This window comes from Zonotrichia leucophrys, chromosome 18, assembly GCF_028769735.1.
Source record: "Zonotrichia leucophrys gambelii isolate GWCS_2022_RI chromosome 18, RI_Zleu_2.0, whole genome shotgun sequence".
NCBI lineage: Eukaryota > Metazoa > Chordata > Aves > Passeriformes > Passerellidae > Zonotrichia > Zonotrichia leucophrys.
In genome coordinates, this window is record NC_088187.1 from 6,335,845 (window position 1) to 6,603,555 (window position 267,711).

The 267,711-nt window shown below is 48.7% G+C and overlaps 2 protein-coding genes and 1 long non-coding RNA gene across 6 annotated transcripts; 2 read left to right on the forward strand and 1 right to left on the reverse strand.

Moving 5' to 3' along the window:
- Positions 1 to 2,450: 2,450 nt before the first annotated feature.
- On the reverse strand, positions 2,451 to 151,993 carry SHISA6 (shisa family member 6). Of its 3 annotated transcripts, XR_010442335.1 has the most exons (8): positions 151,876 to 151,993; positions 150,893 to 151,786; positions 138,731 to 138,891; positions 118,804 to 118,899; positions 25,896 to 25,958; positions 14,598 to 14,750; positions 3,181 to 9,213; positions 2,451 to 3,121 (listed from the first exon to the last, which is right to left on the reverse strand). XR_010442335.1 is itself a non-coding variant. In XM_064728782.1 (7 exons), exons 2-7 carry the CDS (start codon positions 151,564 to 151,566, stop codon positions 8,663 to 8,665), a joined length of 1,698 nt encoding a protein of 565 aa, XP_064584852.1. In that variant the 5' UTR covers positions 151,567 to 151,786; positions 151,876 to 151,993; the 3' UTR covers positions 2,451 to 8,662. The 3 variants fall into 3 exon arrangements, 2 of the variants coding, with proteins under 2 accessions (XP_064584852.1, XP_064584853.1); XM_064728782.1 differs by having other exon boundaries at positions 2,451 to 9,213; XM_064728783.1 differs by lacking the exon at positions 25,896 to 25,958 and having other exon boundaries at positions 2,451 to 9,213.
- LOC135455512 (uncharacterized) lies at positions 94,819 to 117,886 on the forward strand. Its single transcript, XR_010442336.1, has 3 exons — positions 94,819 to 95,603; positions 114,108 to 114,245; positions 117,835 to 117,886. It is a non-coding gene; the product is annotated as an uncharacterized LOC135455512 (long non-coding RNA).
- Positions 151,994 to 259,698: 107,705 nt separating the features above from the next.
- PIRT (phosphoinositide interacting regulator of transient receptor potential channels) lies at positions 259,699 to 266,366 on the forward strand. 2 transcript variants are annotated; one of them, XM_064728534.1, is made up of 2 exons: positions 259,699 to 259,782; positions 264,456 to 266,366. In XM_064728534.1, exon 2 carries the CDS (start codon positions 264,478 to 264,480, stop codon positions 264,880 to 264,882), a length of 405 nt encoding a protein of 134 aa, XP_064584604.1. In that variant the 5' UTR covers positions 259,699 to 259,782; positions 264,456 to 264,477; the 3' UTR covers positions 264,883 to 266,366. The 2 variants fall into 2 exon arrangements, with proteins under 2 accessions (XP_064584604.1, XP_064584603.1); XM_064728533.1 differs by lacking the exon at positions 259,699 to 259,782 and adding an exon at positions 259,983 to 260,111.
- Positions 266,367 to 267,711: the final 1,345 nt, after the last annotated feature.

The following is a 267,711-nucleotide window of genomic DNA, read 5'->3' on the forward strand; positions in this document are numbered from 1 at the left end:
AGCTAATCCTTATCTTGGGAAACATTCCTGGTTTTTTTTTGCTGGGGGAAGAGTGGCAGAGCTGCTGGGAGGATGTGACTGATGGAGGGGCCACTCTCATGTCAGCAGCACATCTGGGGCCTCCCAGCGGTTTTCCTGCATTTTGTCTTTCCAGGAATGGGCACAGTCCTGTCTTTTTCCATGTGTGAGCAACCCGAGCCTTCCCAGGTACAGGAATTGCTGCTTTGCTGCTGGAATGGCACTGCTGTGACAAGGGGACACCAGGCCCCTGCTGTAGAAGTGACAATGGACAAAAATCCAGTTTAATTGTTCCCTAGGTGCCTCCCATCATTCCCATCCTTCCAGATTAGTGTCCATCAGCTGCTCCTGTTCTCTGCTGCCCCTGGGCCCCAAGTGAGGCTCTTGCAGGGTGACAGGACCTACCCAGCCTGTCCCCCTGCTCAGACCTGCCCAGCCTGTCCCTCTGCTCAGACCTGCCCTGTGCCCCATTCCCAGGGAGGGATCACAGAATTAACCAGGCTGGAAAAGACCTTTGAGGTCATCAAGTCCAACCTCTGACCAAACACCTTCTCATCAACAGAACCATGGCTCTGGCTCAGCCTGGGTCATTCCACCACAGCACCCAGGGCACTGGTGCAGGCCAGGGGCTCCTCCTGTGCTGGCACAGCCATCAGTGTCCCTCTGGTCACTTGGGATGTCCTACCCTCACCAGGGGTGGTGCCAGGCTGCCAAGGCCACAACAGCACCTGGGACCACCACCAGAGAGGCTGAGGAGGTCACCAGTGAGGCCAGGAAAGGTGAATTGAGTGAGCCAAACACTGAGCTCTGCACCCGAGTGCTGCCATAATTAACACAGGGGTTGGGAGCAGTGGGATTTGCTGTCTTTTGAGGTAGGAATCCATCCCAGCTTCATCTCTGTCGCCACTTGCTCTCAACACCACAAATCCTGACGTTCTCCTCAATAACTTTTATGGCAAGTGGAGAAATTAGCTAATTCCCTGTTGCTCCATCCCCACTTATTAGTGCTACACAGAACTGGGCAATTATGAATAGAACTGCCAGGCAAAACGAAACTTCTGCCTGAAAAATGCATTTTAATTAACTCTGCTGGGTCCACGTGCTCCTTGGGAAGTGCTGATTGTGCCTGACTGGCTGAGCTGTGCTTTCACAGGACACCACAAGCCTGGCCAAAGGGCTACAAAAGGACCTTGCCTTCCCTCTGGACCCACCCTGGAAGATGAGGGTGGGGTGCTGCTCCTCAAAGCTGGTTTGATCTACTAAAGTTTGACCTACTAAAGTTTGATCTACTTAAATTTGGTCTACTAAAGCTGAGCAGCAAAGTAACGGAAAGATACAGAGTTATTGAATCACAGACTGGACTGGGTTGGAGGTGACATGAAGGATTATCCAGTGCCAGCCCTGACATCTTCTGCCATCCCAGGGTGCTCCCAGCCCCAATGTCCAGAATTCTTTGGGTTGGAAGAGATCTTAAAGATCATCCTTTTCCACCCCCTGTTTTCCACCTCCCACTGTCCCAGGTGCTCCCAGCCCTGTCCAACCTGGCCTTGGGCACTGTCAGGGATCCAGGGGCAGCGTCAGCTGCTCTGGGCACCCTGTGCCAGGGCCTGCCCATCCTCACAGGGAGGAATTCCTTCCCAAAATCCATCTAAACCCAGTCTCTCTGTGTGAAACCATTTCCTGTGCCCTGTCACTCCATCCCTTGTAAAGAGTCTCTCACCACTTTCCCTGTTGGCTCCACTCAGGCAGCCCCAGCCAGCTCATCCTGAAACTTTTATCTTTTCCAGGCTGGGCAATCCCAATGTGTCAAAAACTGAAAAAAGAGCTTGGGGCTTGGTGATTGAGTGGTAGAGAGGTGACAACCTCTGCCCCACACAAGGCAGCAATGGGAATGATCCCTGGCACACCAGCAATGTGAAATATGAAATTATACATTTCCTTCACAAAGGTAAATGTTTTTTCCTTCAAGGATAAAACCCTCACCACATTTCCCAGCTGGACAGAGTAGTGAGGAAGCCCAGGTTCAGAGCTGGTAGAAATAAAAATTCAGTTTGACCCCTCTGGGGTGGCAATGGGGGCTTGCTCAGCCAGACCCACCCTGAGATCCTTGGAGCTTTCACATCCTGCAAGGGTAATGGGGAAAATCCTGTGTGTGCTCCACTGCCAAGGGCAAAGCAAAGCCCCTGTGGGAGCTTCACCACCGTGGGACATTCCACAGGTTCCAACTTTGCCATTCAGGGCTTTCTAGATGGAGAAAATGTCATGGTTTATGGAGGCAAACTTAAGGAACGGCAAGTTTAAAATAAAATCTTCCAGGCTTGTGAGACAAAATTGTCTCACAGCAAATGGCAATGTCTCTCTGCTCCCCCTGCTTTTTCCTGGCAAGATGATGAAATTCAGTAAATAAATACATAAAAATAATGAGTCTTCCAGACCTTGCAGCATTCATTTTAATAGATGCTATTTAACTACACACAGAATCACAGGTATCTACCTTTCAAACGCTGGTTACAAAGATTGGGAAGGCTGCCAAGAAAATGGCTTTTATTTCCCCCCAATAGATATCAAAAAGAAACAATTTATATGTTGAAATTGCCTTTATTTTTTAATCCATAAATAGTTGTTACTGACAAAAGTGGAAAAATCCTTAAGACTCTAAATTTTACTAAACTGATAATATTTTTGTTTACAGTACATACAGAATGTGCTTTTACAGGTAAGTATAACAACAAGAATAATACAGAGAAAAACAGTCAAATACTGCTCATCTTGAAGCTTGTTTAATGGTTAACCAAGAGTCTGTGCAAAGTTACAGATACAAATGTACTTCCTCTTCAGTACTACTGTATAATAAACATGGAATCCATAAACTGGGCTAAAGCACAAAAATATCCACTTAACCCCTCTTAGGAAATATTGTCCCCCGAACTAAAAATGTTACAGTAAGAAGTGTCGTTCTCAGAGCCAAGAAATTCTTGCTACAAAAATGTCTCAGGGGTTTGCGGGCGGCGGAGCAGAGGGTGAAGGGAGAGGCTCCTCCTGGCAACAGGGTGGGATGGAGAGATCCAGGGGTGGGATGGAGACCTCCAGGGATGGGAGAGACCTCCTGGTGTAGGAGAGACCTTCAGAAGTGGGATGGAGAGCTCCAGGGATGGGAGAGACCTCCTGGAATGGGGAGAGACTTCCAGGGAAAGAAAGAGACCTTCTGGGGTGGGATGGAGACCTCCCAGGATGGGAGAGACCTCCTGGGATGAGGAGAGACATCCTGGGATGGGGAGAGATTTCCAGGGATGGGGAAAGACTTTCCAGGATGGGGAGAGACCTCCCGGGGTGGGGAGAGACCTCCAGGGATGGGAGAGACCCCCCAGGATGGGGAGAGACCTCTGGGGATGGGAAAGATCTCCTGGAATGGGGAGAAACCTCCTGGGGTGGGGAGAAACCTCCCAGAGTGGGATGGAGACCTCCAGGGATGGGGAGACACTTTCAGGGATAGGGAGAGACCTCCCAGGATGGGAGAGACCTCCAGGGACAGAGAGACCTCCAGGGAGGGAGACCTCTTTGGATGGAGACCTCCTGGCAATGGAGAGAGATCTCCTGGGATGGAGACCTTCAGGGATGGAGATTTGGCCTGGAGAGAGACCTCCTGGCATGGAGATTCCTGGGATGGAGAAAGACCTCCCAGGATGGAGAGAGACCTTCTAGGATGGAGACCTGCAAGGATGGAGATCTCCTGGGATGGAGAGAGATCTCCTGGCATGGCGACCTCTCAGGATGGAGACCTCCTGGCATGGAGGCCTCCCGGACATGGTGTGGCCATGGTGGAGAGCCAGGGTGTGGGAGCAGAGATCTCTCTCAGATTAACACCGACACACTCAGACAGCTCCGTCCAGCTCTCCCCTGGCCTTGGGTGAAGCACATTTGGCTTGTCCCAGCTGGGATTTGGGCTCAGGAGGGCACCTCTCACCATGGAGAGCTGGGAATGATCCCTGCTCCCACCTGCCTGTGGACACACAGCACAGGAGTGGCTGTTCCCCAAGGAGCAGCCCCAACATGGGCTTATTGCTAACAACACTCACTACAAAATATTTAAGCCCCTTTCTCACACCTTTCCCTTCTTTCACTCAGCTGAAACACACTGAATACCAAATCTGTTTGTGCCAAAGGTGTTTCAGCAGAGCCCCTCCTTCCAGGTTAAGCAGTAAATCTGAAACTAAACTAAGACAAGCTATTTCTCCGTGAGCTGAACATGGCAAATTGATCACAAATAGAACACACATCTCAAACACAATTAAAGTTATCCTGTTCCATGGAGATTTTGTTTGTGGTGGTGGAAGAAGATGAGGATGTCTTCCCAGCTACCAGGAGCTACATAAACCTGATGCCAAGCTCCTGCAGATTCCTGGTGGGAATGCTTCTGACAGAACAGAAATGTGCATGTGGGAAGCTCAGGTTCCTGGGAGCAGCTTTGCAGCCAGCCAGGTTCAGCAGACAGAAATTAAATCCAGGCCAGGGAAGGAGGGCTTACTCCCGGACAACTGTCTCTGTTTCTTCCCACCCACCCCCATCCCCAAGTAACAGATCATCATTTATAAAAGGAACATTAAAACGTTGAAAAATATTTCTTTTTTTTTTTTTCCTTAAAACACGATTCAGTGGCATTAGAAGGCTTTTTATGACAAAGTTTCTGTTCCGTGTGGTGCTGTGTGTGGTTCATTAAAAATAGTTTTCCACATTTCAAAGTATGATTCAACACAGTTTGGAAGCTTCAGTTGGTACAGGGTCAGTCAGAACGTGTTGATTGCATTTTACAGTATGTATGTATATATATATATATATATGTATTTGTATTTATATACACACACACAGAGAATTGTATAAAACCCAGTGCAGCCATCCAGGACATGTTGCTGCTCAGGGAATGCAAATAATTATCAGCTTGTAGGAAATACTATAAATTTTCTACATCCCCCTTCCCCAGTCCCTGCACATGCACTCTGGGAACTGGACACTCCCCAGGTGTTTGCTTGCACCTGTGGGTGGAGAAAATACAGATCAATTCTTCAGAGTATATGAGATTAATCAAGGCAGGTTATATCTCACTGTACAGAGGAATGTGGCTGCTTCCTGCTTTTCTCCTGAGTGCAGGGTGTTGTGGTGACTCAGACACGAGGAGAAGGAAGCAGGAGGGTCCCAGGGCAGGGAGCAGCATCCCTTGGAGCTGCAGCCTGCCAGGACCCTGCCCAGAGGAGAGCAGTGGGAACCTGGGCATTCCCAGCCCAGCACTCTCCTCCTGGGCAGAGAGGATGTGGCACATCACACACCACGCGTCAGGACAATGACAAACAAGAGTAACAAAAACACTTTGCTGCTCTACAGTTTCTGTTGTGAGAGGGTCTCAGAGCACTTCACAGACCTTGTGGTCTGAGCCCTCCATTGGACTGGAAATTCCCATTATCATCACATGGGAATGAAGTGCTGGGGACCAGGCCGTGGGTGATGACACTCGGTCCCAGACCAAGTGTTCTTTCAGTGACAAATTCTCAGAGGGAGGAATAAGGGAGAAAAATGACCTAAGGACACCTGTGTGTGCTGAAATGCCACTGCCCCATCCACCAGCACACAGCACACAGAGTGAGCTGTGGGAACACATGGTGGTATCCAGGGCACAAGGAAATTTGCTGAAAATTTTCTGTGGTGGTGGCAGAGTCCCTGAAGAGATTTGGCCTAAAAAGGCTCCCTGTGGGACACATCTGCTTGAAGCAGTTGAGGGGGTGGAAAAAAGACAAGGAAATGAGGCTGAGATTTCTCTGGAGGATTCTTGCCCAGGTAAGACACAAAAAAGCAGAGTGGCTGTGATATTTGTTCGCCACAACAGGAGAAGACACAGAGGTCAAATGGCCCAGCTCAGCATCAGCACGGGCTGCTTGAATGAAAAATTTCCAAATTTGCATCTGGTCCAGCAACTTCTTAGCTCACAAATGGAACATTTAGATGAGGACTAGAGCTTGAGACAGATAGCTATGGACATGGAGAGAGAGGAGTGTTCACCTACCCATAGCCTCCCACGTCACCTCTGCTCCAGCTCTGCCACCACAGCTCCTGGAGACTCTACAGTGCACTCTGCTCTCCCACAGTGTTCAGATCTCCCTGGCTTTGCCTGGGCCAAGGGAAAGTGGAAGAGCCCCAGAACCTCATCAGGGGCTGCCTCCCCATCAGCCGTGAGAGCTTCTCTTCTCTTCACACGAGTCCCACCCTCTGGCCTGCGGGAAGGTCAGCAGGGCAAGTTTTCACAGGGATTGTCTTCTGGGAGGAGAAATCCAGGGGTTGAGCCGAGGAGCTTGGAGGTAGTCAGGGGAGAGTAGTGTCCATCAAAGGAGGGGGCAGGAGGTGAGCTGTGAACCTGTTCTCTCCCATCCCTCCCATGCCATGGACTGCCACCCTGATCCACAGACAGTTCTAGTCGTTACCCAGAGTGATTTTGCCCAAGGCTGCAGGATCTGACCCTGGACACTATTATTTATTTATTTAATTTATTCCCTCCCAGCTCAGTTTCCGTCAAATAAAGCCCCAGTAACCTCTGACTGATGGAGTCCTTCTCAGCACAGTCTCCATCAGATGGGGCAGGATAAAGCTCTGGAAATAGGACCAGCTCCAGGACAGCCTGGGAAGGAGAAAGGCCACCTGGACACCCCACTGAGGTCCGCCTGTGTGTCCCACTGGGGTAAGGACATGCTCCTCCTGCCTGCCCTGCACCAGACAGTGCTGGTGCTTCACCAGAGCCTCCACAGGAGACTCACGCCCTAAATCATTGTTTGCTACAGGACTTGGCACAGTTGGGCTGGGAATGTCATTAAGGCCAGGAGGTGGGAGGTATTTGAGGGGAGGGAGGAGGGCAGAGCAAGGTTTAGGATGCCTAATGAAGAGTTGTTTAGGAAAAGAGTCGGTGTGGGGACGTGGGACATGAAGAGAAGTGCAAGGGATGTGCTCACAGCGTGAAGTCAGACATCACCTCACCCGAGGAAGGAGCGTGCCTGCCCTGACCCATGGGGTGTGTGTGCATGTGCTGGGGCCTCGAGGGCACGCTGGGGACAGTGTCCAGCACCCACAGCTCCAGCACCAGCTCTGGCTGGCCTTCAAACCCTCTGAGACCCTTTCCTGGCTGCAGAAGTGTGTTCTGGTGGGAGTCGGTTCTACAGAGTTTGGTAGGAACACAAATCAAAGGGGGGGAAAGAAAATGAAAAGAAAAATCAAACCCAAATCTAACAAAAAAATAAAGCAAAGCCCAATCTGTCTGGAAAGCCAAAGGTAAAACCCTCTCAAATTCTGGACCCACGAGTCTATGTTTTAAAGATTTTACAAATATACAGTATCTAATTAGCATTATATCAGATATACAACATGCCCATTAATTATAGTTATGCTGGATATATAATTTATATGCATGAAATGTAACTGTCTTCATGGTTAGGATTGGGACTCAGTGGAATTGGAATTTGGAAGGTTTTCTTGGGAGGCCATTGCAGGGAGAGAGAACCACGGAAAATTACCGACCTGCTTTTCGGTAAACAGACACCCTCAGCCTTGTGCCTCTGCTAAGGGCTGGAAAAAGATTTGCTACATATGGATTCTAGGCTGTGAATGGGAGGAGAAAATGCTCAGAAACAGGGGAACTGGGCCATGGAAAATGCTATAGGGAAAAGGAACTTGCGGGGAGAATCCAGGCTCGGTGAGAGGCGCGGCAGCCTCGGTGGGGTCGGGACCTGCCCCAGCACAGGTCAGCAGTGTGGAGCTGAACGGGTTCTGCTGCTTCAGGTTCAGCAGTGGCGAGAAGCTGGAGGAAGAGAAACCCTCTTCCTCCTTCCTATTTACATGTTGGAGACACCAAGATACTAGAATGAGTGGAGAAAAGGGTCTAACAAGCGTTTCAGCATATTTGTGCTTATTGAACACGTCAACCCCACTACTTCCTACACTGAGAGAGCAGGCGATTTGTAGGCACTAGTATGTTTTTTTATCTTATGAGTATATTTAGTATAAACTAAAACTTTATTTCTCAGCCAGGCTATTCTTGTCCCTAGATCTGCCAGTCCCGAAGGAAAGTCTGCCCTTGAATTTGCTCCAAGGGTGACAGAGAACAGATGTGTGGTTGCTGATGGGTGTGGAGCAGCCTGGGGCTGGCCCCAGCAGCCAGGACTTCCCTACTTGCTACATAAAGGCCAAACATGAGGACCAAGAACGAGGCCCCTTCCTGCCAGGATTGGGGGGGGGGGGGCTGCATTTCCTCCTCCCTGTCTCAGGCTGCTTCTCCTTGGAGCAACTGAAAAGTCCTGAATTCATGGAAACTATGGGGTAATGCAGGTGAGCCCTTGGAAGGAGCCATCGATTACTATGGCTTTCTTTGACAGAAACTGATGCACACCAGGAAATTCCCTCTGTCATCCCTCACTAGTGTCTGACTGCCGCTTCAGTTCTTCCTGTGTCACTGATGGAAGGGTGGCTTTAAAAACAACGTGGGTGGGACTGCCAGAGAAGTCTTTGCAGACACTGAGTTAGTAGAGGTTATCTTGGCCTATAAGGCCACTGCAGAACGGGGTGCTGTGGCCACCCCAGTCTTTAAGGAGTATCTACAATGCACTGGGTCGTGTCAAACAGTCACCTCGGTTTTGCTGGCGGTGCGGTAGTGGTGGTGGTGCCCGGGGATGTAATGCAGCTGCTCCACCGTGTTGTGCCGGCGCGAGGCGAACGCTTGGCGCTTGGCCGAGGTCGGGTTCATACCCAAGGTGTTGTACAAGTTATTTGAGGCACTGGGATGGGAGTGCAGTTTTGACATCCTGTAGCGATCCAAGACCGGTGTTGACACAAAGACATCCGTGTGTGACAGCGCCCTGGACATGGACTGCTCGGGGTAGGCCGAGCGCTCCGGGGACAGCAGCGGGTCCTGGGAGTGCAGGCGCTCTGCCGACAGCAGCTGCTCGTCCGACAGGATCCGCTCGTAGGACATGCTGAACTCCTCGGGCATGATCCTCTCCGGGGACAGCACCCTGTCCTGGGACATGGCCCTGATGGGGCGGCGCGGCCTGTCCCGCTGGTTGCCCTGCTGGGACATTTTGATGACGTTGATGGGCAGCGTGCCCCGGGCCGCCAGGTCGGGCAGGTGTCTCCTCCTCATGTAGTACTCGTCAGCCTCTTTGTCAGCTGTGGGGAGGGAAATGAGAGGTTAAAAATGGCAGAGTGCTGGCCCAGGCCCTGCAGCTGCTCCTGGTGACTCCTGAGGGAACATCTGCCACAGGCACGGACAGCCCTGTGCGGGTGGTGTCACTGAGGGCTTGTGGCACACAGAGGAGTGTGAAATGTGTGGGGAGAGTGCAATTCCCTGGGCAGTGCACCCCACACTCCTCCATGTGGAAGCCAGGCCATGGTACTACACAATTCACATGAGTTATGGAGAAATTCCCAAATGTCACCTTCTCAAATTGTCACATTCTTCGCATCTCACCCTGGGAAAGAACAGGGCAGGTGACACAAGCAGACATCAAAACAAAGATCCCCATTTGAGAACATGCCCATGTCACCTCTGGCCTTAGATGAGGCTATTCCCTGGAGCCCATGAGTGACTTCATCACATTTTAATTACCTTGTTTAAATATTTGTAAATGTGGTCACAAACCAGGTTTGCTGGTCTCTGAGACACTGAATCACCTGCCTAAAGTTTCGTTTCCCATTTTTATAATCGACCTTGATTGATATGAGAGAATTTATTCCATGGAATATTTCTTGCTCTGTTTGCTGCTGCTGTATCTTAAACAATCTCTCTGCTGCTCTGAAATGCAGCACACACCCCCCACTCTCCCACTTTCCTTTTTTTGGCTTTGAGAAGAATGCTGTGGGCTCAGATAGGATGTTGGCTACTGCAGCTGTATCGTGATAGATCACTGGGATCCTACAACCATCAGTCTGTGGGTTTTATTTACCACATTGCCTGGGAGTTAATTGGCTGCTGGTCCCATGAGGCAGAGCTCATGTGGTGGGTGCTGACAACATTCCAGAGCTCTGCTCACAAAACACCAGCTCAGCCAAAGCCTGCACCACTCCAGAGCTCTGCTCACAAAACACCAGTCCAGCCAAACCCTGCACCACCCTGTGCTGGACCATATCCCTCACTTATTTCCTCATCCCCTGTCCCACACCTTCCCTTCCCTTCCCTGCTGCCAGGCCCCTGTGCAGAGCCCAGATCCCTGAGGAGGTGGGCTTGGTTCCCTCACACCCAGGAGTAGGAGCTGAGAACATCTGTGCCACCAGTGCTGCTGCCAAGCCCTTCCTCCCAGCCCACACAGCCCCAAGGCGTGAGGTCACCCCCAGATCCCCTGTGCTGCCTTCCTGTCTGTGGGATCTGCTCTCCAGAGCTCACACTGCAGCAATGGATCTTTATTTTTCACCACCCAACAGCCCTCAGAAGGATGTCTCACTGCAAATGTCAGGCAGCAGCTCTCCTGGCCTCGAGCTCTCCTGTCTTTAAAATCACCTTCTAGGAAGCCTGAGGAGGTGGGGGAATTCCATATGGCCCCAGGAGCTGGAAGCATTTTTATTCTGTGTTTTGGGGCTGGTTGGAAATGCCAGGCTGGGTGTGCAGAGGCAATGCTGAGGCTGCTGCAGAGTGGGAATGAGGCAATTAGCACCCTGGCACTTGGCCTCTGCTCTGGATGAGAGGAGTTCCACAGGATTTGCCCATGTGACTCTAAATAGATGTAATTAAAGCACAGAACATCCCAAATGGAGATGTGCTTGGATGCTCACACCTGGCTCTGGTAATTGCCAGCAGGAGCTAAACCAGCTTATGTGAGGTTTACAGCTCTGAGGCTGCTGGAGAGGTGGCACAATCAGCTGGAAGGGCTTTGAAGGTGTTCCTTGGACTGAAAATGCAGCATGGGCTACACTTTAAAATGTTTTATCCATTAGGAGCATTAAAAAATCCCTTTTCCTTCCCTCTCCCACCCAGTGACCCTTGTACAGCTGCCATAGCTGAACCTTTCAAGGAGCTGATTTAATTTCAAAGATGTTTCCAAGCTCCCTCAGGCCTCCGGTGATGCTGAGGAGGAGGAGGAACATTTCCAGGTGTGGAAAAGCTGCTCATCTCCATCTCAGAGGAGTCAGAGGAGGAGGAACAGCCGTGTGTCACACCCAACAAGCTGCTCCAGGCAGCAGCAGACAGGCATTTTCCAGGCTGCTGGCTCTGAGAGGGGCGTCAGCCTGAGCCAGGGATGGGGAACAGAGCCTGGCAGAAATGCTGTTGGATTAGGTTCTTTTTTGACTTAGAGATGGGGTAACTGAGAGAAATTTTAAAAACTTTTATTTTATTTTTAGTCTCATGTGAAGGGTGAGACAATACAAATTTTATAATTCACCCTATCACAATTAGAAGTTAAATATTTCTTAATTACAATACATTATAAGCCTTTCTTGGCCCACCATACTATACTGTAATTTTAATGTAAATGCCTTAAAGCCAATCACCTAAAATTGCCCCTCGTGGGTCCTACTTCAATGCATCTTTCACAGTTCTATTTCTTTGAAGTACCCAATCTTATTTGCAAGGCCACCCTTTGAAACTTGCTTCTAGCTCCATTTCTACAAATGAATTTTTACAAATTAATTTCCCATGTTATGTGCAGCACCACACACATGCCTCGTGCCAAGGGAGAGCACTGGAACCTCAGAATTCTGCACCCAGGGACAGCAAGAAACAAACCCTGGGAGAGCAGAACTCCAGGGGCTTTCCAGGGCTGGGAAATGTGGAGGGTCGGTGGCACAGCTGGTAAAAACCAAAGTTTCTCTGGGAAACGAAATCTTGGAACCATAAAATGGTTTGGGGGAAGGAATCCTAAAGATGATCCAGTTGAAACCCCTGCCATGGGTGGGGACATGTTCCAGGCTGATTGATGCCAACCTTTGAAACTTGCTTCTAGCTCCATTTCTACAAATGAATTTCTAAAAATTCATTTCCCATGTTATGTGCAGTCCCACACAAGGGAGAGCTCAGCACAGCCCTGGAACCTCAGAATTCTGCACCCAGGAACAGCAGAAGAGCAAACCCAGCTGTAGGCATGGGAGAGCAGAGCTCCAGGGGTGGGAAATGTGGAGGGCTGGGTGCACAGCTGGCCAAAATCAAAGTTTCTCTAGGAAATGAAATCTTGGAACCATAAAATGGTTTGGGGGAAGGAATCCTAAAGATGATCCAGCTGAAACCCATTCCAGGCTGATTGATGCCATCCTCATGCCACCAGCAGGGACACATCACACCCTGGCACAGCTGGCACTGATCACCCTGCCCTTGTCCTGTCATTGATGCTCATTGGAGAAGGGACATTGACAATTTTATCCAAAATAAAACTCCAGTCCAGTGTGCTTCTCCATCAAGGATGTACTTAAAAATTATTAAAAAAAAATAAAAACAAATAAAAAAAGAATGTCTTAAGAGGATTCCAAAAAAGCAGAAATTGTGAGCAGAGAAAAAGGAATCACTCGTGAATTGCTTGTCAGGATTTTTTTCTTTTTTTTAATCGTACTTCTGGATCTTTCCTTGTGTTTTTCAGACATTTGGAACTGGAATTACTAGAAGTTATGCTTTCTGCAAACTTCCTGGGCTTTTTTAATTGGTTTTGTTGGGATTTTTCTGCCCTTTCTTTCTTGCTTTGGCAGTTTCTAGAACATTACTCAGAGCTGGTCTTGGTCTCACCACACTTCAGAATGTTTGAGTGCTTCAACTGCCTTGGCCTCAGGCTAAGCTGTTTTGCCCTCAAACAGTTTTTTGGCAGATTTTTTGTGGGTTTTTTTTCTCATTTGGAGGGAGATCCCCAAATAAATGCTCTTACACATTCCACCTCAATTCCAGATGCCTCTGCAGACAGGCAGAGCAGAGCTTCTCTGGCACTGGAATTACAGAAATGAGGTTTACAGAAATTCATTTGTGGTGCTCTGGGAAGGGAACGTGGAGCAGAGCAGCCAAATTCAGTTTTTCTTCCTTCTTATATAGCATGGTGAGAAGAGATGCACGTGTGTGTGCATGTGAGGCCATCACAATAATCCCTCTCGTTTTTTAAAGGTAATTTTCCCCAGCTTTCTTCCTCTGCAGCTCCAGCAGGTTTCCTCTCTGGGCTTGTCTCTCCTTGTTTTAATTGGCTTTAACATTTCCAAGCTGCCCAGTCACTCGTGATGATTCTCCAGCCAGCACCAAGTGGTTTAATATGCCTGAAAACAGGAGCTGCCTCCCTCCCTGACCTTTCTCACTTTGCTAAGAAGAGCAATTCCCTGGAGCCCTGGGCAGGATGGAATTAATCTGGCTGCTCTTGCTCAGCCCCATCCTCACACCCTCCCCTGGCTGCTCATTCCCAGGGCACAGGGGGTGCCAGACCCTCAGAGACCCCCAAAACCCCCCAGGGACCCCCCAAATGGGGTTCTGTTCTCTTTGCCCTGAAGGAAGGGCAAGGGAGATAAAAAATCCTGGTCTTTCACCATCTGTCTCTGCTAATTGGAGAAAAAAAGTAATTTTTCCATGCCTGGCAAGCCAGACAAACAAGTGTTTGAAATATTTGAAATACAGATTTAAAATATATCTATATATAGATATATTTTTTAAAATCTATATTTCAAATTTATATATATATATCTATATTTCAATCTATATTAAATATATATAAATCTATATTTCAAGTTTTTATATATAAATTTGAAATATAGATTTATATATATTTCAAATATATATAGGTTTATATATATTTATATATAAAAAATTGAAATATATATATTTTATATATATATATATTTCAAATTTATATATATAAATATGAATAAATATATATTTATATATATTAAATATACATTTCAATCTATATTAAATATATATAAATCTATATTTCAAATTTTTATTTATATATAAATTTGTTATATAAATTAAAAAATATCTAATGCTTTGTTTTTTGCTCAAATAGAAGTATTTGTTAATTATCTCTTCAGTTACTTTTATATTTTATTTTTTCTAACTGTGACAGGAAGTCCATTGGGAAGAAACAATTTTAAATTTAAAAAATGAATGCCAAATAAGTAATTTTCGAACTCCAGCTTTTAGACATCACACTTTTTTGTGTTTCCTTCATGCAGAATAAGAACATTATCTTGCTGGCACTTTGCAAGGGAGGCTGGGGAGTTGGAGCCTCTTTTCCCTTGGCTCTGGAGTAGAGCAGCTGCAGGAAAGTGATTCAGAGATTCTGGAGGTGCTGGGTGTGCTCAGTGCCAGTGGGAGCAGGGAGGGCTGGGCACTGCCAGGGCTGAAACTCCCTGGATGCTCAGGAACAGAGTGGGGCAGTGGGGTTGGATCTGCCAGGTGCTGGGCAGGAGGCTGGGCTGGCACACAGCAAAAACCACAGGTACCCTCCCAGAAGTGAAATTACCTCCACACCCATCCCTGCTGGGGAGTGCCAGCCAAAGGAATCCCCACTGGAGATGCCAACCCAGGAGTGCCCAGCTGAGGGAAGGGGTTATTCCTTACAAACAGAACCGGGGCAAGCAAAGGAGCTGACACTTACTGAGTCTCTTGAGAGATGAGTATTTACTGGGGTTGGTCTTGACAGCAGACTCGTAGGAGGGCGGGAGGTGGGAGAGGTTCTGGAAGGAGCGGGAGAAGGACAGGTCGTAGGGCTCGGTGGCTGAAGTCAGGATGTTGTTCATTCGTGGCTTGTCTGCAAAAAAAAAAAAAAAAAACAGAGAAAGGCAGGTCTGGAGTGTGCCCCGAGGGGATGGAGAGAGGCTGGCTGTACCCACAGGCTCCAACAGGGAGCAGAGCTGGAGCTGAGCCTCAGCCACAGGGCATGATTCACACTGGCACCAGCAGATCCAGGAGAAACGGATCCTGTGCTGCTGCTTCCTGTCACACACAGCAGTGATGGGGACAGCAAAGTGCTGCCTCACATCTCCTGGGGCTGCCCAGAGGGATGGGCTGAGCTGGCACCCACCCTGGGTATGCAGGGCTGTGCCAGGCAGCATCACTCACCTTCACCTCCCCAGTATGCCCTCCCCATCCTCGGGGACACAGAACCAGTCTGGGGGCTCCTAAACTGGGGCATCATGAGCCAGATCTTTAACTCGTTAACCAGCATCACTCACCTTCACCACTCTGTGTGCCCTCCCCATCCCCAGGGACACAGAACCAGTCTGGGGGTTCCTTAACTGGGGCTGAGGATGGTCCAGCTGCCCTCTCTGTGTGCCAGAGTCCTCAGGGATGCTCTGAGCCTGGAGGCTCTGGGGCTCTGTGGAGACTCACACCTCCTTGCACTCAGGGCTGGGAGCTGGGCACCTCTGGGGGCACTCAGAGGGCAGGACAAGGTGTTGGGGATGTTTCTGAGGAATGAAATACCCATTCCTGAGGGGTGCAGGATGCCATTCTACTCATGTCCATTTTGTTGGTCACTGAGGTTTCCAGGCAGGGTCCCAGTGCCCTCTGTCACACTTTCTCATGCTGAGGGCACTGAGCCCAGATGCTGAAATTGAAGTCCAGACTATCTGCAGGGGTTTGAAACCTTGTTCCTTCACTACAAGCTGGAAAATGATCTTTAATCAGCCCAGCCAAGGCACAGGGACCTGTAGAACTGCAGTTACAACCCCCAGATGTTCAGATATTAAAATGGGCAGAGAGGAAAGGATTTAACAAGGCAGGAACTTGAATTTTTGGAAGCAGAGCCAGAACAGAGCAGTGGGCTCTGTCAGACCCCACAGCAGTGATGGAATCAGCAGCTGAGGCAAAAGGTGTTCACTTCAGGTATGGTCTGCAAATGAAATCAGAAGGGTGAATTCTCTGCAGGAGCAGCAGAATGCCCAAGCTTGGGTTCACACATTCCTCTTGTACATCCCTAAAGTGTCCCCATGAAGAGCAATGCATGATCAGGGTGCAGTCACCTGCCCCAAGCCCTCTTGCCTCCTCTGCACCAGGGGCTGGTTGGGATAAAAGCTCAGATTCTGCCCAAAGGTAACAGATCAGCAGGGAATTACCACCTGGAAAACTGCTGGCTTTGTGCAGTGCCCAAACACTTGCTAACTTCTCCCATTTCCAGGAAAAAAAACTCAAAATAAAATCCACCCAGGCAGAGTGCAGACATTTCACAGACATTTTTCTAGACCTGACTCATACATAAGTGAATCTATTTCCTGCAAGAAACATCTGTGAGAGCGAGGCCAGTCCTGCCCTGCTGCCTCTCTGCCGTGTGCAGCCCTGCTTGTTGGACAGCAGAACCTTTTCCTCCTCCCTGAATTTTTCATTCCAGCGTGTCCTCGATGCCCCTGCAGCCTGGAAACGAACCCAGCAGTTCATCTGAGTGTCTGCTCAGGGATCCAGAGCTGCTGCCACAACTTTTCTCCCACTGGGGCTTCCCCTGGATGTTCCAAACCTCCTGTCAGCCACCCTCAGCACTGCACAGTGTCACAGACAGGCTGAGGCAGTCCTGTAATTACTGAATTACTCTCACAGTAATTCTGTAAGAAAGAAAGTAATTCAGTGGTGAAAAATTCCTCCTCCCAATGCAATAACCATAAATCTCATAAATCTCCTCTCCCCTTTCTCCTGCTCCTCTCTGCTCTCCTGGAAGGGGGTTCTGGTGTGGCAGGAAGGGCACAGACCTGAGGGATCTGGAGTGGCTCCTCTTAGAGACCAGCATTTCCTTGCTGATGATTTCCATCTATTTTATTTGTGGGGTGCCCTGATGAAGGAAGGAATGTTGCATCTGACTCCATGTTCTCAGAAGGTTAATTCATTATTTTATTATTCTATATTATATTAAAGAATGCTATACTAAACTATACTAAAGAATACAGAAAGGATACTTACAGAAGGATAAGAAGATATTAATGAAAACTCATGATTCTCTCCAACACAGCTGGGCCCTGATTGGCCAATAAGTCAAAAATATTCACATGAAACCAATCAAGCAATCCCCTGTTGGTAAAAAAATCTCCAAGCACATTCCACATGAGCACAACACGGGAGAAGCAAATGAGATAATTATTGTTTTCAATATTCAATTTTTAAATTTTTCTCTGAGGCTTCTCAGCTTCCCAGGAGCGAAATCCTGGGAGAAGGGATTTTTACAGAAAATATGAATGTGACATCCATCCATGTCTAACAGCCTGCCTGCAGGATCAGGGAGCGTGTGGCATTCATCAGGGGGCTGGAAACAATTGATTTGATGTTATCCAGCAAACAGAGGCTGGATCAGCACTGAAACCATGTCCCCACTCCTCCTCCTGCTCGTGTGGCAAGGACCCCAGGCTGAGATCTCTTTGCAAATTGCTCAGGCAGAACGTGGAGCTAATCTCCATTTCCATGGGGGTTTGGGCATGCTGCAGTGAGCCCAGGCACAGGCACGGAGCTGTGCTGGGTGCCAGAGCTCAGCATTAATTGACTGCTTGCATGAGGTGTGTGAAATTAAGTGCCACACATTTATCTGATGGGCTGCTGCAGGATCACTTCATCTTCTCGCTGACTTTCCCATCCAGGCACTCAGGAGCAGGCTGGAATGATTCTGGCAAATGAGAAGTCACCTTGAAATCCACTGCCCATCACTCAGCCAAACAAGGGATAAACTGAAATGACCAAAGCTAATTTCAGATGTCTTTTGCATAATGTAGCTTGAGGGGGAGATCAGAGAACTGAGGTGCTCCAGTAAGGAGAAATATCTCGTGCAATTTATATTCTGAGGCCAGTTCAGCACCAGTTTCTCAGCAGGTTTTCAATCCCGCAATAAATTTGTCTCTGGTCTCTCTCCTCTTTGTTTGTTGTGCTTGTGGGCTCCTATGGAAGCTGCAGGTCAGAATCAATAATGAGGATGCAAATCAAAGCTCTGCCATTCCCTGCAGGGCAGCTGAGGCTGTGCACTGTGCTCCCCAGCATCCCCATCACCCCAGCTGGAGATTACACTGGAAAACGAGCTCTGTGCATGGCTACTGGTTTTACCTTTAAAGTCAGGATTGGTACTCATTCTCCTCAGCATCTCTGTGCCATTTGGTGCCCATTTTCTGGCACACCACCCCTCCTGGCCCAGGAGCTGGCAGAGGAGCAGGCAGGAGGTGAAGCTCACCCTTCATTCTTCCTGTATATAAAAAGGTCAATCTGAACAACACAGTGATTCTTCCTATGCCTCCTTCTGCCCTTACATTCTGCAAGAATTACCATTTTGTTTTTGTAGTCAAGCTCCCAAAACCTCACTGCACTGAGGATTTCTTTGTGCCTTATGGACATAATAGTTGAATCAGAAAGTGTATTTTTTAAAATGTGTTTGGTAATCTTTTTTATATAGTGATTTCAGGAGCAACAAACAGAACACAGGAACCTCCCCCAGCCTGGGGACAGCCCCAGCTTGGTGCAGCCAGTGCAGGGCTGTACAATTCTGCTGTACAATTCTGCACAAGGCTATACAATTCTGATGTACAATTCTGCAGGAATTTCGGCATTTCCTCGCCCTGCAGGCAGCCCTGGTTGCACAGGGATGCACAGCCCAGCCCAGAGCTCCCCAGGCTGCTCCACGCTGGCACAAGGAGCTCAGGAAGAGAGCAGGGAGCTCTGGGGAGCTTTGGATTCTCCTCCTGCAGCCCCACCAGTCCAGGTGGGTGCATTTCCCCTGCTCACACCTTGCACTGGGCAGGGGAAGGGGCTGCCTGCGCTCCTACCACACCTGATGATGCTTTAGGATTTCAGCTTTTATATTCTTCAAATCCTCTAGTGCATTAGTGCATAACTGTGAACTCCATATAAAGTGTAGTTAACTGCCTTCACATCTTGGTCAGACAGAACAATCCCTCTGGGCCTGAGATCCAAGGACACACCACAGCCTCACACCTAGAAAATTATAAACAAAAGTGAATTGTGGGGAGAAAACTGGGGAATATAACTTCATTAGCTGAAGCTGTATTTGGACAATTAATTCCTGATATGCAAATAGACCAAAATTACATAAAACTCATGACCATCACCCATCCTGGGTGCAGCTTCTGTGAGGCTTTGGCTGCCCAAGGTGTGTGTCTATGCAAGGCCTTTATTAAACACCTGCTTTATCCTCTTGATCTTGCCCAGCCTCTGCTCTAGGCAGCCACCCCAATGTAGTCCAAACAGGACAATGGCTTTGGTGGCAGCACCTGCGTGTCACCTGCAGCCCTGCTGGGCCTGGGGGTGGCACTGGAGGTGGATTCACACAAATTCACTTGCTCTGCTCACTCCTGTGCTCTGTCACCTACCAGGGAAGCACAGCCCCTCTGGGCTGAGGCATAGCTCATTTCTCTGCCAGTGCTTTGCAACCTCTCTACAAGCTCAGGGCTCAGAGAAGTTCCAAGATTTCCAGATTTCTTGTCACATCTTGCTCTGCCCCTCTTGTTGGAACACACTTTCAAAGTATGTTTACATGAGGCACAAAACCTTTCATGTTCAAGGACGGGAGCAGATGATACCAAAATTTAAAAAAAAAAATGTGAGTTGATGGCAAAGTTTTGAACAAAGCTCAAGTGGCAAAAGGGATGTGCTGCAGATTTGCATTTGAGTCTGCACATATGTTGTGCGAATTCTGCAAGACATTCCAACAGATGCCTTTTAAAACATTCACCCAGGGAAAGCAAACAATGTCACCTAGGAAAGGCTGCTCCAAGCCAGCCTTCTGCTGCTCAGCTGCAGCTCAGCAGAGCCCCAGCCCTGTGTCAGAGCCCTCCCTGCTGCCCCAGCCCTGCTCCTGCTCAGCCCTTTGAAGGCTCAGACGCACAGGCTCCAACTCTGACGCAAGTTCTCTCAAAGAGCCCCAAATCTGGTGGCACTGCTGACGTTCTGGAGCCTTCTGTGCCAGGGCTCAGGGCTGCCAGGCCATGCTGGAGTGACACGCTGTCAGGGCAGGCGAATAAACTGATGTGTGCAGAGTCAGAATGTATGAGCTGCGTCCTCAGTGTTTGTGTTTTCACACTCCTGTTTGCTCGTGTTACAAACGCTGTTATTAATAGTGCTTTGCATTTCTCATGACTAATCTCCAGGAGGGTTCTACATTTCCAGGTCAGATCCTCTGTGGTGGAAATCAGAGCTCTCCAGCGAGTAGCTGCCCTCATTTAGGAGAGCTGGAGGATTTCAAACAGAGGCAGTGTTAAACCCTGTGTCTGTCAGGATGGCTCCAGCACTGGGCCTGGTTGAGAACTGAGCAGCAGCCTGAGGAGTGTGAAAAATGCATGCATTTTATGATTTTTTTTTTGCAAATATTCAAATGAATATTATATGTGTTGTGTTAGAAGGTAATGCTGTATTAATTCTCTTAAGCAGTGTGTTAAATACAGTTTTAGGTTATAACATAATGTTAAAATAGAAACTATGCTATGTAGGATACTTCTCTTTAAAGAAAGGACTTGCAGCAAGATAGCAGCCACAGGACACCTGAATCTTTCAGAGAAAGAGAATTTATTGCCCCATTATCAGAAGAAACAAACTTCTTCCTGCCTCAAAGGTGATGTTAGGATTTAGAGGAAGAAGTTGACACTGACCAGACAGAATCCTGTGTTTCTGAATGGAATTTATGCATCATGTATGAGGTGCATGAATATGCTACAGGCTGTTGGTTTTAAGGGTTAATCCTCTATTAATGTGTTTCCTTTTTCAGGCTTGTGCTGCCCAGAAAAAGGTACCCAGATGTCTGTAACTCTTTGTCTCTATTGTCTCATATTGTCCTAATTCAAATTGTCCAAATTATTATTACTCTAATTGTATTACTATTTTAATAACCATTTTATTACTATTAAACTTTTAAAATTTTAAAAACAAGTGATTGGCGTTTTTCACGAGGAGGAGGGTGCAGAGGAAAGGGGTGCAGCACACAGTGACACTGGGTGTGACAGTGACACCCCTGAGTGCCGTCACCCAGGGGGATCAGCATGGAAAAACCCCTGAGCACACAGAGCTTCACTGAGCACTGCACCCCACAGCTGGGCTGAGAGGAGAAACGCTGGAATTGAAATGAAAGGGAGAGATGAAAACTACACAGAGCAGTCAGAGCAAGGGATCTGCTCACCCTGGAGTGTGCTGACCTTGCAGGGGTGCAGATAAAATTGCTGGCTCTGGCACCAGGGCTGTGCAGAGCTGGGGCTGGGACTCCTTCCTGAAGGGTTTGAGACACTGAAAACTGGTACCCAGCTCTGCAAGGGCCAGGGAGAGGGAGTTTGGAATGGCTGGAATGGTTTGGTTTGGTTTGGTTTGGTTTGGCTTGGAAACAAAAAGGAAAGGAAAGGATCACAAAGTCCCCTCAATTCCGCCCCTGCCATGGCAGGGACACCTCCCACTGTCCCAGGCTGCCCCAAGCCCTGCCCAGCCTGGCCTTGGAACTGCCAGGGATTCCAGAATTAAAGCCAGGATTTGATCTGAGACCTTGGAAAAGGCTCCCAAACTCAGGTGACAGAAGGGAGAATGTGGATTTGGAGTTTAAAGCAGAGACACGTTAAGCTAAGTAAAGGAAAGTTTAGACTTTCAGAGCTTAGATATAGAAAAAAAAATATTCCAGAGGTAAACAAGGAGTTTAGAATGCAGCACTGTGGGTTTGTGTGCCATAACAAGATTGGCTAAGAAAGCTTACACTGCAGCATGAGTCCATAAGACAAAATATTTAAAGATTGGGTCAAAACCATAAATATCCTTGTTAGCAGTGTTTTATTGGTCAATAAATCCTTCAAAAGGTCTTGTAACTAAGAGTCTTGAGACCTTCTGAGCCAAGCTGTGAGGATGTGAGCCAAACTCACCCTTCCTGCCTATGCAGAAGATAAGAAAATAAACCTCATCATTGAAACCACCTCAGAGGTCCCATCTCAAATTCCTTCCAAAATTCCCCCCAGGTGAATTATGACACCTCCCACTGCCATTCCAGCCCTGCCCAGGGTCAGAACACCCAGGTCTGCCTGTTCTCTGGGTTTTATGCTGCACATCTGATAAGCTTCTCCTTTCCCCCCATATATTTCTGCTGGGGATAAAGCTAATTTAAACAGTCCTTAATTGTTATGATTTTGTAAACAGTGTCTTAAACACAATAGACACAAAACTCTCAGCAAATTGCTGGAGGAGATGTGACAGAATGGGGAATCATTTTCATATCTTCTGGGATTGCCCCAAATTGAAGCTTCTGGTCTGATGTTAGAAAATTGATGCAAAGATTTTTTCAGCAATATATCCCCCAAAGCCCTATTAGTGTGTGGGAAGGAAGATGCCCTGGATTTCTGAAATGAAGAAAAGAGAAAGAAGGTGGAAAAGAAAAGGATGGAAAAGAAAGAAACGAGAGAAGAGGGAAAAAAGAGGGAATAAAGGGAAGGAAAGATTCCAGGAAGGAAGGAAGGGAAAACCACACTCCTACATGAGTCCATATAGAGGAAACTGCTAAAAGCCCACACAAGTATAGCTATAAAACAAAATTTGCCTCCCTCAGAGCAATCCCAGGCACCATCCATGGAAAAACACTTGGCCAAATTAAAACCTTGAAGTAATTGGCTGCTCATGGTGCTTTACCAAGTATTTTTTGAGATGATTGTCAAATGCAATTAACTGACATAAAAGTCGTGATATGAACTTCCTTCTAACCATATTATTTGGAAATGTGCTTGGTATTTATAAAGATGTTAAAAAAATGTTTATTAGGTGCTCTTTAGGTTAGGATAATTATATATGCACTAAATATAATGAGATGAAACTTCAGTAGCAGTAAAAAATAAAGCAATAATCTGCACAGAAACTGAGCCCAGGCAGTCAATGTATTTCTGTTATAGCTGATGCTCAGTTCTCTTTTGTGCCCCCAGCTCAGTTTTTTCCTTCATATTTTAATGTTTTTATGGGGAAATCATTTTATGTGCTTATTTTGTGTGAAGGCTGAATATCTAAGCAAGATAAATTAATGTATCAAAAGATTTAGCTGCATTTCATATGTAAAACTTGGTTGTGCTTAGAGCCTAATACTTGCTCCCTCCCACTCACATTTTACATACAAATCACTACATTTCCTAAAACTGCTGTACAGTTCTTCATTTGCAGCTCAAATCTGCAGCTGAGGTAGAAATAAAGTCTGGAGTTAAGGAAATCCACATGAAAATTTAGTTTTCAGTGGAATTGAGGTCTAAATGCTGTCACTGAGAGCAGAATTTCAGCTGATGTTTCTAAAGGGCTGTAGGAGCCTCTGGAATGGGACATTTGGTGTCCTGTGGGGGGAATTTGGGGCAGGAATAATCCAGCAGCAGGGATTTCTGGCAGGTGTGGGATGGTGAGAGCCACTGTGGTTAATTCAGAGCCCTCAAGCACAGCAGAACTGAAATTCTGGGATTGCAGCCCTTGGGCTGGGAGAGTCTGGAACTGAGGAGCCCCAGGATGGGATGGGACGGACACTAAAGCTGATACAGTGCCAGAAAGAAGGAGGAAGAGAAGGATGGAAAAGAAAGAAAAGAGAAAAATGAGAAGAAAGGGAGGAAGGAAGGAAGGGAAGGAAGGAAGAAGGAAGGAAGGGAAGGAAGGAAGGAAGGAAGGAAGGAAGGAGAAGGAAGGAAGGAAGGAAGGAAGGAAGGAAGGAAGGAAGGAAGGAAGGAAGGAAGGAAGGAAGGAGGAAGGAAGGAAGGAAGAAGGAAGGAAGGAAGGAAGGAAGGAAGGAAGGAAGGAAGGAAGGAAGGAAGGAAGGAAGGAAGGAAGAAGGAAGGAAGGGAAGGAAGGAAGGAAGGAAGGAAGGAAGGAAGGAAGGAAGGAAGGAAGGAAGGAAGGAAGGAAGGAAGGAAGGAAGGAAGGAAGGAAGGAAGGAAGGAAGGAAGGAAGGAAGGAAGGAAGGAAGGAAGAGGAAGGAAGGAAGGAAGGAAGGAAGGAAGGAAGGAAGGAAGGAAGGAAGGAAGGAAGGAAGGAAGGAAGGAAGGAAGGAAGGAAGGAAGGAAGGAAGGAAGGAAGGAAGGAAGGAAGGAAGGAAGGAAGGAAGGAAGGAAGGAAGGAAGGAAGGATGGGCAGGGACACCTCCCAGGGTTTCCAAGCCCCATCCAAGCTGGCCTTGGGCACTTTCTGTGACTCAGCTGCCTGTGGTCACTTCTGATCCCGCTGGGAATTGTCCTCCCCAGGATATCACAATTCCCAGCACTCCTTCCAGCCCTCTGTGCCATCCTGCAAGCTCTTCTGATGTCTTACTTGAAAAGCTCAAATATATTTTCAGACTCTCCAGGCAATGGCTCAGCAGCAGCAGCAGCACACATGGATGGAAGGAACAAAAGCAGCCCTGGCCATCTGGATAACTCAGAGAGAGATGTACCTCTGAATCACACCCTCATTTGTAGTCAGCTCATCCCAGTCCCTCACAACAACCAAATTATTAAGGCACAGGAAGCACAAGGAATCCAAGACCATCAGTGGATGTGCCTTCAATTTTTTTTTTTGTTTCTTAAGAACATAAAAAAAGCAAAGCATCTGTTAGGAGCAGAGGGAAGTGGAATTGTTTTGTCACATTCCCTGGAGTGCTTGGACGCAGTGGGACCCTGGTGCTGCACTAAAGCTCCTGGGCAGGTCAAGGGCAGCTCAGAACCCAGCAGGGGCTGGATTTTAAGAATGACTACCAAGACCAAAGAGAAGACAGCACAATTTCAACCCTATTTCTCCATTTTCTTCTTTTCTTTTCCCCCTCAGGAAGGTAAAAAAGTAAACAGAATAAGCAGTCAGGAACATTGGAGGCTGTCAGTTCAGGCTCAATAAATACTGCTGTGGCACTGATGAGTTCAAAGCTGACACTCTTCCTCCTGGAGTGTTTGCGAGACAGAAAATGAAGTCCTAATAGCACAGGCTTACCACGGAAGCAATTTTTAGGCTGAAGAGATGCCTGCCTCCTCTGGGAAGGAGAAACCCCCAGGATTTTAGGGGATCTTTCCAAGGGCAATTGTTCTCCCACCCTCCTTAGCAGCAGGGAGATTTCTGTATGTGAGCACAACTTGTAATAAATCAGCTCCAGAACAGTCAGGACGAGGTTTCAGAATTCAAAACAAACACCAGGACAGAAAGAGTAACAAATACAGAGATTCAGAGCTGCCAGGAGTGACAGAGATGAGATTTACTGGGAGCTTAGAGCAGGAGGAATGGATCCCATTCCAAAGGCACAGGGGGCAGGGAGGGACACGGACAGGACTGAGACAAGGCAGCAGAAGAGGGAGGAGAGAAGAGGGGACCAATCTGAGGGACTGAGGGATCAGTCAGAGCTTGGTCTGGTGGCACAGACACTGTGGAACAGGGTTTGGGTGCCAGGGAATGCCCTGGGGCATCAATCAGAGCTTGGTCTGATGGCACAGGCACTGGGGAACAGGGTTTGGGTGACCTGGGGCTGGATGGGATCAATCAGAGCTTGGTCTGGTGGCACAGACACTGCAGAACAGGGTTTGGGTGCCAGGGACTGGATGGAGCCAGAGGATGCCATGGCTGGGCTGGCTCCAAGGGAAGGGGGACACAGCCCAGGCTCCTCTGCTGCTCAGGGAAACCCAAAGGAGGGGACAGAAGGGCTGGGGGACAGGGCTGAGCAGAGAGAGGCCATGAAGGAAGCAAAGAAACATCTCCAGGCTGGGTAAAAGGGGGAGGAAACCCAGTGGGAAACAAAGGGGAATCTTGGAATTAGACACAAGGCTGATCAGCACAGTTAGAAAAGACTGGGCCATATTTCCCTGTGCACACTACTGAAAATATGGGCCTGTGTTTAATGCCAATGGGAGCCACCAGCCATGCAGCATTGCCAGAGGAATATTGCCATTAACATTAAACACATTTGGTACCAGTAAATGTTACTGGCTGGCAGAGGAAAGTTACAACGTGTGTAATTTTGCTCTTTGCTTTCTCTTACCATGTGTAGGTGTCTGGTTGTCACTGTTTAGTATCAGGTGATTATAATTTTGTTCTTGGTCATCTGAAATTCACAGAAAAAAAAAATCCCTTTAAGAACCAGCTTAGCATTGCCACTGATCTGCAGATGATAATTACAGCTCACAGTATCACAGGAAATCTCAGCATGATTAAAGAAAGGAGAAGGAAATGCTTAAGAAAGCAGAAGATTCTGTTATGCAGTTCACTTAAAATTCCAGATGCAAGGAGAACACGATAATGGGAATCTGCTCCCCTTCTGCTGAGCCTGCAAATGAGGGTTCTGTGCAAAGGTGGGAATCATGTCCAGACAGGAGCACACCCAGCTGTACCACAGCCTGGGCTGCTCCTGGAGGCTGCTCCAGCTCCATCAGGGCTGTGGAGCTTTGGAGTGCTCAGGATGTGAACCCAAGCACCCAAACCCAGCCTGTCCCACTGTGAGCACAACCAGAGCACCAGGTCCTGTGTGGGCACAGAGAGGAGTCACAGGTGTGGCCTGCAGGGGTTCAAGAGCTGCACATGAGCTCTGCTCCCTCCCCAGGGAATGGGAATCGTGGGAGGGAGGGCAGGGGAACCATCCATGGCAGAGCATCCAGGGCAGCTCCCACCCCAGTTCCATCCACTGCTGGGACTGGGCTGGGAGAACACCTCTATCTCCTTCCCTGCAATGAAATCATCAGATAAGGGACTCCTGATAAGCCTCCATGGCTTCAGCTTTCAGTAAGGGCTGAGCTCCTTGCCCAGAGCTTCCCACCCTTGGTGGAGCTGCAGCAGTGCAGGATGAGAGGAGATCTCTGGGACCCTTCATGTCCTGCCCTGCTGCTGCAGGGGTCACTCCAGGGCTGCTCTTCTGTTCCCAAACCTTTCATGGACATCTCCTTCCCCAAGAAGTTCTGTGTCACTGAGTCTTCCTTTCTGCTTTTCAGACCAATTCCTTCTTCCAGGGATGTGGAAAGAACCCCCCTTATTCCTGCCCAGCCCTTTATGACCACGGTTGCAGTGTGCTCCTTTATCCTTGGTGCTGACACCATTCCTTTGTTGTTTCCCTGTTTTCCTGCTTTGCCCCCTGTGCTCCCACTGCCCCAGATCCCCCTCAGCTCTGGGATGTGTTTCTGAGACAGCCCTCACCAGGACAGAGTGCAATCCCTGCTCTGTCCCCTGTCAGCTTCTCTTGCTCACACAAACCTCTGATATTTCTCTTTTCCTGACTCATGTAAAGTCTGTGATCCATTGTGGTTCCTTATTGCTTTTCCAAGGAACTCTCCAATTGTTCTCCAACACAGAAAAGGCTTTTTAGCATTCCTGCTTCAGCCCGAGGCATCTCATTTTTCTCCATTTAATCAATTTATTTGCAGGCTATTTATCCAATTTGTCAAGAACATTTTAAATTCTAATCCTGTTCTCTAATAGACTTACAGTCATCCAAGGTTCATATCACCTGCAAATTTAATAAGTGAATTCCTTTTCCACCAGGAACAAAGAGACCAAATCCAGAACCACACCAGGGCCATCCTTGCCCTGATATTTGGTCCCTGCATGGTCACTCAGCCCTCATTAACAACCTCTTCTCTAATTAATCTCACATTGCTTTGCTAGAAACTGCTGGAAACCTTGCTGAGGTCATGGCCCTTGATGTGAGCTATTCCTCCCTGGCTGTAAAACACAGGTAAAAAAACAAATAAAAAGTTTAGGTTGCCATGGTTTGTTTCTGAGTGTTGGCTGCTTGTTTATCTCTCTCCTTCACTATGGGGAGAGTCTGGGTGCAACCAGGATTAAAATCAGATTTTATTTATTCAGGTGACAACAGACTGGGAATCTTCACCTGCTTCCTGCTCCATCCAGAATCCAGGCACCCCTTATATCCCAGACAGATGGAAAAATGGAAAGGTTTTACCCTGGCTGCCAGTGAAAGATGAGCAAACCTTGAGAGAAGCCCAGGGACACCCCAGGTGCCCTTAAATAAGTGCCCTACAGGTTTCCCTAGTTGGAATTTTCCTTCACTGTTGGTTGCTTTCAGCAAGGAAAAATTCTGCAGGAACTCCTTTGTGACTTTGTTTCAGTTTCTGTCCCTCCAGGTAGTCAAATATTAATTTAATGTGAAAACCTGATCAGAGAATGGGGGACAAATAAGAAACTGGGTATTTCTGGGGCTGTCTGGAGGGATTTTCAGAGCTGTGGGATCAGATGGGTTAATTTTCACCTGGTTCCCAGCAAGCATGATGCAGACCCCTGCTCATCTCTAGAAGTGTTCAGAGCCACATGGATGTGGCACTTGGGGATGTGGTTCAATGACCATAGAGATGCTGTTGGCATGGTGGCTGGGCTGGATGACCTTAAAGGTCCTCCTTTTCCCCTTTCCTTTTCCCCTTTCCTTTTCCCCTTTCCTTTTCCCCTTTCCTTTTCCCCTTTCCTTTTCCCCTTTCCTTTTCCCCTTTCCTTTTCCCCTTTCCTTTTCCCCTTTCCTTTTCCCCTTTCCTTTTCCCTTTCCTTTCCTTTCCTTTCCTTTCCTTTCCTTTCCTTTCCTTTCCTTTCCTTTCCTTTCCTTTCCTTTCCTTTCCTTTCCTTTCCTTTCCTTTCCTTTCCTTTCCCTTCCCTCTAAAACCTCAGGTATTTTGAGGCTATAACTTCACCAACGTCACCCAGCCCTGTCAGAACCTGAATTATTGGCATTTTGATGTGGCTGAGCTAATCAGGCATCCGAATGCAGCACTGAGCTTCATTTACCTCTTCTGTAGCCCTTTGTAAACACTTTCTAAGCAATAAAATACTTTAAAATGACGCCGGAGCCTTCCTACACCTCCTCAGGTTTAACAAGATAACGCTGTTAATTGTGAAGTGCCGGTTAGGCAGGAGCTTATCTATTGTCAGACAAGGATCTGAGTTCAAAGCTATTTACCAGGAAACTCCATTAGGGGAAGAAAGGAGCCACAGGGCTCTGAATTGCCAGGACACAAAAGGAAATTTGTGAGCGCAGCTGGAGGAGCCATCAGATAAAATAACCAGCAGAAAGAGTGAGATGTTGCACTGGGAAAAAGGAAACCAGTGCTCCCACTCCTTTGCAAACACGTGCACAGGAGGCACGTTCCTTTCCATTTGCAATTTGTTATTTTATTTTTATTATTATTTCTTCTAACATATTTTATGTTTTAAAATATTCATTTTTATATTTTAATTTAATATTATTATATTATTATTTATTATCTATTATACTATATTAATATTTATTATCTTTCCATTTATTTTAATATTTATTTTAATATTTTTATATTTTAAAATATTTTTATGTTTTAATTCTATATTATTTTTATTTATATTTCAATTTCTTGTTTATATTTATTTTAATATATTTTATATTTTTAAAATTTATATTTATCTTTTAATTTTATATATTTTTATATTATATTGTCATTTATATTTCCATTTATTATTTCTCTTTCTTTGATTAAACTGCCTCTATCCACAAGTGTTCTCACTTTTAGCCTTCCAATTCTCCCCTGCATCCCAGGGCTGAGTTCCCAGCTGGGTTAAACCACAATCACCACCTGAATTATCAGCACCAAGGTGTAAAACTCTGTGTAGCTGTTAAAGAACACTCTAAACAGCCCCCAAAGGTTTCCCATGCACTTCCTACCTAGAAAAAAATCTCCTTTTTCCACTGGTTTAGCCTTTCCTTTGGTACTTGGTTTTAGGCTTCTCCAGCACCTATTATTTTTTCTCAGTCTCAAGGATTTCATATGAGAACTTTCCTAATAAAAACTTGATTTATTGTGTTCTATAATGAAAAAATAAATAAATCAAGTGTCAGAATATGTAAAGAAAATGCTGCATTTTCCAGCCTGTCTTTCCTAATAAGATTCCTTATGAAATCTGCAAAGCAAGGATATTTTTAATATATGCCAGCTGCATTACAGATACACCTGTAAGTGTGATACAGATATATGATCATTCTGACAGTCGTGCTGTACTTTGCATTCGTTTTAGGGAATTTATTAAAGCACTTGGAGCTGCTCTGAAATCTGGAGTTAACAGGAGAAAAGAATGGCCTGGAAAGGAAAAAAAAAAGGGGGGGGAAAGTGAGAGGAAGGAAAAAAGAAAGAAGGGAAAAGAAAAAAAAAAAGGAGGAGAAAAAAGAGAAAAAAGGGGAGGGAAAAGGGGGGGGAAAGGAGGGAAAGGGGGAAAAAGGGGGGGAAAGGGGAAGGAAAAAGGGGCAGAGAAAAAGGGGGGGGGGAAGGAAGAAAAAGGGGGAAAAAAGGAAAATGGGGAAAAAAGGAGGAAAAAAAAGAGGGGAAAAAAAGGACGGTAAAAAGGCCTGAAGAGGAACCATCAGCCTATGAAGGGACCCAGGGCAGGGGTGGAATCCTCATTCCTGAAGGAATTTAAAGATGGGTGGATGTGGCATTTGGGGTCATGAGTTTGTGACTGGAGACTTCGAAGCTTTTCCCACCACAATGATTCCATGCAAAACAATTCTTTGCCTTCTGCCCCTCTGCTCTTGTCACCAGAACTGCCGAGATTGCAGGGCAGGATGGAAATCTCGATGCCTTCACTAATGAAGAGAAAATCCCTTTCCAGGGCTGAACTCCCCTGAGAGACCCAGGGGAGTGCAGGGAGGAAAGGAGCCCAAAAGCTGCTGAGGAAAATGGAAATACTTCCAGCACAAAGTTCATCATCCACCAGCACTTTCTGGCCACTATTTGTATTCCAAAGGAGAAGCCTGGAGCAATTGTCCTTCAGCTGCTCCATGGTCACAGAGCTGGGAAGGGGAAGCTTTTCCAGCCCTTTTTCAGGGATTTTGGGCAATGAGAGTGGCAAAGTGCAGCCCAGGAATGGGGGAACAGAGCCCCAAACTCTGCCTGAGCTTGGTCTGCTCAGCTCAGAGTGATAAGCACAGGAATATTCATCTAATAAATCATTAATTCCAGCTGCCTTTGGTGTGCAGGATCCAACATCTCATTTACTTTCCTGTGCTGTGAATATCTTGCTTACAGTGTTCTGCACCTGCCTGGCACTGCCCAAGCACGCTGACCCCCAAAATGTTCTGTGCAAGGGGCAAAGGAGCCAAACCCGACAGCTGATCCCCAAAATGTTCTGTGCAAGGGGCAAAGGAGCCAAACCCGAGAGCTGATCCCCAAAATGTTCTGTGCAAGGGGCAAAGGAGACAAACCCGGAGCTGAGCACTGGTGGAGCAGCAGGGCAGGATCAGGGGGGCTGGAAATGCCACATGAAAGTTTGGCCCCAAAGCCTCCGTTTATTCTCATTATGTCAGGTTTTTGTTCTACCGTTCCAACCTATTTTTCAGCAGTAATCCTGTGATTCATTCATTGAGCAGGATGCTCAGGGACTAAGGCAGCTATTCAGGAGTTATTTTAATCCTCATTAAACCGTGAATGGCCCTGTTCTCCAGGATCCCACGCCATCCAAAGCCTGCGCTGATTACAGAGCTGTTATTTTCCACATCGGCTTTTCCTCCCCACCCATCGCAGCCTCCCGTGGCAGGCAGGCTGTACCTGAGCCCAGGTGTGCTCACACCTGCCAGCCTTTATTCCTGTGGAGGAACAGCCCTGGAAAACTCGGGGCAGATTTTTCTTGTTATCACACACGGGGAATTTTTAATGGGATTTTGCGAGCACAAATCAGCTGCTAATTAATCATGGGCCTTTTGTGGGGGAGGAAAGGCAGCTGGAACAGCTCCTGGTGTACCTGGGAGGAGGATGATGAAGGCAGGTGGGATCACAGTGCCAGAAGGGCTGGAAATGCTCCTCCAGCCCAGCTGAGCCCCAGGTTTATCCCAGCCAAGGTGGTCAGGTGTAAGAGAGGAAGGAAGCTGTAAGAGTTGAAATGAGGGATGTGGGACTCCAGGCAGCTCTCCAAAATGCAGTTTACTGCAGCAGCCCAGGCTTGTGGGTGACAGAACTGTGCCTACAGCTGTCAGCTCCAGCTGCAGGCAGGCCTGGACACACTTTGGTTTTGGTTACAATGCATTTTATACTTTTCTTTGCTGAGCATCTTAATACAGTAGAACCAATCTATACCTTAATTTTATCTATAGCCTATCATAAGTGCTATAATTACCATATTCATGTTACCATTCTCCAATCACTACAAGTCAGTACATTACAGTTTAAGCTAGAAATTGTTTTCAGTTTTGTTGCAGTGGAAAATTCTGAGACCTTTGTTCTACTTGCAACATTTGCTGCCTTGTTTTCCTGTGCTATCTTTGTGCTTGGTAAAAACATCTTGTTTGAGGTGGGTTTATCCTTTGCTCTAAGCCATAAAAACCCCTTCTAACTAACACACCCTTTGCCTCCTTGGTTATCCAGAGAGACTGGCTCAGCAATTCTTTTCTTCTATATCAAAACTTGCTTCCATCTCTATTCCTTCTTCAGATTCTACATCCAAAAATCTTTCTGCTAAGCACACATCTGTGAGACTTTCTTGTCAAACTTTCATCCTTCCCAACAGGGCACAACCTCGGGGTGAGGGGCAACTGAAGGAGCAGGGATTTCACCTACTAAATATCCAGTGAGTACCTGAAAGCTGTTGGCACTGACGTATTTTATGAAAATCCTTTTGCCAGGATTTTTCTCCTGAGAAGCCTCAGAAAAGAAATGTAAATAATAATGATCTGATTGCTTGGAATGTGGTTTGGAAGTGGCTAACCAACAGGTGCATCTTTGATTGGTTTCATGTGAATTGTTTTTAATTAATGGCCAAGCTAGACTCTGAGTCTGTCACAAGATTTTATTATCATTTTTTTTCTAGCCTTCTGATGTCTCCTTTCTCTTTCTTTAGTGTAGGAATAGAATAGAATAGAATAGAATAGAATAGAATAGAATAGAATAGAATAGAATTACTATATATCAGCCTTCTGAAACTTGGAGTCAAGATTCCCATCTCCTCCCTCTTCCTGGGGACCCTCAAACACCACCACAGGCTGTGGGAGTGAACATTGCACTGCACACTTCTGCTCAGTCCTCTGCTGCCTTTTCACCCCTTGTTTTCCCAGCTTGGGGTGTGCTTATTCCTTATTTTAAGGCTATGTGAGATGAAGGCTTAAATGAAATCTAAGCAATCAAGCAGGAGGTGAATCATAGAATCACAGAATGTCCTGAGCTGGGAGGGACCCATGGGGATCATCAAATCCAGCCCCTCACCCTGCACAGACCCCTCAGAAATCTCACCCTGGGCATCCCCAAAGGCTCCTGGATCTCTGGCAGCCTTGGGGCAATGCCCAGCACCCTTGGGGGAACAACCTTTCCCTGAATCCTTCTCAACCCTGCCCTGACACAGCGCCACAATGTGCAGCTGCAGGTGGAAAAACACTTGGCTGCAATGAGCACTGAAGTTCTGGAGGATATGGCTGAGAAAAGTAAATTTAAAAAATTTAAAAATCAGCAAGGCTCACTGAGCTGTGATGTGGAAAAGAATCATTCTCCCTGCAATATCTGAGTGAAACAGGAGCGTGAGTGAGCAGGATGTTCTCGTACAACAGGGCCCGGGTTCACTCACCAAAATCTGTCTCCTGTGCTGGGAGGCTGCACAAATCACACACTCATTCACAGGATTCTCCTCCTCCCACACAGCCCTGGGAGCCAGGCTGGAGCATGGGAACCAGGCCCACTCATCCCTACACACCAACATTGCCTCCCTCCCTCCCTGCCTGCAGCTCCTCCCCAAAGTGCCAAAGCCAACTGCAGGCAGAGCCCGGCACCAGGGAAATGCAGCTCCTGCTCCCAGGCAGCTGCAGCTAAACAGGACACTTGCACAACAACAAAAGCACGAGAAAAATGTTTCCCCATCTTTGTGGGAACCCACAACATCCCTCTGGCTGTCCAGAATGGCCAGGACCCTGCCAGGGGGCTCAGAGACCCTGGCACACAGCCCAGAACACCTGTGGGCTTGATTATGACCCATGGAGCAAATTACCAACCTTGTATGAAGATCAGCAGGCCACAACAGTTTAGGCAGAATAATAGTGAAGTTATCATGAGGTGGGAAAATAGATTTTGGGGTTTTTAGAATGGGGGTTCAGGGGGCAAGATGGAGGGATCTGGGTGTGTCCTGCCTTTCTCCTTCTTCTTCTTGGCCTCCATCTTCTGCTGTGATGGTGGCATTTTGGGATTGGTTTAGAGTAGAAGCTCACTGTCTAACACAGGTGACAGGTATTGGGAAGTAATTGTAAACGTTGTATACATAGTTTTTAGTATAAAGACATAACACTGCCCTGGGGGCAGGCAGAGTGCCTGGAACTGTCCTGCTGGATGGACCTCGGCAGGCAGGAGAAAGAATTTTATAATAAGATGCAATAAACAACCTTGAGACAGAGAAATGAAGAACCCTGACTCCTTCTTCAAGCACCAGGCTGGGAAAAGAGACTTCCCAACTTTTCTTGGGGTCACTGTGACAAGTTAGAGATCCCAACACATCTTGGCTTGGTAGTGATGTTTTTAAAAACAGCAGCACCGTCGGGAGATAAAGGTCATGGGGAGCTCCAAATCCTCTCTCCATCTCCAAGGAAGCTGATGCCTTCTGGAATACCTTTGGACAGGTTGTTGGCTTGAAAAACAAATGTTTTTTCCTCCTCATGGGCAGTGAGGAGTGTCCAAAGGCAGCTTTTCCTGCTGGAGGCTCTGGAAATGTGACATTTCCTTCATGGGGATCCCCCCAGGAATGGCTCAGCTCCCCAGAACAGCAGCCACAGTGCCCTCAGCCAGGTGGGAACATCTGAGCTCACCTGGAGCAGGAGCTCAGCATCCCTCTGTGGCATTCCCTGCTTTATTTGCTCTGATTTTCATTGCTTTCACCCATTGCTGCCCTTCCTCGCATGTTCCAGTACAAATCAGGAGGAAAAAAAAGTGGAGAAGGGACAAGAAGGAATCCAGATGAAGAGAAAAGAACTTTTCGTCAGGGAGAGGAAGTTCTGCAGGGCCCAGGGCACAAACCTGGAGTGCCTGGGATCCCCTCCCTGAGAACTTCCCACTGCCTTGGAAACACAAATTAGATAAATATGGCCTGGTTTCCTCAAAAACCCAGCAGCTGAGCAGAAAGCATGACTAACAGCAGCCAGCAGAGCACAACAGCAGCTGGGGGAGCAGCAACCTTTGGAAACACGTCCAGAATGGGAAAAAACAGGGGAAACATATGGTCAGGAGAAAGCAACCGTGTCCTTTAAAGGGCATTGCTGGAGATGGAGCTGATCTGAGAAGGTATAAATAGGCTGGGTGTCTAAAGCAGGATTAGTTCAGTGCAATCTTTGGTGGAACACAGCCAGCTCTTGCACATTCTGAGTGCTGAGATAATTATGCAAATACCTTTGGAAGTAACACAGGGTCCCTCTTAACCCCATGGTGCTGGCAGGGAGGAGAAGGGAGGGAACACAAAGTCCTGCTCTGGTTTTCCCTCTCCCACCAAATGTAAGGAGAAAAAGTTGAGGGTGAAATCCCTGGGAGAAGAATTTTTGCTCTGGTCTCAGAAAAGATATGTAAACAATAATTATCTGATTGCTTGGAACGTGTTCTGGAAGTTGCTTACCAACAGGTGCATCTTTGATTGGTTCCATGTGAGTTGTTCTTAATTAGTGACCAATCCTAGTCCAGCTGTGTCAGACTCTCTGGTCAGTCACAGGTTTTTATTATTCATTCTTTTCTAGCCTTCTGATGTCTCCTTTTTCTTTCTTTAGTGTAGTTTTAGTATTTAATTTTAATAATATAATATAATATAATATAATATAATATAATATAATATAATATAATATAATATAATATAATATAATATAATATAATATAATATAATATAATATATAATATCAGCCTTCTGAGAACTTGGAGTCAATTCTCATCTCCCACCTCGTCCTGGGCACCCTCACAACCCCACCACACCCAGAGCCCAGCAGGGCTCTCCCAGCCCCGGCACTGATCACTCTCAGTTGTTATAAGCAGCACCACGATGCAGATAAATAGACTGAGGTCCTTAACTGATTTTAAATCACTCTAAAGCCAAAGAAATTCACTTGCTCCTCATCTGTCACCAAGGCATGGCCAGCCTGGAGGTGTCTGGGCAGAGAAGCAAAGACTTTCTCTTTATGTGACACAGCAAGGAGTGCCTGTGAGGGGCCAGGAGGGAGCATGTGAGGGTTTGAAATTAATCACCCTTCTGCTGATTTGTTTTCCCTGGATGGAGGCTCCTTTGCATGCCTGTCAACTGCTAAACGTGGCTTTGGGCCAGTGCTTTCAGGACAATTAAGATGCAGATGCGATCTAACACCGATCAGAGCCTTATCTTCAGGCAGATAAAGAAGTCACCAGCACTAATCAAGCCCTTAAAATGAGCCATGGTTGTAAGTAAGTGCTTTATTGAGGCACAAAGAAAGTGGCTCAGTGTAAGGGAAGAAGGGAAAGCTCTGTTTAAATCCTAATCCTATCAGCAATTAAGCAGATGGTTAACTTTAAGCATCTGCTGAAGTCCAACTGCAGTCACGTTAAAGAGTGGCATTCAAAACAGCGATTCTATAAAAGATATGAGTGTGACAGTGTCAAAATCTTGATTTTAATAAGAATTCCCTGCTGTCTTCTGGCAGAGCTTCAATTCCAGCAAAGGGAGAAGGTGGCACAGACAGATCACAGAATCCTGGGATGGGTTTGGGTTGGGAGGCACCCTAAAACCCACCCAGTGCCACCCCTGCCCTGACAGGGACACCTCCCACTGTCCCAGGGTGTCCCAGTGTCCAGCCTGGCCTTGGGCACTGCCAGGGATCCAGGGGCTGCTCTGGGCACCCTGTGCCAGGGCCTGCCCACCCTCACAGGGAACAATTCCCAATTCCAAAATCCCATCCAGCCCTGCCCTCTTTGCGTTTGAAGCCATTCTCTGTGTCCTGTCCCTCCATCCCTCGTCCAGAGCCTCTCCCTTTTTTTTGAGCCCTTTTCAGGCACTGAGAGGCCACAACAAAACCCAAAGCCTCCTCCTCTCCAGGCTGCACAATCCCCCTTTTCTCAGCCTTCCCAAGATGTCCTAACTATGAGCACCAACACATTCCTGGTGTCAGGATGTCTGACAGCAACGTGTATGAAGCACAGATTCTTGGAGATTTTCTACATTCATACTATTTATAAATAAATATTTAATTAAAAAAAAACCCACAACATTTTCCATACATTGTGATTAGAATTTTTCTGTTTGGCCAACTGAAATTACAAACAACTGTTTTTTAAAAATAATTTTAGTTTTTTATGTTTGTAGGTGTCAGAGCAACTTAGATATTAGGAATACTGCATTAGTGCTAAAGGGAAAAAAAACACTTTAATGTCCAGGTGTTCCAGGAAAGCTGCCTTGATTCCAGTGTCCCAAATTGCTTGGCACAGTCTCTGAATAATGATGGGAGGCACTGCTGGCTTCTTCCCTCTCTCCAGACCTGTCACTGTAGGACAACACGAGTTCACACACCTCTGTTCTCAAGGTGGAAAAAGGGAATTTTATTTTCTGACTCCAGATTTATAGATTTCCAAAAGTGACAGTGGATTGGAGGGTGACAGTGCCACCTCTCCAATGACACTGGACAAACCAACAGTCCATCCAATTTCTCCTCCTCCATAAAAGAATGCAAAACAATGAGTTATTAACAGAAAGTGTGTGAGAAAGTTCATAATGAGAACGTCAACATCAGAAGGCTTAGAAAATATAATTAAATCAGGGTGACCCAGACCCATCTCCTGCTCCTCCACAGCTGAATGAACTGGGGCACTGAGCAGCCAAAGCTCCCCCACATTTTGGCTGCCCCAGAGTGGTGCCAAGGGGCAGGAAGGCACTGCTGAGGCTGCACGTGCTGCTGCAGCTCTGAAACCCCCAGGCTCAGGAAAATGAGGCTGCACAGATGGCTGCAAGCTGAATCAGCTCTCTGAGAGCTCAACAGATACACCTGGTGTCATTTGCTGTCATAAAAAACATATTTCAGCTGGGCTGGGCTCTGCACAGAGCAGGTGGGTGGTTTGTGGTGCAAAACATCCCAGCCCAGCTGCAGAGCACTGACCCTGCCAGACTCCACAGCTCCAGGTGTGGCTTCAACAGAAAAACCCTTCCAAGGATCACACAGCACTGAGCATTGGGATGGAAGTGTAAAATCAGCAGAAAATCAGCAGAAAATCAGGGGCTGCCCCAGATCTGGGGCAACATCTGTGGCAGGGAGAGGATCTGGGCTCCAAGTGGAGCTGGAGGCATCCAAGGAAGAAGTGAGAAGAAATGACCCCAAGGAAGAACGCTGGCTATGGATGAGTTGGCAAAAGAAGCCACCAAAGGCAGCTTGGGGTGTGTTTAACATTTCCTCAAATCCACAGAATTCACCTGCAAACCTGCAGGGCTGGGAGAGCTCCCTGTGCTGCTCTCTCAGGTGATTCTTCCACTCTTCAATTTCTCACCTGGATGAACCCCAGCTGTGCTGGCCCTCTGGAGCCCGTGCCCAGCTCAGCTCTGGGGTTGTGTGAGGATTTCTGCCATTTCTGCCTGCTCTCCTCGCTGTTTTTCCCTCTCCTCTCAGCCAGCAGGAGTGCCTATCACAGGAGCCCATGGCTCTGCTTTGGCAAGGCACCAGGAATTTGTGATTCCAGAGGCTCTCTCTGTTTCCAGCAGGAGCCTCAGCACTTTCCCCAGGCACTATTAGATGCTTTTCATGGTAAATTTCTTTTTGCTGGGAATTCAGCTCCAAGGAAAACAGTGTTAAGAATACTTTTACCAGCTTAGTGCACGTCCAAAGCACAGGGGCGGGAATGGAACACCTGCTCCAGGTGTGGAGAGTAGGAGCCCTTGGAGCTGCTGATTTTCCCTCCCCTCTAAGCACAGCTGCTGTGGAATGCAACAGGTGCATCTGTGATTGATCTCATGTGGCTGTTTTTAATTAATGGCCAATCATAGTCTGGCTGTTTCAGACTCACTGGTCAGTCACAGGATTTTGGTATCATTTCTTTTTCTATCCTTAGCTAGCCTTCTGATGAAATCCTTGCTTCTATTCTTTTAGTATAGTTTTAATATAATATATATCATAAAATAATAAATAAGCCTTCTGAAACACGGAGTCAGATCCTCATCTCTTCCCTCATCCTGGACCCCTGTGAACACTGTCACCTGCCCTCCCAAGCCTGGTGACACAGATCAGCCTGGTACCAAAGCCCTGGTGCAGGCACCAGCCCCAGGTCCTTGGCCAGCACCTCCAGCATGATCCTGCCCATTAACTCTGCATAAACAAACAATCACTTATAACGTCAGGGAAAATAACCTCACCCATAATCACTGATTAGAAATGTTTGCTCATGGCTGGGTATTTATAGCCTGCAAGAGGTAAATGTCACCCTCATTGCCTGCCTTCATGGCAGATATTGTTTAATTAGCAGCCTCTGGGCTGCTGCTCCTTGGAATGGGAGATGAGTTCTGCTTTGTCTGCCCTTCCCTCTGCTCTCCCTTTGCTTTGTGGGGCTGGGAGCTTGTTGGGGGCTGCATCCTACCCAGAGTCATGGACAGACATGTGGGGAATCAGGCTGGAGAGGGGCTGGGGACACAAACCCTGTGAGGAACCCCTGAGGGATCTGGGGGTGCTCAGCCTGGAGAAAAGGAGACTCAGGGGTGCCCCCATCACTCTCACAGCTCCTGAAAGGTGCCTGTGCTCACTTGGGGCTGGGCTCTGTCTGCAGGAACTGACACAACCAGAGCACACAGCCTCAAGGGAAATACAGGTTGGATGTTAGGAAAAGGTTTTTCACAGACAGGGTGATAGAGTTCTGGAATGGCTGCCCAGGGAGGTGGTGGAGTCCCCATCCCTGGGTGTGTTTAACAAAGCCTGGATGTGGCACTGGGTGTTGGGGCTGGGTTGGACTCGATGGTCTTGAAGGTCTCTTCCAACCCCGTGATTCTTTGAATTCTGTGATTCTGGGAATTCTGTGATTCTGTGACTCTGTGCCCTGCCCCAGGATGTCTCTCACAGCCCAGCCACAGCCATCCCTCACTCCTTGCTGTGATTTTTGCTGCATCTCCTGAGCTCCTCAAGCTGCTCAGTGCTGTCCTTGCAAAGGCAGGCAGGAGGGTGGAACAGGTAAAAAGAACATTAAATTCGCACTGATAGAAACGTCTCAAGCTTCCCAAATCTGTGCTGGACTCAGAGGGAGGTGGCTCCTTGAGAAAGTCCAGCCTAAAACATCTGAGATTGGTGGTTAGAGCAGACACCAGAGGAGAATGAGCTGGAGCAACCCCTGCTGACAGCACACCAGTTATGAGCAGTGCTCACTGGAGGGATTTAGGGTCTGAGGGAGCCAGAGACAAAAATCACAGGTACCTGAGCTCCTCACACCCCCAGAGTGTGACAGGGCCTTCAGGGCTGGGCTGCAGGACCACAGAAATCCCAGGGCAATCTCAGTTTGATCAGGGCTGCCCTCTGCTCTCCACCCTGAGTGGGATCAGCACTGAACAGGACATGCTGAGGAGCCTTTTTTTTCCAGCATCCAAGCCTTGCTGCCCTTGATGTTTGTTGAACACACTCAGAGGCACTCCAGTCCCCCAGCAGGCTGTGATTATCTCATCTCTGCAGACAGGGAGTTTGTACATGCTCTGACAAACCAAACAGGGAGCAGCAATCTGTCAGCAGCAGCCTCACTCTGCTTCACTCCCTGCCAGGGCTCTCCTGGTGCTGCTGGGTGTGCTCTGCAAAAGCATCACCTGGAGCTGGGATCGGGCACTGAACCCAGCATGGAAATGGACCAGAACTCATCAAAGGGTGACAACTCCTGACTCTGAGTCCATCCTGGGTCCATCTTGGGTGCAGCCCTGGCTGGGCTCTTGCACTGCCCAAGGTGGATCCTTTGAGGCCTTTTAATAAATCCCCACTTTATTCCTTTAACTCTGTCCAGCCTCTGCTCCAGGAGCCTCTCCAGGCACCAGGAACCACAGGGAGCCCTCGAGTGCTCTGGCCCTGAGCACAGGGTGCCACTTCTCTCTCTCTCTGAGTAGAAAATAGTTGCCTTGTGTGTTTTCAACATCCTCTATTAAGTGCCATCACATTTTATCACTCCTCTGGCAATATCCAGCAACACCTCTATAATTTATTGTCATTAGTTTATTCTCAGCCCTCACAGAGGTCACAGCATGGGGGGAGAGGAGAACTTCATCCATTTCACACTGAACGTGCTGCAATAATGGCTTTTCAAACAGCTGATGGTGGAGGGATATGAAAAGATAATGAATAATGAGGAATAAAGGAGCTGACCTTTTTCTAACAAGAGGCTCTTTCAGCATGGTGACACTTGGAATTTGGGTGAAATGAACCCTGGTTCCCCAGGCTGTGCTTTCTGACACCTCTGGAGCAGACACTGCCTCGGGGCTGGGCTGTTCACAGTGCTTTACAAGTTGGAGAGCTCTTCTGGCAGAGAATTGAACCCTGAAAATGCCTCTTTCATTCTGGGGGCACTGAGGAGAGCCTCAGGGCTTGTCCTGGCCGGAGGTATCTGCATGTGCCACTGACCTGAGAGATGCAGGTCCTGCCCCTGGGGAGGAGCAGCCCCAGCCTTGGGAATGGCCGTTTATTGTTGGCAGTTCTTGGCTGGCTCTCCTCAAACAGCTTTCCAGCCACAAATTGGGTTCTATTTGAGCAGGAACAGGAACAGGGAGTCCCCTCAGCCAAAGAGTCAAAAACACCTGTGCCTTTGATTTTAGCCCATGGAAACAATTCTCAACTTTGTGTGAAGATTTACAAGCCACAAGAGTTTGAGTAGAGTGATAGTTAATTTGTCACATGGTGAAAAATTAGAATTTTGGGGTTTTAGAATGGGGGTTTGTGGTGGTTTGACCAGGAAGGAGTGGGAATTCTGGGATGCTGTGGTCAAACCAATGAAAGTTTTAGGTTTGAGACTGGCACCTAGTGTAGCCAGTGGGGTTTGGACACACCTCCGAGAATACACAGGGGTTAAAAGCAGGGCACTGCCCTTGGCACGCTCTCTTGGGACATCGCGGCGAAGAGGTCAGATCACCCTCCCCTGTCCAGTCGCTGCTGCTGGGCGGGGGAGGGGCAGCCATGCGGTAGGCCCGGGGCCTGGACAGAGATGGGGGTGAGAAAGCTCTCAAGGATGGAAGGGTGGGGGAGCCCCAAGAGACATCGGGCAGCCATTCCCCCCCCCCCAGGAGAGAGAGAGAGGAGAGCCGGCGTCTGAATGTGATAGCAGCCGCCCAGGAGGAGAAAGGGGAGGGAAGAGTGCAGCCTGGCCGGTGGAGCAGCAGCACCTGTGGGAGTACCAGCATTCTACCAGCATTCTGAGATAGACAGAGACTGAAAACTTTTAACCCTTTCTTTCATGATTGGGGCCTTGCAAAAATGCTAATCCTCCTCGAAGCTGAATAAGAAGGGAGATAAGAGATGAGATGAGACAAGGACCTGGCCCGAAGAACGTGGAGATGATTGGATGGGGAGAGATGATTTGGAGTGGCCTTTTGGCTGGACTTTTCTTGTGGCCATGGACTCAGTTGTTCCTGTGACACAGACTGCATTTAGGGGGAGGCAGTGCCTCAAAACCAGGAGGGTTCATTCGTGAGGACCCCCCGGCCCCAGGGGGTTGGAAAAATATGGGGGGGACAGATGTCCCAAAGCAGAGACTGTGCCTTTTTGGAGTGAGACAAGGCATCCTTGAAAGACAACCCTAAAAGCAGCTCTGGCCATGTCTCAGTGGTGAGAGCACTGGGCATGGAAGGAAGATGTCACAAGCGGCAAAAGGACTTTTTCCGGGCGGTGCCGAAGTGACAGGGAAGCACACGAGGTTTCAGTGTGTTTCCAGGAGAAGCCTATGGAACAAGAAGGACTCCTTTCCTCTTCATGAACTGCAGTTTGAGTATACTAAAGTGTGGGGCCAAGGCTGGGCAGTTGTTTTGGGAGAATGTATCAGATTGGGAAAGTCAGGTAGTGGGGAGGAGGAAAGTAGTTTTTGTAAGGTTTTCAATTTTTTTTCCTTTCCCTTATAGTCTTTCCCTATTTTCCTGTAGTTTAGGTAATAAAGTGTTCTTTATGTTTAAGTTGGAGCCTGTTTTGCTTATTCCTGGTCACATCTCACAGCAGACACCAGGGTGAGGCATTTTCATGGGGGGCACTGGCTCTGTGCCAGGCTCAAACCATGACAGGGTTCAAGATGCAAGATGGAGGAATCTGGGCATGTCCTGTCCTTCTTCTTGTCCTCCATCATCTGCTGTGATGGTGGCACTTCTGGATTGGTTTAGAGTAGAGACAGACTGTCTAATATAGGTGATAGGTATTGGTAAATTATTGTAAATAAAGTTCATGTAGTTCTTAGCATAAAAAGCCAACACCACCCCAAGGGTGGTCAGTGTGCCATGAACCAACGTGCTGGACAGATGTCAGCAGGTCACAGAAAGAATGGAACAGATAAGAGAAAATAAACAGCCTTGAAAAGCAGAACCAAGGAATCTCGACTTCTCAGAGAGTGCAGGTCTGGGAAAAAAGAGACTTTTCAATATATCAGGAGCCTTTCCAACAACAAACCCAACACCCAGACTGCCAGGAAATGCCCCTGTGAGAGCTCCTTGCCCTCCAGGATGTCCCCTGTGACTCCCAGAAGGGAGCACAGCCCCTGAGTCCTTCCCTTGCTGTCACAGCCCCTCTGCCCCATCCCTGCCCTGCTGTGCAATGGGAACAGTGGAGCTGGAGCTGAACGAGCAGCTCAGCTTGCTGCAAGCCCTGAAATGGCTTTTGAAGGCAGAAGTAATTAAAGCTCTAAGTGGGAAATGGGCTGGGATGAAGCAGGGCTTTATCCAAGGGAGATTGTGGCAGGCTAATCTGATATCTCTCCCTGATAAGGTAATGGGGTTTTTAGACAAAGGGAACATGCTCGATAGCATCTCTGGGGGCTGGGAGGGAGCATTCGACACGCTGCCACATCGGGAACTCATTAGTGCTGCCGAGGAAAACGAGGATTACAGGACAATTAAAAGGGGAGGGAGGAGCTGAATAAAGACAAGGCAGAAACGATCTTGTGGTAAAGGGAAGAGTCAGGCTGGGAGGAGTTGCCAGAGCTCCTAAAGGGAGACCCTAAGGCCAATATTGTTCAGTATTTCTATGAAAAATCTTAATAAAAGTACATAATGTGCTAATGACTCATGGCTGGGGAGCACTGTGAGGAAATCCAGCCCAAACCTGGCTCTTGGGGCAAACAGCACACAACCCTGAGGACTAGAGAAATTCAAACTGGAAAAAAACATTTTTCCAAAGCAAATCAGAGCAGAACCTGGGTGCAGAGGTGACCCAGGAGTGTCTCTGTGTCAGCTCCTTCCTTGGCAGGAACTGCTCGTGGCTGCTTTGGAGTTTTCCTGAGTGGTTTTTAGTTTGGCTCATTGTTTCTCACCTCGGGGTTAAGCTTTGTGAACTCCACCATTCATGAGATTTTTTTTTCCTCCTTAATGAGCTCCCTGTAGATATTTTCAAATTTATCAGCAAGTTAATTAGTTCTGTAAATCAGGATAGCCTACAGTTTTCATTTCCATGCAGTGAGCACTAAAAGTCCTGGACTTTCATTGAGGATTGACAAGCACGAGAGCATTGACTCCACTTTCAGCACAAACAGCACCAGATCCAGAGTGTGGAGGGGGGAATTTTGTGGCTGGAATTGTGTTTGGCCACAGCCCCTGGGGCTGAGTGGCTCTGGCACAACCCTTTGCCTGAAGCACCATCAACTTTTGGAAGGTGGAATTTTCATGGAGCTGCACAAACCCCAGGAACATCAATTGCATGATCAGGAGTGTCAGAAACACTTTATTCACTGTCACCTGGGTTTTTTTAAGTTCTTCTAAGCTTTCTGATGTTTACATTATTGTTATGAAGTTTCTCATGTAAATGTATGTAAATCTCTTTTATGTAAATAATTTTTGTTTTACATTCTTTTCTAGAGGAGGAGAAAGTTGATGGACTGTTGGTTTGTCCAGTGTCATTGGAGAGGTGGCACTGTCACCCTCCAATCCTCTGTCATTTTTGGAAATCTATAAATGTTGGAGTCAGAAAATAAACTTCCCTTCTTTTTACCTTGGAAGCTGGAGCATGCATGTCATTTTATTTCATGTCCTATAGCAACAATTCACTTTTTCTTATGTTCTAGAGAAAAATTTCTCCATGTTGATCTAAATTCCTGCAGTTCTGGGGATGGGTCAAACCAAACCACTTGGTGTTTGTTCAGTGTGCCCTCCCCATTTCTGCCTCTCCATTTCAGGGACAGACAGATATTTCCAGGAAGGAAAAACTGCAGAAGATGTACCAGAACAATCAGATTTTTCATTTACCAAACTGCCGAGCTTCTTGCCTGACTCTGCTTTTGCCCTGGTGCATGGGAGTGCTGGATTTGGGGTGGCAGGCACTACAGGAATCACCTGGGGTGCTTCTTTTCCCTGGGAATGCAGAAGTGTGATTTCTCCCTGCAGCAACAGCTTGTTTTCCTCCTTCCTCCCTCCCTCCTTCCTGTTGTTCACATGGAAACAAACACAGACGAGTTTCAAGCATTTAATCTTAAGAATCTCTTGAAATCTGTATGATTGGGTGCCCTGAACCTTCCTCTCTTTATACAAAACAAAAAGAAAAAATCCTTCTCTGGAGTTCTGCATGTGGTGAATTTCCATTTTTCCATCGTGGGGCTGCTTTGGGATTTTCAGTGCGGTAATCATTTCAGCTCTGGGTCCTGGGCAGATGGATCCTGACTGCCCCAAAGGGGACATTGAGAACCCTGGAGCCCCAGGTGCTGCTGCTGGGGTCAGGCATCAGCTCCTGGACTATTTCCTGAGCATTCTGTGTCCTTCTGATCCCCTGCTCATCACCCACATCATTACAAATGGGAGCCAAGTCCTGCTTTTATTGTGGAGGATGTAATTTCACATCCCCCTCATTCTCCTTTCTCCTCCTCGTCTCATTTCCATAACCAAGGAGCTTTTTCTCTTTGCTTTAACCTGTAACTCACTGTGACACTTGACAGCTCTCCCTTCATCACTGCACTCCTTGACCTCTAAGTTGCTCTCCTTTGCTGATCAATCTCCTTCAGCTTGGTTTCCCAAGGGGAAAAACAAACCAACCACTTTTTCATTCCTTCCCTTCTCCTGCAATAGCTTTAAAACCCAATGGCCAACTCCAACCCCACCTGAAAGGATGGCAGAAGCACCTGTGATAATTAAGATTCTGCAAGGTTTATTTTTTTCATAAATTGGCAGCTGAGTAGATGAGAGAGATTCAAATGAGTGGCTGCACTGAGGGAACAGGAAGCATCTCCACACCATTATAGATTCTTTATCAGTCAGCACCAGGCTGCAGCCAGCCCTGCCAGGGCTCCAGGCTCCCCTGGGACTGGGAAATGCTGGGTGAGGCTGAAGGGGCTGAGGCTGGGGTCTCTGCCACTGTTTTGGGGGGTCTGGAGTGAGTGGAGTGCAGGAAACCCAGCCCATCCCTGAGCACCCCTCATTCCTGGTTGCACAAACCCCGGCTGGGGTCCCACTGCTTTGCCAGGGCTGTTCTCTGCAGTGATGGAAAAAGGCAAGGCACAGATGGGGAGACAGAAATTGCACCAGCAAGGCAGTAAATCAAGGAAAGGGTTGATTTCCATGGCAGGAAGGACACTGGATCTCTCCACAGTGAGTTATTCTCAGGCAGTTGTGCTGTCTGAGCTCCTGCCACAAAATCCTCCCTTCCTGCCTTTCCTTTGAAGCCCAGAGCTGCAGATCTCCCCGTGCTGGCCACGCAGGATTCCTGGAACCACTGGGCTCCTGCCAAAGCTCGTTTTGCTCCAAGGTGTGGGGTGAAGTGCTGGTGGATCAGTTAATTATCTGATTTCTTCTGCAAGGCTTTATTTTCCCAGGACATTTCCAACAGGGACTGAGTTCCCACCTCCAATTCAAATTAGCTCTCTGGGCTGCCCCCTGTGTTCCCTGAAACCCTTTGATGACTCACAGGAAACTCTTGCTATCATTACCTTTTTATTTCATTTTTTAATGCTTGAGAGTAGAGATCAGAGTGAGCACCACGAGCTTGTCATGGACATATTTTATGAAAAATCCTTTCACTAGGATTTTTTCTCCTTAGAAGCTGAGAGGCCTCAGAAATGAAATGTAAACAATGATTATCTGCTGCTGAGGAATGCAACAGGTGCATCTGTGATTGGTCTTATGTGGTTGTTTTTAATTAATGGCCAATCACAGTCAGCTGGCTCAGACTCTCTGCGAGTCAGGAACTTCTGTTATCATTCCATTCCTTTCCTTTCAAGCCTTCTGATAAAATCCTTTCTTCTGTTCTTTTAGTATAGTTATAATATATCATTTCCTTTTAATATAATCTATATCATAAAATAATAAATCAGTCTACTGAAACATGAGTCAAGATTCTCATCTCTTCCCTTGTTGGGGGTTGCCTGCAAATTCAACATTTGGTGACCCCGAGTGAGGAACATTCCCACATGAGCTCACCAATATTCTGCTTTTCTTGCAGTCCCACCTGTGTCCCTCTCTCTGAGCTCTGCTCACTCTGCACCCAGGCTGGGAGAGGTTAAACCCAGCTCAGTCCAGTTCCAATCTCCTGCTCAGGGGGTACAGGAATGTGCCTCCTGTTGATGGAGTGACCAAACTATCCTTTGGCCCCTTAAAAAGGAAATAAACCCAGAAGTTTCTCTCCTCAATTTGGCAAAACTGGGGGACTTCACCTCAAACTTAAGAATAGCTAATTGGACAGAAGCCAAAAAGTCTCACCTGAGCAATTCACTAGAAAAAGAAGAGAACAAAGGAAATAATCCCTTTTGTGAGGTGTTTTACCAGAGGCAAGGACCTTTCACACCTGGATTGGTTTTTTCTGTAAGTAGTTTTGTTACTTTGCCTTTTATTAAAACCTTTTTGTTTCCAACACTACCACAGAAGCCATCCTGCTGATTTTCTACCTTCTAAGGTAGCTGAGCTATCTTGGGTGTGAAATTTCCAAGAGCTTGTGAGACTTGGCTTGATGAGAACCTTATAGCAGTGGAGTTAGTTTATTTTCCTCTTGCACATGGCTCAGTTTTTCTCTGTAAGGAGTTTGTTATTTTGCCTTTTATTAAAACCTTTTTGTTTCCAACACTACCACAGAAGCCATCCTGCTGATTTTATGCCTCCAAAGGTAGCTGAGGTATCTTGGGTGTGAAATCTCCAAGAGCTGATGAGACCTGGCTGGAGGAGAGCCCTATTTCAAGGGGGAATCATCAACCACAGAATCATCAAGGTCAGAAAATGCAGGAGCTAAACAGCAAACACATAGAAACCTCACAAACTAAATTCTAACTTAATCTATGAAAAATCTGCCAATCTTTCTTGAGAGCAGTGAAAACCAGCTTGTTTCCTTGAGCAGGAATCATTCTAATTGGGTGGCACAGGCAGCACCAGGAGCACAAAGAGATTTTAGGGACATTTCCTGCATTTCCAGGGTGCTTCCACAGCCAGTGGAAAAGGCAGCACCCATTTCCTTCTGAAGTTTAATTCTGCTCCACTTGAGCCACCTCAATTTGCCCTGCACATTTCCATATTTTTACACCCACTTTCCAGTGGTTCTTTCCACACAAATAATCACAGAGCTATTTATTCCCTCATGGCAGCTTTTTTTGGGTGAAATTGCCTCCTTGTGACATTGTCATTCTCCCCAGTCTAAAATTCTGTATATTTCCCAGCAGCTCTATTTATTCCAAGATAGTTTTCTGTCAATCTCTATTTACAGTGTGTTAGTGTTTTTCCAAACATCTGATTAAGTTTGCAATGAAGTTTGGGCTGCAAAGAAGAATCAAAAGAGGCCAATATAATTTTCAGCAGAACATGCAGAGCCCTCAGCTGGTTTTGCTGCTCTTCTTAGGGCTGTGTTTTCCACAAGAAGCCACCAAAATAATGAATTTATTTGGGCATGAGCTTACAGTAGAAATATTAAATGAAACAGGAATAAATTTGAGAGGTTTGGTGATGGGAGCTGGAGGGACTGAGGAGCAGCAGCCCCACACTTCAAATAAAATCAACCTGCAGAGGGTTTCAGCAGCCCTTCAGAAAAGGGGCAGGGACCTGAGCCTGACACAAAGGTCACCTAGATCACTGCAAATTGATATAAAAATATTCCAATTAAGAAAATCAGAAAACAGCAGGAATAGTTAGGCTTAAATCTGGGTCCATCTAGGCTTGTGTAAACACAGAAATGAATTAGTGCCTGGTGTGGGAGTGACCATGCTGCTCCAAAAGCTGGTTTGTCCAGCTCCCCAAAATCCTGATTTTACAAAGATTTGAGCACTGGAGGTAGAACAAGAGGTCTCTGCTGGAATTCGCCCTCCTGGAGGGCCACAGTCCTGCAGCACCCACCTCCAGCCCCAGCCATGCCAGCAGCCCCTCCTCCTCTCAGCTGAGCTCAAAAAACAAGGAAAACACATTTTAGCTTTTCAATATTAATAATATTTAAAAGAAGTTAATCCACTTTGATTAACAATAAAGGGTCTTTCCTTAATTCTTAGTAACTGCTAAATAATTTCCAACCACTTTTTTCCTCAATTTCAATTCCTGATGTGTGGGGGAAAAAAAAAATCAATTCCAGCTTAAGGCTTATTAAAGTATTATTCTATCTGCAGATGTGATTAGAATGAAATGAAAAGTCTGGGTTTAATGGTCTTGCTCTCATAACATCACTGGTTATTTGGGATCCCTTGGGACCATGGCTGAGCTGTCCTTCACTGCCACCACAAACACCTCCCTAGTGTCTCACTCCTCAAACTCTCACCTGACTCTTCTCCTCCTGGGATATTGCCCCCAGAATATTGATTTCTTTCCAAAGATGCATCTCTGGTATAACAGAGCAACAGCCGCCACTGAGAGATGAGTTTGCAGAGTGCTGCTCCTTGTTCTTCATGGAGCACAAAACACCGGAAAGGATGAGGAGGTGACAACAAGGAAAATACACTCCTGGGAGCCCTGAGCTGTTTGTGACCCCTGGGGTGACCAAGAGGCAGAGCCTGAGCAGCCCCTGCCTGTGCTGGTGTTTGAGGGTCCCAGGAGGAGGAAAGAGAAGAAAATCTTGACTCCATGCTTCAGAAGGCTGATTTATTATTTTATTATAGATATTATATTAAAAAATTATATATTATAACTATACTAAAAGAATAGAAGAAAGATGTAACCATGATATTTTCTGAAAAATCCCTTTGCCAGGATTTTTCTCCTGAGAAACTGGGAGACCTCAGAGGAAAAGAAAAACAATAATTATCTGCTGCTGTGGAATGCAACAGGTGCATCTTTGATTGGTCTCATGTGGTTGTTTTTAATTAATGGCCAATCACAGTCAGCTGGCTCAGACTCTCTGAGAGTCAGGAACTTTTGTTATCATTCCATTCCTTTCCTTTCAAGCCTTCTGATAAAATCCTTTCTTCTATTCTTTTAGTATAGTTATAATATATAATTTTCTTTTAATATAATATATATCATAAAATAATAAATCAGCCTTCTGAAACATGGAGTCAAGATTCTCATCTCTTCCCTCGTCCTGGGACCCCTGTGAACACCACCACACTTGGGTAACTCAGAGTTACCTGAACTATTTCAGACAGTTTAGGTGGAATCAGGTTCCTTGGCTGGCAGGAGAAAAAGGCTCGGACCTCAGGGTGGCCAGAGAGCCCTGCAGAGCTCCTGCATCAGGGACAGAACGTTCAGAACCTCGGACAGAATGCTCAGAACCTCCGACAGAGCCAGAGAGGCACCAGCACTGGGCAGGGACCTCCCCGGGGCACCCTGGAGGAAATGATGCAGAGATGTCTTCAACCATCCCCGTCCTTGGCAGGCAAAGGCTAAGGACTCTCATTTCTAGAGAAAACAGCACTGTGTGAGCTGAAAATGAGGTTGAAATGAGGTTGTTTGTGAGGTTAAATCACTGTCTGAGTTCAGACACCGCTCTCCAAATATCAGCTTTTAAATAAAGGTCTGTGCCCTCTGCTGCTGCTGGAATCACAGCTCGCTGTCAAAGGCACAAGGTGAGAAGCACTTCTATCATTTGGGACCTAAATAAGGTTTTACTCACATCGTCCTCCTGCTGCCAACCACAGGAGCCAAGCTCACCTCAACTTTTCATATAAGAAACATTAAGCTGGTTTAACTTTGATAAAATCTCCATCTAAATAAGAGTCCCCTCCGAAGGAAGAAGACTGGTGCTGATGTGTGGACCTGAAGCAAGATTGACATTTGGAGGACGTGAAATCTTTTGGGAAGCCCTAAAATATCCCCTAAGTAGGTCAGCTCGGTGACCTGGATCTGTACTTTTAATACAAGAGTAGCCTACATTTGCTCTGTTTGCTGAGGAATGAAGGTTTTTTGGGTTTTTGGTTTATTTTTAGTAGTTAAATGTGACCTTTGGAGGAGATCCTATAATAGGAACAACGACAGAGCTGGCCAGGGGTGAGTCACAGCACATGCTTTGATTCAGAGATGATGAACACACATCATTTATCCTCTGGTCATTTCTGGGAGAAACTCTCACACAGGCAATTTGCACTGGAGGAATCAAGTCAATACTCTCAAAGAGGAGGGATTTCTTGATGGCAGAAATATTCCTTGTGTTACAAGGTGATCAATCATCATCTCCACCAATGGAGAACAGATTCTTCAGGATCTGAAAGGAAGGAAGAAACTCTGGCAAGGCCAGAGGTTCCCCACTACCTTGCCAAGCCTAGCTCAGATTCCAACAGCCACCAGCCAGGAGATTTTCCAATCAATCCCATCATAAACTCTCAGATTTTTCAATTTTTCCCATCCTGCACACTCCTCCAGCCCTCCTTGGGTGTGTTCAGAGCTGGGGACATGAGGCACCAGCCCTGCAACCACAGCCCTTGGGGCACCTGCAGTGTCTGAGCTCATCTGAACTCCCTCACACTCTGGGTGCACACTCTGGGCTCTGGATTAGAGAATTCCAGGATTTTTTTACTGGTGGTGGTTTTACAGAAGGATTTTATGAACCTATCAACCCTTCAAAACCACTGTCCAGGAGAAGCCCGTGTTGTGATTATGGGGTCACTGGAGGGAACTGACCCAAAAATGCTGCACTCAAACCTTTCTGAAGGTGCCTGTGTCTGCTCTGGGAAGGAAGAGAAGGGCAAGAATTGACCCCATTTCTCTGTTTCCTGCCCAAGTTCTTTTGGGAGAAGCTCCAGGCAAGGAGGGAGCAGAGGGCTGGTGATCTGCCTGCCATCAGAGACCTCCACACGTCCTTGAGAACACAAAGGAGCACTCCTGATTATTCTGGATAAATCTAAATAAATCAATAGCCAGCAGCACAGGATGCCCCCAGGCTGTGTCAGGAGGAGGATTAGCAGCAGTCAGTGGGAGCAGACTCCTCTTTGCTCTTTTCTCTTGACAAATCTCTGGCAGAGGCACCAGGTCCTGCCCATGCCTCGAGGGGAGGGGACTGAGGGGAGGATCTGCCTGTTGCTAAACCTTCTGCCGAGGCAAGGGAAGGAAATATCAGCTCATTTTCCTCAGCCCGGCCCCTGTCTGGGAGATGAACATTTGTTTTGCTTGAAGGCAGCACCATGAGATGGCTCCCAGGCCTCTGTGTAATGCTGGGCTTTATTGGCTGTACCCTCACAGACACTGGGACATCCTTCCCTCCATTTATCCCAAATTGTGAAAGATCCAGGCTCAGGGTTGTTTTTGGGCTCCTCTCTGAGACTACAGGGTGCTGTGTTCCCCAGGAGCCTGGGGACGGCCTGTGTGGCACTGCCAGCACAGCTCCTGTCACTGCAGAACTGCCCTTTCCCTTCTCCTGAGCACAGTTTGGGTTCCAGGCCCTCCCATCCTGCCCAGCCAGGCTGTTCTGGGTAACAAATCCCATCCTGCCCAGCCAGGCTGTTCTGGGTAACAAATCCCTCCTTTCTCTTTGCCTGCTCTCTCTTTTCCCAGCTTGGAACTCAGCCCCACACAGCCAACAGGATGCAGGAGGGAACTGGCTAAAAGTTAAAAAACTTGTGGATAGAGACAGTTAATGAAAGAAATAAGATAATAAATTGTAATGAAAAGGGAAATAATAAAGAGAGGGAAATAAAACTCCAGTGGAAACTCATCACCAACCAAGAGGGGCCCAACCAGCCTTGAGCAGAGCCTCCCCTCCAGCTGCTCCTTAGTTTTTTTCCTAAACACAACTCCACACTCCAAGCATTGGAAGGGACTGCCCAGGGCAATGGTGAGCCCCCATCCTTGGATGTGTTCCAAAAATGTGTGGATGTGTGGAATTCTTCTTCACTCAGGGTCACCAAATGTGGTGTTTGCAGGGTTCCCAGGATGAGGGAAGAGATGAGAATCTTGACTCTGTGTTTCAGAAGTCTGATTTATTATTTTATGATATATATTGTATTAAAAGAATGTGATATATTAAAACTATACTAAAGAATAGGAGAAAGGATTTCATCAGAAGGCTAGAAAGGAATAGAAAGGAATGATAATAAAATCTTGTGACTCTCAGAGAGTCTGAGCCAGCTGGACTGGGATTGGCCATTAATTTGAAACAATCAACATGGACCAATCACAGATGCACCTGTTGCATTCCACAGCAGCAGATAATTATTGTTTTTCTTTTCCTCTGAGGCCTCTCATCCAGGAGAAGTAGAGGGACAGATTTTCCTTTTGAACCAGTCCAATCTCATGAAAATTCCATGGAAAAAGAATGAAACTACCATAGAATGATACCCAATTTCTAGGAACCAACCCTTGCCCAAGAGGACAGAACCAGTGCACAGTGTGTGACTAACTGCATGTCATAAACTCCCAGCACTACATAAAAATAATAATAAAAATAATAATAAAAACAACACCAACACCCACTGCCTGCATTATTCTGTCTCAGCTATTATACACAGTAATGAGGACTTCCACTTGTACAAATGCAACGTGTTCTCTACTAAGGATATTATTTGTAGGTTCTCTAATAAATCAATGTTTTATGCAAGCAAAACCCTCAAAGTTAATGTGAGCAAAAAGTGCTCTCTCATCCCCAGCAGCTCCCAAACCCCTGCAATGCAGCCTTTTATTATTTCTGTAAAAGAGAAAAAGGAAATCAATAGAGATTCCTCGTGCGTAATCCTCAGCAAGATTAGCACTTTGTCAGCCTCTGCTATAATCTCCTGGAAAGCAAAGAGGAGAAGTCTGAGAAGGAGGAGAAAAAAAGGAAAAAAAAGACACAGGGCAGCCTGGAACTGGGGGTTTGTTGGGGGTGTTCACTGTGCTTCTCAAAAAGAATATTTCAAAATATTTCTTTGAAATATTTCAAAGAATATTTCAAATATATTTCAAAATATTTTAAAAAGTGTATTTCTTTCCAAAAGAATATTTCAAAGTTGGCTCTGGCCTGCTCCCCTTGGTTCCCAGAAGTCCTGGAGATGCCTCACTCAGCTGTTGGAATATTCAGATTGTAACTGCAGGAGAAACCTCCCAACTTAGCAGTGAAGCAGCAAATTTCCCTGTTTTATAAGGGGATTTAGGACCCAAATGCCAAATACCAGGCTGGGCAGTGCCAGACATTGTTGCCTCATGCCATGGTGGAGGGTGAGAGCCTGGAGATCTCTGTGGGGACCTGCCAGGAATGGCACTGCAGGTGACACCTCAGCAGTGTGTGAGCTGTGAGGGATGGACCAGGAATCACGGAAATTACACAACACTGAGAAATGACACAAAAGGATCAAAGATCTGGGCAGAAAATGAGCAGAGAAGTTTGGGATCCCAACAATTAATTGGGAATAATCACCTATTTTGAGTCAGGCCAGAATTAAGGAATGCTGTAAAATGAGGGCAGGACAGGAGGGTGGGGACAATGCAGCATGGAAAGAGCTGGAATCACTAACAGCTCCTCTTGGGCAGCTGCCTGTTTCATGTAGGTAAAACCCTTGAAAGAAAGGCCTTGTAACATCAGGCCTTGTTATTTCAGCTGAATTAACAGCTAGCCTGCCAAGTTCCCACGAGAATCATAAATAAGAATAAGAATTCTAAGAATCAGTTTGCATAAGAATCTGTTCTTGTAAGGAGGCAGTTTGCACCTGTGAAAAAGAAGAAGCCACAAAGAAATCCACATCCAGGTGAGAATCCACAAAGACAAAATGCAAACACCTGTGTGAAGAGAGAGTCTTGGCATGTTCATGCACAAGCACCTTCTAACCACTGAACCACTGAGCAAGGAGGTCACAATTCTGGTCACAACCAGAATTAAATGTGATAGCTTGGGAAACTGGACAAAAATAGGCTGTAAGTTAAAGAGGAGATTTTGCTGCTGGAATTTTGGGTGTTTTGCCTGTCTTTACTCGCTGCTGCTGTTAGAGGTGCCCAGAGCAGGAGGAGGGAGGTTTCCTCTCCCACAGTGCAGTTCCTGGAAAGCTCAGGCGGGGCAGGGGCAGAGCTCACGCTGCACTTTGAGCAAACAGCCCAGCAGCTGCTGCTGCTCACAGCTGGCATCCTCAGGAGGCCCTTTTAGCCCTGGCTTCTGCTGAGCCATCCCTGGCTCAGCTCAGCTCCACCTGACAGCACAGAGCCAGGAGTTTCAGCACAATTCCCGCTTTTCATGCATAATTTATTGAGAAAAATGGAAATGAACCTTCAGCTTTTCCTTGCACATGAGCCTCCTTTCGCTTGCTGCTGTGGAAATGGCCTCCCAAGAAACCCAAGTGAGCACTTCTGTGAATAAATAGATATTGCCAGTAACTCCTGCACCTCTGGAGCTGCTTTTCATGCAGTTCCCATTTCACCTGACAAATGTAAGGCTTGATGTAAAACAGGCAGAGAAAACTGAGGGTGCTTAATGAAGAATTTGCATTCTGGAGACCTTCCCAAGTTCCCCCTGAGGAGTTGCAGTGAGCAGATAGCCAATTCTGCCAGGTAATCATCCATCCAAGCCTAAAGCTTCATTCCAAAAGTTACTACAGCTGATTAATAATGTTTAATAAGCATGACTTTTCTTCTTTCATGGAGCTCATTAGTTCCAGGTGATAATGGAAAAATGGGTGTGTGGGTTTTGCTCCCAAGGCCTCTGTGCTGGAGCTGCAGCTGAAAGTTTAACACACCCCAAGAAGTGCTGATGGCACAGAAATGAGGCTCCATCTGAGACCTGAATTGCCAAAGAGAGGAGCTCCTTTCTCTTCAGTGACAGTGCAGAAGAATAAGCTCCTGACTATTAGACAGCCTAGTGCATGAGTAAAATGCTTTGTAATTTTTGCTCCAGATCTGTGGAATTCCCCAGACCAACAAACCTTATTTATTAAGCTCCTGACACTGGGATTCTGGACTCCTTACATAAAACTAGCAATAAAGTCTTCAAAAATCTCATTAAAAGATTAGCCTGCTATCACCAGCAGCTGGGACATTGCAGAGGAGTGTGCTGAGCACCCAGTACGAGGAGGAAGAGGAAAACCTGGGCAGAATTCTGCTCTCAGCACATTCCCTCAATGAACTCTGCACAGCTGGGACGAGGCTCCCAAGGGGAGCACATCACCAAATATTGCCCAGCTAAAATCCAGGAGCTGATGTTCTCCTGGTGTCACATTCATATTTTCTGAGAAACTTCTTTGCCAGGGTTTCTGCTCCTGGGAAGATGAGAAGCCTCAGAGAAAAATGAAAACAATTATCTGATTCACGTCTCCTGTGTTTTGCTGCTTAAGAATGTGTTTGGACATTGTTTACCAGCTGATCATTGTTTTATTGGTTTCATGTGAATTGTTTTGACTTAATGACCAATCATGGTCAGGCTGTGTCAGGACTCTGGAAGGAGTGATGAGTTTTTCATTATTATCTTTTTAGCCTTCTGTCTGTACCCTTTCTCTAATCTTTAGTATAGTTTAGTTTAGCATTATTTTATATAATATAGTGACATAAAATAACAAATTAGGCTTCTGAGAACATGGAGTCAGATCCATCACTTCCTCCCTTTGGGGGACCCCAAAATGCCACACTCCTTACAGCTCCTCCAGCTGCCACTTCTGATTAATGTCCCATTTTGTCTCCTCCCTGAAGGAGACACTTTGGCTCCTAATTCAGGCTGGGCTGGGATTTGGGCACATTGGGCAAATTCCTGAAGTACAGTGGGGATCAACCAGGTCCTGACCCCTGATCCCTGCCCAGCTCTGGCTACAGCAGCTGAGCTTTGTGTTGGTTCTGGCCTTGTTTCAAAAGCCTCCAGGGATGGAGGAACTCATTGGTCATGTTAGGTTTAATTATTTATTGTATTTATTTGGTCAATTATTTAATTATTATTTACTTTCATTATTTGTTTATTATTTATTCCTGTACCCAAAGGGGCTGGAGGGGGATTTTCACAAGGGCCTGCAGAGACATTACAAGGGGGAATTGCCTTAACCTGGAGGAGGGCAGGGCTGGGTGGGACACTGGGAATGAGGAATTGTTCCCAGTGAAGGTGGGCAGGCCCTGGCACAGGGTGCCCATCCCTGCATCCTTGGCAGTGCCCAAGACCAGGCTGGAGCAGCCTGGGACATGGGAAGGTGTCCCTGGGACAGTGGAAGGTGTCCCTGCCATGGAGGGGTGGGAAGAGATGAACTTTAAGATCCCTCCCATTCTGGGATTCTGTGTTGCATTCCTGAGTTGAACTGATTTTCCTCTGCCTGTCTGGACTCAGCTGTTAAAGGAACTCTTTATTGGATCTGTCATTTCATCTCAGCTCACCTGATATGTGTGTGCTCTCTTTATATTCACTCTATCCTGTGCTGTCTGAATCCCTGATTTTTTTGTGGAATAAAAGCAAATTTTCTCAAATCAAGAAATTATTCAGCTCCTATATTCAGAATTTTCTCTTCCTTCATGGCTGGTTGGTTGAAATTCAGGGCAGAGCTGTGCTCTCATTGGGGCTGTTTGCACACATCTCCTGATGCACCACTTCAAAACTGCAAATGAAACAACTTTTTGTCAGCACTGGGGTACCTCGAGCTCAGCAATGAATTTTGATGTCTGTTCAAACACCATTCCTTGTTTAGCTTCCTGTCCAATACTCAAAAACAAATTCTTAACACTACTTTCCTATAACTCCAGCTGATGAAAGGCAGGTAACAAGAACACCTGGAAAACTAAGGGGAAGTGTTGTCATGGGCACAGCTGAGGAATTTTAATCCAGCAGTTCAAATAAATACCTGCAGGCGCTTTGCTGTTGTCTGTCATTGCTCCCTGAGCTCAGTGCCAGCCTGTCTTTCATCCCCCTGCTCTGCAAAGTGCTGGATTTCCTCCTGGGAGCTGTGGTCACACTTTCCAAACGTGCAAACTTTTCCATGAAGTTAAAGTCAGCTTGGACAACTTTCAAAGCTTATGTAAGGGAAAAACTTTGGTGTGTTTTCCTCGGTTTTAGCTCCTGGAGGACATAAACCTTGTCAACAACAGGATTCCAGCAGCCATTCCATGCTATTGTCTTGTTGGCAGGATAAAGCACTGCTTTGGAAAGAAATCTCAAACTCTCCAGATAATCCCCAGAGCTTCACACAGAAATGAGCACTGGGCACTGCAGATGCCCTGGGATTTTATGGGATCACAGCAAAGTCACTGTGAGTCCCCTCGGTGGCCACAGGGCACAGTGAGGCTGCAGCAGGTGGGGAATTATCAGAGGATTTCATTAAAAGAGAGATGAAAAGGGAATTTTGTGTGCCAGGAGGCTTTTCCAGTGGAGAGATTTTACGAGATAACCTTGTCCTGAGATGGCCTGGAAGGGATCTCCTCAAACCCCTCCTCCTTGGTGGTCAGTGAGAGTTCCCTTATTTAACCCCTTTGTAGCTGCCCCTGGGTATTTTCTGCCCTGCCAAAGAAACCCAGCAGAAGGAAAGCACAAAGTGAATGTCAATCTCAGCAGATTTAGCTCAAATCTTCCTTAATTCTCATGTCTGGCCTGAAGCCCCAATGGAGAAAACTCCAAAGGTTCTTCAAACACTTGGTGGGATGGAGGTTAAGGTTTTAAGGTGTTTATAAATGTGGGCCCACTTCTGGCAAAATTGCCTCAGTTATCCAGTTGATACTGGCACTTCAAACCAAGAAATTGATGCATTACAGTCAGAAAACGTTATTTTTTTTTTATCCTGATCATAACTTCCTGTGACTCCAACATTTCATTCACTAAATCTCTCTGCCCTCAGACAAAACCAACCCCAGCTCACCACAGAGCCATGTCCATGGTGATGTCTTGGGAAGGCTGAGCTGGAACAGAGGCTGGGCAGAGTTCCAGAATAAAGCAGGGATTTATTCAAAGGATCTCCTCCATGGATCCACCTTGGGCAGCACAAGAGCCCAGCCAGGGCTGCACCCAAGTTGAACCAAAATGGCCCCAAAATGAACCCAAAATGGTCCCAAAATGAACCCAAGATGAACCAAAATGGTCCCAAAATGCACGACCAGGCACAGGGTCTCTCCCTTGGATCAGTTCTGCTCCATTTGCATCTTGCAGTTCATTGTCCCATTCCAGCTTTAGCCCATGCAGTCCCATCCTTGTTTTTCTCTCTCCAGCCCACGGTGTTTGTGCTCTGAGGCTGAGATTTGGATCATTTGTCCTTGGTGCCCAGCTGCAGCAGGAATTGCTTTGTCTCCCTGCTCTGTGCACAGAGCTCACCATCCCCTGATGTGAACCCAGACCACACACTAAAGCAGCACAGAACCTGAAAAATATAAAAGCTTAACCTGAGGCATCATTCCCCCCCCCCCCCCCCAGACACTTGAGCCGCTCTGGGCAACATCTTAATTTAATCTGCATTCAGGCCATGTGGACCTGCTGTGGCTGCACATCTGGATGGGGCCCCTCATATTTGAGGAGCATCCCCAGAGCTGTGCTGGCACTAATCTCTGTGGCATCCCACAACACCAAAGGCACCAATTTCCCCTGCTGGAGGTGGCTGTGGCTCTAGGACAGTGAGTCATGTCTGCAAATTCTATATAACAGCCCCCAGGTCACCCTGTCCCTGTGCCAGCTGCCGTCCCTCCCAGTGATGTCACCTGCAGGCTGAGGGTGACATCCAAACCCATCTCCACATCTCCCCCAAGGACAGGGCTGCTCCTCTGCCCTGCCACACCTCTGTCCCTTCAAGGGAAGGAGTTAGAGCCAGGAAAACTCTCTGTGCTCATTCCTGTGTGCTCAGCAAGGCTCATCCCGAGCCAGCATTCCCACGGTTCTGCAGCCTGGCTGATGGAAAATAGCTTGGGAGATAAAGGAGCTGCCAGTCTCTGGGAAATGACAGACCCTGGCCTGTTCTCTGGGTTAGAGGAGGGAAGATGAGAGAGCAGAAATGCAGCTCTGTATTAAACTAGGCAGGGCAACAGAGAATTTTAATGATTTTCTTGTCTTTGTTTTTGCTTTGCAGCCCCAATAATGTCACCCTCCATTTTATCCCCTCTTCATAAACCTTCCCACTCCCCATCTCTCACATTCCTTTGTGTCCCTAAACCACAGACCTACAGGATCACACAAGGTTTGGGTTGGGAGGGACCTCAAAGCCCTTCCAGTGCCATCCCTGCCATGGCAGGGACACCTTCCACTGTGCCAGGCTGCTCCCAGCCCCAGTGTCCAACCTGACCCTCTAAACTGGTTAAACATTTTAAAATGAACTATTTTCCACTGCAAAAATCACTTTCATTGAAATCTTCATTAAAAAATAATAAAGATAAAAGAGTGGCTAAGACTATGTGTTCTAAACACAGATTAAAGGGGTATTTTGGTGTGCCACCTTTGTGGGAAAAGGAAAAAAGAACCTTTGGGCAGCTCAAAGAGCCACATTAAACAACCTGGAGTCAAGGAAGGGGGAAGTTATTGCTGATGAGAAAGGGGAAATGAGCCCCTAAACATGGAGAGGAAAAGCTGAACCTGGCATCAGCTCAGGTGAGAACCAGCCAGGAAAGAGAAAGACAAAACTTTGGGAAATAACAGACCACTGCACTTAACTTTGGGGCTTGCTAATTGGTGAGAAACAGAAGATCAAGTATATCATTAATATCTGGAGAAAATAACTTGATGGACAATGCTGTGGGTGGCAATCCTGTCAAAGTTTTGATCAACGTCGATCAAAACCAATTTCTTGAGGAGAAGCAGACAGTGGTGCTGCCTGTGTGGGTTTAGGAGGAGGAACACACCATCCATCAGTTGAAATGACGCCAAAAAAATGAAAAAAACCCATCTTTTCTGGATGCCAAGGGCCAGTGAGCACTGAGAGCCCTGTCCCCATGGCTCTGAGGAATGCCTTGTGCCTCACACTGAGGTGGGATAAAGGCTCCTGCTGTGGAAACAGGAGCTGTAGTCCCAGGGAAATCAGGAACCCAGCCCAGCCTCACCCCCTTTTACATCCAAAGTGAGAGCAGCCCTTGCCAGCTTGTTCAGAGCTCAAGCTTGAGTCCGCTGGGGAAAATTGTGAATTTACATTTCCCTCCACGTGCAATGCCAGCTTCCTTTCATTCCGCTTTAGTATTCCAGATTTATGCAACCAGATTTCTTTGATCTTTAACCAGCTCACAAAAGCTTTCAAGATGTCTTTGCCTTTGGAGCCTTCGGGTGGGAGTGGCAGCAGACAAGTCTGGGGGATGGATGTGCATCCATGAGCAGCTGGGACTGCAGGTCCCTCACTGCGGGGCCTGCTAGGCCTCTCTGCTGCTCTGATGGAGATCTCTGCCCCTGAACTCTGCTCCCTGGGCCACTGCAGGGGCTTCTGGGCTGCTCTGTTGCCCTGATGGAGATCTGTGTCCCTGGGCTCTGCTCCCTGGGCCACTGCAGTAGCTTCTGGGCCACTCTGTCCCTGGGCTCTGCTCCCTGGGCCACTCTGCTTCTCTGATGGAGATCCCTGTCCCTGGGCTCTGCTCCCTGGGCCAATCTGTCCCTGGGCCACCACAAACTGCCCTGATGGAGATCTGTGCCACTGGGCTCTGCTCCCTGGGCCATTCTGTCACTGGGCTTTGCTCTCTGGGCCATTCTACTCCTTTGATGAAGATTGTGCCACTGGAGATCGACCACAAACTGCTCTGATGGAGATCTCTCTCACTGGGCTCTGTTCCCTGGGCCACTCTGCTGCCCTGATGATGTGTGTCCCTGGGCTCTGCTCCCTGGGCCACTGCAGTGGCTTCTGGGCCACTCTGTCCCTGGGCTCTGCCCCCTGGGCCACCACAACTTGCTCTGATGGAGACCTGTGTCCCTGTGCTCTGCTCCCTGGGCCACTCTGCTGCCCTGATGGAGATCTCTGTCCCTGGGCTCTGCTCCCTGGCCCACCACAACCTGCTCAAACAAATCTGCCACAGCTGAGCATGGCTCACCACAGGAAGAGCAGTTTTTCTCCAGGAGGAGCTGTGTGTGTTTAATGAAAACCCCTGAAGAGATCTGGGGTCATTCCACCAGAATGAGCAAGTTCGGACCTGGGAATAAAAGGATTAATTCAGCGAGGAAGAAGTCAGAACCTTTCACAGCCAGAGAGGGACCTTGCATCACCCCTGGAATGCTAATTGTGCTGCTATAGCTAGCTTGTCAAAACACTGGGGCTGGACAGATTCTCAAAGCCAAGAGCTGGCCAAGGTCAAACATCTTGAGCCAGGTTCTTTGCCCAGAAGTTACAGAAAAAATGCAGCTCTGTAAAAGGAGTCAGAGAGATGTGCTTGCACAGAAATCACAGCAATGGGGTGTCTCTGTATTGATGGGGCCTCAGGTGCCCTGTGGAATTAACTCTGACTGTCTGATGGGTGTGGGAGGGAATTCAGCACCAGGGCCTTGCACTGAGCTGAGATCTGGCCTGGTGGTGTGCAAGAAAAAGGAAAATATGCAAAATCTGACTGATTAATTATTTTACTTTGATTAATCCTTTTATTCTGACTCACACTCCGCTGTCACCCATGCAGTGGGGTCAGCCAGCACCGGGCTGGGATCACAGACCAACAGACCAAGGCTAAATTGGTGTAGGGAAGAACCCCAGACCCCACATCTCCATCCTGCAAGGAGTGTCCAACCCAGGATCAGCTTTAATGCCCAGCCTGGGTCCCAGCTGTGCTGCTGGACACAGCTCAGTGCCCTGGTCAATGTTTCACCCTCCCAGATTTACATCAGTGCCCTTTGAACCATCTAAAGGGTTTTGCTTAAACCCTCTCAGTCCAAGGACATTTCCCACCAGGTCTTTGCAGGGAATTTAAAGGCACAGGTCATGGTAGCTGCAGGGCAAATGTGAGCATCCAAAAAAGCTACAGCAACATCAAGGAAACTCTGAATATTTCATGGCTGTCTATGAGCTGAACAGCAAACTGGACCTCACACCTACACACCAGTGCAGTCAGGGCAGGCACAACCTGCTGTGACACAGAATTCCTATTTTCTAAATATTTATTAATATGGGCTGAAGGAGAAACTGGAACAGAGGAGGTGTGAAGCTGTCCTCACTCCAGGACCTGTCCCAGACATTACATAATTGGATTTCATAACAGAGTCAGTAACAGGTGTGGGGAAGAATAATCACAATTCATGTGGGAAAGGCGCAAAAATGTAAAAAAAATAAATAAAATATCCATGTTGAGAGTAATAGCTATGCCAATGTACATGAGAGAACACAAAGATGAGGGTACCTGTGAGTCCCAGGTGTGCTGAAATTTTGTATTTTGGTGTGCAGGAAATGAGGGATGAGGCATTGGGATGTGGTCTGAGCCAAGTGTCGTCTGAGAGGAGGAAAAATCTGAGACAGGACTGCCTGGAAAGGGTCATGGTGGCAAGCAGGAACATCTTTTTCTCCAGGAAAGGAAATCATGTAGCACCTCCATGATCTGAAATCTCTGGAGCTGCCTCCAGCAGGACTCCCCACAGCTTGGCTTCCTGTCCAAAGCAGGGCCAGAAACAGCTGAGGAGCCCCGTGGTGAATAATTATCAAATGAAGCGCCGCAGGAAAATGTTCTCTTGGAGCTGCATCAATTATTGGGAGTTGGCTTGAGCTCTGAGACATAACAGAGCATGACCCAGAAACGCCTCCCATGTGTGGCAGGTGGAGCTTACATAACCTCCCTAAGGTAGTTCATAAATTAAAAAATTAATAATGGACACACAACAGGCATGGGAGGCTCAGGTACCCTGTGGGATGTGAACTGCTGGGCAGTGGGAGTCACTGGGGGTGCCTAAATGCCAGTTTGACCCCAGTGCAGGAACTGGGAGGTGAATTCACTCCAGTGCAGGAATTGGGAGGTGAATTCACCCCAGTGGATGATCCCAGTGCAGGAGTTTGGAAGTGAATTGATCCCAGTGGGTGATCCCAGTGCAGGAACTGGGAGGTGAATTCACCTCAATGCAGGAACCGCGGAGTGAATTGATCCCAGTGCAGGAACTGGGAGGTGAATTCACCTCAATGCAGGAACCGCGGAGTGAATTGATCCCAGTGCAGGAACTGGGAGATGAATTCACCCCAGTGCAGGGGTTGGGAGGTGAATGATGTTCCCTTTCTCCCTCCTGGTCCTTTCTGCTCTCCATTACCCCACACAAGGTGGTTTGGGGAATTGCCCATGGAATAATTTCCTGGGGATCCTTCCTCTTGTCCCTGATGATAAAATTGCACCATGTGCCAGCCCTGAGATGAGCAGTGAGGGAGGAGGGGCTAGGATAGGCATTAATCATATTCTATTTATTACATTGCTATATACCTATATAAAATATTATATAATATTAATTACATTATGATAGTGACCCCTCTGGCTCCCCCATTTCTGAGCAGTTCTTTTTAATTCCTCCTCATTCTCTGCCTGTCCTGACCCCCGAGGACACAGAGAAGAACTTGAACTAAACTTCAAAATAAAATTTTTCATTTACCCTTCAGGAAAGAAAGAAAGAAAAAAAAGAAGCGAAGCATTTCATTTTTTCTTTTTGGATTGAATAAAAATTCCCATTTTCTTAAGAAAATTAAGCAATTATCTGGCTCTGATTGGCCAAGATATCCAAGGCAGGTGTTTTAAATGGAGAGCAGGTTGGAAGTGGCTGATTTTTCCTTGTAGAAGATGAGGAAAATCAGAGAAGGGGGAAAAGATATTTAAAAAAAATAGGAGTCCAAAGAATTTTCAGTAATACTTTTTTTTTTTTTAATTGCTGCATTTTTTGGTGGTTAAAAATCCAAATTCCTCTCCTCATAAAGCTGCTTGGGTAAATGTCTGAGCATCTGTGACACCTTTACCTGTCCCCATCTCTCATTTCCACCCCAGCTTTGCAATAATCTGGAGATTCCACCAGAGCCTCTGATGTTCCATCCCCTCACCAGCCAAGGTTGCCTTGGGGGATCCACACCCATTGTCAGAGCAGTCCTGAGCTTATCAGATGGTTTTGAGTCTTGTAGGGCAACAGAAATGCAATTATTGGTAAAAAACAAGTTATATTAGACTGAAAAAAAGGAAAAAAAAGAAGTTCTGGTCACTGGAAAATAAGCAGTATGAACAGTTAAAAAGTATTAATGTCGGAATTGCCAAGAAGCCCCATTTTGGCATCTAAGTTTTTGGTTTGGTTTGCTTTTTGGGGTTTTTTTTGGGTTGTTTTGGGTTTATTTTTGGGTTGCTTTTTTAAATTTTTTTTGGTCTAAATTTTTAATCTATTTTTTCCATTTTTTTCTAATTTTTTCTAGTGTTTTGAGAAGTCAAGAGGATTTTAGATCTGTTAGCTAAAATTGTGTATTCTGAGTACAAAAAAAAAAAAAAGAAAATAAAGGAAAAAAAAAAGAAATAAAAAAGAAGTCATCAAATCCCAGAATGGTGTCATCTGGAAAGGACCTTAAATCTCCTTTTATTGCCCTCATGGACACCTTGCACCATCCCAGCCCAGAGAAGAACACGACTGTTGTCTGCAGGCCCTGGGAGGAAATCTCTCATGTCCAGGGCAGTTTTCCTGTGCTATCACCACTAATCCTGTTAATAGAAATGGCATCAACAAACCCAGCTGCTTTTGATGTCCTCCTCCCTAATCTTCATGCTGGATTACTGCAGCAGGTCACCTTGCATCCTCCCTGCTCCCCTCCAGAGCATCCTCCTTTGAAATCCCTAATTATCTCTCCAAGATAATTGCCAAAATCATTTGCAGTCCTGGAGAGATCTTCAAAACCTACTTGTTTATGAAAGCAAATAATTCAGGTTAATCAAATATTGTGAGATTTCCACTCTGCCTGCCTGGGTATTTGCACATTTCAGTCTGCACCACAGCCTGCCTGGAAATGCAGGATTGCTGGAGGAGAGACACAGACAGCAGGGAAAAGGGAAAAAGGAAAAGGGAAAAGTTTCCAGGGAAAATCCCTCATGGATGCATCCCAGTAATGCAGGGGGGTGCTGGTGGTGCCATTGTGGTTTTTACTTTTTTATCTTTTATATATTCCCTGTATTCTTTACATGTGACTGTCATATTTTCTGAAAAATCCTCTTTACCCAGGATTTTCTCCTGGGAAGCTGAGAAAATGAAAACAATAATTATCTGGTTGCTTCTCCTGTGTTTTGCTGCTCTGGAATGTGCTCTGGAGATTGTTAATCCAACAGGTAAATTGTTTTAATTTAAGGGCCAATCACCATCAGCTATGTGGGACTCTGAGGAGTCACGAGTTTTTATTGTCCATTCTTGTTCAGCCTTCTGATCCTTTCTCTTTCTTTAGTATAGTTTAGTATGGTATTCTTTAATAGAATATAGTGTCATAAAATAATAAATCAACCTTCTGAGAATTTAGAGTCAAATTCTCACCTCGTCCTGGGGACCCCTCACAAACTCAACATTTACACATCCATTTGTGGCTTTGTAATTCTTTGTTTTTAAATGAACATTTTCCTGAACAGAAAGACAAACCAAATTCCAGGATCCCTCGGTATTGGTTCTCCATAGGAACCAAAGCTGGAACCAGCTTTGTGAGACAGATTTTTATAAAATTTGGGGCCTGGGTCTCATCTAAAGGGGGGAGAATCTGGAAAGCACCAGAACTAGGGGGATCACTTCACCAAGAGGGTTCTTATTATACATATATATATATATATAATTTTATATAAAAATATAAACAAATATAAATGTGTAATTTATTTCTTTAATATATTATTTATATTTACCTTTTATTAAAAATACAAATTAAAAATTTATGTTTTATTCCAAATATAAATATAAATATAAATATAAATATAAATGCATATATATATGCTCCTCCAAGGCTAGGTCAGGACTAGAAATACAATTTTTTTTAGGAAGTGGTAATTAATTTGCAATTAATTTTCCAGAGTTTCACAAGGGTTTGTAAAGCTTGGGTTCAAATTCCAGATAAAGAATTCTATTTGCCCCAGTTATAACTTATTCATTTTTAACACTTTAGGGAAAATGGTCAGTGATTTCAAATTCCTCTCTCACCATTTGCTGAAGGTGAAAAATAGGAGTGTTCTGAATAATAAATTATTATATTTATGGCAAGAACCTGGGACAGTGGAAGGTTGTGCCCATGGCAGGATGAGGGATTGAGCTTTGAGGTCCCTTCCCCCCAGACCATTCCACGTTGATTCCATGACAAATTGGACAAATCCAGGTCTCACATTTCAAGGTAAATAATCATAAATTCTTCAAATGTCTCTTCAGGTTTTGAAAAAGATCTGTGATCAGGGTGGGTTTTTTTGGTGTTTGTTCAGGGTTTGTTTTTTTTTAAATTCAAAATGACATTTGTTTCAAAATTTTATTTACAGCCTACAAGAGAAACCTTCAAAGATTGAAAGCAAAATGGAAACACTGCAAGATCTGTCCCAAATTTCTGTTATCAGAGTGTGTATTTTTAAATACCTTTTTTCTTCTGTTTTCAGACAGGAAAAACAAGGCACCAAAATACCAGCATTTCTCATCTAAACTTCACTCCCAGCTTCAGTGTCCTGTCTCATCCTCTCTGAGAGCAGCCAAAATTGCCAGAAATGAGCTCAGAGTGGGGCTTTGTGGCTGGAAGAGCAGCAATTCCAGCCTGGCTGGCCCATGGACAGGAATTTATATAAATCCTCAGCAGCACTGGAAGCTCTTCTCTAATTAAGATGCCATAATATAAACTCTGTTTTTATAAGGCCTATAAAATCCATCCTGGGAGTGGACTTGGCATCCCCAGGAGACCAATCTGCCGCTGTTTGTTTATTTTTTTATTGATTTATCAAAAAAGTAATAGACATCGTGTTCTTCCCCTGCCATGCTGCTGCTTTATAATTGAAGGAGGCCCTTCTCCTCCAAGCCCCCATTTGCAAGCAATTAGATGTTGCTTTAAGAAAATCCGTCTGCTGAAATTGATTTTCCGCGTCTCTCGTGAGCAATGAAACACAAGTTTCAATAAAAGGCCGGTTCTGAGCCTTCCCAGCTCCAGTGCTTTCCCTGCCTTTAAGGAGCAGCACTTTGGGGCTGTCAGGCACAGGGAGGGGGATGCTGCCCATTGCAAACAGCTCAGGAGTTCAACAAATAACACTGATGCTGTTGAGCCCATTGATTCTTCCCAGGGAAATGCAGAATTATTTCCTGCTGCTTTCCAGCACTCCATTTTCCAGGCTCCCCGAGCCACTCAGCTTTATTAACAAATAAAAGTTTTCAGTCCTGGTGGCTGGAGAGAGAAGGCAATATGCACAAATTCAGCAGATTTACACAGCAAACCCCAAGTATTTTAAGATTTCATGGGTTTTGGAGAGCAGCTTTTTGATGTTCTAATGCTGGGCTAAGCGATAAAAGAAAGATGCAATAATTTCATGTTGTTCCTTCATTTCTCCTGCTTAATCCACAGTAGAAAGCCCAGAATGGAGTTTGCCATTGATTTTCTAAAGGATTTGAATTTTCCAAGGAAATTCAAGAGTGGTTTGAGTTCTCTGTGCCATTTATGGGGAACTGAACCTGCGCCCACCGTGATGCCTTGAGAGGGTGAGCTGGAGCAGAGGCTGGGCAGAGTTACAGAATAAAGTAGGGATTTATTCAAAGGATCTCCTCAGTGGATCCACCTTGGGTAGCTCAGCCAGGGCTGCACCCAGGATGAACCAAAATGGTCCTAAAATGGAGCTGTTTGCTGCCTTGGCAAAAGGATATCCCTCCAGTTATATATATATATATATATATATATGGCTTTTTCTGAAAAATCCTTTCCTTAGGATTTTTCCTCCTGAGAAGTTGAGAGGCCTCAGGAACCTAATGTAAACAATGATTATCTGCTGCTGTAGGATGCAACAGGTGCATCTGTGATTGGTCTCATGTGGTTGTTTCTAATTAATGGCCAATCACAGTCAGCTGGCTCGGACTCTCTGTCTGAGACACAAGTCTTTGTTATTTTTTCCTTCTTTTCTATTCTTAGCCAGTCTTATAATGAAACCCTTTCTTCTATTCTTTTAGTATAGTTTTAATATAATATATATCAAAAAATAATACATCAGCCTTCTGAAACATGGAGTCAGATCCTCATCTCTTCCCTCATCCTTGGACTCCTGTGAACACCATCACATTCCTCCAGTGGTTTAACACGGTAAAACACTGGGTTTCCATGCACAGAACCTGTTCCCTCTGTCACCACTCCCTAGCTGGCCCCTCTCTGGCCCATGAAGGGCATTTTGGTGCCATTTCTGTCAATGTGGTTTTTTGGACTCCCAACCAATGCCCTCCTCTAGAGGCTGAGGCAAACCCCCTCCTCATCCCTCAGAGGGGAGTTTCCTCCAGATTTCAGCTCATTTTCTGCACTCCACAGCTTCACCTGACACTGGAGCCTCTCTTCCTTCAGGTTGAGCCTCAGGTTTATTTTCAGTGCCAATTAAGAGTTTTTCTCTTCCCCTCCCTGGGATGCCCTTTACCTTGCAGTTTTCCTGCCCTGTCCCAGTGCTCCCAGCAGCACAGATGTTTCCTGCTGCCAGGGGAGAGCAAACTGGAGCTTGTCCTGTCTCATCTGTCAGTGAGAGGTGTCAGGGGAGCCCTCATTCCCAGCACACACAGGGCCATATGTTTGTCTCCCAAACCAGAGCAGCAGCAGCAAAATGCTGCTGAGGGAAGCAAGGCTGGGTTGTGTTTAATTCCTGGGCACCCCTGGATAATCCTTTGTGCTGAGTGCTCACTCCTGTCCTAAAATCTTACAGGAGGGCAGAGCCAGAAGGAAGGGAAACTGCAAATCAGCACCAAAGCTGGTGTGGGTTAAACCCAGCCTGGGGCTGGGCTCAGGGCTGGGCTGAGCAAGGTGGAGAGGCTCTTCAGGAGATCAGGAATTGAACCACAGAATTATATCAATTTAATATGTAATCATATAAAATTATATCAATATGAATTATTTATATAAATATAAATTATATTTCTAGATATAAATAAATACAGTTATTTATATAAATAAACAAATTGTATCATTTTAATACATAATAATATAAAATAATATGTAATAATAAAATAATTTTATATATATGAATTATTTATATAAATAAAAATTGTATTTTAGATATAGATATATACTTATATAAATAAATAGAAATTATATAAATTCAATATGTAATCATATAAAATCATATAGCATATAATCTTATCAAATATCTATATAAATATGAATTTTTATCTAAATATAAATTAGATATATAGACATATATATATACTTATTTATAAAAAAATATAAAATATATCTATATTTATATAATATATATTTGTATAGTATGTAGTTATAGTATATAGCTAGTTATAGTTATAGTTATAGTTATAGTTATAGTTATAGTGTATATAGATTTATATAGTATATATTTGAAATATAAAAATATCTATTTATATATATATATTTAGATAGACATTATTTTGTTGTAATAAGGCTTTCTTTAGGTTAAAAGATGAAGGATTGTCACATTTGAAGCAGTTAAATTGCAGTCAGTGCCAGGATTTGTGCTGGGTTGGGCTGCTGGTCAGGCACAGCCTGTGACAAGATGGGAAGAGAGAGGGAAATGTGGTTGGGAAATTAGGATAAAAAGGAAGCTGAGTCCTCCAAAACTGGGGAGACCCCAGGGAATGCCCCATGGCCTCTGCCTTTATTGGAATAAAGTAAAATTACTCCTCTGTCTCCTTTTTGGACATAAACCTCTGATGTTTGTGGATTGATTTTCCTAATATACCCCTCCACAACCCACTCCAGAAATGATTGCCTTGCCCGTGTTAAATGCTGATTCTCAGGCCAGTTCCTGGCTGGGACTGTGGCTCTGTACAATCACACTTGATTGTTTCCTAATGAAATGCATGATGGAGTTCAATGAACATGAATGGGAGCAACAGTGCTGCAGACAAGAAAGCAGGAGGGATCTATAATTAATGTGATCATTGGGAAAAAGCTGTGTGATGCCATTCCATCAATTATCAGCCTCTAATAATTCTGTCACTGAGTAAATGAAAGCGTTTTATCAATTAGTGCCAATCGTTTGCCCATCAGGAGAATTGAAAACCAAATCATAACTGCAGCAGTGGCCAAAGGGGAGGGAACAAACACAGGGTGAGGGTGGGGACAGCAGTGACCCTGCCTGGCAGAGCAGCCACTGAACAGCTCCAGCACAGGGGGCATCAGGAAGGGCATTTCCAGCAGGTCTGAGGTGATCCTGCCCCTCTGACCAACCTTTGGGGCACACCTGGGGTGATCCTGCCCCTCTGCCCAGCCCTGGGGGCACATCTGGAATGATATCCCCCCTCTGCCCAGCCCTGGGGGCACCTCTGGGTGCTGTGTCCAGCTCTGATCTCTGTAGTGAGCAGGGACAGGGTGCAGGGAATGGCTGGAGCTGAGTCAGGGAGGTTTAGAGTGGATTTAGGGAAAGGTTCTTCCCCCAGAGGGTGCTGGCACTGCCCAGGCTCCCCAAGGAATGGGCACAGCCCCAGAGCTCCAGGAGCCTTTGGGGATGCCCAGGGTGGGATTTTGGGGGTCTGGGCAGGGCCAGCAGAGGGATTTGATGATCCTGGGGTCCCTCTGAGCTCAGGGTATGCTGTGGCTCTGGGATCCTGTGCCTCCCAGAGCAGCTGCTCCTCTCCCAGCCAGCCTGGAGCCATCAGGGGTGGCTGAGCTGCTGAAGGCCCTGAGGCCCTCGCTGGAGATATTTGTGAGCACTCAGCAAGGAGCTGCCTCTTCAGAGGGATCTCCTCTGCTCCTCTCAGGATGGGAGGCTGCTATTTGACTGCATTATCTCCTGACTTAAAGTTCAGGCCATATGGCATCCCAGTGTGCAAACAATCTTGGAAATTAGGAGGAAAAATATGGGCCTGAGTCCCTTGTGGCTGCAGGCTGTTCAATAGCTGGGGGTGTGCAGGGCTGGTTCTCAGCATCCCAGCCCCAGCAGGCAAGGCAGCATTTTAGGAACAGAGAAATGGGAATGTGACTGACCTCCTTCTTTCCTTCCTGGCACCTTTTCCTGCCCTGATTTCCCATGGAATTCGGATCCTCCTCCACCTGCACACAGCCATGGGGCTCAGCCATGGTTTTTCAGACCTGGCCCTTAGGGTTTGATGCCATTCCTTTGTTAGAATTCCCAGCAGGTTCCCTCTTTATCTCAGCCCAGGAGCTGATTTTGCTCTGTGCTGAACCCACAAAACTTTTTCCTCTTTACTTTCTTTAACTAATCTTAAAAACTTTCCTCACAAATGCTTTTAAATCATCACCCTCTCACTCCTTTCTTTTTTCAAAAGCCTCCCTGGTATATTTGGTGCATTTTTCACAAGGCTCCTATTTTATTTAAGGCCATTAGCAGTTTCAAAAGTTATATAAAGATGAAAGATCCTCCCCTGTTTTAATGAAGCTCAAAATGAGCTTTAGAACAATTTGATTAGAAAGCTCTCAAAACGTCAAGCGCTCCCTCGGGACTGAGCCCAACCAAGGTAATAATTAGCAAGAACAAATTTTAAAATTACTTATTCCATAAATATATGTTTTACTCCTGCTGCTTGGAGCCAGAGCCAAGTAGGTAAAGGTCTGAAGAAGTGGAGCAAGGCTAAGAACAGACAAAGACATGGAAGCACTGATGTGTTCCTCCACAGGAAAAATAAAATGAGGTGGGAAGAGAGACCTCTGTGTGCTCTGGTATGAAGCACTATGCACAGAAATGAATAATTCCCTTCTGCTGCACTCCAAGCTGGCAGGAATGGGCCTTAAAAAGACAGAAATTTCTCCCTCCTTGTGTGATGGTGTTCACAGGGGTCTGAGGATGAGGGAAGAGACGAGGATCTGACTCCATGTTTCAGAAGGCTGATTCATTATTTTATGATATATATTGCATTAAAACTATACTAAAAGAATAGAAGAAAGCATTTCATCAGAAGGCTAGCTAAAAATAGAATAGGAAAGAATGATAACAAAGGTTTGTGGCTCAGGCTCTGTGTCTGAGCCAGCTGACTGTGATTGGCCATTAATTAGAAACAACCACATGAGACCAATCCCAGATGCACCTGTTGCATTCCACAGCAGCAGATAACCAATGTTTACATTTTGTTCCTGAGGGCTCCCAGCTTCTCAGGAGGAAAAATCCTAAGGAAAGGATTTTCCATAAAAGATGTCTGTGACAGTGTCCCTGCCCCACTCCAGCATAGGGAGAAGCACTGCTGCTGCTGCTGCTGCTACCTGGGGAATTTCATCAGGTGCCTCTGCCTTGAACTCTCAGTGCCTGTCCCTGTGGAGCCCCTGGCACACAGCAAATCTGGGAGGGAATGGCAAAGGGAACAGCTCAGCTCCACACTCCCTCACAGGGACAGCTTCGTGGCGACCAGAAACAGGCATTGCTTCAAAAATAGGATGATCCATTTTTGACATGAAAAAGGCTCCCTGCTCCATCTTGGGTTGTGCATAAAATTATCTTGGTTTTTTTTTTTTTCTCTCTCTGTCTCCTCCTCATCAGAAAAAAATCTCACCCCAGGCTATTTTGAAGCTCCGGAGTGTTCCTTTTCATTCATATTTTTCAGTGTACTACAGGAACATTTGCACTTCTGAAATCTCCTCGCTGAAACGTGTGAACTGCTCTGCACTGAAAGGGAAGCCTGAATTTCCCTGCATCATTTCCATTTGTCCTGTTTTGAGGGGAGGTAGTAAAGGAGAATGCCTGAGGCACTCCCAGAAGAGAGGAAACGTCTCAGAACCCAGCAGTGGGTGTGGAAATCATCATTAAGGCTGGAAAAGGCCTCCAGGAGCATCAGGTCCAGGTTGGCACCTCTAAAGTGGGGAATTGCAGGTGAGAAGAAAGATGGAGAAATTCTTGAAGCACCATGAGGAACAGGGGGAGCACTGAGGGATGAGTGGAGACAAAAATGAGGGAGGAGATCTTGGGGGAGCTTTGGTGAGGAGACAGAAATGAGAGGGAGGAAGGGGCTGTGAGATGCCATGAGCAAAGTTCCCAGTGACCAAAGTTCTGTGGCTGCCTCTGGAGGGCTTGGCCAGCTCCCACCATCTCTCTGCTTTCTCCACCTTGTGCATTAAAACCCTTTTTTTAGTGAAATAAAGTGAAAAACCTCTTTTTTTTAGTGATATAAAACACAGGACTATTTCTGTCCCAGTAACCACAGCCTAGGATGAGTAGTGCTGCAAAGAGATTGCACAGATTTTTAATCCATGTAATCATCCTTAACCTTTCCTGCCTGGGAAATTGGTTCATTTCCTTTCATTCATGTATCTCAATTGATCTGATGTAAATATATACTTTTCTAGGCTTCTCTGCATGCTTAGTATTTTTTTGTTTAGGAACAAAAGCAGCAATTAAAGAATGATAAAGCCATTACTAAGTAGATCACGTGGTGGTTTTCCTTCAGAAAGGGAAGTGTCACCACTTTGTGATTCAGGAGACTTCAGCCACAATACGTCTGGGAGGGAATTTAATGTTTTGTAAGCTGCTGGTATTAAATTTCCTGGATCTGCTGCTAAATGCCAGGCATAGCAGCTTCAGGGAAGGGAGGAGAGAAGGGAAATCAAGCTCAGGGTGTGCTGGGAGCAGGGACAGTCCCTGGGGGTGACAGAGAACCAGGAGGAGCATGATTTCCAGTAAGAAAAACAGAATTTGGGGAGCTTCCTGATTTCCTGTAGCATAGCCAGGGGATGGAGTGATTGAAAAGCTGCTTTGGATTGGGCAGGGAAAGGCCAGGGAAGGAAAGCACACAGGGAAGGAAAGCACAGGGAAGGCAGTCCCTGGGTTTGGACACTGGGAGAGCGGGAGGCTGCTGACAAACCCATGGCCAGACGTGGCATTCATATTTTCTGAAAAATCCCTTCTACCAGGATTGTTCTCCTGGGAAGCTGAGAGGCCTCAGAGAAAAAGGAAAACAATTTTTATCTCATTTGCTTCTGCTGTGTTTTGCTCACATGGCAAAAGAAGTGCATGGAATGGAAAAGCAGAGCAGGAGGCAATGGCATGAGAGCCCAGGTGCAGGAACCTGAGCTCTCAGTGCCTCTGGGAGGGGAAGGATGAGGAGATGGGAAAGGGAATTCTGTGCTTTCATGAGCCTTTCCCCCTGTCTCAGAGGAGCTGTGGGGTGGGATGGTCTGGATGGGTCCATGGGAGTTCCCTGACCCAGGCAAAGCAGGGCCAGGAGGAAATGGGGCATCCTGAGAGTCCCCAAAAAGGGAAATGCTGTCTGCAATGCCTCAGGAAAACCAGGTCTCTGGGTGGGTGGTTTGTGCTGACAGCAACAGATCTAAATTTGATGATAATCCCTATAAAGAAATCACAGACCTAAAATTACCTTCTGTTCACATTCTGGCACATTTCTGATCCACACTGCAGTTGGGAGAGTCACCTACAGGGAGCTTGTGGAAATAGGAACGTGATGATTGTGCCTTGACACCCATTTGTGGGCTGAGTGGAGATTTCAGAGCTGAAAGTCACTGCTGAGAGACAGCAGGGTCCCCTCCCCACCCTCATCTACCCCTGCTGCCAGCAGGGATGTCAGTGGCACACGCAGGGACAAAGTGACATTTGGACAGAGTGACATTTGGACAATGTGACACTTGGACAATGCTACCAGCCCCAAGTTTTGGGTTGGTCACTGAATCATCTCATCCAGGCATTGCTGGAGCAATAAAATCCTTTTGAGCTCTCTGGCCTCCTAACCAGACTGGAATTTGGAAGGACAAAATCCTCTCAGTGACAGTGTGGGAAAGGCAGATGTTATTGCAGAAATGAGATTGTGGGAAGGTGGTGAGGGCAGTGGATGATCCCAGGGGACCCAGAACTTCCTCCAGCTGGGGCTTACGCTGGTGTCCCACATCCCTGTCCTTTGGCCAACAGCCCTCCAACCCCACAAGATCCTTGTGACCTCTCCAGCCCCAAAAAACTCCCCAAATCCCCTTCAGCCCCAGAAACTCCTCATATCCCCTCCAGCTCTGTGAAGTCCTCACATCACCTCCAGCCCCACAAACTCCCTGTGTCCCCTCCAGTCTGAGCTCCTTACATCCCCTCCAGCCCCACAAACTCCCCCATCCCCTGCACTTGTCTCCCATGTGCAGGAAAAAGGGAATTCAGAGGGATAACTCCGCTCTCCCCAGCGAGAGCTGCTGATCAGATATTTGATCCATGATCAGACCTTTGCACAAACAACTTCTGCCCTTCAATAGCCAAGCCAGAACCACCTGATCAATACCTTACAGAGCTCAAAGAGCTCCTCAGGCCTGGATTGTTGTTGTTGTTGCTGTCCGGGCCATGTGGCTGTGTCACTTTGGTGACAACAATCAGGGGATGAGTGTGGATTCCATGAGACACCCGACTAATGAACACCTGCAGGCTGCAGAGGAAGTCACCAGCACAGAGACAGACAAGAGGATCTTTAAACGAGTCCCCAAAGTCATTAGCAGGCTCTGAGCACCAAAAGAGCCCTTGGATGGATGGGGAAGAGGAACAGCAGCAGGTAATTAGGGCTTGGCATGCTGGGCTGGGGAGCACCAGCCGGATCCATCCCTGGCCTGGCCCTCTGTCACAGACACATTTTATGGAAAATCCTTTCCTTAGGATTTTTCCTCCTGAGAAGCTGAGAGGCCTCAGGAACATAATGTAAACAACGATTATCTGCTGCTGTGGAATGCAACAGGTGCATCTGTGATTGGTCTCATGCACGTTTCTAATTAATGGCCAATCACAGTCAGCTGGCTCAGACAGAGAGTCCAAGCCACAGAGTCTTTGTTATCATTCTTTCCTATTCTATTCTTAGCTAGCCTGCTGATGAAACCCTTTCTTCTATTCTTTTAGTATAGTTTTAATGTAATTTATATCATAAAAGAATAAATCAGCCTTCTGAAACATGGAGTCAGATCCTCGTCTCTTCTCTCATTCTCAAACCCCTGTGAACACTGTCACAGCCCTCATTGAAGGTAGATTTTAGCTGATTTTGCAGATTCCTGGATTGGGAGGCAGGGCTGACAGTGCCAGACACCCTGGGCTCTACCCTGACACCCAGAGGGGCAGGGTAGAGCCCAGTTACACTCTGGGGCTGCACATCTGACCAAGTCCAGCTGGTGCCACAGCTGGCACTGGGCAGGAGCTGCTTTCTGTTCCATTGCCCAGCTGGGAATGGGTGAAAGCCAAACTGGATAACAGAACTGAAATCTATTCCCATCCTATCCAAGGAAACTGGGAGGGCCCTGCCCTGGCTGAAAAATGAAAGGGAGAAAATCCTGTGGCTGTAAAGACTCAGCAGGGAATGGAGGTGAGGGAAGGAGATGGACCCAGGCTCCTCTTAGTGCTCGATGAAAGGACACCAAAAAGTACATCCAGAGATGAAATGCCATTTAAATTCCATTTAGGCGCAGAAAAGCTTTTTTGCTGTCATATCCTAACTGGCCTGGACAGGCAGTGTAAGGTCAGCCTGCCCTGAGCTGGGTGGGACTGGGGGGTCTCCAGAGAGGTCTCCATTTCCTGAGATGCTGAGTCTATTGAGGAGAATCCCAGAATAATTCATGTTGGAAAAGACCTCCAGGACCATCAAGCCCAACATGTGAGCAAACCCCACCTTGTCAGCCAAATCTGAGCACATCCCATGGGTAAAGCTCAAGTTCTACCAGGAAAGCCAGGTTCTGCTGTCCCCTTAGAGGAGCAGAGGGAAATGGAAGGGTTACTGGGCTGGGCTGGGATCAATCCCTCCCTTTCCTTCATCCTCCAGTTCCTGGAGATCAGGATCTCACAGCAGAGCTGTGGAATTTTCCAAGCAGCCCAAGCCCTACTTGGCAGCCCCTGGGGAGGGAACCCAGACAAACTGGATCACTCTGGGTAACTCTGTGCCCGGGTTCTGCACTGGCTGCATGGGAAAAAATGGGAAAAAAAAGGAAGAAAGGGGGGAAAAGCCCCAGAGGAGGTGGAGGTGGGGCTGTGGAAAGCTTCCCCTGCTCACTGAGCTCAGCCCTTGCAGAGACTCTAACCTAAATTAATAGATCCTCTGGGGTGTGCAAAACTGGGCTAATATTTTGCAAGAATAGCTCTCCCCTGCCTCTTGCCCTCCAGTATGATGAAGACAAAATGCCTTCATTATTGCAGCATTTAACAGTGTGCAGTGTTTATGAAGAGGCTGGAGGATGTGAAGGAATCCAAACCAATTACATTAATCTCCCAGTAAATAAAGCTGCAAATATTTACCTTCACTACACTGCTTTATCTTATTGGACAAGCTCTGGAATTAATCTAAATCCAGTCCTTTAACCTTGCTGGACGGATTGTTGTCCCTGACATCAGGAGGGCACCCAGACTGTCCAGCTGGGCTCCACAGGCAGACCCCAGCTCGTCCATATATTGCATTTTGGGAGCCCTGTTTAAATCTCCTAAGCTCCAAGAGAAGCTTTCCCTGCCTCCAAGAGCTGCTGGTGGTTCAGGGAGATGCTGCAGTGCAAGGGAAGTGCAGAACAACCCATCCATGGTCAACAAACAGCAGCAGGGCCACATGTTATGCAGGATTGTTCCTGGGGTGATGGCAGCTCATCACCATGAAACCTTTCTCCACAGGAACCCACTGATCCAGCCCAAGCTCTCCCTGTGCCTCAGACAAGTCCCATTTCTGCTCCAAATTCCCCACAATTTTAACATTTTGGAAAACTAGACTTGTGAATTCATACACTGAATTCTGAAGTCACTCAGAATTCAGTGCATGAATTCCAAAGTCTAGTTTTCCAAATTGTCAGAATGTGTATATAAAACACAAAATCTCAGAATGTGTATATAAAACACAGCAAGGCCCTTCTGCCCATCACAGTCTGGGTGTGAGGCTGCCCTGGCTGTGGTTTCACATTCCCCAGATGTGTCCAGCTGTGTGCAGCTGTTCCTGGGATGGTCTTTCGGAGAACCACAAAGTGATTCTGGTTTGGCTTAAAGACACCAAATTCCAGCCCTTCCATGGGCAGGGACACCTCCCACTGTCCCAGCTGCTCCAAGCTCCATCCAGCCTGGCCTCTGGTGCCAATCCTGGGGCACAACCTCAGGACAGCCTTTAAACACTCTTCTCTAAAGCCCATCAGCACAAGTTGTCCTGAAAAATGTTACCTGAGTGTTCTGGAATATCAGAGCTCCCTCCAGCTCAGCTCTGCCAGGCTCTGCAAGGCAGCCCCTGGAGAGCTTTTGAGTTATTTTGTGTAAACACTTTCAATCTCCAGATCTTGGCAATTGGTGCTTTATTTATTTAATGTCTCCTCCTTACACCTTGGAACAGCATTTTGCTTACACAAGTCCCAAAGCAGAAGAGGGAAAAATCATTCCAAAGGTGCTGTGTAACAGCTCCTTCCTGTCCATTTAGGCAATTTATAGTGAAACCAGAGAGCTTTGAGTAGACAAATCCATTCCCTCCATAGTTTATATCCCATAATAGTTTCTTCCTCTCATAAATTTAACTTACATATGAGAAATCACACCAATTCTCCAAAAACCCTGTGAATTTCACTGGTGAGGGAAAAGAGAAGAGAAGAGAAGAGAAGAGAAGAGAAGAGAAGAGAAGAGAAGAGAAGAGAAGAGAAGAGAAGAGAAGAGAAGAGAAGAGAAGAGAAGAGAAGAGAAGAGAAGAGAAGAGAAGAGAAGAGAAGAGAAGAGAAGAGAAGAGAAGAGAAGAGAAGAGAAGAGAAGAGAAGAGGAGCAGCAATGTCCTGCTCCATCCCAGTCCCTCAGAGGGTTCTGGGCAGCACAGCTCAACACATTCTGTGTGTGTGGAGGGGCACAGCCTGCTCTGAGAGCACCCCATGGCCAGGAGAACACAATTCTGGTGAGAAATGGGAGCTAAATCCCTGAATTTATCAGACCAGAAGGTTTTCTGTGAGATAAATACAATCCACAGAGAGGAGAGCTTGGGAATTGGGATGGGGCTTTGTCAGGCAGGGAAAGGCTGCCCAGGAAGAGGAGCTAGATCTGGAGCAGAGCTGTTCACACAAGGGGGCTGCAGATACACCCAAGTGAAGGAGGCTCCCAGCTGGAATAATAATATAAATTCATAATAAAATAATCTGGGCATGGAGTCAAGTGTCCATCAGGTGAAACCTCTAAATCCCATGCAGATCACAGAATGCCAGAATGGGTTGGAGAGGATGCTAAAGATTATCCAATGCTACCCCTGCCATGGCAGGGACATTTTCCATGTCTCAGGGACACCTCCCACTGTCCCAGGGACACTTCTCACTGTCCCAGGTGCTCCCAGCCCCAGTGTCCAGCCTGGCCTTGGGCACTGCCAGGGATCCAGGGGCAGCCACAGCTGCTCTGGGAATTCCATTCCATTCCATTCCATTCCATTCCATTCCATTCCATTCCATTCCATTCCATTCCATTCCATTCCATTCCATTCCATTCCATTCCATTCCATCCCAGACCCTCCACACCCTCCCAGGGAGGAATTTATCCCCAATCTCCCATCTCAATCTGCCTTCCCTTGGTCCTTTCCCTCCAGCCCTTGTGCAAAATCCCTCTGCAGCCTGTTCTGATGGAACATTTGCGAGATATCTGTGCAGAGCAGCCCTGCAGAGTCACAGGGAAACTTTGAGAGCAAGATCCCAGGCTGAAGAGGAGCTGCTGTGGTCCCTGTGGCTCCTGGCAGTGCCTGAAATGCTGAGCTAGCACAGCTCCAGCTGCAGGGCTGGGAAGAGGCAGCTCCCAGCACAGCCCTGGTGGCCCCGGGATGCTGCTGAGCTTCCTGGAGGAGCACGGGGAGCTTTGAAGTGCTGCAATGAATATTTCATGTGCTGCCCTGAGGTGCTGGGTGTGGGCTTTGAACTAGAGAGCGATCATTGCTGCTCGGTGTGCTCTCCTCTGGCAGCTCCTGGGGACTCTGGAGTAGAGGAGAAGGTAATTCTCCTTCCCAAGGTCACTGGGGTACAGGAGAAGTTAATTCTCCTTCCCAAGGTCACTGCAGGACACAGCACCCTCTTCCTTCCCTGGTGCCTTTTCCTCTGCTCCTAGAAACACCAGGCTGAAAAGGTAAAATAAAAAGGCTAAATAGGTAAAAGAAAGATATTAAAAGGGTTACTTTTGCTCATTGCTATGCTACATTTTAGCTACATTGCTATGAGGATCCTCAGTTGTGCAATTTTTTTAAGTGGAGAACACCAAAGATGTACAATTTTTACAGATTCTGTAAATTAGCATTTCTGACAAGAACGCCCCAATTAGGAACCTTGTTGGTGAATTAATCCCCCTCCAGTTCTGGAGCTTTACAGATTCTCCCCCCTTCAGAAGAGATCCAGGCCCTGTTTATAAAAATCTGTCTCACCAAGATGGTTTAGGAGCCAGACACAGTCAGGGTGATAAAAAAAGGGCACCTGATTCATACTGGTGTGAGGGGGATCCCCTTCCCTCTGCCAGAGAAATAAATGTTCAGCCAGGGCCCCACACCTGCCCCAGCTCAGAATTCCCTGCTGATTTATGTGTGGGTGCAGCTCAAAACTTGTCCTGCATGGCAAAGCCACTTCTCCTCCCATGGCACACATGGAAACCTCATCCCTGAGACTCTCCCAGGTCACCAAGAGGGAGCTCTGAGAGATGGACATGCTCTGATTTCTGGAGTTGAGGAGCAGGAAGGAGGAAATGCATCTGGAATTGAAAAATCCCCAGGAACTGTCTTTGTTAATGCACTGGAGCTGGGGTATTTGCAGCGTTTTGCAAGTGCCAGAATTTTTTATTAAAAAAAATGGCAGAATCAAAACCATTTTATTAACTCATCTTCATTTTGCTGATCTTTTTAAGGCAAAGAAAAGCAAATAAGCGATTCCCTGCACTCCAGATGAAATGTTTCATATCAAGGTCCTTCAGGGGAAGTCATTTGTATTTTCATTCAGAGCTGGCTCATTATGAAACATCTTTCAATTGTCATTTAAAGACAAACACGGAATTTGCAATGAAACACATTGTTAAACACAGACCAAAAGTCTCCCAGCTGGAAGGGAGGAGCTGATTCCAGGCTGGAAGCTCCTGCTGGAGCCCTGCACCCAAATCTTGGCAATTCCAGCCCAGGGGCAGCTCCTGGGTGCTGCAGGGAGCACAGGGCATGCACGGAGGATGCAAGGAGGGGTTAAATCCACAGGGAATTGCACAGGGAATAAGCCAGGCCTGGCTGATAATTCCTCTGTTGGGGAAGATGAAAAAGGAAAGCCTTATAAATATGATTGCCTGGCAAAAGATTTTGAGAATATGGAAACTATAAGAGAGATTGAAATGAAAGCAAGCTTTGAGATCCCTCAGTTACTGAACAACTGGAAAACAATGGTGTGGCCAGCTGAAGGTAATCCCCTTTTGATGGAACAACACCCTCTGCCTGCAGACAGGCCCAAGGGTCCAAGCAGACCCTACAGCTTGGCAGAAGGGGCCCAAAGAGGAGTTTTTAGGGTTTAAAATGTAACAGAGTATGGTAATGTAATGATTCTTACAGGCTGTATGTAAATGCTGTAGGATTTGTATCTTGTACTAGATTGGTTAGTGAGAATCAGAATATTCAACTCAGAAGATGATTTATTGTATTGTAACGGGAACTTTGCACTCTTACCTCTTGTCTCTCAGCTCTTGCCTTTTACTCTCTTACCCCTTTTACCCTCTTATGCTTTTACTCTCTCACCCTCTCATCCTCTCTACCCCTCTCTTCTCTCGGGCCTGCTCTGAGCTGTGGCTGGCAGCTCCCAGCAGGGCCCTGCACTTGACCCTCTGCAATAAACCCCAAGTTCCTAGACCAGAAGATTCATTGTATTGTAATGGGAACCTCACCCTCTGATCCTCTCTTTTACTCTCTCATTCTCTCTTTACCACAGTCTTGCCTTCTTTCTCTTTACCTCTCTCTCCCTCTTTGGGGCCTGCTCTGAGCTGTGGCTGGCAGCTCCCAGCAGGGCCCTGCACTTGACCCTCTGCAATAAACCCCAAGTTCCTGACCTGGCTGCAGAGATCTCTCATCTCCATCTATCCCTACCATGCTACCCCCATCAATCCTACATTCCTCCTTGTCTGATTTCATCCAAAGGCTCTGCAGGGACATTCTGCTGCTTTTTCTGCTGCTGGACCCATATTTCCCTGAGGTTCCCACTGCTGTTCACCCCAAAAAGGCATTTTGGTGCCATAACCCCAGTGAGCCCCATATTCCCCAAGGGGTGACAGGGCTCAGGGAATGCTCCTCACTGCCAGAGGCAGGATCAGGTGGGATATTGGGGAGAAATTCTGCCCTGGGAGGGAGGGCAGGACTGGGATGGAATTCCCAGAGCAGCCTTGGGTATCCCTGGATCCTTGGCAGTGTCCAAGGCCAGCTTGGATAGGGATTGGAGCACCTGGGACAGTGGGAGGTGTTCTGGGACAGTGGGAGGTGTCCCTGCCATGGCAGGGGGGGCACTGGAAGGGTTTGGGGTCCCTCTGACCCAGAGCAGCCTGGGATTCTTGGGTGCTGGGGTTCCTCTCTGCCCCTTTCCAAAGCTCAGCAGTGCTTGGCCACATCCCCTTGTGGTGCCTTTGCTGTCCCAGGTGAGTCAGGCCAGGTAACCCCAGAGAGCACAAGCTCACCAGGGACCAGGAGGGGAAACTCAATCCCAATTCCATCCCAAATCCCAAACAATACTGCCCCCAAGGCTCAGGCTGAGCCCATGAGGAGCTGATCATAGCCAACACCAGAGCCCCCTGTCCCCACCCAGAGCACAGTTTCTTAATTGCAGCATAAAAATGACTGAAATTCCACATCCTTCCCTCCAGACCCTGCTGCCATTCCCCCCTGTGCCCTCTGCTGCGCTGAGCTTGACCAGCTCCAGAAACTCCAAATCCACACACTTCAAAAAAATAAATCCAAACCCCCCCATTCCTTACAGAATGACCTTTACTTTGCAAATTGCCCAATATCTGCATTTTATGTGCAAAAATCCAATTCATTCAGCCACAATAAATATCCAGCCCTGTCCTGAGAGACCCCATACATTTGGATCCAGCCAGATGCAAGCAGTGAATTTCAGTTTAATATTGCAGGCCTATTTGTTTTGCTATTAATTCCAGCAAGGACAATTGATCAATTGTTTTAATTTTAAATCAGAGAGCTAATATCTGCCTTTGGCTTCCCTTGTGGTCGTTCAGCTGCTGCCTCTGAGCTGCAAAGATCACTTTTGATTATCCTGCTTTGTAGGGAATTCAGCCACCCCATGTGAGGAGCATCAGCTGCCCTGTTGGGATGGGGATGATGCAGCATTTCTCTCCAGCCTGGAGGATAATGTGGGCTCCCAGTTTGGGGAATTTAAAAGGGTAGAAATCCAGTTTGGATTTGGGTGAAATGTATCACTTTGAATTATTAAGTCTGTAGCTTAGAGGTTTTGGAAGCTGTGAGACCTTCCCACCAGCCCTGTCTGTCTGTCCTGCCCTCTCAGTGTGTCTGCAGCCATTTGCAGTGAAGATTTCCTGACCCACTGGCTCTGGTTTGGGAATCATCTCCTGCTTTCCCTCTCCCCTCATCACGTTACAGCCTCCCTCAAAATTCTCCTGCTGTCTGCCCTGCAGCTTGGGCCTTCCTCTCTCAGGGCTGCTGGAGGGCTGCAGCTCCCTCCATCTCCTTCTCTTCCTCCTCCTGCTCTTTTCTCCCACCTCAATCTCTCAAAACCCAGACCCCACATTCAGCCCCCCATGTCAAAGAATCCCAGAATGGTTTGGGCTTCGAAGGGACCTCAAAGCTCCTCTCATTCCATCCCATTTCTCATCCCACACCTTCCCCTGTCCCAGGCTGCTCCCAGCCCTGTCCAGTGTTGCCCTGATTTTTTTAAGATTTTCTAAGCCTTCTGATGTTGACATTCTTGTAGTGAACTTTCTCACACACTTTCTGTAAATAACTCATTGTTTTGTATTCTTTTATAGAGGAGGAGAAAGTTGATGGACTGTTGGTTTGTCCAGTGTCATTGGAGAGGTGGCACTGTCACCCTCCAATCCACTGTCACTTTTGGAAATCTATGTTAGAGTCAGAAAATAAACTTCCCTTTTCTTCTTCACCTTGAGAGCAGCAGTGTGTGCTCATATTCTTTTGTGTCCTACAGTGACACAAGCCCAGCCTGGCCTTGGGCACTGCCAGGGATCCAGGGGCAGTCCCAGCTGCTCTGGGCACCCTGTGCCAGTCCCTGCCCTCTCAGGGCAGAACCTCATGGACTTTTTGCCATCTCCTCCACAAAGCCAAGGTCTTAGCTGAGCTCACACTATCACACTCTCCCCTCCCCTTTTTTGTGAAATGGAGTTTCCAAATGGTGGTTTTGGAAGCAAGAACGTTCTGCAGAAAGAAGTTTGCTGGGCTTTGTTTGCTGTGTTCCTCCTTTGGAATCAATTATTCCTGCCATTCTCATTTGGTAGCAGATTCATTGCTCTGATTCCTTCCTGCATACTGATATCCCCAGTCCTGCTTCTCCAGCTTCCTACAGAGGTCTGTGTTCATTGCAAATCCAGGAGACACAGGGAGCAGGAGAGAGCCCCAGGCAGGAGCTGGAGCATTTGCTATTTGTGCTCTATTGGATTTGTAGGGTGCCCCGTGGCAAGAAGGGATGGTGATTCTGACTCCATGTTCTCAGAAGGCTCATTTATTATTTTATAATACTATATTATATTAAAGAATGCTATACTAAACTGTACTAAAGAATACAGAGAGGATACTTACAGAAGGGTAAAAAATAATAATGAAAACTTCTGGCTCTTTCCAGCTTGGCCCTGATTGGCCAATGAGTCAAAACAACTCAGAGCAGAATCCAATGAAACAATCACCTGTGGGTAAACAATCTCCAAACACATTCCAGATGAGCACAACACAGGAGGAGCAAATGAAATAAGAATTGTTTTCCTTTGCTCTGAGGCTTCTCAGCTTCCCAGGAGAAAATCCTGGGTGAAGGGATTTTTCAGAGAATGTGACTGTGACAGTTTGCTTTGCTCTCACTGCCCTGTCCTGCAGGGTGGCACGGATGAGATATGGAGGAGATGGATTGTCTCTGAGCTCACTCTCCCCCTGTCATTAATCAGCCTCTCTCCTCAGACCATTTGTATAAAAGTGTAACTTAAAGCAAAACAAAGCCCCTGGAATGATTTCTGCCCTCATGAATTCTTAATCCAAGCAGGACAGCAGATAATGTCTCTCACAATGTTGCTGCTGCCTTTTTAGCAGCAGCCAATTAATTCCTGCAGGATGGGCTTTGGGGCCACGTCATATCCTCAATAAATCTGGGACAGAGGAGCTTCAATTCCTCATTCTAACAGGGAGGGACTGGGATGGGGAATGAGGTGTCCAGCAGGATGTCCTGCTGCCAGCAGGGCCCAGCCAGGAGAACAATTCCTGCTGCCTAAACTGGAGGGATATAACCACATTTCTCTTCACAGAGAAAAGCAAGGCACAATTCTTCCCAAGAGTATTTCTGGGTTTCATGTTCTCTGAACCTCAGAAATATTCTTGGGAAGAATTGTGCTTTGCTTTTCTCTGTGAAGAGATGTGGCTACAGGAGCTGTGTGTGGCACTGCTAGGCCTTAAAATTTACTTCCAACCAAGGCCTCAAAATATTGAGCCCATTCCTCAGTGTCCTACAAAGGGCCTGGCCACAGCTATTGATGTGGAACACTTAACTCAATCACCAGCACCCTTGGGTCAATAAACTTTCGACATTGTCTCAACAGAAATTTAAATCTCGCCTTGGTTTCCCATCTGTTTATTTAATACCAATGCATTAAGAATGTTCTGCCCTTAGCAATCAATGAGCCCAGCTCTGCCATGGGCTTTGGGCTGAGCTCTGCCCTTTGAAGTAAAGTCAGGTATAGAAATCTGTCTGCAGTTCCCTCTGTCACAGTTTGTTCTAGGGAGGGGGGAAAATGTTTGAATGTTATGCTCTGATTCTGGTACAGAATTCTCTCTAAACCTATTGTAGTCCCAAAAAAAACCCTTAGAGCTGAGAGCAGGGCTCAGCCTGGGGATTTGGGAGGTTTTTGTTGCTGATACAAATGGGGATTAATGAACAACCTCTCACTGCCCTCGGAGCCTCCCAGGTGCCAGCCCAAGGTGGTGCCTTTGAAAATGTTCCAGAGTCCTGCAGCCAGTGGGAGCTGGGGGCTTGGGGCTGCCAGGGATGCCTCAGGTTTTGGGTTTTCTATTTTTCAGATTTTGTGCTGCTTTAGTGTGTGGGTCCGGGTTCACATCAGGGGATGTGAGCTCTGTGCACAGAGCAGGGAGACAAAACAATTCCTGCCCCAGCTGGACACCAAGGAAAAATGATCCAAATCTCAGCCCAAGAGCACAAACACCGTGGGCTGGAGAGAGAAAAACAAGGATGGAGCTGGATGGGCTAAAGCTGGAATGGGACAATGGACTGCAAGATGCAAATGGAGCAGAGCTGATCAAAGGGAGAGACCTCGTGACTGGTTGTGCATTTTGGGACCATTTTGGTTCATCTTGGGTGCAGCTCGGTCTGGGCTTTTGTGCTGCCCAAGGTGGATCCATGAAGGAGATCCGTTTAATAAATCCCTGCTTTATTCTTTAACTCTGCCCAGCCTCTGCTCCATCTCAGCCTTCCCAAGGCAGCACCAGAAGGAAGATGCCCACGGCACCAATGTCTACCAGCTGCAGAATGCCCAGCCCTTTGCCTGCTTGGCTCCATCTCTTTGGGTGGATTACACAAACCTGGTGCAGCTCTGGAGTGCTCAGAGCTCTGCAGCCACTGTGCAAGGCAGACATTGCAAAGCGCACAGGCCAGGCCCATCATTCTCCTCCAGATCTCTGGGAGTCACAGGGAAAGTGCCTGGGGGTCCTGACTCACTTCCAGCTGAGGAGAAGGGAATAATGAATGGGGAGAAACAAGATAATGATAATAAATCTTGTTTTGAAGTCCTTAATGATGAGGCTTTATTGTAAATCCATCACAAAGAAACATTAATATGGAGCCACCAAATAGGTCAGGTTAATTACATCATCTGAAAATGATGTGGTACCTCCAGCTGGCATTAAAAAAAAGGGACTCAAATTCCCTGAGAGTGGGAGAGATGGTTTTTTTTAATTAGTTGAGTATGAAAATCTCTGTATTAACATCTCCCAGTGTTCCTCTGGCTTGAGTGAGAAGCTACCTTTTGACAAAACCTGATGTTTAGGGGTAAGCAGGAATTAGGGCTGATTATCCATGTACCAGCTCACATCCTGCACGGCTGGCCCCTCCTGGACTCATGGAAGAAGCTCCCAGGCTGTCCAGGCTTTGTGCCAGGAGACATTCCAGGGTTTGGAGAGAGAACGTGCCCTGCATTTGCTGTCCCCACATCCAGCATCTCCAGCCTGTCCTCTGTGGATTCACTGGGATGTGCTCTCAGTTCTTCTTGCAGTCCCTGACTCACTGGGAGGGCTCTGAACTCTCCCTCCTGCCACATCCAAGCTTTCCAAGGCCATTTGGCTCCCAGGACTTCCCCAAACTCTCCCCAGTCCTGCATTTTTGGAAAAAAATCCCAAAAGTTGCAGGACCCTTGAGCTCCAGGAGAATGTGGTCCATGTCCCAGCAGTGCCCAGCTGGGAGCACAACAGCCAGGGATGCTCCAGAGGTGGAGTTTTAGCATAAAAATGGGAATATTGCCACAGGCAGCTGGGATCAGGAGCATCCCCAGGCTGTGCCATGCTTGGGGCCAGCCCAGCTCTCCTTCCTGAATTCCCTTTGCTTTTCCTTTCAGCCACAAGCAGCTGGACAGGGCTGCCCAAAACCAGCGTTGGAAGGGAAATAATCTTTTCAAAGGGAGCAAACATTCCCCTTGAACGAGTAAATTCCTTTTGAAACATCCTCCTGTTGGATTCTGTGTTTTGAAAACTTGAAACGTTTTTCAATTCTCAAAACACTTTTTTTTTCCTTCTCACTTTTCATCCAAAAATACACTTTCCCCAGGAACTGTTATTATATTATCACAATATATTATCCCTCCTGGTCTGTAAAATATCAGTGATGTATTACTGGCTTATATCAAAATCTCTATTTATACTTTTCTCACTTCAAGGCACGGCATTTTTCCCCAGCAGTGCTCACTGGCAAGATGTCACTGAGGTTCCTGCACCCAAAAAAAAAAGGTTTGTTTAAGGCTTCAGGAATTGTTTTGAGCAAATAATTGCCAGGTGGGAGAGCTGTGAGTCACCAAAGCTCTGGAATCCCGTGACCTGCAGATGTACCTGGGGGAGGCAAAGGTTATTTGGGAAAGCAACGTTTTCCCTCGCTGGGTAAATGCAATTTCTTTGTGTTGCTGTGCCAGTCACCGTGGAGCTGACGGAGGAGTGCAGAGTGTGACATGGAAAAGTGGTAGGTGTTGTTACTAAGCACATTACACTGACAAGAAAAACACACGGGGCTCAGAGACAGCTGAAAGGCTCTGCTGGGGCTCACCAAGAAAAACAAGCTGCTGACAACTCCTGCTGGAGCTGCACAGCTCTGAAATGTGGGCACACAGCAAGGCTGGACTGCTGCCCTAAAGCCAGGCTTTGCTCTGAAAAGGAAGAGCTTAAAGGGCTCTGTGGAGAAAAAAAATTAAGAAGAAGAGAAAGAAAAAAAAAAGGCAAAGATTGCTTTCTATAAATAAATGTGGGCTGGGAAAGTGCTGGGGAGGGAGAAGATCTAACAGACAAACTTGGCACAAGAACAAAAAGTAGGCACTAGCCATGAATAAATTGTGAGTGGAAAACTGAAGGAAGTTTCCATCCAGCAAAGGAACAAAAGCCTGGAACAGGCTGGCCTGGGAGAGGAGGAGGAGGGACTGGAGTGAAGCTGAAGGGCAGGGAAAGGCATGGGGACAGGAGGGACCTGCCCAGAGTCCTACAGAGCCCCCAAGCTCGGGGAATGCTGCAGCAGCAGCCCAGCAAGGGGAGCTGGATTTGGGATGGTGGAGATTCAGGAACCCATCCATCCCTTGGGAGTGAGGGACACCCCGGAGACATTTCCACCTTCCCCTGGAGCTCCTGGCCCAGGGGAGCTGGATTTGGGATGCTGGAGATCCAGGAACCATCCATGCCTCGGGAGTCACCTCCCTGCAGCACCCAGGGGACATTCCTCCTTCCATGCAGTTCCTGGTCCAGGGATGTCACCACGATATTTTCTGAAAAATAGGGAAAAATCCCTTCACCAGGATTTCTTCTCCTGGAAAGATGAGAAGCCTCAGCTTCTCCATGTTCTGCTGCTCTGGAATATGCTCTGGAGATTGTTTATCCAAACATGCGAATTGTTTTTAATTAATGACCAATCACTATCAGCTGTGTCAGACTCTGAGGAGTCAGTCATGAGCTTTCATGGTCATTCTTGTGAAGCCTTCTGATGCATCCTTTCACTTTCTTTACTATAGCTTTAGTATTGCATTAATATGATATGATATGATATGATATGATATGATATGATATGATAATAACTCAGCCTTCTGAGAACATGGAGTCAAATTCTCATCTCTCACCTCGTCCTGGGGACCTCACAGCACCACACAGGGACACCAAGGGGACATTCCCTCTGTCCCACCCTGCCAGGGTCAGGCCATCCTGGGGCTGCTTTGTCAGCTCATTTTAACACCCCCAGTGGGAAAGGGGATGGCTCTGAGAGCTGAACTCCAGCCTTAGATATCCAGAGGTTTGATCAAAAAGGGGTTTCTCTGAAAAATATCTCTCTGAGAAATCCCCATCCCTGGTTTCCAACAGGAGCCTTACCCAAAGCCTCTTTCTTTTCTCATTTATCCCATGGCCTGGGGCTCGTCTCCTCATAAGATAATGGAGTAAGGGAAGAAGGATTTTTGAACTGTGAATCTTTTTATCATTGGAAAAAGTGCAGGACAAAACTAACTATAATAAAGTTATTTTTCAAGGATCTGAAAGTTGTTATATAAAATCAAAATAAAACTGTCTGGGATCAACTGAAACATTGATGGATTTTTCTGCTTCAAAAATTGAAATTAATTATCTGCCTTGCCCTGCCCTCAGCATTTAGATCATTAAGGAATGGTGATTACTGCTATAGCTGCTTTTAATTTTTTTTTGTTTTTTTTTTTTTAAATGCAGCTGATTTATCTGATGCTTGCAGCAACAACAAAAATGGAAACCTGGGAGACAAAAGATGTGAAGGAGGGAGCAGAAGGAGTATTTGCAAGCTTTATTTCTCTTTCCTGTGACTGTTTAGGGTTCATCCAAAGAACACAGATAAAGCCAAAATCAGCATTCAGAGTTTAGATGGACACGGAGCAGCACAGGTTCAGTTCCCTGCACTAAAATTCCATTTTCCATGGACCTGCAGCTGGGGATGCTGTGGAATGGCCCCTTAGATATAAAAACAGCAGAACAAAACCAAGCCTGAACCTGAAAACGTTCCCAGATCAGAAGGGAAAATAAGTTCCCCACCAAAAGAGTCTGGAGGTGCCTGATCTGTTCAGCTTGAGCTGATAAGGATTTCACACCTGGCACCTGAAGGCTCTTTGTTGTATCAAGGTTTGGCTTTGAGACTGGGAACGAAATTGAAAGTAAAAGATTTGGACAAGAAGTGCAGAGAGCACTTCAGAAAAAGAGCAAGGGAAATGTTTGTGGAACCCTCAGCAAGAAACCCCCTGAGTTTTTCCTCAACCCCCCCAAAAAACACCCCTAATTCACTGTGGGCCTGGAAAACGTTTTGGTTAAATGAGAAAAGCCTTGAAATGCACAGGGAGTCTTCAGCTCAATTTCCTGATATAAATAGGGCAGCTCAGAGTCACAGTGAATACAGAAAATGTTTTCTTATATGCAAATGAGGGCTCACATTATTTCATAGAAGGAACTATAATAGTTGGAAATTAGCAAATGTTTCCAGATCCTTGTTAAAGGCAAGGGGAAAGAAAAAAAAAACAGAAAAAAAGCAGCTCATCTAATGTTCCTGGATAAAAATGACATTAATTGAAAGTTTGATTCTATTCCCTAATGAATTTTCCTGTTGCATTGTAATTAATAACTACTTACATCCAAAAGAACTCGATATCCCTTCAAATTAGGGCATTACTTATAAATATGGTAATGTTTTAAGAGCAGTTCTGAGAGTGCCAGGCACTGCTCTTGGAATGGCTGTGAGGAACAGGAACAAACCCTTAACAAACCCTTCACGGGCTGTAGGACTGTTGGGAACCATTACAGGGCCTGATTACCTCCTCTCCCATGACCCCAAATCCATCCTCTCCCATGAACCTGGATCCATCCTTTTCCAGAAACCTAAATCCATCCTCTCTCTCCCAGGAGTTCCCCAAATCCACCCTCTTCAAGGACACAAATCCATCCTCTCCCAGAACCCCAAATCCATCCTTTCCCATGACCCCAAAATCCATCCTCTCCAAGGACTCAAACCCATCCTCTCCCAGGAACCAAATCCATCGTCTCCCAGGATTTCCCCAAAGCCACCCTCTCCTATGACCCAAATTCCATCCTCTCCCATGAACCTGGATCCATCCTTTCCCAGAAACCTAAATCCCTCCTCTCCCAGGACCCCAAATCCCTCCTCTCCCAGGAGTTCTCCACCTCAAGGCCTTGCAGTGCCTCAAGCACACCTGGCCCCACAGCAAACCCCACAGGGGCATTTTCAGCCCAGGATTTGGGTTTGTCCCAGCCCTGCCATATTTCATCATTCCAAGGGCAGGCAGGATGGAGGGGGGCAAGGTCCTGTCCCTGTGGGATTTCCCTCTGGGTCACCTCTGAGACATCACAGACATAAGAGAATCACAGAGCCATAAAATCATCCTGGACCTGGGCTGGAAGGGACCTGAAACCCCATTTCATTCCATTATTCCACTCCTGGCAGGGACATCTCCCCTGTCCCAGGGACACCTCCCACTGTCCCAGGTGCTCCCAATGTCCAGCCTGGCCTTGGGCACTGCCAGGGATCCAGGGGCAGCCACAGCTGTGCCAGGGCCTGCCCACCCTGACAGGGAACAATTCCTCATTCCCAATCTCCCATCCAGCCCTGCCCTGGGTCAGTCTGAAGCCATTCCCTGGGTCCTGTCCCCATCCCCTGTCAATGCTCTCTCTCCATCTTTGCTGCAGCTCCTTCAGCCCTGCAAGGCCACACTGAGCTCACCCCAAAGCTCCTCCTGCCCAGGTGAGCAATGCCAGCTGTGCCAGCCTCTCCTCCCAGCACAGCTGCTCCATCCCTGGCATCATCCTGGAGCCTCCATGGGCTCTGTCCAGCTCCTGCCCATGCTGGGCCCATGGAAATGCTTTGGCCATGTTTGACCCATAAACTCGCCCTGATGCTGTTAAAGCATCCTGTGGATGCTGGAGACACTCTAGAAGGGGCCTCAAGGATATTTTTTCCTTGTTCCTGGTGAAGAAGGAAAGGAGGGGAGTGCAGACACAGCGAGGAGCGAGCTGACACGTGCAGGCACTGTGTCTGTGCCACTGTTCCTGCTGGTGCCACACACACCCACGGCCAGCCTGGCCCTGCAGCTTCAGCCCCAGGTGCTGCAGGATCCAGGCCATGCCCATCCCAGGCAAGCTGCTGATTTGCATTAACCCTCTTTCCTTCCAGCTCCCACATTCTTTACTCCCTTTATTTTCTCTTTATTCCCTTTACTTTCCTTTTACTCCCTTTATTTTCCCTTTACTCCCTTTATTTTCTCTTTACTCCCTTTATTTTCTCTTTATGCCCTTTATTTCAGTAACTTCTCTGAATGTTAATTGATAACCTTGAGCATGCCCCAACCAAAACCTCACCATGAAACACCATGGGTTGGACACCTTGGTTTGAAATCATTCCTGTGAGGGCTGCAAAGATAATTCCCACTGCTCCTGCCTGGCTGGGGAACCTGGAACCACTCACATCCTGGGATTGTCACCTAACAGGGGTGACATTGTTCTTGTCACACCCAGCACAAGCAGTGGGGCTTTGTGGGGGTTGAAGTCAATGCTTGGTGAAACTAGTTTTAGATTAATGAATGCTTAATGTTTCTTTCTTTCTTTTTATGGTTATTTATTTTGGAATTGCCTTCTAGCTGAAAAAAGCATTATGGTCACATTTTCCTTACTGTCAGGTACAAAACAGTCACAGAATTGTGATTTTTTTAAAACTGGCTGCTCTCTTGAATCAGGGAATGTAGGTCTTTGCCCAAATCGCTCCTTTTGCGAGCCTGGGTTTACATCTAAATCTCACCCTGCATATCAGTACTTCTGGATTAGCCTTTCTCTCCAGAAACCTCCACAAATTTCCCTGCTCAGAAATGACGTCAGCTTTGCTCTCTGTGGCAGCTCAGAAAGCCAGGGAAGAGCTGTTCCCCGAGCAGCTGGGGCTGCAATCCCTCCCCAGCACAGGCACAGTCCCACTGCTGCATTCCCAATTTGGGATTTCCCGTGGGGGCAGCAGCCTGCAGGGTCCCGGGATGGTTCCCCCGAGCCCATCCTGCTCTCCCAGGCTGCCGAGCCTGGCACTGGGATATAAAAAGCTGGGCATGGATGTGTGCCAAGAGGTAGTAAACAAACTGGGAACTCTGTTTTTCCTCTGGCTTTCACTCCCCAGCCCTGTCTGTCTGTGCAGCAGAGTGCCCGGCTGCCGGGTGGATTTTTGGGATCCTAAGCCTGGCTCTCATTTGGGGGGCAGACAAGGAGGGGCTGTGGTGAACCCCGCTCTCCAGAGGGCCAGCAGGAGTCTGCCTGGGCTCTGCATTCAGGCCACAGACGGTGAATGACAGAAAACAGAGCCCAGAGCTGCCCTTGGATGTCAGTGCCACCCGAGGGTGTGACAGCAGCTGCACAGGATGGATGCAAAGCCAAACACATCGATCAGAGCGTGCAGCTGTGCTGGGAGCAGGGAGAGGGCTGTGCTGCAGGCAGGCACCGGGAAACGAGCGGGGAATGCAGGAGCTGGGACTGAATTTTATTGTTTTATTCCCGGCCACGCACCTGCTGTGCGTGTCCCTGCAGCAGTGGGCAGCCCGTGCCGTGCCGCCCGGTGAGTGGGTCTGAACCTGCTGCCCTCTGCAGCTGTGAAAGGTCCTGTGCACTGCAGGGCTGGGCACCATCCCTGCTGCACATCTGCCAGCCTGTGATACCGTCCCTGCTGCACCTCTGCAGGGCTGGGCAGTGCCCCGCTGCATCTCTACCAGCCTGTGATAAGGTCCCTGCTGCACCTCTGCAAGGCTGGGCACCATCCCTGCTGCACCTCTGCAACGTGCTGCACCTCTGCCATTGGTCTGCAACCTGCTGCACCTCTGCAGGGCTGGGCACTGTCCCTGCTGCGTCTCTGCCAGCCTGTGGCACTGTCCCTGCCGCCGGGACAACGCAGCGACCCCAGCCCGGCGTTGTCTGGTTCTTACAGCCCGGGGTCCCAGAGCCCCGCCATCCTCGCAGCCCCTGCGTGTTGCAACACCTGCGGGCAAGGTAAGGAACCGCTCCCGGTAACTGTGGCTGGGAGGAGGAGGAGGAGGAGGAGGAGGAAGCAGAGGCCTCTGCAGGCACAGGGAGCTGCAGGAGGGAGGGAGGGAGGGAGGGTGTGATGCTGCTGCTGCCGTGGGAGGGATGCAAGGATGCTGGAAGGGGAGGGGGGATGCAGGGATGCTGGGTGGGAGGGATGCAGGATGCTGGAAGGGGAGGGGGGGATGCCAGGCCATCCATCCATCCTCCTCCTCCTCCCGTGGCTCCTCAGGCTCTGCTTGCTGCCTGCTCCCTCCCAGCCCCCCAGCTCCCCTCCCTCCAGCCCTGGTGCCCTCGGGGATGCTTTCAAACCCTGCCCCATCTGTCTGTCTCCATCAAGAGCCCGTTTCTCTGGCAGGAGGAGATTGTGAGCCCCAAATCGGGCTCACCATCCCCAAATCCCAGACGGGACAGCAGGACACGGCCACTCCATTGCCCACCAGGATGGGCACCCTTGGCCTCATGGCCACCGACAGCACCCAGCCTCCCTCTCCCATGTGCTGCAGCCCCACAGAGAAAGGGAACACAGGGCCAGAGCTCCTGGAGGTTCCTTTCCCCATGGGAGCCCTTCCCAAAGCCCTGCTCTGCTTGCTCATCTGGGAAATTGCACAGACTGAAGAGGACAAAGGCAGCTCTGGGTTCCTCTGACACCAGGGATGCTCAGCCTTCCTTCAGAGGCACCAAAGGGAGATAAAAATAACCCAAGACAATGCAGAGGAGCTGTTTGTCCCTGCCTGAGGCTGGGCCAAGCCCCTGCCCCTGCCTGTCCTCAGAGCTGCTTTTTTAGGGCTTCAGTTTCTCCTCCAGCTGCTGCCTTGCCCTTGCATCTGCACATACAGAACTGTCCTCCAGGACTGGTCCTTGTCCCTTTGATCCTGTTCCCTCCCCACAGGGATGTTCCGGAGAGGTTTTTGGATGTTTTATCCACATCCTTCTCAATCCAGAGCCTGCCTGGAGGAAGGGTTAAAGCCCTCCCTGGCTCTGGGTCAGCCTCCTCCTGTCCTCACCTGCTTGCAGATGGTTTATCCTGGAGGAAATGTGTGTGCAGGCCCTGAGGCTGCTCTACAGCTACTGGAGAAGGCAGCTCTGACTTCCATGGGCACACAGAGCCCCTCCAAATGGGGCTCCTCGTGTCCTGCTGGGCTCTCTGTGCCTGGGAAATGCCTTTTCCATCCATTCTGGGGGTTTGAGGGACGATAAGAACAGAGGCAGGGGCTGCAGGGATGGGGCTGTGTTTGAGTAGTGTGATGGTGTTCACAGGGGTCTGAGGATGAGGGAAGAGATGAGGATCTGACTCCATGTTTCAGAGGGCTTGATTTATTATTTTATAATATGTATTGTATTGAAACTATACTAAAAGAATAGGAGAAAAAGTTCTATCAGAAGGCTAGCTAAGGTAAGAATAGAAAAGAATGAAAACAAAGGTTTGTGGTTCAGACAGAGAGTCCGAGTCAGCTGACTGTGATTGGCAATTAATTGCAAACAACTCTACGAGACCAATCCCAGATGCACCTGTTGCATTCCACAGGAGCAGATAATCATTGTTTACATTTTGTTCCTGAGGCCTCTCAGCTTCTCAAGAGGAAAAATCCTAAGGAAAGGATTTTTCATAAAAAGATGTCTGTGACAGGAGACTCCTCACAGGCCTCAGGGGCTGCAACAATTCTGGTGTGAGCTGCAAGGAAGGGATGTGAGCATCCCCAAGGTGTGGGATGTGCTTCATCCCCCACTGTGCTCCTCATCCCTGGCATTGGGGCAGATCTGGAACGCTGGAGGAGGGAACAGAACCATAAACTTCATTCTCTTTCATGCCTGTCCCCAGCAGGAGAGGCTCAGTAAACAGGAACTGGGTCATTCCCTCCCTCCAGAGGAGCTGGTGTGAGAGAAACAGCCACAGAATAATTATGCCACATGAGCTACTAGAAAATGCCTTTTCTGAGCAGCTTCTGGGGACACATGGGAACCTCTCTGGCTTTTCAAACTCAAAGGGACTTTGCTTAAGTTCCCTTCCAAAGGAAACTGCTTCAGCTCATTATTTGCAGACAGCATCTGTCACTTTTCTATGCCAGTGGCTGCTGATCGTCCTCAAAGAACATTGTACAAATGTGCAGACTGCTGTGTGCTGAGAAAGGACTGCTATTATATCAATTTTCCACTTGAAAGCAGCAATAACAGCAAATAAAGCTGGAGCCACATGACTCTGCTGGATCTGGGGCACTCACGGAGCCACTCACCCTCCCTGAAGGGTGGGAGCCTCCCTGGGGCAGGCCCAGCACAAACTGGTTCTGCTGGTGGGCAAGGCAGAGCCAGGGGCTCACCCTGTGCCCCGGGGACCTGCCCCAGGAGCCTCTGTCACCTGCAGGAGCAGAGCCCCAGGTGGCACCTGGCTGTGTGGCCTGTCCTGGGGTCCAACCACCCCAAAATGCAGCTGCTGTGGGATGGACACAGCCTGGCCTTGGCCAGACACCATTTGAGTGCTCTCTCCTGTGGGATCAGTGAGAACTGAACCCACAGCTCCTTTTCCAGGTTTGTGTGGCCTGTCCTGGAGCCCAATCCTAAAATGCAGTTCTTATGGGATATGGGTGTGATGGACACAGCCAGGCCTTGGCCAGCCACCATTTAAGGTGTCCTCTCCTGTGGGATCAGGAGGAACTGAACCCACAGCTCCTTTACCAGGGCTGGGTGACACTTGGTTTGCGTGCCGTGTCCTGGAGCCCAACTCCAAAATGCAGCTCCTGTGGGATGTGGTTGTGATGGACACAGACAGGCCTTGGCCAACCATCATTTATGTGTTCTCTTCTGTGGGATCAGCAGGATCCAGAGTTCATTTTCCAGGGCTGGGTGACCTCTAGTGTGTGTGCCCTGTTCTGGAGCCCAACCCACCCCAAAATGCAGCTCCTGAGGGATGTGGGTGTGAAGGACACAGCCAGGCCTTGGCCAAGCACCATTGGGGGTGTCCTCTCCTTTGAGATCACCAGCAGCTAAATCCAGAGCTCATTTTCCAGGGCTGGGTGACCTCTAGTTTGTGTGCCCAGTTCTGGAGCCCAACCCACTCCAAAATGCAGCTCCTGTGATATGGAGGTGTGATGGATACAGCCAGGCCTTGGCCAACAGAGAACTGAAGGTGTCCTCTCCTATAGGTTTAGCAGGAAATAATTCCAGAGCTCCTTTTCCAGTGCTGGGTGACCCCTGGTTTGTGTGCTTTGTGTTGAAACCCAACCCACCCCAGAATGCAGCTCCTGTGGGATGGACACAGCCAGGCCTTGACCAAGCATCATTGGAGGGTCCTCTCCTGTGGGATCAGCAGGATCCAGAGCTCATTTTCTAGGTCTGGGAGACCCCTGGTTTGTGTGCCCTGTCCTGGAGCCTAACCAACACTAAAGTGCAGTTCTTATGGGATGGGGGTGTGATGGACACAGCTAGGCCTTGGCCAGCCACCATTGCTGATCTCCTGTAGGATCAGCAGGAAGTAAACCCACAGCTCAATTTCCAGGGCTACATGTAAAGGAAGGACAAAATTGGATAATCTGCACCTCTGGAGAAGTCAGCAATGGGGAAAGCCAAGGAAATTCAGGGTGAATTCTGCCCCTGTGACCCTCAGCACTTCCTGGCAGGCCAGCAAGGTTTGCCAAGTTTGGGTTTTGTTTCAGACACAGCTGACTCTTTAAAAGTGTTAGTGGAATGCTTTTGAAAAGGTTGGTTTGCTTGGAGTTTTAAAAGTGCATTTCAGTGTTTCCATACCAAATGGATTTCACACAACATCTCCAGTTCATTTAAAAGCCCTTAAATATCTGGATGCTTTTCAAAAGTTGAAAATTCCTGTTTCAGTCCTGTCACAGCTCATCTTTTCCATTCATTATGTTTTGCTTAACCTTTTGGGTAAGGATGCTGCCATTCTCCCAGGGCTTGTGAAGCATTCTAACAGCAAGTGGCAGATTTGGAGAATCTCTGTGGATTTCAGGGAGCAATAATCCCATCTCCTGTGTCACACTGCAAAGTCCACGTGCTGGACCTGCTCCAGAGGGATCCACACTGAGAATTGGATGGTCCCTGTTGAAAATTCAGCTTTATTCTGCTCTTACTAAAACCAGGATCAGGTGTGCTGCTGGGATTGGTGGTCCCAGACCTTCCACTGGAGATTTGGGCTGGAATTTCCAAAGGGGAGTGGGCAGCAGGGCCAGGAGGGGATTCTGTATGTGGGACCCCACTGGAACAGTGCCCAGCTCTGGTGTCCCCAACATCAGGAGGACAAGGAGCTGCTGGAGCAATTCCAGAGGAGACCTGGAAGTTGATAAAGGGACTGGAGCACCTTGTTGGGGTGTTGTGAGGGTCCCCAGGATGAGGTGAGAGATGAGAATTGACTCCAAGTTCTTAGAAGGCTGATTTATATTATATTATATTATATTATATTATATTATATTATATTACATTATATTATATTACTAAAACTACACTAAAGAAAGAGAAAGGAGACATTAGAAAGCTAGTCTCAGCCCCTTTCCCATCTCCTTCAGCCCCTCCAGCCCATCCCCAGCTCTGTTCCCTTCCCTCCACACCCTCTAGCCCCTCAATGTCTCTTATCCTCAACATCTTTCTCCTTCAGTCATTTATTTATAGCCTGAGATTTTAGGAAAAAAAAAATGCATTTCAGTGAGAGGACACCTGTCAGAGATAAACACAAGCAGGGTAAACACCTGCCTGGCTGGGTGGGTGCTTCAGGAGGAAAACAACACAGGAATGTTGGGAGCTCTCCCAAATCCTTGGGAAATCTGGCAAAAAGTGACCTTGGGTGTCCTGAAGGGTGCTGGGAGATGAGGATGGTGCTGCTCTGTCTGCTCCAATTAGGTTTTTAAGTGCTCCGGGGTGAGGGCTGACTTTGCACAGGGGATGTGGCAGCGACCAGCACCAGGGAGCTCTGAAGCAAGGCAGAGCATCTGGTTCCTTATCTGAATCGTGGGCACAACAGAAACAGCATAATGAGGGACAAAAACGCTGCTTTGGAACAGGAATAATGGCAGTAATGTGATAATGGCAGTAATTACAGCCCTGGTGTTAATTGGGTGATGGGAGGGTGCTCAGCAGGGCTGGGATCAGGAGGGGAGCACAGCCCAACACCACGGGGCCATCACGCCCTGGGAGTGGGGAAATGGGAGGAGGTGTCCTCAGGTGTCCCCAGGAGTCCCCAGGTGTCCCCAGGTGTCCCAGCAGCTGGATTGCAGGGGGGTGGGACAGGAACCTCAGTGGGGTCACAGCTGAGGTGTCGCAGACATCTATTGTGGAAAATCCTCTCTTTAGGATTTTTCCTCCTGAGAAGCTGGGAGGCCTCAGGAACAAAATGTAAACATTGATTATCTGCTGCTGTGGAATGCAACAGGTGCATCTGTGATTGGTCTCATGTGGTTGTTTCTAATTAACGGCCAATCACAGTCAGCTGGCTTGGACAGAGAGTCCAAGCCACAAACCTTTGATATCATTCTTTTCTATTCTATTCTTAGCTAGCCTTTTGATTAAATCCTTTCTTCTATTATTTTAGTATAGTTTTAATATAATATATATTATAAAATAATAAATCAGCCTTCTGAAACATGGAGTCAGATCCTCATCTCTTCCCCAATCCTCAGATCCCTGTGAACACCCTTGGTGACATTGAGGCTGTCCCTGGTCTCTGGGGACCTGCCCTGCCCACGTCACCTCTCTGAGCATGAACAGCCCCATCTGAAGTGATAATTCCAGGGTTTTTTTCTGTAATGGAGGAAAATGGGCCAATTTCAACCCATCCCAGCCTCAGCAGAGCGTCTGAACTCAGGCTCTGGGGCCACTGCAGCTCTTAGGGGTTTAAATTTGGTATAACAATATTTTTGTGTCATCACCACTGAAATTCTCAGCACTTTGGGGAGCAACTCCCTGTCCTGCAGCCACACAGTGCAGATCAAAGCTCTGAGGCCCTACTGAAATCCCTTTAGTCAACAACCATAATAATAATAATAATAATAATAATAATTACAAATGAAACAGAAAATCACAGGATGGTTTGGGTTGGAAAGGACCTTAAAAGCCACCCCTGCCATGGCAGGGACACCTTCCACTGTCCCATGGATGCCTCCCACTGTCCTAGACTGCTTTCAGCCCTGTTCAGCCTGGCCTGGGACACCACCAGGAATGGAGAAACCCTCCTTAGACAAGTCCTGAGCAATCCCAGCCTCTGCTTTCTGCTGAATAGCACGGCTCACACCCTGTGCAGCCAATCTGAGAGCCCTCAGCTGAGTTCATATCCACTGAATGCATCAGGGGGCAGCTGCCACCCACTCTGGGTACAGCACTGACCTGGCACAGGGACAGGACCACCCCAGATGTGCCCCCAAGGATGGGCACGGGGGGAAATAATTCCAGATGTGCCCCAAAGGTTGGCCAGAGGGGCAGGATCACCCCAGATGTGCCCCAGGGCTGAGAGGATGGGATCTGCCATGGGGTCAGTATGAGAGTCCCTGAGCAGGGACTGGGCCATCAATGCAGGGGATTGCACCCCTTGCTGTCACCTCTGTCCCCCCAAAGCAGGCAGGGATCATCTGGGGCTTCTGCTCTTTGGTCTGAGACTAAAAGGTGGAAGAAAATATTTTGCTCCTTGGTCTAAGACTAAAAGATGGAAGAAAATATTTTGCTCATTGGTATAAGTCTAAAAAGTGGAAGAAAATATGGACACCCAGAGACCCCCACCAAACCCTGCTTGAAAGCAATTAAAAAAATTAAAACATTAAAATTAAAAATAAATTTAAAAATAAAATAAATAAAAATAAAATTAAAATTAAAATTATTAACCATTGAAAGCAATTCAATGGTTAAGAAAATCCAGACAAATCATTTCCTTGCTATTTCTTACTGGGAAAAGGATGAAACTTTTTTTTTCCCTGAGTAGTAAAAAAGTAAAAAGAGAAAAATCCACCTTGAGAGATGCAATAAGCATGGAAGGGTTCAGCCTAATTAATTCTGTTCTTCAAGTCATTATCACCTAGCAGCAGGTGCAGAGGAGCTGCTAGACAGACTGATCCTGAGCTTTGGAGTCCAACTGACCCCGAAATTGCTGAGATCTCCTCTTCCAGAGCAGAGATGGTGAAGAAGGGGTTCCTCTCCCCCAGCAGTGGAGAGCCAGGCCACAAGAGGAAAGGATTTTGTGTCTGGGGTGAATTGTGCACAGCAGCATTGCTGAGTCCATGGCACTGCAGATCACCTGGAATTCCCATTTTCCAGAGCTGTTCACACATGGGAACCCTACACTTGTTCCATGGTTTTTGGTTTTTTTCCTTCCAGGACCTGAAGGAGCTACGGGAAAGATGGAGAGAGATGATTGACAAGGCATGGAGGCACAGGACAAGGGGGAAGGGCTTAAATTGAAGGAAAGTAGATTGAGAGGGGATACTGGGGAGAAATTCACCCCTGGCAGGGTGGGCAGCGTGCCCAGAGCAGCTGGGGCTGCCCCTGGATCCCTGGCAGTGCCCAAGGCCAGGCTGGATGAGGCTGGGAGCACCTGGGACAGTGGAGGTGTCCCTGGGACAGTGGGAGGTGTCCCTGCCATGGCAGACGTGCAATGAGATGAGTTTTAAGGTCCGTCCCAACCCAAACCATCCTGGGATTCTTTGGCTCCCCAGCCCCTCCTGCTCTGTGCATCCTCCCTCCCTCCTTCCCCTGCCATAGGGTCCAGCAACCCCCTTAGCCTACACAGCCCCAGAGCTGGCTCAGAATCACAGAACAATGAAGTTGGAAGAGAAATAGCCACCAAAAAATAACCATCAAAAATAAGCACCAAAAAAACCACCAAAAATAAAATAACCAGAAAAAAAACCCCACAAGAAATAACCACAAGGAATAACCACAAAGAATAACCACAAAAGATAACCACCAAAAATAACCACCAAAAAAACCCAAAGAAAATAACCACCAAAAAATTACCACCAAAAATGACCACAAAAACCACAAAAAATAACCACCAAAAAACCCCACCAAAAATAACTACAAAAAGTAACCACCAAAAATAACCACAAAAAGAAAGCACAAAAAATAACCACAAGAAATAACCATGTGAGCCTGGATTCAACACCCAGAAAAGTTCAATTTAGGAAGGAGCCAAATACAAAGAGCACAGGGAGGGAGAAGGGAGAGGAGCCAGGAATTTGCATTCCCACGATTGAGGAGATTTATCTGCATTTCTAGTTAATAGAAGACATTAATTGATTCATGTTTTTTATGGCTGCACACTGAGCTATTTCTGTCTGGAAGGAGACACTCTTAAATGGAATGAGTCAGAGCAGACCTGTTATGTCACCCTGGGACCCTGCAAGACTGGTTAATAGCTCTGAAGAAATCAAGTTGCTTCACAGGGCTATTTTCTCTTCAGACATCAAAAGCAGAGCAAAAGGAGAGTAGTTCTGAAGGCTGAAAATGATTTTTTACACGGTCCTTTGCATTTGACAAATAGCAACAGGATAATCAAAGAGCTTTGCTCTTCACAAGGCAGTTCCACAGATGTCCCAGCAGGATTTATCCTTCCAGCTGAACAGGAGCTCCTGGAACGTGCCTGGGGGGAGTCCTGGCAGGTCCCAGCTCCTCAGTTCACTTCCTGCCAGATTAACTTTGCAAATCAAAAGAGAAGGAAAGTTTCTTTCTCATCTTTAAAATATTTAGGAAAATATAGGAAGGAATTCCTCGCTGGGAGGGTAGGGAGGGACTGAGACGGATTTCCCAGAGCAGCTGTGGCTGCCCCTGGATCCCTGGCAGTGCCCAAGGCCAGGCTGGACACTGGGGCTGGGAGCAGCCTGGGACAGTGGGAGGTGTTTCTGCCGTGAAAGGGGTGGCACTGGGTGATTTTTAGCTTCCCTTCCAATTCAGACCATCCTGGAATTCTGTGATGTTCCTCCAAGAACTTTTTCCCTAAAAATGCACCCTAACCCTGACTGTAACCCTAACCCAAACCTAAACCCTAACCCTGACACTGACCCAAACCCTAACCCTGATCCTGACCTAAACCCAAACCCAACCACTGACCCTAAACCAAACCCCTCACCCTGACCCGAACCCAAACCCTGACTCAAACCCAAACCCAAACTCTGACCCTAACCCAGACCCTGACCCAAAACCAACCCCAGCACCTTCCCAAACTCCCTCCCTGGGGCTGCAGCCAGGATCCTCTGGGAAAGGGGAGTGTGTGGGGCAGGGGGCAGTTCCAGCTGTGGGGCTGTGGGGCAGGGAGCAGTTCCAGCTGTGGGGCAGGGGGCAGTTCCAGCTGTAGGGCTGCCCTCCTGCTCTCCCTGCCATGACCTTCTCCGTTCTCTGGAGTTCTGATTCGAGGCACAGGACCTGTTTTTCAGAGGGTTTAGAGCAGAGAACAGCAATGGCCTGATCTGTTTATCTCGGAGTCAATCAATTCCTGCAGGAGGAGGATGAGAACAGCCCCAGCTCAGGGAGGCTCTGAGCAGCTGGAAGCTGATGGACTCCGTGCCACTTCTTCAGGGATATTATTTGTGCTTTCAGAACAGAGCCACAAAGGCACAAATAAATCCAACTTCTCTGGGAAATTGTCTTTATTCTGCTCCCTGGCAGGCACGGGGGGTGCCTCGAGCAGGTTTGTGACAGAAGCATTGTCCCTGCTGGGCACCAGAGCTGCTCAGGGAGTGCCAGGGGAGCAGGAGCAGAAGGAGGACCAGGAGAAGGAGGAGGAGGAGGAGGAGGAGGAGGAAGAGGAGGGGGGCTGCATCTTGCAGAGCTGTCCTGGGGGAATGGCCAGTCCTTGCTGCACAGCTCCTGCCCTGATGGGACTCTGCTGGAGACATTCCCAGCTCAGACCTTCCCAAAACCCATCCATGGCAAATCCTCACTCCTGGCTCTCTGCTGGGGCTGCCCTTCACTCTGAGCAACTCCCTGGCAGCTCACAGCAGCCAAAGCTCTGCCCTTGGGTGAGCACAGGATGAGCTGGACCTGCACCTCGGATGGCTGGAGAGGTTGGGCGGAGTTAAAGTGGGGATTTATTAAAAGGCCTCAAAGGATCCACCTTGGGCAGTGCAAGAGCCCAGCCAGGGCTGCACCCAAGATGGACCCAGGATGGACTCAGAGACAGGAGTTTTCACCCTTTGATGAGTTCTGGTCCATTTCCATGTGGGGTTCAGTGTCCAATCCTAGCTCCAGGGGATGCAGTCCCACCCTCCCAGGTTGCTCTCCTCCATTCCCCGTTGTTTGCACCTTTTGGGGCTGAAGCTGCAGCGGTGTCCTTGGTTCTGGGGCTGGAAAAGGATTGTTCTGTGTGCCTGAGCTGTGAGGAGAACTGCTGACACTTTCTGTGGAGTTCAGAGTTATTTACCAATGCGGTGCAGAGCCTGGGAAATATGAAAGCTAAAACTGAAGGCATCACCTGAAGCTGCAGCCCCTGGAGCTGCAGAAAGGTCAGGAAGCCCTGAGAAGGAAAAGGTGAGAGGCCACTGAGCTCAGCATCAGAGCTGTGTCCCCTCAGCAGAGCCACACGGCTGTGGGGATGTCACCTCTGTCCCCACACAGGCTCAGGGAGCTCTCAGGGTGACCCAACCCTCCCTCACTCGGGGTGTCCCAGTTTCCCTCAGCTCCCAGCACAAACTGGGCCGAGCTCAGGGTATTTCTGGCAGCCTGTGGGTGCACAAGCCGTGCCTTGGGGGCTGAGGGACAGCAGGAGCTCAGGGAGGTTCCTGCAGCCCCAAGAGCTCTCCATGCTCCTCCTGAGCATTCCAGGACTCCCCTCTGTCCTCTGGCTGTGCCTTCTCCTCCCCACACAAGGCCAGGGCTGTGTCCTGCACCCCGTGACCCTCAGAAGGCTGTGGCAGTGACACCCTGGGTGACCCTGGGACAACAGCACTGCCTGCTCTCCCTTCTGAACCCAGCCCTTCCATCCATGCCTTCCACGCAGGGAGGAGGAGCAGAACTCCCCAAGCTGCCTTCTCTGGGCCAAATCTACATCACAAACTTTTATCCACAGCTCCCTCCAGCATAGGCACTTCCAAACTCCTAATTCCCTTTCTGCTCTCTAATCCAAACCTCAGGTTGTTCTCATCACCTATCTTTGAACTGGCTCTATTTTTAGTTTGCTGCTTTAAAATGAAGATGAGGAGATGCCTATTATAGACTGAGCACTCCTGCTATCCAAGCAGATCTGAACTCAACTGTCACATTCAGATTTTCTGAAAAATCCTCTTTGCCCAGGATTTCTTCTCCTGGGAAGCTGAGAAGCCTCAGAGAAAAGGAATACAATAATTATCTCATTTGCTTCTCCTGTGTTTTTCTGCTTTGGAATGTGGTTGGAGATTGTTTATCCAACAGGTGATTGTTTGATTGGTTTCATGTGAATTATTTTAACTTAATGACCAATCAGGGCCAGGTTGTGTTGGACTCTGGAAAGAGTCACGATGATCATTCTTTGCAGCCTTCTGTAAATATCCTTTCTCTATTCTTTAGTATAGTTTTAGTATAGTAATATAATATAATATAATATAATATAATATAATATAATATAATATAATATAATATAATATAATATAATATAATATAATATAATATAATATAATATAATATAATATAATATAATATAATATAATATAATATAATATTTAGCCTTCTAAGAACATGGAGTCAGATTCATCATTCCTGCCACGGGGGACCCCAGAAAATACCACCCTGAACCCCAGTTAGTGGCACTGAAATAAACCCTGGTGTTTTATCTGGGCTGAAACAACAGGGGCCCTGTGCTGACAGGACAAGCAGAGAGAGGGGTGGAGCTCCTGAAGAAAACATTGAAGGGCTGTGTTTCCAAAGAGCAATCCAGGAGTTGTCAGCACAGAGCCCGGCCCTGCTCCGAAATGGGGCTTGAAGCACAGCTGGGCTCAGCAGACCTGCAGCTCTCTGCCTGCACAAATATTTTATACAAATATAAAACACAAATATGTTCCTTATCCTAGCTGGAAGGTGATCCCTGAGCTCAGCCTGGTCCTGTGCTGATCCCAGAGCTTGAACAAACTCCCAGCAGCAAATCCTGGAGTCAGGGAGCAGTTCCCTGGCTGGATTCCTTCTGGGGACAGAAACTGGGCATGGGAGGAGGAGGGAAAGGAAGAGGGGAAGGAAAAGGAAAAGGAAAAGGAAAAGGAAAAGGAGAAGAGAAGAGAAGAGAAGAGAAGAGAAGAGAAGAGAAGAGAAGAGAAGAGAAGAGAAGAGAAGAGAAGAGAAGAGAAGAGAAGAGAAGAGAAGAGAAGAGAAGAGAAGGCTCTAACACATCCTGAGTACATTCCAGGTTCAGGGGGGAGCTGCAGACCCCCTTCCAGCAGGGGCAGATGTGCAGCAGCACCGTGGGCTGCTCTGCATTGCTCACACCAGTTGATTTTCTGCAGCAGGTCCAAGGCAGTGGCAGTGAAATCCATCACAAGCTCCCACTGTTGGCAGGAAATGGGCTTGGACTCAGCTCTGTGGCTCTGGGCTGAGCTCCAGGGCTGTGTGGCACCACAGGAGTCACTGGCAGCCCCAGCTCCCTGCTCATTCACTGGCTGGCAGGGCTCTCCAGCAGGCACAAGAGGTACCATGAGAAGATCTGTCCCTGGCCAAGGGCTGCCAGCTCCATGGATCCCTGTCCAGGGCTGGAATGCTGCTCCCTGTCCTGCAGCCACTCATGGAGGAAAGAGCTACTCCTGGTTTTCACCTGCCAGGCAGAAAATCCCAGGTTTAACCCAGCCCCGGGTCAGGTTCTGGCAGCTCTGCTCCATGGGAACACCAAGGTGATGCCTTGGGAAGGCAAACCTGAGCCCTGTGGCTCCAAAACCTCTTCTCTCATGAATGTGGCATTCACATTCTCTGAAAAAAATCCCTTCACCCAGGGTTTTTCTCCTGGGAAGCTGAAAGGCCTCAGAGAAAAAGGAGAACAATTCTTATCTCATTTGCTTCTCCTGTGTTGTGCTCCTTTGGAATGTGTTTGGAGATTGTTTACCCACAGGTGATTGTTTCATTGCATTCTGCTGTGAGTTGTTTTCACTCTTTGGCCAATCAGGGCCAAGCTGTGTCAGGACTCTGGAAAGAGTCATAAGTTTTCATTATTATCTTTTTAGCCTTCTGTAAGTATCCTTTCTGTATTCTTTAGTATAGTATAGTATTCTTTAATATAATATAGTATCATAAAATAATAAATTAGCCTTCAGAGAACATGGAGTCAGATTCATCATTCTCTCCCCTCATCACTGAATCTGCATTCACACAGATCATGAGTTCCTCCCAAGGAACTTTGGCAGATAAACTGTGCCCAACACACTGGCTTTGCTGGAGCAGTAGATTTTTGGGATTTCTGGGAGTGCTCAAGCTCTCCATCTGCCAGACTCTGACCATGTTGTTGTGGAGAGATCACAGATGGTTCAGAATTACAGATCCCTCTGCAAAGCCTCCTCTCTGCTGCCAGGAGTCTCTAGTTCTTCTCACAATATTTGAATTTCTTATTTGCAACTGGCAAGCAGGATTAAGAGAGAATGCAGCCCTGCCAAAGGCACATAATCCAGCTCCAGGGTGAGCATGCATGGAGGTGAAATTCCCTGTTTGGGGAGAGAAGCAGCCTGAGATCCTCAGCGACACCATAGCAAGAAATCAGAAGGGCTCTTTATGCAAACGGTTCTTGATCATAAATAGAGAAAAACACGTTCTTCAAAGAGGAGCTGGTGGCAGGCAGCTGCAGCTCCACTTTCACAGACAGCTGGGCTGTACCTGCCAGCTCTTCCCCAGCTTTCAGCTCAGCTTTCAAAGGTATCTGCCAAAACATCCCCGGGAGCTGACAGACTCCCTGTGAAAGGGCAGCCAGGAACAGGCAGGACTCCTTTCTTCTCCTCTCAGCCACTGTCACTCATGTTGTCACCCTGTTATTGCATACAGAAAGCAGAGGGATCCATTCTGGAGCTCCAGGTGATGATTGAAACCCATCCATGGTGCTCAGCGGAGGGCTGGGTGCAGCAGATGGGAATCAGGGGAGTGAAAACCTGGGGGATTTACCTTGGCATGGGAACTGGAACAGCAGAGGGTTGGGTGCAGCAGATGGGAATCAGGGAATGAGAACTTGGGGGATTTACCTTGGCAGGGGAACTGGAGGGAACCTTCCAGTGGGGAAGGAGAGTCCCAAGTTCTGGGTCTGTCCCACACAAAGTCAGGGAAGCCCTGTGACCTCCCAGATGCCAAAACACCCTGCTAATCCTGGGTGTGCACACCCAGAAAGGCCCTGGTGGCCTTTCCTGGCCTCAAACACAAGATTTTGGCTTCCACAGTCTCTAAGAGAGAAAGAAGAGACAACCACAGTCCTGTCCTTGTCCCCTTTGATCAGGCCAAGTCAAAAATGCCCAAATCAGTGGATGGGTGAGGAATGGGATCTCCAGGAGACAAAAGGCTCCCTTTCCATCTGACAGCTGGCTCTGGAGGAGCCCCAGGGATCTCCTGGATCTCCAGGTGCTCCATGCCCAGCTTGTGGGCATCTCCCTGCAGCTCCAAGGAACAGAGAGCTCCAGGGAGGCTCTCAGAGCCAGCCTTTGTGCTCATTGCAAACAGTGTGGGACACACTGGCTGGTGTGGGAATTTAGAATAAATTTGAGATGGGACCTCTGAGCTGCTTTAGATGGTGTGATCTATTTTTCATATCTTCTACCTCGGCACGAAGGGTGAGTTTGGCTCACACCTTCACCACATGGCTCAGAAGATTACAAGACCCTCAGTTACAAGACCTTTTAAAGATTTATTTATTGTAAATGCGGGCAACACCAACGAGGGGAGAGAATGATGAATCTGACTCCACGTTCTCAGAAGGCTAATTTACTACTTTATTATACTATATTAAAGAATACTAAACTAAAGAATACAGAAAGGATACCTATAGAAGGCTAAAAATATAATAATGAAAACTTATGACTCTTTCCAGAGTCCTGACACAGTTTGGCCCTGATTGGCCAATGAGTCAAAACATTCACAGCAGAATGCAATGAAACAATCACCTGTGGGTAAACAATCTCCAAACACATTCCAAAGGAGAAAAACACAGGAGAAGCAAATGAGATAAGAATTGTTTCCTTTTCTCTGAGGCCTTTCAGCTTCCCAGGAGAAAGACCTGGGCGAATGAATCATGGTTAGGGAATGTGAATGCCACATTTATTGGCAATAAAACACTGCAAACAAGGATATTGATTGTTTTGACCCAATGCTTAAATATTTTGTCTTATGGACTCATGCTACAGTATGAGCTTTCTTAGCCAATCTTGTTATGGCACACAAACCTACGGTAGTACATTCTAAAAATTCTTGTTACCTTTGTAACTACTTTTATATTTTATATCTTAAACTCTAAAATTTAAACTTTCCTCCACTTAGCTTTACCTGTCTCAGCTTCAAACTCCAAATCCACATTCTCGCTTCTGTCACCTGAGTTTTGGAGTCTTTTCCAAGGTCTCAGATCAAATCCTGGGTTTAATTCTCATCTTTGGCTTCCAGGCCCAAAGTTCTGAGAGCTCCCTGCATTTCAGATCCCTCCAGGCTTGGAGAGCCCCATCCCAGAAGGTTCTGTGCAGGTTCCTGGGGCATTAGGACAGGAGCTCCCCAGCTCTGCTGTCTCAGTGCTCCGTGCAGGAGGGGACACCGGGGACTGAGGGGGTTTTGCTGCTGTTCCCCCATCCCTTCCCATCACAGACATCTTTTCATGAAAAATCCTTTCTTTAGGATTTTTCCTCCTGAGAAGCTGAGAGGCCTCAGGAACATAATGTAAACAATGGTTATCTGCTGCTGTGGAATGCAACAGGTGCATCTGTGATTGGTCTCATGTGCTTGTTGCTAATTAATGGCCAGTCACAGTCAGCTGGCTCGGACAGAGAGCCTGAGCCACAAACCTTTGTTATCATTCTTTCCTTTCTATTCTTAGCTTAGCTAGCCTTCTGATGAAACATTTTCTTCTATTCTTTTAGTATAGTTTTAATATAATATATATCATAAAATAATAAATCAGCCTTCTGAAACATGGGGTCAGATCCTCGTCTCTTCCCTCAACATAAGACCTCTGTGAACACTGTCACACCTTCCCACAGCCCTGCAGCCCCTGGAATGTTTCCCGTGGCCTTTCCCCCCTCTCCTCCCACCTGGCTGATCCCAGGGCTATAAAAACCAGAGCTGTCCAGACTCTGCTGAGAAATGGCTGGGCCACGTCTGAGGGAGGCTAAATAATTCAGAGAGGCTTGAAATGTCCTATTGCGTCATGGAATGTTCCTGCACAGCTCCCAGGCCCCCCTCCCCATCCCAATGATCCTATTTCCCAGGCAATACAGTTAGGTGTCGGAATGTGCAGGGCTTGGGATTCATCTGGAATCAGGGATGTGGGTGATCTTAAGCAAGGCAGCATGGAAATCATCCGAAATGATCCAGGATAAACAGAAAGTGATTCATTGGCATGCAGCGGGCTCAGGCTACACAGCTCTCCATTGATGGGATTTCTAACAAGTGTTTAAGGACCCAGCACACCTAACCCTCAATTTTTGCAAATCTATTCATGGCAAGTTACAGGTGCAGGTGTGGAAAAAATGATCCTCCAAGTCCTGCCTTCGCCTGTAATAATGAGTGTGCTGCGAGTGGGGATTACTAATGATGGGGCAGGCAGTAAATTCCAGCCTGGAGCTGATTCACTGCGTGTTTTGTAGCTGTGCTGGGCCCAGGAAGTTGTGACAGGTGTAATATAAGACCCCAAAATAACAAATCAAGGGTACAAAGCAGCACTTTGGGAAAGGAACTGGAACACAGAGCTGCAAGGCAAGCAACGGGGAACCAGCCATGGCAGCAGGGAACCAGGGCACTGTTGGAGGGGGGAATCAGAACTCTCAAACTGCTAATGAGGAGCAAATTAATAAATCTTTCTCTCCCACTCATCTCTGAATCATATTTACAGCCAATGGAGCAGCAACCCCACCAGTCCCGAGGAAATGGCTGGAAGTGGGGCTCAGTTTGGGGTGCCCCAAGGCAGCAGGGTGTGCCAGAGGGGCAGAGGGGCCACCCCAGTGTTCCAGCCTGCAGCAGCTCCATGCTCTCCATCAGCTGAGGCGTCTGCACTGAGATTGGTTTGCATCCAGACCTGTCAGTGCTGAAATACAGAACCTGTCAGAGGCAGCTCAGCCTGCACGAAAAGCAGCCAAGGATGGGCACTGAGGGAACACCATGGATGGGAGATGGTGGATCCCAGGGGAGGAATGACCTGCTCTGGTGCTGCACAGGATGTCCCAGCCCTGCTGTCAGTCAGTGATGCAGATTTCTGGATTTAAAGGACAGTGGGTAAAACAGGTTTGGGCATTGTCACAGACATATTTTATGACAATGTTTTTGTTAAGATTTTTTTTCTTGAGAAGTTGAGAAGCCTCAGAAATGAAATGTAAACAATGATTATCTGCTGCTGTGGAATGCAATAAGTGCACCTTTGATTGGTCTTATGTGGTTGTTTTTAATTAATGGCCAATCACAGTCCAGCTGTCTCAGACTCTCTAGTCAGTCACAAGATTTTATTATCATTCCTTTTCCTTCCTTTCAAGCCATCTGATGAAATCCTTTCTTCTATTCTTTTGGTATATTTTTAGTATATAATTTTCTTTTAACATAATATATATCATAATAAATCAGCCTTCTGAAACATAGAGTCAAGATTCTCGTCTCTTCCTTCATCCTGAAACCCCTGTCAACACCACCACAGGGCATAAATAAACAGCAGCAAAAACTGGCACCTGGCTGGGAGCACTGGGTGGCAGGTGACAAACTGGCACCTGGCTGGCAGGTGAAAATGAGTGTGGAGCACCAACCCCATGGGGGCCTGTAAATGTAAGGATGAGATGGGGGCACAAATGAGAGATATTAACAGAACCTCTGACTGATTTTAACAGCAATTCTGAAAGATTTCATTTAAAATGTGTGTGTGTAAATTGTTTTGTACCATTTGATTAGTTTTGGTAGAGTTCTGGCTGCTGCCAAAGTGTCACAGACATCTTTTCATGAAAAATCCTTTCCTTAGGATTTTTCCTCCTGAGAAGCTGGGAGGCCTCAGGAACAAAATGTAAACATTGATTATCTGCTGCTGTGGAATGCAACAGGTGCATCTGTGATTGGTCTCATGTGCTTGTTTCTAATTAATGGCCAATCACAGTCAGCTAGCTCGGACTCTCTGTCCGAGACAGAAGCCTTGTTACAATTTTTTAGGATTCCTTTCTATTCTTAGCTTAGCTAGCCTTCTGATGAAACCTTTTCTTCTATTCTTTTAGTATAGTTTTAATGCAATATATATCATAAAATAATAAATCAGCCTTCTGAAACATGGAGTCAAATCCTTGTCTCTTCCCTCATCCTCAGACCCCTGTGAACACCACCACACATCCTCACTATGCAGCATCCTCATCAGGAACAGAAAATAACCTCCCTGTTTTCACACTCTTGCAGAGCCCCCAGGAAAACAAAGAAGCTGCTGGGTGCTGACCAGAGGTTTTCATCTGAGTTACCATCTCTCCAGAGCTCCTGCTGCTGGCCCAGACTTCTGAAACCCAGGGAGCTCCATCCCACTGGGAAACTATTGGCAAGGTCTGAGACTGGGAGTAAAAAACCAACCAAACCAAAGTAAAAAAACAACCAAAATGAAAATAAAATAAAAACGAAATGACAGGATTTTATGCAAAACCCCAGCAATATGATGTGGGGTAGGCAGTGTGGAGTGGATGAGTTTCCTCTCTGGGGTGTTTATCCCAAATCTGTGGCTGTAAATCACTCCAGGCTGGGTGGGTGCCAGAGCTCTGGGGAGCCCTGAGGGCACAGCCCAGGCCAGGGTGGGACACGGGCAGTGCCAGGGTGGGACACGGGCAGTGCCAGGGTGCTCAGAGCAGGCTGAGGGAGCTGGGATTTCAACCCCAGAGGGGTGAGCTGGCTCCTGTCTCCCACGTGTGTCCCCGGAGCTCTGAACCCTCCCACGGCACCAGCAGCAGCAGGAGCTGCTCCCACGCAGGAATGTGGGAGCCATCCTCCCTCCATGGGGGCTCAGTGCCCTGTGCCCTCCCAGTGAACCCCTCAGAGCTGCTGGTGGTTAATTCCACACAGAATTGAAAGCTGCTGCCTCAGAACCAACCATCCAACCTTCTCCTACCTTAACTGGGGTGGGATCAGCCCTGCCTTGTGCCTCACCAAATCCTGAAGAGCCAGGCTTCACCCCTGGATAATTCTGAGAGCAGAGGAACTGCCCATGGCTTGGGGAACACACACTGGAATGGCTCCAGAGCTCCCAGACAGCAGGCAGGGATGCATGGCTGGTGGTCAATTCCACACAGAATTACAAGCTGCTACCTCAGAACCAACCATCCAACCTCCTCCTACCTTACCTGGCATGAGATCAGCCCTGCTTTGTGCCTCACCACAGGGAATTCTACATCCTGAAGAGCCAGGATTCACCCCTGGACCATCCTGACAGCACAGGAACTGCCCATGGCTTGGGGAACACACACTGGAATGGCTCCAGAGCCCTCAGGGGTGCATGGCCCAGGGAAATGCCATGGAAGAGCCACGAATGCCCATCCTGCCCAGCCTGGGCATGGCACACACGTGGCTCTGCTGCTTTGGTATCCATGGTGCTTTGGCATGGCTCACGTCTTTGTCTTCTGCCCAAAATAGATGAGCTCTTAAATATTACTCAGCACTTGGAGTTCTGCCACAGCACAGTTGAGAAAACACCAAAAATGTGTCTCCCAGTGCAGAGAAATATTGAGAGAAACTTCATTGGCTTCGTGCAGTGCAGGGCAGAACCCCCTGCACAGGGCAGGGTGAGGTTAACAAGGGCTGGAACTGGGAAAGGACAGAACCTGCTCATCTCAGTGGGAATAGGAGAAAACAGGACAGAACCTGCTCAATAGGAATAGGACAAAGAGCACAGAACCTGCTCATCTCAGTGGGAATAGGAGAAAGAGCACAGAACCTGCTCATGTAAATAGGAATAGGAGAAAACAGGACAGAACCCACTCATTTAAATTGGAATAGGATAAAATAGCATAGAACCCACTCATCTGAATGGGAATAGGACAAAAGAGCACAGAACCCACTCATGTAAATAGGAATAGGAGAAAAGAGCTCAGAACCTGCTCACCTAAAGAGGAATAGGAGAAAACAGGACAGAACCTGCTCAATAGGAATAGGACAAAGAGCACAGAACCTGCTTATCTAAACAGGAATAGGACAAAGAGCACAGAACATGCTTATCTAAATAGGAATAAGAGAAAACAGCACAGAACCCACTCATCTAAATGGGAACAGTACAAAAGAGCACAGAACCTGCTCAGATAAACGAGAATAGGACAAAAGAACACAGAACCTGTTCATTTCAATGGGAATCGGGGAAAAGATCACAGACTCCACTCATCTAAATAGGAATAGGAGAAAACAGGACAGAACCTGCTCAGATAAACAAGAATAGGACAAAAGAACACAGAACCTGCTCACCTAAATAGGAATAGGACAAAAGAGCACAAAACCCACTCATCTAGAGCCCTGGCTGAAACTCTCTTACAGGTATTGGGTGGTGACTTCAAGCTGAACTCAGGAAATCTGTCACAGATTTCCCCAACTCAAATCTGTCAAATATTTCCCCAAATCCAAGCATTTCAGGCACAATCCCAATGACAGAACCCCTCAGTTCCCACGTGCCCCCTGTCACAGCACAGATGGACAATCAGCTCATGTCACAGACACAGACAAAGCCACACGTGAGCACAAGCAGGTCCTGCAACAGGTGTGAGGTGTTTGTCACTCTCATCACCCAGTCGTGGGAGAATTTGCCATTAAGAAACTGGAAATGAACATTACAGCACTGTTCAAAACCCAAGTGGATTTAGAGCTGAAAGGTAAATTCTAAGGCCAGTCCATTCTGATGTCCATAAACAGCCCAATATCCATTTCTTGAGAGAACAAAGCCTTTTTTCTGTTTGGAACGTCCCCTGTCTGAGGGCTGTGGTGGATGACCAGGCTGCATTCCCAGTGCCCACTGTCCCTCTTGCCAGGGACGGGAAATGTGCTCTGGAAAAGGTGTGGAAACCCCAGGTTCACCTACAGGAGAGCAGAGCCTTTGCAGCTGGAGGAGCAGAGGAGGTTTTGTTCTCACCTGGGAGGAACTGGGAGCAGCCTTTTTGTCCAGCAAGCTGCTGGGAGGTGCCTCAGGGGTGTGAGGTGAGGATAACTGACCTGCCTGAGACTGAAGGCTGGGTTTGCAGGCCCTGCTCAGGGATCTCCAGGGCTTGGTGGAGCCCATCAGGACACCCCAGTCCATGGACCATCACTCCTGGGGTACCTTTGCTACCTGACCCTAAAAACACTCCTGATGTGGCAGGATGTGACCATAAAACCCCTTTGAGATGGGGACACCTTGTGTGAAATGTCACCCCTGGCTTCTCCCTGGAACCAGTGCAGCTCCCAGCCCACCTGAGGTTCCTCTGCTTCCCTTCCCTTGGTGCAGAGCTGGACTGGGACTGCAGGGATGAGATTATAAATCTGGGATTGCAGGGATGGGAGAACAAATCTGGATTGTGGGGATGGGATAACAGATCCGGGATTGCAGGGATTGGAAAACTGGAGTTTCAGGTTATTGGGCTATAGCACTGGAATTGAGGGTGTTGGATTACAAAACTGGAATTTCAGGATATTGGATTGGAGGGATTGGATAGCAAATCTGGGATCGTAGGGATTGGGTTACAAATCTGGGATTGAAGGGATGAGATTACAAATTTGGGATTGTAGGATATTGGATTACATATCTGAAATTTCAGGGTGTTGTAGTACAAAACTGGGATTTCAGGGTATTTGATTACAGAACTGGGATTTCAGGGTATTGGATCACATATATGGAATTTCAGGGTATAGGATTACAGGATATGGGATTACAGGACTGGGATTTCAGGGTTTTGGATCACAAATCTGGGATTACAGGGTATTGGATTACAGGATATGAGATTACAGGACTGGGATTTCAGGGTTTTGGATCACAAATCTGGGATTACAGGGTATTGGATTACAAATCTGGGATTGCAGGATATTGGATTACAAGTCCCACGGGTGCTGCCTCAGCCTCAGTAAACTTTATTTAAGCACACACAGACATACACAGACAATATACATATATTTGTTTCTTCTCTGACAGTTCTACAGGACCGACACTACTTTGGATGACACTCGTGGAGAACTGGAAAAAGTGCAGGAAATGTAGGAAAAAAGTAAATTAAAAAAATTAAAATATCAAGGTCTTTTAATCATTTGTGAGTCACGGTCATCCACAGAAACAACACAGGAGCGTTCAACCAGGCGAGCACGAGGACACAGTACATTGGTGAGAGAGGAATCTCCACATACATCGTGTCTGCAGGGGGTACAGCAGTCTTGGGGACACAGAAGGGGACAGGAATGGCACATGCACCCCCCGTGTCACAGCCAGGCCACCGGTGGCACTGGGGACAGGAGGACACTCCGAGCACGTCTCACTGTACACCAGAACAACTCACCAAAAGCATCATCAGTGAACACTGCCTGGGGGTCGTGGTGGCACCAGGACACGGCTCTGGTGGCACCAGGACCCCCTGGGTGTTCGGTTATTTGTGTTAAAGCTGTGTCTCCACAGATATTTATATACAGTACATGTACACAGAACATACACACAGCAGCACATGTCGGTTTTTGTGGTTTCCTGGTTTGTACATTATATCACAGATTATAGGAACACAGAAAATATAGGAGCTAAAAAGAAATAATTTTATAAAATATTCCTCATAACCCCCCCCCCCCCCCCGCCCCACCATTTAAATAAATAAATAACTAAAAGAAAAGCCCAGAAGTGAAAGAAAGGAGCTCCAGCCCCACAGTCTGGAAGTGGTCCCTGCCTGCCCTGGGCCAGATGGACATTGCTGCCCTCCCTGTGGGAGCAGCCAGGAACACCCAGAGCTGCAGGAGGCACTGCCCAGCCGGGGGAGCCTGTACCGCCCTGCCAGGACCCGCAGGTCCTGCCCAGCCCAGCCCGAGCCTGCCCCGCTCCAGCTGCGGGCACCCGGCTCCGAGTTCGGATCGCAAACAATCGTTTCATTGCATTGGATTTAGCAAAAAATGGTTTCCACTGTACCCTTCGTGTGTCCTCTTCCTAACGTGACAAAGCCGGAGGAGATGAAATTATGGAGATCTGGCCCTCCACTGCGATAAATATCCTTCCCATAGTGACCTGCAGGGAAAAGGAAACACACACGCCCTCAGCCACTCTGTCTCCGTCCAAATACATATATTTATACATATATAGATATTTATTCATTTTCTATATACTTTATATATATATATGCACACACACACATATATATTTGTATATATATACACTTATATACTTATATCTATTATATATATATACATACTAATTTCTGTGTCTATATATAATATAATATAATATAATATAAATAATATAATATAATATAATATAATATAATATAATATAATATAATATAAATGATTAAAATGTATAATATATATTATACAGTATATAAATATATATTTATATTTATAAATTGCCATATATAATTATAGATGCACATTTATTTTTATGTATGTATAGATATTTCTATATATATTTATGTACATAATATACAATAATATAATTATATAAATAGAATAATTCTATTATTAATAACATATTATTAATAATATAATAATTAAAATATATTTTACATATATATTTCTATTTAATGTATTTATATATTTCTACTAAAATTTACACTTATATTTATATTATTATTATTTTTAGGGGTTTTTAAAATTTAATTATATGTGCTCTTTACAGCCCCTCCGTCACCCTCACACATTGCACAATTAAAGGCACCCTGAGAATGGCCCAGAAAACAACACCTGCAGCAACATCAAAGCCTGAATTCTTTGCTGGCAAAGATTTAGGAAGAAGAACAACTGCACATGTTGGAAATTGTGAGCAGAACCTGAGAGGGGAAGCCCCAAAATGCCAAATCCAAGAGCCCACTCCTCACGAAATTGGCTCATGCCAGGTTCAGACCCACCTTTGCCCTCCAAAGGTCTCAAAGGGAGTCAGAGGAGATTCTCAGCCCCTGAGAGCACCCTGGTGGCAGAGGTTCTGTCCCCATGTGCCAATGTCCCCTCTGTGTCACAGATCTGTCCCCAGGTGCCAATGTCCCTCTGTACCAAGGGTTCTGTCCCCAGGTGCCAATGTCCCCCCTGTGGCAGGGTTCTGTCCCCATGTGCCAATGCCCTCCCTGTACCAAGGGTTCTGTCCCCAGGTGCCAATGTCCCCCTGTCCAGGCTGGTCCCATGTCCCCATCACAGCAGCACAGCAAAATTGGGTTTTGGGACAGCTCCTCAAATTCCTCCTCAAAAGACTCCTCAGAGCTTTCCCAGTCCCTGACAACACTGCAGGTTCAAGAGACACCCAGTTCTTTAATATTTTAATACATTAATAAAGGAAAAAAAGCAAAGCACACCCTGCCTGCCTGTTACCATGCAAAGCTCTGAAATGAGGACACAGATGATTTTTCAGATACTCTTTATCATCTCCTCCCTTTTTCATGTTGTTAATTTTTCTGCTCCTATTATTTCAGCAAGAGGCAGAGATAAGAAAGGTGCAGGGGGAGGGAAGGGGGGCGGCCTGGGGGCTGCAGGGATGCAGCTGGATCCCAGGGAAATTCCATTTTCCCTGATTTCCTGCCCGAGCTGAGGTGGCAGAAGGTGCTGGGCAGGACCAGGAGGGCACCCAGCTCTGTCCTGCCTGACCCACGCTATTCCACAGCCCTTCTCTGCTTTGCAAAAGCAAAAAAAAACCCCAAATCTGTTTGTTCCCACCCCATTCCAGGCTCTCTGGCAACACCTTGGGAATGAGAGAGGCTTTGGAACCTCCCCTGTTTCCCTTGCAGCCACTCACTGTCCCCAGAGCCGCACAAATATTGCTGCTACCTCCAGCTGAAATCAGCTGCCTCTCACAATTCCCTTCGGAGAACCTGCTTAAGAACAGATCAAGGAGGGGAAGTTTATAAAAAAGCAAACATTTACTGGCAGATTGAGGATTCCTCATCAGCCACTTGCTCTCTGAACCTTGCTCTGCCCCTGCTTATGGAACATTGTAGTTCAATTAAAACATCCCTGTGATAACGAGCCATTAGCATTTGAACAGGAGTTACATTTTCCCAGGAGAAACTCAGATTTGCAGACTTCAAGCAGCATGATTTTTCCTTTCCATGGATATATTACAGCATGCTACGTTTGCTTTTTGGTTTGTTTTTTATTTTTTTAATTCCTGCTCACTTGTGATCATTTCTTTCGGCCTTGCAAAATTCTGGGAGAATTCTTGGAGTGAATTTTCCTTTCAGAGGGAACTGGGAGCTGCTGGGGGGCCAAATCCAGGTGTTGTTATTCCATTTATTTGCCACAATCCCATCCTGAGCAGGGTGTTTCACCTGGAAGTGAAGGGACCCTTGGAGCAATCCCAAATGCAGGTGCCCAGTGGGAGCACAGACAGGGAAATTCCCCATTTCCTTCTCCAAGGAAAGGAGGTTTTCCTCCTTTCTGCCTCCAGATGTGCTCTCCCCGAGCTGCTGGAGCTGCCTGTGCCATGGGATGCGATAAAGCTCCTGGAACTCATCCCAGATGTTTCCCCAGACCAGGCTGAACCTCAGTGTTGTCCTGGTGAGAGAGCTAAAGAATGCCAAATTACTTAAAAAAGCAGCGTACATAGAGTGATCTTCATTTTATTTCAGATTTCAGGGATTTTTCATTGAATTACAGAATGGTTTGGGCTGGAAGGGACCTCAGAGCTCTTGCAGTGCCACCCCTGCCATGGCAGCGACACCTCCCTCTGTCCCAGGAAGATCAACACAGCTCCAAATCCCCAGCAGAGACTGAAACAGGGTGGAATTTCACTCCTGTTGCAAACAGGGAGAGAAATTACCAAAGAAAGGCCTCCTAAAATCAGGCCTGCTCTGTTAAATGAATATCCAGCCTGTCACTTCTCCTAAAGGCAGTTTGGAAGGTCTCTTATGAAAACGTCTTGAGAGATAAAGTTCATTGACACAAAAATCTATTCCTAGGGTGAAAAACAAGTGCACCCGGATAAGCAATAAGATCTGTCCTATGAGAATTAGTAGAAAAAAAATGGGTAAGCTAACGAAAAACACAGAAGTTTGATAGATATGCAAAATACCATGGACTGACCAATGAACTGAGTGGGAATGGTCAACCAAGAAGATCTGACAACAGAATAAGAATAAGAATAAGAATAAGAATAAGAATAAGAATAAGAATAAGAATAAGAATAAGAATAAGAATAATGATGATGATCATCATCCTATAAAATATGATCTACACAATAAAGATTTGGCTTTTCCTGCATGAAGAAAAATGGAGTCCTGGCTCATTTATTACAAAATACTTTCTTCCCCCCCCTCCTCTGGTTACAAGAGAGCAGAGTGCTCTGCCTGCCACACAAAAAAAAGGCAAATTCTTCAGGGCACGGAGCTCAGAGGGAACATTTCATTACAAAGGCATCCTACAGAAGTCACATATGGAACAACCTCGGCCACAAACTGCAATTACAAGCCCAGCTCTGCTTTAACAGAATTATTAGAGCTGAACTAAAATGCTGTTATCCACCTCTTGGAAATGTTATTACTGAGCCCAGATTACATCACCCTGAGAAGGGCAGACAGGGACTGGCGTGGACAGACTTTTGCAAGATGCACAGAGATGTGACCTCAGCCTGGCCACAAACTGCCCTGGGGAAAGGAGCCCTGCACCAAGGAGGAGCCCTCACATCCTCAGCACAGACACTGCCAGACAGATCTCTGCAGGAAAAGGGGAAAAATATTCATTTTTGGAGGATCCACAGCCTCCCTGCTTCTGGTGCTGCTCATTTCTGATGAAGGGATTCTTTGGGGCAGTTCCCCACATAATAGAGCTGGAGTGATCTCCTTTTGGGGTTGTTTTACCTATAACAGAGCTGGAGTGATCCTTTTGGGGCTGTTTTACACACAACAGAGCTGGAGTGATCCTTCTGGGGTTGTTTTACACAAAACAGAGGTGGAGTTATCATTTTAGAGCTGGGAGTGATTCTTTTGGGGCTGTTCCCCACAAAACAGAGCTGCAGTGAACCTTTTGGGGCTGTTTTACACAGAGAAAAGCCCAAGTCCAAGCCCAGGAACTGCCACAAGGGCTGGGAGGTGTTTGCAAAGTGCTCTGCACCATCCCCTGTCCTGCCACTCACACTGGGGCATCTTGGAATGCAAGGGGGGCTCAGCTCCACACCCAAACCTGCTTTGTGTGATTCGTCAGAAAGCTTTTAAAGTGAGTTATAACACTGAGTTCTGTCTCTGCTGCCTGGGATGTGAGCTGATGGCATCTTCCCATTGTCATACCCATGGAATGAGGCTGATGCTGGAAAATCAAACAGCTCAAGGCATGTTTCCAGAGTCTTGTCCTGTTTGTCGTTTGTACAGAGAGCCCAGCTAGGGGGGCCTGCACAGGTGTGACAGTGTTCACAGAGGTGCTTAGACTGGTGAAGAGACAAGGATCTGACTCTATGTTTCAGAAGGCTGATTTATTATTTTATTATATATATTACATTAAAACTATACTAAAAGAATAGAAGAAAATGTTTCATTAGAAGGCTGGCTAAGAATAGAATAGGAAAGAAGGAATGATAACATAAGATTGTGGCTCGGACTCTCTGTCTGAGACAGGTGACTGTAATTGGCCATTAATTAGAAACAACCACATGAGACCAATCACAGATCCACCTGTTGCATTCCACAGCAGCAGATAATCATTGCTTACATTTTGTTCCTGAGGCCTCCCAGCTTCTCAGGAGGAAAAATCCCAAGGAAAGGATTTTTCATAAAAGATGTCTGTGACACATAGGGTGCCCAGAGAAGCTGTGGCTGCTCCACCCTTAGAATTCTGAACACCCCAGTAACTTTTGTTGGGGTCAGATGGGCAGGAATAGAACAGGGAGCCATGCCCAGAGCACACTGGAGGAATCTGCTGGCCCAGCCTCTCCTTTAATGAGATTCAATGAGCCCTCTCTGTTGTCATTTTATTGCAGGCATTCCACACAGTTGTCTCCTATCACAAAAGTTTCACATCTCCTTGGGGTTTCTGGTGGGCAGCTCTCAGACCACTGACTCTTTCTTCATGACCAAGTGACTCCAGCTCCCTTCTCACCACCCCACTCTTTTATAGCATCTTTTTCTCATTGCTCACAGCTGTGGCCTGTTAAAGCCAGGCCTACTCCTAATCTTTGATAATTGGCCCAGCTGCAGCTCCTTAGGGAAAAGATTGCTTTCTACCTATCTTTATTTTCCTATATTCTATGTCCCTACACCTCTCCAAATGAGCTTCCAACAGCAGCTCCCTGTGCCCTGCTTTGGGATGGATCCCAGGAGTGGCTCCAGCAGGGGCTGCTCCAACCCCTGTCCCCTCCCTGAACACTCTGTACCCCTGGAACTGAGCTCAGGGGCTGGGGAGCCCAGACAAGCTGTGCTGCTTCTGCTGGAATCTCATTTACAGAGGGCCTGATATTCCCCTCCTAATTAATTTGCTCTGTTCGCCCGCGACCGAACTGGCTTTTGTTCTTCTCAAAAATTAGCTGCAATACCTGATGGAATTTAATTATATAGGCTAAGGAAGGTGATTAAGGGCACGGGGAGAGCTGATGACACCTCCCAGGCTTCAAGGGTATCAGCAGAAGGGAGACAGAACCTGCAGGGAGAACATTGAGGAGCAACTGTCCCAGCAGGGATTGAAGGTTGAGATAAACATTCCCTGATACCAGAGAGCCTTTGCAGGGTCAGCTGTGCACCACTAAAGTGTCAGGATCTTTAGCTTGTAAGAGTGACCCCAAGAAAAGATGGAAAGTCTCTTTTCCCAGCCCGGCACTTGAAGAAGGAGTCAGAGCTCTTCATTTCTCGGTCTCAAGGTTGTTTATTGTTCCTTATCTATGAAATTCTTTCTCCTGCCCTGCTCGGGTCCATCCAGCAGGACAGTTCCAGGCACTCTGCCTCCTCCAGGGTGATGTTATGTCTTTATACTAAAAACTATGTGTACAATGTTTACAATTACTTTCAATACCTATCACCTGTGTTAGACAGTGAGCTTCTACTCTAAACCAATCCAAAAGTGCCAACATCACAGCAGAAGATGGAGGCCAAGAAGAAGAAGGAGAAAGGCAGGACACACCCACTTCCCTCCATCTTGCCCACTGAACCCCCATTCTAAAAACCCCAAAATCTACTTTTTCACCCCGTGATAACTTCACAATTATTCTACCTAAACTGTTGTGGCTTGCAGATCTTCATCTAAGGTTGGCAATTTGCTCCATGGGTCATAATCAAACCCACAGGGATCTTAAACTCTGTGCCAGGGTCTCTGAGCCCCCTGGCAGGGTCCTGGCTGCTCAGGACAGCCAGAGGGATGTGCTGGGTCCTGACATTAAAAGTGCCCAGATCTGCCTCAGACACCATCCCAGGGAAATTAGGTGTGCACATCACCCCTGGCCCTGCATGGCAGCTCTGGATCCCCTCAATGCCCTCGGGGGCTTAGGGGGGCCAGGCTGCAAGGGGAGCATCCCCCACCACAGCTCAGGTGGAACTGAGCCTGATCTCTGCCAGGATCAGCCTGATCCAGAGCCTGGGACCACAAATCCCAGCTCAGTGGGACACCTGTGCCAGCCAGGCTGGCAAACATAGCGGGGGATGCAGGAATTGGGGAATCTTGGGGTAGACCTTACAGGAATTTTGTAAAACTGCAAAATTCCCTGCTAAACATAAGAGGGATTCCAGAATTGGGGGATCTCGGGTCAGCCTTTGACAGGAATTCTGAAAAACTGCACAGTTCCCTGCTAAACATGAGTGAGATCGAGGAATTGGGAGATCTTGTGGCAAATTTCACAGGAATTCTGTAAAACTGCACAAAATTTCCATACTAAACACGATGGGGATTCAGGAATTGGGGGCTCATGTGCCAAACTTTACAGGAAATGTGTAAAATTGCACAATTCCTTGCTAAATATGAGGGGGATCCAGGAACTGGGGGATCTTGGGCCAAACTTTGACAGGAATTGAGTAAAACTGCACGATTGCAGCAGTGTCTGTGCCTGTGCCTCAGCCTGAGCACTGGGAAATGGTGATAACACTGATTTTCTCAGCTGGGCCTTGGGAGCCTCCTCATGAATATTTATGAAGTGCTCTGTTTATAATTGTGAGTAAATAAATGGGTGTGTGGAATTCACAGTCCAAGGATGAGAGTTGCTCTGTTTCACACCCTCCAAGGAATCATTCATGGTTCCTGCTTTCCTCTGGAAGGAAAGGATTTCGGAAGAGCAACTCCAAAAGCTGCCATCCCAAAGGGAGCTGCAGTCAGGAAAGAAAAGCCAGGACTTGAGGGGCAAATCCTGCTGAGGTCAGGAAAGGCAGGGAAAAGCTCTTGGCAGAACTTCCTGTGCCTGGGGATGGTGCCTGTTGGAGTTTATGAAGTGCTCAAGTGTCCAGATCCTTTCTTACATCATTTTGAGAGGGGACATCGCGCTGAGAGGCTCAGAATCTTTTGGGGTCTTACCCACTCATTCCCTGTGATACCTGTGAGGGATTTTGGGGACCTGCTGGGAATGCTCCTGGTTGTTTTTGTGCCTCTTCCTCCCCTCTTTGTCCTGAGCAGCAGCTGTCCATGGCCTTGTCCTTTTGTCCCTGCCCTGGTTCCCAGCTCAGCAGCCAGATAAAAGTTCCCATTCCCAATGAACCCATGGGGTGATGGCAAGGCAGCTGAAACAGGACTAAATTCCCTTCCAAGCCAGTCATTCCAGGATTCCATGACCCTTTCCTGGATGCCTGTCCCATGGTGGCCAGAGCTGGCCATGCCCTGCAGCTCCTCCTGCCACAGTCTGTCCCTCTGGTCACCCAGCCAGCCCAGCAGTGACTGCTCCAGGCAACATTTGTCCCCCATGGTCAAAAAAAACAAAACAAAACAAAACAAAATTAAAAAAAACCCAAAATGTGACATTCCCACGGGGAATCATAGAATTACAGGATCATGGAATCATAGAGTCATAGAATCATGGGCTTGTAGAATCATAGATTCATGGAATCATAGATTCATGGAATCATAGAAACGTGGAATCACAGAAACATGGAATTGTAGAATTAAAGAATCATAGACTTACGGAATTGTATAATCATAGAGTCACAGAATCATGGAATTGCAGAACCATAGGAATATGGAATCATAGATTCATGGAATCATAAAATCACAGAGTCATAGAATCATGGAATGGTTTGGGTTGGGAGGGACCTTAAAGCCCATCCCATTCCACCCCTGCCATGGCAGGGGCACTTTCCACTGTCCCAGGGTGTTCCCAGCCCTGTCCAACCTGGCCTTGGGCACTGCCAGGGATCCAGGGACAGCCACAGCTGCTCTGGGCACCCTGTGCCATTCCTCCTCCTGCCAGGGAAGAATTCCTTCCTAATTGGGTGTCCTGGCAGGGATGTGGCCGGTGTGAGCATGGTCCTTGCCAGCCAGGCTGGGAGGTGCCACTGCCACCCTGAGCAACTCCTTGCACTCAGCCTGTTCCCTGGGAACAGGGCAGGAATTGCTGCTCTAAATAAGAGCTCAGCACCTTTTAATTTCAGTTTTTAACCCCTGAAACTGCAGCTCTGTGGGAAGCTCTACCCAGCTGTGATGAGCAACACAAATTACACATGGAGCTGGGACACGACCTGAAGGACCTGTGTCCCTGTGGGCAGGGCAAAGCTGTGTTCAGCTGCCCCTTGGACTGGTGTTCACTGGACAGAGCTGTGTCCAGCTGCCCTGCAGGGCTGATTTTTTGCTCCCCTCCCCAAGAAGAGCCTTCAGGGCAGCCACCAGGCCACCTTTCCTTTTGGACTATTTTCTGTTTGGCTGGATTGCTAATGCCAGAATAATTACTTAGGAAAATTCCTTAATCAAAATCCCATTTGTGGAGGTAATGAGCAAATAGGTCAAGGAGAGCAGCGTGCCTTAGGAGCAGGAGCTGCTTCCCTGAGCAGCTGCAGAGCTGGTGGCTGCAGGGACCAGGGCTGTCTGCAGGGCAGGGGTGGCCTGTCCTGGGCAGGATTCACTGTGGGAATCCACAAAATCAGAGGGTTTTGGGAAAGCTGCAAAAGGCCTCAGAGACAGCAGAACTGTGATTAGAGCTAAGCAGTAGCCATGAGATTGGTCAGCGGAAAAATTATTTAAACTGTAGAAAAGCAAGGACAAATTGAACAATGGTTTGTGTGTTAATGCTTGTCTAGAATAACTCCCTAAGCTGCAGAAAAGTTTATCTAGCAAGATATTAGGGAGTCCTAAGCTTAATAATGGAGCTCTGGGCGTTGTGTTTCAAGGTTCACAAGCAGATCTATTTGAAATAAGCAAGTATTGTTTAACCAAAGGTACCTGTGCTTATAGTGGTTGGATAGAACTACTGTCAATGTGCTTTTGCTTTGTGTGATTGGTCAAGAAGCTTATAAAGTGAGTTGTAACATTAAGTTCTGTGTCTGCTGCCTGGGATATGAGCTGGTGGCATCTTCTCATTTTCATAACCATGTAATGAGACTGATGCTGAAAAATAAAACAGCTCAAGGAACATTCCCAGCAGCCCTGTCTCATTCATGGTCTGTAAATAACCCCCCTGGCCAGTGTCAATTCACATCCCCCAGAGGGGCTGTCCTGTGTCTCAGCATCCCTCAGGGAGGCTCCCAGAAGGAGGCACCCTCTGAGTGCTGCTGCTGTGCCCAGGCTGGCTGCACAGTCCCCAGGGTGTGTGTGACAGCGTTCACAGGGGTCTGAGGATGAGGGAAGAGACGAGGATCTGACTCCATGTTTCAGAAGGCTGATTTATTATTTTATTATGTATATTATATTAAAACTATACTAAAATAATAGAAGAAAAGGTTTCATCTCAGAAGGCTAGCTAAGAATAGAAAGGAATGATAACAAAGGCAGCTTACACTCTCTGTCCGAGCCAGCTGACTGTGATTGGCCATTAATTAGCAACAACCACATGAGGCCAATCACAGATGCATCTGTTGCATTCCACAGCAGCAGATAATCAATGTTTACATTTTGTTCCTGAGGCCTCCCAGCTTCTCAGGAGGGAGAAATCCTAAAGAAAGGATTTTCATGAAGAGATGTCTGCGAAGGTGTGAGCTGGGGCACAGCAGTGACACCTGAGCCTGTCACAAGCAGGGTGGCTCTGGGGACCCCAGGCCATGCTGAGGGTGGGATGGGGGCACTGGGGGGGTCAGTGCTGTGCCCTGTGGCCAGGGGTGCCCTCAGGAGCAGGGCACAGGGGCTGTGGCTAGCTGCAGGTGCCCTGCAGAGCCCTGGTGGCAGAGGGCAGTGCAATTAAAGCTCATCAACAATTCAGGAGCCAGTGAAACATTCATGGCCTGGCAGCTGCTGCAAGGTGAATATTTCATCAGCTGCACCAAGGATCACTGTGACAATTATGTTGGAGTGATGTTCACAGGTGTCACCTGCCACTGAACACAGGGCTGGCAGCTCCTGTGCCACCAAAGAGCGTCCCCATGGAGTGACCAGGGCTGGCAGCTCCTCCAGGGTGAGCTGCTGTACCACGGGGACGTTGTGAAGCTTGTATCCCCATTTGTGTGCTCTGTTTATGCTGGATATTGTGTTCTGTGCCTTCAGGACTGGCAGTGCAGGTGGGACAGGACAGCTGCTCCAGCTGTGCCACACCTGGAGCCCTGCAGGGCCTCTGGGACAGGCACCAAGGAGGGGAAACACACAGAGAGCAGCCTCAGAGGGAGGGGACAGCTCTGGCTCTGTGCTGTGGGGCTGCCAGGGGGATATAGAGGACAGAGCTCCCCAGGGCTCTGGGGACAGCGGACTCTGCTCTGGGACAGCACCCAGGGCATGGCTGGGGCTGGGCATGGGGAGTTTGGGATGGATTTAGGGAAAGGTTCTTCCCCCAGAGGGGCTGGCACTGCCCCAGGGAATGGTCATGGCCCCAAGGCTGCCAGGGTTGCCCAGGATGGGGTTGTTTTTGGGGTTTGGGATGGATTTAGGGAAAGGTTCTTCCCCCAGAGGGGCTGGCACTGCCCAGGCTCCCCAGGGAATGGGCACAGTCCCTGGAATTCTACAATTCCATGATTCCATAATTCTGTGATACTACAGAGGCTGCCAGAGCTCCAGGAGCCTTTGGGGATGCCCAGGGTGGGATTGTTGGGGGTCTGGGCAGGGCCAGGGCTGGACTCACAATCCCTGTGGCTCCAGCTCAGGAGATTCTCAGGTTCCATGCATTCCTGCAGTTGGCAGACACTGAAAGCCACGTTCTGGATATTCAGTATTTACCCCAGTGCTTTTGGGAGGGACCTCTCTGAGCCCTGGGGACTGACAGTAGTGGAACATCTGTGGGGGTGTCTGTTAGAGAGCAGCTCTTATCCACAGAAGTGATTTACCACCAGAGATAGAGGTGCTGGCACAGCTGACAAAGCAGGGACAGATTTGGGGAGGGAGCTGCAAAAGGCCAGCCACATATTTCAGAGTTATTTTCCTGAGGAGGATTTGATGAGATGTGAACTTCATTATTTGCTAATGTTGCAGCACAGAGCCTTGTCCAAAGCCCAGGAGAGTCAGAAGGAATCTTTCCATTAACTTTGCTGATTGTAAGTGAGATTGTGACAGATGTACTCCTTTTCCCTTCCTCCTCAAATATTTTAAATCAAACAGCACGAGCTGATGTGTCCTTTCCTGGAGGAGGGCATTGCTCCCTCTCAGGGCTGCTCCAATAAACAACCCTGGGGAGCCTTTCAGGTCAGAGGGGCTGAGGGTGTCAAAGCTCCAGGGAAGGGGAAGTGAGGCAAGAACCACTCAATTCCCAATTAAAACATTTTGACCGCCACCAAAGGAAATTATTGGCATCTGACTCCATTGATTCAGAATGCTGAACAATTGCTTTAATAAACTATATTCCATTATACTGTACTATATTAAAGATACTGTAGTACTATTAAAGAAAGCTAAAGAAAAACCCGTGACTGTCTGAGACAGCCAGGACACAGCTTTGAGTGATTGGCCAGGGAATCAAAGCAATCCTCAGCAGAATCCAACTGACCAAATCACTTCAGGTGAACAATCTCCATAACCCATTCCACATGTGCACAAACAACAGGGGCAGTGAATAAAGAATTGTTTTCTCTTCTTCTCTCTGTGCTTCTCCAGGAGAAAAACCCTGTGAGAGAATTATCTCTCTCTCTGTTCAGAGAATGTGAATGCCACGGGCACCCTCTGCAAGCTGAGCTGGTTCTCCATGGCAAGGGTGCCTCAGATCCAGTGGCCACTGCTCTGCTGAGGGCTGTGGCACCTCCTGCACTGGCACCTGAAGTAAAACACTGTGACCCCCACCACAGGTAATGGTTGGCATCTGATTCCGTTGACTCAGAATGCTGAGCAATTGCTTTATTAAACTATATTATATTATACTGTACTAGATTAAAGAATACTATACTACTGTTAAAGAATTCTAAAGAAAAACTTGTGAGTGTCTGAGACAGCCAGGACACAGCTTTGAGTGATTGGCCAGGGAATCCTCAGCAGAATCCAACTGACCAAATCACTTTAGGTGGACAACCTCCATAACGCATTCCACACATGCAAAAACAGCAGGAGCACTGAATACAGATAAGAATTGTTTTCTTCTCTCTGTCCTTCTCCAGGAGAAAACCTGTAAGGGAGAATTATGCCTCTCTCTCTCTCTGTTCAGAGAATGTGAACGTCACAGTCACCCTCTGCAAGCTGAGCTGGTTCTCCATGCCAAGGGTCCCTCAGACCCCATGGTCTCTGCTCTGGTGGGGCTGTGGCCCCTGTGCTCCTCTGCAGTTCACTGCTCCAGGTGACAATGCCAAGGATAAAGCAGCCAGCCTTTGTTCCAGTACATTTTTTGTGCAGTTTAAAGTGAAAATAACCCAGCTGGGAACTAAAGGAAGCTGATAGTGGTGGAGGCAGAGCATAGATTGAGTTGCAATATCTGGGCAGGGGTCCAGCAAGAGGGGAGGGGAGTTTACTGATTCTGGCACGCTCTAATGGAGCTCTGCTTCCAGCTCCTCACCTCTGTTTACACTTCCATGGAGTGTGATAGGATCAGCAATCAGGAGCCAGGAGAGGCCCAGCACACACAATGTGCTCATAAAGATTTCATTCTTCACCGTGTCAAAAAACAACTTTCTGGAGGCCAATTTAATTGTTGTCAATAGCAGTTGCAAATTGGCCTTAACATTTTAAATTGATGTTTTCTGTAAACTGCCCTGATTAATGGAAGGAAAAGATTGTGTTTCTGCCTTTCTCCTGAAGATCTAATGGAGGTAACAAACAATAATTGATCTGGCAGGACACGGAGAGGCAAACAGGGAGACTCAGACCTGCAACAGAAATGATTTTACCTGTCCACAGCTTCAGAATGGCACAGCTCTTAGACAGTGGGCTTGCTTGGCTTTGCTCCTGAGGAAAGCAGCTTTAACTAAAGTTCCTTAACTACAGACAGAGGAGTTTGGCTTTGGGGGAAGGTATTGAGAACATGGAGGGAATCCCGATCCCCTGGGCTTTGGGGGAAAGGCATTGATAAATCAGAATGAACCTGGATTCCCTAGGCTTTGGGGGAAGGCACTGATAACCTGGAACTAATCTAGATCCCCTGGGCTTTAGGGGAAGGTTCTGACAACCTGGAATGAACCTGGATCCTCAGGGCTTTAGGAGAAGGCACTGGTAAACCAGAAGGAATTTAGCATTCCCTTGGGCTTTAGGAAAGGCATTGATCACCTGGCATGAACCTGGATCCCCTGGACTTTGGAATAAGTCATTGATAACCTGGAGGGAACCTGGATCCACTGGGTTTAAAAAAAAACCAAAATAAAGCTGTTGCCATAGTAACCCCCAATTTCCAGATATCACCTGGCTGATAAGCACCATGCTGGCCTCGTGGCTCTGGGCCTGCTCTGGGCCCAAGGAAGGCTAAATCAACCCAAACTCTTGGAGCAGGCACCTGGTGCTTGTCCCAAGTCTCTGGATGCTGCTGCTGTGGGTGGTGTCATTTTCCTGTGTGTGCACACTCACACCCTCCACCTCCTCCTCTGTTTCCCCACAACAGCCAGACTTTCCGAGCTATTCCTTCAATCTTTTTTTTCACATTTGTCACTTGTTAGCTGCTTTAGCACACGAGCCCCTGCCATCACTCACAGGGGATATTTGGGTGTGAGACACCAGAAATTACTGCAAATGTTGCTGCTTTGCAGCCCCCACCAAGCTCACAGCAGATAAATCTGCACTGGGGATGTTTTGGTGTCTCCTGTGCCTCGTTAGTGGGGCAGAGCTTTCCCAGAGGTTCTTTTACACAGATTACCCTGAAACCTTTGCCCAGCTCAGGGGAAGAGCAGAACAAACCAGTATCCCAATATCCAGAGGCAGCAGCTGGTGGGGCTGAGGGAGGCTCTGGGAGCCCAGGCTGTGTCTCTGGGCAGCCAAACCTCCCCAGGTGAACATTCCCAGCCCCAGCAGCCCTGCCAGGGGGAGGCTGGGGGTCCAAAGCAGCAAAGTTAGGAAAAGATAAAGCAAATAAATATCTGTGGCAGCTACAGAGATAAATCTGGAGCCAGGGTAGATGAGGTGTTGGCACTCCAGCTCCTTCTCCTGACTTTCCAATCCCTTCTTCTGAGTTCCTGGGGTCTAGAGCTGCTTGGGGCAACAGTCCCAAATTCCAGGCACAGCAGCCCCAAATTCCCAGGGACAACAGTCCCAAATCCCCAGGGAAAACAATCCCAAATCCCCAGGGACAGCAGCCTCAAATTTCCAGGGACAACAGCCCCAAATTCCCAGGAACAACAGCCCCAAATTCCCAGGGACAAACAGTCCCAAATTCCCAGGGACAGCAGCCCCAGTTTCCCAGGGAGACTGGAAGCTCTGCCTGAGGACACAGGACTGGAGGAGCATCTCTGTGCAGCCATGGCCCAAGTGAGGATCCTAAATCCCTCACCCCACAGAGCAGAGCAGTGGTGTCCAAGGTGAGGATCCTAAATCCCTTACCCTACAGAGCAGAGCAGTTTTGCACTCTCAGCTCCCCCATCCAGCTGGCATCCTCCCCTTGGCAATGACATTTCAGGACATCCAGTAACTCTTCCCTTGGAAATGTTCAGAGAAGGAAGCTCTGACATTTTGGGGTGGCTCAGAGCAGGCATTATTAACCCTTTGGGGGTTCCTGGGAGGGAGCCCTGTGCTCCCCATGGCAGGGATGTGCTGGCAGGAGCACAGATGGAGCAGCTCTGCCTCGCCCCAGCTCCTACAAACCCTCCCAGCTCCAAAGCTGCTCCTGTTCCTCTCCTGTATAATGCCAGGCAGTGGCAAGAGGAGGACGGAGACAGCAAAACCCCATTCCTGGAACACTCTGGGCGTTTTCCAGGTGCTCTCTCTCATTCCTCGCCCACCTGCACCTTGAGCAGTTTCTCAGAGCCAAGCACAAGAGCTGGAAAGGGCCGGGGATCGTTTTCCACCTGCTTTGTATTGCCCTGAGCAGCTGTGAACGACAGCACAAGCTGCGAGCAGCAGGGGCTGGGAGCCTTCATCACATTCCACACGCTGATCCTCGGCAAATGAATGCCAGCAGTGCTGGGGATTTGGGGAGAAGCTGGCTAATGCTGGCAGGGAGGAAAGGAGAGGTTTGGAGCAGAGCCCAGCTGGTCTGGGGGAAGGGGGAGAGGGAGGAAAGGGAAAGAGGGATGAGGGGAAGGCACTGAAAATATGGGGGGAACGTGGATCCTCTGGGCTTTGGGGCAAGGCACAGAAAACCTGCAGGGAATCTGGAATTCCCTGGGCTTTGGGGGAAGGCATTGAAAACCTGGGGGGAATTTGGACCCCCTGGGCTTTGGGGAAGGTTCTGATAACCTGGATCCCCTTGGGCTTTGGGGGAAGCACTGATAAACCAGAATGAACCTGGATCCCCTGGGGTTTTAGGAAAGGCACTGATAAACCAGAGGAAACCTGGAATCCCTGGCCTCCAAAGGAAGGCATTGATAACCTAGAATGAACCTGTATCCCCTGTGCTTTAGGAAAAGCATTGATAATATGGAATGAACCTGCATTCCCTGGGCTTTAGGGGAAGGCACTGATAAACCAGAATGAACCTGGATTCCCTGCTTTAGGAAAGGGCAGAGCCCTGCTGAGCCCGTGGGGAGCAGGGCCAGGGGCACAGAACCCCTTCCCCATGTGCTGCTCAGGCTGGAAGTGCTCCCACGCTGCCCTGGGCTCGGCTGGAGATGTTTGCCACAACTCCCATGAAGATTTAAGGCCTGCCCTGTGCTTGTTCGCATTCAGAAGGAGCTCAGAGTGTGCCTCTGGGTGCGAGGCGCTGCTGAAAGCAGCACTTTGAATGCATCCATCTCTGGAACATCCTCACTCAAGCTGCTCATTAAAAGCCTTCCCCAGATAGATCAGGCTAATCAGAGCCCTGGCCTGGGCTGTTTGCTGCATTCCAAGTGGGGATCCTGCCCACCAGCTCTTCTCCACACCTGCCCGTCCCAGCACAGGTGAGGAGCAGATTTTAACCCTGGGGAAGGTGTCCTGTGCTCAGCCCTCCCCTGGCACCTCTGGGATGGATCCAGACCAGAACATAGCCTTGGAGAGGCAATGGGATATTCTGAGCATGAAGAGGCCAACAGAATATACAGAATCTAAATCTAGGCCAGAGTCTTGAGGTGGTGTTTGAGGGTCCTCAGGATGAGGGAAGAGATGAGAATCTTGACTCCATGTTCTCAGAAGGCTGATTTATACTATATATTATATTATATTATATTATATTATATTATATTATATTATATTATATTATATTATATTATATTATATTATATTATATATTATGTTCTAAAACTACACAAAAGGATAGAAGAAAGGAGACATCAGAAGGCTGGAAAAGGATGAAAAATAAAACCCCGTGACTGATCAGAGTCCTGACACAGCTGGACTGGGATTGGTCATTAATTAGAAATAATTCACATGGAACCAATCAAAGATGCACCTGTTGGTGAGCCACCTCCAGACCACATTCCACAGCCATCAGATAATCATTGTTTACATTTCTTTTCTGAGGCTTCTCAGGAGAAAAATCCTGGTGAAGGCATTTTCATAAAATATGTCTGTGACCCCAAACTGTGCCACAGACAGCCTGAACCCCAATCACCCCAAACTCGGTGCCCACAGGAACAACCTGGCACAGGGTGCCCAGAGCAGCTGGGGCTGCCCCTGGATCCCTGGCAATGCCCGAGGCCAGGCTGGATGGGGCTGGGAGCACCTGGGACAGTGGAAGGTGTCCCTGGGACAGTGGGAGGTGTCCCTGCCATGGCAGGGGTGGGATGGGAGTTTTGTCAGATCCCTCCCAGCCCAAACCAGCCTGGAATTCCTTTGGAGCAGCAGTGAGAAGCGCACTCTCCTCTCCTCTGTCCCCAGCAGGACCTGCCCAGGCTGCTCTGCACCTCAGGCACAGCCACCTCCATTTGTCACTGTCACCCACAGCCATCCTGCTCGCTGACACCAAGCCAGCCTCACAGAAAATGAAGCCAAGGTTTATTTAGCAGCACTTAGGGGCACCCTTCCAATTATAAGTTTGGGAACAAAAGTTCCAAGTCAAACAAGCACCAAACTCAATCAGCCCCTGTGCAATGAGGACAATCCTGTCTGGCTGCCTCCCCTCTCCTGCTCCTCAGTGAGCCACAGCCACCAGACCTGCTGCTTTCCAACCCCTACAGCTGTGGGCTCCTTCAGCCAATTTGCAGCCCCAGTGAGCAGTGCCTTGCCTGGATCCTGCTATTCCATATTGCTGCCTCTTTTTCCTCCAGCTCTCCCTATTTTCTTCTTTTATTTTCTTTTTTTAAATTTTATTTTCTTCCCCTTGTCCCCAAAAACCAAGCATTGCTGATTTTCTTCTCCACACCAGGGCTGACCAGCTTTGTTCTATTTAAGCTGAGACATCTCATACCTTGTTTCCCTATACTGGTTGTTCTTCTCTCTTTTAAATCCCTTTCTCCAGCTCTCCCTATTTCCTTTTTTTTTTTTTTTTATCTTTTTAATTTTCTTTTTCATTTTCTTCCCCTTGTCCCCAAAAAAACAAGTATAGCTGGTGCCTCCAGCTGCCAGGCAAGAATTCCTGCTGCCCCTTCCTTCTGGTTCTGTGTGCCCTGAGTGAGCAGCAGGAGCCAGGCAAGAGACACAGAGTCTGCAGGAGGTGCTAATGGCAGAAAATCCCAGCGTTATTCCAGAAGGTGTCAATGGCACAGGACCCCAGCATTATTACAGAAGGGGCTAATGACACAATCCCAGCACTATTCCAGAAGGTGTCAGTGACACAGAATCCCAGCATTATCCCAGAATGTGCTATAATGGCATAAAATCCCAGCATTATTCCAGAAGGTGTCAATGGCACAGAACCCCAGCATTGCTCCAGAATGTGCTAATGTGCATTATTGAGGCTGGAAAAGGCATGCAGGAGGACTGAGTCCAGCCTGATCCCCACCTTGTCCCCAGCCCAGAGCTCTCAGTGCCACCTCCAGGAGGAATTCCTCGGCACCTCCAGGGATGGGCACTGCAACCCTCCCTGGGCATTTCCAATCCCTGAGCCCCCTTTCCGTGGGGAAATTCCTGCTGTGCCCACCCTGAGCTCCTCTGAGGCCGTTCCCTCTGCTCCTGTCCCTGTTCCCTGGAGCAGAGCCCAACCTGGGGCTGTCTCCTCCTGTCAGGAGCTGTGCAGAGCCAGAATTTCCCCTTGATCCCCGTTTTCTGCAGGCTGAGCCCCTTCCCAGCTGCCTCAGCCCTCATTCTCTGTACCCCTGTCTCCCTGAAGGTGATGTCCCAGCTGATGGTGCCCGTCCCTGCTCACTGGCCACAATCCCTCACTCTTCGTGTTTCAGGAGCACAAATCCTCTCCAGAGGCAGCTCCAAGCCTCAGATAAGCAGAAGCAATTCCCTCTTCCACACAATTCACCTCAAGGCTGTTCTCCAGCCCAGGGTTTTATCTCACAGATCCAAATTGACACACAAAATCACAGGGCTCCCTGCTTTGGGGGTGAGCACGGGAAAGCAAAGGAATCTGCTCAGCTCTCAGGGAAAGGGGAGAGCAGGGACAATGTCACCTTCAGGGGATGCTGCCACCTGTCCCCACAGGGGGAGGACATTGCACCAAACCCCTTCAAACAGGCACAAAGCAGCCAAGGACCCTTCCCCTCCCAGCTGAGCCACTGGGGAAATCAGGCAAAAACAATTCCATTTTTTTTTTTTTTTTATGAAAAGAAGCTGAAAACGACAACAGATGTGTTTTGTGACTTACACAAGTCCCAAAGCAGAAGAGGGAAAAATCATTCCAAAGGTGCTGTGTAACAGCTCCTTCCTGTCCATTTAGGCAATTTATAGTGAAACCAGAGAGCTTTGAGTAGACAAATCAATTACCTCCATAGTTTATATCCAATAATAGTTTCTCCCTCTCATAAATTTAACTTACATATGAGAAATCACACCAAATTCTCCAAAAACCCTGTGAATTTCACTGGTGGGGAGAGGAGGGGAGGGGAGAGGAGAGGCTAATTTATTATTATATTATATTATATTATATTATATTATATTATATTATATTATATTATATTATATTATATTATATTATATTATATTATATTATATTATATTATATTATATTATATTATATATCTATACTAAAGAACAGAGAAAGTATCTTACAGAAAGTTTAACAAGATATTAATAAGAAACCTGTGACTCTCCTGAGCCTCGACACAGCTGGACATGATTGGTCATTAAGTTAAAACAATTCACATGTTGGATAAACAATCTCCAAACCACATTTCAATGCAGCAAAACACAGGAGAAGCAATCAGATAATTACTGTTTTCATTTCTCTCGGAGGTTTCTCAGCTTCCCAGGAGGAAACTCCTGGGCAAAGAGGATTTTTCAGGAAATGTGACAGAGCCAGCAGCACTTACCTGGGTTGCTCTTGGAGGTGCGTACTGGTGTGTACTGGTTTTTGGAGGAGGTCCTGACTGGGGTGTTCTCTTTGGGGGAGGTATCTATGGCCGAGATTGTCTCTCTTTCACAGTGTCCGATTGGGATTGGTCCCTGCTGCCTTAGGATGTCGGCCAGAGCCCTGGGGAGACAGGAAAAAAAAAGGGAAAAAATGAAAAAATGTATTTTAACCCAGCCAGAATTCAGTATTTCAGAATAGACTAGAATAGAATTCACTGTTTGTACTTGTGAACCCAAAGCAGCTGTGTTCATACCATAAACAGAGGGAAAAATGCAACAATGGCAGTAATAATAAAATATAAAAATATGGCCTAAAAGCTCTGTTTCTTTCTGTGTATCTGCTGCAAGGATTTCCAGGCTTGCCTGGCTATTGTTTGGTATCTCATCTGCTCTCTCTAATTCACTCCAGCCCTGGGTTATGGTGCCTCTCCATCATCACAAACTGCTCCTGGCACACAGAGCCTCCATCAGGAGCCCTGCTGGCCCCAGCCCTGGCACCTCCTCAAAGTGACACCAAAACCCCCCTGCCCAAGCCAAACTCCCTTAAAACTGACCGAGATCAGGATCCCCACACCCTGAAATCCCTGCTCAAATGAAGCTCAAAGCCCAGCAGTGCTGGCAGTGGTTTTTAAAGGAGAACCACGAGGCAGAAAAATGGATTAACCAACTTGCAGGGCTGGATGTCAGCACAGCTCTGTGCTCAGCAGGGATTGCTTGCATGGCTGAGCTCTCCCTGCCATTCCCAGGGAAAAGCAATGGCACCCAGTTCACTGCAGCCAATGGCTTCCCCTTGGATACTCCAAGGTTTTATATTATTTTTATTATTATTATAAATTATATATTTTATTTATATATAAATATGTATTATACAATATATTATATAATATAATCTATTTATATTATTTATTATATATTATATCTGTGAAAAGCAATGTCACCCAGTTCAGCTGCCGCCAATGGCTTCCCCTTGGATACTCCAAGGTTTTTCCCCTCTGTGAATATCAGGGACACATGAACTGCCCTGATTTTCCTAGGGCAGCCCCAGGTTTTCTGCTGGGCCTCAGGAAAAGCAGTAAAGGGGTGGTTTCTGTAGGCTGTAGGGGACAGTGGCACTTGCAAGCTGATGCAGTTGTAAAATCTCTTTTCTCCTGGCAGGGGGAACACTTCTGGAGTCACCTCAGGTCCCAGGGAAGGTGTCAGGAGGAGACATCCCTTCAGTGCACATTAACGAGAGGGATGCTGGCATTGCTCATACCCACTGGCATCTCTTAAATGCCACAGCTCTGGGCTTTCACATGAGAAATAATTTGGGGCCTGGGTCTGGTCCATTTTCCAAATCATTTCCTCTCCAGACTCCTGTCCCCACGCATAATGGATGCAATACTAATGTGCTCCACAGAAGGAACTCTTGGAGGATCTCCTGAGCAGGACCACATCAGTTCAGCACCAGCCTGTACAGAATAAGGATATTTTTACCCTTTTTTTGATGATTTCTTGGTTGTAGAAAGAGCAGACCTGGAGGCTATAACCAGCCAGGGGATATCTGTGTGTGCACACAGGCTGATCCTCGTGGGGTGAAGGGATTGTTGTTTGCAAGGACAGATTGGGCCAGGAACAGATAGAGGTGAGGGTGGCAGCCACAAAACAGAGGTGTTGAGCCTTGGGCAGGCCAGGACTCCTCCTGTCTTCCCTTGGGAAAGGAGGATCTGGTATTTAGGGAGGAACTGGTATTGAGGAACTGATGCTTGGTGAGGAAGTGGTGTTTGGTGAGGAAATGGTGTTTGGGGAGTGAGAGCTGGTGTTTGGGGAGGAAATGGTGTTTGGTAAGGAAGTGGTATTGAGGATATGATGTTTAATGAGGAAATGGTATTTGGGGAATGAGAACTGGTTTTTTGTTAGAAAGTGGTGTTTGGTGAAGAACTGGTATTGAGGAACTGGTGTTTGGGGAGGAACTGATATTGAGGAACTGGTGTTTGATGAGGAAATGGTGTTTGGGGAGTGAGAACTGCTATTGAGGAATTGATGTTTGATGAGTAAATGGTGTTTGGGAAGGAGTTGGTATTGAGGAACTGGTGCTTGGGGAGGAACTGGTTTTTGGTAAGGAACTGGTATTGGGGAACTGGTGTTTGGGGAGGAACTGGTGTTGAGGAACTGGTATTCGGTGAGTGAAAACTGGTTTTTTGTTAGAAACTGGTGTTTGGTGAGGAACTGGTGTTTGATGTTTCCCCAAAGCTCCTGGATTCCTCCTCCCTGGCTGACACAGAGCTCCCACCATGCCCAGCCATGCCTGAGGTGTCCCCAGCTGGTCCCCAGCCCACAGGACACTTCTGGCCCTTTGTACCCTTGCCCAAGGTCATGGAGAACAAGAGTGGCAGAACGAGGACCTGAGGCTGCTCCTGAGGCTCCTGCCCTGTGGGACAGCACAGGAGGAGGGGACACATTCACCCCAGGAATCCTGGTGCCTTCTCCAGGCCAGAGCTCCCCATGACACCCCACCCTGCTGCCTGGGAGCACACACCCATTGGAGCTCCCCATTTGTCAGGGACAGCAGGCTGGCAGAGCTGAGCCTTCAGCAGGAATCTCCAAGGTGCATTCAGCACCAGGTGGGCATTTAATGGCATCTGCAGCACAGGAACACTGAGGAACATTCTTCAATCCCACCCATTGCATTAGTTACTGGCCCACGGTGGCCTGGGCTCTTTTGAACACTTGTCCAAGTCTCTCTTGACATCTTCAGTGTCATGCTTTTTATAAGCTACAAGAATATAAAATTTGGTGAGTGATAGGTTGATGATTTGTCATCATGGTTTGTATTTTTGTTTGTTTTTTTTTTTTTTTTTTGTGGAGGGGGTTAGTTCTGGGGTTAATTCTGTGTTTGTTTGGGGGTGGTTGTGGAGTGATGATGACAGATGGTTATTGTTTTTGATACCAGGAAATAGGAGAACTGCAGGACTTCATTCCAGGGGTTCCAAGGGAGGGACTCAGAGAGGGCAGGGTGGGCTGGGCACACAGGAGGAGCTGGGAGACACAAAGGGGAGCTGGGCACACAGCGTGGGCACACAGGGCGAGCTGGAGAAGCTGGGGCAGTGGAAATGGGACAGAACAAAGCAGCAAGCCCAGCTGGGATGGAGCTGGTTCATTCTGTACCAATTCCATCACCGTGCTGTGTTTATTTCCATAAAGCCCTGGGGTGGTGGAAGGTCAGTCCCACCTCAAAGAGGCAGATTTGTTGGTGACAGTCCCCTGGCTCCAGCTGGCTCAGTGCCCATGCACAGCTCCAGGAGAACAGACTCACTGCAATATTTGTGTGCCACGTGTGCAGCCATTTGGGCACAATTAGTGCCACTGATGTCAGCAGCCCCCTAATCACCTGCACAAGGATATGAGACACTCCAGGAACCTTCCTGTGACGCCACATCTCTTATCTGAGGAGCACAAAGCTCTCTGGCTGGAGCGTGGCACTGATAAGGGTTTGTGACACCTTTCCCTCACGTCATGGCCATGCCAGCACTGGGGCTCTGTGCCACCCTCACCCAGAGCAGCCAGGAGCAGCTGGGGGCTGCTCCAGGGGGCTGCACTGCCCTGGGAAGGGAAATCTATGGATGGATGTCACAGACATCTTTTATGGAAAATCCTTTCCTTAGGATTTTTCCTCCTGAGAAGCTGAAAGGCCTCAGGAACAACATGTAAACAGTGATTATCTGCTGCTGTGGAATGCAACAGGTGCATATGTGATTGGTCTCATGTGGTTGTTTCTAATTAATGGCCAATCACAGTCCAGCTGTCCAGACTGTCTCAGTCAGTCACAAGCCTTTGTTATCATTCTTTCTTTTTTTATTCTTAGCCAGCCTTCTGATGAAATACTTTCTTCTATTCTTTTAGTATAGTTTTAATGTAATATATATCATAAAATAATAAATCAGCCTTCTGAAACATGCAGTCAAATCCTCGTCTCTTCCCTCATCTCAGAGCCCTCTGAACACCATTACAGAGGGACAGCCCTGGTCAGGCCCTGTTCCCTGGGATGGCTCTGGTGGCACTCTGCACAAATCTGGGGAAAACCCCAGTGGGATGAACACCTGGGTTCATCAATTTTCAGAAAAAAAATCAGAAGGATTTGGTATAAATCCAAAGGAATCGAGGGGTGGATGGAAGCAGTGGGGCAGCAAGGCTGGCCATCAGCTGGGGCTGGTGCTGGAAGGGGAAGTGACAGACTTTGACCCCAAAATAGTGGCTTTGTAGTCAGGGAGAAGGTGAAGCTGGGAGGAACCAGCTCAGCGCAGCTCACCCTGCCCCTCTAACCCAGGCCAGAACCTCAATCTGCTCCCTCAATGTCCTGCTGTCCTCCCCACAGCCTTTTGGGCTGTATTGTCCCACTTTCCCCATACCCACAGATTGCCAACACCAATTAACAGTGTGAGTGTTAATTGAGGAGTGTTCAGGGTGTCCCCTCTGCTGTCACCAGGGCAGCTCTGGTGGCAGCTCCAGCAGGCTGGGAGGGAAATGAGGGAAATGAGGTTGGTCTGAGGGGTCTGGGGATGCTGGTTGGGAAGAGCTCCCTGTTCCCAGCAGGGCAGGAGCTGCACCTCAAAACTTCACTGATTCACCTTTTGAAAATCTCCTCTCGTGCAGACCTAAATTCTGCCAGAAAACAGAATTTCCTGCTCCAAGTCCCTGTGAGTTTGGGGAGGAGCGGAAGGAGAGTGACCAAATGGGTCTGGCAGAGCAGTGAAGGGAGCAGTGCCTGGCTGAGCTGCAGCTGCTGAAAGCAGAGCAGGGATGGAGCTGGTGGCAGAACTCCAATCACTCCAGCACAGCCAGGATTTCACTACAAAAACAGCCAGGTTAAAGACTCCCCTATGCTCTGTTAGTAACTGGGAGAGAAAGAGGCAGTTATTGCAGGAGATGGATTTATCCAGCCTGGAGCCAGCTCACCTGGAAGGGACAGCTCTCTCTGAGGGACAGCTCTTGGGTCACAGCCACTGTCACAGAGAGCAGCTGTGCATTATTCATGGCCTAGCTGCTGTCCCTGCACCTGCTCCATGCCCTGGGCAGCTCCAGATGCTGAGCACACCTGGGGCTGGCCACTCATGGGGCATTCCCACATTCCAGACCCTTCCAACTGGGTCCTGCATGCCCAGGGATTGACACTCCTGGGGCATTCCCACATCCCAAGTGGTGCCATCCAGGTCCTGGGGTATTTGTGCCCAGGGCATTTGCAGATTCCTGGGACATTCCCACACTCCAGGGGCTGCCAGCTGGGTCCTGCATGCCCAGGGCACACAGGAAAAATTCAGATGTCTCCTGAGAACTCTTAATGCCAAACACAACTTGGGAAGCTCCTGGAATTTAATCCAGCTCCAAAGACACTTCACACACCTGACAACAATGCCCAAACTGGATAATCTTTGGCTGTTGCTGTGATGTGGGCAAGGCATTGCCAGCGGTGACTGAGCCCAGAATGGGTGACACCAAATGGGTGACACCAAATGGGTGACACCAATTCCTCTGAACACAGCTGGCCCAAAGAGATCAAAACCATCACGTAAAGATTTGATAATTAAAAGCTTAAAATGAACCTTTCCAAGGGGTGTTTCTCTGCAGAGAGATGTCACCCTGAGTGTCCTCAGCAGGGCAGGACATGGCCAGGCTGCTGGGCACAGTGAATCAGGAGAGGCACCAGGGGAGAGCAGGGAGATGTGCAGGACAGGGACAGAGTGCAGAAAGGAGGGGAAATATAATCAGAAGGATTTGCAGGGTGTGCAAGGCTGTGGGGATGGTGCTGTGCTGGCCCAGCTCTGTCCTGCTCTGTTTGTGCTGTGCATCCCCAGGCACAAACACAGACACAGCACCCAGGGCTCACACAGTGCACCTGGGGAAGGGTCGAGCACAGGGGCTCTGGGTTCACAGCAAATCCTCTGCTCTGAGCACAGCTCAGGGGCTTTGAACTCACTGAGAAAGCTGAAGAGCCCTCACAACAAAGGAGGTTGTGGTGAGAGCACAGCCCAGCCCAGCATTTATTGTGGAAGAATTCTGTGTTTATCCACCTGGGGAAGGAGATATCTGAGCCCTCCAAGCAGGGCAGTGCACATAGATCTGAGGAAGCCCAGCATTTATTGTGGCAGAATTCTGTGTTCATTCACCTGGGGAAGGAGATATCTGAGCCCTCCAAGCACACAGATCTGAGGAGGCACAGCCCAGCATTTATTGTGGCAGAATTCTGTGTTAATTCACCTGGGGAAGGAGATATCTGAGCCCTCCAAGCAGGGCACACACAGATCTGAGGAGGCACAGCCAGCCCATGTGAGTGGGGGCAAAGGCAAGCAGCACATGCCCTGATCTCATCTGCCCCAGAAAGTTCAGATCTTGTGTGAAACAGAAATTTTAAAAGGCATCTGATCTTCACAGGCGCAGAGATCAACTGCTACTTAAGGATATAAGAGATTACAAAACTGAAAGGAATGGAGGTTCAGAGCTACACTGGATTCCCTCGACACCTCATGATGGAGTTGGACTAACAGAAAAAGTTAATTAGCAAGCAGGAAAATGCCAAATAAATGGGAATTAGAGACACTGAGCTGATTTGGTGGAGGCAGCATGGTTCCTGAGCCTGGCCTCTCGTAATGGGAGAAGTTCAAAGGGAAGGGAGAAGCCCAGAAGCATCAGAGGGTGTCAGTGGCCAGGCAGCCTCTGTGCTCCCACAGAGTCAATCTCTTCATAAAATAGACTCAGAGAGGAAAACACAGCAGAAAAACCCCAATTATCAAACTGCAAACCACAACCAGAGCTCCAGACTGGAGCTTTCCCAGCGCAGGGAAGTGAAACAAAAGGAAAAATGTTTTGTACAGGTACAGGCACCCAGAGACACACTGGGCCTGGGTTTGGGTTTGGTCTGCAGCTGAACCATTCACCCTGCAAAGGGACAGGATCCAGTTGTTCTCCCTGCTCAGGGGTAACCCCAAACCCAGCCAGGTGTTGGGTTGGTGAGAAACAGAACCAGTCCTGAGGAACTTCCCTGAGGTCACCAGTGAAGCTGTCCCTGCCCATGGCAGGGGGTGGAATGAGAGGATCTTTAAGGTTCCTTCCAACCCCGTCCATTCTGTGATTCTGGGATTTTATGGCTGCACTTTTTTGGTTTTTCTTAGCTCAGTCTGACCTGTATTCTGTGCCTGTGAGAGGGACAGGGCACTTCAGAGGAGAGCCTCAGAAACCACCAGGATTAAACAACTCAAAGCAGGGCAAAGAGCAGCTGAAAGGCACCCGAGTGAGTCCGAGCAGAGTGAAAAAAGGCAAAGTATAAAAACACATCAGTGGAAAGAGACTGGAAGCAGGAACAGCATCCAAGAAAGAAAAACTCCTGCAGAGTCCCTGTGGCCAGGAGTGTTCACAGCACTCCCTCCCTGCCCTGGGGACCGTGGGGTTTGATCCTTTGGCTCCAGCAGCAGAGAGCAGCGCTGAAGGAGCTGCCTGTGATCCCTGCCTCAAACGGCAGGGCTGGAGAGAGGCACTGCTCATAACCTTCACAGCTGAAAGCAGCTCCCTCCAGCAGCCCCTCAGCAAGCACAGGGCCCTGGGCTGTGGGGGTGCAGCCTGAGGAACACAAACCCTGCTGCATTTCAAGCTGTATTGCTCACACAGAGCAGCAGCTCCTTGGATCTGGGAGCAGACACATCCATTGCCTCTGTTAGAATTCAGAGCCATGGAGCAGAAACAAGCAGGAGTGGATCAATTAAACTCAGGTCTCTACATGGGCAAAGGATGTTCATCTCTAAAAGCTGGCAGTTATCACTCCCAGAGCAGGAGATGCAGGGGCTGAAGGGAAGAGCAGCACAGAGCTCTTCCCTCTTTGCAGCAGCACAGATGCTGTGGGAGGAGGGAGAAGTAAAGCACAGCACAGACCCTGTTCCCCTTCTCCCCTTCCCACCCCTCAGCCTCTCCATGCCAGGCCAGATAAGGCCTTTCAGCAGCACACAGAGCTGGTTTGCTGGGAAAAATCCCTGTGCAGCTTCCCAGGAGAGCAGCTGGGCTCCCACCAGTGCCCCAGGGCCAGATCTGCCCCTGTGTCCCTCTGGCCCCAGCTGACCAGTGGGATGCACTGGGGATATTTCAGTCCCAAGCTGTGCATCCCCAGCTCAGTGGCTGCTGCTGGGGCTAAGCAGGGGTCGTGGAGCAGGGCTACAGCTGTGAATTATTTCTGTTCTGTAGCGTGGGGATGCAGGGTCACGGCCACGGAGTGAGAACATTCTGTGTCACCCCTTTGTGCTGCACAAAAACTCACCCAGCTTTGGAAGAACCAGCTGATATTCCCTGCTCAGAGATTCCCTAACTCAGCCCCAGACTGAAAGTAAAACAAATACCTCTTAAATTTCACTCAAGAAATGCTCAAGAGAAGAAAACAACCCTGGCAATGAGACAGAAACAAACCATCCTCACCAATGCATGAAGGAGCATCAGCATACACAATATTACTGGGTGTGATTCTCAAAATCCAGCCCCAGCTTCTACCTGGAGCCCAGCAAAGTTCTGGCAGTGTAACCCCCAAAGCAAGAGGCAGTTCTATATGGCCAGGCTCAAAGATCCTGTCATTGCCAAAAAATAAAAAAAAAAAAATCAGTTCCATTGAAAGCATTACAAGCGTTTCTGCACAATAGGAACATTTCAGCTCCTGGTTTTCAAAGCACTTCCACTTAACTGCTGTTAGAAAGGCTGAATCAGTGCTTGTGAGCCCAGAATCACAGCAGTGCCTTGCTTTAAAGGGACGTGGCAGTGCCTGGAAACTGGAGCTGGTTCCAGCTCGGAGCTGCACATGCACAGCCAGCCCTTCACTGACAGCTCTCCTGGGGACCTGCAAACCCTCCTTCCACCAAAAGACATTGTAGGAGCCCTGCCTCCCTCTAAATGCTCTCTCTTAGTGAGTTCATGAGGATTTTCTGTGAAATCTGGATGAGAAATGGGCAGAGGGATGACATCCACACACGGCACTACTCTGTGAGCATTTGCAAGGAAATAAAATTTCCAGTGTGATCCTGCTCGTGGGGAGGTGCAGGGAAGTTCTCATTGATCTTCCCTGCCTGTGGGATACGAGCCCAAGAGGCTTTTTGCAGCCCCTGTAGCAAGTTGTGCTCGTGCTGCTGCTCTGCTCCTCCCAGAGGATGCACTCTGAGGTTTGGTGCACTCGCCACCACTACAGAGAATTGTTCTGGATGTCACACTTCACTCCAGCTGACACGACCTCAAACAGACAGAAATATCTGACCCCAACCTGCTTTCCTCCTTCCCTGTTCCTCCCCAGCAGCTGTCAGAGACAAAGACAAACCATTCCTCTCCTGGTATTTGCATTCTGCTTAGAGCAGCCAGAGCATTCAGCCCAGTGCAGGAGATGCACTTCAAAATATTTAAACGCTCGTGCGATGTTGATCAAGTTCAGGTAACACAGCTCTGAAAGGTATAATCTTTTACCAGCTACCATATTATAGAAGTCAATCAACTCCTTAAAATGCTCTGGAAGTCAAGCTTCCCGAGCACTCAATCTGCCATTCATACTTCTACACACAGGTGAATCATTTCAGCAGAACTTATCTAAATAAAGCAAAGCAAGCATCAAAGAAATGAAAACATCAGGAAGAATCCAGACAAGTCTGGCAACACTGGCTCTGATTTCCAAGGGTGAAGGATCCAACCCTGCAGCAGGCTGGAGCTGGAGCAGAAGTAACATATGGACATCCAACCCAGATTTCCAAATTTAGTGTGAAGATAAGGCCCAGGCAAAGTTGCCTCGAAGCCAGAAGAGCTGGGCAGCTGGGGAACCATCCCTTCATTAACAAAACACGATTTTCTGGCTAAGCCACTTGCAGGACCCCTGTCTCTACACAGCTGTGTGTAGTTTTTAACACTGTGGAGTTAAATTCTTGCAGGGACCAGGGGCAGGTGGGATTTGGAATGGTATATGTGGGCCAGACCCTCAGCAAATGCAAACCTCACCCTCACAGTGTGTCCTCACTGCAGGGAGGAGTCTAAATAAAAAACATCACCCCAAATAAATAAAAACTGCGTCACTCATCTCTTTTTCCTCTTAAAAAACTAATATTTCTCCCCTCAGTCTCTGTTGGTTGCAGCTGAAGTTCAGCCTTTAAAATACGGTCAATGATTTCAGGAGTTCTGATTAAAAATCTTCACTAAAATCATTTTTAGGAGGCATTATCTGCTAGAGTTAAGGACTTTCCCCTGATGCCCAGCACTGCTCTCCTACAGAAGCCTCTCACCAGTTTTTATGTTCAGACACAGGCAGCTCTCGCATTCGCAGCACGCAAGCAGCACTCATCATTTGGAGGGACTTTTTCATCATAAAATAAATATGAACTGAGAGAGAACACGCATTTGTCCAGGAGGAGGATTGCTACAGCCACCCGAGCTTTTGCTGTGCAGCAGGATTTGGTGTGCCACAGAGAGCTCCTGCCCTTACAGCAACGAGGGGCAGCGAGCCCGCAGGGACGGGCAGGGATGGGCTGAGACCGAGAGATCAGAGGGATCTAAGAGGGACCGAGTGGAACAGGGAAAGGACAGAGCTCTGCCACCACCAGAGTGTCCCCACACAGCCCCAGCGGCCCCGCGGGGGAGGCACCACCAGGGGGTTCTGATCCATCCCCTCTGCACATCCCAAACTTCCCCCGGGGGTTCTGATCCATCCCCATCCCCTCTGCACATCCCAAACTTCCCCTTGGCCGGGCAGGACGGGACAGGGCAGGACAGGACAGGACCCGCGGGGTCTGAGCGGTTCTGCTGTTCTGGGGGAGCTCTGGGGAGGCTTGGAGGGGAGATGGGGGGGTCTGGGGGCTGCTGAGGATCCCCGGATGCAGAGAGGGAGTGCCAGGGGCAGGAGGGATGTGCCGGGGGCAGGAGGGATGTGCCGGGGTCCCAGGGGGAAGGAGGTGCATGCCTGGGGGCAAGAGGGATGTGGGGGGATCACGGGGAAAGGAGGAGGGGTGCAGGGTGCAAGGGAGCCAAGCCGGGTTGCTGGGGGACACTCCGGGGGGCAGGAGGGGGGTATCGGGGTGCCGGAGAACAGGAGGGGGCTCCGAGGGGTAAAAGGGGGTGCCGGGGTGGAGAGGGAGGCTCTGGGGGGCAGGAGAGGGGTGCCGGGATGCCGAGGGGCAAGGGCAACGTAGAGGAGGGTTCCGGGGGCAGGAGGAGAATGCCGGGGTGCCGGGGACGGCTACACATGGAGCTCCGGGACGGACTGTGGGCAGAGCGGGGCAGCGCGGAGCTGTCCGGGAACAGCCCGGGAACAATCCGGGAGCTGTCGGGGAATTAATTAACCGGGAGCTGTCCCGGAGCTGTCCGGGAATTATCCGGGGCTCTCCCGGAGCTATCCCGGCGCTGTCCGGGAATTACCCCGGAGCTGTCCCGGAGCTGTCCGCGGCGCCGGTGCTGAAGGCGCGGCAGGAAAGCACAAACGCGGCCGCGGCAGAAGAGCCACGGAGCACCAGGACGGGCCCCGGGGTGGGCAGGGGAATGGACAGAAGGGTGCGGATGGCCCTGGTCGGACCGTGGGGAGGAGGAACTCCTGGGCGGAGGATGGAAAAGGAAAATCCTTCGGTGGATGGTGCAAAGAGAGAAGCCTTACACAGACCTCACAAAGAGGGAAACCCTTGGATAAATGACTCAAGGGGGGCCCCTCGAAGAGGCAGCACAATGGGAAATCGTTTGGCCAGGTGGCACAGGCGTCGGAGAGCCATGGCACTGGGGAAACCCTTGGAAGGGTTGGCAGGGGAAACTCATGGACAGCCAGAGCAAAGCGTAGAGACCTAGGTGGGCGCTTCACAGGGACACTCCTCGGGCAGAGAGAGCCCCTGACAGCAGTGTAAAAACTGAGCCCTTAGACAGCAAGTCCAATGGGGGAATCCCTGGAGGAGCCATGCCACGGGAAACTCTCGGCAAGCTGCACAGCTGGGAACTCAAACAGAGCCCTCGGGTGGGCAGCTCCAGGGTTTCTAGCTTGACACCACACTGTCTTCCAGGGCGAGGGGCCGCAATTTCTCACTAGAGAAACCCTGAGCAGACTCTGCCAAGGGGGAAGTTCGGTGAGGGGGAGCAGGGGAAGGAGTGAATGCTCATGAATGTACCTGTGAATGTTCATCTCCCGGGGCGGGCGCCGCGCCTTGTCGTAGGCCACCTTGGCAAAGACGCCGGCGATGAGCACGAAGGCGATGGCCCCGCACGAGATGTACACGGTGGCGTTGGTGCTGTCCTTGTCCGGGTCGTACTTGTTGGCGTCCCCGTCGCTGCCGTCGCCACCGTCGGCGGGCAGGGCGCCGCTGGCCGTGGTGGGGTGGGCCCACTCGGGGCTCTTGTAGTTGCGGCACAGGCTCTGGTTGAGCTTCTCGGCGCGCTTGTTGCAGCAGAAGCGGTAGAAGCAGGTGCCGCAGCAGTAGCGGAAGCCCGTCAGGCTGTTGTTGCACTCGAACTCCTTGTCCCACTGCCCGCTCACGTCGTAGTACCCCCAGCACGTCTCGTGGGCCGGGGCCGAGCCCCCGCCTCCGGGGGCCGCCTTGCCGCCCCCCGCGCCCTTGCCGCGCCCGGGCAGCGCCGTGGGGGCGGCGGCGCCCGGGCCCGCCAGCGTCTGGTTCAGGAGCTCCCTGCCCGGCTTGGGGGTCCGCCGCGCCGCCGCCGCCCCCTGGGTCCGGTTGCCCTTGGCGCGGGGGGGCCCGGCCGCCTGCGCGGGCAGCGGCAGCAGCAGGGCCAGGAGCTGCAGGGAGAGCAGGAGCAGCGGCAGCAGCAGCAGGTGCCGCGGCCCCATGGCGAGGGGCGAGGCGCGGGGGGCTCGGGGGGCGGGCGGGCGGGGGGCTCAGCGGCGCTGCCCCATGGAGCGGGGCGGGCGCGGCCGGGGGTCCCGCTCTCGGCTCCTCCTCAGCGGCGGCCGCCCGGCGCCGGGCGCTTCACGCTCATGCCGGCGGGCGGCGGAGCCCGGCGGAGCGCGGCTGGAGGCGGCGGGGTCCCGGCGCTGCTCCGGAGAGGGGCTGCGAGAGACGGGGAGAGGGTGAGAGCCCGCCGCGCCCCGGGCAGCCCGGCCCGCCCCCGCCCGCCCGCCCCGTGCCCACGGCCTTACCATGCCGGAGCGAGCGGGACTGCAGCGGGGCCGCGGGGCTGCCCGCGCTCCCAGCCCAGCCGGGGGCGGAGCGGAGCCGAGCCGAGCCGAGCCGGGAGCCGGGGAAGGACCGCCCACCGCTGCCGGGCCGCTCCTGACATCACCGGGACCGCGCCGCGCTCTGCCAGCACCCCGGCACCGCTCCGCCCGCACCCCGGCACCGCTCCGCCCGCACGGGCAGCGCCCGAGAGAGGGGGATCCGCAGGGAGAGGGGATGGGCTCGGGGACGGGCTACGGGTAGGGGTGTGAGAGCTGCGTGCGTGTCCCCCGGGATGTGCTCCTGGTGGGAATGTGGTGAGTGCCACTGGACCTGTCCCCCGGGACCTGGTCCTGGCAGGGATGCGGTGAGTGGCCGCTCTAGCTGTCCCCGGGACATGGTCCTGGCTGGAATGTGGTCCCTAAAGGTGTGTGTGACATCGCTGTCCCCAGCGCTGTAGTCCCTGTGGTCCCTGCAAGAATGTGGTCCCTGTAGGTGTGTGTGACCCTGTCCCAGGGCAGTGCCCACAGCACATCTTGTGCGCTGGGCACATCTTGTCCCCAGGGCTGCCCAGCCGTGCTGCCCCCAGGCCATGCTGTCCCCTCTGCCCGGCCAGCCCTGCACGGGACAAGCCTCTCTCAGGCTTCCCAGGACTGCTGCTCCAGCCTGGGGCTGTTGGCAGCTCCCTGGGCTCACCTCCCTGAGCCCAGCCGAGTGCCAGCTCCTGCTCCCTGTGCCAGCTCCTGCTCCCTGATGTGCTCGGCATGGAGAGAGAGCAGCTCCCCCACCCCAGCCCGACACACTCCCCACTCCTTCCAGCTGTTCCCAATGCACTCCCCACTCCTTCCAGCTGTTCCTGCTCCAGGAGAGCTCTGGGGTGCTGCAGGGGAGGGCTGGCACTGCCCTGGGCTGCCCAGTGACCCTGGCCACCACAGTTTGTTCTGAGCCCGATCCCTTCAGGCACAGCAGCTCTCACTGCTGTGAGCCACCGAGGCAGGATTCCCTCAAAGCCCCACTGGAAACCCACTGAAGCCTCCACACACATTTCCTGAAGGAGCCGAGGTGCTGCCAGCTGTAAGGACACACAGAGGACAGCGAGGGATCCCAACAAGGAGCAGCACACGGAGGTGGGAGCTGAGGGGATCCCTGCAGCTGCAGACAGGCAGTTTTCAGGAAAGCAGTGTAGGAGGAAGGGAGAACCACCCCTAAAATTCCCTTCTTGCAGCTTGTGGGAATCATCTCCTCAATCTACCAAGGTGTGAGTGCCCACAGCCCATTTGATAACTCCCTTAGGAGAGCTCACAGACTGAGGCAGGCAAAGAAAGCTTTGGCTGTGCCATCTAAAGCTGCTCTGGTGCTGGGGAGCACTTGGAGAAATTGAAAATCCCTTCAATCTTCACAGAAGGAAGGGCTGCTGGTCTTCCATGGCTGCTGAGAACTGCAGGTAAGGGAGGTGCCCAGGTGAATCCACACCATGGGCAGTGGCAAAGGGAGGCAGCCTGAGGCCACCCAGGGTGAATCTGAGCTGCTTTAATTAATTTCTGCACCCCTCTGAACCCCAATACCCTGAGCCCAGCTCCTCTGGGGATAATTCCCCTGGTATGAGTGGCTGCCAAACCCTGACACCAAAGGCTGCAAAGCAGATTTGACTGATGCAAGGAGGCCATCTCCAAACTGTGGGCCTTCCACGTGTCCTCATCAAATTCACCACAGAAACATCCTCTGTCAGCCTTGGGTTGCCTTGAAACTCTGTCTGTGCTTCTGCAAGGCTTTTGCAGAGTGTGGGAGGCACCCAGATGGAGCAATGCAGGTCCTTCCCCCACCTGTGACCCCTGCGCACAGGAATGGGGGCTCTGCAGTGGCTCTGCTCAGGGGAGAGAGCTGCCACTCAAAAACCCAGCATCCTCTCCCAGCTGGACAAGGCGTCCTGCTGCAGGCAACCCTTGGGGGAAAGATCCAATGGTTTGAGACAGAAACACCTGGTACAGCTCTGTCCTTACATCGAACATTACAAGGGCACAGAAGGTGCCTGGTGAAATGCTGAGGGTCAGGTTTTCTGCCCCACAGGATAGTTGGGGGCTGAGATTGGCTTTTCCTCCGTGCCTGAACCAGCTGAGCCTTGGTGGTGCTCCTCTGGTGCTACCACAGCTTTATCACACCGAGGAGACGATGAAACCCCACCCAGATACCTCTGCCTCCTCCTGCTGCTCAATTTATCAACGCCAGAGCGAGCTGAAGAAGGACAGAGCTTCCCGGGATGCCCGGTATAATCCCACTGCCTTGCCTGGGGCCAAAATACCGGAGAGAAGAAGCTGAAGCAAATGTGGAAAGAAGGAAAGAGTCCCGAAGGAGCCACACTGGATTTCTAGGACTTTCCTGGGGTTTGGAGCCGTGTTTCTGGCGGTGGGAGGGAAGGACAGAGCTGAGATGCTTGTGGGGGAAATGCCTGAGCTGCACTCCCCCCAGGCTGTGTGACAGCGGCTCTGTGACAGCTCCAGCCCCACCTGCAGTCACTCCAAAACCTCCAGCTCTTTCTCTTTCATCTCCCGTCCCATCCTCCCCGGGTTGTTTTTGGCAGCCTGACTGTTCCAGAGCTGTTTTCGTGTTTATCTCCTGTGCCGGGTGCTTTCATCTCCGAGCCGGAGCAGCCGCGGCTGCAGGCAGGGAAGGGAAGTGCAGCTCCACAAAGTCCCGAAATCCGATTCCAAGCCAGCATCCCTCCCTCAGCCCCCTGCCCTGCCCCTCATCGGCCTCGGGTGACTTTGAGAGGAGTTTCTGATGACTCTGATGTGCTCAAAAGCTGATTCCTGCTCGCCAGGGGATTCGGTTGTGACCGTGAATCTTCATTAAAATGAGCCCAGCACTCCGGACCTAATTTTTCTTCTAAAATTAATGTAGCTACAAAAAGCTCCTGATAGGAGTTTGGGGGGTTATTTCTGTGGAGCTGGATTCCTTCTTGCCCGAATAGGGATGGGTGGATCCCGGGTTTGTTGCAGGCTGGAGAAGGCTTGTTCTAGATGCCAAGCAGGAAAATGCCAGGGGGACCAAGCAGGAACAGGGGTGGCAGAGCCTCACACAGGCTGGGCCAGATGTGCTCAGCCTCCCCTGCAGCTCCTGGGCAGCTGCCTCAAAGGACAGGACAAGAAACCCAAGCAAAACAGGGACATCTCACCAGCTTTTCATGGTTGGTTTGTTCCCTGCTGCCTGAGTGGATTCTGTGGTTTGTGTGGTTTTGCACAATTGGAGGAGCTGGGATTCTCCTTCCCCATGGGACCCCCTCGTTTCTCTGTCCCTGCTCCCATTGATCAGCCCAGTGCAGTGGCTGTCCCAGCTCTGTCCTGCAGCTGTCCCTGTCCCCATCTCCTGTTCTGCCTCACCCAGGGGCAGGAGGCTGCCAGGCTGTGCCCACCTGGGCAGGAAAGGTGCCACCAGCCCACCTGGGAGAGGTGCAGGGACTTCCCTGAGGTGTCCCCAGTGCTGGGGACAGGCATGGCAGCAATGCACTCCCTCCAAATGGGGCCATCTGCAAGCAGAAGACAAAGAAACTTCTACAGCAAATGAGAAATTCCTCATTATTTATCCAGCTCTGCTCATGGAGAAGCCTTTAGAAAGTGCTTTTAACACTGCAATTTTGCAAAACCCCAAATTTTCCTAATACCCAACCTAAACTTCCCCTTTTTTGGTTTGAAGCCATTCCCCCTTGTCCTGTCAGTCCAGCCTTATAAATCACCTCTCCATTTTTCCTGCAGGCTCCTTCCTGATATTAACAGAAAATCCAGAACAAGGGTAATCTTCCAAACATTCTCTACAAACTGTGGCACCCCTGGGGATGCAGGGAGAAAGAGGGGATTGGAGAGACCTCAGGATTGGAGAGACCTTTCTCTTTCACTGTTTTCCTGTGTGATGGCTCCTCCAGCCCTGCCAGTCTGGCAAAGATCCTTTGATCTGCTTTGCTTCCTCCTTTGCCACTTCAAGTTTGGGGCTTCTCCGGGGTTCCTCAGCAGCACACACCTGAGGAGACACCTGGCTGTGCCCAGCTGGGCTGTCAGGGGTTAATTTCCCTTACCTGGCTGCTTTTGCACAGAAGGGAGAGCAGTGGGAGCTTTTCTTTTCCGTGTCATTAGAGTCCCTGCTGTCACTTCCATCAGCAGCATGGCACAGCCTGTCCCTGCCACCAGGGCAGGCTCCTCTCCCAGCTCCATCAGTGCCCCACAGAGCTGCTTTTCCTGGGCTCTGGCACAGCTAGCAGCCATCCATCCATCCATCCATCCATCCATCCATCCATCCATCCATCCATCCATCCATCCATCCATCCGATTGCCCTGCAGCTCAGCCTGAGGCAGGAGGAACCAGCAGAGGAGCAGATGGAAGGAGCCAGGCTGAACATCCCCACCTTGCAGGGTCATTACCAGCCAGGGCTGGACTCAGGTGATAACAGCAGAGAGATGAGAGCAATTAGCAGTGATTTGATGCTGCCCAATTTGATCCAAGCCCACAATGTGACACTCACAGGGCTCCCAGGCAGCCCATCCATCCCTGTGTCCACCACAGCTCAGCCAGGCCACAGGGACAGCTCAGCACAGCCTTGATGGACCTTTCCTCTCCTGCACACATCCCATCATTGGCTCTGAGTCTGTTCTGGATGTTTTAATTCACAACACAAACTCAAGGCCACACAGGAGAGAATTTGCAGCCTGCTAGGGCTTGGAAGATGTGTGACCCCAGATGTCATCTTGTGTCAGATCACCTAGGGCTGTCCCCACACCTGGCTGGGCAGATTGAGGGACAGCAATGCCATCACAGCCTGGGGGACATGGGTGCCATCACAGCCCTGGTGCTCCCAAAGGGCTGCAGCTCCCTGGGACAGGGACAGGAGCCAGGGAATGCCTGGAGCTGTGCCAGGAGAGATTTATGTTGGATTTAGGGAAAGGTTCTTCCCCCAGAGAGTGCTGGCACTGCCCAGGCTCCCCAGGGAATGGGCACAGCCCCAGAGCTCCAGGAGCCTTTGGGGATGCCCAGGGTGGGATTGTTGGGGGTCTGGGCAGGGCCAGGGGTTGGACCCATGGTCCTGGTGGTGCTCTCCCAGCTCAGGAGATTCCTGGGTTCCAAGCACAGGGCTCACACCATAGTCTGATAAAGACACAGGAGTTTTCCAGGAGTTTTCCTGCCGGGTGCCAGCCCCTCCCTCAGCCCCCATGCCAGGCAGGCAGATTTGGCCAGAAAGCAAATGAGTCCCCAAATGAGGCATGACAGGGATTTCAGAGAGTGGCACATCCACTCCCAGGATCCCTGAGTCCCTCTGTTTCCCTTTACAGGTGAATTTTAAACCTTTTCTAAAGCCCTAGGGATGAGCTAGCTCTTCCCAGCAGCTCACGGGCCAGGTGAATGACTGGAAAATGGGAGGATTCAGAATCCTTTGAATAGAGCTGAGAGCTCTCTGAAATCAGGATATTTTTCAAGGCTGAAAGGGAGACCAAAGAAAGCAGAACCCCAGGCTTGCACAATTGAGAGAAGAGTGTGGGATGGAGCACGGTGTGCACGGCAGGCCAGGGCAGTCCCTGCCAGGGGCAGGAACAATCACAGATCCCGAGCAGGGGGCAGTGGGAGGAACAGCTCTGGGGCTGAGGCAGGCTCTGCTCAGGCAGGGTGCCCCTGCCTTAATGGGAATTATTTTCCTTAGGGCTTTGTGCTGCTGCCAATTCACTCCTCTGAGCAGACAAAGGAGCCCTTCAGGAGCCCAATTGCTGCTGCCTGCAGCCAGCACAGCGGCCCAGGAGAGGAGGAAGGATCATCCCAGAGGGGCAAGGAGCCAGTTCTGCCAGGGCTCCTGGCCCTGTGCACTCCAAACTTCTTCAGAAAATGGGGAAATTGCAGCAGAAATTATCATAAATTATCATAAAACCGTGGGATGCTTTGGGTTGGAAGGGACATTAAACCCATCCCATGAGCAGCACACAGTGGGTAAAGGGGGGACACCAAGTGACACCAGTGAACACTCAGCTGGGCAAGGAGTAGGTTCTGCCAGGGCTCCTGGCCCTGTGCACTCCAAACTTGTTCAGAAAATGGGGAAATTACAGGAGAAATTATAATAATTTATCAAAAAAACATGGGATGCTTTGGGTTGGAAGGGGCATTAAAGCACATCCCATGAGCAGCACACAGTGGGTAAAACGGGGACACCAAGTGACACCAATACCCAACCAATATTTCCTCTTTTTTGGTGCCAAGTGACACCCAGCTGGCCAAGGAGCAGGTTCTGCCAGGGCTCCTGGCCCTGTGCACTCCAAACTTCTTCAGAAAATGAGGAAATTACAGGAGAAATAATCATCAAACCATGGGATGCTTTGGGTTGGAAGGGTCATTAAAGCACATCCCATGAGCAGCACACAGTGGGTAAAGGGGGGGACACCAAGTGACACCCACAAATCCAGAGCTGGAGGCCCAGAACTCCAGTGTGTGAAGGATTTTCTGCAGAGCTGCGTGCAGATGGAATTGCAAGCACTCCTCTCTCCAGCAACTCCCTGGGTCCCTCTGCAAGGCCTTCCAGAGCATTTCTCCTGTTTCTCCTGGCAGCAGGGAAGGAGGTGCTGGGACCCCAGGCTGCTCTCCCCATGCCTGGGAAACCATTAGCAAACACGCCTGGCTCTGAGACTTTCCCATCCTGGTTTTATTAATTCTCCCTTTGCAATAATCCTCAATATGCTTCGTTTACATTCAACGAGCAAGAGGGGAGCACTGCCTTAGTTAATTTAACTCCCACAAATTCCCATCTCTGCTGGGGAGAGATTGTGCTTCCTCGCAGATAAAGCAGCTTCTTCATATTTCAAAAGGTTAGAGATTAGATCTGCTTACTGCTACGCTTTTATTAAAATTCCTATTTACATTTTTTCCCCCACGTTGATACAATTACAGAAAAGGCAGAAAGGAAACGTTTGAGCCAGAGCAATCCCTGAGCCCTGGAATATCCCTGTGTGTCCATGGGTGTGGCAGAGGAGAGACCAGGTGGGCAGGAGGACCAGCTTCCTCTTCCTTTTCTTCTTCTGCTGCTTCTTCTGCTTCTTCTTCTGCTCCTTTTTCTCCTACTTCTCCTTCTTTCCTTCTCCTTCTGGTCTTCTTCTTCTTCTTCTTCTCTTCTTCTTCTTCTCCTTCTCCTCTTCTTCCTCCTCTTCCTCCTGCTCCACATGCTGAGGGCTCAGAAGTAGCACAAAACCCGACCACAAAACCTGCCTGAATTCCTCAGGCCTGCAGCAAGAGGGAAGTGGACCAAGAAGGCTCCAGGGTGACTTTATTGTGACCTTTCAGGACCTGAAGGGGCTCCAGGAGAGCTGGAGAAGGACTGGGGACAAGGGAGGGAGGGACAGGACACAAGGAATGGCTTCAGAATGACACAGGGCAGGGATGGATGGGATATTGGGAATTGGGAATTGTGCCCTGGGAGGGTGGGGAGGGGCTGGGATGGAATTTCCAGAGCAGCTGTGGCTGCCCCTGGATCCCAAGGTCAGGTTGGACATTGGGGCTGGGAGCACCTGGGACAGTGGGAGGTGTCCCTGACCATGGCAGGGGTGGGATGAGATGAGATGAGATGAGATGAGATGAGATGAGATGAGATGAGATGAGATGAGATGAGATGAGATGAGATGAGATATGAAGCTCCAGCTGATGTTCTGCTGTCAGTGAGGAGTGAGACACCAGCCCTGACTGTCCAACAGCAGCTCAGGTTTCTCCCCACCACCTGCAAAACCCCAGGACCAAGGGAATCCATCAGGACAGTGGATGCTTGGCACAGGCATTTTCTGAGGTGTGCTGAGGTTTGCTCTGCCATACAGAGCCAGCAGGAAAACAAACCCACCTGAGCGTGGCAGGCTCCAAAAAGGAACATTTATTGAACACTGTGTTGGTGGGGAGATCATTGCCACAAGAAATATAGACAGGTTTAAAAGGCTGTCAGACAAATCCACCCCAAATAACCCCAGGGCTCTCAGGCACTGCTGCAGCTCCTGTATGAGGAGATCTCTGAGGCTCAGCCTGCCGGGAGCCTTCAGGGATGTGAGGAGCTGTGGATCCCTGCCCTCCTCCTCCTCTTTCCCTAAGAACTGCAGCTGCAGGATGTAGAAATTCCAGGGTTCTTTTTGGCCCAGGGCTCTCCAGAGCTCCAGGCCAGGGCATTTTGTGCTCCAGAGGCAGGAGAGACACAGCAGGGGTTTGCAGGATTCCTTTCCTCCTGTGACATGAAGGGACATCAAGGTTTTGAAAGGGGCAGGAATTACCTCAGAGCTGTGTTGGCACCTCTTTTTCCAGAGAGCTGGAGATCTTCACCATGGACATCTTCCCCTGGAGGTCTTCACCCAGGGGTCCCCAGGCCTTTTTGCTCCACTCAGGGCTCAGCTCAGCAGCTCTGAAACAACCAGAGCACACAGCCTTGAGCTACACCAAGGGAAATACAGTTGGATATTAGAAAGAAGTGTTTTACAGAAAGGGTGATAAAACACTGGGATGGCTGCCCAGGGAGGTGGTGGAGCCCCCCATCCCTGGGTGTGTTTAACAAAGCCTGGATGTGGCACTGAGTGTTGAGGTGTTGGGGCTGGGTTGGACTCGATCTTGAAGGTCTCTCCTAACCCAGTGATTCTGTGATTCTGTAATTCTGTGAATTTTGTGATTCTGTGAATTCTGTGATTCTGTAATTCTGTGATTCTGTGGCTCTGTGCTCAGTCCCTGTGCCCTGCTGGCCCTGCCCTCCCTCTCTGAGCAGTATTAACCCACAGCCAGGCTCTCAGGCAGCCAACACCACCTGCACTGAGTCCTTTGCAGGAGCATTTCTGAGCTGGGAGCGCTCCTTGGGGCGAGCAGGGGCTGGGGACAAGAGCCCAGCAGGCAAAGCCTGGCCCAGGAGTGTGACAGTGTTCACAGGGATCCCAGGATGAGGGAAGAGATGAGGATCTGACTCCATGTTTTAGAGGGCTAATTTATTATTTTATGATATATATTACATTAAAACTATACTAAAAGAATAGAAGAAAAGGTTTCATCAGAAGGCTGGCTAAGAATAGAAAAGCAAAGAAAGAACGATAACAAAGGTTTGTGGCTTGGCTCTCTGTCCTAGCCAGCTGGGCTGTGATTGGCCATTAATTACAAACATCCAACATGAGACCAATCACAGATGCACCTGTTGCATTCCACAGCAGCAGATAATCATTGTTTACATTTTGTTCCTGAGGCCTCCCAGCTTCTCAGGAGGAAAAATCCTAAGGAAAGGATTTTTCATGAAAAGATGTCTTTGACACCACCAGGCTGGGTTGAGCAGACAAAAGGCTCCTTCATCCCCAGGTCTGACTTTTGTTCCCACTCTGTCACCTGCAGGAATGAAGCTGTGACCTCTGCTGAACAAATCCCTTTCCAGGGAGAGCAGCAGAGCCCTGAGGCCGTGCTGGGGGACACTGCCCACTCCTGGAGCCAGCAGAGCGAGGCTGTTGGTAAATGTTATAAAACACAAAAGCGATTGGAGTAAATCTTTGCTGTGATGATGGAGTGATCAGCTGTGGGATGAGTTCCAGGGACAAAATGCCACCAGCACAGGCAATGTGTTTCTGCTCTTCTCGGAAGAGCAAGCACGAAGCTCTCTTCCCACCCCAAAAATAACCAGCTGGATTTTTCAGGATGCACAAGCAATGGGTCTTTTCTGGCTTTACTAACCCCAGGATAACCATGGTCTAGATCTTCATTTTTCTCCAGCAAAACCACCAAAACCACAGATGTTTAAACTCCTCCCTTAAACTGCCAGGACACTCTTTGTGCTGCAGCCTTTCCCCACTGGCCCCAGCCTCATTCCCTGCCCTCCTTTTATTTTCTTATTTATTAATTAATAAATATGATCGATTATTTAATTAATTTATTAGGATTTTAGAAACTTTATTAGTATAGTAGTAATAATAGTAATATATTATTTATATTAAATAATAATATGAAATATAAAATATTAATATAATAGTCACATTCATACAAATATAACTATAACAATAACTATAAATATAAATATAAAGTTTCTATTGATAATTTTAATAGTATTAATAAAATATATAATTATAAGGATTGTATTATTTAATTAATTTATTTGGGTTTTCTAAATTTTATCAATATAATTTTTATTACTTTATAAGGATTTTATTATTTAATTATTATCTATTCATTTATTTTCCTATTTACCTTTTTAGGAGATGCCTGAAATTCCCAGGGCTGCTCTGGGACACAGCAGAGGCGGTAATTTGATTTATAAAGCCCATTTGCTGGCAGTGTCGTGCCAGCAGCCTGTCCCCAGCTCTGTGTCACAGCTGTGTCCCCCTGGGCTGCAGGGACACGTGGAGAGGGGCAGGTGTGGGATCACATCCCCACTGCAGGTTGGGCTGGGGAAAGGGCACAGGGGAGGCAGTGCTGGGGCAATGAACCCTCTTTTTCCTCCTTTTCCACTCTGTGTTGCATACAAATAAAGATTCTATTTTTAAAAGCCTCACAAAATATGAATTAGGCTCCAGCAGCTCCCCACATCCCTGTTCCAGCCCTCATATTCAGCCATTAATTAGTCCTTGTTGTTATTATTTACTTATCAGCCTTTATTAGTGACACTCAGCCCGGTTCTCTCGACTCCCGCTTTGTTATTCAGTGAGATTAGATCGGGCTGTTGGTTCCCTTGTTTACAGCCGCGCTGTAATCCCGGCCCCTCCCTCGGTGTTTAGTGAAGGGATTTACTCCAAATTGTTTGCCGGGATTTTCTCCTCCAGCTGAGGGATAACAAGGGTTTGGAGCACGGTTGTTTCATTCCTGGCGTTTGTATTAATTGATATTTTAGATCAAATGGAGGAGACTTAACTGGCCTAAGTGGTTGTTAGTGAGTCAGTGGCTCCTCTTGGAGGAATGAAACCCATGGATTTTGTCACAGACACTGACAGGGATGTTTTGAGCTCAAACAACAAATCCTCAGTGCAGCCACAAGAACGAGCTCCAGGGAGATGGGGATGAGCTGTTACACCCCTGTGGGAGCTCCAGGGAGATGGGGATGAGCTGTTACACCCTGTGGGACACATCTGCCCTCCCCCGGCTCCCAGCAGCTGTGCCAAGGGCACTGTCCCCTGGTGATGATGTCCCCAGAGGTGTCACTGTCCAGGAGTCTTCAGCAGCTCCTGGGATATCCAACAGAAGCTGAACCACACAGAGCAAAAAGAGGATCAGCCCCTGCTCCTGTGGGATCCAAAGCAAAGCCAAACATTCCCCTGGGCACAGCATCCCAGTGGGACTGTCCCCTTCCCTGAGCACAGCATCCCAGTGGGATTGTCCCCTCACCTGGCACAGCATCCCAGTGGGACTGTCCCCTCCCTGAGCACAGCATCCCAGTGGGACTGTTCCCTCCCCTGGGACAGGATGGCTGCACTCCCCCTCCCTGCACCCTGCTGCTCCAGACACAGCCTGGCCCCTCCAGACAGGCGTCACCAGAGGCTCTGGACAAGTGTCACCCCAGGTTCTGGACACCTCTGGATATGTGTCCCCACAGGCTCTGGACACCTATGGACAGATACCACCCCAGGCTCTGGACACCTCCAGCCAAATGCCAGCACAGGTTTGGAATAAGGAGTGGGCCCAGCCAAGTGACAGAGCCATGCCAGCCCAGCCCAGAGCAGGGCTCCGTGTGCTGCTGAGTAAATGCCTGCACTAAGAATAGCTCCTTCCAGCCCTGCTGCTCACCCACCTTATCCTGCTCCAATTACCTGCCTTCATTCACTCCAGCTGTTCCTCCAGAGCTCCAGGATCTATTTTCTACCCCCTCCTGGTTCCTGCCTGATTTCCCTGTGTATATTTTACCATTCCCCATTGGTTTGTGGCTGGAAGTGCCTCTCCTGGCAGGAAGGCTGCTCCAGCCTCGCTGTGTTCCCGTCCCTCCTGCTCTCAGCAGGCACATCCAGCTGCTGGCAGCATCCCTGCACAAGGCATTCATCCCAGGAAGCACTTGTTCCTCAATGAAACTTCTAATCCTGACCCGTTCCTGTCTCTCTCAGCAGACAGGTTTGAGGAGGAAAGCTGCAGTCTGAATTCCTGATGCTCGGCTGGAAACCTGGCTCAGCTGTAAATTCCAAATCAGGGAATTTCTCCTCTCCCAGTCCTGTCTGGGTGGGAATCCTTGTTCCCACATCGGGGCTGTGGCACTGGGGCTGTGGCACTGGGAGGGGCGGGGCCAGCCAATGGTGCTGTTCCCTAATTTTATCTTTGGAGAGGGAACAAACAGTGGTGGGGACAGATTTTGGTACAACCAGAGCTGCTCTGCTCCAGGGATGAATCCCAGCACAGATCTGATCTCCTGCCCCCTCCACAAACCCGGGAGCAGGAGGAAATAAAACAAGGCAGATTGCAGCTGGGAGAGGCTGAGAGAGGGCTGGGAGCAGGAGGGAATGGGGTGGAGCAGATGGGAGTGGGTGAGGGTGGGGTGCAATCCCGTGGGATGGGATTGGGTGGGAGCAGAGTGGAACATATGAGAGTGGGATGGGAGCAGGAGAAATTGGGTGGGAGTGGGAGGGATGGGGAGGGAGGAGGTGGCAGCAGGATGGGAGTGGGTGTGATTGGGTGAGATGGGAATGGGACTGGTTGGGATCAGAGTGGGATGGGACTGGAGGGGGTTGGTAGGGATTTGGGATGGGACTGGGGTGAGATAGGGTGGGATCAGGGGTGATGGTTGAGATCAAGGATGGGATCGGGGGGAACCAGGGGGGATGGGCTGGGATCAGGGATGAGATAGATGGGATCAGGGATAGGATCAGGGATGGGATCAGGGCTGATGGCTGGGATCAGGGATGGGATCAGGGGTGATGATTGGGATCAGGGGTGATGGCTGAGATCAGGGGTGATGGCTGAGATCAGGGATGGGATCAGGGCTGATGGCTGGGATCAGGGATAGGGTCAGGGATGGGATCAGGGCTGATGGCTGGGATCAGGGATAGGGTCAGGGATGGGATCAGGGCTGATGGCTGGGATCAGGGCTGGGATGGGCGCTCCCAGAGCAGCTCCCGGAGGCGGCGGCCCGCGGCCAGCACCGCTAGGGGGCAGTGACGCACTGCCCGCGGCGCCGAACGGGACCGAACGGGACCGACCCACTCGGACCGGGACCGACCATCACTGACCAACAGGAACCGTCAGATCCAGAAATCTTTATCCCTTCAGAGGTATCTGCTCCACCCCACAGCCCAACTCTCCGGGCGATGCAACAGCTCCTCTGCAAGGAGAGTGTGGGCTCGTGCGGATCCAGAGCACAGAGAAATGGGAATTTCTGACGCCAACCTGGTTATTTGGGACCATCCCACCCAGCTCTGCAGGCTGTAGACCTGGCTCTCTGCAGAACTGGCAGCTCCCTGTCAGGCAGCCAAGGGATTACTGCTTCCCTTCCTGCTGGAGCTCCCCGGGGTTCGTTCCCTCTGCATCCCTCCTATCTGCAGCGTCGCACACTCCGTGCCTTTCATTTGCTGCTGGCAGGGTGCTCCAGGTGCCTGGAGGACAGCAGGGAGGGCTTGGGAACGGGTCCCACCTGGGCAGGGCTCTCCTTGTCAGCTCTGACCAGCCCATCCCACTGCACCCACACAGGGAATCATCCCCAGCCTGCTGGGGGCTGTTATCCCTAGGGATGCTCCTTCCCCTCAGCTGGATGAGGTGTGTGTGTTCCCATCCTGTCCAGGTGGATGAGGTGTGTTCCCATCCTGTCCTTGGGCTGAGGCTGTGGGACATGCCCAGGAAGGCACAGCCACGGCAGCAGGTGGAGGGAGCTGTGTGTTCCACGCTGGAGGAAAGTCCTCCCAAACCCCCGTGCTCAGGACACTGAGCCAAAGGGGTCCAAAGTCCTCCTGGAGGCTCTGCCTGCAAGCTCCTGCTCGGGGACACCCTCGCTGAGCCATCTGGATTCAAGCTCCTCACAAGTCCTGAGCCAGAAGCTCTGAGCCAGAAGGAAAAGGACATTTCCTTCCCATGGCAGCAGAGCCTGCAGTGGCTCCCAGCCCTGCCCTGACCTTGTCCTGTGACTGCCATCACTCCCAGACCTGTGTCCCACACAGAAAGGCAGAGCTGATGCTTTGTCACAACCATTCCACAACTGGGAAGAGGTGACACGGGCCTGGTGACCCCCTCAGCACCTGGATCTGCTCTTCACTGAAATCAGAGCATGGAGGCAGGAGCAGAGGTTTCAACAAACAAGAACTTCAATTGGAGGGAAAAGGGTGGGCAGCGGGGAGGGGAGAGGAGGGGGGGATTCTGCCCCACCTGCACTGACCCCACCTGCAGAGCTGCCCCAGCATGGGCAGGAGCTGGATCTGCTGGCAGAGCCCATGGAGGCTCCAGGATGATGCCAGGGATGGAGCAGCTCTGCTGGGAGGAGAGGCTGGCACAGCTGGCATTGCTCACCTGGGCAGGAGGAGCTTTGGGGTGAGCTCAGTGTGGCCTTGCAGGGCCTAAAGGAGCTGCAGGAAAGATGGAGAAAGAGCATTGACAGGGGATGGGGACAGGACCCAGGGAATGGCTTCAGACTGACCCAGGGCAGGGCTGGATGGGAGATTGGGAATGAGGAATTGTTCCCTGTCAGGGTGGGCAAGCCCTGGCACAGCTGTGGCTGCCCCTGGATCCCTGGCAGTGCCCAAGGCCAGGCTGGACATTGGGAGCACCTGGGACAGTGGGAGGTGTCCCTGCCATGGCTTTTAAGGACACTTTAATGTCCCTTCCCACCCAGCCCATTCTGGGATTGATGTTCTGTGAAAGCCCCCCAGCAGCAGCTCAGGGGGGCCCATGTCCTGCAGGGGAGGCCCCTCCTGGTGCCCAAAGCCTGGGATGTGCTCTGGGAGAGCATCACAAGGAGCTGCTGGAGACTGCCCAGCTCTGGGAGCAAGCAAAGGAATCCCAGCCCGAGCTAATCCAGCCTCTGGTCAACATTGGAGATTTGCTTACCGGGTATTTTAAAACCCCACACTCCAAATATTCACTTCCCAAACGCTAAAGACTTTTAAACGACACGAAAATACACTTACCTGGGAAACAGAGCCATGAGAAAGGTCAGTGGTGTTTAAAAGGTAGCAGTCACTGTTTTGTTTAACTCTTAAAGGATCGTTTAAGAACACACTGGAGGAACCTGGATTTGCCAGAGCTTGTTTGCTTGCACAAAGGATTTGCTGTGAATTCCACCAGCTGCACAGGCTTTAACCTGATCCTGGCTGGGCTCTGGCTGTCCAGGCTTCACCAGAGGCTCCAACCAGAGACTCACCCATTTTCCCTGGCTTTTCCAGGCTCTGAGCACCATGGTGGGGAGGAATTCTCAGTGCTGCAGGGCACAGAGGAGAAGATCCTGTTTCTGGAAGGACACCAGAACAGTGGCCTTTGTCTCACTTGGATTAAAAATGTCAATTTAACAACAATCCATGAAGAAAACAGCCTTTTTTAACTTATAGTTTCCTGGATTTTTCGTTCTGTGCTCCTTAGGGTGCAGTGCCACTCTCCTAAAGCTGCTGTCACCCCTGAGGGTGCCCAGAGCTCTGCAGGCACCACTCCCAGGTGCTGCCACATCTGCCAGCCTGCCCTGGGCACTGTCACTCGTGGGTGACTGAATCCCTGCCCGAGCAGCAGGCAGAGCATTTCCACATCAGCAGCTGCACTGCCAGCACAGCCACAGCACTGCACACCCAGCCTGGGCTCTGGGACAGAGGGACACGTCCTTTCTTCATGGCAGGGACATGTCCTTTCTTCATCTGAGGGACATGTCCTGCTCCTCATGTCAGGGGACATTTCCTTTCTTCATGGCAGGAACATATCCTGCATTTCCTGCTGTTCTTGTGAGGGACATGTCCTTTCTTCATGTCAGGAACATTTCCTTCTCTTTATTTCAGGAACATTTCCTTTTCTTTGTGTCAGGGACATTTATTTCTTTTCCTGCAAGGGATATTTCCTTTCTTCATGTGAGGGATATTTCCTTCTCTTAATGTCAGAGACATTTCCTGCTCTTTATATGAGGAAGATCCTTGTGTGAGGGACATTTTCAACTGTTCATCTCAGGGACATTTCCTGCTCTTCCTGCAAAGGACATTTCCCTCTCCTTGTCTCAGGGCCATTTCCCTCTCCTCATGGGGAGGAGTGAAGGGACTGCCTGGACCAAAGCACCTTCTCCTCTTCTCCACTTCTCCACTTCTCCACTTCTCCACTTCTCCTCTTTTCCTTTCTTTCCCTTTCCCTTTTCCCTTTCCTTTCCAGCCTCCCTTCCTGCCCATGTTTGCCCCCCAAGGGCTCAGGATAAAGGCTCAGCACATCAGGCAAGGCTCCTCCTGGGGCTGGGGGCGCTGCCAGGGCTTTGTGCCAGCTTTCAGCTCCTTTGTCATCCTTGGAAAACTCTGGGAGAAGCAGCAATCAGTGCCCAAGAGTATGAGGAATGGGCTTGGCCAGGCCAGAAGAATTAGAAATGAGAATTAGGAATGGGCTGGGCCAGGCCAGGCAATTTCTGCTGGGACTCTGGGTTATGAATGGGAGCTCTCTCCACCCATTAGCAAAGTACAAGGGGTGCACAAATATCATTTCCCTTCCACTTTTCATCCCAGAGGCAGCATTTCCTCTCTTTTAGTGGAGCTTTGGGGTGAGCTCAGGGTGGCCTTACAGGACCTGAAGGAGCTGCAGGAAAGATGGAGAGAGAGAAAATTGACAAGGGATGGGGGACAGGACCCAGGGAATGGCTTCAGACTGACCCAGGGCAGGGCTGGATGGGATATTGGGAATGAGGAACTGTTCCCTGGCAGGGTGGGCAGCCCTGGCACAGGGTGGCTGCCCCTGGATCCCTGGCAGTGCCATCATAACCCAGAGTCCAGGCTGGGGATGCTGGTCCTTGGGGACTTGGCTCCTGGTGTCACTGGTCCTGCACCACCCAGAAGAGCCCTGAGCTGGAAATGTCGATATTCCCAGGAAAACTGGAAATTTCAGAGCTTCCCATGGCACAGCCCTGCCCTCAGCTCCCTCCTCCTCCTCCTCTGCCACTCTTGGATCTTTGGGCTGAAATTTTCCACCTCGGGGTTCTGGCAGAGACTGAAGCGTTCTGCTGCGTCTCATCCACACAACTCTGCTATTTCTGAGCCTGAGCTGGAGACAAAAGGCCTCATTCTGATAAGACAAGGAACACTGGAGACTCATTCTTTGAATAATTCCAGCTCTTCTGTGCTTTGGAGCAGGGGCTGGAAATTTCACAGGAAGCTGAAATCTCTTTATTTCATTTTTTTCTGTGAGAGGGAAGCGTTGAGCTGAGTGCTCTCCAAGGAGCTGCTGGTTTGTAGCTGGACCTTCTCTGCCTGGAGGCAGACACACACACCTCTGGTAGTGCCCAGAACATTCCCCTCCTGCTCCTCCCTGCATTGGTGCAGCACACCCTTCCTGCCATGGGTGCAGGAGCTGCATTTGATGATCCCTGGGGGATTTCCCAGCTCCAACAGGAGAGTTTGGGGCTCTTTTCTGCTCCCTGAAGTGGATCCCTGCTGCTCAGGATGCAGGAGCCCGAAAGGAAGGAGGGAATCCTATCCCTGGTGGGGAGGAGAGCAGATTTGGGGTTTCTCCCTTGTCCCTGTCCCTGTCCTGGCCCATGATGGATCATCTTTCCCTCCCCACTCTGGGCTGGGGTTTCTCCCCCAGGACAGCTCTGCAGCTCCAGGCTGCTGGAAATGCCTCTTTATTGCCATCACAGTGCCAGCCCCACTGCCCTCCATCCCCAGAGAATGCCTTTTATTGCTTCATCATAAGGCCTGTCAAAATTTTGCCAACAAGAAAAGAAAAATTGGATTTTCAGCTGTATTTTTTTTTAGCAGATACTGTCAGGTTTCTAAGGGAAGAAAAAAACCTAACCAAACAACCCAGAGAAAAACTCTACAAAGAAATTGGGTGTTTATATTTATGAGTTTATATTCAAGTGGATTGAGCTGAATTCAAAAATACTGGATCCATGTTGGATTAAAAATGGATTTTTATGGATTCATGGGCAGGAATTCGAGGAAACTGCAGAATCCTAAAGGCTTGATTCACAATTGTTGGGGATTGGAAAAAGGAGCACTGGGAGGCACACGCTGTGATGAGAAAACCTAGGGTGGGAATGAGAGAATTATGGGGGTGGGAAAAGAGGAGAATCAAGGTGGGATGTGAGAAATGGGGTGAGGAATGTGGAGAGGAAATCAGTGTGGGGAAGGAGTAGAGGAGAATCAGGTGGGAATGTAGAGAAAATCAGGGTGGGAATGTAGAGAAAATCAGGGTGGGAATGTAGAGGAAATCAGGGCACACTGAAAATAAAACCACACTCACTGCCTAAAATGCTGTGCAAAGGTGAGGCTGGGGACAGGCTGAGTGCTTGGCCTCTCCTTGATAAATTCCTTTTAGCACCAGCATCTCTCTCCTGCAGGGAGCACTGCACAGCTGGGCAGGAAGGAGAGGCTGAGCAGCCCCCCCAGCTCTCAGGGTGACCCCAAGATTTGTCACAGAATCTCTTTTCCAGCCCAGCAACCAAAGGAGCCAGGATTCTTCTGTTCTGCTTTCCAAGGTTGTTTATTTGCTGTTATCTATAACATTCTTTCTCCAACCCACCAAGGTCTGTCCAGCAGGTCGGGTTGTGGCACAGTCCCTGCCCTTGGGGTGGGGTTGGCTTTTTATACTAAGAACTACTGTACTTTATTTACAATAATTTTCCAATACCTATTACCTATGTTAGATAGTCTGTCTCTACTCTAAACCAATCCAAAAGTGCCACCATCACCCAGAAGATGGAGGACAAGAAGAAGAAAGAAGAAGGACAAGGCACACCCAAATCCCTCCATCTTGGCTTCTGAACCCCCATTCTAAAAACTCAAAATTCTACTTTTCTATCTGGTAAAAAGCTAACTATCATTCTACGCAAACTTTCATGGCTTGTCAATCCTCATAGAAGGTTGGTAATTGTTTTTTCCATGGGTTAAAATTGAAGGCACAGGAGTTTTTGACTCCGTGCCCCCTGTCAGGGTCTCGAGTCCTCCAGGGCAGCCAGAGGAATTTCCTGGACCCTGACATCAGGGCTTCCCTTCCTGAGCTCCTCTGACACCAGTTATTAAAGCATTCTCAACCCAGCTGTGGCTCAGGCGCCCTTCAGAGCCCTGGCTGCAGACAAAACCTGAGACACACTTGGCAAAAGGAGCAAAAAGGAGCAGGGGGTGGAAGGGAAATTAGAAACGTGGAAATGTAATAACTTTCCATTATGCAAATTTGATTTAATCAGAGATGAAGTTGAAGTGCAATAAAAACATACTTTCATTAAGTTTATGACTTTCAGACTCCATAATCCCCCAGAAATGTCAATTATAATGTTACCATAGTGATCCATGGCTCCAACATCCAAGGGATCAACTTTCCCACTGAAGATGGGCCAGGACCTGGTTTCTCAGCTCCTGGAATTGGTGAGGACCACTGACAAAGGTTTTTTCCAGCTTGGATGAGTCTTAAAAGTTAAGCCCAGCTAAAATCATCTGAGGGAGGGATGGGATCAGCATTCTGGCCATGGTGGATGTACCAGGCAGGGATTTCATTCCTGCTGCTGGAGCTCTGCTGTAGTTGTGCAATTCCTGAAAGGAGCAGGCTAGGAGGGGCAGAGCAGGGGTGTCTGAGCTGCAGCCTTGGCCACCAGGAGCTGGAAGGGGCCACAGGGAGGCTTTCCTTTCATCAGGAACTGGAGTGACAGGGATGCCTTGAGAGGCTGAGCTGGAGCAGAGACCAGGCAGAGTTCCAGAATAAAGTAGGGATTTATTAAAAGGATCTCCTCCATGGATCCACCTTGGACAGCACAAGAGCCCAGCCAGGGCTGCACCCAAGATGAACCAAAATGGTCACAAAATGAACCCACGATGAACGAAAATTGTCCTAAAATGAACCCAAAATGAACCAAAATGGTCACAAATGCACGACTGGGCACAGGGTCTCTCCCTTGGATCAGTTCTGCTCCATTTGCATCTTGCAGTTCATTGTCCCATTCCAGCTTTAGCCCATGCAGTCCCATCCTTGTTTTTCTCTCTCCAGCCCACGGTGTTTGTGCTCTTGGTCTGAGATTTGGATCATTTGTCCTTGGACCCCAGCTGGAGCAGGAATTGTTTTGTCTCCCTACTCTGTGCAGAGAACTTACCATCACTAAATATTAAACTCAGAACTACACACTAAAGCAGCACAGAATGTGAAAAATATAAAAACTAAAACCTGAGGCATCAACAGGACTGCAGGAATGGCTTCAGACTGAAAAAGAGGAAATTCAGGTGGAATATTAGGGAGAAATCCTCCCATGTGAGGGTGGGCAGCCCTGGCACAGGGTGCCCAGAGCAGTATGGGCTGCCCCTGGATCCCTGGCAGTGCCCAAGGCCAGGTTGGACATTGGAGTTGGAGCAGCCTGGGACAGTGGGAGGTGTCACTGGGACAGTGGGAGGTGTCCCTGCCATGGCAGGGGTGGCACTGGGTGGGCTTTGAGGTCCCTTCCCACCAAAGCTGCCCTAGAATTCTGGGATTCTGGAATTCTCCAAGCACTGCCCCTGTGACAGGAGCTTTCTCCCCCATCCCTGCAGGGCTCAGTGAACACTGCATTTCCCCAGCCCCTGCACAGGCTGTGGTTTTGTGCAGACACGGGGAGCAGGGCATTGTCTGCTGGATTAGGGCCTTGATATTCCTAATCACAGCCTGCCTCATCCTCTTGGAGTGCTCAGAGCCCTATTCAGTGGCATTCAGTGCCTGCTCTGGTGCTATTTCAGATGCAGAATAATTAGCACCACGCAGGAAAAGCAACAAAGCCATGAATGGTATTTAGAGACAATTATCCCACCGAACCATTCCTTACTATTATAAATGGAGCTTATTAGCACCAAATTGTTTCCATAGGAAGCAGCATCAGCAATAAAAAGAATGGCTGCAGGCTGGCTCTGCAGCACGGGAGGCAGCACAAAGGAGCTGCCCCTCTCCTCCTGCCTGCAGGGCACGTGCAGGGACAAACCCAGGAGCCTGGCATGGTTTGGAGAGGATCAGATGGGCACTGCCAGCCCCTGCCCCAGCCCTGGCACGGCGTGGTGGTGCTGCTCCCTGTGCTGGAGACGGCTGGAAGCACTGGAGGGAACTGGTCTGCAGTGGGGATGGGGAGCTGGGGGGGTTCACCTGGGGAAGGAAGGGCTCAGGGACAATTCAGAGCCCTTATCTGGGGTTAAAGGGGCTCCAAGAGATCTGGAGAGGGACTTTACACAAGGACCAGGAGTGGCAGGATGAGGGTAATGGGTCCAGACAGAAAGAGGAGAAATTTAGCTTGGATATTGGGAAGAAATTCGCCCCTAACACTAATACTAACCCTGACATGCAACCTAACAAACACTAACTCTCACCAATCCTAACCTTAACCTTAAACCTAACCCAAAATATAATACTAACCCTAAACTTAAACTTAATATTAAATTAACCTTAATCATAACCCAAATATTATTCTTAATTATAGTGTAAATCTAAATCCTAACCTAAACCTTCATCCTAACCCTAACCATAATCCTAACCCAAACCTTAACCTTAATCTTAACCCTAACCTTAGTTCTAACCCTAACCTTTATCCTACTCCTAACCTTTATCCTAGCCCTAACCTGAGTCCCAGCCCCAGCCCTGCCCTGCCCATCAGGAGAGCAGCCAGGGCGCTCCCCCAGAAGAGTTTTGTGTGAGGTTCTGCCCCTGGCTGGCTGAGCAGGCTCTGCAAGCCCTGGAACTGCAATCCCAGAGTTTCTCAGGGAGATTTAAAGCTCCAGCCCCACAAACAACGGCCCTGCAGTCACCCAGGCCCAGCTCCCCCGTGACAGCCCTGCAGATTTGTGATAGCATTTACTCCACACTCCCCTCCCCATACTCCTCCTCCTTCCTGATTTACTGTGCATTTGCTCCTCCACCACTCCAGATTTGTGGAGAATTCCCTCCTCTGGCCATAAAGCAGCACTGGGGCCATTTCCAAAGCGTGACCCTCGCTGGTGAGAGGCCACAGGCACAGCAGGAAAATCAGCTCAGTGTGAAGATCTCAGGGGTTTGTGCAGGAGAACACCCATTTCCCTTCCCTGGAAATCTGATTTCCCTCTCTTTATCAGGACATGAGAACGGCACTAAGCTCTGCAGAACTGGAAAGCCTCTGGGTGTGTCTCCCCTTTGGTTTCTGAGGGTTTGGGATTCCCTGCAGGGCCTGCCCCGTGCCATGAGGGATTTCCCTGTCAGCCCCTCAGCTTTCCCACTGGGATGTGCCAAGTGCTCTGGACTGCCTTGCTGAATGCTTTGAGATGTGTTCAGCAATTAGGGCCATTCATGAGTGACAATTTTGGGCCATTTCTGGGGCAGATCAGGGGCTGTCACCCTGTGTCCCTCGCTGCCTGAGCCAGCTCAGGGATCAGCAGCTTCCCTCAGGAAACCCTTTGCTCCATCAGCTGCACGTTAACATTTGCCATCCCTCCGAGCCCTGCAGATGAAGAAACATCTCTGGGCAGGGGCACAGGGAGTCAGGCCAATTACTGGTGCCTCAGTGAGGGAAGGGGAAGCAGCTCCACGGGTGGCCAAGGCTCCCCCGGCGATGGAGCAGAGCCCTCGTGAGCAGCACTGAATTCTGAATTAATTAGCAATGAACAGCAGCAGCCAGAGAAACTCCGGGAGTAAATGTCACTTCCAAAGTAGGGCAGGAAGGTAACTGTGCACTAATTACCACATCTGCACTGCAGGAAAGGACAGGGCTGCCAGTGCAGCCTCCTGTGGGCACCCCAGGCAAGGCCACTGTGACAGTGTTCACAGGGGTCTGAGGATGAGGGAAGAGATGAGGATCTGACTCCATGTTTCAGAAAGTTTGATTTATTATTTTATGATATATATTACATTAAAACTATACTAAAAGAATAGAAGAAAAGGTTTCATCAGAAGGCTGGCTAAGAATAGAAAAGCAAAGAAAGAACGATAACAAAGATTTGTGGCTCAACTCTGTGTCCGAGACAGCTGGGCTGTGATTGGCCATTAATTACAAACAACCCCATGAGACCAATCACAGATGCACCTGTTGCATTCCACAGCAGCAGATAATCAATGTTTACATTTTGTTCCTGAGGCCTACCAGCTTCTCAGGAGGAAAAATCCTAAGGAAAGGATTTTTCATGAGAAGATGTCTGCGACAGGCCACCAAGCGTTAACGTGGGCTGGGGGGAGCAGGGATCATTGCTGTCCCACAGGAACAGCTCATCCCCATCCCAGAGCAGCTCTGCTGGTGACAAAGCACAGCACAGAGCTGGGCACATCTGTCACACGTGCTGTCTCCTCGTGGCTGTGTGGGGCTGCTGTAAATAATGCTCATAAACACCGTGGCCAAGTGAATGCTCCCCTCAGCCTCTGATATCTGTTATCACGCACAGGTGGAGCTGCTGGAGGAGTCAGAGCTGTGTGCAGAGCCCTGCCAGACTGGGGGGTGTGGGAGTGCAGCCTGGCAGGGCTCTGTGACATTTGGGATCGCTGCCATCCCCGTGTGTCCCCAGGACCCTCCTGTGCAGCACGTGGGATGTTCTCCCACAAAAAATCTGTGCAGGGGATTCCTTCCAAAGGGGGCTGGCAGGAGCAGCCCGGTGAAAGAAAACCCTCTGGGATGGGCACCAGGGCTCCTCCAGGCAGGCATGGCCCTGCCAGTGTCCCTGCAGCTGCCTGAGCTGGGCTCAGTGACAGTCTGGGGAAAAGCCAGTGTGGATGTCACAGTCTGCTCAGAGACAGGGAAAGCCAGGTCAGCTTCCCCAGGAAATGGTCTGGGAGGTTTCAGAGAGGCAAAGACAAAGAATGGTGAACAAATGGTAAACTGGGCTTGGCTGAAGGGCACAGGAGCCATGGACAGCCAGAGATGGACTGGAGATAAACCATAGATAAACCAGAATAAAACCATAGATAAACCACAGATAAACCAGCAGAAAACCATAGATAACCATAGATAAAGCACAGATAACCATAGATAAAGCAGAGATAACCAGAGATAAACCAGAGATAAACCATAGGTAAACCAGCATAAAACCATAGATAACCAGAGATAAACCACAGATAAACCAGCAGAAAACCATAGATAACCATAGATAAAGCACAGATAACCATAGATAAAGCAGAGATAACCAGAGATAAACCATAGAGAGCCATAGATAAACCACAGATGAACTATAAATAAACTGTAATAAAACCATAAATAAGCCATAGAGACCCATAGATAAACCAGACAACCCATTTAAAATCCATTAAAAACATAAATAAAACATAGAGTGCCATAAACCATAGATAAACCAGAGATAACCCATAAATAAACCAGAGATAAACCAGAGATAACCCATAAATAAACCATAGAGAGCCAAAAACCACAGATAACCTATAAATAAACCATAAATAAACCAGAGAAAAACCACAGATAAATCACAGATAAACCATAGATAAATCATAATAAAACCATAAATAAATCAGAGAGAGTCATATATAAACCAGAGATGAACCATAAATAAGCCATAGATAAACCACAGATAACCCATAAAAAAAACATAGAAAAACCATAAATAAAGCACAGATAAACCATAAATAAACCACAGATAAACCATAGGTAATCCATAATGTTCTGCTGAGGAATTTCCTGTCAGACACCCTTCCAGGGGATGATGTGATTCCAATACCTGTTTCCACTTCTCTGAAAAGATGCTCCATTTTCCCTTGGGCTTGCAGGGGAATATTTGACCTATATCAGATGATTTCATTGCTTTATTCAGACTGAAGAGCTTTGGATCAAATTAATTCCGAATTCTGTCAAACAGAATTTCTCTGCTGCTCAATGTCTGACAGACACAGCTGCTCTGTGCTGAGGCCCCAGCTCCTCCTCTGGAAAACCTGATGGGGTTTTCAGGAGAAAGGGAGAAGGTTTGCAGCCCCATGGAACAGGAATTTACTTGAAGTCAATGGGGTGAGATTTTCCATGGGCAAGGGTGGCATTTTGCAGCTTTAGGAGTTGTCATGAACATATTTTATGAAAAATCCTTTCCTTAGGATTTTTTCTCCTGAGAAGCCTCAGAAATGAAATGTAAACAATGATTTTGCTGTGGAATGCAACAGGTGGATCTGTGATTGATCTCATGGTGTTGTTTTTAATTAATGGCTAATCACAGTCTGGTCAGTCACAAGATTCCTTTTCCTTTTCCTTTTCCTTTTCCTTTTCCTTTTCCTTTTCCTTTTCCTTTTCCTTTTCCTTTTCCTTTTCCTTTTCCTTTTCCTTTTCCTTTTCCTTTTCCTCTTCCTTTTCCTCTCCATGAAATCCTTTCTTCTATTCTTTTAGTATAGCTTTAATATATAATTTTCTTTTAATACAATATATAGCATAAAATAATAAATCAGCCTTCTGAAGCATGGAGTCAACATTCTCATCTCTTCCCTTGTTGGGGTTGCCTGCAAATTCCACAAAGAGTGGCATAATTGTCACCTGGCAAAGGATGTTCTGCCATTGTGGGGTGTGGAGTGGTGATAATTTACAGACACACAAAAATAGCAGGAAGTTATCCTGGGCAGGGGTATTGCTGAAAACCAACACAGGGAATTTCAGACTGCCTCAGGAAGGGAATTGGAGCTCTAATCTTTCCCAGTGTGGAGCCTCAAATCTTTTCTCCTGGCAGGTTTGTGAAGGTCTTTGGTGAAATCTCCCAGGAATCAGTGAAAACGCAGCTTTTACTACTGATTGAGAGGCTAAAAAGCATCTGGGACCCAAAAACCCAACCTTGGGCTGCTGTGGGTTTGTGCTGCACCCTGAGCACCCCCAGGCTGGGTTGCCTGCAGGTCTGGGCCTGGTTCCTGGGCTCTGATCCTTCCCTGTGGAGGCACCAGAACACTCAGAGCCACCAGGGCAGAGCTCAGCCTCCTGCAGGTGCCCTCTGGGACCGTCCCCCCTTTATTGGAGATGGGGAAATGGGACCCAGCGCTCCTCAAAGCACTGAACCATCCCTGTGGCACACACCCCACACACCTGGGCAAGATCCCAGTGCACCCAGGAGCTCATCTGGTGTTGGGTTGGTGTTGGGTTAGAGCCAGGTTTAACCCCTGGATTTGCCCTGCCAAATCAAACTTGGTGCTGTTCTCAGGCATTCCATGCAGCTGGAACCTACTGGAATAAAAGACCTGAAACTCTTGACGTCCTGCACCCCCCCATTGCAGACTGGTCCTTGAAGCTCCAAATGAAATTTCAGGATGCCAGAGCCCCCCCATGATGATTTCCAGGATTGATTTCCTGGCTTTGATTTGCAGAGATGGAGGGAGCAGCATCCAGGTGGGTTTTTTTCAGTTTGATTTAATGTCAGTGTCAGGAACTGATCCCAGCTGAATTATAATCAAACACAAACGAGGATGTCTAGACGGGGGTTTGCATAATTGAACAACAAAGTTCCCCTAATTGGCTGCTGGTTTGAGCACAGAGCCACGAGGAAGGACAGGCACAAACAGCCCCTTCCAGCAGGAGTGACACTGCACAGAGCAAAACCCTGGAGAGGAGCAGAACCTTGGGAGAGGTGGCAGGAGGGACAGCAGGGAGCTGGAGAAGTGACACAAGCTGTGTTGTTGGAACTCAGTGCATCCCTCCAGGTGTCCAGAGTTGCCAAGAACCCCATGGGGGGCTCAGAGACCTTGGAATGCAGCCCAGAACACCTGGGGATTTGATTTTGACCCTTGGAGCAAGTTGCCAGCTTTGTATGAGGACCTGAAAGTCACACAGGTTTGAATACTGTAATAACAAAATCATCACAGGGTGAAAATGTAGATTTTAGGATTTTTGGTATGGGGGCTTTGGGGACAAGATGGAGGAATCTGGGCATGTCCAGCCTTTCTTCTTCTTCTTCTTCTTCTTCTTCTTCTTCTTCTTCTTCTTCTTCTTCTTCTTCTTCTTCTGTTCTCCATTTTCTGCAGTGATGTTGGCACTTTGGGATTGGTTTAGAGTAGAAGCTCACTGTCTAACATAGGTGATAGTTATTGGTAAGTAAGTGTAAATATGTTATATGTAGTTTGTAGTATAAAAGGACAACACAGAGTGCCTGTGGCTGCCCTGCTGAGCAGATCTCGGCTGGGCAGAAAGGAAATTTTATAGATAAGAATTACTAAACAACCTCAAGACTGAAAAGTGAAGAGTCCAGACTCGTTCTTCAGTTGTGTGGGCCGAACCAGAGACATCCTGCACATCTCGGGGCAGCAATGATTAACAGCAACCCAAGGCTGTGTCCCTTCAAGGTGTCACATGAAGCAGGGGGAATCTCTGTCCTGGCTGTGACACGGCCCCTGCCCATCCCTGCCCCAAGGGGGACATAGCTCCCTGCTTTCCTCCCATGTGCAGGGAGGGGACAGGGCCCAGACAAGCCAAGAAATCAACCCCACACACACTGAACAGTGTAAAACCAACCTCAGCTGCCAGAGGAGCCTGCTAATTAGCTTAACGAGATTTCTTGGAATGAGAAAATATTACTTATTTCATTAGCTGCATGATAATTGTGCTTCGGGATGAATCGAGAGATGAAGCTGAGAATTAAGATGTAAAAAAATAAAAAATAACCACTGCCAGAAAAGCATTTTAACCCAGCAGCCAGGTCAGGTTTCATATCCAGGATATTGCGGGGAAGGAATGACACAGAGCACCTGGAATGGGAATTCTTAATTCCTTGACAAATGTGGAGAGCTTGTCCCCATGTCCCTGGGGGTCCCCACAGCAAAGATTTCTGCTGTCAGAGCTGAGCATGGGTAACCCAAAGTATGGGAGCACGTGGAACAGAATTCCTGGGATTTCTGCAGCACAGAATTCCTGGGATTTCTGCTGAGCACATGCCTTGGGCAGGGCTGGCCCAACAGAGCCCTTGCAACCTGATATCCCATGGGGTGTCCAGAGGGTCAGACTCTCCAAAGGTGGATTTGTGGGGATGGGATCATTTTTTGGACACAGCAGAGCAGCAGGAGCTGCCAGGTTTGGGATGCAGCTGGTGGGCAGGCAGAATGTGGTGAATAATGGGAAAATTGCTGCCTGAATAATGGGCATATTGGATGAATAATCCCTTGGCAAATAATCTGGGATCTGCTGGAGCTGCGTGCGTGTGCTGGGGAAGGGCTGAGGAGTCTGCAGCTCCAGATCCAAGCTTTGCTCAACAAAGCCTAACAAAGCCCAGATGGTTGGTGAATAGAAAAGGTTTTCATCCTGTGGAGAAAATGCAAACGTGGAATTGAGCTGGGGGTGGGAAAGGGAGTGACAATAAACCAAACAATCCCAGTTCCCTCTGCAGCGGGGCAGGAAGGAAAAATGCAAACAAACAAGGTCAGGAGCAGCTCTGGGACCAAGCAGAGGGTGCAGAATGTCAGCAGAGCTGTGAGACGGGAGCAGTGATGATCTGTCCCTCTGTGCCACACCTCACACCTGACCCTCTGTGCCATGCCTGTCCCTCTGTGACATACCTGTCTGTCCCACACCTGTCTCTCTGTCCCACACCTGTCCCTCTGTTCCACACCTGTCCCTCTGTCCCCCATCTGTCTCCCTGCTGGATTTTTAAACCTTCCCCACATTCCTATGAGCTGCCCCAAGCCAAGCTGAGGAAATCTCCTTGTTCTTGGGCCAAGGGAAGTAGGATCTGGGTGGAAACCAGGCATCTCCACTGTTGAGATGTCTCCTGAAGTGCGTCCGTGTTTGGTCACTTCTCAAACTGCTGTCCAGGCCACAATTAAGGCCAAATTCTGAGCTTAGAGAATGGACAGAGCCCTGCCTGGTGTCACAGCATGGCTCAGCCTGGGGGTGACATGAGGGGACATGAGCTGATTTCTGTCCCCATCTCCTCCCTCAACCAAAACCTTCTGCCAAATTCATTTCTGCTCTGAATCTTCCATTCTGGATGTGTCTCCAGCACAAGCCCTGTGCATGATCTGAGTTCCTGAGCCAGAGCTCTGCAGGATCCCACAGGATCCTGCAGGATCCCACAGGATCCCACAGCTGAGCACAGCATCCAGGGGACAATTCCACATATCCTGGACTAGAGAGCCCTCAGTTCTGCAGAGCCTGGCTGCACCCATGTCCTGCCCATGTCCTGCATCCTATCCATGTCCTTCATTTCTGAGCTCTGGGCACACAGGGATGAGCCCCCCCCTCTGCATCTCCAGCGAGCTGCTCTGGGTAATGCACACTTGGAAATTGAGAGGCAGCAGCTGCAGGGTTTCTTTGGTCCCCTGAGCTCCCAGCTTGTTTAATAAACTTGTATTTTTGTGAGCAGCACAGATGATTGTGAAGGTGAGCTTAAAGGGAAAAGTGCCTGTGAGCAGAAGTGATTAAATATCAGGAAATACAAAGCACCCTGAGACCCAAATGACAGAGCCACGCGATGAAAAATCCACAAAGAGATTTTAATTAGAATTTATTACAACAGGCAAAAATAAACATCTAAAAAGTCAAGATTAAATCCTTCAATCAATACAGAACTTCACAAAGAGAGAGAACTCTTCCTCATTTCCAGCATCAGCACAATCTCTTCTCTGAAGGCCCTTGGAAACAGAAAGACAAAGAAGAAAGGGTTGATGCAGCAGATTTAACATCCAGGTGTAACCAAATAGACAGGGGTCCTCACCCCACCAGGGTGTCCTGGTGTCCATGAGCTCTCAGTTCCACCACAGCCAAGCATTTTCAGTAAGACTGGCTCAGTTCACAGCACATCCACATCCTGCATCCCACCCTTGTCCTGCATTCCATCCATGTCCTGCATTCCATCCACGTCCTTCATCCCATCCATGTCCTATATCCCATCCATGTCCTATATCCCATCCATGTCCTATATCCCATCCACATCCTGCATCCCATGTCCTTCATCCCATCCATGTCCTATATCCCCTGTCCTGCATCCCATCTATGTCCTCCATTCCATCCATGCTCTGCATCCCATGTCCTCCATCCCATGTCCTGCATCTCATCCATGTTCTGAATCCCATATCCTGGATCCCACCCATGTCCTCCATCCCATCCATGTCTTGGGCCATAGTGGAGGGACTCTGCTCTGGGAGCCTGGTGGCCTCTGGTGGCTTCCAGAACCTGGGTCCTGTTTGAGTTAGCTCACAGAGGTCAGGAGCAGGCAGGGTTTTCCTGTGGTGAGAGACCCTCCATGGCATTGGAGAGGCTGATTCCTATCTGGGCACAACAACGGGAGAGTTGTCTGCAATATTTTCCAGCTCCTTTATTTTGCTGGGAAGCAGTGAAATGGATTTTCAAGCAATCCCTCCTTTCACCCGCTGATTCTTTGCTGGTAACATGTATTTAATTCCAGAGCAGTGTGTTCCCAGAGTGTCTGGAAGGTAAATGAGAAACTTCTGCTATTCAGAAGGAAAAATAAAATGTCTTTCACAGCTGCTGCCTATTCTTACGATTGTTGCTACTCCAAACAAGTTTGCCTGCAATGTGAAATAAATGTCCTCATTTATAATCCTTGAAAAGAAAAGAAGCAGGTGAAGGCTCCCTAGGAAAGAGAGTGAAGGAGTGAGAGGAACAGCAATTACAGAGAGCAGGGACTGAGCTGCTTTGGGATGGTTTTATACAGGGAAAGTGGAAATGGCTGTGACTGGAACATCTCAGGAAGGGCACAACCCTGAAAATTCCCTCCTGACCTGACCCAAAGGATGCCAACAGGGATGGAGGAAGGGCAGGGCTCTGAAAGGTCATTTTTGGACCTATTGTTTCAAAGGGGAAGCATCAGCATTAAAAACTGGGATGAAAAGTCACACTTAACTCTCAGGTCCCTCCCAACCCAGCCTTTTCCATGACTGTGACCCCAAAGGCAGCACTGCTGAGCCCAGGGGCAGTCTGGGATGGTCCCAGTGCTGTGTCAGCACTTCCCTGCATTTCCCAGGGCTGCTCCAAAGGGCTGGCAGTGCCCACAGGGACAGCCTCTGCACCTGGTGCTGTAATTGCAGCAGATCTGTGACAATTCCTGCTCAAACCTTCCCCATTCTCCTGTGAATGGAACATTTTTAATTAACACACCATTTCAAAGGCTGCAAGACTTCCTAAATCAATGCAAATTCAGTGTTTGTACAGAGGGAGGAGGAGGGGGATTTCAGAGCCCACTCTGTGAGGAATGAATTTCATCTCAGGGCTGCTTCAGTGCACAGATGTCTGCTCAGGAATGGATTTCTGGCCATCAAACATTGTCTTTGATGCTGTCAGACAGCTTTGCTGTGTTTGATCCTGATTACCCTGAGCATCCTACCGTGGGCTGGGGTGTAATTAGATGGGAAAGGATCCCAGCAATTTATTCTACATTGCAATCGTCCTGTGAAGTGTTTCTGTGGCTGAAGTTACAGCTCAGCCAGATTTCAGTCCACGACATTGGTGTTCCTGGTGGGTTCTGGGTCTTCTCCCTTGAATCCACTCCTGCCAGATCCAGCTGCTCCTCACAGCTGGGACCATAAAACCTCATTGCTGGTTTTCCAGCATGTCCCAGTCAGGCCTTGCCCAAAATTTAGGAATATGCAGTGCCCTAAGCAGCTCTGGGTGTTTGGAACTGCAGTGAGCAGTTCTGGGTGTTTGGAACAGCACAAAAGCAGCATTGGAGGTGTTTCATTTTTCTCATCCCCAGTTCTCCATGAGAGAGAAAATACAGAAAGCAAAGTTCTCCTCATCAGTCTCAGATGAAGGAATGTATTATCCATTAAAAGTCTCAGATTTAATGATCCTGCTTTGTCTGCACCTCTTTGGCTCATCACAATATTGTCATTTATATTTATGAGATTAGAGGGAGATTTAACATGTTATGAACTTCCCAAATCCTCAGATAAAAAAAAAAAAAAAAAAAAAAAAAAAAAAAAAAGAGCTTTTTGTTTTGAGTTTTTGAACAAAACAAACCAAGCCAAATATCGAGGGAAGGGGCAAGAAGAGAGAGTTTTGGTGGGCAGAGAAAAGTGGGAAAGGACAGGAATTCCATTCTGGATTCAGTTTGGGAATGTCTTTCAGGAGGACAGGTGAACTGCTGGGATTAAATGGAGTGATCTCCTGATCATTTCCCCCTGCCTGATGTGTCACCAGGAGCTCCTGCCCTGCTCCTTAACCAGAACTCTCTGCCAAGGAAACTTCCCAGGCCTGTCACACTCTGCTTGGCTTCTTCCCACTAATCCATTGGCCTTTTTCCAGGTTTTTTGGTCAAAAATACCAGAAAAGCCTAAAAGCTGATGGCATGGGTAGCTCAGAGCCAGGCTGGTACAAGGGACAGGAACACTGAATGTACCAGCTTTAATTTCCTCACTTACTCATCCGCTACATCCTACCAAACCATCCTTTGTGGCTTTGACCAAAAGCATTTCCTGAAATCACAGATTTTGGAGATCCAAAGTCTTGGGTAAAATCCCCAAGGTCTGCCCAAGGTTCTGCCCATGGTTCTGCCCATCTTCTCCTGGCTGTGCCAGGCCCAGCAAGGAAGGTCCCCCTGCCTCCTTGACAAGCCTTCCATACACACCAGGGCCTGGGACATTTGAAGGGTTCTGAAGGGCTGGTGGCCAAAGGATTGAGAGAGAAGACAAATTCTGGGTTCTGGAGCTGGTTGAAATCACATCACTCACAAAAGTGTCCAGCCAGGCCTGGATCTTGCTCATCCTTTGCCTTCTGTGGGTGCAGCAGCCATGATTCCCCTCCAGAGCTGTGGTTCCTTCTCCTGGGCCCAGCAGTGCCCTCCTGACCATGGCAGTGCCAAGGACATCTCCACCATCCTCCTTCCAGGCCCTCCACATCCTGCAGTCCCAGGTCAGGGCCCTTTAGATCAGTCTGGAAAAGCACTGGCTCCGTTTCTGGGTCAGAACCTGTGGAAATCAGCATCCTCCACAGTCAGGGCTTTGAAAACTCAACTCCAGCTGGGAGGGGAGTGACCTTTCCAGAGCAGAAGGATCCTTCTGAAGCTGCCAGGAGAGCATTTTGTTCCTGCACTGCTGAGCCCTCTCACAGAGAGCTCTGGGCTGACTTTTCTCCCTTCCCTACTTTAATTATTTTCTTTACCTTGAAATGACAGCCAGACTTGGAAGAGAAAAGCAAAAAAAAGAACTTTTTTTGGGTAAAGTATGAAAGAAAACACAGCAGAGTGGTGCAGAGCAGGCCTTGCCTGTGTGACCAGACATTCCTGAGGTTCTCCAGCCCTTCCTGGAGGGACAGGGAAGGGAACAAGGAGCCTCTGAGCCTCTGTGTGACTGGGAATATTCCCTCTCTCTGTCTCCATGGGCACACGGACAGTGCTGTCTTCACCTGCAGTGGCTCCACAGGACACGTGGCCCTGCCACACTGACAGCTCTATTTTGCTATTTTGCTCCCACTCCGAGATGATTTGCAGCCAAAAAAAAAAAAAAAGTTAAGATGCAAAAGCAAGAAAATTGTGTCAATGGTGTTTGGCTGTGGCCCAAGGCCAGGCACACAGCAGGCGTGGGAGCTCCCTTGGATGTTTGTGCCTGATGAACGCCCACTTGAAACGGCTGAGGAATTTCAATATTTGGACAGATGGCTGCATCCCAAAGCCGAGTTTAAAATACATATGGAAGCTCTTCAGAAATCACAGTCTCTTCCTTTGCCGGGAGTTATTTCTTGGAAGAAAATATTCTTCCTTTTTTTTGTTTGAAGGACCACAGTGGGGAACCTCTTCCCACCATGGGCTGCACTGGAGCGGGGATCATTTCCTCACTTTGTCCCACTCCAGGATATTGGGAAGGGAATCCTTGGGGTCATTGCCTTTAAAACAGAGTGGGTTTTGTCTGCAGTCAAGGAGAGCTCTGCTGTCACCAGGGAACAAATTCTGATAAGTTCATTTCCACAGGTCCAGCTCACATCCACAGCACCCACAAGGTGCTGCTCCATCTGCTCATCCCAGCCTGGATAGACCCTGGGGATTGTCCCCAACACAGGTACAGCCCTTTAATGTGGCTGTTGGCAGCATCAAACCTCAAACAGATGCCTACAGATCCTACAGATCCTACAGATCCCATGGATCCCAAGGAGCAGAGCCCTGGAGCCAGCCCTCCCTCCCTCCCAAGCAGAGTGGGACCCTCACAAATCATCCACTGCAGACAGAATCTCACTGAGGATGAAGATATTTGCTCTGTTAGCATGGCAAACATGCACTCCAAGTCTTGTTGGAGTGTAAACTGCCTGGAAGCTCTTTTTTCCCAAGGAATGTATTTATTCAATCCCTCTTTGATCATCCAGGGATAGAAGCCTCAGCTATGTTCCCTGCACATAAAACAACTATTATTTTTGTTGCAGAGACCCAAGCAGGTTGGTTTAGTGACAGTGATTTATGGAGAGCTCCCTTTTTGGAGGCTATAATGTTAATTAATTGTTTCTGGAGGACTTGGATAAAAAGCATATTTACTCCTGCCACAGTCAAATGCTCAATATTTTGTGCATTCCCCAAATCCTTCCCATGGATGTCCACAGAACAATGGCCCAGCAAACGAGGCAGCTGCAGGAGGAGATCAGACACGACTGTGAAATGGTCAATTATTTAGATTAATTAATGAGTAATGCCTCTCCATGCATTTTGCATGTCATTTGAATATTCCAAAGCCAGAGCTTTCAGCTGTTGCTGTGCCTCTGGCAGAGCCACATTCCTTGCGGCAATCACAGGGAATGCTGCTCTGCAGAAACTTTGGGATTTCTGTGTGCCAGGAGTCCTCGGGAAACCCAGCAGCACCTCTGAGGAGCAGCAGAGCCTGGTGTTTAAACTGGTTCCAGGCAGAGAAAGCTCTGTGGGTGTCTCAGTGAGTGGGGAGGCATCCCTTGGGATTGGCTCTGTAAACGCCTGGAACCTGCACTCAGATCCTTATCTGTATTCAGGCACCTCCCTCCCACAAAATTACCAGGGATTATGTGCTTTTAAAAACCCTACCGGGTGCTTATTTGCATTTTTATGTGCCTGGCTGCATTAAAAAAACCATTCCTGGCAGCCAAATGGAAGGGAATCCAAGGGGAATCCCCTGGTCCCTGCTCACTCCAGGGCTGGGGACAGATCCACGCGTTGGTGACACTGCTGCTCATTCCTGTGCAGCCTTTAGGGGTGAAGGTGCAGAGATCCAGAGTGCCAGGAGGGTTTGGGCTGGGAGAGAACTCAGGGATCACCCAGTGACACCCCTGCCATGGCAGGGACACCTTCCACTGCCCCAGGTGCTCCCAGCCTGTCCAGCCTAGCCCTGGGATGGGCTTTGAGGTCCCTTCCAGCCCAAACCATTCTGGATTCAGTACTGGCCTCAAAGATGCCTCAGGAAGGAAAGAACTGAGCGTTGCTTTCCTTGGGTTTGTGTTTTGTTTTTTCATAAACTTCACATTGCCAGAATTTCAATCTCATTGTTACACCTGCTCCCACAACTGCTGATACCTTCTGGTGGCAGAGGCATCTCTCAGTTTATAAAAATGCCAGTTCAGTGCATTTCTGCAAAGTATGATGGGACTGGAATTGAATCTCCTGTTTGTTTGCGTTTCCATTTCACTACCAAGCCACTTGGCAAAACTGAGCACATTTATTTTATATTTTTAGTGTCACCATACCTCCATTTACCTTCCTCCTTCCAAGTGGGGCATGAGAGGACTCTTCAGTCATTTCCCAGGTGCTTTCAGCTCTTTCTGCTGGGTCCTGGGGCAGGAATTCAACCCCTTCCCCTGCTCTGGGAGAGAAAAGGGAGATATGGGTGCTGTGCTGGAGTGGGACTGTCCCTGCTTGGGGACAGGAGGTGACACTGCCATGGCAGGCAGGGATGTGCCTTGTTCAGTTATCTCTGGTGTCATCTGGGAGCCAGCAAACACAGCAGGACAGGGAGGAGAAGGAGGGAACGGGAGGAGGATGGAATTTTAGGTGATGCAGGAGCAGGACAGAGCAATTCTGGGTATTTGGACAGAGCCTTGGAGCTGATTTGCACAGTTCCTTCCTCGCACCTCTCAGCTGCTCCCTTCTGCAGAAACATGGTAGGGTACAATGGACACATCCAGAGGTGGAACTTTGATAGACCTGCCCAAACATCCAGAACTGGGTTTTGTTTCTTCAGACTGACACAATCCCTCCTTGCTGTGATTCCAGGGCTGTCCAAACCCTCCATTCCCAGGGAGCTGCTCCAGGACTTGGAGAGATAACCTCAGCTCCTCTCTCAATGCCTGTTTGTGATAAGGCTGGGATGAGTCCAGAGATGCAGGGAGCTCCTGGGGCTGGGGATCCACAGGAACAGCTCATTTCCAAGGTACCAAGATCAGGTGTTCTGCACATGAAGCAATTCCTTCTCCTGTGCTGACTCATTTCCCTGGGTGAGTGGCACAAGGGCCAGGAGAGCCCTGCCTGCATTGTCAGGTCAGCCCCTTCCAAATGAAGGATTTCTTTTTGCAGCTGACACTTGCTGTGAGCACCTGGAGCTGCCAGAGGGCTGTCAGGCTGCCAGGGAGCTCAGCCACTCCCCAGTGCTCCCGTCAGACCCTGCCCAAAAGGAGCAGCTCAGGAATAATCAGCCAGATTCATCTCAATCCCTTTTATTCCCTGCAAGGAGCGAGCACAGACAGCTCCAGCTCCCCTGGAGCTGCTGCAGGAGCCCTGGAGACTCTGGATACTGCTGCTGCTCAGCTTTTCGTTTGTGGGGCTGCAATTAAGGACAAATGTGGGGAATTCCCAACAATGCCACGATCCTCGAGACCCAGAGATGTGAGAATGTGGATAGCATGGAAGGCAAAAACTCCTCTGCCAGTGCCAGGGGAGTTGCAGCCCAGCTAAGGGACAGTCCAGGCTGGTGTTCTCTGGGCAGAAAGGGGAGCTGCTGGTGCTGGAGGAGGAATGAAGCTCTGGGAGTGTTCCTGCACTGCTTGCCACACTGGGTCTGGCTGTGGGCTCTGAGGCAGGACCTCCCTCCTGCCTGGGATGAAACCTCAGAACCCTGGAGTACAACACAGGCTTGGTGTTATCCTGGGAAAGGGGTCACTAGTCTGGGATGGGACAGCTCTGAAATGGGATGGGCTGAACCTCTGGATGGGCTGAAATGGGATGGACTGAAATGGGATGGGCTGCACCCCTCTTCCTCTAGAGCCTCACTCAGGAATTCAAATTTAGGGGAGCTGGTTCTTCTCCTCTCCCCACACCACCTTGGCCTGGAGGAATCCATCCAACAGCTCATCCACAGCCTTACACCATGGATATGTTTGCCCCAATGAGCTTTTACAGGGTGTTTTTTAAAGCATTCAGCTCCCTGTAAGTAGTGTCTGTTAATTTCTCATGAATAATGATTAGTCTGTAACTCCAATCAGTCCTTAAGATCCTGCACCTCATCAGGAAGTTAATTACACTTAGTTAGCAATTGCAACAAAAGACGTGCTTCTTGTTGACTCTGCTCCAAATCCTCATTTCTTCTCCTGACAGGCCTTGTCTCATCTCCCTGGGAAGCATCTTGGCCTCCATTTATTTACAAGACTGTCTTTATTTCAAAGAAATTCTAAAGTGACCTGACAGGGAGAAATCTGAGGAAATTAAGAGGGAGGCCTGGCTGATGGCAAGGAAACAAGCTGAGATTTCCAGTAATAAGTGTCAGCTGGAGCAGGGAGATGTCAGATCAGCTCATTAGAGTGCATGAAAGGCCTTCCTCCCTCCCAGCCTGGCTGCATCCCCAGTTACTCAAGCACTGGTTACGGAATTGCTTTTGATTCCTGATTTGCTGAGGGCACTGGAGCACATGCAGGTTCCTCAGCATGTGTCCCTCCTGGCTCAGGCTCCTCCAGGAGCATCAGCACCCTCTGCATCAGCTGCTCCAGGCCCTTCTCCAGCTCCTTTTCGTGCCCTGAGGTCTTCAAGCACTGGGACCAAACCTTGACCACCACCTCCATCCCTGCCACGTGTCACACAAATTTATTATATAGAAATGAGTCCATTTATTATATAGAAATGAGTCCATTTGTCATATAGAAATGAGTACATTTATTCCTGAGGAGCTGCTGCCACTGTGTTTTCTCTCCAAGCCCTCAGCTTAGAAGGAAAGATTCATTTCAATCCCTTTTATTCCTGTTTATTCTGTGCCCTTTACAGCTTGGATTCACTGATGCCCTGCAGAGGTGATTCCCTCCCTTGCCCTTTAGAGGTTTCTCACCAATGTGACTCACATTTCTGCAGGAAATGTGCATTTTTGGCATTCCCAAGGGGCTGCTGGTGTGCTACAGGTCTCTGTTTTCCTGTTTGGAGAGCTGCTAAAGAGCTCTGGGGGTGATTTATAGCTACCAATGCTCTGCAGTGGTTTTTCTCTTGAGCTAAGGATTATTCTCCCCAGAATCTCCATCTCCAAGTCCTCCTGCGGCTCCTGCAGTTGTTCCTTTCAGCTGTTTGTCTTGCTAGTTCTGATCTTCATTTTATTTTATTATTTTATTTTTCATCTCATGTGCTACCACAAGAAGTGCTTTGTCTTCACCTGCCTGGTGACAAAGAAGAGGCAGAGAAAAATCAGATAAAGCCTCCCTTGGTGTTCCTGAGCATTGGAGCTGTCACAGGGGGACTGAAGACGCCCTGTCCCAGGGGAAGGGTGTATGTGACAGTGTTCACAGGGGTTTTGAATTGGGGAAGAGACGAGGATCTGACTCCATGTTTCAGAAGGCTGATTTATTATTTTATGATATATATTACATTAAAACTATACTAAAAGAATAAAAGAAAGGATTTCATCAGAAGGCTAGCTAAGAATAGAATAGCAAAGAATGATAACAAAGTTTTGTGGCTCAGGCTTTGTGTCTGAGCCAGCTGGACTGTGATTGGCCATTAATTAGAAACAACCACATGAGACCAATCCCAGATGCACCTGTTGCATTCCACAGCAGCAGATAACCATTGTTTACATTTTGTTCCTGAGGTCTCTCAGCTTCTCAGGAGGAAAAAATCCTAAGGGAAGGATTTTTCATAAAAGTTGTCTGCGACAGGGTGTGTTCTGCAATGATCACATCATCCCAGCAGCCTTTTTTAGGAAGTGCCACCACCAAACCTCCTCAGGCACCACCATTCAGCCTCCTGCTCTTCCCAAACCCTGTGGCTGAACCTGGGCCTGGCTCTGCAGCCAAACCCAGCTGTTCCTCCCTCCCAGCCTCCTCCTTCAGTTTGTTTATAAAAATTCTCCGTGGCTTCCACATTCATTAGCAGTTTGCCATCTGCTGTCTTAATAAAGTAATAAATGAGTGTCGTGGTGAGTTTCTTGACGGGCTTGAAAGCTTCATTTGCATAAGTATTTTCATCCATCTCTTCTAATTCTGCTCCCCTTCATCTGCAATGTGTCCTGACTCTTTGTGTTCCTGGAGGTCTCTCCCAAAATGCTGCTAAGTCTGGGACAGGTGTTTATGAAAATAAAAAAACCATTGCAGGATCCCAGGTTGGTGTGTCCTCCATGACTTTCAGAGCAGAGCTGCTGCTTTCAGAGAATTGTTCTTATTAAAGCCACAAGAGGCTTCTTCCACCAAAACTGCCCCTTCCCTCCACCAGAGCAGGCTTTGCTTGGTGTCAGAGCAGAGCAGGGGTTGTTCACTGGCTGCTGCTAATTTGAGGTCAGGTGTGGGAAGAAAAGCCCATTTTAGCTGCTGTCATTCCTCCCTCCAGGAGGATTTATGGAGCAGAGAGCGTTGGTGCAGTCTCACAGCACTTCTGAAGGAGTTAAAGGAGCAGCAGAGGGTGCAGGACTGTTCCCTGGTGGTTTTCTCTCTGCTTATCAATTATTCCTTGCTGTGGATGGGCTGCAGGGATTGAACATTCAACACAAGGCTCCTCCACACCTGCTCTGGGACAGGAATCAGTTTTTGCAGTCAGGGTTAGCCTCAGGGACACGTGGGAACCAACTGCAGCCAAAGAACCTTCCCAAACCCAGGCTGAAGGAGCTGCACAGGGCAGGGTCCCTCGATGTACGTTATTTTAAATCCGTTTACATAGAATTTTCTCAGCTAGAAGGGACCGCAGGGTCCCTGTCCCTGCACAGACCCCCCAACAATCCCACCCTGGGCACCCCTGGGAGTTCCTGGAGCTCTGGCAGCCTCGGGGCTGTGCCCATTCCCGTTTTCCTCCTGGCATCCAACACCTGGCAAGGAAATGTGGGGCCTGCCAGGATGGGCACACAGAGCAGGTGATTCCCTGACCCCCAGTTCATCCCCAGATGCTCCAAACCAACATTTCCATGCCCTGAGCATGCAGGGGACCAGATCAGAAATTCCAACTCTGCTTTCCCATCCATTAAGTGCTGGGCTCTGGGAGAGCTGACAAATCACAGAGCTTTGCAGGGCACATGGATTTCTGCTGCTTCTGCAAACTCCAGGAGGATAAACAAGGACATTTTTCATCCACTTTAGGAGCGCTGAAAGCAACTTTTGATTTTAATTTGAGCTGGGACTTTCCCTGTGACACAACCTTTGACTCCTGCAGCTCTGGCTCTGCCTGGAACGGCTCTGAAAAGCTCCATTCAGAACATTCATCCCAGCATATTTTGAATTCCCAGACGTGCCAGGTGGAAGGGTGATGTGGTCAGGAGATAAATGTGCTTGAAAGACTCCCCATTTTCAGGGTTTCAGGCAGCTGCACCTTGGAGCCCTCTCAGTTACAAACTACGAGTCAGAGGCATCTCTGCCTTAGTGCCCGGATTGGAACTGGCAGGATTTAATAGAATTGACAGGATTTAATAGAATTTCCTATCACCTCGGGCAAGAACAACTCAGACATCTCAGATATTTGAAAACAATTAATACCCCTGACTGAGGACAGGCTGCTAAAAAGAACAGCTCACAGCAGGGCTGAGATGCTTCAGTGCCAGGAGCACCCTGCAGCCTCCTCCACTCCAGAGGCACTGGCACAAGGATCCAGGTCCCAAATCAACCTGCAATCAACATTTCTGCTCTCTTTTCCTTGATGAAAATGACACAGGTTTATCTGGCCTGCGTTGCTGGCAGCTTCCAGCAGCGAGGCAAAATCTTGGAAGGCGGGAAGAGGCGGGGAAAAGGAAAAATTATGGAGGCATGCCAAAAAATAGAATTGAGAGTTGTCTTTAGGGGGAGGAGTGGGCTGTCCCTGTATTCCCAGAGTCATGGGATCTTCTGATGCAAAGGAGATCATGATTTGAGCTCCTGGCCCTGCCCAGACCCCCAGCAATCCCACTCTGGGCATCCCCAAAGGCTCCTGGAACTCTGGCAGCCTCAGGGCTATGCCCAGCACCCTCTGGGGAAAGAACCTTTCCTTAAATCCAACATAAACCTCCCCTGACACAGCTCCAGCCATTTCGTGCACCCTGTGCCTGTCCCAGAGCAGAGATCAGAGCTGCCCCTCAGAATTCCTTGGATTCCTGTTCAGCACCTGCTGGCAGGGTGGGCAGGCCCTGGCACAGGTGCTCAGAGCAGCTGGGGCTACCTCTGGGTCCCTGGCAGTGCCCAAGGCCAGGCTGGACAGGGCTTGGAGCAGCCTGGGACAGTGGGAGGTGTCCTTGGCACAGTGGAAGGGGCAGGGGAAGGTGTCCCTGCAATGGATGATCTTTAAGGCCCTTTCCAACCCAAACCGTGGGGATTCAGCTCATGGGGAAGGCCCCAGCCCCACACCCAGCTCTGGGTCACTCCCTGAGGGAAGGAGCCAAGGCTAAAAGCAATGGATGTTCTCCTTGACCTTCTCCTGGAGCTGTCCTGAGCACACAGCCCTCTCCTATCTCCATTCAGTGCAGAATTTGTCTCCCAAAGCTGCTCCTAACTGGAGTTTGAGGCAGGCCGAATGCCGCCACCTTTCAGGCAGGTCAAACGACACTTTTGTGGGAAAAGCCTCACCAAAAGGAGGGAATAAAGCTCTTTTCCTAGAGGGAAACCCTCCCTAGGAGCAGCTGAGGGCTCTTGGTCTGTTCTGCTGGAGCAGAGGAGGCTGAGTGGAGACTGATCCCAGTTACAGCTTTTCATAAAGGGAACGCCTTCAGTTTTTGCTTTCATATTTCCCAGACTCTGCACTGCATTGGTAAATAACTCTGAACTCCACAGAAAGTGTCAGCAAGGTCCCCTCACGGCTCAGGCACACAGAACAATCCTTTTCCAGCCCCAGAACCAAGGACACCCACTGCATCTTCAGCCCCAAAAGGTGCAAACAACAGGGAATGGAGGAAAGCAACCTGGTAGGGTGGGACTGCATCCCCTGGAGCTGGGATTGGGCACTGAACCCCGCATGGAAATGGACCAGAACTCATCAAAGGGTGAAAACTCCTGACTCTGAGTCCATCCTGGGTCCATCTTGGGTGCAGCCCTGGCTGGGCTCTTGCACTGCCCAAGGTGGATCCTTTGAGGCCTTTTAATAAATCCCCACTTTATTCCTTTAACTGTGTCCATCTTCTGCTCCAGGAGCCTCTTCAGGTATCAAGAAGAAGAGCAGGGGCAGGGGAGGGTGGGGGATGACCTTGGCCACGGGCACAGAGCTCCAGGAAAAAAAAAACCTTTTAGCATTTCAAGGCACGGATTTCCATCTCCTGAAGAAAAGCAGACTCACATCCTGCTGCAAATGGCTGACACGCAGCTTCCAAGGGCTAATGAATTTCCCAAGAACTCATTTGTAAATCCAATAATTAGTTTATGAATAACAATTAATTAAAACTTGGATCCCCCCAAGAAATGTAGCGTGTCATCCTGTCCCGGGTTCTGATTGATCTTCCCACAGGAATATTGCCAAGGCCTGAGACACATCTATGGGAAAAATTAACTGGAATCTGGCACAAAAGCTATATTTTAGTAAAAATTGATTGAAGGGAAATGCAATTATTAATGATTGCCATGTGTAATTGCTGTGATTATGGGCTGCATTCTGGGGGAAGGACACATCACTCAGACAATTGGCACATCTCAGAGCTCTGCTTGTCACCAGCTCCCTCCAGGCTGGACACAGGGGGGTCCTGGCAGGACACCCCAGCCCAGCCTGTCCCCGACAGGTCAGGATGGACCTTGGAGAGGGGAATTGAACTTTCCAGCCTGGAGCTCTGCTGGGAATGTCTGCTGCTGTCCTGGGCACAGAGATGGTGTCACCTGGGGCACCCTGACCCAAACCATCCTAAAACACAGCCAGACTTCATTGCTCTCGCTTCTACAGGAAGTGAAAGTACAAAAAACCTGAAATTTTCAGGACCAAAATCCTTTTGAAAGTGGCACAAAATGCTCCCAAATCTTCCCCCCCTCCCACTGAAGGAAAAACACCGAGCAGGAGGCCCAAGTTCTGCAAAGGAGACAACATTTCACTTCATGTCAATGGCAAATTTTAGTTGACTAAAAATAGTGTTTTAAAGGGAGTCTTCATCCCACTTACAAAGAAGCAGCACCAATCTTGTTTCAATGTGACATGTGCCATTTTGCTTCTGAATTTTTTGGTGCAGCAGCTGAAGCAGAATATTCATTATTTCCCCAATCTCTACGCAACCAAGCGTTAGTTTAAAAATTAAATCTGAGCTAGACCAATACCTTTTGTCTGCTTTTCTGTAGCTGAGATAAACCTAGACCAGCTCACAGCTGTACTTGCTCTGCTTTTTAGTCTGCCACTGAATCTGCTTTTATTATTTTCGAAATGATTTCAGGCTGATTCTGCATTTCTTCCCGTGCTTAAAAAGGAGATAATTTGGGTTCTTGATTAGTTTTTGTGTACAAAATTTTAAATTATTTCCAGTAAGTGAGGCAATTCCCAAAGAAACAAACAGTGGCAAGTGAGAAGTGGCTGCAGCAGCAGTCGGGCTGTATCCCTGCTGTCTCCTGCAGTGCCCTGGCTCCTGGACAGGGTAAACAAGTCCCTGTGAGGGGTGGCTGATGTTGATCCCATCCTTTGGGGCCACTCCCACTCAGGATATTCCATAATTCCAGGATTCTCTGAGCCAAAGCTCTCCTGTACCCCAGACACTCAGGACATGGCCTCTGTTACCAGGACTATTCACAAGTTTCCTTTGTTTCCTCACTAACTCTTTTGTGCTCACTGCCCTCAGCCTTCTAAAACCTGAGGATTCTAAAACCTCACAAAAAGCTGAGAGTTCCCATTAAGGCCCAGCTTACAGGAATTTCATGTTCAGCACACACAGACATGCTCAGAACCAGGGCTGGGGATTGCTCCCAGCAGGAACTGCAGGTAAATTGCCCCGGGGAGATTTTCCTTGCCTTCCCCTCCATTGCAAACCCAGAAATTCCCAGTTCCCCACTCCACTTAGAGAAACACTGGCATTTTCCAGTCCAGAAAAACACTTTTAAAGCACTAAAGCAGTTTTAATTCTGCCTTTCAGTAACGATGAGGAACAACATGTTATTGTCAGAAGGCTTCTGAGATCACACACAGCCAGGTTTGAAAGTTTATTTGATCTTCTCCTTATTTTTCTCCCAATCCTTAAACTTGGTGCTCCTTCCTCTGTGTGAAGAATTCTTTGAACTGCTTGAATAGGACAGGCCATGCCCCCCTCCTCTGATGCCAGTGAAAAACATCACCCCCAGATCCAGCCCCTCTCTGATTGGCTTCCTAATGACCTGGGAGACTGTTGCTCCAGGCAGCTTCCAATTCTCCCCACTCGGGCTGGAAAACAAGAAAACAAACCCTTGTCCATCAAAGGGAGAGAGAGGAAGATGAACACAAATTATCCACAGGGTTTCCTGGGAGAGCCACCTCAGCCAGGCAGGAGGTGAGACCCAGACACAAGAACTCTCTTACCTGGCTTTTCCTGCAGCTCCACAGCCAGGGGAAGTTTCTCAGTTCCCAGAAAACTTCTGAGCTCTTTGGGCACAAATCCTGGAGGAAATGGCACAGCCCAGAAACCCAAATAAATCCTGGGTTGTATCCAAAGGGGTGTGGGCAGCAGGGCCAGGAGGGGATTCTGCCTCTGGGGGACCCCACTGGAACAGTGCCCAGCTCTGGTGTCCCCAACATCAGGAGGACAAGGAGATGTGGGAACAGTTCTAGAGGAGACCTGGAAGTTGATAAAGGGACTGGAGCACCTTGGTGGGGTGTTGTGAGGGTCCCCAGGATGAGCTGAGAGATGAGAATTGACTCCAAGTACTCAGAAGGCTGATTTATTTATTATATTATATTATATTATATTATATTATATTATATTATATTATAACATTACATTACATTACATTACATTACATTACATTACATTACATTACATTTATTATATTATAATTATATATTAAAACTATACTAAAGAAAGAGAAAGGAGACATCAGAAAGCTAGAAAGGAATTAATAATATAATTAATTATAATTATATTATAAATTAATAATATTATATATATTATATCACATATATTATTAATTTAATATAATATATAATAATTAAGTATCTAATAATTATAATAATATTTAATATAATTATATTAAATTAATAATAAAAACCTGTGACTGACCAGAGTCCCAACACTGCTGGACTGGGATTGGTCATTAAGTTAAAACAATTCACATGCTGGGTAAACAATTCTCCAAATCACATTCCAGAGCAGCAGAACATGGAGAAGCTGAGAGTTCTCATCTTGCCAGGAGAAGAAATCCTGGGGAAGGGATTTTTCACAAAATCTCACAGTGACAGCACCTCCCCTATGGATCCAGGCTGGGAGAGCTGGGATTGCCCAGCCTGGAGTTGGGAAGGTTGTGGAGAGCTCAGAGCCCTTCCAGGGGCTGCAGGGACCCATCAGGAGCTGATCCTCATCAGGAAGTGCAGTGACAGGACAAAAGAGAAAGGGTGCAGACTGAAAAAGGGAAATTTAGGTCAGATGTACGGAAGCAGAGCTGAGGTTTTCACCTGAAGGGGTGTTCATCCTGTTCCTTGTGAATTTTGCGCTTAAATAAATCAATTTCTTATTTCTCACTGAGAAATCTGGCTTTTCCTTTCCCCAAATGCCACACATCCTCTCTGAGTGCCAAATTAATTGTATGAGCGTTTAGTATTAAATATGTTAATTGGTTTATGATTTTAAATTAATTAAAGAGTGGTCTTCTGGGAAATTTAGCATCTCCTGTCAAACCACTTTGTTGTTTGTAATGAGTCCAAAATCAAAATATCCCATCATTCTTCAGCTTTCTGTGGAGTTAAAACTCATTAAATTGTATTAATTTCTTTATTTTTAATTTAGCCATAGATTTACTTTTCCTCCCCCCTCAATAATTGGCTGCAGCTGTTTGGTGCCTTTGTCACCTGAACCGAGGATATATTTGAGTTATTAGTGAGGAATTATTTGTCCTGCTACATCTGTCACCTCTTCTTTGTCTGGATGGAGGTGGAGCTGAGGGTTCCCACTTAAATCTGTGTCCTTGAGCCCCTCCAATATTCCCTTGGGAGAGAGAAATGCCCTTCATCCCCCCCTTCATCCCCTCCCATTGCAGATTTCTGAGGGAGCTGTAAAGGTAAAGCTGAGATGAGTTTTCTCTGCTGATGAAAAAGGAGATTCAGTGGCCAGAGGGGTGAAATCTCAACAGAGCTCACTGAGGAGAGCCCATTCCTGAGAAAATGGAGCAGGAATATCTTCCCCTCAAAGTTGTGTCTTCCTCCTTGATTGTTTTCCCCTGCTTTTACAACTTCTGTGAGGTTACTTTTGGCATGTTTTGGTACTTTGCACTGCCCCTCATTTCCTCCCAGACCATTTTCTTGTAGTCACTAAATCTCCCAATTTTCTGATTTTTTGTTTATTTTTTTCATTTCATTTGATGATATCTCCTTTCCAGGGAGGGATCTGTCCACACATTTCATAACAACTCAAAGACATAACAAAATTCTCCTTGAGCTCTGAACTCTGTCTCATCCGAATATAAATCAGAAAACAAAAACAAACAGAAGAATGAACTTGAATCCCAGTTCTGCTCTTTGGAAAGGAGCAGCTCCCTGGAAATGGCCCAACCAACACCCTGAGCTCTGGGAAGGTGGGGAGGGGCCCATCCCAGCCTTGCTCTCAGCTCAGAACCCTGCACAGCCCAGGGCACCCTTTTTCCTAAGCAGGTTGGGGTCACCAACCCTGGAAGGGTTCAAAAAATGTGTGCATGTGGCATCTGAGGAGAGGCTTTAGTGGTGAACATAGTGAGGCTGGGGCGTGGCTGGTCCTGAAAGCCTTTTCCAGCCTCCAGGAGCCTGTGATTATTATATATATATATGATATTTATTATAGTATGTTCCTGTGACCTGTTATATATATATATATGTTATACATATATAATATATTTTATATATATGTATGTTATATATATATATATTTATTATATTATGTTCCTGTGATTATGATATATAACATACATATGATATATATTATATTATGTTCCCGTGAGCTGCTTCCTGCTCCTCCCAGCTCCTGCTGGTGCTGTTCCATTCCCTCTCCTCCTGCCTGTCCTACCCCAGCTCCAGGCAGGGCTGGCTCAGGGATCCTCTGGATGCAGCTTGGAGCAGCCAACTCCTCTTCACACACACACAAAAAATAAAGGGGAAAATGAGCAACTCTTCAGTGAGAAAACAATCTTTTCCTTGCTCTCAGCAGCAGGTGAATACCTCAGAGCTCCACCAGCTCCCCACCCAGGGGATCAGCTCTTCTGGCACAGAGCAATTCTCCCTCACGGATAAGATAATGGAAAAATAACAAAAAAAGAAGAGTTCCCAGGTGGCAGCTTCCTTTATTGCCTGGTTTATTGTCTTCCCCCAAACGTTAGAGTGTGAGAAGCTCACAGAGCTGGATTGAAATCAGAGAGTGTGTGATCCACAGACAACATCAGTGCCCATCCCAGTCCAGGGTCATCTCCTCCTCCTCCTCCTGTGCTCCAGAGCCAGGCTCAGAGGGGCTCTGAAGCTGAGGCTGAGAGGGGAGGAAACAAGCACAGAATTGTGGCATTTGCTGGGTCCCCAGGACCAAGGAGGAATTGATGAATCTGGCTCCAACTTCTTAGAAGGCTGATTATTCTATTCTATTCTATTCTATTCTATTCTATTCTATTCTATTCTATTCTATTCTATTCTATTCTATTCTATTCTATTCTATTCTATTCTATTCTATCCTTCACCCCCAATATGCAAATGGACCAAACTTATAAAAGTGTGAAACTTGTGACCTATTGTCCATTTGGGTGCAGCCCCTGGGGGGCTTCATCTGCCTAAAATGTACCTGAAGGCCCTTCAATAAATTAACTGCTTTTTATTCCCTTGATTTTGTCTGGTCTCTGCTTTTAGGTAGGTTATGGCTTGAAGGGAGTTTCAGTGCAAACAGCACCAAGAATCTGCCTCTGTGTTGATGCAAACATTCCTGTCAGCCAGCAGTGAGCTGAACAACATTTCTGAAGCACTTTTCAGCTGTTTAGAATGTGTTAGTACAGGGAAAGGTGTTCAGAGCACACTGGTTGTAAAACCTCTCTGGAATTTGAAGGAATACATGAGGAAGGTGCAATTCAAGCACTTTAAATCGCAGCTCAGCTCCCTCCATCCCCAGAGAAGGAGAAGATGCTCCAGTGCCAGCCCTGCTCTCCATGGAAAGGCAAATCAGCAGCCAAGGTCACTCCTTCCTCAGCTTTGCTGCATCCCTGGCCAGGTGCCACCCCAGTGTCCCCAAGTGATGCTGGACAAGTGTCCTTGGCCAGAGGGGAAGCACACTTGGCTTCCAGTGCCTTGGTCTTGCCAGAGGGGATCCAGTGGGAATGAGAGCTTTTGGGAAGCTGGGGAAGGAATAAGGAGCAGCTTCACAGGGAGATTTAACTGCTCTGATTGCAGTTAAATCAATCAGATTTAGCTGATTTTATGTAATGGACACACCAAACAAAGCAAAGCACAACACAACCCAGCACAGCTCTGCCCTGAAATGAGTGGGGAAAACCCCAGGATGGGTCAGGCTGGAGGGAGCACAGCAGGTCCCCTCTGGTGCCACCTCCCTGCTCCAGCAGGGCCATCCCAGAGCCCAGGGCAGGGTCAGGGCATCTTCTGTCCCCTCCTGCTTTGGGAAGGGTGGGGAAGGTGGTGTTTACCCAGGGGTGCTGCTGGGCATGGTGGGATCTCTCTCCCACCCAGGAGCAACTCAGGCCTCACCAGGCTTTCCATTCAAACACAAAAGCTGGGACACGATGAGGAATCTTGGGGAAAAGAGATCCAGCTAGGATTTCCATCTCCACCTGCTGAGGTGCTGAGGTTCCTGACAGGCACAGACACCTCCACCAATGTCACCATGATATTTTTAAAAAATCCCTTCACCAGGATTTCTTCTCCTGGCAAGATGAGAAACCTCAGCTCCTCCACGTTTTGCTGCTCTGGAATGTGGTCTGGAGATTGTCTATCCAAACATGTAAATTGTTTTTAATTAATGACCAATCACCATCAGCTGTGTCGGACCCTGAGGAGTCAGTTTCAAGTTTTTCATTATCATTCTTGTTCAGTTTTCTGATGTATCCTTCCTCTTTCTCTAGTATATGATTTCTTATAATATAATATCATATAATAATAAATCAGCCTGCTGAGAACATGGAGTCAAATTCTCATCTCTCACCTCATCCTGGGGACCTCAGATGCCACCCACTCCCTTCTGGCAGGGATAACCCCAGGGATGGGCAGGGATCTCCATGGCTGTGGAGGTGAGATAATTCCCAAAACCAAGGCATGACATTGCCAGTGCCCAGCTCAGCCTGGTCAGGCTCCCTGGAGCTCCTCCAGACCCTCCCCATGCCCTACACCACATTTGCCATCCCCTGCAGAGCTCCCAGGCCTGGATTTGGAGTTGCAGCACCATCCTGGGATGCACAGAGTGAGCGGAGCTGCTCAGCCTCTCCCTGCAGTGTTCCCATTTCCACCAGTATAACAAACAGCCACCCCTATTTCCCCAGAGTCTGGATAAGCTTTCCCCCTTCATGGCATTACTGTTTCCTCATGGAGCAATTTCTCCCTTGCCTTGGCTCCTTTTTGCAGTGGCTGAAGTTGTTTTGATGAAATGAAAGTGCTGGATATTGCCAGGGAGGCTCAGGGCTCCTGGATCATCCCAACCCCCTGCAAGGAAGGACACTGAGAGCTGCTGAGAGGTGCAGGGAGCAGGGCTGCACTCAACATCCATCCCTGCACTTCATTAGCTCATGGCCATAAATCCTGAGCCTCAGCTCTCTGCTTTATTGCCATCAAACATTATGGACTCTTTCCAAGCCCAAGCTGTGATGTTGGGAATAATCTGTCCAGCAAGCAATAAAGCAAGGTGCTTTTAAAAAATTTACTCCGTTGCTTCCAAGCTCAGAGAAGCAACCTTTCCCTTTCCTGGAATAATTCCGGGGAAAGGGGCTGGAAGTGATGAGTCAGCTCAGAGGTGTGGGGAGGTTTCAGGGCTCTGTGTGTGTCTCCCCTGGTGAGATGCAAAAAGCAGAATTTCTGTTTCCATGGTTACCTGAACTCTTTCTGATCATCAATGGGTTTGTCCTCCTGACACACACCACAGTCAGGGATTGATGGCACCCCTGTTTTATGGAGAGGAGCCTCGGGCAGGGAGTACAAGGACACTCAGGGGCCAGGAGGCAAAGGCAGGAGCTGAAATGCAGCTGCAGATCTGCAGCTGGACCCTGATCTCAGCCCCGAGCTCCTGCTCTGGCCTGGTGATCTCTCACCCACGGCTTTTCCTGCTCCCAGTGCCTCCTGTGCCTCCCCAGCCCTGGCAGTGCCCAAGGCCAGCCTGGACAGGACTGTGGTACACTGAGGGGTGGCCCTGCCCAGGGCTGGGGTGGCCCTGGATGGGCTCTGAGGTCCCTCCCAACCCAAACCCAAACCCAAAGCCTCTGGGATTCTGTGCCCCGCTCATCACACACCACTCCAGGGCTCAGGTCCATGGCAAGGGGTGGGACTGGACAATCTCTAGGGTCCCTCCCAACCCAAATCCAAACCCCTCTGGGATTCTGTGCAAATTAACAACCCCCAAATCATCACACCTCTCCAGGGCTCAGGTCCATGGCAGGGGTGGCCCTGGATGGGCTCTGAGGTCCCTCCCAACCCAAACCCAAAGCCAAACTCAAAGCCAAACCTAAACCCCTCTGGGATTCTGTGCCAATTGAACAACCTCAACTCATCACACGCCTCTCCAGGGCTCAGGTCCATGGCAGGACTGGACAACCTCTAAGGTGTCTCCCAACCCAAACCCCTCCGAGATTCTGTGCCCCACTCATCACACCTCTCCAGGGCTCAGGTCCATGGCAGGGGTGGGACTGGACAATCTCTAAGGTCTCTCCCAACCCAAACAATTCCATGGGTTTATGATTCCCTTAACTTGGCCCTTCTTTGTTGCTGAAAATGGGTTCCCATTTTCTCATCCCACTTGGGAAATTCTGTCCTCCTTCACAGCAAAGAATGAATCCCTCCCCTGCTCAGGACAGGGCTCAGGCAGCTGAGGGCCTCCAGGGAGGGTTTTTTTTTGTGAGTTTTTCTCTTTTTTTGTGAGGTATTTCTCTCCCCAAATCCATCTCTGAGCTTCATCTGGAAAAGTGGTGCAGAGCACATCATAAATCACATTTTAAATATTCCTGGCTATGCCATCTACAGGGGTCAAGGGAAAGGCTACCAAAGCATTAGCTCTGTCAAGAGCAAATATCACCGCCACTAAATCATATTTGTCTTGAGGTTTCTAAAGGGAAAAAAAAAAAAAAAGGAGAAACCAAGCCTATTTTTGTTGTTGTCTCACCTGGACTTTTTACAGCAAAACAAGCTAAATTTTGTCATCCAGAAGATAAATTGAGCCCAAAGCCTATTGCAAAGTTCAGCCTGGGAAGGTCTATTTGCCATAAAATTCTGTTCCTTAGTGGAAGTGGTAAATATTTCTTCTTCCATCAGATTAATGCATCAAGGTAAAAATCCTCTTTAGCACACACAGACACATAATTTTCTTACAGATAATATTAATTCAGGTTTTCAAATTGCCCCCCACAATTGCAAGCTGACTCTGAGGGCACTGAGAGGCCATTGCTGAGCATCTCTGGCATTTACAGAGAGTGAAACTCTGAAACTCCTCCTAATCCACAGCTGCATCTGGAGAGAACTTGAGCAACCCCATTTCCACATCTGGGCACAGCCAGGGGCTCCTTGAGCCTCTAATTAGAAACTGACAAATTACAAACAGTTCTGACAGAGCTGTGGAGGAACCAGGAATTGATTTGGGTTTAATTCCCATCCTTTCCTGTCCTCTGAGATGTGAAACCCAAAGGAGCCACTGGAATTGGGGATGTGGGAGTGAGGGGCTGGAGGAGCCACAGGGGCTGGAGCAATGGGACAGTTGGGACATTCTTCAAAATGCTGCAAAACATCCAAAGTTCTGTGTGGACACAGAAATCTCCTGCCTGGCAGGAGCAGCCTGAGGGGAGAGGTAACCTCGGCAAAAGCAGAAAAGTTTGGAAAGCTCAGCTTTCTCAGATAAAAAAAGGATATAATACTAAATATTATAAATATATTAATATAATACTTAATATATAGATAGATTACTAAATAGATGAATACAATACTAAATATTGTAAACATTACAATATAATAAGACTGTAGATACTAATAATATACTGATATACTAATATCCTAGATAATAATATATATATTAACAAAATACTAATATAATAAATGTAAGAATAATTGCTAGTATAAATGCAAAGGAAATTAAAATAAATGAATTAATAAAATGAAATAAAACAAATAAAAATTAAAATAAATATAATTTACAATTAAAATTAATTAAAATAAGAGAATAAATAAAGTATAAAATAAATATAAATATAGAAAAATAAATAAAAGAAATATAAAATAAAATAAATGTAAATATATAAAACTAAACTAAAATAAATAATAATTAAACAAATCAATATAAAAATGAATAAATATAAAATAATAATAAATAAAAATAAAATAAATTTAATGGCATTTTCCCTTCTCTTCACATGTGGCTTTCCAGGGAAGCAAACCCTGGCAAGGCTTAGGAAGAGCTGAAGGAGTCAGTGATGGTGTCAGCTGCAAGGTGTTCAATAAATACCTGTTTTTATTCTCCTAATTTTGTCCAGACTGTGTTTCAGGTGGCCACTCCAAGGCAGCCCTGGCCACTGGCACAGAAGCTCCCATTTGCTCCCTGTGCCACCACTCCCTGGTGAAGGAGCTGATTTAAATAAGAACATCTATCTTGGAAATTGTGTGTATCAAACAATCCATCAGGGGCAGGCTGCAAAGCTCCCCAAATCTGTAATTATGGTGTCACAGCTGATTGTGATGAAAGTGGAGCTGTCAGGGAGGCATTTGGGAGACAAACACACTGCTCCCAGCAGCTCTCCCAGGAGTGCTCACAAAGCTCTGCTGCCATATGGGCCCTGATTAATAGCCCAGCCTATATGTAAATATTTAGCTGTTTAGGAAGCAACAGGATCCAATTACCTTTCATCCCATCCCTCTCCTCCTGACAGAGCACAAAGCTGAATTTCTGCTTGGCTTTTTTCTTTTTTTTTCTCTTTGCAAAAAGACAAAAAGATAAAAAGTGCCCCGGTGGGTCCCATTCCAGGGCTGATATTGAAGCCATCCTTCTCTGCAGCGAGGTGGCACCAGCTGAGCCCGGGCAGCTGCACTCCTGGGGCATTCAGAGGCTCTGAAATAATCCCTTCAGCCAGGATTGTCCTCCTGAGAGGCTGAGAAGCCTCAGAGAAAAGGAAAACAATAATTATCTCATTTGCTTCTCCTGTGTTGTGCTCACGTGGAATGTGTTTGGAGGTTGTTTACCCACAGGTGATTGTTTCATTGGATTCATGTGAATTATTTTGACTCTGGCTAATCAGGGCCAAGCTGTGTCAGGTCTCTGGAAAGGGTCAGGATTTTTTCATTATTATCTTTTTAGCCTTCTGTAAGTATACTTTCTGTATTCTTTAGTATAGTATAAAAATATATAATTTAATATCATAATATATGGTATCTTTAATATAATAGAGTATCATCAAGTAATAAATTAGCCTTCTGAGAACATGGAGTCAGATTCATAATTCCTGCCTTTGTTGGGACATTTCCAGCAAACACAACACACTCTGGGCTTTGTCATCCCCAGAATGTCCCTCTCCAAGGAAAGGGACACTGGCACTCAGCCCCTGGTGGCTGTCCCTGTGAGAGTGGCCAGGAGCACAGCTCCTGCTGCTCCATCATCCCAAAATCCCACTGGAGCAGAGCTTTTTTGGGATGATCCTGCTGCTCCATCATCCCCGCTGGAGCAGAGCTTTCCTCGGGAGCCCTGGGGTTTTGGGATGATCCTTCAAGCTCACAGCTTTGGGAGGAAGAGCATCCTGAGCACTTCACAGTCCCTAGGGGCACAAACCAGGCCTTTGTGGCTCTCACAGCAGCAGGGCCATGTGGAAGCTCAGCTTTGAGAGGGAGAGAGAGGACAAAAATGAGCCTCCACAATGGTTTCATTTTTTGAAAACAGTTGTGTGACTTTCCTGGCAAGGTCAACATTTTTAGACTGTGTTCTCCTTTCTTTTTCCTATCCATTCCACATTCCAGCCTTCTCCACCCTCTCTTCAGGGCTGCAGCTCATCCCCTCCTCCAGGAAATGCTGGAACCATCAATGGATGAGTGTCACACAGCCTGGACCACCAGGCTTCCGCAGCCCCCATTGCTGAGGCAATCTCAATCCTCTGTCTCAGGCACATGGATTCAAGCCTCAGTCCCAGGGAGCAGCTCAGCCAGATGTTCATCCAGCCTGTGTCTGTTTGCATTCCCAGCTCTTTGCCTGGATCCTCTCAGCCAGCACCAAGTCCATCAATTTGAGCAGGGCAAAGCCATGCTGGGTGTGAGTTACTCCTGAAGATAAGTGACTACAAGTTGGGCTCTCTCTGCTCCAAGGCATCCTCCTGATAAATAAGCAACAACAGCATCAAAGCTTCACTGCAGGCACCCAAGGAAGTGAAATGCAGAATGTTTTCCCAGATCCCCATAATTCAAAAATAGCCTGTCCAACTCCACACTCCCTCATGGAGACAAAGCGCTGTGCTCGGGGCTGAGCCCAGACATGAAAAATAAGAAGCAGGTTGGAGCTGCCATTGGAAATTTAGAGGAATGATGCATTTAAAATTAATTTACAGGGGGTTATTCTACCCCTGACAGTGGCTGTGGAGCACTTTGGGGTCACCTGAGGAGGGACAAGGCCACAGAGCTGGACATTGTTGTACTGCAGGCAGAGCCAGAAGGAATTCACCTCTGTTCAGCAGCCACCAGGCTCTTGCTTCCTCAAATCAAGCCCTGCTTAAGCCTTTTGCTCCCAGAAGGAGTTCAAAACTTAAAATATTTCAAATAAAATCTATCATATAAATAATATTTCAAATAAGGAAAAGATGTAGGAATTGGCACATAAAAATCAAAAGGATGAGGAATGTTGGAGCAGCAGCAAGCAGCCCAAGCTTTTCCCACCGTGCAGGTGTCCATGAGGGAATCCAGGCTCTGTGGGACTCCCAGTACACATCTGGGATTATTCCCCTGCTCCCATTCCAGTCCATCCTGTTCCAGCATTTATTGTCCCTGGAGGTGTCACCTGGAGGTGGCACTGAGTGCTCTGGGCTGGGGACAGGGTGGGACAGCCCGGATTGATGGGCTGGGAGGGACATCCTGGAATGATCCTGGCATTACTGGGAGCCGTCAGATGACTCACGGTGGGACAGCAGAGCTCTGCTGACCAGGGAAGGTCAATCACACCTGCTTTATCCAAGGGGATGCAGGAGTTTTCTCCTAAGATATTCTCTCTGAGAAAAAAAGGAATTAATCAGGCAGGATCACACATAAAGAAACAGTGATGACAAGCAGAAAATTGCAGAGCTTTGGAAAGTTATGGCCAGACAGAAACCATCCAGCACGGAAATCTTTAGGTGACCTAACCCAGCTGCTGCTAATGTTCCACAGTAATAAACAGGAGCCACTTCCCTGGCTCCTCTCCTCTGGGATTCTCCACTGCAACACTGGTTGGTACTTGAATGCCATCGTTTATAGCAAAGCTGGTGTCTGATATCACAAACACAGGGACATTATTACAGAACTCACCCTGCAGCAGGATATGAATCAGAGTTAACCTTAGCAGACACCAAATATTTACTTTAGAAAAGGCAGAGATATTATTTCATAAATCAGAAATTGTTCCCTTGGCCCTTGAAGGACACTCCAAGGCAGAGTTGTAATTACAAAGCACATCCTGGGGTGCCACAGCAGTTGAATCTGAGGCTGCCCCGGGGCTCTGGGCTCCCAGCTCAGCTGTGCCTGAGGCCCTGGATGGGGATCCCTTGCAGTGACAGGGCTGTGGTGACCACTGAGAGGCTGGGGAACGGAATGAGGTGGCTCAGAGGTGCTGCTCAGTGAGCTTTGAGCAGCCTCTCTCATGAGCTGGTGCTTCCAAATGTGAGACAATCCCCAGCTTCCTGCTCCAGACCCTTCCCTGTGCACTGCTCACAGCAGAGGGGACAGAGAGTGGCTTTGTGTCATCACACCTGTGTGCCTAGGGCTGCCCTGGGAGGCTGAGCTGGAGCAGAGACCAGAGTTACAGAATAAAGCAGGGATTTATTCAAAGGATCTCCTCCATGGATCCACCTTGGACAGCACAAGAGCCCAGCCAGGGCTGCACCCAAGATGAACCAAAATGGTCACAAAATGAACCCAAGATTAACCAAAATGGTCACAAATGCACGACTGGGCACGGGGTCTCTCCCTTGGATCAGTTCTGCTCCATTTGCATCTTACAGTTCATTGTCCCATTCCAGCTTTAGCCCAGGCAGTCCCATCCTTGTTTTTCTCTCTCCAGCCCACGGTGTTTGTGCTCTTGGGCTGAGATTTGGACCATTTGTCCTTGGTCCCCAGCTGGAGCAGGAATTGTTTTGTCTCCCTGCTCTGTGCACAGAGCTCACCAACACTTAACATGAAGCTCAGAACTGCACACTAAGGCAGCACAGAGTCTGAAAAATATAAACACTAAAACTTAAGGCATCACCAGTGTCAGTCCCATGGCAGGCACAGCCAGGTCCTTCCTGCCTGGCCTGAGAGCTTTCCAAGGACCTGTCCCCTCCCACAGAAATGGCTCTGCCAGCACCCTCCAGGACCATCACCCTCGGAGGGGAGGCGACCAACAGAGCCAGTTCTGGGAGAGGGGCACACCAGCCTTTGGGGGAAGGTGAAGAGCCTGGCCAGGGACCAGCCTGGAGCAGAGGAACTCTCCCAGTCAGCGTTCAGCCCTGAATCCCACGGGATCACCCCGCTGAGGGGGAACCAGCCAGGTGCTCATCACAGCGCCTTGGAATTGCCCTTGGCATTGCCTCTTGGAATTCCCCCCTGGAATTCCCTCTTGGAATTGCCCTTTGGAATTCCCCCTTGGCATTGCCCCTTGGCATTGCCCTTTGGAATTCCCCCCTGGAATTCCCTCTTGGAATTGCCCCTTGGCATTGCCCTTTGGAATTCCCCCCTGGAATTCCCTCTTGGAATTCCCCCTTGGCATTGTCCCTTGGAATTGCCCCTTGGAATTGTCCCTTGGCACAGCAGCAGCTCTGTCTGGACATCATTTCCCAGTGATGGAGAAATGGGAATTCAGCCCCCAAAGCCCAGAGCAGGGTTATCCAAAAGCCCAGGTTAGTAATGTTACCCAAACCAGGTGCACAGCCCTGGGCAGGTGATGCCCCTGAGATGCCCAGACTCTGCCACCTGCACTGGGCATGGTCACCTCATGTCCATGGTGAAATCCTCCCCCAGGAGCTCCCGCCAGCCTCTCCTTGTGCTGCTGGGAGCATCCCAAGGGAGCCAGTGATGTTGGCAAGCTGAACTTGTGTCCCCCTGCAGCAGAACCCTCCTGGGGCTCCCCTGGTGACACAGGACAAGCCACCAAGCTGCCCTGTGTCCCCAGGGGACATCAACCCTGGAGTCAGGGCTCCATCCTTTCTGGGTCTGCATTTTAAACCTATTTTCTGCTGCTCTCCACGTTTTTCCTGTTGCTTATTACGGTTGGAAGTATTCAGTTCCAGGCTCTGCATGTTAATTCCTCCCTGCCACACTCTCCCCACTCCCTGCCCCTGGCCAGAAGATCCCAAGGTACAAATCTTTTGTTTCCCAGAGAATACTCTCTGGTAGAAGCTCATCTTTATTTATCAGCAGTTGTGTCAGCAAGGCTTTAAAAACCCAGCTGATCTCCCTTGCCTGCTCGCTGCAAATCAAAAGAGCCTGCGGGAAATCGGGTAGAACAACCATTAGATTAAATAAAAGCTGCCCCTCCGCCTCCTGTGCTTCCCTAATCCTCCTCCCAGCGAGTGCAATGCCCACCGTGCTAATCCAGGGGAACGGGGGCTGGAATTACAGCAGCTCCTCCGCGAGATCATTGAGGAACGCGGTTTATTGTCCTTGAAACAAACAGGGCAGGAGACTTTTTCTCCTTTTAACGCCTTTATTAAAAGTGATCAGCTCAAGGTTGGGAAGCTCGATGGGTCCATGGTTTCACCATCGATGCTCCCAGGGTGACTCGGAGGACAAGGAATGGGCAGCTTTGTCCAGTAAAGGGCAGAGCTGGGGGTCCCATCCTCATGAGAGCAGTGAATGTAGTCCCACATTTCTACCCTTGGGTCTTGGCCTCATCTGAAGTCTTCTCCACCTAGAGCGAGGGGCAACAAAGGTTCTCAGCATCTCTGCAGGCTCAGCACTCTGTTCCTCACGTCCAGACATCACCCTGATCTCTTAATTCTGTATTGGCTCGTTGTTTTGGGGGGCTTTTCGGTAAGTTTGGTGGGGTTGCTTCCCATGGCATGCTGGTCTCGAGGCTGTTTTGCATTCTCTGTGACACTCCCCCCATGTCCCCTCAACTTAGCCCCAGGCAGGGCCCTACCGATACAAAAGGAGCAATTAATGAGAACGACTGGTGATTACAATAACAAACAGGTAGAACTTCACCTTGGCAGCAACTGCTTTAACTGGTTCTGCAACCCTTTTTTTCCTAAAAAAAATGGCAGATTTTTTATTTATAACAGTCCTCATCACTCTCACAGCCTGCCGAGCGTTCAGGGACAGGTGGGCACGGGCAGGGTGGATTTTCCACAGAGCTGGAGCTGCAGTTCCTCCCTCTGGCAGGGAAATTCCAGCCCAGGGAATTCTCAGCCCCTCCTCACCTGCAAGGTGCTCACAGCAGATGATCTGCTCCCTGCTGGGGTCTGTCACTGTCACATTCTCTGAAATATCTCTTTGCAGGATTTCTTCTCCTGGGAAGTTGAGAAGCCTCAGAAAAAAATGGAAACAAGAATTATCTGATTGCTTCTCCTGTGTTTTGCTGCTTTGGAATGTGTTTGGAGATTGTTTATCCAACATGTGAATTGCTTTTACTTAAAGAGCAAGCACAGGACTCTGAGGAGTCAGTCACAGGTTTTTAATCAATGTCTTGTTAAGCCTTCTGTAAGTATCCTTTCTCTATTCTTTATTATAGTTTTAGTATAGCAATGATTAGAATAGCATTATATTCTTTTCTATAATATAATACAATATCATAAAATAATAAATAATAAATTTATTTATTAAATAATAAATTAGCCTTCTAAGAACATGGAGTCAGATTCTCAATTCCTCCTTCATCCTGGAGACCCTGAAAATACCAAAGGGGTGTGCACTGGCAGGGGCTGGGCTCAGCTCTGGGCTCAGTCCTTGCTCAGATGGGGGAGTCTGACCCAAAGCTCAGAGCTGGGCTCCCTCAGGGTTCCAGAGGCGCCTCCCTGACCTGGCACAGGGATCCCAGCAGAGCAAATCCCCCTCCCCAAAGACCAGGATGGCCAAGTGTGACAGTGTTCACTGAGGTCTTATGCTGAGGGAAGAGATGAGGACCTGACTCCATGTTTCAGAAGGCTTGATTCATTATTTTATGATATATATTACATTAAAACTATACTAAAAGAATAGAAGAAAAGGTTTCATCTCAGAAGGCTAGCTAAGCTAAGAATAGAAAAGAAAGAATGATAACAAAGGCTTCTGTCTCAGACTCTCTGTCCAAGCCAGCTGGGCTGTCATTGGCCATGAATTAGAAACAACCCCATGAGACCAATCACAGATGCACCTGTTGCATTCCATAGCAGCAGATAATCAATGTTTACATTTTGTTCCTGAGGCCTCTCAGCTTCTCAGGAGGAAAAATCCTAAGGAAAGGATTTTTCATGAAAAGATGTCTGTGACAGACAAGAAATTTTTTCCAGCCCTCAGCAGCTCCCTCTGTGCCAATTTAAGTTCATGCTTCACCAGCTGGGCACCTCAGGCAGTGGCTGTGACCAGTGCTGGCCATGGGACACAGCTCTCCTGGGCTCCAACACCAGCAGCAAGAGCTCAGCACTTCCCTTTGCTTTGCTTTGGTTTTGTTTTCAAAGGCATCCTCTGGTGCTGCCACCCCAGCTCCTTGCACAGATGAGATTTTATTTGTGTGAAATGACTCCTGGGGGTTTGTTGTCATTGCTCAGGTCTGGGAGATTTATTATAAAACAATTTCTCCAGAAACTGTGACGAATGAAAATTTCCATTCTATGTATTTCAATGAAAGAACGCTGGTGGGAAGAAGCCAAGCAAAATATTTCTTTGGTATTTTCTTTTCCTCTAAATCCTAAACTGGAGAAATCCATTTTGTTTCAACTGGAAAATGAGAGCATTTTCCTTGACTTCTGTGCCCATGACAATGTGAAGAAATATTTATTGCAGGGCGAGAGCAACAGGCTCTCCACAGTGCAGAAGAGATTTATTGGGAAGTTTCCTTTTCATGAGGGAAAATGTTGTTATGTTATTTCTTTATTTCTTCAGCTGCTCTCCCTTTTTTTTCTGTTGCTTCCGTGGTTTTCTCACAGAGGGAAACACAGAGGAGGCAACGCAGAAATGGAACTTTTCTGTTTGAAAACAGAGCTGGCAAAAAAAAAAAAAAAAAAAGGAAAACCCTGGGTTGGTTTCAAGCTGCTGCCTGGAAACTTAAATGCAGAGCAAATGACAATTTTGTCTCACTTAGAAATTTCCCTGGGGGAAAACTCCCAGCTCTCACTCTGCTCTGCTTTTTGAGCTTTCCAGATCTCTAAAACCTCCCCTGACGAGTTGTTCCTGGAGGGGTTTTCATAATCCTGCTGGTGAATTGTCCCTGTCACACAGCAGAGCCACCAACAAAGGGCAGGGAGGGACTCCTGGCACATCCCACCCACGGCTTGTTTCAAACCCTTTGGACCAGAGATTGCTTTTAATGAAGCTTTCCACCCTCACACGCATGAAATGCAGCAAATTAAGGTTTTGGATGTGAAATAACAGTTCCCAAACCTTGCCAAAGCCAGGCTGGCAGAGCAGCACCAGTGGAACCTGGGGGTGCAAAGGGGAAGGACCCCCTTGTCTCTTGCCCCTGGTATCCCCAAATCTGCACATTTTTATCCCAGCTCTGAATTCTGCCTCTTTTTCTGGCCTTGTAGGGATTTCCTGAATGATTCCTGAGAAATTATTCCCCTTTTCCCCAGGGACCCTGTCTGAGGTGCCAAATCCTCATTTCCACCTCAGCTCAATGAAATCTGAGATTGGTCCCTCGTCCATCCCGGATTCCACAAAGCTGCCTTTACACAGCCTGCAAGAAGAGCTGGAAACTGCTGGGAAATTTGCTGCTGACAGTGGGGATTGTAGGAAATACTGGGGCTGAAAATGGAGAATTGCAGATGGATTTGATATGGGGAAATGGCCTCTTAAATCCCAGGTAAATAATGGGGAGGGAGGGAAGGAACCCCAGAGCTCCTGAGCCGAGTCATTCCCTGTGTCCCCCTCTTTGCTGCCAGTCTGTAATTCAGGCAGGTTTTGAACAAGAGGTTAGAAATTTCTCTTTAACAAGTTTTTAATTGCTTCATGAATCCATGCATCATCTCAGAACTCACAACATTTCACAGCAGACATTTCCACACTTTAATTAATCAGAAGCTGAATGGGAAATGCACCTTTCCCTTTTCCCCCTAACTTTCTGTGTTGCAGATTATTCCTTCTTGGTTTGGGGTTATAAAAACCAGGCTATTAATGTCCTTTTTTAATCTTTTTGGTGCCACTTACAGTCTTCAGGATTGTCATTGTATCTCCCAGGATATTTTTCCTGATGGAACAGTTCCCTTCAGTTCCCCTTCCCCCTGTGGAGATCACAGTGCACTTTGGAACATCCTCCTTGCTGTTCCCTCTGGTTTTCCAGCTCTGCACCTGATTCTGCTGCAATTTTTTGGATAAATCATTGCTTCAATCAAATCACCCTCATGCAAAAGCTCAGCTCTTCCTTTAAAGAGCACTAATGGGTGTGCAAGGCAGCCCTTGCCCTGATAAATGCCATGCCCAATCCTTTACTTTTATCATATTTATCCCTGAGCCTGCCACTTCCAAACCCCAGCGAGGATTTCAAAGTGCTCATTCCATTAATTTGAGACAGTTCCTCCAATTTTTAACCCACAAAGAAAAGTTCCACTGGCAGAATTCTCCTCAGTTCCTCCCCAGCAAACATCAATGTGAAGAATTCATCTGGATTTTCTGCTCCAGCCTTATCTTCCTTGAGCTTTTCCGTTCATGTCTGACTCATTCAGTGGCCTTGGAGCCTCTCTGGCAGCGTTCCTGCTGCTGCTGCTGTGCTTCAGGAGGATTTGTTGGTATTTCTTGTACAGTTAGCAAGTTGTTCCTCGAAATATTTCCTGGCCTGTCTCGTGATGATTTCCCAAGGATCTTGCCAGAGCTGATGTTCCTCCCTCGCTCCCCTTTGAGACACGACACGCAGCTGAGGGTGTGCAGGGAGTTGATGCTGTGTGACAGGAGTCACAGCAGGGGGAAACACAGCAGAAATGTGTCACAGCATCCCTCAGAACCTGCACTGGAGGTGGGACCTGCCACAGCCGTCCCTGTGTCACTGTGGGGACGTGGGTGAGCAGAAAATCCAGCCTGGAATTCACTGAGACACCACCCAAGAGCCATGGGCTGGTTTGTTCCTTTCCAGATCAATCAGTCACACCCTGGCAGTGCTGCTGCCCAAGGCTCCTCCACCCTGAGGAGGGGAAGGCTCCCAAGGGCTCTGGGTGGGCTTTGAATCCTCCAGGAGCACCAGGGTCCATCTGCTGAGGCAATCACCTATCCTCTGAACAGAGAGAGACAGAATCCTCTCTGTTCTCTCCCAGTTCTCTCCCAGGATTTCCCTGGGAAGCTGTGAGAAGGTTCAAGGAAAAGAATGACAAACAATTCTCATCTCCACTTGCTGCCCCTATTGCTGTGCACATGTGGAATGTGTTATGGAGATTTGTGTACCAAAGGGTGTTTTTTTTAATTGGACACTGGATGGTGTTTGGATGTATTGAAGTGAAGGGAGACGACTCACCTTTGTTGGTCAACATCTGACTCCGTTTATTGACTCAATCAGTCACTTTTTATAACCGTGTTAATTAAGTTCATGCATATTGCAAAACCCGAGCTCACAATAGGTCAGAGATAACACACCAACCCCTCCTTTTGTTTTCAATACCAAGATTTGTGTTCTCAAAACTTACTTTTACTTTCCCAAAACAGCCAAAGATAGAATATCTACTTGTTATGAGAAAGCTGCCTGAGAACTCTGGTATGCAAGGCTCTCAAGGCCTTCATGTTTGTCACTTTTGCTTTCCCATACCTTATCCAAGGACAAACTATTTACTTGTAATTAAAAACAACCTGAGAACTTCTGCTGTTTACAGAAACAGGCTGTGAGAATTTGCTCCTCACAGCTGCCTTCTAAGCCATCTCTGAAAAAATCTCCAACATGGATGGATTGACCAGTTAGGTCAAAGCAGGGTAGACCAATTAGGTCAACACTGGATGGTTTTTGGATTGATTGACCAGCTAGGCCAAAGCTGTATCAGACTGTATGTAAGGGGATGAGTTTCTTAATAAGTACAGTATTGTAGGGGCATAGAATATAAGAAAATAAAGATAGTGTAGAAAGTATTCTTACACCCAAGGAGTTGCAGCTGGGCCAGTTATCAAAGATTAGGAGCAGGCCTGACTTTAACAGGCCACAGCCTTCTGAGAACTTGGAGTCAGACTCTCATCTCTCACCTCGTCCTGGGACCCACAACACCACAACAGGAGCTGCTCTGGGGTCCCTCAGTCTGTGCTGAAAAGGTTTGGGGGAGGCTCAGCATCCACCCAGCCTGCCCTGGGATTCTGCTGCCACCACCAGCCTCTGCTGAGCTCTGTAATTGATTACTGCTTAATGAAGCTCTGCATTTGCACCCCTCCCTGCCCTGAGCTGATGCTCTGCTCCACCAGCTCCTGTCATCTGTCAGGGTCACTTTGGAGGGACATTACTCACCAGACAAGGAGGAATGGCCAGGTGTGAGCAGCAGAGAGGTGGAGAGGAATGCTGGCAGGTTCCTGTGCAGCCACCTGAGCTCCAGCCTGGGGGGCTGCACTGCCCAGCTGTTCAGGGGGCACATCTGGAGCTCAGGGCCAAGCTGGGCACACCTGAGCCTCTGGGCTGCAGTGCCAGGCTGGGCTGGGCTGGCTGAGAGCTGGGATTAGCCAGGGATTCACTGCAGAAAATTCCATCATTTTTCTGGGTGTTCCAGTGGAACTTCCTGCCCATGGCAGGGGGGTTGGAGCTGGATTGGAGCTTTAAGGTCCCTTCCAACCAAACCATTCCATAATCCCATGATTCCAGGGTGCTGTGATTCCATGATTCCATGACACTGACATTTCAGGTACTGTGCAGATCAATTCCAGAAGTGCTCCAGCTTCGTGCTTGGCTCCCCCACTAAAGCTGAGGCACAAAACAAAACCTTCCAGCCCCAAGAGTGGCAGCTGAGGTGGATGTGGCAGCACGAGCTCGTTCTTTGGGGAGCAGGGTAATTTCAGAGCTCTTCAGACAGTAAATGAGGTGTCCTTCTAAGAAAAGATAACCAGCAAAATGACAGCATTTCCTAGAAGACAGAGGAATGCAAATAATCTCGGCACTGCACACGGAGCAGGCAATCCACCTGCTCCCTGTGTCCTGCAGAGCCACGTGGAGATGTTTATTCACACCTGGTACTGCTGCACAAACATTTTGTTCTCTTCTCCTGTTCCCTGTGGTTTGATTTTCCCACTTTCTGTGCCCCACCAGACCTGGCCTCAGCCCCTGCCCTGGGCCCTGAGGATCACTGACACACACTGTGTTCATTTCCAGGCTGCTGTGTGCCTCCCCAGGCCGGCTCTGAGCAGTGTTTTATTCAATATTTATGTTTCTCTGAGACGTGAGAGGTCACTGAGTCTGACAGAGCTGAACCCCCTGCCTGTGGGAGGGGGGTTCTGCTGCAGCATCAGCAGAAAGTAAATGAGCTCCCAAATGAGAGTTCAGAGAGTTCTGCTGTCATTTCCATGCAGCTCTGGACTCTGCTCATGCCTTTTTCCTTCGAGGAGGAAAAGCTGCTGCCATTGCGTGCTCAGCACAGGCTGGGGCTGGAGCAGAGCACCAGGGGGGGATCAGAGTTTGCTGCAGCTGCAGAGGCTCTCCTGCCCTTTCCTGCTGACCTGAGCAGCTCAGGAGCAGAACCCTTGCCCAGGGCAGCAGAGGGAAGGTGAACCCTCCATTTGCCACCTGGGTCATCCCACAGCTCAGCCCTCCCTCCCTCCCTGCAGCACTTCCAGCACCTGACAGGCAAGTCCTGCATTTCCTCCCCTCCCTGCTCCCTGCCAGGACCTGGGCACACATCTCGGGTTGCTGTTAATCATTGCTGCCCCGAGATGTGCAGGATGTCTCTGCTTTGGCCCACGCAGCTGAAGAATGAGTCTGGACTCTTCACTTTTCAGTCTTGAGGTTGTTTATTAATTCTTATCTATAAAATTTTCTTCCTGCCCAGACGAGGTCTGCTCAGTAGGGCAGCCACAGGCACTCTGTGTTGTCCTTTTATACTACAAACATATTTACACTTAATTCCCAATACCTATCACCTATGTTAGTGCACTTCTACTCTAAACCAATCCCAAAGTGCCAACATCACTGCAGAAAATGGAGAACAAGAAGAAGAAGAAGGGGTCCTCCATCTTGTCCCCATAACCCCCATACCAAAAATCCCAAAATCTACATTTTCACCCTGTGATCATTTTGTTATTACACTATCCAAACCTGTGTGACTTTCACGTTCTCATACAAAGCTGGTAACTTGCTCCAGGGGTCAAAATCAAATCCCCAGGTGCTCTGGGCTGTGTGCCAGGGTCTCTGAGCCCCCTGGAGGGGTCCTCAGCAACTCTGGGCACCCAGAGGGATGCACTGAGTTCCGACACACACAGAGGTGCAATGAGACCTCCAAGGTCACAGGAGGGGAAAGGTGCTGATCTCAGCTCCCCCTCCCCAGCCCTGGCTGCCTCCAGGCTGCTCACAGCATGTTCAAGGGAAAAAGGAGTCATGAGCACCCTGAGGAGCTGTGCTGGCAAACTGAGCGTGTGAAAAGGCCAGAGAGGAGGCACGATAAATGTTTGTGACCAGGGGGCACTTCAGGAACAAACATCTGCTGGGCTGGGGTGGGAATGGCTCCCCTGAGCTGTGGCAGAGTCAGACGGGCTCTGTTCCCACTGGGATTTGGTGCCTTTTTGGGGACCCTGGGGTGAGCAGGACGGGAGCCCAGGCTGGCAGGCAGGACACAGCCTGGGCAGGAGGGGCAGGAGGGGCAGCAGGGTGTGCCAGGGCATCCCAGAGGGCAGCAGCTGCCTGCCCAGCTGGCTGAGCCCCTCCTGCAGGGATGGGAGCTGGCACCGAGTCCTTCCAGAGCTGCTGGCATCCACCTGGAGCACGGATGTGAGCTGGGCTTTGCTGAGCTGGGCTGGCTGGCTGAGCCCTTCCTGCAGGGATGTGAGCTGGGCTTGGCTGAGCTGGGCTGGCTGATGCCCTTCTCCTGAGCTTTGCTGAGCTGGGCTGGCTGATGCCCTTCTCCTGAGCTTTGCTGAGCTGGGCTGGCTGATACCCTGCTTCTGGGGTCATTCCCAAGCTCTGGCCAGGCTCTCACACCTCCCCAGCTCCCACAGCTCCTCCCTGTCCCTCTCTCTCTGTGGTGCTGGCTCCACAAGGCTCCAGAAAATCTGCTCCTGGTGGGGACTCCAGCACCAGCAAGGAGGGAGAGAGTTCCCATGGATCCAGGGATCTGAAGCCCTGCAAATATCCCAGGAGCTGGAGTTTCTCCGCTTTCTCTCTGGAGATGTGTCGGTGCTTTCCTGCCCTGACTGCACCTCCCCATGGTGCTGCTGCCTGTGCAGGGTTTGTTTCCCATCCACAACTGAGAAATGCTCCCCATTCATTCCTCTGGAGCAGTTTTCCCCTTTCCCAGAGCAGCAGCTGCACAGCAGCCCCCGGACAGAATTGCCGTCACCCTCCCTTGCAGGAGCTCTGCTCTTGTTTAACAATAACCACACACTCCATGTGCTCAGCTCTGTGAGAAACACTCCTTGATTCAGCTCAGATTTATTCCATTTCCCACTGGAGCAAGCCAGGACTCCCCAGCCTCTTTTCCATGAGCCTAAGTGACAAATTAGCAAGGTTAAGCATTGTTTTAATTTCAATAAAATAGGAGAGGGCCCCTTGCAGAAGGAGCACGATCTGCGGCTCTCACCACAATTTCCCCTTTGCTCAGGGGTGGGTGAACAGGGAGGGCTTTACAGGGGGATTTTACACCCAAAAGGGCTCTTTATTATTATTATAGTAATAATAGTAATAATAATATTAATAATAATATTAATAATAATAGTAATAATAATAGTAATAATAATAGTAATAATAATAGTAAGAAGGAGAAGGAGGAGAAGGAGAAGGAGGAGAAGGAGGAGAAGGAGGAGAAAGAGGTTTATTATTCTTTTATAGGGGGATGGTGTCAGTGCACCTGAGCAGGACAATCCCATATTTTTCCATTTCCCAAACCTGCAGAGAACCCAGCTAAAGGACCTGCAGGGAGCAGCACAGGGCTCTGATCTTCTGGAGAACATTCCTGAGGCTGCAAACCAGATTTTGCAGTGCAAAACTTCCCCCAAAATGAGCAGGATTGGTGGATTTATTTTTAATTCTACATTTCTTTGAAGCTGTATTTTTCTTTTTTTTTAATCTTTTCATCCCCCATTTACTCTGCTAGCAGGGAGTGTTTCCATATTTTCTCCCCCTTTTGCCTTTTCCAAATCCTGGCTGTTTTGTGGTGGCAGAGTGACAAGAGAGCTTTGAAACTGCACAGCTCTGCCAGTCTGCCAGCGCTGGCAAAATTCTGCAGGAAAATAGAGCAGTGGAAATAAAAATTGCAAAGAGGTGGGTGGAAAAAAATAAGCATTTTGTGCTGCTTTAAAATGTAAAAACTTCTCTAAGAAAAAACCCCTTCAACAGGTGATTTGAAGGCACTGAACACTGTGAAAGAAAAATCACCTGAGCAAAATTTAAATTTTAAATTCAATTAATTCTAAAAATTAAAAAATTTAAATTAAATTATTTTAAAAACTAAATTAATTTTAAAAATTAAAAATTAAAAATTTTAAATTTTAAATTAATTTTTAAAACTAAATTAATTTAATTTAAAATTTTTAAATTTTAATTTACTGAGCAAATATTAATCTTTGGCCAGTTTTCCTAATCTCTGAGGCATCCAGCAGCACCAGTGGGTCAGGAATTGATCTTTTTTTTTTATGTCTGGTGGAAAAAATAAGAATTTTGTGCTGCTTTAAAATGTAAAAAACTTCTCTAAGAAAAAAACCTCCAACAGGTGATTTGAAGGCGCTGAACACTGTGAAAGAAAAATCACCTGAGCAAATTTTTACATTTTAAATTAAATTGATTTTTAAAAAATTATACTTTAACTTAATTTTAAAAATTAAATTAATTTAATTTTAAAATTTTTAATTTACTGAGCAAGTGTACTATAGGACACGAAAAAACACAAGCACACACCTCTGCTCTCAAGGTGAAGAAGAAAAAGGAAGTTTATTATCTGACTCCAACATTTATAGTTTTCCAAAAGTGACAGTAGATTGAAGGGTGACAGTGCCACCTCTGCAATGACACTGGACAAACCAACAGTCCATCAGCTTTCTCCTCCTCCATAAAAGACTGCAAAACAATGAGTTATTTACAGAAAGTGTGTGAGAAAGTTCACTACAAGAATGCCAACATCAGAAGGCTTATAAGATCTTAAAAAACCAGGGTGACAAGCAAATATTAATTTTTGGCCTGTTTTCCTAATCTCTGAGGAATCCAGCAGCACCGGCGGGTCAGGAATTGATCTGTTTTCAATGCCTGGGTGTTTGCAGAGGTGTCTGTGGTGAGCGTGGACCTTTCTGCGGTTTGGCCACCAGGAAGGTCCTGCCCTGGGGATGTCAGACAGGGCTGGACAGGGATTTTCACCTGCTCCTGTTTCCTGAGAGCCCCATCAATGCTGGCAGCCCCCACCAGAGCTGAGATCAAAGGGCACACGGAGCCCCTTTGTTCCTCTGGAGCTGACAGGGATGTTTACAGCTCCCTCTGAGGCTCAGCCTTGCTCCCTCAGCCCTGCTGCTGCTGTCATCTCCCAGAGAAAAACGTGTTCCCTTTTGATCCTCTGCTGCAGCAGCAGCAAAACAAGGCAGGCACAAGAGGCAGAAGTTTTTAGTCAGCACCCTGTTCAAAGCTTTTCCTTCCTGAGGGGGGGAAAAGGAGCAAAGAGAATGTGCAGACAATGAATAACAAAGAGAACTGCTGTTAGAACATATCCCCAAACTGGCAATAATTAGCATGAACTCCACGGTTCACACAAGGCTGATCAATAATTTTTAATAAGAAACCCATTGCTTTTATAGACAGTATGGTATAGGTGGAATTGATTGGTCCTTTAATTAAAGCACCATCACCACTGGCTAATTAAGAAACCACCCTTTGGTAAACAGATCTCCATAACACATTGCACATATTCACAATACCAGGTGCAGCAGGTTTAAATAAGAATTATTTATCATTCTCTCTGATCTCACAGCCTTCCTCAGGACAATGCCTGGGAAAGTTGTGTTTTTCTGTGAGTTTCAGGTTCCCAGTGGTGCAATCAGGGCTCAAAACTCTGCTAGGTGAGTCCAGGTGGTTTCCTGATGGGTTTGCCTGGCAATCCAAGCAGAGGTGATGGTGACAGGCCCCTTTGGGGATATGGGCAGCTCTGAGCCTGTTCCTCACCTGCAGCAGCTCTGCTCTTCTTTTGCTCCATCCTGCAGCTCAGCTGAGCCCAGAGCAGCCTTGGGGCTGCCCAGAAATGGTTGTAATTCCCCAGGATTTCACTTGCTGAACTCAGAACTTGAATTCTTCTCTCAGCAGAGAACTGCTGCCACAGAAAACAGACTCTGAAGAGGCAGCAGGACGATGGAGGCCACCAAATGATGGAGAAAGGCATTTGTGGAAGGGCTGAGGAGGCTCAGCTGCAGCTGAGATTGAGGGATGGCAGAAATGGAGGAGCTCCCTGCAGAGGAGCTCCCCTTATAGAGCTCACCCACAGGAGCGAGAATTGCTTGCCTGCAGAATTCCCATCACCCCAGTGGAGATGCTTGGCTGGGATCAGGGAAAGGCATGGAAATAGCAGATAGCTGTAAAATATCTGACAATAAAGCTGTGACCCCAGAAGGGTCCCCCTGCACCGAGATCTTTGGGGGTGAAGTGTCTCCTCCCCATGTCACACTGGGCACAGGGTGGCACTGGGGCTTCAGGAGCATCCCAGGCCAGAATCAAGATGGGTCTGTCTGATCAGGGGATCCCAAACCTTTGTTTTCCATGGCCTAAAAGGTTTTGCCTGGAGAAGACTCTGGTAGGGAGGAAGAGGCACAAATGAAGGAGGGAACAGTAATGACAGAACCATGGAATGGTTTGGGTTGGAAGGGACATTAAAGCTCATCCAGTGCCACCCCTGCCATGGCAGGGACACCTTCCCCTGTCCCAGGGACACCTCCCACTGTCCTAGGGACACTTTCCACTGTCCCAGGTGCTCCAAGCCCTGTCCAGCCTGGGCTTGGGCACTGCCAGGGATCCAGGGGCAGCCACAGGTGCTCTGGGCACCCTGTGCCAGGGCCTGCCCACCCTCATCTAATAAAACTCCTCCTTTTATTTAAATCTCTCCTCTTTTAGACAAGAACTCTTCTCCTGGCATTCCCCAGAACTCTGCCTGTGGAGCCACTGAGCATCCCCTGCTCCAGGCTCCATTCTGCTCTGAAAATCCAGGGATCTGCCCTGCCAGGAGAGCAGAGCAGAGCAGGGAATCCTCTCCTCCAGGCACGGCTGGGCTGGGCCGTTCCCTGAGGGAAGGAGGCTGAGCAGCCTCTGCAGCAGGGATTGCTGAGCAGCCCAGCCACGGGGCTCTGCTGTGCTTCCATCCCCTCCCGAGCTGCCTTGGGGCTGGTTCTGTTCAGCAGCTTTTGGCAGCCCTGCTATTTTGTGCTCTGCATGTGTCACTCTTTATAAGCTGGAGCTGCTCCGTGTTGAGATAGACACTGATAAATGCTGTAATCACATGGGGCTGTCTGAGCAAAGAGGTTTGAAACCACTTTTTTCCTCCTTTTATTTCCTTTATTTTTTTCCCCTCTTAGTGTCACATCCTGTACTGTTTGAGCTTTCCCTTTTACAGCCTCATTGCTTCTCTGGAAACATCAGCTGAGGGAAAAATGAGGGGGAATGAGGGTGATTTGTAAGGCACAGATGGTTCTGAGGACAGGGACTATGTTTAAGGTTAACCATGTTTAAGGTTAACCATGTTAAGGGTTTAGGGTCCCTCCCAAGCAGAACTCTGCCCCTGGAACTCTGCCTTGTGCTCCTGCTTTCCATCCCCTGCCAGGGAAGCAGGATTTGGCTGCTGTGGCCACCCCTGTGTGCTCTCCCCAGCCCAGCCTGGGCTCCTGCAGAGGATCAGGCTGAAAAATGCATTTTAAAAAATGGATAATCCAGGAGAAAGGAGCCCCAGCCTCCTCCCTGGCGCACCCCGATCCCTGCCAGCTGCCAGGGAAGGGCTGGCTTCCACCCACACCTGGCTGAGCTGCTCTGGAGCCTTCATCTTCACCCTGCATCTCCTCATCATCACCTGCTCCACCTTCCTTTGGGAGACACCAGAGCCCTGTGAGGAACAGCCCAGGTGACTTAGGGACCCCTGGGTGGGGTGGGGAGCAGCTCTCCCTCCCCCTGCTCTGCCAGGCTTACCTGCAGCCTCCTTCAGACATTCCCAGGGCCTGTTTGAGTTTCCAGAGCTGCCTGTCCCTCCTGGCCACCTCAGCCAGCAGGCTGGGATCCTGGGGGTTCTGTCCTCAGCATGAACCTGGTGAATGGGATTTGGGCTCATTCCAGAGGTGCCTGTCTGTGATTTATCTCCCTGTGCCTGCCCAGGCACTCAACCCAACTCAGAGCCACTTGAGCTCCATTTCCCACTTGCCGTGCACGACCTTTCAGGAGAGGGAAATGCTCTCCCATTATCTGCTTAAAGGCATCTTTATTTTGCCATTGTATTTCTCAGCCATTTTCCTGTAAATCTCAATAAAACAGCCGGGGTTACTGCAAGAGCTGTTTTAACAATGAAAGCAGCTTTGCCCTAAAAGTTGCATTCAGCCTAATGAAGATCCATCTGCTACAGCACAAAACTCGGGGAAATAATGAGGGGAAATAGGTTTGGTGAGCACATCCTTCACTCTGAGAGCAGCCAGGAGCTCCCCTGCCTGTTGTGAAGGAATAGAGGAACATTTTGTGCCCTTTGGCTTGCAGTCAGTAAATAATGAGAACAAGGCAGCTGCTGTAGGTCTGCCCAGCCCGAGCTACTGCTGAGAGCCAGGGCTGAGGCAGAAGCACAGGTCAGAGCAGAGCCCTGCAGAAATGCCAGGGCAGGGGGCACCTTTGTGTGCATTAGAAATGTCAGCAGCTCTCTGATGTTGGCTGGGCCACACTCAAAGGCGTTGTGGGATGTTCTGGCCAGGTGGGAAAGAGCTAAGAGCCAGCAGATCCCTTCTCCTGCTGAGGGATCAGTGATGGGAGCTTGCAGAGTAAAGGCAGCACTGAACTTGTATGGCCTGGAGCTCTTGGGGGCTGCCTCAGCACACACAGAACAGACTGCTCAGCACACACAAACCACAGAATACTCAGCACACAGAGAACACACTGCTCAGCACACACTGCTCAGCACACACAGCACACACTTCTCACCCCATCCCCAAGCTCAGGGCCCTCAACAGGAAGGGCACAGCCTGGTGAGGCCGTTCTGCAGCCCCATCCCTCACTCCCTCCCTGTTCCACAAGCTCCCAGCACTAACAGCACACACCCAAGCGCACTTCCCTGCTTTTCTCCCTGCTCACAGCCAGCATTTCCATTTCCTCTGCCATTTGGGAAGGCAGAATTGCAGCACAGACCGGGACTGTTTTAACAAAAGTGTTGGCGAGGCAGCACTGGAGCCCATTAAGCGAGAGCTTGGCTCTCATGCTAATTTTCATTTTAATAAAGAACAAATGGGCTGGGCTGCCACACAAAAGCATGGAGCTGCTCTGAAAGGAGCAGGAAGGGAGCTGGGAGCAGCGCAGCCCTGCTGTGTTATTAGGTTTTGGGGGTGGAAAACTCCTACAAATCATTTGTGGCCGTTGTCTAAATGGAACGCGCGGGGAATAATTTGGAGCAGGGAAGCATTAAGAAAGTAAAGGATCCACTTCTGCCCTCGTTTGCTCAGCTTAAACACCTTGCTTTGTTTGCTGCCCTTGTTAGAGAAATTGTGCCTTGGTTAAACTTAAAATATGAGTGTGATTATGGAACCCAAATATAAACCAATACAGAGCAGAAAAACACTATTCATAGGCACGGAGAGCAGGAGCTTTACATAATTTCCATAGTGTGTCATGCATTTCTAGGAAGGAGAAAAAGGTCTTGAAAAGAAGCAGCTGACAGGGAAATCATTATGAGAGATTTCTGTGCTCACAGGGTAGTCCTAAACGAGAATAATGTTGCTCTGGAAAATAACTCTTGCAAAGTTATTTGGGCCTGAAGTTCCCCACGAGCTCCTGGGGGGCTTTGCAGAAGTGCTGAATCAGGGCAGAGGAGGCAAAACATTTGCTCAGGAGCCACACAGGGAAATCTACACTCCTGGCTCCCAGCATGGCCTGCAAGGCTGCAGGAGAGGATCCTGCATCCCTGCTTCTTCCTGCATCCTGCTGCATCCCCCTGCATCCCCTGCATCCCCCTGCATCTGGGGCTTGTCTGGGAGCAGGGAGCAATCCATGGGGACAAGAGAAATCGATGGGGACCGGGGAAATCCATGGAGACAGGATCAGTCCATGGGGACAGGATCAGTCCATGGGGACAGGAACAATCCTTGGGGACAGGGGAAATCTGTGGGGACAGGAGCAGTCCATGGGAACAGGATCAATCCACAGGGACAGGATCAGTCCCTGGGGATAGGATCAGTCTGTGGGGACAGGAGCAGTCCATGAGAGCAGGATCAATCCATGGGGACAGGAGCAATCCATAGGGATAGGAGCAGTTGGTGGGGACAGGATCAATCTGTGAGGACAGGATTAATTCGTGGGAACAGGGGAAATCCATGGGGACAGGAGCAGTCCGTGGAGACAGGAGTAATTCATAGGAACAGAAGCAATTCCTGGGGACAGGAGCATTCTGCTGCCCTCCCTGTATGGGGACAATATCAGTCCATGGGGACAAGGGCAATCCATGGGGGCAGGATCAGTCCATGGGGACAGGATCATCCTACTGCCCTCTCTCCATTTAAATTCAACCAGGATAAGAAAGAGTGCTCAGGAATGTGGAGAAACTCAGGCCCTCATCAGCTGGGCCTGCTCCTTTAAGCAAAACTTCAAATCTGGTGCTGAACGCTCACTCCCTGCTTTCATTTATTTATTTATGCTTTTAATTCTCTCCTAGATGCCGGGAAACATATTTGCATTTCATTAAAATGTATTTTCCCCACTTAGTTCTGCATTCTTCCCTGGCAAATGTTGCCTTTTTGTCATTTTCCCCGGGCCTGGAGCAGGCTCAGCGTGGTGCAACTGCTTTGCTGGAGCAGCCCCTGGAACCTCAGGCTGGTTCCTGCTCCTCCTGGAGCCCTGTGGGCACCTCGGGAGCCTCTGGAGCCCTTGGATCACCAGGGCATGGTCACCACAGAGAGCAGCAGCACGTGGGTGCAGAAATCTGAAGGATGTGGGCAGGGCCTGGATCTGCAGCCCTGCCAGAGGGGCTGGGGGTGGCATTTAGCAGGGCTTGGGCACATCAGTGCCACCAGTGTCAGCTTTTCTAGCCTGCTGATGTCCCCTTTCTTCTATTCTTTAGTGTAGTTTTAGTATAGCTAATATAATATAATATAATATAATATAATATAATATAATATAATATAATATAATATAATATAATATAATATAATATAATATAATATAATATAATATAATATAATATAATATAATATAATATAATATAATATATAAATTGTCACAGACATCTTTTTAAGAAAAATCCTTTCCTTAGGATTTTTCCTCCTGAGAAGCTGGGAGGCCTCAGGAATAAAATGTAAACGTTGATTATCTGCTGCTGTGGAATGCAACAGGTGCATCTGTGATTGGTCTTATGTGGTTGTTTGTAATTAATGGCCAATCACAGTCAGCTGGCTCAGACTCTCAGTCCAAGCCACAAACCTTTGTCATCATTCATTCCTTTCTATTCTTAGCTAGCCTTCTGATTAGAACCTTTTCTTCTATTTTTTAGTATGGTTTTAATATAATATATATCATAAAATGATAAATCAGCCTTCTGAAACATGGAGTCAGATCCTCATCTCTTCCCTCATCCAAGAACCCCTGTGAACACTGTCACATAATAAATCAGCTTTCTGAAATGTGGAGTTGAGAGTCTCACATCTCCCCTTGTCCTGGGGACCCCCAAGCACCACCACAGGCAGACAGAGCAGGGACAGAGCTTTGGGCTCACCTTGGGCACCACAAGGAGGGTCAGTGTCCCTCCCCAGCATGCCCAGCATCCCCAGGGGTCACTGCTCTGTCCCTGCAGGGAGTCCCAAGCAGCTCCATCCCACACAAAAGGGACAGTTGGGACAGGATGGGGCTCCCAGGCACCACTGCACCCTCCCTGCTGGGGCTGGCAGGTGATTCCCGGTCCCCAGGGAGCCCAGAGGAGGCAGCTCCATCCCACAGGATGGCAGCGACTCCACCGCAGGAATGCAAATAAATCCCCTTTTCTTGCTGCTAATTTGTTTCCGTGCAGAATAAATTGAATATGTAATTTCATTTTCTCTCTTGGAGCATTAACAACCTTGGAATTGTTGGGATTCACAATGAAGACAACAAACAAGTAATTACTGACGAGCTGATATGGCTGTGGAGAGGAGAATGCCATTGATTTTAATTCTCGGCAGCCCTGTTTACTCTCCCCTTGCATTAGGCATAATAAAGTGCTACAGTGGATTATGTTCTGCTGTAAAACAGTTCTTATCAGCCTCCACAAACTGCTCCCCATCAGGGGACAGCCCTCCAGCAGCCCACCCCTCACCAACATTCCCTGGGCAGCCTCTCCACCCTCACAGGGAGCAATTCCTTCTGAATATTTCATTTCAATCTGTTCCCTTGCCGGTTAAAACCATTCCACTTTTCCTACTGCTCCAGGGCCTTGTCCCAATTCCCTCTCCAGCTCTCTGCAAACCCCTTTGAGGTTCTGGAAGGGGCTCCAAGACCTTCAGAGCTCCACTGTTCAAGGCCATGAGCAAACTGCTCTCATTGACCAATATTAATTTCAGCAGCCAGCAGCACAAACCCCCTGGCAGCTGGGAGGCTCAGGAGGTGAAGTTTGTCCTGTGCTGTCCCCTCCCTGTGCAAACCCAGGGCACCACAGGGAATATTTCTCTCTCTGCTCTGGGGTGCCCTGACCCCAGGGGAGCCCTGACTTTGACCCTCATTCATGAAGAAAGTTTCCACAAAAGTGTGAAATAGATTATTGAGAGCAGAGTAGTTTTATCACTTGGTGAGAAATTGAGGGTTTGGGGTTTTTGGTATGTTGTGGATGTGTGTGGTGTTTTAGTTGCACTGACTTCGACCCTCATTCATGGAGAAAGTTTCCTACACTCCAGAATTGACTGGAACCCACAAAAGTGTGAAATAGATTATAGAGAGCAGTGTAGGTGTGTCACTTAGGTGAGAAATTGAGGTTTTGGGATTTTTAGTGTGTTGTGGATGGAAGCAAGGTGCAGGGTGTCATCCTGGGTTTCTTCTTCATGCTTCTTCTTCCTTCTTCTCCATGGGTTTGGGTGGCATTTTGTAATTGGATGGAAAATTCCTCATTATGGGCTCTTTGGGATCAGTTGTTGGGTTAAAAGGGGAAATAATCCAGATGTCAGCTCTTAATTGGATAGTTTAGTCTTAAAAGACCTTGTACCAAGAGATTGTTGGCCATTTTGTGCCTTAAGCTGCAGAACTCATGGTTGTGAGGCTCTTTCACTGATAAGAAATAAAAAACACCTGAGTTCCAACATGAATTACTGTCTCAATCCTTCAGTCCAGACCCAGAAGAACCCACAGCTGGGACCCCACAGCTCCCAGGGCTGGGCAGGATGAGCTGCCCCTTCCAGAGGCACAGGGATGCTCTGAGTTCGCCACCTTCAGCCCAGAGAGGTTTTTGCTCCTTCTCCTCGTGTGCCTGGATGCACAGCTCCAAGGAAGGTGCTAGAAACTCCTCCTGTCACTGTTTCATTGCCTCCCCATCACCTCTGAGGGTGCTCCTGCAAGAAATTCTTGGGTTTTCATTAAAATGGGCTTTTTCCATGTTTGCGCTGCTTTCTGAGCTCCACCTTCCCCTCTATGAGATCTTTGATGCTCTGCCTTAAGCGGGCTCCTGGTGTTCCAGGCAGAGCTCACCAGCTCTCAGAATGATCTTTCTGAGCCTAATTAATTATTTAAAGGAGTTTAAATGGTGAGTGATCTTTAAAGAAGGCATTGTCTCATCTCAATTATCTTTTCAGAGGTTTCTCTGCTCTCCCTGAGTTGGGTGAGAGCCTTGCTTAAGCACTGGCAGATAACTAATTCCCCAATTAATAGAACTAATGTTTACTCGGGGATGAATTCCTATTTTAGCAGCACTTGCAGCATCAGTGACCTTGCTAAACTCCCACTCTGAGTGATTCTCTCACAGGACACAGACACACCGATTTTATTACACAAATATTCCTCTTTATCACAAGATAGTCCCAAATTAACCTCTTGCAAGAGGCTTCTCATTTGATAGAGAGCACAGGTTGCTGCACTGAGGAAAAGCCATTAACATCTAATTAAGGATCAGAATTATCCAATAGCATTTCTTGGTATCTCCTCCAAAACATTTTTCTTCCTCTTCTACTCCCAAACAACATGAAAAATGGAGGGTGAAAAGTCCCAAGAAATAAATTATAATAAAAGAAATATAAATATATTATTCTAATAATATATATATATAATGTATTTTATAAAATATATAAATAAATATAATATATAATATACTATACTAAAATATATTATATATACTATAATATTGTTATATTTATATAATTAATGTAATATATATTATATATATTTTATATATAGATATTGTATATATAATATACAACATTATGTTTTATAATAATTGAGATAAATAAATATTGTATATATTAACATGAAATTAATCGTCTCAGAACAAAATCTGCAGCCTTTCATGAGCAGGTTCAGGTGAAAGCATTGAGATTGGGAATTTTTAATTGACAATTGGGAATTGGGAATTAGATTGACAATTGGGAATTGGGGTTTTTGTGTGAGGGAAGCTCTGCTGGCACAGCTCAGGGATTTTGAACCAAACTTATTTCCTCTCACTCTTTACAACTTCCTAAACTCCATTTGCTGCGGGCTCTGCCTCTGGGGCTGAGTCTTTCCCATTCAGCTCTGGGGCTGTGGGAGGTGAGATGATGCTGGCCAGAATTTTGCTGTTAATTTATAACCTGGAAATGCTCCATCCCCATTTTTTATAACCAGGAAAATACTCCATCCCCATTTTTTATAACCTGGAAAATGCTCCATGCCCAGTTTTTGGGAAGCACAAAGCCCTGCCTTGGGGCAGCCACTGCCATTAAAGGGCTCTGGAAATGCTCAGGCCCTCAGCCCCATCCCAGGAGAGGGAGTTCTGCCCCAAACCAGCCATTTTTAGGTAATTTTTTCATGCAGACTGAGTTTAGATAGACTTTTCCCTGCATATACTTAATTTAAAGTCCATTTAACAATGCTAGTTTGGTGTATTTTGATTGAATTTTAATTGGTATTCAAGCGAGCTTGAGACTAATTGTCAATTAAAAATGCATAACTGGATGTGAAACAAATTTCCAAAGTAAAAATCCCAATAAATTCGTGTTAAGCTCTGTAACTGCTTAAATATACACTCATAAAATGTTTGTATCATGGCAGTGATATGGAGTGGAAGATTTCCTGATGGTTTTTACTTACACCCCCTAAAAGTTACAGAATTGAGGAGGGAAATGATGATTATCCTTGACTCAAGGACCTCCAGAGCTTCTCACTGCAAAGGATTTGATTTCTCCCTGCTGCAGGGAGAAATCTGGGATGCTCAGAGCTCCTGTTCCATCAGAGCATCTTCAGCCCATGAGGGAATGCAGAATAATTCTTGATATTGCTACAAACCAGGTATTAAGGAAAGGTACAGCAAACTCAAAAATGAAATTACATAGGAAAATGAGTTCTGAAATCAGCAGCTCTGTGGTCAGCCTGGGTTATATGAGGGAAAATCAATGTTTTTGCTGTTCCAGAAGGTGCTGATCCCTCTTTCCCTCAGCAGGCTCTGCTCATCCTGCAATGAGCTGTTTTGTCAGCCCAGCATTATGAAATGTTGTCCCACCCTTCTGTAGATATCATTACCAAGCTATTTTGCATCTCATTAAAAATAGAAGAGCTCAGGTTAGTCAGATGAGACCTACTTTCCCTGAGGTTGTTGACTGCTGTTATTTTAGTCTCATTTTGACAGAATCCCATCTCAGAGTTCCCATGATGGGGTCAAACCCCAAAACCCCTCTGGAATTTGCAGGGTTTAACCCCCTCTGTCCCCAAGGGAACCAGCCCTGCCTGGGCACCTTGGCACAGCTCTCTCTGTGCTTGTAATGTAAATATTTTCCCTGCTGACAAACCTTGTTTAACATCATCCCTCGCTGTCAAATGACTGGAAAATAATTCATCCTCCTCATGTACTATTCACCCCGCTTCTTCCCAAATTCAGCACAGATTGATTTCTTTATGTTCATCAAGATTTATGCCTTTTTTATCCCTTTGTTGTGCCAGGCACAGCTTTTCCCAGGTGCTCCAGCATGACAGAGATCCCCAGTTAATAACTTCCAACATGCATTAATTGCCACCAGCGTTTCTGGGGCTTTATTTTCTGTTTAATTTAACTTGTGAAGCTGTTGTCTGTGCTTCCTTCCTGCAGTCCATAGTTAAATCCTCAGGGAAGGGAGGGAAAATGGGAGAGACTGGACAGAGTTAAAGGAACAAAGTGGGGATTTATTTAAAAAAATCTTCAAAGGATCCACCTTGGGCAGTGCAAGAGCCCAGCCAGGGCTGCACCCAAGATGGACCCAGGATGGACTCAGAGGCAGGAGTTTTCACCCTTTGATGAGTTCTGGTCCATTTCCATGCTGGGTTCAGTGCCCAATCCCAGCTCCAGGGAATGCAGTCCCACCCTCCCAGGTTGCTTTCCTCCATTCCCTGCTGTTTGCACTTTTTGGGGCTGAAGCTGCAGCTGTGTCCTTGGTTCTGGGGCTGGAAAAGGATTGTTCTGTGTGCCTGAGCTGTGAGGGGACCTTGCTGACACTTTCTGTGGAGTTCAGAGTTATTTACCAATGCAGTGCAGAGCTTGGGAAATACGAAAGATAAAACTTAATTCATCAGAGCAAGCTGGTGATTCACATCCCATGGTGCAGATGGAGCAGGGGCAGTGGGCAGCCCTGGCTGGATCCAGCTGTGCCAGATGCTGCCCTGCCAAGGGGATGACACTGGGCTGTGTCTGTCACTGTCCCTGTGCCTGCCACTGTCCCTCACACAGCCCTGGTGGCTCCAGCTCCCAGGAGGAGCTGCCTTCACTCCTTCACTGCCTTCTCTGCCTTCTCTACCCTCACCGTGAGCAGCAGAACAAGACTGAGCAATGCCAAAGTGTGGCAGGAGCTGGCTGAGGACAGCAGCTGTGCCCTGGGGCAGGTTCAGTCACACATCTGCCCAGCCCCAGCTCCCAGGGCTGGGAAATGAACCATTTCCCTCCTCCCTGGCAGCAGACGCCGCTGAGAGAACAAGCAGAGCCCAAGGAGCAGAGGGAAAGAGGAATGTTTTCCATACAAGCATTTAGAAAACGCCTTTTTTTCTTTTTTTTCCCTGAAAATTAAACAAAAAGCTCCAAGTTTGCAGCCAGCTGGGAACAGCACAGCCAGGAAGGAGCTGTGAGAGGCACCTGGAGATCTGTGCAGCCACAGCCATGGATTCATGGATGTCCCTGCTCCCACCTCACACAGGTGATCATCCACGTCCCTCCAGCATTTCCCTCTGTTTCCTTGGGATACCACTGATGAGAAGGGCAGTGGTACATGAATTCTTCACAACTCTCTTCACTCAGGGGAGAACCACCAGACCTGACAGCGCTGACAGCAGAAGTTTTCATGTTTCAGCACAGGAATAACAATCCAGAGATTATGCAGATGGGTGAGCTGTGTTCACGACTCCTAAATCTGACTTAAAACCAGTTAAACTGAAATCCTGAGCAGCCTTTGGGAAAAGGGACATCTGACAAACCCACAAAGCGTTGCTGATGATGAGGGGGGTTTGGGGCAGCTCTTTTAAAGCATCCCTGGATAAAAAGAGATCTCACAGGTCAGAGACAGCAGGTTTGTGTAAACACACACAACAAACCCCTCAGGAATGGCAGTGCCTGTTACAGACATCTTTTTATTAAAAATCCTTTCCTTAGGATTTTTCCTCCTGAGAAGCTGAAAGGCCTCAGGAACAAAATGTAAACAATGATTATCTGCTGCTGTGGAATGCAACAGGTGCATCTGGGATTGGTCTCATGTGGTTGTTTCTAATTAATGGCCAATCACAGTCAGCTGGTTCAGACACACAGCCCGAGCCACAAACCTTTGTTATCATTCTCAGCTATTCTATTCTCAGCTGGCCTTCTGATGAAATCCTTTTCTTCTATTCTTTTAGTATAGTTTTAATGTAACATATATTATAAAATAATAAATCAGCCTTCTGAAACATGGAGTCAGATCCTCATCTCTTCCCTCATCCTCAGACCCCTGTGAACACTGTCACAAGTGCCCAGCTGGAAATCTGCTGGAATTCACCCACACCACGAGTTTCCCAAGGCTGTGGAAGCCCAGCTCAGCTCTGATTTCCCAAAAACAAGGGAGGTCAGGGACGTGGAGAGCTGTGGTGTGACCAGAGCAGGCTGTGCTGAGGCTGCAGCTGGCAGAAAGGGAATGGGAATGGGAATGAATGGGCTGGGATTGCTGGGAAAGGAGGGACAAGAGCTGCCCTTTGGAGTGCTTCCACTCACCAGCACTTGCAGTATTCCCTGGCAAGGTCAAAAGCCCAGGTGTGCCTCTCCAGTGTCCTCCTGCCCACCCCTCTGAGCTGCACTCAGCTGCTGAAGGACCTTCCTGGGCCCAGGGAGCACCAATTATCCCATGGACAGGAATAATCCAGGCACTGCAGCCACCCCAGGCCGTTCCAAGGACACCAACCAAGGTCTCCCTGGGTTCCTCAGGCATCCCTGGGCCTCTCCTGTGCAGGTGGGAGATGTTGGGAGCACAGGGCAGGAAGGAGCCTGCACACAGCTCTGGGTGATCCCCTCACTGCTCCCCTGTGCTCCAGGACTGCTCCAAGCCCAGCTCTCAAAGGATTTAAATAAGGATGGAGGAATGCCACTGCTGCCTAGGTTTATGTCACAGACATATTTTTTATTTTATGAAAAATCCTTTCCTTAGGATTTTTCCTCCTGAGAAGCTGAGAGGCCTCAGGAACAAAATGTAAACAATGATTATCTGCTGCTGTGGAATGCAACAGGTGCATCTGGGATTGGTCTCATGTGGTTGTTTCTAATTAATGGCCAATCACAGCTCAGCTGTCTGGACTGTCTCCATCACAAAGCTTTGTTATCCATTCTTCCTTTTTCTATTCTTAGCTAGCCTTCTGATGAAATCCTTTCTTCTGTTCTTTTAGTATAGTTTTAATGTAATATATATAATAAAATAATAAATCAAGCCTTCTGAAACATGGAGTCAGATCCTTATCTCTTCCCTCATCCTCAGAGCCCTGTGAACACCGTCACAGGTTTGGGCATGAACTCAGGTTTCAGATGAACTCAGCTTGTTTCCTTTAGTTGCTGCTGAATTTCACCAGTGGGAGAGTGAAACACCAATCTGGTGGCCTGAGGTCTTGGAACAAACAAAAAAAAGTGAAAATCTAAGGGGTCAGAGAGAGGTGGCACTTCCCCATCCTCATTCCCTGTGTGCCAGTGCAAATTATTTTCTCCTGGCCGCAGCTTTCAGGGCAGAAAAACCATCATGGACAAAAGATTGGCATTTCCCAAAGCCTCAGGCCAGGGCAGTGGGGAGCCCAAAGTCATAAAGGGAATTTTGGTCAGGCCTGGGTTGGATGGGCTGGGACAGGGACAGGGACATGGACAGGGAAGAGTGATGTGTCCCCCAGCAGGGGATGAGGAGGCTCTGCCCAGGAGAGCCAGGCCAGACCCACTCTGGGGATATTTCACCTTCCTGCCTCCTCCTCACTGGGGAAACAAAAGAGATACAGATGCTGGGTCATAAATTCTAAAGCAATTCTGCTGAGAACCTCCTTTTGAATTTAGAGGCAAATTCTTCATATAAATGGATTGAGAAATTCTCCCTCTGAAGTCATCCATCTCCTAATAGGACACCCTGACAGCAGCTGAGTCAATCCAGTGTCCGCTGTTGATTTGAGGCTGTTCATCCAAGGCTGACATGACATTTCTTTTGTTGACAGAGCTCATATGTTACAGCAGCCTGTCCTTCATATTTCTCTGTCTTTCACTGCTTCAGCAGCTGCACACCAGGAGAAACTGCTGCATTTACTTATTGCCTCAAGGTCCATTTCCTAGACATTCCTTCCCCCAGCAAAGGGCAGCACTGGTGTGTGAAATACTGGATTCCAGCTGGAGGGAGGTTTGCCCTGGAGATGATTCTTCAAAGGCCAACGCAGAAAATTCTCCAAAGTGCTGGAGCACCTGATCTTCATTTCAGGAGCAGATACATAATAATGATATTATTCAGTGCCTTTCATCCCAAAGGATTCTTCTCCAATGTTAGGTTTGACAGGGAGATCTACCAGTGGGTCTGGATGAGCACAGGCAGAGCTTCATGCACCATGGCATCTCCAGGAAGGAACAAGACAGCTAATTTGAACTTTGTCATGTCAAATTCTGAGCCTGGGATTGCTGGGATGAGCATTCCAGCAGACAGCTCTGCTCTGGGAGCGTGATGGAATCCTCCTCGCTGACAGCAGATCTCATTTGGGCGCGGAATGGAGCTGTCCTGGGAGCCCAGAATGGAGCAAAGCCTGGGCTGGGCCCCAGGAGGGAGGCAGGACACTGAACCCCAGTGTGGAAATGGACTAAAACTCATAAAACTGAAAACTCCCGACTCTGAGTCCATCCTGGGTCCATCTTGGGTGCAGCCCTGGCTGGGCTCTTGAACTGCCCAAGGTGCATCCTTTGAGACCTTTTAATAAATCCCCACTTTAACTCTGCCCAGCCTCTGCTCCAGGAGCCTCTCCAGCCATCGTGTCCAGCAGAGTTTGGGGCTGAAGGCCCCCCTGGGCTGCAGCAGGGTGAGGGATTGTCCATGGCTCTGTTGAAAAGCTCAAAATCCCCCATGGCCCAGTCTGGACTCCATCCTGTCCCCTGACCCCACCCAGCACCAGGTGTTAGCCCAGGTACAGCCCAAAACCACCAAAAATTGGAGCTGTGGGACCCCTGCTCTCCATGTAGAGCTGGCTGTGCTGGAAGCTGCTCCTGCTGGGAGCCCTGGCTCACATCCCTGCCCTGCTGAGCATGTGGGGCAGCCCAGGGGTGCCCAGGAGCCCCAGGGGTGTCACTGTCACAGTGTCCCATCCCAGCGGTGTCCCAGTGTCCCATTCCAGGTGTGTCACAGTGTCCCACTTCAGGTGTGCCTCAGTGTCACAATGTCACAGTGTCCCAGCCCAGGTGTGTCACGGTGTCCAGGAGCCCCAGGGGTGTCACAGTGTCCCAGTGTCCCAGCCCAGGTGTGTCACAGTGTCACAGTGTCGCAGCCCAGAGGTGTCATAGTGTCCAGGAGCCCCAGGTGTGTCCCAGTGTCCCATCGTCCCATTTCAGGTGTGTCACAGTGTCCAGGAGCCCCAGGGGTGTCACAGTGTCCCATCCCAGGGGTGTCACAGTGTCCCAGTGTCCCATCCAGGTGTGTCCCAGTGTCCCATCCCAGGTGTGTCACAGTGTCCAGGAGCCTCAGGGGTGTCACAGTGTCCTAGCCCAGGTGTGTCACAGTATCTCATCCCAGGGGTGGCACAGTGTCCCAGCCCCAGGTGTGTCACAGTGTCCCAGTGTCCCATCCCAGGTGTGTCACAGTGTCCCACTTCAGGTGTGCCTCAGTGTCACAATGTCACAGTGTCCCAGCCCAGGTGTGTCACAGTGTTCCATCTCAGGTGTGTCACGGTGTCCAGGAGCCCCAGGGGTGTCACAGTGTCCCAGTGTCCCAGCCCAGGTGTGTCACAGTGTCCAGGAGCCCCAGGTGTGTCCCAGTGTCCCATCCCAGGTGTGTCACAGTGTCCCATCCCAGCTGTGTCCCAGTGCCCAGGAGCCCCAGGTGTGTCCCAGTGTCCCATCCAGGTGTGTCCCAGCCCTGCTCCCCCTCCTGCAGGAGAGCAGCTCTCCCTCCTTGCTGCTCTGCTGCTCTTTGCCTCATGCAGTTGTATTAAAGACTTACAAGGGATTTTCTGCACAGCTGCCCAACCAGTGCCCTTCACAGCACATCTCCAGCCCTTTAAATATTCACCAGCCTGGGGCTGCTGCTTAATTGAATTTCCCCTAAGGATGAATCAGTTCCTTTGCATCTCCTGCAGCCAAGGTGCAAATGAAGTACAATGCTGGGCTGGGAGACCAAGGAAGCAATTCCTCTCTGGGCAGTGGCCTCAGCCCTGCTGGGATCACATCTCCAGCATCATTTTTCTCCCTGGACAGCCTGGAAATCACAGATTCATGGAGCCATTCGTGCCAGGATGGGCTGCCAGGGGTCCCTTGCTCAGGAGGGGATACCAGCAAGGACAGGGGAGGTCACTCAGGGTCTGGAGTTTCAGCAGCCAAGGATGGAGATCCCACCTTTCCGTCCAGGCTGGCTGTCCCTCATGGTGAAATTCTCATTTTCTCACACTTTTGGTGAGATTGCTGGTTTGCACAGCACCTCCAAAACCAGCTCCACCCATCCCACAGCTCCCTGAGGAGCAGCAGGAGCGTCCCCCAGTACCACCAGACTGGGGGAATTCACAAAATTAGAGAGTTTTGGGAAAACTGCAAGATGCAGGCTTTAGATACAGCAGAACTGTGAGTAGAGCTAAGCAGCAGCCATGAGATTGGTCAGCAGAAAAATTATTTAAACTGTAGAAAAGGCAAGGACAAATAGAACAATGGTCTGTGTATTAATGCTTGTCTGAATAGCTCTCTAAGCTGCAGAAAGTTTATCTAGCAAGATATTAGGAAGGTTAAAGCTTAATAATAGATAATAATAAATATAATAAATATATAATAACAATAATATATAATATATAAATATATAATAATAATAAAGCTTAATAATAGAGCTCTGTGTGTTGAAATAGGGCTCTCCTCCAGCCAGGGCTCACAAGCTCTTGGAGATTTCACACCCAAGGTAGCTCAGCTACCTCAGATGGCATAAAATCAGCAGGATGGATTCTGTGGTAGTGTTAGAAAGAAAAAAGTTTCAGTAAAAAGCAAAATAACAAAACTCTTCACAGAGAAAAACTGAGCCAAGTGCAAGAGGTTCTTGCCCTTGGTAAAACACCTCACAAGAGTGATTTGTTTCTTTGTTCTTTTTCTAGTAAATTGCTCAAGCAGGATTTTTTAGCTTCTGTCCAATTAGCTATCCTTAAATCTGAGATAAAGTCCCCTAAGTCCTATAAAATGTCATTTCACCTCATTGAAGAAAAAAACTTCTAAGCTTATTTCCTTTTCAATAAAAACCCCAAAAATAGCTTTGTCACTCCGTCAACAAGAAACACATTCCTGTAACTGCTCATACACGTTCCTGTAACTGCTCACTGCCCCAAATGCAGAATTATCTCAGCCCTGCTTTACTCCTTAGCACAGCAATGGGCAGAACAGCCAGGAGAGCAGGACAGATTCCAGAGCTGTCTCAGCCTCCTGAGCTGCTGCTCACATCCCATTTCCTTTCCCATTTCCAGAATTATCTCAGCGCTGCTTTCCTCCTGAACACAGCAGTGGGCAGAGCAGCCAAGAGAGCAGGACAAACTCCAGAACCAGCAGCCAGGAGAGCAAGGCAAAATCCAGAGCTGTCTCAGCCTCCTGAGCTGTTGCTCACATCCCATTTCCTGGAGGTTTGGGCACTGCAGAGAAGCTCTCCTGTGCAGATGTCTGAGCTGCCCCATTTTCTCCTTGGCCAGGAGCTGACATCCCACTGGGCAGCAGGAGGAGGAGGAAAGGAGGGCAGTGGCCTGAGCTTCTGGGTCACGAGCCCACAGGGAGCCTGAGCAGAGGGACAGGGACAGGAAGAGATAGATGAAGGAGCAAAGTCAGGATTTTATTTTGAGGTGCCTCTGCCCAAGTTCACGCCAAAGTCAATAGAAGAGATTTTATTTAAGAGTAAATGGGAGATAAAGCATAGAAAGAAAGAGGGAGAGAAAGGAGAGGGGAAGGAAAGACAGTGAGAGAGATTAAGCAGGAGCTGTCAGCACCCCAAGGATCCCACAGCTGCTCCTTCCTCAGGCTGCCCTTCTCAGGGACCCCAAGGTGTCCTTTGGAGGTGCCACCTGGACACAGGGCCAGTCCCAGGCACCCAGGGGTGCTCACAGGTACCCCCAGAGCTGAAGACAGCCAGAATACTCCTCTCCAAGGCTGAAGCCTTCTGCTCTCAGCACCAAACAAGCACCATTCCTGCCCACATCAGATGGACAGCGCCATTCATTCCTGCCCACATCAGATGCTCCAGCCCTCCTGTTCCCCTTGGCTGGGCAGAGCTTTCCCTTCCCACTTGGCAGCTGGAATTTTGTGCCATGTGCCAGCTCCAAACCTGTACCTGTGCTCAGGGGTGGGACCAAGCTCTCCCTCTGTGCCACCTGTGCTCACCTGGAGCAGCTGCTGTGGGATTTATCCCATGGGAGGCTCCTTCTCCATCCAGCAAGCGCTGGCACTTCCCCCTGCATTCCCTGAGTTTCACACGAGGGACAGAGGACGCTGGCAGGGGCTCCTCCAGAGCTGCCAGACTCACCCTGGAGCCACCTCTGCCCGTGGCACCCAGAGCAGGGGGATCCAGGGAATGGCTGTGTCACCAGGATATTGTCTGAAAAATCCCTTCACCAGGATTTCTCCTCCTGGGAAGTTGAGGAACCGCAGAGAAAAATGTAAATAATGATTATCTGATTGCTTCTCCTGTGTTTGGCTGCTTGGGAATGTGGTTGGTGAGTCTGTCACTGGTTCCATGGCAATTGTGTTGTCTTAATGGCCAATCCCAGCCAGCTGTGTTGGACTCTCTGAGGAGTCACAGATTTTTATTATTAATTTTTTTTTCTAGATTTCTGATGTATCCTTTCTCTTTCTTGAGTAAAGATATAATAATATAATAAACATAATAAATATAATAGAATAAATATAATAAAATAATATAATAAAAATAATATGATTAATATAATATAATATAATATAATATAATATAATATAATATAATATAATATAATATAATATAATATAATATAATATAATATAATATAAATCAGACTTCTGAGAGCATGGAGTCAAATTCTCATCTCTCCCTAGGATTAGAGTTTTGAAAACCACAAAGCCCAGAGCTCCAGGCACACTGCAGCTGCAAAACTTCCCAATATCTCACTAGATAAACTTTTCTGCAGCTTAGAGAGTTATTCTAGACCAGCCTTAATACACAGACCATTGTTCTATTTGTCCTTGCTTTTCTACTTTTTACATAATTTTTCTGCTGACCAATGTCATGGCTGCTGCTTAGCTCCACTCACAGTTCTGCTGTCTCTGAGGCCTTTTGCAGCTTTCCCAAACTCTCTGATTCAGTGGATTCCCTCAGGTTTGGGTGGTTTGTGTGCTGCAGGATGCTGTCCCCATGGCCATGCAGAGCAGCTCTGTCCCTGCTCGGTGCCAGGGGCTCAGGGCCCAGCCCAGCTCTGCTGCCTGCAGTGTAATTGCTTTTCCCACCACCTGTGACCATGCTGCTGCCTGGAACAGGAGATCAACCACCCCAGAAATTGCTCTCCACTGTTCCTGGCACCAGCTCCTGTCATTGGCCCTCTCTGCCAACTGGAAAATTGATGCTGGCAGGGATGCCGGTGTCTGAAGGCATTGGGCTCCTCCTCAGTGGCAGGGAGGGACAAACCAGGGCAGGGGACGCAGCTCTGGGCCCTCCTTGCCTGCTGTTCCCATGCCCTCTGTGCCTTGGGAACAAACCCCAGCCAAGGCAGCCCCTGTGGGAGCTTTTGGGCTGAATTTACACCCTGGGGGTGACAGTGACACTGCCCCACAGCCTGGGGAAGCCAACACTGTCATCCAGGGGGGATCTTGTGGGGTGTCAGAGCTCAGGACATCCCTCTGGCTGTCCTGCAGTGCCCAAAGGCCTGCCAGGGGGCTCAGACACCCTGGCACAGAGCCCAAGGCACCTGTGGGTGTGATTGTGACCCATGAAGAAAATAACCAACCTTATATGAGGATCTGCAAGCCACAAAACTCTAAGTAGAATAATAATCAGTTTGTCACAGGGTGAAAAATAGATTTTTTTGGGGTTTTTAGAATGGGGGTTCAGGGAACAAGATGGAGGGATGTGGTGGTGTTCACAGGGGTCCCAGGGTGAGGGAAGAGATAAGGATCTGACTCCATGTTTCAGAAGGCTGATTTATTATTTTATTATATATATTATATTAAAACTACACTAAAAGAATAGAAGAAAGGATTTCATCAGAAGGCTGGCTAAGAATGGAATAGCAAAGCATGATAACAAAGGTTTGTGGCTCAGGCTCTCTGTCCGAGCCAGCTGGGCTGTGATTGGCCATTAATTAGAAACATCCACATGAGACCAATCACAGATGCACCTGTTGCATTCCACAGCAGCAGATAATCATTGTTTACATTTTGTTCCTGAGGCCTTTCAGCTTCTCAGGAGGAAAAATCCTAAGGAAAGGATTTTCCATAAAAGATGTCTGTGACAGGGAGCAGCTGCATCCCCTCCTTGGGACAGCCAGGGCAGGTCTCTGCAGGCAGAGGGGACCCCTGTGCCCATCCCTGGGGCTCTGAGCCCTGCTGAGGTGCAGCCACAGATGAGAAAATGCCCTTTTTTCCAGGCAGCACAGCCCTGCACAGAGCACAGGGACAGCTCTGTCCCAGTCCCCGTGGATGGGACACAGCAGGAGAGGAGCTTCAGGGGCTCAGGGGTGGAGGGCAGAGCACCAGGGGCTCCTGAGGAGCTTTTGCAGAGCTGCTCAAGTAGGGCAGCAGGGCCTGGCCCTCTGCAGGGACACAGCTGCTGGGCTGAGGATGAAAGGACAGCCAGGGCTCGGTGGGACACAGATTAACACTGAGTTCAGCTCCTTTAGAGCAGCCCTGGGCAGCAGGAGAGGGCTGTGCATCGTTCCAGCAGCTCCTCATCCTCTGCCCTGCATCCTTTCTCCCCATCCTCTGCTCCCCATGCCCTGCTCTGCATCCTCATCCTCTGCTGTGCTCCCCATGCCCTGCTCTTCATTCCCTGCTCCTCTGCTCTGCATGCTCTTCTCTCCATCCTCAGCTCTGCAACCTCTGTGCTTCCCATCCTCAGCTCTTCATTCCTTGCTCCTCCTCCTCTCTCCCCATCCTCTGCTCTGCATCCTCTTCTCTCCATCCCCTTCTCCCTATCCTCTCCTCCCCACCCCCTGCTCTGCTCCTCATTCTCTCTGTTCTCCATCCTCTTCTCTGCATTCCCTGCTCCTCATCCTCTGCTCCCCATCCCTTGCTCTGCACCCTCTGCCCCTCATCCCCTTCTCTGCTGCTTATCCTCTGCTCTCTTCTCCATCCTGTTCTCCCCATCCTCTGCTCTTCATTCCCTGCTCTCCATCCTCTGCTCTGCATACTCATCCTGTCCTCTGCTCTGCATCCTCTTCTCTCCATCCACAGAGGATGCATCTCCAGAGGATGATTCACTCAGCATCCTCTCCTCCTCATCCTCTGCTCCTCATTCCCTGCTCCTCATCTTCTCCATCCCCTGCTCTGCAACCCCTGCTCTGCTCTCCATCCTCTCCATCCCTCCCCATCTTCTGCTCTCCTCTCCTCTCCCCATCCTTCGCTCTCTCCCTGTCCTCTTCTCCATCTCTCTCCATCCTCATTCCCCATCTCTGCTTCCATCCTCTGCTCCCATCCTCATCCTCTCTTCCCCATCCCCTGCTCTCCATCCCCATCCCCAGCTGCCCCTGCCTGCTTTGGGCAGTGCTGGCACCAGAACCAGCCCAAGGGACGCTGCAGGGAGGCAGCCCCAAGCTGGGCTGTGCAGGAGGGGTGGCAATCCTTTAAATTTAATCTTCCAGCCAATTTATACCCAAATTATCACCTTCCTCCAGTCTGTGTGGCACCACTCTGCTGCAAGGTGACCTTGGAGATGTTGTTGCTCCATAGAAGGGAGAAAAATCTCAGCTCTGCCCTCAAGGGCTGAGGCTTCTCCTGTGGTGCTTTGATCTGGGCAGCTCCATTCTGGATGGGCCCAGAGTAATTTCTCAGCTGTCTCCTGGCTCTGGAGCTGCTTTGAGCCCCAGGATCACAGGAGTTGCCTCTCTCCAGGGAAGGGTTTGTGTTCTGGCTGCTGCAGAACCAAGCAGGGCTCCAAAGCCAGCAGGAAACCTTTAGGACTGAGTTCAGCACCTTCACCTTGTCCTTGCCAAAGGAATGCTCAGGGAGGGTTTGAGGAGAGCACAGCTCCCACAGGGAAACTGAGCCAGCCTGGAAAACCCTTCCAAAGCTGGAGCCTGATTTCCAGAAGCCTTGCTCTTCCCAAGGAAGATGTGGCCTGAAGAAAACAGAAGCTGCTGAGCATGAAAGTTTGCAGCAGAAACTCTTCTCGCTTGGCATTTTGCAGCACTGAATTTGTCTCTTCATTAAAATACAGCTTTATTCAGAAACCAAACTGATTTCTGCAGCTTCACTTGCTTTTTCTGCATCTCTCTGCTGAGCCCAAAATGAATGAACTCTGCTGATGGAAACCAGCTGGGATCTAAAACACAAGCTGGGCTTGCTGCAGTCCAGGCTCTCCCCTATTGGGACAGCACAAGGAACTGACTCCAAAATTACAGATATTCCTTGGGAACCAGAAATCCTGGAAAGGGGCTGCTCCCACCAGAATTCCCTCCCAAACCTCCCCTCAGGCTGGGGGTCCTGGGATCTGAATTCAAACAGCTTGGTGCCCCCCACCCTTCCACACCCCCTCTCCAGGGCTTGAAAGCTCAAGCTGGGCTTAACTGAAGCTGTTCTGAGTTGAATTTCTGGGCAAACTGGAAAAGGTGCCCAGCTTTGTGCTGGGAGCAGCTCCGCTCTGAGCAGCCCCCACCAGAGAGTGACAGCACCCTTGGATTTCCACACCCCCATTTGGGGCTTGATTCCCCTATTTCCGTCAGAATGGGCATTTCTGACCCTGCCTTGGAGCTGCCCAGCCCAATTTTGGTGCCAAGGCTCCCCCTGCAGTCGCTGGAGAAGCACAGGGAGCAGATCCAGCCATACAAATATTGCTGGGAGGAAGGAATGGCCCCAGGAAGGAGCTGAGGCTCTCCCGGAGGGCACAGGGCAGCCCAGACCCTCCAGCAAGATGGAAGGGGAATTTCCAGGGGAATTTCTGGGGATTCTGATCTTTTCCCTGCATGGAAATGGGGATGAATGTGAAGGAAATGAAGAATTCTTGGGCTGAGGTGCTGCATTTCCCTCTCCTCCTCCTGCACCTTGAATGAGACATCCCAGCCCCTTCCCCTCCCATCACTGTCTGCCCTGCTCTTCCTCCCCTGTTTGCAGGTGTCCGTCAGTCCTGCAGACAGAATGACAGCAGGGAGGGGTTTGGGATCCTGGGAATTGCAGGGATGGGTTTGGAACCCTGTCTGGGGCCAGCAGAGACAGGGCAGGGAGTGCAGGGGAGGAGAGAGGGGAAGGGAAAATAAAGGGAAATGAGATGAAGGCAAAGAGACATTGCAAAGGCAGGAAGGGGAAAATGAAAAGGGGAAAAAAAGGAGGGGAAGTGGGGGAAGTGTGAAGGAAAGGGAAATGGGAAAGGGAAATGGTTTTTTTCCAGGGTTTCTCTGCAAAACCAAGGCAATATTCCCAAGGGAAGTGTTTCCTTTGAAGAGCACACCCTTCCTGCCATGCTGAGGAGCATTCCAAGCAGGGTTTCCGTCTGAGATCCCACAGAAACTCCCCCACACATCAGAGCTGTGCCCAGACCTGGCTCCTGCTGCTCTATCCCACTTCTCTCAGCTCATTTCTCTCTGCTCTGCTGCCTTTCTTCCCTTTCCTCCCCTCTGCACTCCTGTCCTGCAGAACCCAAATCCCACATCCCCAAAACCCACACCTAAATCCCTCTCCTGCAGCTGCCAGGACCCCGGGAGGACCCTGGCACAAGCCCAGCTCACAGCTCCACTGCTTTCCTTCCCTTCTGGGTGCTGTGCAGAGGCTGCAGGTCAGTGTGATGGCAGGAAAAGCACTCCCCACACAGCCCAGCCAGGCTGCCACGAGCCACTCAGCAGCCTCTGATAACACTCACCTGGAACAGATCCCTCTGCAAGACGTTTCCAGTCCTTGAGAGGAGGCCTTGAAGATGTTTCAGCAGAGGGGTGAACAGATTTGCCCCTGAATCCACATTGTTCTAAAGCATTTTTGACAGAATGCTCCTTCCCAGCTGAACATCTGCTTTCAAGTGAAGAGCAAGACACTTTGCAGTGCTCCCTGATAAAAGGATTAAAGTATTCCTTAATAGAATCTTCATTTTACATCCAAATTTCCACATGGAACCCAAACAAAAGGCCTGTCCCATGCTGCTGCCCATCCTTTTGGCCTTTTTATCCTCCCTGTTTGGTTTTATCAGCGTTGCTGCCTGTCAGGTTTAGGGCACCTCGTTGTGTGCGCGTGAGTCTGGCTGGGTTAATATTCATCTCCTGCCAACCCCCAGGGTTCAGCTGCTCCCCTGATCAGTGCCTGGCTGCAGTGGAGACAATCCTCATGGAGAACACTGCCCTTCCACCCCTGGGATCTCATTTCTCTGTGCTCTGCCTGGCAGGGAATTCACAACACGGGGATGCTTAATCCTGCTGGCCCTGCCAATCTCAGCTGCCATCTCCCTGCAAGGAAAACAGAGCCTTGGTGCTGCTCAGAGAGACATTTATCTTTAGCAACAGCAATTCTGCTGAGGATGACGTGGTAACACCCTGGAACAGCTCAATTTGGGAGGGTTTGAGCCCTGCTGAGGGCAGAGGGTGCTGGAGCATCCCTGTGGGAGGATGTTGTGGTGGAGATGCTGAAATCAGCCCCTGATTTTGGCTGCTCATGCTCCTTGCTGATGCTCCCGTTTACTTTTCATTAGTTTGTTAGGCAAATCTCCTTTCAAGTGTTGTCATTCTCACCAGGCACTGAATGACACAAAGCAAACAGGGGAGGTGGTGAGAGCAGAGGCACAGAAATTCCTGTCAGAAAGGAGAGGAATGGGGGATTTGTCTTTCCAAACCAGCACTGGGAGAGAAAAGAAACAATGGGAAGGATTCCACCGATTGGTGAATGGAAAAATATTTGCTTTTACAAATAAACTGTAGGGTTGATAAACATTGAAATTAGACATTGAGAGATGAAAGAAACAATGCGGAAAAACCCTAAATTCCACAAAAATTAAAAATTAGAAAGGAGGATCATACATTAGAGGGGAATCTCTGGTATCAGGTGTTCTGGGAGGTCTGTACCTCTCAAGTACCTCAGAAATGGGGAAAGAGAGAAGGGAAATGCAGCTGGGAAATTGGGATAAAAAGGAGGCTCTGTCCTCCAAAAACTTGAGAAATCCCAGGGCAGGGATTTCTGCCCCATGGCCTCTCCCTTTATTCAAATAAAGTAAAAAAGGACTCTTCTGTCTCCTTTTTGGGCATAAACCTCTGGTGTTTGTGAGTTAATTTTCCTAACAGAAGGAGCTCTGCGTGTCCCAGAGGAGAGCTACAGACCTGACAGAGCAGCTGAGAATTCAGCACCGAATTTCACTGGCTCAGAACGGGAATCCAAGCTAAGATCCCCACCTAGAGAGCGGCAGGGACAGGGCAGCTTCCCGGGAACGGCCGGGAAATGGGAAAGGGAGGGAAAACCCCGGGGCTGTGGGATGTGTGGCTGACCCCATCCCCGAGCGGGACACGCGGGATGCTCCGGGGCACCGAGCTCGGCTTAACCCGCTGAGACCGGCTTAAACTGCGTTTGAACCTCACTGTAAACCGGCTTAAACCCCGATTAAACCCTGCTGTGTCACAGACATCTTTTGTGAAAAATCCTTTCTTTAAGATTTTCCCCCTTCTGAGAAGCTGTGGCCTCAGCAACAAAATGTGAACAATGGTTATCTGCTGCTGTGGAATGCAACAGGTGGATCCGTGATTGGTCTCCTGTGGATGTTTGGATTTACTGACCACTCATGGCAGAGCTGCTCTCGCTTTCTGCCTGGACACAGAACTTTGTTATTTCATTTCCTTTTCTATTCTTAGCTTAGCTAGCATTCTGACAACTTTCCTTCTATTCTTTATAGTATAGTCATAATGTAATATATATCATAAAATAATAAATCAAGCCTTCTGAACATGAAGTCAAGATTCTCGCCTTTCTCTTCACCCTGCAACCCTTGCTAGGCCTGTAACACTGCTGCGACCGCGCTTAAAGCCCGCTGTGACCGGCTTAAACCGCATTTAAACCCCGCTGTAAACAGGTTTAAACCACTTTTAAATTCCGCTGTGACCCAGTTTAAATCCTGCAGTGATCCGGTTTGAACTGCGCTTAAAGTCTGCTGCGACCCCACTTAAACCCAGATTAAAGCCCGCTGTGCCCCGGCTTAAACCGCGTTTAAAACCCGCCTAAAGCCCACTATGACCCAGCTTAAAGCCCACTTAAATCCCACTGCAACCTGGCTTAAACCGCGTTTAAAGCCCACTGTGACCCAGCTTAAAGCCCACTTAAACCCCGCTGTAACCCGGCTTAAACCGCGTTTAAAGCCCACTGTGACTGGGTTTAAACCCCGCTCTGGGAGCCCCGACACCTCCCCGAGGCAGGCCCCGCTTTGCGTTAATTACAGCCCAGCCAATTAGGCTAATGCTCTCTAATGATGCCCCGGCACTGGGCAGCTCTGCGGGCGGTGACGTTTTTGCTGTGCATGGCATTACCTGTTCTGCAGCGAGCAGGAGATAATCGTGATTTCCTGGACTGCTCGGAAACACATAAAGTTTATGGGCAATCTTATTAAAGCTTTCATACAGTGGGAAACTTTCTGTTATGAGCTGGGAGAAAATTAACGGCCTTTCTTTGGTGGTTGGCTCACAATTCAATCCCCAGGCTGGGGTGTTTCTGTTTCATCTCCAACACGTGATTTGCACTTTATTAAGTGTTTTTTCTGCCTTGGGGCTGTTCCTCCCTCCATCCTGCCAAGGGGGTGAGCAGCCCCCAGCCCTGCCCTGCACTTTGTGCCCAACGTGGTCCTGCAATAAAAGGTTTTCAGGTGGAGCAGCAGAGTTTTCAGGTGATCAGCAGATTGATCACCTTGGGGTCTCTGGGCTGTGGGCAGCTGAAAACCAAAAAGGTGGAACCCAAAAAGGGGAAAACCAAAAAGGGGAAAACCAAAAAGGCGGAATCCAGAAAATGCATAAACGGCCATGGAGACACTTCACGGGCATTTCAAATGGAGGCTGCACATCTGGACTGAAGTGCCTGGAGGTCACAGATCTCCAAATTTCCAAACTGATGTTCAGCCCTGAGCTGGAGAAAGGCCAGGCAGGTTGTTCCCATCATGGGCCAGGTTGGGATCACAGGGCATTAAAGTTGGGCAAAACCTCCAAGATAAAACCTGGAGTTCAACCTTCAGCCAAATCCCACCATTCCCACTAAACCACACCATGAAATGCTACATCCAACTTCCCAAAATTGGGTTTTGAACACTTCCAAGTGCTGGGAGCCTGTGCTGACACTTCCAGAGAGGAAATTTCATAGAATCGTGGAATGGTTTGGGTTGGGAGGGACCTTAAACCCCATCCAGTGCCACCCCTGGCAGGGCAGGTTCAGGTGGGATATCAGGAAAAATTCAGGCCAGGTTGGACGTTGGGGCTTGGGGCAGCCTGGTCTGTGGAAGATGTCCATGGAATGGGATGGGATCCATTGGGATGGGGTGGGATAATGGGATGGGATTCATTGGGATAGGATGGGATGGAATGGATGAAATGGAATCCATGGGATGGGATGGTGATGGGGATGGAAAACAGGATCTGCTGGACCTGACAGCAGATCTTCGTGTCCCAGAATGTGGCTCGGGGCTCTTCTCTCCTCCTTCCCTTCAGCTCTTCCACACAATTTAATTTGCAGGATAAAACTTGGGAGTTTACCCTGTGAATAAATCCCAGCCTTCTCCTGTGGCCAGCACTGGATCCTGCTGATTTCCAGCCCTGTCCAGGTGTATTGATTCTCCCAGCAGTGAAAACACTGGCATATAAATTGCAGATTGCAGCCAAAGGGAAGTGGCTGCATTCAGAGCACATGGAATAAAGGAGATTTATTCCAGGGCAGAGGAGTGTTTATTCCTGCCATGACCTCAGGCCCTGCAGTGCTGCTGGTGACCTTCAGGCAATGCCTGAGCAGGGACAGCCAGCACTCAATAAGTGACTTCAGCAGAGGCAGAACAAACAGGGAAAATGATCCAGGGACTGACCCTGTCCAAGCCCATGCAGCAAAATGAACACCCTCCCTCTGGCCAGGCTCATTCCTGCCCGGTGATTTCCATTGTTATCCTGTTTTCACGTGGCAATAAATGATGTAATTACCAAAGCCAAGTGCTGATGAGCAGACACAGCCAGGCTGGGACAGCAGAGCTCCTGCCCAGGGATGCTGCAGGGCCCTGGGGCTGCCAGCAGTGGGACAGGAAACCTGGGAAAACAATAAACTGCCACCACCTCTGCCAAAGCGAAATGACAGGTACTGCTGTCAATGTCAGGCCTATTTAATGAGGGGTAATTAACCCGCTCATCACAAGGCCGTGGCATACACCAGCTGGAAATGTTCCAGTTAATGCTATTTGATACTTCCACCTGATTTTCAAGAATTTAATTGATGTCTTAATTATGAAAGGCACCTGTATGAACCCCGTTGCCACACAGCTCCTGTCACTGCTGTGACCCACAGAGGCTTGTGGGGCTCTCCCTGCCAGTCCCCACTGTGCTCCTTCCTTTCTCCTTGGAGGCAGCTCCTGCCCATCCTGGCTGGGCCAGAGCTGGGCAGGAGGATTAGGGAAATCCAGGATCTGGGAAGATTTTGTTAATCCCAGGACAGAGTCCAGCCTTCCCCCCATTCAGGAGGTGCTGTGTGTGCCCATTTCAGTCAGAATCCCAGAATAATTATGTTGGGAAAGAGCTCCAAGGCCATTGAGTCCAGCCTGATCCCCACCTTGTCCCCAGCCCAGAGCACTCAGTGCCAGCTCCAGGTGACACCTCCAGGGATGGGCACTGCAACCCTCCCTGGGCATTTCCAATCCCTGGGCCCCCTTTCTATGGGGAAATTCCTGCTGTGCCCACCCTGAGGCCGTTCCCTCTGCTCCTGTCCCTGTTCCCTGGGAGCAGAGCCCAAACCCCCGGGCTCTCCCCTCTTGTGCAGAGCCAGAATTTCCCCCATATCCTCCTCTTCTCCAGACTAAACAACCAGACCAAGGAATAAATTAAGCAATCAGTGGTGTGGGAGGGGCAGTTTGTATGAATCACAGAATCATGGAATCCCAGAAGGGTTTGGGTTGGAAATGACCTTAAAGATGCTCCTGTCCCATCCCTGCCTTGGACAGGGACACATTCCCCTAGCCCACATTGTTCCAGCTGAATATCTCATTCCTTCTGCCTTTTCAAACCCTTCTCCTGTCAGAACCCAGGACTGACCCTGTTTTGGGCAGTGTCCCTGGCCTGGGGGGGACTCAGCACACCCCAGCCAGGCAGATCTCCCCACCGAGCCTAAAAACACCACAGCTGCCACCAGAATTAAAAACGCAGAGAGGGAAAAGAGCCTGCAGCCAGCAGGGAGGGTATTTATAGCTCCTGATGTACAGCAGATACAATGGGGCCTTTTGGGGAGCTGGAATGGGCTCAGTTCTGCTCCCTCATGGAGCAATCTGCACATCCCAATAATCCCAGCACATCCCAGCCCTGCTGAGAGACCCAGGAACAGCCTGAGGGGCTGGAGACCGAGGAGAAATGAGAGGTTTTAGGGTCAGGTAGCTGGGAATGATGAGCATCATGCTGCTCCCCCCTTCCCTGAGCACACACAGCCCCTCCCTTCACTGCCCTGCCCTGGAAAGCTTTAATTGCCACCACTCCACTCAGGAGCAGCCCAAGGCAAGAGCCCAGTGACCCAGGTCTCACAGGTTGTCCCAGCTGATCAATTAACTGCAAAAGGTCGTTCTGAGCAGCTGTGAACAAAGTGCAAGCACATGGAAAAGAGGTTATTGCTTCCTGAGCATCTCAGCCTGCTCCCTTCTGATGTGCTGGTGAATTGGATATTAAATCCACAGATGAGCTAAATGAGTTAATCGTGGCTAATGTCATTACCAGCAGCAGCAGAGGAATCAAAGATGATTAGCCACTTGTCATAAAGTCTGAGCACAGAGGACACAGAGAATTGATTTGTCCCACTGACCTGCTTTTGGTTTCCACAGGCTTCTGATGGATGTGTGCTGGAAATGCAGGAAATAAACAGGGAGAAAAGGCAATCCAGGATGATAAACCAGCTGAAATACCTGGGAAATGTGGGACTTGGAAGTGATAGGAAAGCAGGAAAGGGTGGAGATAGGGAGGCAGATCTTTGCCAGCCAGCTCTCCCCTAACCTGAATTATCCCATGACTGAGGCAGTTCCTGCTCTCCCTTTTAGGAACCACATCTCAGCCAGGCTCTCCAGCAGCCCTGAGTCCCTTTTATTGCCAGCTGGGGTCTATTTACAAATCACAAATGGGATGAACTGCTGAGAACATGCCTTGAACTGTTCTATTTTCCAGCATCAGTCTCATGCCATGGTTATGACAATGGGAAAATGCCATCAGCTCACATCCCAGGCAGCAGACACAGAACTCAATGTCACAACTCACTTTAAAAGCTTCTTGACCAATCACACAAAGCAAAAGCACATTGACAGTAGTTCCATCCAACCACTATAAGCACAGGTACCTTTGGATAAACAATGCTTGCTTATTTCAAATACAATACCTGCTTGTGAGCCTTAAAACACAACGCACAGAGCTCCATTATTGAACTTCCCAATATCTCACTAGATAAACATTTCTGTAGCTTAGGGAGTTATTCTAGACAAGTGTTAATACACAGACCATTGTTCTATTCATCATTACTTTTCTATTTAAATAATTTTTCTGCTGACCAATCTCATGGCTGCTGCTCAGCTCCAATCACAGTTCTGCTGTCTCTGAGGCCTTTTGCAGCTTTCCCAAAGCCTCTGATTTTATGGATCCCCACACCTTTGGGCCAGGCTGCCCAGAGAGCATCCCCATGGATCAGTAGGGTTGGAGACCTTGTCCCTCCCCAGCCCAGCCTGCTCCCTGCCTTCCCCTTCCCTGACACAGCCAATTTCCCAGAGGAGATGGATGGCTCCTCCAGCTGCACTGTGTGTTTAATATTTGCCATTTATCACCCACCCTGTCACCTCGGTGAGAGGAGTGTGTGCCTGCACAATAAACATGCAAAAATCCCCCTTGCACTTGGTTAATCCTCTGATGGCCATCAATAAACCTCAGGGGCTTGGGAGTGACTCGGGGAGAATTGTAATTCTCCACGAATTAATATTTATTTATATTTATCTATAGTATTAATATTGAATTATGTTTATCTACAGTATTAATATTTTTATAATTAATTTATTTATTTTATAATTAACATATCAATTTATAGTATTAACATTTATTTACATTTATCTATAGTATTAATGTTTTATAATTAATTAACTAAATAATTAATTAATTATAACTAAATATATTTATTTATAGTATTAATATTTATTTATATTTATCCATAATATTAATATCGTTATAGTTAATAAATTAAATAATTAATTTTATAACTAAATGTTTTTATCTATAGTATTAATATTTCTTTATAGTTATCTATAGTATTCATTTTTATAATTAACTAATTTAATAATTAATTTTATACTAAATATATTTATCTATAGTATCAATATTTCTTTGTAGTTATCTATAGTATTCATTTTTATAAACTAATTTAATGATTAATTAATTTTATAGCTAAATCTATTTATCTATAGTATTAATATTTATTTATATTTATCTATAGCATTAATATATTATAATTAATTAATTTAATAATTACATTTTTAATATAATTTATATTTTTATTGTTGTTTTCATTGTTATTCAGCTTCTCCCCAGTCCTTCCCTCTGCAAAGTGTGTCAGCCTGCAGCAGCTGCTGCTCTGGTGGCACCAGGCAGCCAGAGCAGGAGGAGCTGTGCTGGTTCCATCACTGCTGTCTGGGGCAGGGAACCATCAAAGGGAATCAGCCATGGCTGCTGTGACAGAGCCCTGTCCCACAGGCCAGGTCCCAGAGCTGCCACCTGCTCCACAAACAAGGTGGGACCAAGGCTGGGACACCAGCACAGGGCTGGCTTCTCCAAACCTTGAGATCACAGCTTGGGAATGACATCCAAGGTCACTGTGTTCAACCTTGGACCCAGGGCCACCTTGTCACCAAGTGCCACCTCTGCAGGGACACAGCTCCAGGGTCAGCAGAGTCACAATCCCAGTGTCACCAGGGACTCAATTCCAGTGACAGCAGGGACACAATTCCAGTGCCACCAGGGACACAATTCCAGGGTCAGCAGGGTCACAATTCCAGTGCCACCAGGGACACAATTCCAGGGTCAGCAGGGTCACAATTCCATCAAATTCCATCCAGCCATGCATCTGGCCAGTAGAACATCCCTGAGTGTTCTCAGAAATCAAGCAGCAACACTTCCAAAACAGTTTGTGCAAACCCTCTTGTTAGCAGCCAATTTCCTTTCCTAAATCTGAAGGTTCACTGTCACCACGTGTCTGGTGGCACTTCTGGAGGCCTTGCTTGGAGCCACCAGCACTCAGGACCTGCCCAGGGACATGCCAGGGGTTCCCTGACAGTTCTGCCTGAGCCTGTCCTCTGCCAGTAAATAATCAAGTGGATCCTGACACCGAACCTTGTTAAATTACTGTTTTATATCAATAAGTACTCTGCTAATTCTCTTTTCAGAATAAGGTGTCACAACACCACCCCTTCACAAAGCAGACAGGGCCCAGCTTGACCCAGACTCTTTCCCCATCCCAGCCTGGCCCAGGTTGAACCATTTTCTCCCCATGAGTCACCAGCCTCTGCTGCTTTCTGTCTCCTCCTCATTGCCACTCCTGGGCCAGCCCCATTTCTGCCACACAAACACACTTGGCTTTCTTAAGCACTGCTCAATATTTCATACAGAGACTTCTCAACATCACAGACTATTCCCAACTATCTCTTTAATCATGAGCAATGCACTGAAAAAGCCCAAAATAGTGCTTTTTATGCTCCTTATTAGAAGGAGGGGAGCAAGTTTTGTGGAAGGGGAGGATGAGTAATGAGGCTGGGCTGGGCTGTTTGGAGCAGCAGCACAGAACTGCTGTGAAACCTCCTGCTCTGGAAACCTTCCTGGGAACTCTCAGCAGTTTTCTTCCTACCTGAGGCACTCACAGATTGCAGAGTGCAGGCAAAGACAGAGCAGGGGTTTATTTGCAGATAGAAGCATGAATCACTTTTCCCAAATGGTGCCCTGGCTACAGGAGCCCTCCATGTGCTGTGCCTGGCTTTCCATCTGCAGAGGGAGCAGAGCAGCTGCTGAGCTGTGCCAGCCAGGCTGGCAACCAGGACTGGCCCTGCCCTGACCCCAGCCCTGCCTGCCCAGCCTGCCAGAATCCTCTTGGCACTGACATATTTTATTAAAATCCTGTCACTAGGATTTTCCTCCTGAGAAGCTGAGAGGCCTCAGAAAAGAAATATAAATAATAATTATCTGGTAGGGCTGTGGAATGTGGTCTGGAGATGGTTTACCAACAGCTGCATCTTTGATTGGTTCCATGTGAAGTGTTTTTAATGAATGGCCAATCCCAGCCAGCTGCGTCAGACTCTCTGAGTCTGAGATTTTTATTATTCATTCCTTTCTAACCTTCTGATGTCTCCTCTCTCTTTCTTTAATGTAGTTTTAATATATCAATATAATATAATAATGTAATGTAATATATAATGTAATGTAATTTAATGTAATATATAATATCATATCATATCATATCATATCAGCCTTCTGAAACATGGAGTCAAGATTCTCATCTCTTCCCTCGTCCTGGGGACTCTCAAATACCACCACATTATTTCATTTCCCAGGGCAGATTTTGCCCCAAACCACCCTTGCCTTGCTCTGTGGGATCCAGAGCCTCCCCCAGGCCAGGCACTCCTTCCAGAAGTGTGACTAAACTGCAGAACCTAGAACATCTGAGCCTTTTTGAGGTCACAGCTGCCACAGAGATGTGTCAGGGGACAGGAGGAAGGGCTGGTTCCAGAGCTGTGGACTCCAGGGGTTTGGCTGCTCAAAGGAAAAATCCCTGACATCTGGACAGGCTGAAATTCCTTTTCACCCTGATCCTGTTCTCTGCTGCACAAAGAAGCTGCAGGAGGACACGCAGAGGTCACTGGCACAGGGCAGGGAGTCTGAGATAGCTTTGCGTGAGGAAGGAGACAAAAACCTCTCCAGGGATTACAATAAATTGCCATCTTCTTTTCCCAAGGGCTCCCATGAAATACTTGAAAAAAGTGACCTCATTAATTAATGAGATGGGTTAAGGCTCTCTCCACATACTCTACTTAATTGCAATTCTGTCATTCCAAGTGAATTCTTAAAGCCACATTGATTATTCAAAGCTCAGTCCAATCAATAAAACAATAAAGCATGTATGCTTAAAAAAGTGATTAAAGCGATAAATACAGGAGACACTTGAAGGCAGCCACATCCTCCTGCAGCCACATACCCGAGAGCAAGAAACCTGTGCCAATGTCCTCACCTACATTTATTTTAATCCCTAATCCATGACCAGAGCAGCTCCAAACAGAAATAATCTCAATCCCTGATGCTCCCAGTGCTGCCTTGGCTGCTCCCTCGTGGGTGGGCAGGGGGGGAGAGGCTGTGGATGAGTGAGGATGGGTGTTTGAGGTGTTGTGGTGTTTGAGGGTCCCCAGGACGAGGTGAGAGATGAGAATTTGGCTCCAAGTTCTCAGAAGGCTGATATTAGCCTTGATTTCTTCAGCAAGCAATCCCCAGTTCCCACTTTGGCCCAGCCTTCTTCTCCTTTAGAGGAACAAATGATTTCTGTTTGTACAACTCATCATGAGTTTGGAGCTAAGAGATCCCCAGGGCTTCCAACAGAAAGCATCCAAGGTAAGGGCTTGAGGCTTGAGGGAGAGGAGAGAAAAAATATTTCTGGGCTTGAGGTGAGTCTTTTATTCTTCCTTTTTGGTATTTTTTATTGAAAACATTGTGATTTAACAAGTGCAGTCGTTGTTGAACATAAATAAATAATGTGGAGAACTGGGACATGCGAAGCTCTGTGATTGCATAAATATTCAAGCTGCAAAAGAAACATAAGATTTCAAAGGTGCAAACCTAATTATGGAGTTGTTATCTCTCCCCCTGTAGTAATTCAAACATAAAGAGCAGCTCCCTGTGGGCTGCAGGGCTGAAATGCTGAACTGGAGGATGCAGCACCTGGCCCAGCTCAGCTCCTCTCCCCTCTCAGCTCAGCCACACTGAGGACACAGCCTGGAGCTGTCCCCAAGGTCCCCATGGGGCTGGCAGGGCAGTGGCACCTCTGCCTTGCTCTGCTTGAAGCCCTCCTGCTGCCCCTGGTGCCACGAGGGACAGTGTGACACTGGGGACACACTGACCCTGGCATGGGGGTCTCACTTTGGGGTGGCTCTGCAGCACCTCTGGGACATTGCCATTAAATCTGTCCCCTGCTGTCACCGTGTTCACAGGGATCTGAGGATGAGGGAAGAGACGAGGATCTGACTCCATGTTTCAGAAGGCTGATTTATTATTTTATTACATTAAAACTATACTAAAAGAATAGAAGAAAGGATTTCTTCAGAAGGCTAGCTAAGAATAGAAAAAGAAAGAATGATAACAAAGGTTTGTGTCTCGGACAGAGAGTCCAAGCCAGCTGGCTGTGATTGGCCATTAATTAGAAACAACCACATGAGACCAATCCCAGATGCACCTGTTGCATTCCACAGCAGCAGATAATCAGTGTTTACATTTTGTTCCTGAGGCTTCTCAGCTTCTCAGGAGGAAAAATCCTAAGAAAAGGATAGAAAATATGTCTGTGACACTGCCACAGCTCCCACAGTCTCTCCTTGTCAGAGAGAATCTCCAGACTCCAAATTATCCTTGTTGTCCCTCTCCAGTAGCTCCTTGTCTTTGTTGTGCAGAGGAACCCAGAACTGGACACAGAAACTCATCCAAGTTTTACTGCCTGCCCCTTTATCCCGGGATTTCTTCATTATTGTCTCTACAGTCAAGAAAAAAAAAATTTAAAAAACACAATGAATTCCCTTTGCCATGGGACAGCTGTGGGAGGGATGCAGGGAACCCTTGGGATGGGGTTGCTGCTCCAGCAAAGCCCACAGCACTGCAGGTTTCCAGTGGCAGCGCTGGGGAGAGGGGCAGAGGGTCTGCAGAAGGATTTTTGGGATCCAGGTACCCCTGGCCGAGCCCTGAGATGGGCGCAGCTCTCCCGATTTGGGATTCGGGATTCTGCTGTCCCTGCAGCATCATCCTACAGTGCAACAGCACCATCTGCTGCTCCTGGGGCTGCGCTGGGCTCGGCTCGCTCTGCTGCCGGCTCGGCTCTACCCGCGGCCCTGCTGGCACCTGCTGGCACCGCCTGGCACCTGCAGCAGCCCCGCTCCGAGTGCCCGCGGGGTGGCAGCCGGGACAAAGCAGGGAGAGCACGGGGACAGCGCGGGGACCCCTGTTGTCAGAACTCAGTGCATCCCTCTGGGTGTCCAGAGTTAATGAGGACCCCTCCATGGGGCTCGGAGACCCTGGCACGCAGCCCAGAGCACCTGGGGATTTGATTTTGACCCCTGGAGCAAGTTACCAGCTTTGTATGAGAACGTGAAAGTCACACAGGTTTGGATAGTGTAATAACAAAATGATCACAGGGTGAAAATGTAGATTTTGGGATTTTTGGTTTGGGGTTATAGGGACAAGATGGAGGGACTTGGGCTTGTCCAGCTTTCTCCTCTTCTTCTTCTTCTTCTTCTTCTTCTTCTCCATTTTCTGCATGATGTTGGCACTTTGGGATTGGTTTAGAGTAGAAGCGCACTGTCTAACACAGGTGATGGGTATTGGGAATTAAGTGTAAATATATTATACGTAGTTTGTAGTATAAAAGGACAACACAGAGTGCCCTGCTGAGCAGATCTCGGCTGGGCAGAAAGAAAATTTTATAGATAAGAATTAATAAACAACCTCAAGACTGAAAAGTGAAGAGTCCAGACTCGTTCTTCAGCTGTGCAGGCCGAAGCAGAGACATCCTGCACGTCTCGAGGCAGCAATTATTAACAGCAACCCAAGACTCTGGGTCAGGCACATGGACAGGAGAGCTCCACACCCTGTCCCACTCCAGCCAGGCCTTTGGTACAGCTCAGATTTGGGTTTTCACTGCCCCAGCCCAGCGAGGCCCCTCAGGGATGGAGGTTCCAGCCCTGCACAGCAGCAATGGCACTGCTGGGTCCTTCCCTGCTCCAGGCAGGTCCTCACTGCTGTGAGAGGGGGTTGAGGTTTGCCTGGGGGCTCCTGGAAGGAAGCAGTGTTTCCAGAACCACCTCTCTGCTCCCATCCTCCTCTCTGTAATGGACTCAGGATGTTAATTAATAGATAATTGCTAATACCTTGCATCCCTCTAATGCCTCTGATGAGCTTCAAAGCACTTTGCAGTCCCTGGCTACGATTCCATGCTCTGAGAGGGCAGAAATTGCACTTCAGAGATGTTTCAGGAACTTGCTGATGATCCAGGGCTGGATCAGCACCAAGCCCCAGCTCTGGGCTCCATCTGCAGGCCCTGCCCTGCCTCCCACCCCAGCCTCCCCTGCAGCCCTCCCAGCCCGGAGCCAGGGCAGGAACACAAGGGGTTAAAGCCTGTCCTGATGGGCTGGTGAGATCATCGGAGCCGGGATGCTCCATTGTTTATTAGAGCCAGCAGAGCCCAGCAGACACCACCCAGAGGGATGAGGGGCTTGGGCTGAGCCTGCCCGTGGACAAGGGGCTCCTGCTGCAGCCATCCATCCCTCCCTGCCCACCACGTGAGTACCAGGGGTGTCCCAGGGTGGAGAGGGACGGGGTCCAGCAGGGCGAGGTGGGGTCATCCCCGCCTGAGCCCCACAAAGGCTCAGCAGGTGCTAATTTGTCCCTGAGGGCTCTGGGCCATCCCAGCTGCTCCTGAGGGATGCAGGCACCAGCCCAGCCCTGCTGCACTCCAACAGCAAGGGGACTGTGCCTCTGGCTCCATCCCAGGGGGTTTGTGGGGTGTGTAGGGGAGGTGAGATGCTCTGATGCCCCGCAGGGTCTCGGGGCAGCAGCAGCCTCTCTGCAGGGACAGCTGCCCATGGAGGCACTGCCAGCCCGCTCCTGGGTGAGCAGGGGCACGGGGACAGGAACGGGGCTCAGCACCCACCCCCGGCACCCACAGCCTCCCTGGCCTGTCCCCTCCTAACTGAGCCCAGCAGAGTCCGCAGCAGCACAAGGCTGGGGCTGCTCGGGGCTGGCGGTGCTGGGGTCACTCTGCCTGCTCAGGGACTGCCAGTGCCACCACCCCTGGGGACAGCAGGCTCAGCGTGGGCAGAGGCACAGCGTGGGCAGAGGCACAGCGTGGGCAGAGGCACAGGGTGGGCAGTGGCACAGCATGGGCAGAGGCTCAGCACTCCCTCCCAGGCCTTTGGTGCTGTTTCCGTCTGGGGGTTTGGGTGCTGTGCCCTCAGCACCTCCCCATGGGCAGTGCCCCAGCCAGAGGGGGCTGTGGGACTGCTCTGCACGGGGCCTTCATCTTCATCTTCACCTCCATCTCCACCTTCCTGGCTTTCCTGGGCACCCTGGGCAGGCTGGGTCCCTGAATGTTCCTCTCTCTCCCTGGAACTGACTGAGAGCCACTCCTGATGAAATTTGGCCAGCACGAACATCCCAGAAGAAGTTTCTGCAGGGTTTGTGCAGGTCCCTGAGTGCAGCAGCCTCCTCCCCTCCCGTTCCATGGGCACAGGGATCCCCCAGAGCAGCAAAGCCCTTCAGCTGGCACACACAGAGCCAGGGGGTCCTGCACTGACATTGTCCTCTGGGGCTCCTGCACTGACACAACACCAGGACCAGATCAAGAGTCCAACTGAGACACTCCAGAGCAGCAGGGAAATCTTTTCCTCCATTCCCCAGGGTTTTTAGTCCCAGCTGGACCCAGAGAGGATCTGGTGCCCGTTGGGGTGCCAGGCTGGGCACAGCCCCTGCTGAAGGACAAACCAACCCTCTGGGTCCCAGCCCAGGCTCTGCAGGGCACTGGAGCTGATCTTTGCAGACCAAAGCTGGGCTGTGCTCGTATCTGACAACCTCAAGAACATCCCCAACACCGCCACAGACACAGTCGAAACCTCCTTCCTAGTCAGTTTAATCCCCATAACAATCTACATCTACTCAGGAGCAGAGAGCCTGAACTCCTCCTGAGAATGAAAATTCATTATAAACTTGAAAACTCCTTCCCCAGCAAGGAGCCCCCCGAGATTTCCCAGTTCAGAGCCCAAACCTCACCACACAAAGCACTGGGAGAGCAAAGGGAGGAGAAGCCCAGGAGGGTCTCCCTGAGGGAGAGGGGAAGGAGAGACCCCAGCAGTGAGAGCTGCCCAGGGCTCCAGAACACCAGATGTGAAATCTGAGACGTGCTCTGGAGGCGTTCTCAGCGCAGCAAAGACTCATCTGCTGATTGTCTGCTTCCAACAATGGCTAAAAATCCGGGAGAAACCCGATAGCACTCTGCTGCCGGGCTGCTCCGTGCATGCAGAGCACATCTGTGATGGGCTGGGATGGAGCAGGGGCACAGCAGCCGCTGGAATTGCATTAGCTCTCCCAGGAGCTGCAGATCCTCCCTCCGGGCAGGGAGTGAAATCCTTCATCAGCCAGCAGTGGCAAAAGGTGGCTGCAAACCAGGCTGTGCCAGGAAGTGCTGGGAAAATGAGCAGGGGCTGGGAATTGTGGTGAGAGGGGTGGTTCTGCCAGGAAATGAAAGGGGGAATAAATCCTCTGTGGTGGAAAGGCAGAGCTGAAAGGCAGCTCTGGTTCCTGCAGCAGCCTGGGATCAATGCTGTGCACACAGAGGGGCAGAGCTGCTGCCCTGGGTGCACAATCAGGGTGGCAGCACACAGGGAATGGGATGGCTGAAAGATGGAACAGCGCAGGGAGTTTTGGGCTGCTGAGGTGTGGGATTATTCCAGAGAACAAAGCAAACTTCCGAGCACAAACCCAAATTAAAATTAGATGGTGGCTTGGTCCTAAAACCTCTCTGTGATGCACCTTAGGAGGACAAAGACAAGAAATGCCAGGATGAAATGTCAGGGAATATTGGAGTGCACTGGAAGAGGGGGAGCAGAAGGTAGCAGTGCTCTGAGGCGGATGGGGGCACCTGGAATTACTCAGGATTTGGGAATCTCCCTGCAGAGCTGCAGCTGGGGGGCTCAGGGTGGGCACAGCAGGAATTTCCCGATGGAAAGGGGGCTCAGGCACTGGAAATGCCCAGGGAGGGTTGGAGTGCCCATCTCTGGAGGTGCCCAAGGAATTCCTGGAGGTGGCACTGAGTGCTCTGGGCTGGGACAGGGTAGGGATGGGGCACAGCTGGGGCTGGAAGGGCTCAGAGGGCTTTTCCAGCCTAAAGGATTCTGGGATTCTCCATCAGAAATGTGTCCCTTGCCCTTTCCCTGTTTCCGGTTTCAACAGAGAGCAGTGAGAACTCCAGACAGGAGTGCTGCAAATCCTGTGCACTGTTCTTGGCTTTTGTTTGGTGCTTCTTTGTCCAAGCCCGACAGAAACATCCTGAAACACCCCAAAAGATGTCAATACACCAGCTCTGCAGCAGTGGCTGTGCTGGGGGGACCAAATTGTAAAATTACTGTAAAATAATTGTAAAATTACTGTAAAATTACTGTAAAATTACTCCGTGTCTCCTCAGAGTAACCACGGATCTGGCAGGGACACAGGTGAAGGAGGGAGGGAGGTGCTGGCTGGCACCCATCCATCAGCAGCCCCAGTGGGCACTGAGCCCAGCTCTGGGCAGGTTCCTCCAGCCCTGGAGCTGTGCCAGCCCTGCAGCCTCAGCCTGGCTGCCCTGAGGTGGAATTTGCTCCCACATGGATCAGCAGCTCCAGGGCAGGGCTCTGGGGTCACCTCCTGCCCACCTGGGAGCATGGCCAGCCTGGCACCACCTGTGTGGTGGCATCTCCTGGAGTGCCAGCCCTGCTGAGCAGAGCAAACCCAGACCTGAGGGGCTGCAGGGGGTTTGGGTCCCTGCCCTGGATCAAAGCCCAGGGGGCTACAGGTCTGTGTGGTGTGACAGTGCTCACAGGGGTTCTTGGATGAGGATCTGACTTCATGTTTAAGAAGGCTGATTTATTATTTTATGATATATATTACATTAAAACTATACTAAAAGAATAGAAAGAAATTATTTCATCAGCAGGCTAGCTAAGAATAGAATAGCAAAGAATGATAACAAAGGCTTGTGGCTCGGACAGAGAGTCCAGGCCAGCTGACTGTGATTGGCCATTAATTAGAAACAACCACATGAGACCAATCCCAGATGCACCTGTTTGCATTCCACAGCAGCAGATAATCATTGTTTACATTTTGTTCCAGAGGCCTCTCAGCTTCTCAGGAGGAAAAATCCTAAGAAAAGGATTTTTCAGAAAAGATGTCTGCAACAGTGTGGTGCTTGGGGAGAGCTGTGCTGAGCACTGCAGTGGTGGAACTGCAGTGGTGGCACTGCCCATCCTTCTGCCCATCCCTCTGCAGGATCCCACTGCCTGCTCCACTCTTTCATGGCTGTGATGCTCCCCTTTCCCTGCAGTGACCCCAAAACCTCCTGTACCTCCATCTGGGCTGCGCTCACTGATGACCAAAGGCCAGCATCCTCCTGTGGTGTTACATTTCAGTTAAATGGTTTGCTCAGCCTCACCCTCCAAAAATGTAGGGTTTATTTCAAGCCTGATCCTCCCCTGAGGTATCATGGATCTGTAATCCCATTGCCGAAGCTAGACCCCCCTAGCTTGGCAGAAGGGGCCCAAAGAGTAGTTTTTAGGGTTTTTAAAGGTTACACAGTATGGCAGTGTAATGATTCTTATAGGCTGTATGGAAATCCTATAGGATTTGTATCTTGTACCAGATTGGTCAGTGAGAATCAGAATATTCAACACAGAAGAAGATTTATGGTATTGTAACAGAAACCTTACTCTTTTACCCTTTTACCCTCTTACTCTCTCATCCTCTCTCCCCCTCTCTTCTCTGGGGCCTGCTCTGAGCTGTGCCTGGCAGCTCCCAGCAGGGCCCTGCACCCAGGCCCTTTGCAATAAACCACAAGTTCCATGACCAGAAGAAGATTCACTGTATTGTAACGGGAACCTCACCCTCTGATCCTCTCTTTTACTTTCTCATTCTCTCTTTACCATGCTCTTGCCTTCTTTCTCTTTACCCCTCTCTCCCTCTTTGGGGCCTGCTCTGAGCTGTGCCTGGCAGCTCCCAGCAGGTCCCAGGTCCTTTGAATAAACCACAGGCCCTTTGAATAAACCACAGGCCCTTTGCAATAAACCCCAAGTTCCAAGCTCTGGCTTCAGAGACCTCTCATCTCCATCCATCCCAACCATCCTACCCCCAACGCTCCTACACCTGGGGACCCCCAAACGAGCTGCAACTCCCTCCATCCCTTGCTCTGCTTTCCCTTTTGTCCCTCCAGGTGTCCTCCTGCTCCCAGCACCATGGAGGTGCCCGCCAGGAGCCCGGATGGCAGCGAGCAGTGTCCCCAGGGCAGGGAGCTGATGGCCAGCAGCACGGGCAGCACGCTGTGCATGAGCTCCTCCCGCAGCGAGTCCGTGTGGACCAGCAGCACCCCCAGGAGCAGGTGGGACATTTACCGCAAGCCCCTGGTGGTAGTGGCCGTGGGAGTGGCCATCTTCCTCTTCGGGGTGGTCATCACCAGCCTGGCCTGCTTCCTCGAGAAGCACAAGAAGGTTTACAAGATGTCCGGCCCGGCCTTCCTGTCCCTGGGACTGATGCTCCTGGTGTGCGGCCTGGTGTGGATCCCCATCATCCGCAAGAAGCAGAAGCAGAGGCAGAAGTCCCAGTTCCTGCAGAGCCTCAAGTCCTTCTTCTTCAACCGCTGAGGGCAGCCAGGAGCTCCTCCAGGAGGTTCCCTGCCCTCCTCCAGCCCGTGTTGATCAGCCTTGAGAGCAAAAATTTTCTTGTACTTCCCAGAGGATTTCACCCCCGTCAGTGGCTTCCCTCCAGTGTGAAAATGAACTTTGTGCTCCATCCACGTCATCCCAGGGAAAAAGGAGCAGGAATTTCCAGCTGAGCCCAGCAAGACAGGTCCCAGGTCTCTGCATCACCCCCCTGTCCAAAGAGTGACCCAAGAGCACAAAGTGGGTAAAGTAGAGCCCCAGAGGAGCCTGGGCTGAAGCAAAACCCCAAAGGAACCCAGATCCCCCAGGAGGTTCTGCAGGATCCACCAGCAGAGGGGAGAGGAGCCACAATTCCTCCCAGCTCCCTGAATTGCCAGAGGGGCTGGAGGGTCTGCACAGCAGCAGGAGACACAGTAGAAGCAGAGGGACACAAACCCTACAGAGGGTCCCAAATCCTACAGAAGGTCTCAGATCCTACAGAGGGTCCCAGCCCCTGCTGCTCCAGACACCTGGCAGGGCAGGGACAAGGGAGATGTGTCTGGGAATGGTGTGAGCTGTGGGAGCTCAGGGCTGATTCCCTCCCCGCACTCAGCCTCCCCCTGGCCCTCCCTGCTGAACTCCCCCATTTCTGCCACTCCAACACCTCTGCCTGAAGCTGTGCCCCGCTCAGGGACCTGAGAGCTGAGCCTCTGTGTGTCCCCATCCTGGCTGGCAGGGAGCTCAGGCTCACCCTGGCATTGGTGCCAGTCTGTGACCAGGGCTGTGTGCCTGGGTGTGCCCTCCATGCTCTCATGATCCATGTGGGCAGAGCTGGAGGTGGCACATCCCATCCCGGCAGCTGGCACAGCTGACTTAGGAGTGTTTGAGCACACAAATCCCTTTGCCTCAGGCTCAGCCTGGCCCTGAACTTTGTTTCCTGATGGTGCAGACACCCCTGTGCAGGCAGTGCCAGCTTGGCTGAGCCAGGCCTGGCAGGGATCCAGCAGAGCTCTTTGTTCCTGTGCCATCCCTCGTGCCGTGCCACGCTCGATGCTGTTTGCAATCCTGCCCTGGCACAGCTCCCAGCCCCTGCTCCTGCTGCTGCCACGGGCAGGGATGGTCCCCCAAAACTCCTGCTGGGGCAGCTGCAGCCAGGTGGGCACCAGGATTCAGCATGGGAGACCAGGAGAAGGTGGAGGGCAGCCCCAGGTGCCAGCTGGTGCAGGGGTGGGCACAGGGTGGGCACCCTGGATCTGCCCTGGGTGGAGATGGGTCCTGCTGCACAGAGCTGTGCCCAGCCAGGGCTGCCTGCCCACAGGGCTGCCCCAGGACTGCCAGAAGCACAGAGGGAGCTCCTGCTGGCCCTGGCCAAGGAGGAGGCACTCACTGAAATGTCAGTGGGATAAAACGTCACCGAGAGCAAGAATTGAATTGGGTTCTAGACTTTATTTATAGAAGGAATGTGCGGTTTCATTAAAGGAAAAGCTTCCCAGGGAAGCTGCACGTGGCTGCTCTAGTGTCACATCTCTGCTGGGTGAGGGGTATGTGGTGACAGGGCCTGGGGTGGTGGGGCACCCACTGGGCAGGGGGGCTGGCCAGGACAGGGGCAGGACAAGGAATGTCTTGAGGCTTCTGCTGCTCACAGTGACCCTGAGATGTGTCACAAAGTCTCTTCTGCCAGCCCAGCGCTTGAAGAAGGAGTCAGAGCTCTTCTGGTCTCGTTATCAAGGTTGTTTATTGTTTCTTATTTGTAAAATTCTTTCTTCTGTCCAACTGAGGTCCTCTCAGCAAGACAAAGGTGTGCCTGCCCCAGGGCTGTGTTATCTTTTTATACTAAAAGCTACGTGTACAATATTTGCAATTACTTCCCCATACCTATCACCTATGTTAGACAGTGCGCTTCTACTCTAAACCAATCCCAAAGTGCCACCATCACAGCAGAAGATGGAGGCCAAGGAGAAGAAGGAGAAAGGCTGGACACACCCAGATCACTCCATCTTGCCCCCTGAACCCTCATACCAAAAACCCCATAAATCCATTTTTTACCCTGTGACAAACTGATTATTATTCTGCTTATACTTCTGTGGCTTGCAGATCCTCGTATATAAGGTTGATAATTTGCTCCATGGGTCATAATCAAAGGCACAGGGGTCTTGGGCTCTGTGCCAGGGTCTCTGAGCCCCGTGGCTGGGGTCTGGGCACTCCAGGACAGCCAGAGGGATGTCCTGAATTCCAACAGGAATGGGGCTGAGGCTGCTCTGGGGCTGGGTGAGGGCTGGGGGAACAGCTCTGTCCTGGCAAAAGGATGGAGCCTGCAGGGAAAAGGAAACCGCCAAGGACCAGCAGAGCCTGTGAGGAGAGGATTCATCAGATGGAGTTCAGTGTTTTCTGCCCAGATCTGTGCTGGGACAGGGAGGCAAAGGGACAGGAACGTTAGGGGGAAATCAGATTTATAGGGGGGAGATAACTGGGGGAAACTCAGATTAACGGGGGGGAGATAACTGAAGGAAAACTCAGATTAACAGCAGGGGGATAACTGTGGGAAAGTCAGATTAACAGGTGGGAGATAATTGAGGGAAATTGGGACAGGGAGGCAAAGGGACAGGAACACTGGGGAAACTCAGATTAACAGCAGGGGGATAACTGAGGGAAAATTCAGATTAACAGGTGTGGGAAAACTGAGAGGAAATTCAGATTAACAGGTGGGGGATAACTGGGAAAATCAGATTAACAGGGGGAGATAACTGAGAGAAAGTCAGATTAAAGGTGGGAGATAATTGAGGGGAATTCAGATTAAGAGTAGGGGGATAACTGCAGGTGGAAGTGCAGGAG

Coding starts and splice junctions, on each gene's coding strand:
- PIRT (XM_064728533.1), top strand. CDS start 260,032: ATGCCCCGCAGGGTCTCGGGGCAGCAGCAGCCTCTCTGCAGGGACAGC. Junction 260,112..264,455: donor CACTGCCAGCCCGCTCCTGG/GTGAGCAGGGGC, acceptor TTGTCCCTCCAG/GTGTCCTCCTGCTCCCAGCA.
- SHISA6 (XM_064728782.1), bottom strand. CDS start 151,566: ATGGGGCCGCGGCACCTGCTGCTGCTGCCGCTGCTCCTGCTCTCCCTG. Junction 14,751..25,895: donor CAACCAGACACCTACACATG/GTAAGAGAAAGC, acceptor TTTTTTTTGCAG/ACAAGCCACGAATGAACAAC. Junction 9,214..14,597: donor CTCATCTCTCAAGAGACTCA/GTAAGTGTCAGC, acceptor CCCTCCCCACAG/CTGACAAAGAGGCTGACGAG.